This window comes from Argopecten irradians, chromosome 10, assembly GCF_041381155.1.
Source record: "Argopecten irradians isolate NY chromosome 10, Ai_NY, whole genome shotgun sequence".
NCBI lineage: Eukaryota > Metazoa > Mollusca > Bivalvia > Pectinida > Pectinidae > Argopecten > Argopecten irradians.
The window spans coordinates 32,255,890-32,493,730 of NC_091143.1; the positions used below are offsets into that span (position 1 = coordinate 32,255,890).

The following is a 237,841-nucleotide window of genomic DNA, read 5'->3' on the forward strand; positions in this document are numbered from 1 at the left end:
ACCGTGTATTTTGTTTTATGTTTACTAAATAAGATTATCTGTATGATGATGGCGCGGAGTCGGGCATTAGAACATCATTTGTTGTTCCGCCTATAATATCGATAAATCCATACATTGCGATATATAACTGCACGCGTCTCTAAATAAAGCTATCCAATCCAATATTAGCTGTATTAACGAGATAAATGTGCTTGAAATATACATTAATGGTACATTTAACACATCACAAGGCCACCGTTAATGTATATGTAAAATATGTAGAATATCATAGTTCAAGGTTATGCTTTTATTATTATGATACCAACAGAATTACAGACAGACAGTTCTCTAATTTCCTTGATATTGGCTTACATAAATGCACATAACAATAACTCGCTCATATTAAATAAAACATTGTAAGTGGCGTAAAAGTTTAATATTTTTGTATTAAATAGTTATTCTATGTACATAGGACATAATGTATATTAGTCAATTTAGTTGACGTGTCAGATAAAGTGTCACTTTGCAGGAAGAAAGTTTACTACAGAGAGCATATGCTATACAATCGTACAACTGATGATGCAGTTTTTTTCACTCATTATAATCTATTACAATGACAACTCTTCTGCCTAGAACTAGAAGGAACATTTTGTTTGTTATCTTCGAATAAATCCTATTTAACATAGACACTAACCTTTAACGTACCCACACAGAGTTAGAAAGTATTATGGATTTTATGAATCTCATGGATTTGTATAAGGATGTGTAATGTATAAGAAAATATTTAGTTGAGTTATCCGTTTCTTTTAGAAACAATTTACATATGACACTGCTGTTTCTGAATTATATGATAGTTTCACTACTTCTGCAATATTTCATGTCTGTTTTGGATAATTCCAGCTAAATTCTCATAAAGTATATGGACCAATATGTGCGGATGGATACATGTAAAATGTATATACTATTATCTTAAACCTATCCCAGTGGCCTTCTAGGTAGACACCCACTCCATTGATCTCCCGTGATATCCGTAAAGAATAGAGATAGGTAGTTTGACTTTTCAGTACGAAGAAACTAACTTTCGAACATGTGTTTGTGTATACATTGTAGCTAGCGGATCTGTTGATACCGAGAGTCTCCGGATGGTCCAGCAGAATGTCTGCCGAGTTACGTATAAGCAAGGGATACAGGGAGCCAAATGTAACACTAGGGCATGAGACACGCTAAAATCAAAATCTGCATGGCTGATTTAGACGTTTAAATGTAGTTATAGATTTATAAATCCATTATTTCCGAATCAAATTTCATGTTCAAATCATATGATGCCTTTTAAACATGCTTAAAATGACAACGCGAACTAACGATCAATTTTATTGTGCATTAATGAATATTGTAAAGTTTAAACCTTTTATTTCTAATGCTATAGACACCCATAATAAATATTTAAACTGCAGAAAATTATATGTTTGATTTTTTTTTTCTTTTTTTTTTCTTTTCAGTAATTTTATATGAGATGTGTAATTAGAATACTATGTTTTTACAATGTTTTGTTATATTGGATCATTGTTTAATTATATTGGGTCATTGTTTAATTATATTGGATCATTGTTTAATTATATTGGGTCATTGTTTAATTATATTGGATCATTGTTTAATTATATTGGATCATTGTTTAATTATATTGGATCATTGTTTAATTATATTGGATCATTGTTTAATTATATTGGGTCATTGTTTAATTATATTGGGTCATTGTTTGGTTATATTGGTCATTGTTTAATTATATTGGATCATTGTTTAATTATATTGGATCATTGTTTAATTTATTGGTCATGTTTAATTATATTGGATCATTGTTTAATTATATTGGGTCATTGTTTGGTTATATTGGATCACTGATTCATTTCCGGTTGTTTTAGTACTGAATATCAACTGGATGTCCAAGGTTCATGTTCTATTACTTTGACCTTGTTAGTCCCATCCTCGATATTCCAGGGGTTCCGATCACTTACGATCTCTACACCCCTGGACTATCTCGAGGATGTGTTTGTCCATCAAAATTATATAACCGATCAATGTTTCATTGTAATAAAATGTAAATGAAAATATACATCCTATGTGCAATAGAATATACTGTACAATAAGTGTACTGGACAGAAATTGACACATACATGTACATTTGTATATCAGAAACCTTTCGGTGATGGTCTGTTTTGTAATGGCGGCTGTTTCAAGATGGCAGGTATGTTAAAAAGGCGATATTTGACCGATCGATATCATAGGTTTATCTGCACGGAATGATATCTTTCATCTTTATTCTAGGTCATAGGTACAATGTTCGATCATTATATATTCTCCGTTAATTTTCTAAACTCATTTGTTATTTAAGGGTGTATTTCCTAATCTGTAACTTTTAAATAAAACAGTTTATGTACATGTTCAATACATTATATTTCGTTTCCTTTGGCCTAAAAGATATTTCCTGATCAGTGCATATCCATTGTTTGGACTTACCATCGATTTGCTCGCAGTCGCAAAACATTTTCTCGACTTTGACCAACAAAGTTCTGTACATACTATGCATTTAGTAAAATTCAATTTTCGTTTACCTATAGTCACTAACGAAGAATCTATGCCTTTTTTAATTTCGTGCAAATCTGGAATTTAAATTTTAAAATGATAGGTAACAATATAACACTTAAAATATGTATAATTCTTGGGATCAAAGAGATATAGGATGCGAGCGTATCTTGATTTCATTTCATTTCATTATTTCTTTTATTATTAACAATTTATCTATATCAAATCAGTAACAAGTATAAACTTAAGTAAAACAAAGCATTTTTAGTTACTTACTCTTGTTTTAACATGTTGTAGGCTCGTCGGTACTTGGGAACTCCTGAACTTATGTAATAATTAAATTTAATGATGATACAAAAATGTAAAGGTCGTTCTATAATGGTACAGAAGGTATGCTGCTGTTACTATCCTCTCGTGTACTCTTATCTTAGTTGGTAGACGTCTGACATGGAGATCGTAATTTTATCAATAAAAGAAAACCGCCATAACAGTTGTAAAATGTGACAGTCTGTCATCAGAGGAATACCATTAGGATATTTTCTGGATTGAACGCGTTCTGATTTAGTCTTCAGGATGGTATGTTACATACGTAACACAGTTTTATGTTGTAATAATATCGAGAAAAAAAACCTAGAAATTATGCAACACTCTTCTATAGAAGTAACATTTATTCTTTCCTTTTACATCTTTGATGGAATGCATGAATCATCCCTTGAGATTTTGCTGAAGTAAGTATTTTTAGCCCTGGCCGATCGGTTAAGATACACCGACAAGTCTTCCACCTGGCTTGTGAGTTCGAATCCCTTTTGTGACAGCTGTTAGGTGCTGACTGCTAGTCGGTAATTTTTTCTCCTGGTACGCCGGCTTTCCTCCATCAACAAACCTGAAACGTCCTGAAGTGGCCCTGGCTGTTAATAGGGCCTATTTAGCATATTTAAATTCAAACACCCACTGTGTCTAATATTTCAATTTTACCCTTCATCTGTCGAACATACTGACCTATAACTACTGTCGGACAAACCTGTGGTGCATCCGTCAATACGAAATACTTTATCCGTCGATACAAAATACTTTATCCGTCGATACAAAATGCTTTATCCGTCAATACGAATTACTTTATCCGTCAATACGAAAACTTTACACGTCGATACGAAATGCTTTATACGTCGATAAAAAAACTTTCCGTCAATACGAAATACTTTATCCGTCAATACGAAATACTTATCCGTCAATACGATAATACTTAATCCTTCAATACCAAACATTTTATCCGTCAATACGAAAACTTTTCCCGTCGATACGAAATGCTTTATCCGTAAATACGAAATGCTTTATCCGTCAATACGAAATACTTTATCCGTCAATACGAAATGCTTTATTCGTCAATACGAAATACTTTATCCGTCAAAACGGAATGCTTTATCCGTCAATACGAAATGCTTAATCTGTCAATTCGTCTTTGTTCAACATCTGGTAGAACTTTATCCTTCTGGCGACTAAAAGTCGTTCAGTCCCGTCAAAACGTGATGTCACATTCAACGGAATGACGTCATTTACACCCGTATATTGCGGTTTCGTATATGTCATGGCTTGAATGTGTACATTGTAAATCAGGCATAATTGGAGAGATATAATTTTTGAGTTTTTCTAATACCAGTGACATTTTACTCTGAATTAGAAAGATACTGGAACTGTTTACAAAATTGGTGATACGGCTGTGAAAAATAGTACATTCGCAATCAGGTTTAGTGAATGAATGCGCAACAAAGAAGCGGTTTGATTCAAGAGAAACCAAGTAAACAACTGGCAGGTTGCTTTGGTTGCAAATTTTCTTCTCGACTTTCCCACGACTCGCACAAAAATAAAATCTTAATATTGCAAGATGCTAATCGCATATTCTTTATTTATTAACATTCGTTTTCTATGCTACAGTTTACATTTTATATTTTATGTAAACATTGAATAGTTTTATATTGATTACCATGACAGATGCAAACTGTTGATGACAAACAATGAACATAACAGGAGGATGATAATAACACATAAGATTTATCAATTTTAAATTTGTGTGGTCTGTAACTTGTTGTATTTTTGGCATAGAAAAGTATTTAAAGTGTTTAACATATTTTCCCCTCCTCTCCAAGTTTTAAACTTTCAATATTTACCGACTTTCGTAAAGTTCGTATTCGCAAAGCTATCAAATAATTAAATTCAAATATTGATTCTTAAAGTGAACACGTTAAAATACAGTAGCTCGAAAGAATCCGAAATGTTCCGATATATTCTGATCTTACCGGGTATTGTCGATATTGACCACGTGATACAGCTCGGGAGGTTCCGATCTATACGGGTATCATCGATGTCGGTCACGTGATGGAACTCAGGTTTCCGATATTGTCTGAAAGTTTGAAACATGGCGTTGACTGTAGCGGTTCTTTCAAAACGTGTGATATTTCATGTGACATTCATGATTCTGAACCATCATATGTAAGCATCGATATTCACACAGTATTTTTGAGAGTTTGTTGTTGTGAAAACTACAATAAAACGACTTTAAAATGTTTAGTATTTATCCTTTATCCAATTTAAATGGATATGCTAAATATTCAGACCTACCTACGGGAGTCTTGTGTCATCTGAAGTCTTTTATAAAATGCAAAAAATAATGTGTATGACAAAAAGAATTAATTCGCAATTTCGATAAAATATCAGAAAATCTAACACCTATGATACGTGACCTAGTTTATCCTATGCACACCTCTTTTAATTAAAGTCGACATAATTATTGTTTCCTCTTCCTCGTCACAGATAAGTTGTAATTTCGTTTTTTTTATGTCAAACGATTTTATTATGCGAATTATGCGTACTATCTTTTCTGTACAAGCTGTCCTGTGTTGGAAACATTTGGCAGTCATTATTTTCCTGATCTGCCCGGGAGATACTTGTACGCGAACGAAATAGAAAAAGGGGTTTACAGTGTATAAATTAAAACTTTACATTACTGCTGTTTAAAAACATCGATTTTGATTCGACAGATATTTCTTGACAGAAAAAAGAGATACAAATCAGCAAGCACGACCTTAACAATCTGTTGTCACACCGTCAGTCTGTACTATCTAAGAATTATGTTCACAACGGAACTATCCACTCAAATAATTTGACTTATCTTTGATAAATAAGAAAAATGCACATTTTGACGATGTTGTCTTTTTTGAGTGAGTCCAGTATGTATTCCCTGTGTGGAATCAGCAATATATAGTACAGCACTCATCCGATATACCGCCTAACCGATATTGTTTATGAACAAGTTGTCATGTGAAGTAAAATATAGGAAAAATAGCAGTTATATCATGCTAGACAATGATAAACAAGAATGGTAAAAAACAATTCTAAATTTGTGATTTTAGGATGATAGAATATTGCAAAAGACCTGAAACAATTGACTAAAATATATTACCTATTCAAAATAAAGCTGTCAAGGGTATTGTTAAAAGAAGTTGTAAAGTTGTTTCGAATGTAAATCAAAAGGCTTAAAGTAACAACTGCAATTCTAACAAAAGGCGAGAAAAGTGCAAAAAAAACCCTGAGTAATCTATAAATGAGATGTTAGAGTAAACAAGGACGTTTGATAACACTCGAATTATGTGCACAGTTATCTGTTGGTCAGATGAATGAATATAATATACTAATGTCTGAACTGTATCACAATGACTATAGTACATGTCGGTATTCTTTTGACAGTGGGATAGGGATATATATCCCACCGTTAATATAAAACATACATAATTTATATCTATATACAGGAGTGTAAATACTTCCTTATCATTTAGCATATGCGTATGCTTTAATGTAATGTGTGCTTCCTTAGAGAACGGTTACATGCAACCAAGAGGGTGCAAATGAATATATCGTGTTGAAAGCCATAAACAATCATACTGGGTGTGGACTCAAGTCGGCTGTGTCTGCTAGCTCAGCCACAAGAGGATTCGTTTCCAAATATTTTGAAATAGTCATAAATTGGATCGCATTTGTAGAGAAAATTTCCGTCGGTTATAAATGACTTGAGAATTTGTCTTGGACAAGCAGCAAGTTGTCGCAAAGAAAGCAATCTTCTAAAATGGAAATATGCCGTATGTAATTCCCGCACTGCGTCTTCAACTTCAAAATCGCATATAGCACGAACTTCTAGCACCAGCTAGTGGCGAAGTTTAAGAGACAGGGTCAAAGTAAACTTCCTCCAGTATGATAATGTCGGGTGGTAATTTATTAAATCTACAGAACATTTCATTATGACATAAGACAGTTGTGATGTTTATTAAATCCTATGAACTTTATATTATGACGTCAGGTAGTTGTGATGTGTACTTCAAAATCCTCAGAATTTTTCATTATGACATCAGACATTTATGATGTTTATTGCATCCTCTGAACTTTATATTATGACATCGGACAGCTGTGATGTGAATTAAATCCTCTGAACTTTATCTAATGGCACCAGCTTTTTTAGTAAAAACATGTATACTGACTTCAAGGGCCTGATGGGCCAATATATAATGTTTATATGTCTTTGTTTCATTCTGTATCTGAACTCAGGTGACCGTTCAGGCCCATGGGCCTCTTGTTGCATATGTTTATGACAAAAAATGATATTCTGTAGTCTAGCTACTTTCTTTAAGTCACATCTACAAAAGTTATGTAATTCAAATCCTACCACTACCTCTGATAACGTGATGTGAGGACTTAAATAAGCAATGATGTCATTATGTCCCTATCTTATTTTAAATATATAATCATGGTGATTTTATATTCATACAATCATATCAACCAAACATCTAGATCGGTTGATCACTGAATTTTATTCTCAGGTATTAGTATTTTCTATAAAAGTTTTGGTATTTAAATAAGTCCATTTCGAGCTGTTATGAACTTTAAACATCTTTATACAGTTATGTTTGAATAAAGTTTTAATTTAATGCTTACCTTTTGTTTGATTTTTGAGAGTTAAATTTCTAAATTAAAGAATTCTTTCACAGGATGATGTCCATTCTCGATATTCCAGGAGTCACTGTCACTATCATCATATCTACCCTTGAACAATATCATAGCAAAACTGAAAGCAGCCTAGGAGAAAAAAACTAACCAGTCACCAGGGATAGCAACGATCACCTCCTAAGTCACATAGCCAACCACAGCATACCATTATATGATTCGGTTATTTGGTGCTGCAGTTCAGTTCCGCTATGAAATATCTCAGCGGTGAATATAACTACAGTGATAGTAACTCATGGAATATCAAGGAGTGCTGATGCATTTAAAAATAATTTAGATGCAGCCATACGGTGTGAAGCAATTGGTGAAAGTTAGATGTAATATACTCACCCCAATGTGGGTATAAACTCGGTAGCCAGACTGTAGTAGGTATACAATTCAGTTAGAAAATAAATCTTGCGATGGATATCTTGTACCCTTCAGAAATTAAAAACATTATCTTAATTTCATCGCGTGCTATTTAGGTAATAGGTCTGAAAATTACAATAAATTCAAACCAAACCACAATTTTATCAAAACTAATAATTCAACGGAGATTTCATTAAAGAAAAAGAGAGAAAAATACAATCAGGTCTTATATAAGCAAAGAGTTCGATATGTGTCAATGCGCATGCAGCAATAAGATAGGGATAGTTATTGTTACTTGAAATCGAAATACCGAATATCACATGCTATCTACCAAAACTATGCTCAGAACTTCTCGACAGTACTGTTTGTCGATGGCTATAGATTTCGGCATAATTAGACTTTGATGAAAAGCTTAAAAATTTCACCGAATAACAAAACCGTGTTCCCTTAATGTTACCCCTAGCTTGTGTTTAGTACTAAAACTCAAGGGAGCTAATTAACAGTCGATGGTTTTAAATTTCCTGCTAATTTTCCACATTCTTCCTAATGTTGTTTTTAAAAAGTTTGATCAATTTGTATATAAAATTCCCTCATGTGACGATAGTGAATAATTCATAGGACATTTCACTTCTTCATGGTGTGTCATATTCGCCAAGTAAGTGTTTTCTTTCACCATCAAATTTTCATGCTTAGACCAATTGGCCAAGTTTATGTCCAAAACATGTAGATCAATTCAACACGTTTTTATATGTAAATTAAGTTCCTAATGCGAGTGAGTCTGAGCATCACTTTCAAGAAATATTCCAATTCAGCATTTATTTCCAATATATATACGTAAATATGCTTCTACTACTCAGTAGCATCCGTGTGGAGAAGCATTTGGCACGAATAAAATGGAAGGCCGTGTCGTCTTGCAAGTTATAACAGTGGCTATGTAAATCAATTTATAAGTTACTCATCTATATATGCATCATTTTACCATGGTATCATGACTTCAGATGGTTTCAAGGGAAAACTACTCCATAGACGTACTGCCATGTAATAAATTTTCATTAAACGTAAAACAAAAACTAAATGTCCATTTATCTTGGCTTGGGTACCTCAATAAATATATGTATTTTATTATATATAAAGAAGATATAAAGAGCTTGTCCAAAACTCTTCCGTGTTCATGGTGGACAACAATACCAATGTGTCATAACCATGCCCTTTTGCGGAATCGATACTCTCAGACCTTTTGACAATAGAAGTCCAGAATGATCTTAGAGGAATGTCGACAGAGCTATTTTTCTAAATTGATTCTGCAAGTTGGCGAACGAATTGGTCCTTTTATGTCCTCCCACTAACAAAGACAACTCAGAGCCAACATCAATTGATTTGGTGCGAGTTTTCATTTACGTCTACAAATATCATCTCGAATTTTTACATTTAATAGAATAATATTCAATACGGATATCCTCGTAGGTTAACAGCTGAAAGCACGACCTCGATTGGTCGTTTGACTCCATTGGTTGCCATGACGCTCTAGTGGCGTCCCAGGTTCTGGCAATTATTACAAAATCCAAAGTTCTGCTTCCGCACGAAACTACTGTCTGTCCTGTACAAATTACTCGATTACTACATTGATGCCATAGAGCGGGTCAACAGTTGATACATTCGTCCATGTGTGACTGCCAAGTTCAGTTGACAAGTATAACCATTGCTGACCCATTCCTTAGAGTTTGTTCCTGGTGATACTTATCATTATTATCATAGATAAATACTGTTTGAAATTTGATAAATGCCAAAATGTCTTTGGAGAAACCGTGCGTCCCAAGAAAGGGTCATTGTTGGTGTACCACTATAATTCGGCTGTATCTGAAACAAAAAGCACAGTACTTTCCCAAACAAACAGGCAAAAATGGTTAGTTTCCTAAAGCATACTTCTAAACGAGTTGTATTTTGCTATCAAAATATTTTCTTTGTGGAATTCAAAACATGAAGTATTCAGAGTTGAAGAAATTGTATAGATGATATATTCAATATGGTATGTAAAAATATAACATGATGGTGACGAGGCAGCTCAGTACGATAAAGAAATGCACGACGAAGTGATGTCTGTGATTGTGTATGATAACGGAGATAGTCATGTTACACTTTGTGGTTACATTGCGTAAGACTATCGTTAGCTTTTGCTTTAAAAACAAGACTTATAACATAAATTACATGGCAACAAGATAATAACTGAAATTTGCATAATATTTGAAATATAATTTTATGGGTATTTTTTTGTTTTGTTTTTTGTTTCCTACCCTCACACTACATCTTCAGTTGTTTGGTTTCCCAATTGCTGTAGATAGTATCGTAAAACTACACACGACGTTTAAAAATAAAGTTATTCTAATTTCAATTGATTTTATGTATGGTTTGTTTATGGCATCATGTGATCATGAATATAAATGTATATTTTACTGCTATTTTATCTAGTATTATTACAATATATGTAATTAGTTGTAGTACAAGTATATTCGGTAACTGCTAATACAGATTGTCGTCGAATTGCCAAAAAAAACCAAAAAGCAAACAACATTGAAGCAAATAAGAGTGCCATGTGAAAATTTGTTTACTTACGTTTGCATATTGTCTTTTTTGTCATGATTTCCAAAAATAAATGCCACATTTTATTTCACCTTTATAAGGTAAAGGTGAAATAAAATGTGGCATTTATTTTTGGAACTCATGACAAAAAAGACAAATCCCTAAGCAAAAGGCAGTCGATGACCTTTAATTTTGCAACCACTATCAGTGATATCAATGTCTTTCTACATTTAATCGTTATGAGACTATTTAATACTATTTGAAGATATTATTTACATGTGGTGTCTTTAGCCATATCTTAAAGAATACATACATAAATGTACATTATTTAAAACAAAGTAAACAGTCATGTAAATAACAACGATTTCTTTTCACAGAAGGACTTTTACACCGATTTCCATATTTTAATTGATTATTCTAATTTTAAACACAAACTTTCACCACTTTTACATTTTTTTACAAATCCATTCATCATTTACTCGTGATTGGATCTCAATCATCCATATCTATTCAAAACAAATTGATATACAGTTAATTTAATTAGTGTGTATAAATGTACATTTGATTTTACAGGAAACAGTGCTTGTAAATTAAATTTACAGTAACTTGGTTGTTTAAATTACTACTTTTCAAATTTTAGCTCCGGCACCTTTTCCCTGATTCATCGATCCACGAGAAAGTGGACATCTTGTAAGTCGCGGACACCCGCTCAGTTCCCAGTAAACGCTGTTCACGTTTATATATTAAGCGTTATCAGTACATTTCCATATTATCGTACTAATTGACTTCAACCTGATTTTATTTTATTTTGTTCGGTCCAATTCACGTGAATTATAATGAAAATAAGAACCAATAGGATGAAGCGTAAAATCCAATTATGGATGTCGTCTAGAAGATATTCTCTGTATATGGACAGGCTCTATGTTCCTCAGGGCATCCAGTTTCTAATGGCATTTCAGAAAACCAATGTGAAAGCAGATACAAGTTGTTGTATGGACGAGTGAATACACGTAATTGAAAGAAATTACTTTACTACGTCGTTTAATTAGTGCAACTCGCACCTTACCCTAACGATACCTTGTTTGAAATCAATACGGAAACTATAAGGCTGGAATACGTCTTCTTAATTTAATGTACAATTTAGAAATGTGATGAATATTTATTGATAACGGGTAGAACTCATAGACAATGATAATAGCGGAATAATATTTCATTTACTAGTTACAAATATTTATACATTTGTATATGGGCTTCTAAATAATAAAGTTCGTGAAAAACACGTTAACATGTAAAACACAAAATACTAACTTAAAGGCTGAAGAAAAAAAAAAAAAAAAAAAAAACAGGACAAAGAAAAAAAAGGAATGGAAACATTACTGTGTCATTTAATTTCTTTTACATATTAAAAAACTAATTGTTTTTTATCCATCGCAACTAGCATATTTCAGTTTCATTTTTTTTCATTTGTAAGCATGAACAATAACTTAACGACTACCTGGCCGTCCAATAAGACAAAGAAAAAAAAAATCTTATACATAATGATGGAAAGAAGTGCACACCCTTGATATTCTTTCAATGACGAAAAAAAAATTAAAATATAAATATTTAATGATATACTTAATGAAATTGAAATTTCTGTTAAATCAATTTTAGAATTATTTGTTTCATGTGTTAATGTATTCCGGTGTCGTATTACACAGTAAACTGATAAAAAGGAGAAGGCTTTATTGTAGATGACTGTTGACGTACCGTTAGTGTCTCTTATCGCCATCATAATTCCTTCCATGAAATATTGACATGCGAGTCCAGAGATAGGAGAGTCGGTATGGGAGTTATTTCTATGTCAGTAAAACTCTCTCGGTTTCATTGCGGTCATTTTCTCCTTATCTACACACGTAATTCTGTGTATCGGCACTAATCCATAGTTAGATCCCATATTCTTGGAATTCACTACTCAATGTAGGGGTAATCTGTATTAGCTGATGGGTCGGTTATCGGAGATGTAGGAGGCATGCTGAACGTTTTACCCTGGTCATATACAAGGCTTATCAAGTAGCTAACAGATTCTACAAACAGTGAAACGTAATTAGGGTGGTTGAGAAGTACCGTCGGGACGTCATGTATTCTTTAAAATAGCAGTATTAATGATTTTAATACATTCATGTTGTTGTGTATTTGAGAATGTCTCCAAAACTTGTGAGTTCAATCTGTTGCCAATGATATCATGTAAACTGTAAATTCTTACTGAAGCTACCATTGTGTATACCCCGGAGTTCTGTGTAGTGTGTAGGACAATCCTATCTGTATCAGTTAGTAAATGAACGAATGTTTCTTGGTTATCTTCATTAAAACAGTAAAAAGTCCAATGAAACGTATAACGTTAATCATAAAGAGTTCAACAGGTAATTGTTACACATTTTTCGTACCATTTGCGTAAATCTAAATATCTTATCAAATTATTTATTAATTCATTTAGTCATTATTTTCAAATATTGAACATTATGTCAAAGTGTCTAGTGAAAATTCAATGTAGCAATTTGTAACACTGTGCATCGATATATATGGGTAACGTTGATTTGTATGTAGAAAGGGTTCAATACTGTTTATGACGAATATGTCTTATTTCGTTATCAATATGTATTTTTTATCTGTCTAAGATGTATATGTGAAACATATTTATGAGTTATTATATTCCTTTCTTTTATATATATATATATAGATTTCGGTATCTGATTACGTATATGTGTAACGTGTATGTCAGTCATTGTATTCCTTTATTTAATATACATATTTATATATATTTATATATATATAATTTCGGAAACTGATAATGTATATGTGTGACGTGTACTTGAGTCATTGTATTCTTTTCTTTATCAATATGTAAATATCAATTTCAGTAATTGATTATGTATACGTGTAACGTGTATGTGAGTCACTATAGTACTGTTTAATTTTACAACTATATATGTATGAACGTGTACACCTGAGTCACTACATTCCTTTTTTGTTATTTTTTTATTCCTTTAACTGTCTATGTATGTATCACTCTAAGTTAGTAATGGAAGTTTCCACACCACTTTGCGTCTTCTATTGACACCATTTTTGTCTGAAACGTCTCAGTAATTTATAATGGAAATAACAAAGGTGGCACAGTCTAACGGATGACGGGGTCAAACCGTATGTTTATAGGAAAACATTTCAGCTTTGATATATTAATTCGTAATCAAGATTAATTCATAAACATAATGCACCAAAACCCGTAACTAATGCACATTATGCATCGTGTGTATTCCACTTGAAATACCATGTATTTGAATGATAAAAGTGGTAGGTATAATCTGACACGCCCAGTAAACAGCGGTTCGTCTTATTATCCCTAGGTTAATCTTATATACATTTATGATTTGAATCAGAATTGTAAATCTAACGGGATAAGACAGAAAAAATCCTATTTACCTGCCTGATCATCCTGACAAAAATGACTCACTTAAGAACTTACATATTGTATCGTTTACAAAATACAAAGGAAAATTATCTACAAGCCCTTGCTTGCTGAGTATCACTAGTTATTTATAGTTTAAGTAGAATCGTTCTTGACGTTTAATTTTTCACGTATTCCTTTTCAAAAGTAAACTTAGCATCCGATCCTACATATGTTACTGAGCAAGGTGAGCAATTGACAGCTTGGAACAAAAAAGAAAAAAAAAGAAAATCCGTGGCGAACATAAAAGTTTTTATACCAATTACAAATCCCAGTGCTAATGTTATTCAGCTTTCAATTCAACGATTTGTGAAAGCGAAGGTCGCTGTATTAACACTTGCGCAGTATTAACACTAAACAATGGATGGAGAGACGAAGGTGTTAACTAGATTACAGATTAATGATTTCTACATGTAGTAATTATAGAAGTTGTTCAAAAATAAGACCTCATCATTCAAAGTAATTTATTTTGAAAATTGAAGCTAACGTATTCAAGGTTACAATTCAGAGGCATGTTATGTGTTCTATGCTCGGTTGGATGTATTAAACTTCTTTGATAATGATATTATCTTTAACCATATATACCTATACGTGTTTTCTGTTGAAATTTGTTTCCACTGTTTGGATCCTGTCCATTACTATGATCACAATATACACAAACACGAATTTCTATAGTTGATGAATGGCATGGAACTATCGATGTGCAGTCAGTTTCTGTCAAATGACACAATTTCTAGTTTTATCTCGCGATCCTGAATCAGATGTGGCCTTCCGAAGCATCCATCTGGTCCTATTGCTCTTTACTTTTGATTTATCACCGTAAGAACGCTTATTTACAACTTGACCTTGTGATTCGAGGTAGAATTGTAACTTTGCTATGAAGTGCTGATGTGCTATTTGTGTGAGTCGTGGGTTACAAATGTAGGGTTAGTTAAAGGGATATGTATAGGACTCACTGTCACCAATATTCGTTGTCTTTGGCAAAATTCCTATCTTAACCCTTGTAGTGCTGAATTGTCTTCTATTGGGTAGCGCTGAGTGCTGAATTGGTAAAAAAAACCATTTTGTTTTTCTTCATTCTAAAATACCAAGAAGCATCCAAATAATATGCTGTATACATTCAATAATCATTTTTGAAATCAATTTTTTAGGTAACATGTAATTTTTCTATTTTTGTCTGGAAAAAAAAGACAAAATTCAAGTAAGAAAACAACAAATTTTTGAAAAAAAACCCACTCACAACTGATTATTGAAAAAATAATAACGAAAAAAAAAATTTGTTATTCAAGGAAGAAAATCCGTGGACAGCCTTATAATTGTCTCATATCAAATTTACATTAGACTGGTGATTATCTTTTTTGAAATTAAATGCTTGACAAAATGTAGAAATGTGTGATTGAGAAAACAAATAGTGGCAGATCGCCTTTAAAATTTGACAATTGTTTTGTCCACACGGTTGGAATAACTTCTTTGTCCCATATTTACCATTTGAAGTAATTCGTATCCTACAGACTTACGTTTGATGGGATCCCATGTCATCTGGAAAATCCTGTTGATATTACTTATTTGACCCTTTGAAAACAAATAGATATTCCATTTTGGAATATATAAGGCGAAACAATTAATTATGATTCAACCTGTTCTATAAAACCAGAAGGGAAAGAGAAGGGTTGGGGTGGTGGTGGGTTGGTTGTAATATGTTGTAGGTGGTTTAATAGTACATCAAGTTTAGAGAGTTCTGCTGTTCTCCAGTTTAAAGTCTTTGGCTCCAGATGACAAATCAAACTGGAGCTTTCACATCAGTTGCACTACTAGTTATTTTTCTTTCAGCATAAACAAGAAGCCCAGAGGGCCTGTATCACTCAACTGTTTTTGTTTTTTTGATTTTGTTTTTCTGTTGTTTTTTTATTTTTGTTTATTCTGTAATTTAGTAATTAGTGATTAAAAATCACAAAGACAATTACACCCAACGATTTGTTTAATTTTGAATCCCAACCATATAATGATGCTATAGATACCATACGAATATGCTATATAATACATAGTTTCAGAGAGGAAGTAATTTATATAAAAATAGTAGCCTAATTAACCTTTTTGGCTCTGCGCCTAAGGCCCCAGAGGGTCAGCCCCATCATTTTTACAATTTTGAATCCCCATCCTAAAAGGATGCTACCATTGCATTATGAGTGCTATCCCATGCTTAGTTGCAGAAAAGTTATTTATATGGCAACAGCTAAATTGACCCCTTTTGATCCCATCCCTCTGCCCATGGGGGCTAAACCCCATCATTTTTACAAGTTTGAATCACTATCCTCAAAGGATGCTACCATTGCATATTGAGTGCTATCCCATGCTTAGCTGCAGAGAAGTTGTTTATATGGCAACAGCCAAATTGACCCCTTTTGACCCCGCCCCTCAGGCCCCCGGGGGTCTGCTCCATCATTTATACAATTTTGAATCCCACTCCTATAAGGATGCTACCATTGCATTATGAATGCTATCCCATACTTAGTTTCAGAGAAGAAGTCGTTTATATGGAAATTGCCAAATTGACCTCTTTTGACCCCGCCCCTCAGGCCCCCCGGGGGTCAGTCCTATCATTTGTACAATTTTAAATCCCCACCCTATAAGTATGCTATCATTGCATTATGGGTGCTATCCCATGCTTAGTTTCAGAGAAGAAGGCGTTTATATGGAAATAGCCAAAGTGATCCCTTTTGGCCCCGCTCCTCAGGCCCCCCGGAAGTCAGCCCTATCATTTGTACAACTTTCATTCAGTAACCATTAAGGATGCTACCAGTCAAATTTTGTTGAATTCCGACTAGGGTTATGGAGAAGAAATCGATTGTTGATCGACGGACGGACGACGTACATGAATGACGTACGGCGGACGCCGGACGCCATGGTATGGCATAATTATAATTAGCTCACCTCGGTCCTTCGGAACAGGTGAGCTAACAAAAATGATTAGTAGTCCTATGATATGATCGACCTTTGACAGCCTTAGTGCAATAATACAAGTACAGCAGCCTGAAATGACAACAAAGCCTAGTGTAGTACACAGATAATTTCCTTACCACAGTGATATATAGTGTTGTACTTCAAAGGAAGGCATTTGATAATTAAAGAAAACCCTTAACCTCAGACATTTCCCCTAAACTTCTGTAATGTTCTCCTAAGGAGAATTTCATTTCATATATCGAATTTCATCACAAGTAAGGACGCTGGTGATGTTGAGGCCATATCGTTATATATAGTACCATGCCAAAGGAGCAATGGGTATAAAGAAGATAGCACTGTATACGTGAATTGTCCAACAACAGTTTCGCCTTGATATCTATTATTCACGATAATTGCCAAGGTCAAGGTTTTATTCGAGCCTCATATTACCAAAGAGGATTCTCAAGGCCAAAGGATTGGAAATCTCCAGGATGATGTCACCGTAGGTCAGTTGAGAGTATACGTCATCGAAAATGTCGCAGCCTACGGCCATGTTGTCGTGGTATATATAGAAACGATGGTGCAACCTCCTTTCGGAAAACGAATCTAATTTTAGTGACAACATAATTCTGTCTTTTAAATCCATTAGAGAAGCATTCATATGGTAAATAATTTAGATACTTGCTCGTTGTATAAAACTAGCTTTTTGAAATATTTTATAAGCCAGTCTAAAATATAACAGTGATATTTACTGATTTACTGACCGACGATTGGTAGTCCTGAAAGTTCTGTGAAATATGGTGAGATTTGTTAAAGTGTAATATCACTGAATTATACTTCTTATGGTAACCGAGAAGCGATTCAGCTTTATTTATGCAAGGAGTCTGCCACACGATATGTGTTCTCTGTATATCTGCAGAGATATTCCTATGTATAAACATTTTAAATGTGTTCAATGAAAATAAATGCGAGGTAGCTCTTTTGCTCCTGGAAGATAAAAGATCGTCTGGGAGAAAAGCCTTCTTAGAAGAGCGCAAATCGAGTTGGCCTCGGGAGACTCGGGAGAACCGGTACCAGATGAACCTTAAAAGATGACCAGACAAAATATCCGCGGAAAATTCATCCTGGACGTTCTTTCACTTTACATTTGTAACATTTATTGCAGCACTCCTACACATACTCCGCATTTATTTCGTGCCTATTTCGGTATTATGTTTACTCACTGATAGTCTACGGTTATTGATAAAGAATTCCAAAATTTTCTCGAAAGAATGTATGTCTCTTTTAACTCATAAACGTAGCGTCTACGATGTGTAACAAAGAATCACAAAACTTTCCTGAAAGAATGTATGTCTCTAAACTCATATACGTATCGTCTACGATCATTATTTTTTTTCACTGTCAAAAACAGGAACAGACGGTTAAGCATTTTTCTTTAGTTACAAAAGTTACTTACTTTACACCTTTACCACCATTGAAAAGTTTAAGCTTCTAATTTTACTTCAAGTTAAAAATATAAAAAATAATTAATTGCATCCCGAAAACATTCCGTGGCACTATATTCTATATGGAATGAAATAATGATTGCGCATGCACCAAAAGCAAAATAAATTATTGTATATTATTTTTTGCGTTAATTAGACATATATATATACACGATTAAACACCAATTATTGTTCAAATAATGAATATAATCTATGCTCTCTCGGCAATGGAGCATTTTTAATAAAGAATTCCAAAAACTTTCCTGAAAGAGTGTATGTGTCTTTTAACTCATATACGTAGCGTACATTCCTGAAAGAATGTATGTCTCTAAACTCATATACGTAGCGTATATAGCTAGCAATTCTAACAGTAACGTGCAAGTCGGGATTCATTTTAATAGATGACATATATGTTAAATTATATAAGAATAATACAATATATTCAATGTGTTCTTTACCATGGTAACCCCATTGACCATATGCACGTAACTATTGTTTATAGATAACAAATATCAACCGTTACTGAAATATATATTCTATTTCATAGATTTCTTTCCAACAAAGTATACTCGGCTGTGTTTAAAATTGCAACGTGTGAAAATTAAATAAGCTAATAATACAGTTTCCGCAAAAGTTGATACGAAACATTTCAGCCACAAAATCCATATATGAGTTTCACTTGCGATGAGAACAATTCTTTTCAAACTGATACTGTACGTTTATCGGCGATAGAAAAAATCCATCATTATTCATTGAAGTTGGCTTTTAAAAACGTCATAATTTCAAGGACTCCGACACTGCAAAATATATTGTTTCTGTATCTAAATTTTCTAACACATTAATGCGTCGCTAAGTCTAAAGAGTATTAGTTATGGTTTGTGGAACAGCTACAAAGGAACGTTGTTGGTTAGAGATGACAGTTCGTGTCAATAACTGTGTTAATGAGAGCATTTCCTGCATGGAAAGGGTGATGACTTACTTGTACATAGTCTCATTTAAGATAAATAAAAAGAACCCAATTACGGTCACAAGGTTCGTCAAATCATACATATTTACAGTATGCACTGACATGGACTCAATAACCATGCTTCCTAGTATTATCATTATCAGTGTATAATGATAGCACAGCACGAGCGACGATATACTATTGTTACGGGAATAGTCGATGGCGTAGCAACGTGGGATCATGACCCCACTTTTGGTGGGAACATATGAATGACTTGATTCCAATCAGCTGTTCAATCGAATTCGTTGAAGATGACGGAAGAGAAAAAATATTGGTATTTGAATAAAAAAAAGTATGCAACTGCCGCGAGAATAAATAATATTCATTTACGTTAAAAACTGTAAATATAAGGAATAGATGTTTATTTTGTTGAGGTTATGAGGAATAGATGTTTATTTTGTTGAGGTTATGAGGGTATAATAATAATGGAGCCCGTGTAAATTTTATGTAACCCGGCTTCGCCGGAGTTACATAAGTTACACGTGCTCCATTATCATTATTAAATCTATTCCTTAAGTAATTTTACAAACATTAAACATCAAATGAACCGCCTGAGATAATGTAATTTCGACCGTGTACATTTTTGTATGATATCGATTTTAAAAAAAAAGACGTTTTAATCACCTTATAAAGTCCCTCCACGTACAATCATATCAATTAAATAATTATATTTAATGGAATAAAATAAACAATAAACGCCGACAAGAAGATGGGATCGAGGTTGACCTATGTTTACTTTTACCGGTGTAATACAGAAAACACACCCGGTGTACTGGGAAATATATACCTGGAATAACTTTAAGTAATTACAGTCCTTATGGCAATTTTCTCTAATTTTTTTAGTAAGTCGACGATTGAATGCGTTGTGTTCCAATACCAAGACGTATATTAAAAGAAATGAAGAGGTGTTCTTTAATATCTGTCACATAAGAGACATTACCTGCTGGGTTCGTAATGTTATATATATATACAATGTATATGCCCTATCATCTATAACAAATATATTGTATTTAAAATAATAATCGTGAATGGAATATTACATATGATAGAAACATTACGTTGTTATCATGGCTAACCATCATATATAGTTAACTATTTTAAGGGGTAAAGGTACTAAGCAGGAGAGTCATACTCACAATAAAATTAACACTGCAAAAACAACGAACCTTGACGGAAGACATATAGTACCAATAAAAAATGGCATTTCTACAGTAATCCTGTCAAATGGTATCGTAAAGTAATGTGAAATTGAAAATCTCTTCCTGTCAAACCTAATGTTTAGAACGAGCTGTGTTTGATTTCTATAAAGAGACATGTGTAGAACACACACACCTCTGTTACTCCTTGTTTGGATATTGACAGCAGCACTTTAACAATTAACCATGATAACAGTTAAACAGGGCTTAATCCTGCTAGTGCAATCAGTGGCAACAAGCGTTAATCTTCATTAATCCCCCGGGACCCGTATTAACAATAGTTAGCTTCAGAGCAAGCGTGTATGGCTTCGATAAAGGACCGGGGTGACCAAACGCCGAGTCGTTTCTGATTATTGTCTGAGTCGAATCTAGAACTATGACTGTTTAAGTGAGTCTGGTGTTAGTTAATTGACCAGCATTAACCCCGATGGCCAATGAAGATCAATGAAATGACCCTTTGGGGCGTCCTTTGTTTGAATTGTTATGTTAAACAAACTTGTTTCAATATGTATACTACTTTGGTATTACCAGTACCAGCACATAACGTATAGCCGGCGGAACTTTATTCCACGAAATTCATTGGTTAGTAATATCAATAAATGTAGTCTGGAAATTTGTAAAAATCAAATTCTCTCGGGTCACCGTCAACACAATGTTGACCCTAAAAATACCCGGTGTAGAAATAGCCGGGCAGAAAAACCTGAGGTCATCGTTCTACTGACACCGGACGGATGTTAAATGGCACGGGAAATAGGCCCGGTAAAATTCACGATATGATACCTCTCAGTTTTTATTAGGAAATACCAGATTTTACAGCATGACGGAAACAATGAAAACCAGGAAGTATGTTCCTGGCTTTTAGCACATTGTGTGAGTTCAGAATAATTTATTACTTTCACGAAGCAACGTGTAATTTTCAAAACACTTGTGCTTGTCTTCCTTTGCACAATAAGTTACTTCAAAACCAGAATGTTTCACACGAAGAAAAGGTATCGACGAAAACCGAATCCTTAAAGACATACAAACATTGTTTTACGTAACTACATGTTAATCCTATAGATTATGAGTTTCTTATAGACGTTATGTCAGGTCAACATGACGGTGATCCTGTTTTATCAGGGAACATCTTAGTAAATAAAAAACAGCAATATCGATAAACAACAGCTAGCATTTAAAATCCCATTGGCGAATAGCAGATATCAACACATATGTATTCTGTGGTATATGTAAATGAAGAGGATTGTACTGTTTTTAACAATACCCATTGTTCATTGGGTAGCGATGAGAAAACAAAAAGATACAGCTCACTCGACATTGGATAACGGAATCAAAGATTCTAAAATTTTCAAGTCGAGTATTTCCTTATTTGACTTTGTGAAGCTTAATTCGTTACATTTAATCTAGTGAAGGTAATTTCTTAATGTTTCACAAAGACTTGCATTACGATAGGTAAAATGAACGCAACAATTAAAAGGCGTTGATGACAATAGGAGTTTTCTCGATAGGTACCTAAACATTAACGAACTACGTCTAATTTTGTCTTGAAGTATACGCCACATAGTCATTGTTTAAATCGATTTTGTTTAATTAGCCCAGTTGTCCCCTTACATTAGGTAAAAGTTCCAAACATGTCCTTGTGTGTCGGAGTGGGTTTCATTTTCTATGAGTATCCGACGTGTCAAACGTTTTAAGGATATGGCTAGGCGTGAATTGGTATCTATGGAGCTAAGGCACTGCCAGCTAGATGCCAGACAATTAACACAGCCATAGAACCAGAGGTATGTGTATCAATTAGCCTTTGAAATGTCACAGCACTGCCACGTAACTTAAGATTTAAATGAGCTGCTAATTGCAATTTGACGCGCAATACCTTTGACATCATTTAAATTAAGACTGTTAGCTTCGAATGTGAAGACATGGCTTATTTAAGGAGATTTCCTAATTTGACTTTGTGAAGCACCAGGGAGTGCATATATCTGTCAAGACAGGCTATAAAGGTAGTGTATGCCATTGCTTTGAACAAGTGGAAAGGATACTTGATATACCAAAACGGAAAGAAATGTCATGACCCGATATTAGTTTAAAGCTTGAAGGAGAAAACTTTAGTAAAATCATTTGAATCGTGAAATCGCGAAAGTAAATCGCACTCGAAAGAATGTCCAGTACCTGAAATTGACTCCACTTCTCGCGGAAAGAATTTATGAAATAATTTATGCTTTAGATTTTCTGATCAGTGTTAAAATGTTACATGGTTTGGGATTACTTAATCTTATATCCTATAACCAGCCATAATTAGGAATAGGTCAGGTGTTCAAGGGGGAGAAACGCCTGAATACCGGAGAAAAATCACCATCTTCTGGTCCCTCGTAAGCGACTTTTCTACATATTTCTGTACTGTATGTTTCAAACTCACATCCCTGAGTTTAAGACCAATAGTTCTATCTTCATTTAAAATTAATAAAACTATCGTTTTCTTCGTGATTGTATCGAAGTATTCTCAAGTTTGTTGAACAAATGGTATCACCGAAGCAGTCACATTAAAATAATTTATTGTTCTATACGGTGTACGTTGGAATTATAATTTATCTAATACGATTTATAATTTTAGAACATTGGCTATAGATACGTGCATTTAAAACCATATTAAACGTATTTCCAATGGCGATTAACAATACGTTGCAGCTACTGTATTTGGTTATATTGTTATGTTTATCTTAGCGATGTTTGTTTGATAGTTTGACCCAATAAACTACAGTTTTATTACTTCGTTCTACGTCATATAGTCATGGTAACGAAGTTAATTCTAGCATCCTACACATTTAAACCTGTAACTCAAAAGAGTACATGCATAAACGTTTGTTACATCACCAGCAACAACCTGTTGTATTACGAGGCCAGAACATTGCGATATAAAATCGTAATTCTATTACACTGTATACACATAACCATTAGAAACTTCTAAGCATTATTTTAGACCTACATTTCGGCCGAGACCTTTATTGACATGGAATGTTCGAGTAGATTTCTCATCGGCAAAATGTTTATCGCGATTATTTGTTGCGATCTAACTGTCATAATTGAACTCCAGGTATCGTAGAAGTCGTTAGGTTTCTTAGAATGTAACTTCTTATTGATAAAATCACGATTGACAGTTTATATTGCTTTAGTATTACAGAAAGTGCCGATATTGAGCTTGCTTCAGACCACCTTCTGATTACCGGTGTATTTGAATTCACTATCCCAACTGACAAACGTCGACGGAAAAACAACGTGGAACATAGTTTATTGAATAAAGCAACCGTTGATCATTTATTTTCATATCAGCTAGCATGTGGAAACGAACTACGTACCAGATATGAATTTGACACCCCAAAACAATTCTGTATCGACGCGTTGTATGAACATAGTATATATCTTACCTTAGCTTGTGATGAAACACTACCCAAGCGGCGTTTCAATGAATACCTAAAACCTTACTAGACACTGGAGCTAGAAATATAAGTTTAGCCTCTACATGTAATACGGTTTTTAAATATGAGGCAAAGCAAGATTACAGTAACGCAAAACATGCCTTCAGAAACCTACATAGATTAGGATATGATAAGTATTTGGTTGACATGAAAAATGGTTCGGCGGTAATGCATTGTTGAAACTTTTCGGACTTTTACAAAAACCTATAAAAAGGTGATTTGATAATGGGTGACATCCATCTCCAACAGCAAATACAAGGATAACTCGATAGTATGCTTACTTTTGGGTCAATTGAGACGGCAATCAGACAAATGAAGCTTAAAAAAACTTTAGGAGCCGATATGGTAACCAACGAACACATCCGATTTGGAGGGAAAGCCGTCATTGAATTTATTTTAAAAAATAATAAACTCTTTCAAAACTACTTGACTTATCCCCGAAAGACGAGAAATCATAATTCCGATTCGTACAGGTGGGTTTAGGACGAACAATTACCAGAAAATTAACAAGCATATCTTCTTGATACAATTTGATTTTTAAACGAATATCACTTTGAATGGACACGATACAGAACAATTTCCTGTTATTTAGAAACAAAAACTCAAGAATCGTCATTTAATCTTCGTGAATATTTGTAAAAAATATTGAACAAAACAATAACGTTTATGTTGTTTCTAAGAAAGTATTATAAGGCCTTTGACATTGTTCGAGATAATGGTATTAAACAAACTGTATAACAATAGAGTGACGGGACACTCCATGGCATCTATAGTGCAGTAACCATAATATTGCTCAATTACGTTGGCTTAAAGATCAAAGGTCAGTTAGACGAGGAGGGATAATTCCACCTTTCCTATACTTACTACATAATGACTGGAAGCGACCTATCTTGGTGCTAAAGTTCAATCTATCGCGTGTGGGAACCGTGTTTAGCCTATGATGTCGCGCTTATTACTGCAAGTCCGAAGGCACTACAAACCTTGCTAGACGTTGTGCAGGGATATGCAGATAGTTGGAAGTTTGGGTATAATGCATTGAAATATAACATGCCTACCTTTTGTTGTGCATGTGAAAATTATGAGTGGCTATTCGATAACAATGAAATCCGTATTGCGGACAAAGAAACACACCTAGGAATTATTCTCTCTTCCAACTTGAAAATGACGCAACATATTACAGTCCACCACTGTAGCATCCTGTTTTATTTGTTATTATCAACAAAAAAGTAATGTTGAAGAACGAAGAATTCAGAGTGAAATAAAAAAAAAAAAAAACCCAGGACATTGTTCTTTTTACGTAATACTATCCATAATAATAGTTATTCAAAATGAAGACGAGGCGATGTTTTCAAATGGACTCAAATAAACATCAAAATGTGATATCGATTGTCTCATTCTAAAACACTGTAATTTTGTAGCTGTTGTGCCTATTCCTTAAACAATAAATTGTATGTATGTCACACGAACTATAACCCCAGTCTCCATTGTATGATCATAAATGGCGATTTTATTTTGGATCTTATCTTTCCCTTTCTTCGCAACCGAATTTCTTCTCTAACGCCTTACGTGACGCTGTCTCACTTCTGACCTTATGTTGAGCGCTCATCCCCGTGAATAAGTCTCTAGATTCTCTCCTCTGGTCGGGACACGTGATAAACTGAAATAGGCAGATTTTGCTCTGGCTAAAGTTCAGCATAAAATGAAGTGGAACGACTGGTTTACCTGTTGTCAGCATATTGGGCTGTGCTGTTTTGTGTCTTTGACGACATCAATGAGATAGTTTTATGAAAAGGACAAGAGTTCCACAATTACACAAGGACCTAAGACCAATGCACTACAGCCTCCCAAACGTTTCAGAAATTCACAAACACAACACATTGTAGAGCTTCTCCTTAATGCCCTTCGCTGTTAATAGGCCAATACCTACATAACTGGTATTCTTCATTTTCTGGTTTTTGTTTAACATCTATCCACGTGAAGGAGAATACTAATTGTTACATTTCATCGATTGACTTGTACCATCACATTCCGTATTCACTCCTCCTGCTTGGCACTCAGTATATCAGGAACGGGTCGACCTGTTTGCTTGTTTTCGATAAAAGATACCTATCATCGTTCAGACACCGGGGATGTTTTAAGGATGCCATGAGAACAAGAAATTAGATTGTGTATTGAGTATCATTCAATCCCCCTTTGTGGAGGGCAAATGTTTGGAAACGCAATGCTATAAATAAGAATTTGTTATGATCATCACATTTATCAAATCAATTATCATAAGCAAACGGATTTATGTAATATATGTATTTTCAGTTTGAAATTCTAATTGATTTTGAAATGAATACTTAAAAGTTTCGAATATGTTTTATGTTTTGTCACATGCAGAAACCATACAAATGACTTTAACATAATTTGTGAACATATACAGCGATGGGAATCTTCTAGGAGTACTTTGCTTTTATAGAAAGCAATTAAACATGACGGCGTTTGTTAATCTAAATATCAGCATATATATGTACATAAAACACCAAAGAGAATATAAGCATTATCCAACCGTGCTGTAGTGATCTCCCAATCAGTTTAGATAATATCGGAAAGAGATTATTGGGAACAACAGGTTTGCTGATGATGATAATGATGAAGATAGCGGTACGATTTCAACACTGACGATGATTTGTGGCGATGATGATAACTCTTTCTAGAACTATGCCAATATGTGTGTTAATGGTATATGTACAGCGATTTAAAACATAAAGCATTTTACGTCTCATATTTCATTTTCTGTAGCTTGGAAAAATGTCAAAAATATAAATCTGAAGGTGTAGGAAGATGTTACCGTTCAGTGGTTTGGAGAACAATTTGTAACTATCTTTGAATCGTAATTTAGTCAAATATGACCCTATATCGTGATGTCTGTACCAATGTAGAATGGATGTCAGACACAGATACTGTACTTCTAAAAGTGAAGATGTCCCATTATTTCGCTATTACATGCTGTTTGTTGTGTTGCTTCTTCAAGGACAGACATATCCTAAATAGCTTTAAAAATTCAATAAACAACATTAGCTTTAGAGGGACCAGTTGGACTGGAAAACAAAATAATTGGATTGAAACACAAGTAAGAATGGGTGAGAGAGTTTGAAGAAATAGACGTCATCGCCAATATCATCACTTATTCGAATATTAGTTACCACTTATTCGAATATTAGTTATCCCTTATTCGAATATTAGTAATCACTTATTCGAATATAATTTATCACTTATTCGGATATAAGTTATCATTTACATGAATTCGAATAATATTTATCACTTATTTGAATATTAGTTATCACTTTTTCCCAAAGTTAGAAAAATGCAGATACCGCTATTTGTCTAATTAAAGTAAAGATATCATAAGATGAAAGACAATTCAGAATTAGTTGCAAATGTATTGAAAACTCGGAAAAATAACCAAATCTGGGTATTATGCAATACATTCATACATAGCTATCTGCGAATGACAGTCATATAGGGATTGGATTTCGTTTTTATATTAACCATGCCTGTATGGAGCTATTCCTCTAAGAATATATTCTATGGGGCGCTAACGCGCCCCATAGAATATATTCTTAGAGGAATTGCTCCATACAAGCATGGTTAACATAAAAACGAAATCCAATCCCTATATTTACACTCACACGACTTTTTATTTATATTTTATGCAATAAAATCGTCATTTGAAAGTGGCGTAATTATTCAATAAAAGTCGGTCAAAAGTGGGAGGAGCTTACTCAATTGAACAGCGAATGATGACGCTTCACGTAAGGTAGAATTATTCATCCGCGACGACAAAAAAGTTCAATATTTTAGTGTAAAATAAACATCACAAACAAAGTAAATTTCAGAGATAATTTTATTTAATCAGATCAGAGCTTTAAATATATATTCAATTTTGCTAAAAGTTAATCTATGGGGCGCGTTAATAACATAAAGAATTTGTACACGGCCACATGTGTGAACTCGGTGACCGTTTTGTGCAGCGAGGCGAAGCTGACGCACGCTTACACACTTTAGTTTGCCGAAGTTGTCAAAACACCGATTTTCAAGTAGCTCAATGTGTTTGAGATGTCGTCTGACTTGACGATATTACATCCTTGGGAGCCATGTGATTATATAATCTACGCTTAGATCAATATCGCCATCGATAGATGAAACAAATTCACTTGTGTTCGATGGATACAATGTATTTGTGGTGACGCGGAACTGTCAACACGTGGATTATTAGCGTTGCATGTTTTATAATACAAATGATTCTCAAAGAACAAAGACAAGAGGATATGTTTATAACTGACCTCTATCAGAGGGTCTCACACCCGTCCACCCCAAAGGCTCGATCGTAGGACGAACATAGGCACAGAGGTAATGTTTACATTTGACACCCATCATTTTTAACAAAAATGAAAGCACGTCGCCCCGGTCGGGATATTTTTCCGTTTCTTTATACAATTGTTAATTTAAAAATTGTTTGAATCATATATAAATATAAAACATGTATATATTGTTTACATTTTTCCAAAATTCTATGAAAAACAACAATATACACGTAATGTTGCGTCAAAATGTAAACAAAGCCATGTGTTTCTTTTTTTTTAAAGTAGTCCTTTTACGTTGCACAGAACATTTCCTTACGCAAGTTCAAAGTTCAATGTTACCATGCAGTTATGGTAAACAAAATCGGCTACTATTAGCGTATAGTGACCAAGCCTAGCAAGTGTAAATATATGATATTATACTCGAGTCACCATGAGAGGTATTGCGTCAGAAGCGTCGTCATGTCTGTCCTTAATGTACCTGTTGAAGGGCATAATTCGAAATAGCAACTTATGTCCTCATAACTTAAATTATTGGAACTTTTATTAATCTATGACAAATATTGCCAATATTGTATAGTCATTTCCCGATATCAAAGAAAATGTATGGAATCAACGTTTTATTTATACAACTACCATACTAAAATTGTATGTGTTCCTACTTTCCATACTGGCACCCTTTTGGTATTCTGACTCCCTCTGTAAGTATCGATAATGTTCTAATAAACTGGGTTCTCAAAATTCTCATGAATATATTTTCTGAAAAGGATAACTATTCGATTTTAAAAACGAAAAAAATGGCGTACTTTATCAATCTCAAAAACATATGGAGTAGGACACGATATAACAACAATTGATCTATGTTTCTATCATATCCCATTTGTGTCACGAGACCGAATCCCAGGTGGTGCAGTTGCCAGTTACTTACCACAGGTCGGTGGTTCATCGCCAGATACTACGGCTATTTTTCACACCTTACACCTGCCTGCCTGAAAATAGGATGTTAAACCATAAAAACCAAACAAATTACCTATTTCACAACAGCGATCGTTTTACTGATGAAATAGATGTTCCCGTTTCCCGTCCGCCGAATTTTAGGACATAATCCGTAGCAGATTGGCGATATGATATATTATTTATAAAATAAGTCTATTTCGAGAGTATCGTGAATATATCTTTTTTATATTTTACCACAAACTAGTCCCTGCGATCCTTTTTATTTGAATGTCTAATTGGGCCTCGTGTGGTTATTTATAGCAAGAATGAATTAAAATAAAGGTAACGATAAATTTAATGTGGTATTCATTTCACTTCTTCAATCCTCGGTATTATCCTTGGGCTAGCCTACCTGGCAGCTATCGAAAGGACCCAAGAGAAAAGCGGTTATCTCTAAAGAATTGACAACCACATTGTTACGGCCTTTCATGATTAGAGAAATCAATTTATTGCCTTTTATATCACTGCATAAATTGTTTTTCAACAATTTAGTCAATAATTATCTTGCACTTCATTCAAGTCTGATGTGATTTCTGCATCTGACAGACTTTTATATAACGGCCTACCTGACAGGTTAGCAATACCGCAATCAATTTCCGTCATGTTTAACCATTCACAAATAGAATAGAAAATGTATTTAATCAGGGAGTTAAAAACTGAAAATAACAGATTGAGTTCTTACAATGTGGAGTATGGAGATAGCGTATACCTCTGGCATGTTGGTGGTTTTTTTTTCAGAACACAAGCGGTGTGATTTAGGTGACTTACCGGCATATAAGCGACACGGATGTTTTGATCTTGTGCTAAGTGATAAGGCTATTGTTGTATATGAACAGTAAAGATAAAAATGTAATTAATATGGTAAATCAATAAATCAAGGTGTCCTAATCAATTCATACCCGTACACACAAGGTCGGATCTCCAAGCTACAGCTCCGTGCGTTTGTCTCATAATTCGCACGTTTGGCATCCTTTGCCACGTGTAGCGTACGGGTTCTATTTCAACGATTGGAACTGACCTTGCCATTAAATATGTATAGGATGACATTTAACAGAATACGGAAGTGTATAAAGGTACAAATATGTTAACCAGCATTGTACCGTCTGTGATCTTGTCGGAAGTGTCCACGCCTTGACACATGCCCATGGTACGGAGGTTCATATATCGGGCCCTGGCACGCATTGTGATCTTGTGCTCGTCCTATGTGGTGTAACAGAAGTCTGGTCTGATAATGGATTGTAAACCGTTGATTCAAACAACATGTTGATGTGACGATAATAGCATGAACTATTTTACAGTATGAATCATATTTTCAATCATTTTCCTTTCTAGGCTTTACTTTAAGGAGTGGTATTTCTCATTAATTAATAAGAGTGACTTATTAACAGCGCGCATACGTTACGATACATACACGTAGGGTCAAAACTGACCAAATATCTTAGCTTAAAATACCTCATTTCTCTAAAGTTACAACACACTGTGACTATTAAACGTCGGATGGATAATCAGTACCGAAATAGATAACAATGATTATAGTCTTAAACCCGCCAATCATATATGACTAGTGCCTGGATAATTCTGACACGGGATGAGACTATCGCTCGGATAGCTGCATCCATATTTTCTTAAATTACATGAATTATACTGCTGATAACCCTACACTATCATGTCCTGTCTGTCAATATACATACATGTAAAAATAATTAAATCGATAAAAGTGGCTAGTTCCAAAAACAATTACTGTGCCAGTGCCACATTTTCTGGTAGATAATCATTTTTCCTATTTAAAAAAATCAACTTAAGAAATATTATCTTTGCTCATCGGCCTTAAACCATTGATCCTTCTATTTATTTTGTCGGTTAAAACTTTACTTTTGCAATATATTTTACTTTTGAACTTATTATGAATTAACGAAGTTTTAAATAATACTGTCAACCTGCAATTAAGTCAGAACTGCAGGTTGATTTAACAAGCATTTAAGGCGGTAGACGGGAATCACTGCCGAAGTATGAAAATGACATTACAGAATAAAAAATAGGTATGTTGAGAATGCCTTGTAAATGTCAATTTTATTCTGTTATCACTATAGCAAAATACATAAACAAAATATGTTAGTAGAATTCTTTGATAAAATATTTCGCTGTATAGTTAAGAGGAAAATATTATGTTTGCAATTGTAGTATTGTTTATATACCTTTGGTAGAGAACTCGACTCAACAACACAAATAAAATCTATGATTACAACACATGCCGATTCGATATCGTTGACTTTGATCTGTTTCAGACGACATAAGTAATATACAACAAGTGCAATTTCATTTTAATAGAAATCCCAACAGCTTTTAGAAATATTAAGTACAGCCGTAGATGGTTAGGCAGATGTAAACATGATTGATTCTATATTGCTGGTACTAAATACAAAGTCAATCAGGTAAACATATAGTACATAAATAAATTGCACGTAGTATATTGATTACAACGTCTGTTTATTAGAAAAGGTGCCACCAGTTTGTATGATATTATATAATGTGTGGCCTGTGTTCCTATTTGTTAGCGACAGCCGACTGTGTAATACATTTACCATTGTTTTCATGGCTACCCACGCAATACAGCTTCGTGACGTCACGATCGTAAACAAGTTAACTAAATTACTAGTTTCCAGGTAAAAGGACTATGTATAAGTTCGACCCTTTTTGGCCCTTAAATCCATCAAATTTTTCAAGACTGTTATTTAGTGGTTAAATTGTTGTATTTTTCAAAATATCAAGTACATTCTTGATTCAACTATAATGATTATTTTCTTAATTTAAAGCTGTAGTTTCCATGGTAACCATCCGCAACATGGATAAATTATGAAAATGTGTAATTTCTTTACAACTTTGACCATGTTTTGCTATATTGTTGTCTATTCAACTATAGAGCGCATCATCGAACAAACTTAATATTTACTGATAAAACATATGTTCAAGGATGCGCTCTATGGTTTCTAAAACAAAAGCTTCACATAAAATCCCATATTTTCATAATTTAAGCATATTTAGAGTGGTTACCAAGGCAACTGAAGCTGCAAAATTTGGAGAAAAAAAACCAGGTGAAAATTAGGGTTGAATTAGGGATGTACTAAATATGTCAAATACAGTTTTGAAATTCTGATGGAATTGGGGGGAATTATTTTTTTATTAAAATGTATATTCCCACGGCTTTTACATACATTGTTGGATGCCTATTAAATGTGACATAGATGACCTTTAGTAATGTCGAGTTTTAGGCCTATCACGTCCATCTCTGTTGAAAACGAGAGTTGAACAACAGGAAAGTTACAACAGAGTTAACACTATCTAAATATCTGGTTACAGGAAAGGAGAATCATAAGGAAATATAAAATTGTATGACGTACAATATACAGATATCCTACAGCGTACTTAATATTTCTGAAAATCCCTCACTTAAATGGTAATCTGTGTTTTATTTGGTCATGATTTTGTTTTAAGATAAACGTTGATAATACGATAATATGATATAATGTCATTAGAGCTGTATATTAGGCGTGTTAATTAGGAAACTCTGAGTAGCGATGTTAATCTTACCTCCACAGTGGTAAATCACAGTCCTACTGAAAGACAGCATTCATTATTGTTCTCGTACAAAGTAAAAGGCGACAACATCTAAGCTACAGTACGCGTTCACACTAACTCTCTCTGCTTGGTTAATTGATATTACTTGCCGGACGAGGAAGGGCGTAACTGAGACGATTTATACAGTATGGAGCTTTGTTTACGTCAAGGTATTATCACTTTGACACCATCTAAATGTAATCCATTTACTTTGGACAGTCCGGCTGAAAGTTTTAATCAAATTGACTTGATAAAAAGAGATCGACAAGGAGATGCATTATGCATGCATTTGCAAGCCACAGGTCTCGACTTTATCATATATATTATCTAGAAATATGCAATGAGCTTTTAAACTGAACGATACAAATCTGAAACATATCAACATGGATTTTATGGTTTTATGAACATTTCTAAACTATTTACTTTGTTGATCTAATGTCTATGTTTTGAATTCATAGCAAGGACTGGATAGACATCCCGTTATCGTGAGTTGATAGTGCTATTTATGACATTTTACTTTTGCTAAAAAGGGCTCATAGTTACTTAGTAGATAAGTAGTTAGTAGAAAATAATATACTAGTAAATATTTAGCGATATTCGATACAAAAAAATAAAGACATCCTTGCATAAAAATAGCTTTAGTAATATCAAGATACACACACGCAATATTGCCTATAGCGGGTGTTATTAAATGGCCTTTTGTTTTTCAGCTATATGCATTTCAACTATACAAAGATGAAGCAAAAACAAACATTGCCAAATGACAAGCACATACATATACTACAAATAACGAACAAACTAATAAAAATAACGGAAATCGCTTCCCGCTTCTATCTCATAATTCCCGACCGTAGCTCGAATTATTCACGCTTTGGTCATTTAATTATCACTACATGGGATGTAAATCACCTATACTAACATTAAACCCCAAGAGTTTAAATCGATTTGGCCCTATCCATCATATCAATTCTTTAAGTAAAAATGTAAACATTTTAAACCGCTACTGTACTTTGCCTTCAAGCATCACACCGCAGTATCATAATAGACTCAAACCAGTATCATATTCATATGTCAACACTCACAGGTAACTATAGACGCTAGCGGCCATAGCGAGGCTGTATGTCTCTGTGTTTTTCTCACATATGACACCATTGAGGTATTGCTCCAGGTTCATATCGAACGCACTCAAAAATGGAGGATAGTAATGAAACTTCTAAAGAAGGAAATGTCCCCGCCGAGCGCAAACATGGACAGAATTAGAAATGTCTATAGGAACAATGCAGTTGGTAAGGTAAATAGGGCACTGTGTAAACGAAGAAGAAGAAAACAAACTGACATAGGAATAATTGTATCTCAAATAAATTATTAAATTATGGTCACGTTGTTTTTGTAAAAAAAAATATATATAATAATTGATACAGATTGTCCTGCTACAGATACTGGTTATTAATCGCTGCAAATATTCAAAGATGTTTCACCGCCGACGAATGTTTTTTTTCTCTATAAAAAACAAGAGCAAACGAATTAGTATTTTTCTTCAGTTATAAAGTTACTTACTATACCCCATTAAAAAAAGCAAAATAATTTTTTGTATGCATTGTTGCAGTAGTTAGACATATATAAACAAGAATATACAGAAGTTGTTGTTCAAATGATGGGTTTCGTTTATGCTCTATCCACAGTGGAATTATGTACAAATGTCATGATTGAATAACATTTACCTGTGTTTTTTTAGCACCATAGTAAGCAATAGAGGTGATTTAGTTTGTGACCTATACCGGATTTGAGACTTTGAAAACATTGTCGTAAATATACACCGTATAACATTATTTAGCAATGTGTTGTTGTTAACAACATTTCATAAATGGTTTCATCAATAACATGTTTTTTCCGCGTAAATATACAAAAGCAACACGGCTAGCTCTACCAAAAACAATAATAGAACATCTCAAAAATGGACAAAACAGATTATTTTATCTAAGATAATCCGCCATTAAACGATTTTGATATGCGTTAATGCGCAATGTTACGTAAGTTCATTTATCGATGTTTAAGTTGCGATCGTTTGAAGCGTTATATCGAGCGTCTTTATGTACTATAAATGGTAATGTTTCCATTTTTGAGGTTGCTACATTTAAAAAAAAACTTTTAATGATTACGTCACGGCAATTGACGGTATATAACGTAGACTAGAGGAAATTCTTGGATGTACTCTCGAATACAAATCACTTGATGTCTCATTTTTCTTAAGGTACTCCTGCTTCCCCATCTCATAAATTTGGCACGTCCTTAATGGCTGTTAACCCTCCAAAGAAATCATACAATGTGCCAAACTTATTAGTTTGGAATATAATTTTTAACTATCATTTATGTTGTATCAATGTGTTATCATGTTAAAACGTGAGTATTCTCAAACCATGGAAAATTCTGATGACAGTATGACATTCACATCAATGTCAATACATTCTTGAAGTTAGCAGCTTCAATGTTGTTTTAATCATATCCACTGTTCAAGTTATTAATGAAGGACAGAGTGGACCACTACTGGTTTAGAAACGGAACATTTTCTTGGAGCATGCGCAACAAACTTCTTCATTGAACAGTAATATTGCAATGGAAAACGGATAGAATCAATATAACACAGAATTTAGAGATTTGGCCTCTGTTTCTTGTTACCCATTATTGAATGAAGAACAACAGGTAAAAAACCAGGTATTGCATTTCAATTAACATCAAATCTGCAATTACATAATGGCATTCTGTTGTTTTTTCCCCTTTGGTATGCAAAGTCAAAGTGTATCGCAAAAGGCTAGAAATTATCTTCAATATTTGTTTACTAGGCACTTGACAGAAGGAAGGTAAATAAATTAAGTTGTTCCAGTTGTCCACTATACAACACAATTCTATTTGAAGATTCCGCATGTCCAAATCTACGAGATTAAGCAGTATCTAATTCTGCTTCCCCTGCAGTGTCACTGATATCCTTATATTTCACAGACAGGGACTTGTATGTTGTATGTACAACACATTGACATGGCAGGTACATCTAAATGTCATGGGTGCACTCAATCCAGATGGGAATGCCTTACTATAGTCGGCCTGTACTGTGTCAGACGTCTATACGACTGCCTAGCCAGACGCTGCTGGTGGTATTGGTATCCCTTTTACTGACTTCAGTCTAAAGTCAATACAACGCCCGCTCATGCCGAACTTACATATCCCACCGCCCGTCACCAGCGATTGGCTGTCGGCCTTCCAGAAAGTCCAAACCTTACAATGCTAACGTTTCACGAGGGCGGGCTACTCAAAGCGAATATGTAAATTGTTGGTGGAAAAGTTATCATCAATACCCGGTGGTCGCCACGCTCCTAATGAATAACGCTATACCGGTACTGTAGCGCATGACAGGTTATGTATGCTTCAGTCGACCTTTTCGGTGATATTTCCCTAACGGTGTGACTATATTACGTATATGTATATACCTATTCACAAAAAGTCATCTCTCTGTTTATCATCTCTTATGTAAATTTGCCGTGTGATACTGTTTGGTTTTGAAAACTTGTTTGTTTTATCATTTCCTCTCATCTGAATATCTGGCGACGCTGTGCGCGGTCTTTGCGCGTGTGTTACATGTAACATTCGACCTTTAAGGCTATAGTTCCATGGAATGTACGAGATCTTAGATTGCGTTTACGGATTACAAGTGGGAATAACTGCTCACCTCTTCAACAAGTTTCCATATTGAACGTGATACACAAGGAGAAAGTGTATAGTTTACCACACATAGATATCATCATCCCCACTATTCATTGTCCATATTCACCAGAGCTAAATAGTTGTTTTCAATAAATTTAAACTTTAACTGGAACGAATGGAGCATACATGTTGTCTACATCAAGAGTGATAATCTTCGTCATCAAGATGCTTGAAGTCGTGATCTTCCTTTTGGGATTTTTGTGTTCAGGTAAGTGTTTTTTTGTCAGATAGACGCTTGAATTTCACTTATCAACAAGGTGCTTTTAAGGCATGGGATTCAATTCTGAAATTGTTTTTAATACTGGTATACATGTCTGTTTCTATTCAGTGAAATCGATGAACAGAAAACCCGGTAGAAAAAGCACGTGTTTGTACCTCACAACCGAGGGTACATGTAGTACATTATAGACAGCTATATAGCCGTGTATGAAACACGCACTATTCACTAACGTTCGCCTTACCTGGTAATTAAAATTACTTTGAATGCAGTTTACACTCATGGTTTTTCGTGCTCGGAAAACGTACTACTGAATTGTAAGTGTTTCATTCCCTTGACAGTTAAATATTCACGTCCAAGTAAAAAAGCATATGCTTTTATGATAGGTTACATATCTAAATGTCTTTGTAAAATCGTATAAGTATTTTTGTTTACGAAGATAAATAGGCGCACAGATCATCCTTACTCACGCTGATTTAAATACAACATCAGCTACATATGTCGGGTCGCCACAAGATCCTCATATAAAAATACTAAGTGAATTGATTTGTTTCATAATATTTCAAATCGTTTAATTCTCTATATTCCTGATTGATTAAAATTATTGATTTAAAAGTGATGTTAAGCATCTTGAAGTGAAGCAACTGTGAAGATGCTTCTAACTACACGTTATCTGTGTCGGAGTGTGAATGATAGGAAACAAACTGGCATTATGTCTTCTCAAATAATCCTCCACTCATGTTTAGTTTTAGACTACAGTAACTCAGTATAAATACAACACATTAATCCCGCCTCTCCCACCGCTGGTACAGGTCACACTAGTGTAATAAGGTACTCAACCGACAAACATCGCAGTAGATGGGGACGGAAATTACGCAGAAAAAGTGGATACGGGATCTTTGTTGTTAAATATGTCATGCAATTAAAGTCCATCACATTTATTACTATTACATCCTAAAGATGTCGCACTATAAGGGGAAACAATTACATCTATTTTATTTTAAACAGTATTTTATCCCACTTTGACACCAAGTCATTCAATTTCATACACATAAAACTACTCAAAAACAAAGATAATTAGTTTTATACAGATCATTAGCTAAGAAGCGATGATTAGATAGGTATACGTTTCTAATGTTGCATCTTTGTCGCCAAATTGGAATGACATCTTCAATGTCAAAATGTACATCAGTAATTAGGAAATATTTCCTGGCAAAATACGGAAAAATATACAACAAAATTGTCCGTTGAATAAAACTTGAGGTCAAGCATTACTTATATTGAGTTACACTATGTCTACTATAACGATGTTTGATATGTGCAAGATACATAAATGGTATGAGATAATTCCGTGTTTACATCGGAATCACACGACCTAATGAATGGCTGTGACAGCTGGCTGTAGTACCACTATACTTTGAGAATATACATCCCCCCGCCGTAGATAACCCCTATAAACCACAGGTACGCGTGCCAATAGTGTTTATGACCCAGACCGTTAGAAACTTTGGCCACTGTCCCTTTGTAAAAGTAATTGAATTCTCACAATTGATAGAACTGAAGACCCGCATGATAGTATATCTCATTAGGACTGTACTCGAGCTTGGCTAATAACAGTCTTGACATTGTTATCGTGTCAACCGTGGACTTTAACTGCCAGAAGCTGGCAGCATTCATCAGTATATATCTCAATAGCTGAATCATTTAAACTTTCATTAACAAAGATCTGGATCGATTTAAATCTTTCCGTTCGTGTAGATAGTAAAATTTAATTTCAACAAAAATCAAAGGGGACAGTAAGAAGATTTTATAAAGGTATAAATTCATCGTTTGTAAATCTGAAATGAAATCAACTTTGTATGTAAAACGTTTATCTACTCAAGATAAACCATCGTTATTTCATTAAAACAAATCGAACAATGTACTAGGAGAGTGCTGATTATGTATCAATGTTTCAGTTATAACGATTGATGGTGGTAATTCCAGTGCAATTAAATACTCAACTGAAATTATTGAGTCTTCTTTCAGTGGTGGGTATTTGTACAGGAAACTCACATTCTTATCTAGAACTATCTCATGTTAATTAAAAAGCACTTTGTAAATTAACTCAATTAAAATCAGTATTGTTTTCATCTAATTGAAATCAATTGCACGAAATGAACTTTTCTTAAAGGGAAATCTCATCTTTATAATCTGTGAATGTCGTTTCCACAAATCCTTATCAAGAAATATCATTTCTGAGAAATGAATAACCATTAAATGGGATATTCTGATGCTTTCTCTTAAAATAAAATTCACTACAGAAAATTAAAATTTAAATATTGACGGGATGATTATTTAGACATGTAAATCACCTATATACCTCTTGGTCACAATTACAAATACCCGTTTTAGCATGACCTGATAATATCTTTGTTGTACAATGGATTAATCTATTACATACGTAGTGAAGAGTAAAAGTACGCATGTGAAAAATATTCCACACTAAAGTTAGACTTTTTTTAAACACAATTAATGATGGCGTTACTTAACAGTACAGTTACAGTGTATCAATCATTTAGTCAAATGAAAACATACTCAGTACTTCGAATTCCCAGAAAACAATAAAATTTCCTATTATCATTCATCCCAGTCAATAAATGAAGTAATTATATAGTTTTATATCAATTTCTGGTATACAATTAATGTAGATGTCAATTCGGTTTCTTTTTTTCAATTCTGAATATCCACTTAACATATAACTGGTATGAAAACAATGCGTATCCTCACATCAGTGTGAGCTGATGGGACAAAGTATAAAGATAGTAAGGTCACGTTTTATCTAACCTATCTTATATAAGTTCCGAAATAAACCAGGATACTGAGTGTTTAGGTACAATGTTTATTATTTACCACAGGCGGGTAGATAAGGTTATCTTCTATAGTGTTTGAATATCTTGTTTTATGAAATTAACTGCTGTTTTTAAGAAACAATTTGATATCACATGGTGCCATCACGCCATTAGCCGGCTAGAACCGGAATAAATGTAAACCGTGTGTTGAAAAATATGATAAAAATAAGGGATAACATTTCTAGTTGATGGGTATAAAATATTATATATTAAATTCTGCCACAAAACGTCTACAATAAATTCGTCCTGTATGCATTTATGTATTTTGACCGATTAATAGCTATTCTGAAATATGATGTATTATACGTCATGTTGAAGTGGGATAAACAAATCGCCGTAATGGAAATCGCTTTGTAGGATACAAAGATATGGGAATAAAAACACTTACCAATAGTTTTCCTGTTTTAATGGTTTGTATTAGCTGTCAATTATACAAATATCGTTATTTAGAGTATTTTTGGAAATGTTCCTAAACCGATTTTATTCCACTATATCAATGAGTTCCTGCAATACATTAGACAAAATATTATTGATATAGGAATCAAAGGAAAAGGTGTGAAAATAAAAAGAAGATACATATTAAAACAAAAACTAAAAAGAAAGCAATCTGTTCCTATAAATTATAGCAGATAAATAAATATGAACGATTTGTAGAATATCGGATTATGATGCGGCTGTATTAAAAAAAAAAAAAAACTTTGAGTTATTCTGATTGTCTCGCATATGGTTCGGTTCATGATTCACGGCTTATTACATCTTTTGCACTGCAGTATACCAGTTTTCGCTGATCCCATCATATGTTTACACGCAAACAACAATAATGTATTTACGTTTCCCTTCTAGCAAAAGTCAAATTAATCGAGACCTAAATTCAAATTATTTTCCCCTCCCCTCGATTTTCTTGACTTTTAAAAGAATACATTTTGCCATGAAAACCAATCGGCAAGCAAACGAGAACAAAACTGTTTGTTTGATAAATATGAACTAAAAACTGATAGATATTTGTTTATCTTTGAAGATTTTGTTTTCAAGGTATAGGGTAAATATGGAAAATTTAAAATGTTGTCAATGGTAGAAAAATACTGTTTTATGATTTCTCATATCAAAGTTTGTTTAATTACAGTGACGATCATTCATCCGGCAGTATATTGCGTGCATGTAGAACTAAATGGAATGTATTGTTTCTGAGAGTTATAGCATGCAGCTTCTCAGCTGGATGGCTTATAATATATATAATGTTGCATGTACTACATGACACAAAAAATAAAAAGCTTATAACGTTTGTTTCATCGTATATAGCAGTTTTTTTAATTACCATTGTTTTGTAATATGTAAATCAAATAGCAATAAATAAATAAATAAATAAATAAATAAATAAAAATAGAAAATAGATAAATTAATTAATAAATAAAAATCGAGTCATAGGCTGTTGTGTGAAACTGAGAATGAATAGTAAATTGACAATTACTATATGTGTAAACTGTCAAGGTTATAATGTCAAGATTAATTTTCAAACAAAAATCTATTTTTGTTACTCTCTTACATTTTGTAGAAATTGAGGAATAGTTTTCCATAAATATCACTAGTTACGGAGCATACTATCAAATATATATTTTATTTTTTTTGAGCGTGTGAAAAGCCCCTTTGATATTCTAATAGCGGAAATAAACATTATATAGGATGAAGTGATTTGACGCCGCTCGAGAGACGGAAACAAAATGATAGCATCCATGTTGTCCTTTTTGAACAAGAGCTTTTCTCTCGGGTATACTGTTACAACGTACCTAATGGAAGAGCCCATGGTTCAATGATCACAATTAAAATATAGGATTGTGACATGTCTGTAACATTTACAATTACGAGCAGACGATATTTTGTTTTGTCATATTGAGTAAATACCCTAGAACAAAATACCTGTCAATCAATTATGTCCCGGGGGATAATCTTGATGACAATATATTTGGTCAATATTTATTTTTATTTTGAGAACACTAATAAGGTTATGGTCGATGTTTTGTTATGATGAACTCAGAATGAAAATGATACAAATATACCGTGGTATAAACTATGTGATATTGAAATGAGAAATTTGGAAATAGGATTACAATTGGTGAATGTTTGCACATGCTCAAAATATAATTTGTTTCAATCTAATAACAAGAATTTTCTGGAAGATTAAAGTGACAAAGAAAGAAGAGAATTAGAAGGGATTGTTAAATACATTACGGGGTAATCATTTTTGGTTTAAAGTCATTAAGGCAAAAATGCAATATAATCTTATTCTAAAATGGTATTCGAATGACTTTTATTTTAAATTTATCGTTTTCTTAAATTTATTACAAAAATACGATATTTCTGTTGTAATTATGAACTGGAGTCTCTATAGTTAGTTGCAACGAGAGGAATTAATTCGTTATAAAGTAGCTTCGGTGAAATCCCTCTCCAACACTTAACTACAAGTGATAACCGAGCCTGTAGCAGATGAGATGTAACTAAATCTCGAATCTTTGCTGGAAATGATTTATACCAGCGGTTTGCAGACACCGTCTTCGACTCTGAAATTGTAAAGGTTTCACGTGTAATCTAAACTCGGAGGCGGAAACAATATTGTTTTATCCGAGCTTCTGACTACGGTTAATTAATGATGTGTAGGTTTTGTCTTTTTTTTGTTTTTTGTAATTTATTTGCATATGAAAAAAAAGTAAAACTAGATATAAGATCGACCTTCACAGATACAAATAAAATATATCTGTTCACTAAAGCCAGATTTACACAGAAAATATATAACTATGAACTTTAAAAGAATTGGTTTAAAAAAAACCCAGAGTTTTAAATGTTTTGGATCACAATGAAGTCTGCATACAATAGTATAAATCCTCCTAATATTAAACAGAGTGTGTTGAATAACGCGCTTAATCAAAGGGAAAGGAATATCAGTAACACTGAGATTTAAAACAACAACAACAATTTAATAGAAACGTGACATTGACCAGTTTCCGGTGTGGAGAAAACTATTTCACGGTTGTTTTAAGAGTAGAATGAATGTGATTCATACACGGTCAGCTTTCATCTGTCTATATGAAACGGTATATTCGAAACTAAGGCCAAAGAGCTGCGTGCTGTCTCGCAACCTGCGCGTAGCGATTCTCTCTCAGTGTGATAGCCATTTCCGGTTTACTCTAGCTTCTGTTTTCATTTCCGGTAGTAGCGCCATTATCGGCTCGACATATAATTAATTACTATTTTATTTTAGAAACACGAGAACACGACGCGAACAAAATAGACTCACGTCTGTCTGGATAGATGTATTGGTGTTTTACATAGCTAATACACACGTTTGATTTAACAGTGTTTTGTTTCACCTGATTTCTTATTTCCTTAAAAAATTATTGAATCGCATTTCTCTAAGTTAAGGTCGTATAGCTTTTACTATGGTCATTATTTTACACATACATTGTAAATCAATTTTAAACGTATATATGTTAAATACTATATTCATACAATTATGTAGTACTCGCATTACTCATCATCTATTTTTTTTTCACTTGAAACACTTTTTATTAGCTTTTTTTACCAGTAAACAAAGTCAAGACTCACCTTATATTCAAAACAGGCATTGTCGGCTGTTTTATAAAAACGTTCGGCAACTATTTATCGGACATGTTGTCAATTTCCTTATCAGAAATCAGAAGGCTTTACATAAGGAACTTCTCGTATTTAAATATTCCAATGTAATGTCTAAGTTGTTTTTAAATGTAAAATGTGCATTAAAAAGGCTGGTTCATTTTCGTGTTTTGTAGGAAAAGTCGTTTGCCTTTTTCGTCAAGAAAATCTTGCTTACTCAATACTTTGGTCACGGCTTCTTAACGGCCTAACACTCGTCAGGTATTTTAGGAAGACAATACACATAAGCTGCTAAATTTAATTACCCATTCTGCCTGTACATACGACTTTGAGCTTAGGAAATAAACCAAATTGGTTTAATGGTTAAAAGGTAATTTAACACACACATGCGGCCAAACCTGTTCTTCCATAAAAACAAAGCTTTTGGGATAATGGCACACAGAACAAAGGTTGAAATTTCTAAATGGCGAATTGAAATTGCATTTTTGACCACATTAATGAGAACGTTGTTTACATCTGGTCTTTTTGACATTAAAATGAGTTTTATTTTGATAATATCAATAATATAGTGGCACAAAATGATCCAGATGTGAACGCAGGAGATGCGCCATCCTTACTACCGCGCTGTTTATCTACGGGGACTTCTGGTCATTTAGGACCTACAGTACTCAAGTGAGGTTTCTGTCTCGTTCAGGACACTGTTTAATCACATAGCTTTTTTTGCGATTTTCCAAACAATAGTTATCATTTAATTGAAATTGTCATAAAGAAATTGTGACTACTATTGTTTATACAATTATTTATATATGGGGTTTTATAAAATTATCCATTTGGTGGCAAATTTGAATATGCGTTTTTTTTTTACTTTTTGTATATAGATGAAAATGTCTCTATTTTCCTTTAAAATTCCAACTCAAATCGTATGCATATCAAGGTCATTTTTGCTGTAAATACTTCAAGGTTCACTGTAATGAAACCATCACAGAATTGTAACCTATTGATTTTTCATATTATTATTTTCGTGCAGTTAAAATAGCGTGAATTTGCAGCAAAAACGATGAAAAATAACCGATGTTGTTACGAAAAAAACACACTTCTGTTAAGAGTTCAATCTGTCAAATTTATATAAAAAATCGGGAAGTAAGAAGGAGTAACATATTCTACTATAATGAGCAAATATAATTATATGACTGTGTGTTATTATTTTTTTACACACTGTAAATGAATTTGGCTTGTTACGAACATTTCCATTGGCTTAAAAAATACTTTATCAGCATAAAGGAAAAAATGGCGTCGCCGTTTGTGACGTTGCTTCTGATTGGCTGAGATTACGGCGTAATGATTTCATAGACAAAAGAGTGCTAAAGTGAATTTTGAGTATTGAAGAGATTATCTTTAGTAATTTGAATTATAAGGATTAATTATCGCGGTTTATTTAGAGTACACTCAGAATTTTGTATTATATCTCCATAACATAAAAAATCTATTGAAGTTAAACCTTAAGTACATTATTTTATTCTATTTTCAACTTTGGTATGAACTCCTACTTCCAAAAATCCATATTGAAAAACAGTTAATGATAGGAACAGTTTGACGTCACAGCAGAGAAGATCTTTATGACGCAAATAAGTTATGAACTATTTAAGCTATATGTATATGCAGCTCAAAACGACTAGCTAGTTCACAACTCATATACACAAACTACCTATATGAACAACTGAATTAAAACGGGTAGCTTATTAATTTAGCCAGTATACAACTTTCACAAAGACTTATATGAGTAACTCATCACGCACAACTCATTAATATATCTTGTGTATCAATCACTTGTATAAACTTATATGAGCTTAAAACGTACAAATGAGAGCTATACGTCTAATAGCGAGACAATCCTAATGGTCTCAGATTATATAAGATAATGTGAACACATTGTACTAGCGCGATAGGACTGAAGCCGACATCAGGCAATGATAATGACAAACACATTGTCATCGATTAAATATTTATTTAGCCCTCTATAAATAATACAATATTCTCTAACAGTCGTATCTGGTATCGTTTAATTCCTCCTAATGTCCATTTATAATTGACCAACTCATATTAGGTCGCCGTTTCAGGTTTGTTTAAATGTTACACTGCTATTCCCATGGGTATAGTGATGATTCCTAAGCATACACACCCGGGAAGGCGCGCAGTGTTAAGGCAGTCTAGAGCTAGCTTAATTACTGAAGCAAACTCATATCATATTGATACAAATAAAGTCTCGCCAGATAACAATTAAACTTCAAATTTATCGACAACAATCATAGCTAGGCAGGATGGTTTCAATCTGAGCACTAAATGGTTCTCGTTCTGCTGTAACTGTGATAAAACAAAAATAATTAAGAGTGTTTGTGAAATGTGGTGATATTGGCTTCGTTTACACTTTAAAGTTCAATTATACATTGAACTACCACATTTTCATCCTATTACTCTTTTCCTTTTAAATTCTTCATTTCATCTGTCTAATGACTATTTATCTGTCGTCCGTCTAATGATTTTTTGGGAAGAGTCACGGCTCCTTCTTTTAAAGTTTTTTTTTTTTTTTTTTTTTTTTTCAAATATGTACATACCTTACATCGACCGTTGGGGACATGAATATACAATTGTCATGTCCTTATATAAACAACCTGTCTATGAAGGCAAACTGTCGATAGTGACCATTTTTCTGTCAATTGCTGTAGATAGGTCTCGGTGTATATCACGTGATTAGTTATTTGTAATGGTAGAAAGCGAAAGTTTTTACATAAATATGGTCTTTTGTTTGTAATGCATTGACATTTAATTGATGGACTGTGTAGCAGTTTAAGGTTACATAAAGTAGGGTTTTAGCACATGTGACAGTTCGGTTATGTTCCATTTTACGAGACCCTGAATAGTATCCAGATGTTTTGAGTGTGTTTCGAAGGTTGTGTGTGAACATTTCAAGATAGAATGACGTCGATTGCTTTATCACACTAAGGTCAATAAGTTGTATTTCTAAGGTTGTAATGTGAAAATGGAATAAAAAACATATTTATTGTCAAATAAATGGATGATAACCCGAAGAGATAAGTATACAAAGTGTAAGAACATTAATAATATAGATAACCCTTATAGAAATTATGTAATCCCGGCGAAGCCGGGTTACCTAAATTTTACACGGGCTCCATTATGATTATACCCTCATAACCACAACACAATAAAAGTCTATGCCTTAAATATATTTGGGTTATACAAATCTATCCAAGTTATATAAATCTATTTTAGTTCTTACTGATTAGAAGTCAATCCGACGCACCTCGGTTTTAAGACCATCCCTCTATTTAGACCACTTTCATTCAGACCCGCAAGTGGTCTTTCTAGAGAGGTTTTATACAAACCAAATATATTATATAAACCAAAAAAGATTTATGTAAGCAAATTAAATGTATAAAACATATTTTTCACAGTAATTATATATATCTACATACAGGTTACACATAGCGTAATATAAGACTCTTTCATATGTGGATATGAAGGAAGGATATTCTACCCGAGGGTCACAAAAATTAGTAAAACCCAAGGCTTGCCGAGGGTTTTGCAACATTTTGTGATCCCGAGGGTAGAATATCCCTATCCTTCGTATCCACTGATTTTTCTTTCATACCTCGACGTTTAATTGCAATTTTACAACTATAACATCCCACAATTTTGAAATAAATTCGAAGAAATCCACGACTGAAAGTCAATTTTTCAAAATGAAAAATTCCGTGATTTTTTTTTAAAGAAAAATCCGTTGTTTGCATCTTTTATAGTAAGACCAGTCAAATTTGTGGGAAAAAAATGTTAAAATTTTAACGAGGAAATAGAGATTTTGTTGACGCCGTGACGTCACGAGGCTTTATTGCATGGGTAGCCATGCCATACAGCCTCATGCGGCATGAATGTATTGCCCTAGACCAGCCAGTATTACACCAATATGCGTAGGTATGAAAGAATAGATGCTATCATCATCTTATATCACCATTACATAGTGTCATGTTTTAAACGTGTATAATACGTATATACATGTATGTATGTTTCAGGCATTTTCTATATTTTTGTACATACCAAAAATAGATTTGTAGTTCCCAAATAGGTTTAGATAATCAAACATATTAATATAATTCAAATAGATGCACATTGTATATTACATAAACTGATGAGTTTCGATGAGAATAAATATCCCAATATTACAATTGCAACAAGTGATTCATTATGCATTGATTTGGAAATTGGCAATACATTAACAAAAATGTCATATGTATGAAAATATATTTACATGTACATGTAAGTATCCATATCAAAATAAAAGGTATTTAGATATTACGAAATCAGATGTATGTTTTTATCGTACAAAAAGATATTGGTAAATGGGAGTAAATTTTCTTCCTTGTGAGCTATGATATTGACAGTCGTATCTACAAAGCGTTAGATTGGCAGCAGTATATACAAAGCGTTAGATTGGCAGCAGTATCTACAAAGCGTTAGATTGGTAGCTGTATCTACAAAGCGTTAGATTGGCAGCAGTATCTGCAAAGCTTTAGATTGGCAGCAGTATCTACAAAGCGTTAGATTGACAGCTGTATCTACAAAGCGTTAGATTGGCAGCAGTATCTACAAAGCGTTAGATTGGCAGCAGTATCTACAAAGCGTTAGATTGACAGTTGTATCTACAAAGCGTTAGATTGACAGCTGTATCTACTAAGCGTTAGATTGGCAGCAGTATCTACAAAGCGTTAGATTGACAGCTGTATCTACAAAGCGTTAGATTGACAGCTGTATCTACTAAGTGTTAGATTGACAGCTGTATCTACAAAGCGTTAGATTGGCAGCAGTATCTACAAAGCGTTAGATTGGCAGCTGTATCTACAAAGTGTTAGATTGACAGTCGTTTTTATTTAGCGTTAGATTGACAGATGTATCTACTATGCGTTAGATTGACAGTTGTATCTACTATGCGTTAGATTGACAGATGTATCTACTATGCGTTAGATTGACAGTTGTATCTACTATGCGTTAGATTGACAGTTGTATCTACTAAGCGCTCGATTTACAGTTGTATCTACTAAGCATTATATCGACAACTCTATCTACTAAGCGTTAGATTGACAGCGGTATCTACTAAGCGTTAGATTGACAGCAGTATCTACTAAGCGTTAGATTGACAGCTGTATCTACTAAGCGCTCGATTGACAGTTGTATCTACTAAGCGCTCGATTGACAGCAGTATCTACTAAGCGTTAGATTCACAGACGTATCTATTAAGCGTTAGATTGACAGCTGTATCTACTCTGCGTTAGATTGACAGTCGTATTTACTAAGTGTTAGATTGACAGCTGTATCTACTATGCGTTAGATTGACATTTGTATCTACTAAGCGTTATATTGACAACTCTATCTACTAAGCGTTAGATTGACAGCGGTATCTACTAAGCGTTAGATTGTCAGTCGTAAATACTAAGCGCTCGATTGACAGCAGTATCTACTAAGCGTTAGATTGACAGCTGTATCTACTAAGCGCTCGATTGACAGTTGTATCTACTAAGCGCTCGATTGACAGCAGTATCTACTAAGCGTTAGATTCACAGACGTATCTATTAAGCGTTATATTGACAGCTGTATCTACTATGCGTTAGATTGACATTTGTATCTACTAAGCGTAATATTGACAACTCTATCTACTAAGCGTTAGATTGACAGCGGTATCTACTAAGCGTTAGATTGTTAGTCGTATATACTAAACGTTAGATTAACAACCGTATCTATTAAGCGTTAGATTGACAGCTTTATATACTAAGCGTTAGATTGTAAGTCTTTAAAAAACTAAGCGTTAGATTAACAGCCCTATATATTTAGCGTTAGATTGACATTTGTATCTATTATGCGTTCGATTGACAGTTGTATCTACTAAGCGTTAGATTCACAGACGTATCTATTAAGCGTTTGATTGACAGATGTATCTACTAAGCGTTCGATTGACAGTTGTATCTACTAAGCGTTAGATCCACAGACGTATCTATTAAGCGTTAGATTGACAGATGTATCTATTATGCGTTAGATTGACAGTTGTATTTACTAAGCGTTATAAGATTCACAGACGTTTCTATTAAGATTCGGGGTCAAGTTAGAAAATGTTCCGTCTGATGTGGAACAAATTCACGTGATCGTATTGGGGGATAAATTATTTCGTATTTACGGATAAAGCACAAGTTTATTCGGCAGTAGCTATGGGTCAGTATGTGGGACAGTTGCAGGATAAAACACTATATTGTCTGGGCTTTGGGCAGATTTGCTATAATAGACCAATTAATACTCATCCTTTATTTCATTTAACTTTCCTGTGACAGTACTGTCAGCAAACTGTTGGGAATACCAAATGTGTGGTATACCTTTATAAGAGGATTGTGTTTTAAACGGTTGACTTATTCAATCTAAATTACTACTAAACTAGTCTATCCCATGAACATCAAAGCATTAAACTGTCTGCACGTCCTCCGTGATTAGATAGCACCAAAGCTTTGCTGAGCCGGATTTGAACAATTTACATATAATTGTAATTTGTCTAGATTTAACTTTTATAGGCAACTTACCGAAAGTAGTGGGAATACTGTTCCCAAGGGGAAGAAAATCACATGCATTACTATCAACTGTTATGTATATCAGTAATGCGTGCTATAGCATTCTTTGTCTTTTACTGCGATATGTTTGGTGGTTTTTGTAACATTTAGTTATTATAATAAGTATATATGATATCCTTTGTGATTCATTAATTACGTTTTTATTTATCAATTAATAAAATATATCAGCTGTTAATTAAAAGCCGTAAAATATACAGTATCGGAATTAGTCCCTTTAGGAATAAACTTTAAACAGAATTTTGACGCACGAATGGAAAAATATACTTCATGTTTCAACCTAGACCGGTATTTTATATCGACATTAAAACTTGCAAGACTGCAAACACATCTCTCCATGGTGAGATTTTTTTTCCTTATTTGCCTTGTATGTATACAAGCTAAGCTGATGGAATTTTACATTCACATACACGACACCGTGTAGGCCATAACAAAATGCTGCCCCGAAGGACAGATAATATTGTGGTTATGTATACCATCAAACATCATTATTTATTCTTAAGATGCTTTGTCTATTATTAGTCTTAAATCCCTTATGAGGCGTCTTCTCTGTTTCCTCTGTATTCCAGCAATTTACGAGTCCTCAGGGCAATAGCAGTAGGATTAATCCAGCAACATGCATCACCGGAAGTCTTACACCAGACACGTGACCATTTCAATTTCTCTAAGGATAATAAGTCATATTTATGTGACCCCTTTGACCAGGCATTCTCTTTGTGGGTTGGAGACGGGTCAAGATATGGCCATTTCCTCATCAATTTAATCCACGTTTATGATGAGCATTATTGAAATTAACGATGAATGGATGCTGCAAGTATTAAATGAATGGTCATTTTATGGTATTGTTATCGGCCAAACGCTAACCCTTACCAGCTCTGGTAATACAGGCAGGGTGTTTATGACACGTAGAGATATCAGATCGCAGTCAGATCTAGACAATACTAGAAATAGATAATTGCAATATGTCAATTTATTCTGAAGACATATTAAAGCAGAAATACAAATATCTTTGTCCTGTGCAATTTATTCTGTTGCAATATCAGCTGGAATCATTAAATGTTTCGAGTACTTTTATTGCCGTGGTTCGAGTTACTTTTACATTCAGTTTAACATGCATATCATGTCTATAAAACTTAATGAGTCTCATATCGAATTAGGAAGCAATTTTAGGTTTTATATCAAAACGTGTATCATTGTTCATTAATAAGAACATTTAAGTTTAATCAAGTCTCTATGGAAGTAACTTGCCAAAACGGATCCAAAGGGAGCATCGCTTCAAATTTGATTCGTAAATATTAAAAAAAATATAATTTATCCATGTAGCCGAAACTTTAGAAGATTCTTTCTAGTAAATACAATTTTAGCATAAAAGAACTTCTATTGTGGCTTCGAAAACAGAAGAACTCTAGCACAAAAAATATCCCATAGCAAATATGTCGCCATGCTAGAATGTCTGTTAATTCTGTAGTCATGGTAGAATGACTGATAATTCTGTGGCCATGGTAGAAGGACTGTTAATTCTGTCCATGCAGAATGGCTGTTAATTCTGTCGCCATTGTAGAATGGCTGATTCTGAATGGCATGATAATTCTGTCGCCACTGTAGAATGGTTGCTATTCTGTCGCCATTGTAAAATGGCTGATAATTCTGTCGCCATTGTGTGATGTAGAATGGTTCGCATGTAGAATGCTGAAATTCTGTGTATCTGACATGGTGCTAGAATCGGTTGTGTGCTATTCATGGCTGTAAATGTGTTCACTGGTATGCTGATTCTGTGCCATGTGTAGAATGGTTGCTGATTCTGTGCATGGTGTAGAATGGTTGCTGATTCTGTGGCCATGGTGTAGAATAGAATGGGTTAGAATGGTTGCTATTTGCCATGGTGTAGAAGGTTGCTGATTCTGTGGCCATGGTTGAATGTTGCTGATTCTGTGCCATGGTGTAGAATGGTTGCTGATTCTGTGGACCATGGTGTAGAATGGTTGCTGATTCTGTGGCCATGGTGTAGAATGGTTGCTGATTCTGTCGCCATGGTGTAGAATGGTTGCTGATTCTGTCGCCATGGTGAAGAAATGACTGATAATTCTGTCGCCATGGTGTAGAATGGTTGCTGATTCTGTGGCCATGGTGTAGAATGGTTGCTGATTCTGTGGCCATGGTGTAGAATGGTTGCTGATTCTGTGGCCATGGTGTAGAATGGTTGCTGATTCTGTGGCCATGGTGTAGAATGGTTGCTGATTCTGTGGCCATGGTGTAGAATGGTTGCTGATTCTGTGCCATGGTGTAGAATGGTTGCTGATTCTGTGCATGGTGTAGAATGGTTGCTGATTCTGTGCCATGGTGTAGAATGGTTGCTGATTCTGTGCCATGGTGTAGAATGGTTGCTGATTCTGTGACCATGGTGTAGAATGGTTGCTGATTCTGTGCCATGGTGTAGAATGGTTGCTGATTCTGTGCCATGGTGTAGAATGGTTGCTGATTCTGTGACCATGGTGTAGAATGGTTGCTGATTCTGTGCCATGGTGTAGAATGGTTGCTGATTCTGTGACCATGGTGTAGAATGGTTGCTGATTCTGTGGATGGTGTAAATGGTTGCTGATTCTTGACCATGGTGTAGAATGTTGCTGATTCTGTGACCATGGTGTAGAATGGTTGCTGATTCTGTGACCATGGTGTAGATGGATGGTTCTGTGCTAGATGTTCTGTGCCATTGTAGAATTGTGATGATCTGTGGCCATGGTGTAGAATGGTTGCTGATTCTGTGGCCATGGTGTAGAATGGTTGCTGATTCTGTTGCATGGTGTAGAATGGTTGCTGTCCATGGTGTAGAATGGTTGCTGATTCTGTGACCATGGTGTAGAATGGTTGCTGATTCTGTGGCCATGGTGTAGAATGGTTGCTGATTCTGTGGCCATGGTGTAGAATGGTTGCTGATTCTGTGGCCATGGTGTAGAATGGTTGCTGATTCTGTGCCATGGTGTAGAATGGTTGCTGATTCTGTGGCCATGGTGTAGAATGGTTGCTGATTCTGTGCCATGGTGTAGAATGGTTGCTGATTCTGTGGCCATGGTGTAGAATGGTTGCTGATTCTGTGGCCATGGTGTAGAATGGTTGCTGATTCTGTGGCCATGGTGTAGAATGGTTGCTGATTCTGATTCTGTGACCATGGTGTAGAATGGTTGCTGATTCTGTGGCCATGGTGTAGAATGGTTGCTGATTCTGTGGCCATGTGTAGAATGGTTGCTGATTCTGGCCATGTGTGTAGAATGGTTGCTGATTTAGTGTGGCCATGGTGTAGAATGGTTGCTGATTCTGTGCCATGGTGTAGAATGTTGCTGATTCTGTGACCATGGTGTAGAATGGTTGCTGATTCTGTGGCCATGGTGTAGAATGGTTGCTGATTCTGTGACCATGGTGTAGAATGGTTGCTGATTCTGTCGCCATGGTGTAGAATGGTTGCTGATTCTGTCGCCATGGTGTAGAATGGTTGCTGATTCTGTGGCCATGGTGAAGAAAGGTTGCTGATCGCTTATATTTAATTTGCTGATATTGTGCCTAGACCGGAGGACTGAAAACGTGTCAGTTGAGCCACAGACATTAAAGTTGACGGTGTTTAAAGGTCAGATGGTAGTCGGTAGTAATTTTCGACGTGAGCGAACCAAAAACTGACTAGCAATAACAAATGAACTGAAACCTTCATGTTGTATGCACTTTACATATCGCCTTAATGTTTCGTTTATTGATACTAATCTATATCAATTGCGTTATGAAGCGATTTTTATACAGCACACGTACCTTTGTAGCGGAAACATGAACTGTATTAGTTTTATGCACAACGTAAAACCTATACATGTATGTGTTCATGTCATTTTGATAATGTAGAGTAATGCATATATCTCCCCTTCTGCCCCTAGATAAACATATTTTATCTGTAAATATTGCCTTATTGTTACGGAGGTGCAATCATTTGCAATGTTTGTCTCTTGTCCGGGAACAATAAACAAACTGTATTTTGAATATATAGCATAACATTAAGCGGTCGGTCGTTCTGTTAAAAAAAAATGCTTGTACCATACCACGACATTATTATATATAAACATCTAAAAATACTTCTCGAAATTACTTGCGATCGTGTTATGTTGATTTTAGTTAGCTACATTTGTAGGTAGATTCACGTGAATTTTAACAATAATCGATCATTTTTAGCTAGTTTAGTAAATTGGTTTTTGGATTACGAGTTTAAGTTGTGCCTTGTCTAGACTCAATGTGTTAGTAATACCCACCAAGAAAACACGTGCTTCTATCGACGTCACACACAGATAGCTCCAACTGCTTCCACAAAACATACATGCCAAAAAGGATGGCTTCCAACAAAATTGGTTACCGAGCCAATTAGGCTTGATATATAATTCCGGATGTTAAATTTTATTGCAATGAATTTGTTTTGAACAAAAACATAGGGGATGTCTGTAAATGAACATCAGACGATGAAATTGATTACGCTTCTTCGGAACGCCAAAGAGTACAATGTTATTTTATTAGCTGTCACCGATATTGTTACCATTACATGTCCAATGCCACTGTAAACATGGCGTTTTCACAGAGAGAAAGAAAAAAGATATATCGTTTACAAAATATCCATGGAATACACACAATAATTGAAATAAAATTACAATTAGTTTAAGTTGGTGATATTTAATTACGTCACAGAACCAGGCCTATTGTATGCCAGATGACATCAACAATTCTATCTATCTTAACCTGCATAAACAATAGGTATTGAATATCAATTAGATCCCGTGTACCTGAAGTCACTGCCGATCATTACAGTTATTAATTGTTATTGTCTGTATGTAGACGTGATATAGGCCTCTATATCGAATCGTTTCTATTCTAAACTGATTTGCTCAGAGTACAAGATGCTTTATGTTTTAGTCAAACTGTTTTAGCTACTTTCTACACCATAAGATGTCGTGTAATTGCCAGAACAGCTATGCCCCCTGGCGGGAAATTAATGACAGGCAGACAACTCCAGCTGCCTTTTGTAGTAGACTCGATGTACGGTGTAACCAGTTATGGATTTCTTACTAAAAATACCTATATTTTACCATCCCAAGGACGTAGTCAATATTAGATTATTCCCCTTTATTAAGTATAAATGAACCACCCTACTATAAAATATATCTATACTAAAATCTTAGGTGGGTATACCTAGTGGTATTATTTGCCACCTTGTAGGTACAAGTCGGGCGTATTTCTGTTATAACTACTTCACGAAACAGTAACGCCTCGCTTAGGAGTAGCAGGAATCGAATTATGGTTACAAATGACGAAGGGAATATTTATCATATGTGACGTTAATTTGCTTGGACGTGTAAACCTCGTGAAGGCTTGGCAGGGGCAGATAATTCTCCCCGGTATATGAGCGCGGAAGGTCGAAGTGGAGGAACTGTTGTTTGGTTTCTACACGAAGCGTATTGATATCTGAGAGTGCCAAGCAGAGTCAGCTTCATTTATGCCTTTTACAATTCTACAGCATCGAAGAATCACAATTGGAACTTATTATGTAAACTCTTTATGTATGATTGTACATTGTTACGGTATGCTATGTATCCTATTAAGTTGTGGTCTTATTTTTGGAGACCCATGTTCATCTGGACCGAGCTTAAAGTCTTACACATAACGAAGCGAATTGACAATTTAGCATATGTGAATAGTGGTAATCTTTATTGATTGCGTCCGTTTAATTTCATATCAGAAGTAGGTATTAGCTATAACAGCAAACAAATTGATTAATTATTTAAGGTCAAAATAGATAAAGAATAATTTTCCTGACTTAGGTCTTAAAGAAAAAAACCCATTTAAATGTAAAAGATATATTTAATTGGATTTAATTTGTCATCAGATGAAAAAAAAAAACATTATTCTTTTTTCAAATCAATAATAGTAAATAAAATATGTACTTTATGCATATACACGATTATAAGCAGCAACAACCATATTGAATGAATAAGGGAGACATTGTATTTATCAAATCAACAGCGAATAATCCAATATAATACATGACAAAACTTATGAGAAACACATATAAAACAATATTTGTTTCAAGAATTGATAACCCATAAAAAAGCCAATGTGGGGTTTACAAATTAAAAAACGCCTATAACTTCATAAAATGGTTTTAGAAGCACATTAGAGATAGACTCTTTACAAAAATTGCTACCACGTATCTGCGACAACAACGACTCCGTGTTATAAAGTGTGCATAAATCGTTTGTATTTGATTGGAATTCATTGTTTGACAAAAAGAAGAACAGGTTTGCAGATCCCCACAGGAATTTGACATTGAACGCCGGAAGTACTAGATCCATTGCCAGATTCGCGGTTCTCAACAAGTCGGTTTGTATTATTCTCAATTACACGGTTCAAGCAAGTCGTGCGTAGGATAATTAGCGGAAATGGTGATTGATGATGGGTCAATTTGTCCAAACAGTGGTTGTGATTTTCTGTGAATTCACTAGGAATGTGACTGGAGGAACCTGTCTTTACTTGTACATGTGATATTGAATTGTTTAACATTATGCACAAATAATATTTTGTTTTATAAAGGCCCACGACCTTTCCGAAACGGCTTTTGATTTATAAAATGGGAATGTATATCAAAATGGACATTTTTGTAGAGTCGCAAAAGTGAATTGCTTAACGTTATTACTATGCATATCATCACCTTCTGAACAATTTTACTAAAATAAATGTTATGTTTTGATAACGCGGGTCGTCTTATGTTTCCCACCGTCGTCCAAACGTTAGATGAGTATCACAGCACCAGACGACATATCAGCGAAATGAAATTTCATTGTTTCCATTGATTACGGCAGGTATTTGTTTGGTTTTGTAACCTCATCTTAGGCAATCGATACAATGATTGCATATATTATCTAATGTTTTTAGTCGTTTTAAGAAACTTTCAGTTTGTTTTTGTTTCGGAAATGTAGTGGACCTTTAAACATTGACTAGTCATGACCCTACAAGCTGAAAATACGAGTTTCGAATATTTCATTCTGTATTGTTGCTTTCATTGGAACACAGGTGCGGAGGTAAGCCCGATGTTTCCCCCAGTGTATTTGACTTCAGAAATACAATACAAACTATCCCCTCCTGATCCATCAGGAATGCCTTCCATATTGATAGGTGATACGTCTCAATTAAGTGACAGTTTACCTAAAAAAACTTCAACAAATCACAGTGGAAAGTCAGAAGCTACACAACGCAATGTAATCTCGCTAAGTTGGTCAAAGTTGACCTTGACTTTTGAAACTCTTTTTTTTTCTGCGAATTGGGTAAGGAAATGTATATGATTACCTTTTGTGATGACCTGTCGAACGTGGTGGTCTCACAGAATGGTGTGTTATTGTCAGAGTCAACATCAGGTAGCAAACTGATGTTAATGACTACTGTTATAGTATGCAGGTGCTGTAATAGCATAACATATAGCAGATCAAGTAGAATACATTCTGGTGCATTGTACAATTAAAGTGAAAACATGTTATCTTGCAATGTGTTTACATTTGCTACAAATTGATTTATTTTATACACATTGTAAAAGTGACCGTTACATGGAGTTATCAATTTAAGTTCATCGGTAAAATGTTTATAAACCACTGAAAATCAAAAATAATATTTGCTATAATTTTTCTTCTACATCTACAGATAACTAAAACTTAAAAATAGAAAGTTCGAATTATCAGCATAGTTACAGCACGCCTGTCTTCAAATACAAAACGTTTAGATGTGCGTACATTGAACAAGAATGACACGGAAAGTCACTGAGCTGAAAACGCGTCTTATCAACACAGATATTGAAGTTAGAAAGGTTATAAAGTTTCTGTTTATCAGTAATTTACTACAGAGCAGTAAATGTATTTATATTATCACGCTTATGATAGGCCGTCCATTGTTGATAATGTTAATCCATGCATACCCGCTGTTTATTGAATTCGACATTATGTAGCTATCTCTCCTATCTGACAAAACAACTTCCCCTGTTATTCTAAGTAGTTAATGCCAGTGACATATAGGGAAATTTGTACGGAATCCGTCTGTTATTGAACCGAGAAGAACAAAAAATCCCATTTATATTTTTATGTCTTCGTCTTAGGAACTGACAATAGCTGTCAGCCAAGGTAGAGAAGATATGGCCAGTATGACACAGGACCATAGCTCTTACACACCAGAAACATGACAGAAAGACATGCTGACCGTGGTCAGCTCGGTGACTCATTCTGGTCTAAAGAGTCTTTCTATTAAGATCTTAGTACTATGTTGCTGACGTTTGAAGGGAGGTCAACTTGAGAGAAATAATTTGCATATGGAATTATTAATGAATCTAATAGTATATTATTTATAATAACACTGATTCATAAAGATATTTAATGTTATAATGATTTGAAAGAAAGGGAATTCCATGAGACTATACCCGAGTTTTATTTTGAACATTTATTTTTGTGGGCCTAATTGAGAACAAATTAAAGCATATCAAATAATATTCACAGATTAAAAGAAAGGTTTCCATGGATTCCAACTCTAGTATCCAGGTGTCTGTAAATCATTAAAAAAATATTTATCTTTAAAACGAAAGTATTTTTTTCGTTTGTATTACCAGCTTCAATGTTTCGAAGACGTAATTTAGATAGGATTTATTTTAAATAGTAGCACAGCGTTATCATATTTGATATTATGGTTTCTTAAAATAAGATACTCTGAATAAGCTCAAAAACAAATTCAATTTCACTCGCGTATACTGAAATTTGTTAAAATGTACTGATCGTCCTATGATGAACCTCTCAAGATTTTATTTATTTCATATTTACCATTTTAAGATTAGATTTCTAAGAGGATGGTAGGTAAAGAAATTAATCTCGAGTTTTCAAACCTCAATTTTAATGTGCATAATAAAACTGGCTTGAAGGTTAAACTTTTGAAATAAATGATACTGCAAAATAAGGTCTTATTTTTGGTTTAAACGTTGTTTGATGTGTTGGCCTTTTCTGGAATTGCAGCAGTAATATGTTTAAATGATAAAATTAGCCCAATTTCCTTGACATCCCTAGTGATTAAGCTGCAACAATCCCGAAGTTATTTGTATACCATAAAAGGATGGCGATAATACTGTATTCTAATACTTTACAGATAAACGATATTAATTTAATTTCTTCGTGCTCATAACAATGATTCATAATGTCATTTTGGCAATATTCAACATAGTAAATCATATTTGAAAGCCCATGATCGTAAATAAAACAAAGGTCAATTGTTTATCTTTCAGTTACAGATTTTGTTTAGTCACCCGCACGGCCGCTGCCGGATAATAAAAAAACAAGATGACTGAGAGTTTGTTTAAATAAAAGATGTTATCATTGTGAAGCTCTGAATAAATGTTAGTATAATTTAATGATTGGATATTCAAATCCAGAAGAAAAAAACCCAGCAAATATATTTTTGTATCTAAACTGCATTTCTAACTAAACGTCATTTATTACGAGTTATTCACCATATTACAATGTATTGCATGGAGAAATGTATTAAACCATCTGTGAATGGCATCATGTCTATCCTTATGAAGAAGCACAATTTGGAAGCTGTCAAAACTATATTTCAACATTGAGGTGAAAATATAACGGCATTATTACAATGATTACGTCGGGTCGAAAACTCCAGGAAATGACCATGTCTCTGTAGTACACACGAACCTGATTTTATAAATTACAGCAGCATAGCTAAAGCGATCACATGCTGGGATTGATTATTTTTAATTGCATATTAAATTACAGCATGATTAGCCCAGATATTTACAACACATTGTCATTAGCCAACTTCAACCGAGCATCAATACCTGTACGACAGCGATACGGACACTCGAGTCTGTTTCACCTGGCCGATAACTCCCTGATGACGTCGTAACAGTCCCGTGGTACTGACGATATTAATTTGCTTGTTTGTTCCGCAGTATAAAATGTGATTCATGGAAGTATAACATTGTATAATACATTGTATGAAGGAAGATGTCAGCAAATAGCACATACTTTATAAACGCTTTAATGCCCAAATATGAATTCATATTTTTATAATCCATTTCATAATCAAATCGGCACAGAAAAGGCTGCAAAATAGCAAAAGATGTACAATAATGTACGTAATTTACATCGACATTAATTAAGGATTAACTTCAATAGATTTTTTCCGCGGATCAAATTATCGCAACCGTTTCAATACCTTGCGATATAGCAAAAATTACATGATACATGATATATAAATGGAAATCATATCAATCTGAAGAGAGCAGACATCAATCGTTTACTGAGATAAATTATATCATGATATCGAAAGATGTTATATACCTTCTGAAATGTCTATTTTCTATTAACCAGCATCATAAACTTGTAACATTCCTTTATCCCGCACCGTCCAATCCATGACTCTATAGACAATGTGCTAATGGAAGTAGCCACCCAATCAAACCCCAATATTACACATTTATTTGTAAATCTACTTATCTCCATACATAGGTACACTATGGCACGTTCTTTATGGGTCTATACCATCCCTTCGTTTGTCATTAACAGTAAAAAAGACCCGTGTAAAACAAAACAGATAGTTGTTTTATTGAAACATCTTTTTATCTCGCATTTAGAGTTAAACAATATCGTTCAGCTGTCTTATGATTTCAGACATTTGTTCGGGATATTTATAACAAGGCGAGACGAATTTCGATTTATTATGAGAATTTTGTTGTTAATCAAATCCTCCAGTCCCTTTTAAGGTTCCCTAGACACAAGAACGGTTCACGAACCTCGGCGCTGATCATATCATGCGATGGAACAACAATACTATTACCCTGGGTCAGGCCAGTCGTCATCTTGATGGGAATCTTGTAAAAATTCAGGTTATGACTACGCAGGGGACATTTATCGGACATGTCTTACTGAACAATTATTTCCATCGCTGTGTTTACACTTTAATTTAATCTGATATCTGTATGGAATTCAAATTATATATGATGTTTTATACAGAAAAAAATATGTTCTGTTTAGAGTTTCCCCGAGGCGAGCCTCTATGCTGTGCGCGCACAGTGTAAACCGGAAGTCTCGCGGGAGTTAGTAGACAATCGGCAATAATTAGTTGATAAATAATGCACGAATTGTTACCCCCGAAATCATCGTGTGATGCAAAATGGTAGCTTGTTCTCCCAGGAAATGGTATAATCATGGACGCTCCTTGCGGGATGTCGCCGGGATGCTGCTCCAAGATGGCTTAATCTGTCCCGAGATCACAACAGATCGCACTGTTTTCGAGGCTTATCTCCAGTCCAGTTGGACCTCATATTTGAACCTGTTTGAGGAATCGATGAAATTCGTCGCTATCTTGTCTTCATGAGGCTTATGTTTGTCTCAGACATGGCATCATGTACTTCTTAAAGAAAGGGTTTATGAAATAATTTAATTTTGGTTAAACACCGCACGATTTCAACGACAACTATGCTTGTTATAGCGCCTTTTCAACAATAAACAGATGTTTACACTGCCGTAAGAGCTACACTTGTACATGGGGATCCCCGGGCCCACTGCTGCGAGAACAGATAAATGATATCATCAATGTATTGCTGGTGTTATCGAATTGTGCTGCAATAAATTTCGCTGTATTATTGTATCACCAACTAGCAATACGAAGTCGACATAAAGTTAGAAACAACAGAAAACAGTGATGGATCTCATATCAAACGGCTCGTGAGCTTATAAACGTGACATTTACATAAATTACCAGGGATAAATATGACACTAGTAATGAACAAGCCAATTATCACGTACTTGTAACATCGTTTAACTATAGCTAGCTTTAAAACTCATTAAAGTGACAAATGCTAGATAGATATACCAAATATTCCACATAAATATGATATAAATGTGTTATCTTTGTAAGCGTAAACGTGCACGATTCAATCAGCGATTTTTTTCTAATTGTTTTCCTAGACAACCAGGCATCTTAATTCATCAGATCTTCATCAGGTCACGTGAGCTGATCAATTGCAGCATCTGTATTGGCATATGACCTTTTCTTGTTTAACGTACGAGAGCGCCTGATACGTTACCAGAAAGAAAATAATATTCTTTGGCCTTTTATGCTTTCTTCTCTAAAAAAACCCACCTTCACTGTAATGCCTTTTGACAATCTCTAAGGCGACTCCCAGACGCACTGGCCTATTTTACATATCGAACCCTCAAATACATCGAAAGGCGAGCCTAACATTTCTTGTCCGTCTAAGACGTTAATTGATTTGAACTAAAATTGTTTGGCCAGAATAGTGAACCGTCTCTGGACACCAGTCGTGGTGTTTAGGGAACCCCTGAACGCCGGAGAAAGGTAATACGGTTTTACATCGATTAGAGACATGTGTCGAACACACTTCACTTTCAATTACGGTAAAGAAATATACGTTCGCAGACGTCCACTAGAAGCGGAATATGTCACTTTCAGACCCTTCTTCGTTTCTTTTTATAGGGAAATATGCCATAAATTCAATATTTCTCAACCTGTCTACGGAAACCCACCGAGGGACCTAACCTTCACAATGCAGGAAAGCCAGTACTGTATTCAGCTTAACACAAGCAAAACATCGTTTTCTTGGGCATTGTTCAAAGTATAGTATGGTAGAACCAAATGCCGTTCTACCAAAGCTCATATTGTCTTGATATCTCAATCGGTTATATAATGTCTGTGATTTCAAGGGTCAGGTGTACTTGATGAGTTTCGGATGTTTTGGTGCAATTTACTATATAATTGTCCTCTGTATAAAGGACACTAGTTTGTCCTCTGTATAAAGGACACTAGTTTGTCCTTTGTATAAAGGACACTAGTTTGTCTCTGTATCAAGGACACTAGTTTGTCTCTGTGTAAAGGACACTAGTTTGTTCTCTGTATAAAGGACACTACTTTGTCTCTGTATAAAGGACACTAGTTTGTCTGTATAAAGACACTAGTTTGCCTCTGTATAAAGGACACTAGTTTGTCCTCTGTATAAAGGACACTAGTTTGTCCTCTGTATAAAGGACACTAGTTTGTCCTCTGTATAAAGGACACTAGTTTGTCCTCTGTATAAGGACACACTAAAGATTTTGTCCTCTGTATAAAGGACACTAGTTTGTCCTCTGTATAAAGGACACTAGTTGTTTGTAAGGACACTTTGTCTCTGTATAAAGGACACTAGTTGTCTCTGTCTCTGTATAAAGGACACTAGTTTTTGTCCTCTGTATAAAGGACACTAGTTTTGTCTCTGTATAAAGGAGGACACGAGACTAGTTCTTAAACTTGTATAAAGGACACTAGTTTGTCCTCTGTATAAAGGACACTAGTTTGTCCTCTGTATAAAGGACACTAGTTTGTCCTCTGTATAAAGGACACTAGTTTGTCCTCTGTATAAAGGACACTAGTTTGTCCTCTGTATAAAGGACACTAGTTTGTCCTCTGTATAAAGGACACTAGTTTGTCCTCTGTATAAAGGACACTAGTTTGTCCTCTGTATAAAGGACACTAGTTTGTCCTCTGTATAAAGGACACTAGTTTGTCTCTGTATAAAGTACACTAGTTTGTCCTCTGTATAAAGGACACTAGTTTGTCCTCTGTATAAAGGACACTAGTTTGTCCTCTGTATAAAGGAAGGACACTAGTTTGTCTCTGTATAAAGGACACTAGTTTGTCCTCTGTATAAAGGACACTAGTTTGTCCTCTGTATAAAGGACACTAGTTTGTCCTCTGTATAAAGGACACAGTTTGTCCTCTGTATAAAGGACACTAGTTTGTCCTCTGTATAAAGGACACTAGTTTGTCCTCTGTATAAAGGACACTAGTTTGTCCTCTGTATAAAGGACACTAGTTTGTCCTCTGTATAAAGGACACTAGTTTGTCCTCTGTATAAAGGACACTAGTTTGTCCTCTGTATAAAGGACACTAGTTTGTCCTCTGTATAAAGGACACTAGTTTGCCCTCTGTATAAAGGACACTAGTTTGTCCTCTGTATGAATGACACTAGTTTGTCCTCTGTATAAAGGACACTAGTTTGTCTCTGTATAAAGGACACTAGTTTGTCCTCTGTATAAAGGACACTAGTTTGTCTCTGTATAAAGGACACTAGTTTGTCCTCTGTATAAAGGACACTAGTTTGTCCTCTGTATAAAGGACACTAGTTTGTCTGTATAAAGGACACTAGTTTGTCCTCTGTATAAAGGACACTAGTTTGTCTCTGTATAAAGACACTGTTTGTCTCTGTATAAAGGACACTAGTTTGTCCTCTGTATGATAGGACACTAGTTTGTCTCTGTATAAAGTACACTGTTTGTCCTCTGTATAAAGGACACTGGTTTGTCCTCTGTATAAAGGACACTATTTGTATAAAGGACACTAGTTTCCTCTGTATAAAGGACACTGTTTGTCCTCTGTATAAAGGCACTAGTTTGTCCTCTGTATGAAGGACACTAGTTTGTCCTCTGTATAAAGGACACTAGTTTGTCCTCTGTATAAAGTACACTAGTTTGTCCTCTGCATAAAGGACACTAGTTTGTCCTCTGTATAAAGGACACTAGTTTGTCCTCTGTATAAAGGATACCTGTTTAAACATATTCGTTTGATGCCCCTTTACACAGGTATCACTGTAGGCTGTTTGTAATAGTGGTGTGTATTCGATAGATGTTTCTATATATATATTTACTGTTTGTATGTATACTACTAGTGGGCATGCCAGATATCTCTGAGTTCGTGCTCGTATCACTTACACAGGGATACAACCTAAACATGATCTTCTCGGTTCGGAGGAAAATTAGTATAATATTCGCCAATTTTACGAACGTTCGGACAAAACATGTGCAGTTTTCTTTAATACATTATTCCCCGAAGACCAAATTCATGGTAGCCAGTCTGTCTTCGATAAAATGGTTTTGCATGGTAGTTTTGGTTTGCACGCAACATTGGTTAGGACGGGGACATGTTTGGAGCTAGAAGTAGCTCTGCGGTCATGTGTAGAAGATACAAGCCAGGTTCTTAGAGCAGGAATCTACCGAGGAAGCCATATGGATAAGAATAAAAGGCAATATACCCATGTCCGATAGTGTTTTTTCTTAAACATGTTGAGCAGACATGGTGCTTTTAATGTCAGAATGATGATACACTGTAGAATTCTCCCGAGAATGATAGCAAAGGTCTACACGTGACATGTGTCAGTTAACACGCATACTGTGGAATCGAATAGACAATGTCTACATAATCATCAAAAATACAAAAACTTTCTGTACCATACACAATGTCTACATAATTAAAACATTCTGTACCATACACAATGTCTACATTATCATCAAAAATACTAAAACACTCTGTACCATACACAATGTGTTCATAATTATCAAACATACAAAAACATTCTGTGCCATACACACTGTCTACATTATCATCAAATATCCAAAAACATTCTGTACCATACACACTGTCTACTTAATCATCAAAAATACAAAAGTTTAAAGTATGGAAAGCAATAAAAATGGATTTAAAATGGATTTAAAATGAAAACAACACTAAAATGTGATATGATTATCGAAACCATATTTGATGCCGTTACCGAAAGCAGCATTTATTGAAAATTACTAATATCGGAATCAACAGTTACAGTAAGTTACTACTATAAAAACCAAGATTTACTAAAAGTTAAGAAACATTTACTAAGTTACGAACATTTACTGAAAAATTATATTACAATTTACGTCATGTGCGAAAAGAAACGGCACACAAGTTTATTTAAAATGCCAAGTATTATTCACTGAAGTATCAGAAAGGTGATCAGAATTAAGATAATGGAATTTTTTACACACTATTTATATAGAAAGTGCGGTGTTATCTCCCTTTAATATTGACTTTGAGTTGTAAGATTCCTACATGAAGTATGATGACATTATCATGGGATAACACAACCCTGAAAATAATCAAACATTTCCAATGTGATCCTACCTACATCGCTCTCAAAACAGTACAAGCCACTGTGATTGAATGACGCTGTATTTATGTGATAACAAGCGGTAGGCTTGAGATCCAGGTTACTGTGGATATGATATTTAATTAAGATAAACACGTAAACACTTAACACAACCGAGATGTGTCTAAGAGTCGTGAAATGACTCTCTCAACACTTCCTCGTTGCTAGCTGTAGTCTATCTCGGCCTGATTTGTGTAGCATTAATCGTGTCTAGGATCGTGGAGCAATGTACTCACAGAAATGACAGGCATGTGATAAGCTTGGTGGCACATCTATTTTATCTACGTCCAATAATCCAGTATGGGGTTCAATATCTGTAATGTACAATTTCTACTATTAATGTTATGAGCTAGCAGCACAACTGTCTAATGTCGGTATGTGTGGTTGTTGAAACTCACATTTTGTCAAGGAGACAAGACAAAAGGAGTTTGTTTCTGCTTTGGTGATGTCGGTTATAATCGAAATTCGTCTTAAATCTTAAATCATATACATATACATATATACATGACCTTAGTCTTCCATCAATGGAACATAACTGCATTTTTTATTTGATGCTTCGTTTACATGGGAGTAACTTCATTCTTGATGTAGCTTAGAGTTGATAGATAATTGCTGATGTTTTGTACAGTTTAGACAGCCAGATGTATGGACGCTTTATACTTGTGCTGGTGACTAAAAGAGTGAGACAAAGAAGATCATCAAAACACCGTGTCAAACACACACAGTGAGGTTGTATTAGTACAAAGTTAATGCTGTCTTTAATCGCTGTGGCGGACGGTCGACGAGGACACGGGTTTATTGTCCGGACACGTATAAGGAAGTAGAAATGACGACCTTAGGTCTAGACATGATGTACCAAATGTACTGTACTTGGGGGAACAATACCCAAAACAACCATGATGGAATCTTCATACTACAAACTAACATTTACCAAAAACAACCATGAAGGAATATGTATATTACAAACCAACATTGTTGGGGTGATTACATTTCGCGTTGCAATGTCACATTCTTTTTTCTTAGCGCTTTATTTCGATGGTTCAGGAATTGTTTTTTCGATTCCTTCTAATCGAAATATTGTAATTTTATCGCCCAAAAGCTTGGTTTGTTAGGTTATCTAAAAATAAAATTATAAATGTCAATGAAAACCAGACAATTTCTGAGATAAGGGTCAAACTTGCGTTTTTCCACAAAGCTCCTATTACAACTTAAAAGCATGTTGGTAAGTATTCCAAAATAAGAGCATTTTACGATCATGCAATGTGGACAGCAGGTGCAATTTTAAAGGACATATAGCTTTATTATATTTGTGGTTAGTTATTACATCTGCGATTCCATCAAGTAAAAAAACCCAACAAAAAACAAATGTACATATCTAAAATCCTAAACATTTTCTTTATATTTAATCTTTCAATATTTTTTCTGCAGATAAAGCGGTGTACGTGTTAAACAAAGATAAAGACAAAACAGATAAATTTGGAATGTCATGCTATGTAGCCTTCGATAGCCACTTTGATCACGATTCTGTGTTTCTTGTTCCGGACGTCTGGTATGAGACTCGACTGAATTCATACTCTCATGAGAAGACAAACAACATGGATGCTTCTCACATGATATATGCTTGTGATCATGATTTTTTTTAATTTTGACCTCTGTAAGGGTTGTCTCGGAGATTAATGTAATTATTGAGATGCGGTCACCGTTTCTCATTCAATTTATTTGTTCTTTAAAGTGTTCTAATTGCCATACTAGTCAATGACAACGTCTTAAAATACAATCATTTTAAACTTATAATCCATTCATCGTAAAATAAAATACAAAAATGTTAATATAATTGAAACATTGAATTAGAAGCAATAACAGTATTTTTGCAGCTTCTATCTAATATACACGACTGTCGTGACTACATCACTTGACATTTACGAACATAAATGTATATACAATCTTTTGGACTGTTGCTTTGAATCTGTTTGTATATAATTTTTTGATATTGAAATCTTTTAAAATAAGTTATGAACATATAGGTGTAAAACATTATCTAATGTTTGTGTGTAATGATAGTTTCTTTTTATTTCTCGTTTCATACACCGCATGTTGGAGATATATTAATTCATAGGGACGTTGGTCTCGTTATTTCCATCACTAGTTCTCCTAAGTAAGGTGCCCGATACTGGGAATATATCGAAGCATTACCCAGTTACTCAGTATATTCCCTCCATTACCAATACCTGCAGACGCATTTGATGCAAGATTTTCGTTGCATGATGTTTGTTTTTACAAACATCAAGTACGTTTAACACATATGCAAGATCCATTTGATCATAACGTTTTACCCAGCCTGGTTGACAAGGTCAATATCATGTGACCTCCGAGGTATCCGCTTCCACTTTCTCATGTTAACGGTATTTTTATTGCAAGTTATTCTGTGGGTAATCGACGATTTAGACGAGATTATAATTTGCCCATTTGCCCTGATGTCACGACCCTAGGTATCGTATATCAGGAAAACTACATTCACTGTCGACATGATTGTAGGCTTTTCTAATTTTTCTGAATTATCTACAATTGCATGTTTCGTGCCACGTGACACGTATTCACTGCAGTATTACAGTACTGCACCCGATATTTACATATTTCTAAAATGTCGTCAACAGATGGACACTCATCCAACCTTATTTACTGGGTGTAATGAACTACGTCATCGTTATAACACAATATCAGGTACATATCAAACGTTTTCATTATAACAGTGTTAAAAAAGAAAATAAATTTCTACTTTGAGGTCTAAATAATTTTTTTATTTTGCATTAAAAAGCAGTATCATGTAAAACTAATCGTAACAATTTTAAGTTCAAGTTTTTCCCATTTTGGGAAATATGACTATTTGCAACGGCGTTGAAATGGCAGAAATAAACTGTACAGTATGCTGTGTTACTGGTGAGCAGCCACTGTGGTAAGGTCTTACTATGCTGTAATATGTACATAAATCAGGCAAACCTTGGCCGCGCCATTATATTCCTCAAGGTAAAGCCGGGATGAAGTACCCCCGCTGACACTTAACTAATCGGATGCGAAATGTCTGACGGACATCAAAAATCAATAAGAACTCTTTATTGTAAGAAATAACAATTAGCCAGGCGCGTGAAGTCTGTAATTATCGTTGTTTATTTTTCTCGGGAGCTTGATTTAAATCTGATTGCTATGAAAGCTGAGCATCGAAGAACACTTGAAGCTGGAAAAGCCTGGATTTAAGACCCTCAGATTTTTGTTATATAAATACAGGAATTAAACATGGATTGATAAAAAGTCATCGATTTCTAATTCGTGTTAAATCCCAATATCATGATAATGAATATTTGAAGAAATTACTTATTAAAATTTCATGGCTATTGGAGATCCAATACTTTACAACTACGTGTGACTAACAGTTTGAAAACATATGTGTGTGTAAAAGGACAGTTATCAAACTACAAACTATTAAGATTGTGATATTTCTATGTTACGCCATCATCTTTAATCTCATGTATTTTTGTTTTCAATGCAGATGACGAAAATGACTAGATTAATTCATATGGCTGCAATAAAATTAGCAATTTGTAAAACGTACCTGAGTGTCACATTTCGCACGACTTAGTAGCACTTTGTCAACCAAGTTCCTGTCGACGTTATTTGATGAATATATTTTGAGTTGTTCGTACTGACAAGTATATTTGCGTTGAATAAAGAGCAGATGCGAGATATTGTTTGAGTAATTATATTTTTCCTTCGTGTACATCAAATATGAACATTTCGACTCACTAGTAATAGGACAAAAATTATAGACACAAGTAGTTTCCTGTCAGCAATCGCCGGGTTGATTTATTTTCTGAGAAGATTGAGTACCGAGTATAAACATTAGCGTATATAGTTTCGAAGCGAAATGTCCATTTCCTATAAGTAAGATTTTAGTTTTCTCATTTACTCACTAATTACTGCCTCTGTCAGACTCAGAGACCCGTAATTGTGCTCCCACAAAGTAACTTATAAACAGGATTCAATCTAGAGAAGGCCTTGCCAATCAGCACGAAATCAGTTACGTGAACCATATTTGCCGCTTTTATTTTATCCCAGAAATTGGGAATTGGACTTAAGCTTTTTTGGTGCTGAACAATTCAGACATCATTTATTCCGGGGTCGATGAAGACAAGATTGCAAGGGCAGCTGAAAACTCAATAGAAGACTCCCTATCAACAGCTAATCACAGGCATTTCAAGACGGAACTGACAGAATCTTTCTGTTAGTGCACGGTTAAGATCTCGTTCAGATTCCAGGCAAAATATTTCTATTCAATGACTCTTGAGAGATCACATTTAGCTTCGATCAGACGACAATTACATTTTCACCTGCAGACGTAAACCGTTTACAAAACCACCCAATGATAATTGTCGTTACAAATGACTTCGCTTTCAAGAGGAATGCGGTAGGGATTTCCAGGAGAAGCTTGTGGGCCTAATATAGATTTGTCTCAAACGTAGTATGTGAGTGTTTAGAGCCTCTTTTATCCATAAATTGGTAATTATTTATTGCTTTCACCAGGGTGCCAAAAGGCGCGGAATAGGTCTTGTCGAGGGGTGTTTCGTGACATGGTCGTGCGGCTGTAGTGGCGAACCTTCCTTTGCCCTATTGATCTGCTGATACTTAAACTTGTTATAACTAGAGACTAACATAGGACAAATAAAATGGTCTCTGAGAGATATGAATCGGGAATGGCACACTCGAGAGATTTGAGTCATCCCGAAGTCTCTGTTCGTAGCAAAACGAGACACATGCCACCGATATGAGATGCCTGCACACACTATATGGAGTTGTGCAAAATTATCCGCGGTGTAATCCGGCTATGATTACACGGCTGGCGTGTATTGACTGCCGAATATCGTATTCAGTTAGACAGCCCAACTTTGACATAATTGTTTTAAATTGCCCCGTTGTACGTTCCTCGACATTTTATGCGAGATTAGACCGCTCTCGCACGGTACTGCCGGCGCAGAAACACACCAGCACGATCGGCCAAGGTAATTGGACGGTTGTGCTGCATGTTGCTCTCGATGAAGAACGATATCCCCGTTTGAGTGATGTTGCTGTCGCCTTCTCACAACATATTTCTTCATCATTTACGAACTATAACCTTTAAATTTATATAGCTCACTAATGCGACAATACTATCGGTATATTTATCGAGTTATTGTCGACCATCTCCCTAGCTGGTGCCGAGTTTGCGACAGTTTAAAAATAATACCGGGATATTTGGCAAGTAGAATATATCTCTAACAGAACCAGTCGACATTTACTTTCGAATATTCCAGTATGACATAAAATCCTAAACGCGTCTTTGAAAACTTGTTCCTAAAAGTGTATTCACACAGTTGTAACGCAATATAACATGTAATAACATATTGATGTAATTGAGCAAAGTTACCGCGAACTCGCAAAATTCATAGATTTAATCTAATTCGATGTGTTTTATTTGAAAGTACGCTTAATGTACTGATCAAGTTCGTTTGTGAGGTTTGTAATTCAACGATCTCTTAAATACGCCACATGTGTAATAAAGTAAGATTTTTAAAGAGTTTCTAGCGATTAGATTAGCTATATCGTGTGTGTACATGTATCATTCGCAGTGGACAGTAGCTATATTATTACTACAGCCCTGCCAAAAAAATAGCCTGTACAGAAACTTAACAAACATCCCACTTTTCCCTAGTCCGCTAAACCTGCCTATATTATTAGAGTTTTAAAAAGAAATTGCCTTTATTTGTATTTAATGGAGTAACTTTTCCTTAACCATACTAACTATCGAAATAATAAAATGAGACACCAATAAAAAGTACCAACTTATATAAATTATAGAACCCATTTAAAATGTATAAAAGTCTTTACCAAACCGTAGGCGTGACTACATTTATTCATGTTCACATCAATCAGGGTAATTAATAGACATTTTCTAAGCGAAATGAATTATATTATACGATATTTAACTTTATAAGAGTCTTGTATTTAATCATATTTTTTATTTAGGTTGGTCTATCATTCTACATTCCTACCTGCACTTTTGTCTATATTATAAATAAATAATGTAACTACGCTAATCTGGTGTACTTGTCTTATCTCGCTATAACAAGCCTGCCTCCAGTACTGGCGACGCAGCATAATTCCTCTACCGCATACAAATAAATTTAATATAAAACCGACTACAACAAAGATTATTTGTTTTACTTAGATGCCAATTTAATCTTACGGGTCTTGATTTGATCGATATCGATTCTTACTCCGCTCTGAGTAGCTCGATGAACGACAATGCATTTAATTATGCGGGTTAGTGAGTTATGATAGGATCACAGTTTTATCTATCTTTACATACATGGACGCATGTCTGCGTTTAATAAAATGTTTATCGATAAATGTTTGTTTTAAAGCCTTGTTAACACTACGGGAAGGCTTTAACCGTCAATCATTTTCCCTTGTACTACTAGAATGTAACTTTACCCGCAGTATTCAAATGGAACATCGATGTCATATGGCCATTTTAAACTGATTTAACAATTCAACAAAACGTATCCTTAGGAGAACTGTCACCGAGCCACTTTCACACACAATCATCCTATATTTAGATATCAAAGGTTATTCATATAAGATATCGAATAAGTAAAAACACGGACTTTTCGCTACCATGGCTCCAAATTTGATTATCCAGGAAATGCTATCAAAACTGCATTTCGAATGATTAAAAACACTAACTTTTTGCTATCAAGGCTCAAAATTCGATAATTCGGGAAATGCTATTAAAACTTTATTTCATTGGTGCTCATAATGGGTCCGAAATTCTAAACTTCAATATCATCAGAAATATAAAGTTCAATCAATCGACCAGAAATGTCATCGCTGTGTTTTACTGTCGTCGTGGTATCTTCTCAATATACTCTTCATTTTTGTTTGCTAATTGTAACTTTAGAATTTTCTTTTCTGTTTTCTCTCATAAGTTACGACCTGCAACGTTAATATCTCGACTCCGACTTTAGAATCATTGCAGTATATTAAAATGTTAACAGATTTGTGGTAGATCGAATTCTAAATATTATGATTAAATTGCGAGTTGTTGTTTTACGATTTATCTACCAATGAATGTATCCAGGAAAACTTAAATAAAAATAGGAATCGATGTTCATTGTGCATAAACGCGAAAATGAATACCTCCTGAATTAAAAGCGAATTTTAAAGCAAATGTACAATGTATATACAGCAATTTATATATATATATAGGTATGGTTCTATGATGCTAATCCTGTAATCGGGAACCTTCGATACTTTCCGTTATCGAGAACAAAAAATGCCAAAGATTCTTGATTGAGTCATCCTGTTCATAGACTACAAGTCAAGAAACATATACATTTAGTTTCCTGCGTAATAGTACATGTACATGATCACATAAAACGGTTCATGAATGTATACAGTGGAACTTTAACACAAACCTTTTTTAAACAGTGATGAAATGAAATCCAGTAACATGTACGTTGAAGGGTGTGTAATGAAGTTACGATTAGTTTGTACATTTGTAATCAGTTTACAACAGTTAAAGCGGACACTTTGTAGCAATATAACGGGTTCCAATTGGCTGATCGATATAGTTACCTAAACCCAAATTCAAACAATTCTAAACAGGTTTACTTGACTGTGCTCAATTTCGTAATTTATAAACCTAAATATGCTTAACATTATTACAAAAGTATAAATGAAGGATTTGATTACTATGCCAAACAAATGGATGTTGTTAAAGTCTTGCGTGCCGTGTGATGGTTTGAAGATTTGCCTGTAGGATATGACTTGTGTTAAATACACCATTACCTCAGGTGTGTGTTCTGTTCGCGTGGGTGACGAATTATTAGTCCTGTCATAATAAATAATTTCATAACAACATCACAATTTACCCATAATTCAACCTGATATGACAACAAGCTAACAACGTTACCTTCGACACAGGAGAGTGATTTCCTGTGTATGATTGTTATCAGATTTCATAGGACGAAAGGTACAATGATGTCAACGACGTTTAGATGTATACATTCGATGTATTCGGTATTTTGTTTTGATATTTTACCACGAATTATACAGTAGTTTTCTGTCAATAATACAATGTGCGTCTGTTTTGCCTGAATGCTGCCATCATCGTTTTAACATATTAATTTGTTCAAATATAACATCAATGGTTCGACATCATCCGTATTATTTACGGGAAAAAAATAGAAAGAGATAACAAAATGTTAAAAAACACAAACAAAATCTCAAAAGAGAATGCATTCTCACATTGAGAATGCATTCTCACATGGTGAAGAAGGGGGGACCAGAGGCTTACGGCATAGGAAACAGATTAGCTGCCACACAAGCCACCGATTCCACGCGCGGATGTGCACGCGATTAGACAACACCTCCAGGTAGGATCTACAGAACACGCGGGGAAGACTGGTACTGATGCTGGTCATGATGGATGGGAAGAAATGCATATGTTGACACGTGTGTTTGAGGTGACGACTGTAGCACGTCAGGCTACGCCATCAGAGAACCAAGAAAACCAGAACCTTCCTTGAATCACAAATTATGTTTCTCAGTACGTGTACCTATTCACAAAACAAATACTCAACAATCGTTATATCGATTATTACGAGAAAAGTACCTTATTCACACATTAACCAGTAGATTAGTTTTTGTGCTCATTCATTTAAAGAGTACCTGTTATAATGCATTAAGCTTGTTTTTTATTTACCTTACTGAACATGGTTAGGATTAAACACTGATGTTTGCGCGACTGTTTCTCTATGTGATAACATCTTAAATAAGCTTTTGAATAAGACAGCTATTGTTTCCATGCGGTTTGTAAACTCAGCTTAATCCGCATCTTAGGCTTTCTTAATCAAAAGGTGATGCGTGAAGTATTTAGAGGGAGGAGTATAGGTATTGACATTTAATTAGTTAGGTGCACAACCCTGTACCTTTTTGTTCCGAGTGCATTGACATTTCCTGTATATTATCTTCATTCTAGCACATGTTTTTACCGTGTTTGGTGAGCTACGTCACCCTTTTGTCGTTTAACCTTTGTCTTGCATCATATAATGTGTACATTTGTTTACATTCGAAAAATACTGTCAGACGAGTTTATTTACCCAACAAACTAGTAATAGATATTTGCCTTGTTCCAACATTGGTTTGTATTCATTTTCGATGAAGATGTATGATTAATATTTCATCGTTATATATATGTCTATGGGACAAATATGGTTGCTGGATATTTACCCTCTCTTATAATTACGATCATATATACGATTTCTGTGACTTTTGTTTTGTGAACAGGCCTATGTTATTAAATGATCAGTCAGTGTTCCCCCAGTGAACCAGGCCTATGTTATAAATGATCAGTCAGTGTTCCCCCAGTGAACCAGGCCTAGTTATTAAATGATCAGTCAGTGTTCCCCCAGTGAACCAGGCCTATTATTGATTAAATGATCAGTCAGTGTTCCCCCAGTGAACCAGCTAATTAATACAGTGCTGACACTGTTATTAAATGATCAGTCAGTCATACTAGATGTGTCCCCAGTGAACCAGGCCACGTTATTAAATGATCAGTCAGTGTCCCAGTAACATATATTCAGGTTTAGTTCAGTAACCAGGTGTTATTAAATGATCAGTCAGTGTTCCCCCAGTGAAACCAGGCCTATGTTATTGAAATGATCAGTCAGTAGTTCCCCCAGTGAACCAGGCTTTATTAAATGATCAGTCAGTGTTCCCAGTGAACCAGGCCTAGTTATTAAATGATCAGTCAGTGTTCCCCCAGTGAACCAGGCCTATGTTATTAAATGATCAGTCAGTGTTCCCCCAGTGAACCAGGCCTTTATTAAATGATCATCAGTGTCCCCAGTGAACCAGGCCATGTTATTAAATGATCAGTCAGTGTTCCCCAGTGAACCAGGCCTACGTTATTAAATGATCAGTCAGTGTTCCCCCAGTGAACCAGGCCTACGTTATTAAATGATCAGTCAGTGTTCCCCAGTGAACCAGGCCTTTGTTATTAAATGATCAGTCAGTGTTCCCCCAGTGAACCAGGCCTACAGTTAAATATCAGTCAGTGTTCCCCAGTGAACCAGGCCTATGTTAATAAATAATCAGTCAGTGTTGTTCCCCCAGTGAACCAGGCCTACGTTATTAAATGATCAGTCAGTGTTCCCCAGTGAACCAGGCCTATATTATTAAATGATCAGTCAGTGTTCCTTAGTGAACCAGGCCTACGTTATTAAATAATCAGTCACTGTTCCCCCAGTGAACCAGGTCTATGCTATTAAATGATCAGTCAATGTTCCTCCAATGCTGCATTATAACGTTTCTGATTGACATTTTACTTAGTTGTAGAGTTTCAAACAGCGTTCGTGCCGGTACAAAGTTATAAATCGTGCAGTTGATGATCCCCTCCGCGCCAACGTTGTGTCAAGTTCTGGATTATCTACAATCCGAGCCCCTGCCACAGTATAAACCCTTCCACTGACATTGCCATCTATGTTTTTGTATTGTAAACCAGAAGTGATTTCCTTGGAGTGGAAAGTACAAAACTCATTATAGATGGTCTCTGTTATTACCAGGTTTTAAACAAGTGTGTTGAACCTGTACACTTTGTTCGTATGTACATGTGTTTCCCAAGACTTTTTCGAATCATGTTTACAAGCGAACAAAGTAGTTGATTACTATCTCTGAAGGACAGTCTGAAGGTTCACCTGCAGAGTTTCGCTATGAATAAGTACGCTTGTCATTCTTTAAGAGCTGCGCTAAAAAGTACTGCGTTTATTGTACAGCTGTGTTAGACACAGTTATATTCCGGTACATCTACATAAAACGGAGCGTTCGAATAGCGATACCGGAATGTTTGCAAATTTTATCTACCTATACAGCTAACCGCGTTATAAAGCGCTTGAGTTTGCCGCCAGCTCCCGAAATGCTGCGATATTACTGTGTCGCAAAGTTGTGCTAGTATTTTTTATGGCGTCCTCTGCAAAGTTGTATTATTATTTCCTACTATGGCGCAAATCGTCTTTTGTCACTTTGTCATGTTGCGCAATGGTGTTTTGATATCAACGTTGTATTAAAAGTTTTTATAGTGTCTCTTTAGTTACAGTTAAATATGCTTGGTATTTACCAAAATTTTCCACTGGACCGCGTCGTATATTTAAATTTTCTAACAGAGCTGCATTGTAAATTGAATGAATATGTATGTGTTCTCAATATAAACTTGTCATATTATTTTTTTGTTTTAATTCTTGTCGTTTTTTTCCCGATCCGTGTTAGTTTTTTAACTTCTCCCTCCACATGAAGAGCATTATTTAACCATGGGTCAGCAGGGTAGGTGTTAAGTATGTTGCAATGTCCTGTTAAATAATGCTGTTATAGCGTGCGTGCTTCATGTGTAAATAAAAATGATCAAAAACAGATAGTTTGGTCTGAGGGAACATACCGGAATGAAACGACGAGTGGGTTACTTAATACTATATTCACACATGGATTTGATTTTGAGGAGCTCACCAGTGGAGATAAATACGAGACCATTCCTAACTAGTCATTGAGATCACGCACGTGTATTTCAATTCCACCGATATACTAAAATTATCTCAATCTATTTCTACTCCAAAACGAGGTACATCATTGGCAGAGATGACGTCCTCTTGGGTTTCCAAGTTTGTGGCTGTTTTGCAAAAATCAGTCAAATCACAATTACTAGTGAATTTGTTTTGTAAGACAGGTGTTTATAATCTGAAATGAGAGCGATTAACTTACTGATAGCACCGATATTTATTACGCCTGTAAAATCTTGAATAAAACCACACAATGGCAGCCACCAGACAGTTAATGTATAATCCACAGATTATAGATATCAAAGAAACTTCGAGATGGCAGATTCATTTAATAGTTCACAGTTGCCAAACACGAACATGAAATCAACAATTCGATAAGACGCAGGCGCCCCTTGTGCTTGTTTGAAGTATTTTGTTAAAGTGTTGTTTTACACACTATCGGAATATTTTGGAATCTATCAATGCTCTTTTAGGTGAAATAGCATATGCGACTGCTGATACCAGCAACCTTCAATTAACATTGATTTGGCTATCGTCGTCGCATGTTGTTTGACCTAGGCAGCCTAAAGACGATATCAGTAGGTTCATACAAAATTCTTACACACATGTTGTCAGGAACTAACATGTAAACGTAACATTTCAAACAACTTTGAATTTATTCTTAGCATGAAGAACATGGGAAGTTTAAAAGATAGCGAACATCACACTTTAACCATCTAAACACTCCCGAGTGAAATACTTTACATCTTAATTTGATTATAAGAAGAACAGCATTAACACCCGAACTCCCATGCGTTTGTTAACCCTAACATAGTCGCAGGCAGCGGTGCGATCACTTTATATAACGAAGTAGAAACGTTTCACGAGATATGGATGCTCCTAATTAGATTTTTTTTAGCTAAGAAACAAGTGTCTGTTAGATTGTATGGAAATGAGTCAAATGCACTTTACTGGCCCATATATTTCGGTAATTACCAAGTGTTATTTCTCTGGAATAAACATTTCATAAACCAGGATAGTTTGTGTTCAATTGTTTTCCCGACAGCTTTAAACGTGGTGAATAACACTTGGGGAAGGCTTCGAGTTGATGGCAATCAGTAAAACCCGTGTCAGGGTATCTATCGAGCGTAATGGACTTCAATTAAGAAATTGATTTGTATTAAAATCATTTAAACCTCATCTGATGCTTTCTACCCAAGGTAATGTGCATAAGTCGCTGGGTTAGACACAATGCATCACATGAATAGATGTTTCCAAGTCCATTCCACTCGGGAGAAAAACATGGATAATTAACACTTTACCGCTGCACTAACTTATAATATAAGAAAGTACGAAGAAAATAAGGACATGCTGTATGAATTAGTGTTTATAACTAGTCACAGGTGATGTTGGGAATAATGTTCCAGAACTACTCGTAGAGAATATTCTCTGAATAATGGATCTTTTTTTAGATGTAGTACAATGTAGTATTGTAATAATTTATAAACGTCAGTTTAAAACTTTTAATTGTTTGATATAATTTTAGAAAAAACAGTAAGTAGTAAATTTATTGGGCGCATTCCGGCATATATGACCTTTGCTTTTTGGGTTTTTTTTTGCCTCGTATGTTTAGTATAAGTTTCCAGTTCTTGGCAAAATTTTATACATTGTACCCATTATTTATGGACAAATGTAGTTTTTATTTGTCCTCTTTGTTACTTTACTACAGAAAACACATACATGTATGTGTTTCACGACGCTTTTGAAAAACACACCGCAATCATAATGCGAAGTATTCAATTTGTCATGAATATAAAGGTTGGACATTTTCCTCCAATAATGTTCTCAGGCGATTACGGCACTAGTGTAACCACTGGTACTAGCAGGTGTATATCGGTTTTATATAAATGTGGGTCCTTCTGGTATTAGTACAGCTGCCTCGTAAATTGGTGACGTTATATATTACCTACAAAGTAAGCCTTTACTGATTGCACGGGCGCACGTGCTTCCACTTCCTTGAAACCGGATTCCCTTGCCGCTATAAATCAAACGGACACCTATGCACTGTAGGTCCTGCTGTTTTGGACATACTAACATAGAATTAACACTATATATACATGTGATATATCTACACCTACAACGGAATCAATTTTAATTCAGAAGATACATTGTGCAAGAAAATTATGCTCCGCAGCGTTTTCCTTCTAATGTTCTGCCAATGCGATTCTTCAAGGAAGGCTTCGGTTGGTTGATGGAAGGTAACGACCCTTTAAAAAGGTTTCGGATGGTTGGTTGGAGGTAACGACCCTTTAAAAAGGTTTCGGATGGTTGGTGGAAGGTGAAGGCCTTTTAGGAAGGTTTCGGATGGTTGATGGAAGGTAACGACCCTTTGAAAAGGTTTCGGATGGTTGGTGGAAGGTGAAGGCCTTTTAGGAAGGTTTCGGATGGTTGTTAAAAGATAAAGGTCCTTTAGGAAGGTTTCGGATGGTTGGTGGGAGTTAATGACCCTTTTGGAAGGTTTCGGATATTTGGTGGAAGAAAAATACCCTTTATGAAGGTTTTGGATGGTTGCTGGAAGGTAACGCCCCTTTAGGAAAAAGCCGTGACGCTCTAACAGTTTATAAAGTGATACAAACTAATTTGACACAGCCAGCAACTCCTAGGTTGGAAATAGCGGTAGGATGATGTAATCCATATCACGATGTTAAACAAATTGTATAATGTAATTACATTATATGTATGTATTTATTGATTAAATCAGGTATTAGTGCAAGGGATAGGTTTGTTTTGTTTGTGTATACAAAGATTGAGATATATTGGGTTTGCTCGTTCGACGTGAAATATGTGGAATAGTCACGTCAGTTGGGAGTAAGTCTACGAGTACCACACTGTCGTACTGAAGGTAGTCGCACTTAGACGAACCTCCACCCTCTATTACATCAGCATTTTATTCCACAACCTTTCACCACCTAACGTCAGGCCAATAACTATACTACTGGACTGTGAGTGTTAACTTATGTATAACCATTTTTACTAAATCACCATTATGACTTCTATACCAGTTGGGCTTCAACTTGTACCTATGTTTACATTTCGATTTCTAGTGGGTTGCAAGGTAACATATCATTCTGCTATTCTTCCAACGTTAGGTTTAAGTTATTAGCTTGCTAAACTTGGTTTTATATTCAAAATGTGCTTTCCTCCTGCTGCACTTAAAACTAAATGCTGTAAATTTTACATTTTATGGAGCCTACGCCTTGTCCTACACATAGACTTGTTCACATTGTTTAGCGGGCAAGTTTATTATATTTATATAATATCGATATAATACAGACACCCCGGACGTCTAGAGTAGATACTTCTAGAGTATTATACTTGATTATACAATAGCTTTCAAACTTTCTCGACTTGTTGGTATTTACTCCTTGGTAGGAAAAGACATCTAACCATGGAATGCTGTATATCTTTGAGAAGATCTGTACAATTTACCTGATATCTCAGATGTTCTCACAGACTCCAACACTTGCCTCTTCTTTCTCTAAATTAAAATATAACCCTGGCCTATACAGGCACGTTATCCCAGTGATTAAATTGATAAATATTATTAAAACTTCTCATTTAGCAAGAATTTTCAAGTACATAGACACTTACGTGTAGGAGGCTAACTTGTTCCCTTAAGACCTCGAGGAAGACACATAAACACTGACATCTAATCCCACTGATAGCAGCCCTAATTTCACAGCTGTTCTTCAGCAAAACATGAAATCAAATGTTTGAATTGAGGATCCACATTTAGAAAATAACCATGTAATATACTCACTCTGGAGATCTAGAGTACACACAGTTTATACCTTTAGATCTGGTCAGGACTCAAACTAGATCAAGGTAAAAGTGATGATTTTTTTACTGAAACTGCTGTTTTGCATCAGCCATATCAGATTTTATTTAATACTGATTAATGATTAAACGTGTGATGCAAACTTAACTATTAAAAGTATTTAACCTCTACAATTCAACTGTTAGATTCGTGTTTAAAACACTATAATTTCATACAAAGCCTGGAAAATGCTCAGCTCAATCTATCGTTAAGGAGGGAAATGGCGTCTATCATTTTGTTAAACACATGATTTAAAACAATATTCTTAAGTTTGTAGTTGTAAGGAAAGGCTGCATTAGGTTACAGTCACGAGTACATGATGAAATACAGCATTAATGCCCTGTAAGGTCGCCTGATGGTTGGGCTGACTATCTTCCTGTGGATTTTGAGTCTCAAGCAAAGTTCATTCTCCTATGGAGTATCCGCCTACGTAAAGTACGACTTATTTATTATTGATTTGACAATTCATTCACGTCACTGGTACTAAAATTCACCGTATGTACTTCCTAATTTAAGTATCCAAAGCTTACACTTAAGAGACAAGGTTATGTCTTCGAAGAGAAGGACAAGCATTTGGATTGTATCACGGCAGAGAGATTACAGTTTTAGTGAAACATGACTATAAAAATGGCCGAAATGATAATGACCGTTTGGGACCGCAAAAATATATTGTGAAAATAACCAAGAGAAAATGTTGGATATATAAAAAAAAAATTCTGAATTAGTGATGTTTTGTCTCCTTATCCAACGTACATACTTTTTAATGATTCGATGATTTTTATCAATTTAGAATCAAGTTATCTTACCTATTAAAAATGTATTTAGCGAAAATGAAGGTGTGTAGTTTGGACTTTAAAAGTGGATATAAATCATTCATCTTTCAACTATTTCTAGATTGCTCGTGCATATTAACAAACAGTTCATAGTAAAAAAATATTTTTGAATATAATTTAAGTATGATCTTATGCTTTTCGTCAGTTTTAGATTGATATATACATGTATGATACTGCTATTTCTTATCAGTATAATGATGTAATTTTTTAATAATGCAATACAATACCCACCACAGTGCACACATGCTGTTTTAATTATGGTTTACATATATCTAATTTAAAAGTAATAAACAGCGTTAATCACACACTTAGTAGGCACAAGGCGTGCTCTACTCTAGAGGCATGGAGTACATTTTAGGGGTGACGAGAACAGGTTTTTGTAAAGTTTTAAAACATACAGCGCCGTTGAAACAAGATATATACTTGGCTTAAATCACATAGAGAAAACAAACAAAAACAGGAAATGTGTAACTGCCACAATTGAAATTGCAGCGTCCTCTCTCTTTCCAAACCCCCTCCCAAGAGCGAATAAACTAAAATAACTTTATGACCCTTTCAACGGTATAACCATGAATTAGGTTTCCAAGGAATCGTATTTCTCCAGTTACAGAATGAATGTGTATACAGTGATATATAAAATAGTTTGGGGCTGTTTACTTCTGATCCATACACGTAACGCTAACACATGGTGTTTGGGCTTGCTTCCTTGTAATGCTGGCATCAACAGAGACAGTTGGACAATGTAATCTTGTGTTTTCATTCTAGGGTTGATATTCTTATCTTACTTAAACACGAGTTCTAGCAAAGCTATCTCGTACAACCAACAGTCATAGCAGGACACATGGTTCAATGACAGCAGTAAACTTTGTAATCGATTTGAGGTGCCGGTTGTAATGAAATTGTTGTCAAAAACGATTCATGAAGCCTTGAAATGTTAAACAAAAACTTGAAAATTGGGGAACTGATTTCATATCCTTCTCTTACCATTAAACAAGAATAAAGCATTCAGTTAATTATTGACAGAATAAGATAGACAGTATGGAGTAAAATAAATGAGAATGTGGTCCCTGATACAAAATCAGTTACGTACTAACCATTAGGGGAGATAATCCAGATGCGGATCTAATTTGAAGGCTTCATTTTACATTATCAGTATTTAATAGATATTCACCGTTTAAGATGAATTGTAGGTGTGCTTTTATGTGTTTCCCTGTTTTTCACAAATTAAGAGTCATTGTTAAATGATTTTCTAAACACATAGCCTGCGCATGTCTCTATTATTTTACCAATCAATGTCGGATAGAACCATATCAGCAATTAAGTTGACATAAACAACAATGCGACACAAATACACGAACTATATACAATCGCGTGTTAATTCTGAAGATACCAGCCATTTCAGATGACACACGAATACACCACACTCCATACAGAGAGAACAGTGTCACGTCAGTCAATACAAAACACGTCACTTCCGGTTGGACAGTTAAGTGATCATCCGTGCAAACACTGGGAGATCAGGTAATTACGTCAAAAATCATTGTAATTAAAATCCCTCCGATTTTTGATCTTAAATAGAGAATAAAAGTTGTTCTCACATCGCAATCGTTACGCGGCAGGATCGATATGCAGACACACGGAGAACCCCGGGAAACACCAGCAGCGTGTTTATATAGTCATTAGTAATTTCATTACTGTCATAATTGAATAGTTAATTGATCACGATTATAATAACAGAGCAGGAGCCCGGTATAAATTTCCGGATGTACAGCTGTTGATTTTTACCCAGTTGGACCAATTTGTATATAATAAATGTTTGCTCAATAGGAAAAACTGAAAATGAGATATTTGAGAAATGCTACAAATAGTTTCAACGGTGCCTGTGGGTGTGTGATTATAATTCCAGTCGATAGCATTGTGTGCGTGTTCAGTACCTAGGGTCTAGCTTTAGTTTCAAACCGGAGGGTGACAAAAACACGCGCTGTAGGAATAAATTGATATGATTACAGCAAACAATTTTGTCATTGTGTAACTTTCACTTACATGATTTCATCTAGATGGCCGTACTCTTCGCATGTTTATTGAAATTACAGGTAAAACCTAAGCTCTTGAAATACCTTTTTCAGGCGGTGTTTAGGAGAAGGGTTTTAAATAATACTTTAATGGAGTAAAATTCTTGCTTTGTTATCGTCAATCACGTATGAAGTAGATAGAGAGATGATAAACCCCATTTCAATTTTAAAAGGACAAACGATCAGATATTATTCAAGACAAAACCTCGAATCAAGTTATCAAATTGATTTGACAAGAAATCCTTTCTTCTGTATAATCACACATTGACATGTCTCACCAAATGTAAGAACCTAGATACTCTTAACAAATAACACAAGATCTTTTCACTTTTTCCTATTTCTAAATAAAATATTTTGACGGCATATGTCAACCTAACAGCCAACACACATACGTCTAGGGCTCTGAATTTAATATGCCATGTTTAGAATACAGATTTGGTTGTTACGACTACAATAGTGGAAATGATGAACATTGTTACGGAGCATAGTACATATTCTAATTATAACGTATATAGTAAGATGGTTCATTCAGGCTACTGGATATTATAATAAATTACATGATGTTTTAAGTAGACAGTGTTAGTTTTCTTCATTTCAAACTATTTCCTATATTTTTGTCGATAACACACAACGTCTCTAACTTTTCACACAAAATCATAAAATTGTAAAACTATATTTTTGTTTGAGAATACTTATTATTCAATTATTGTTATAGCCGCCAAGTGTCTGACAAGCGCCCAAAGAAACCGACGGTGGCATCAATGTCCTTGAAATGCTTTATTCTTCCTAATCATAAACGTGACTGTAGGAATCAAAGCACATTTCTTTAGCCTTCTAAACAGACATTCCAGACCTATTGCTTAAACGTGAAAATGGTCAAGGTTGTTCTCCATTAATGTTTAATTTTAATCAATATTCCTTTCTATAATGCCATTTTATTTCTATCTATGGTTGTAAGGAGGGCTTTTATCAATTCAGATAGATACGATTCCAGAAGGCCGCACCGTCAAGGTCAAAACCCGGATAAAACATTGATTAAAACGTAAATTGAATTTTACTTTTTAATTCTTTAATCTTAGTTTGACATTCACAATTTCACGGAATTCTTAACAAGACTAGATTGAATTAGTAAAATTTAAAATCAATTTTACCTATGTACATGATCTATCTTCAGGGTAAAAAAGTGAATAGTGGGAACTGTGTTGCAAAAATATAGTCCATGGTACTAAATAGATCACTATTAACATAAAATCATGAAACCTTAGGTACCTTGAGGATACAAAGGAATACTTATTTTTTTACAAGGAAATATTCCCAGTTTTCCAATCCCTACCTAAAGGCAGGTGATTCCATTCTTCGTAATCTGTTAGGTAAAGTGATGAGGGTTTCGACTTGAATTATTCGAGTTGCTGCCAGGCACATGATGTACAAGCATCTCCATATTACTCTACAAAAAATGACACTCTTATTCCAAATGTCACCACGAATCAAAGTCAGACTGTCTGCTGAAACGATTGACGAAAAGGGCAGATCGTTCGAAGGCGCAATTAAACATAATTTTGAAAGAAAAATATATACAGTCTAGGTTCAATATTGAAATAACTGACCACCAGACCATGCCTTCTGATAAGTATGCAAATGCTATTATTTAGGTACTGCACACCTTTGTTTCGTAGAGGAAGTTCGAAAAAACTGCGTTCCTGCTTTCGCCTTTTTCAATGGAGATTTTCCATCATTATTCAAAATCTATCGGTTTTTTTGTTTATAGTTTATTTTCATTCATTTTTGACTAATCGGGATAATACATGTAGCAATTAAAACTACAGTGTTAATGACATGCAGTCTAATTATAATTCATAAAATACAATGAGGGAATTAAATATAAATTGTATTATAATAATGCACATTTTATAATAATGATACAGCTCGATCTCTTGTCGCTTTGTTTCAGTTTTCGGCATCACAATAAATATACAGTATGCTCAGCGAATTTTGACATTGTGATAGATGGCCGGACATAGAGAAAACAGACTATGAAAAGACGTTCCTAATCAAAATACCAATTAATGGAATAGCCAGTGACATTGTGATAAATAGACATCTCGTACTGTCGTCCGAACTTAAACCAATACATGTTGGTGAAGGATTAACGATTTCGTAACATGCGTCACTATCCGTCCATATGGACCGACCCGCCATCGTTGATCAGCCTGCGGTCTACTGGTGTCAACTTCCATCAAACCGAGCGCGTAGGACAACTTATCGCATTTGCTTTGCAAAACGATACGATGTTTTCAATTTCTGTCCGTCCACTATCTCGTTTCAGAGACGATATTGTCGGACTATGTCAGGTCTCCGTGGACTTGCCCACTCATACATTACGTAATGACGAGATAACGCGAGATTTAATGACATCGCACAACCTCTGTTAAGGATTACTACGCATGCCTGAGGGGTTCGATGTCATGGGATGCAAATTGACACCACATGAATTGAGCACTTGTATATCATGTACATATGATTTGTCAAATTATTATTCTGAACTTCAACACGGATCGTCTGTCAGAAAATGACAAATGAATAAAATGTAATTATGATGTAATCAATATTCTGTTTATATAAAGTGTCGTAAAAACTTAATGAGCCTAATGTGCTCATCTTCATAAAGAGGATCGTTTAGAACACACATGACTGGCGTAGGGGCGTTGTGCTACATCAGAAATGTAATACATGAGTACGTGAACTCTGGTAGTGCCTTTTGCCTGTCACATTAACAGTGATATCCATGTATCTTTTTAAGCATTGATGTCACTATTTTTAATTTTATCGGGGTATGAAAATAAATTGTTTGCAAACTTTGTGATTCCGCGTATCGGATTCTCATAAAAGTTTGCAAACATTTTTTTTTTCATACCCCGATAAAATTTACAAAAAAAGGTGACATCAATACTTATAATTAATTTTATACTCTATTTGATAAAATGAAGTATGTTTAAATGTAACATTATAGTGGTTTTTCAAGGGATTCTTTTTTCCGAATCAATACGCATTGTCAATGTCTCTATTGTGACGTCACGATAACGTCGGGGTTTTGCACCATTCACGGATTTATTTTCATAGTGGTATGCAAAAAAAAAAAAAAAAAAAAGACAAATAAGAAAGCCAGATTTGGAATGAAAACAAAGAAAATTTAATTATATATTTATGGTAAACAGTATATACAGCTGAATGACCTGGCGTTTCCGTCAAGTGAAATGGAGATTGCTTGATTCTCCTACTTGTTATTCAGTATTTAATTCTATCAATGAGATAAACAGGAAATATACAGCTATTATATTAATAATCCGAAATAAAAGGCCAAAATAAATTCAAAGTAAAATCAAAATTCATTTCTATGGGAGATATATTCAGCCACTATAGGGCCTTCGTCATTCCAAAATTACATATGACATTAGCTTTTAGTTCGAATCTCCTAAAGAATGAGTTACAGTTAACTCGCGGGGGTCCATATTTCGCGGTTTCTTAAAAGAAGCTCTTCGGAGGGGGTTAGTTTTGCGATACACTGATTCCTCTTAACGCAACATTTATAAATCAATGATGTTTTAATAGTGTCAATGCTATTAATACTGTCTTTACAATCAGTTTTGAGTTCAATCGCTTGAGAGTAAGTGTTATTTGGGATAGAGGACACAGCAAACTAAGTCATGAGGATGTTACGATGATATAGCAATTACATAGGTATTTTGTTAGTGATTTGAAAAGTGCGAATATAGTGTAAATAAACAGCATACGAAACTCACGCGCTATGTAGTATGTTTTACAACTTAAAGTTTGTTATAGACTAATTTTTGCTTAGACCTGAAGGTAAACCACATCTTTACTGCTTAAATTCATATGTTTGACTTCGGCTACATGTACGTCAGTGTAAGCTTCATATCAATTCAAACCAGTTTTATAAATCAAATGTCGGTAAGCTAGGAACGACACGGGACATATTTGCGATGGTTCCATTGTTATTTTTATGACCCGCTAACCAAGATGGCTGTAAATAACGCTGTATTTTTAAGTGGAATTAACTGTAAAGCATATATATAAACAAAATTGTTAATAATTCATTTGATAATTCAACTAGACAAAACATTACAGCTATCTTGACAAGCTCGGGTCAGAGCTCGCGGAGAGCATAATTCACGGTTACCAAGAAGCTTTCGCGACCTCCTGAAGAGTCCGATATAGTACTTCAATGCATCATTGTCTGGACAACCCGGAGATTTCCTGAAAATCAGCAAACTTTTTATTTGAAATATAACCAGCAGATAATTTATAGCCGCCTAGAGTCCTTCATAAACGTCATCAAAAGTGCTTCCTTGGTGAGATACAATTTAATTTGAGAAGCAAAAGAGAAATTTAATACAAAATCTCCGTCTAATATCAAATTTATTTTAAAACAACGTTGATAGCACTTCGTCATAAAAATGTCAAATGGCGTTCAATTTAGATTTAATGATAATCATGTTTATCGCGGTGTAATGCAATGTTTGTTTATTGTGGTCGCTTCAGAAGAGATGGTCGTAAACTTTACCGGTAGAATCACAATATTATGAACTATACCGGTAGTGTATTACTGACAGAGAGTTGCTATCCATATCCCTGTCAATTGTCCTAGTCTTCAGAAGATGAAAAACTGGTTTTTTAACTCACACCCTTATACGTTAGTTTTATGATTCTGGTACACCTAATGTGGACACACATTAGGTAATTCACGTTTTACTCAGTAAAAATTACTTTCTATCCATATCCTTTGTCCTACAAAGTCTATCTATAAAGTATCATAGTGCGATCGAGATATCTAAACAGTGCAATTACCAGCTTGTAAAAGTCACGTTTGCAGGTCGATTTTGTCCAACGAGTCTACTACAGATGTATTAACCATTACCTAACATACTACTAGGCATTCGACCTTAATAAAAAAGGATATGAACAAAATATTAGACCATTGCAAGTGCTGTGTAATTTTTATATTTGATAGGATCATATGTTACTTCCTGCTGTATAGGAAAACATACTACAAACTTATATCAATCATCTGATTAATTCAAGCTCCAAGAAGTAGTTTTTGGTCTGTGCTTTACTTCTCTTTAGCAACAAAGGTATTAAAATACTAGAATTTAGGAAAGTCGAAGTACTCATTCAAAAAGCATAAACCTACGACCATTTTTGGGAACTGCCCGAAGTAGAATTCTAATTCGGTAACCTAGAATACTAGTAGTGATATTTCGGACACCTTAACCACTCGGCCACTGCGGCCTCACGACAGAATGGCAACACATCAACTTGTCTATTTGATTTCTTTGAAGTACTTGAGGTCACAATGTTGAAACATCACAATGCACATACATATGTAATATCACAATACACACAAATATGTAATATCACTTTACACATGTGTAATATCATAAATCACACATATATGTAATATCACTATACACATGTGTAATATAATAAAACACACACATATGTAATATCACAATACACACAATATGCTGTAATATCACAATACAAACACATACACACACATATGTAATATCACTGTACATATGTAATATCAATAAAACACACACATATGTAATACCACAATACACACACATGTGTATCACTATACACAAATGTAATACCACAATACACACACATATGATGTAATATCGCAATACACACACATATGATATATCATCATAATACACACACATATGTTATATCAAAATACACCGACATATGTGATATCACAATGCACACATATATGATGTTATAAGACTCTTTCATAGGTGGATATGAAGGATAGCGATATTCTACCCGAGGTTCACAAAATGTAGTAAAACCCGAGAATTGCCGAGGGTTTTGAAATATTTTGTGATCCTGAGGGTAGAATATCCCTATCCTTCATATCCAATTATGAAAGAGTTTTTTTTTATACCTCGACGTCTTATTGCAATTTTACAACTATGATATCCCGCCATTTTGAAATAAATTCGAAGAAATCCACGTCTGGAAGTCAATTTTGCATTGGTAGCCATGCAATACAGCCTTAGGCGACATGATTGTATTGCCCTGGACCAGCCAATATTATATCCGTAGGTATGAAAGAAAATATCATAATACACACACATATGTAGTGTCATAATACACACATATGATGTTATCCCACAATACACACATACAATGTTTTAGTAGCTGTTGCCTGATGTTTGCCGATCAATGGTAATCTGTTAGCCAAGGTGCCACCTGCTGGAGACAAGAAACATATTGTATGGGCGGGAAAATACGTAGAAACAACATAACGTGTACTCTTTGTTAATGAGAATTTCACTTCAACTCGACAACAATCTATTTTCACATTGGGCAGAGTGTAACATTCAACGTCCAAAGTCTCTTTTTAGTGTTGGGCTGGAATTCGAACAAGACATCTTCAAGAGCGCGATTCAAGAATCGATTTTCATTAGAGAAAGAAATAGGAATTAGTATCTAGTAATGTTCCACTTTTCAGTCATTAAACTTGATCTAATTTATTTCGAATACCCTAATGCATATACAAGGACTTCTGTCAGAAAGTATAGAAGGTTTACATCGCTGGCACGTTTATCCACTTTGAAGCGTTTCCGAGTTCTTCCTGATCCTTTTCGCCAGATTGATATTGAGCTATTGCGATTGCCGACGACCGTTACGTTTAGCCATCGTAAAGTCAATTTGAATTCCTCATTCGATTTGCAAAAATATGTTCCATGGAAACTGATAGCATTAAAGTCTAAACGTTGAATTCAATTTCGTCTTTTGTGGTGTTGGCTGTCTGCCTTGCTGTCGGAGCTTTGTGTATCTATGAACATGTATTCTTATACTAATTCAAATTTGTCCTCTTCGCAGACATTGAATGTATTAGTTTAATCCAGAAAAAAAACCTCGAAAAAACCATGTTACTCCGTAAACCAGTTTGGATATGTAAGATCGTCTTAAAAATCCGCCAAAGTTAAAAAAAAACTTTCAGATACAATCTCGGTACATTTGCAGATATAGATGGCTGCCTTTTTACGAAAACACATTAACCATTTCTTTAGATAGAGAGAATGAGAGGACGAGAGAAATGTATGCATTCATCTCTTTAAGACATCCACTTGCTTTGATTATAAGCTCATCAGGTTTAATCAGTTTTGCGAAGAATAAATGTAGTGTGTACAAAATCATATACTTTTTAATGTTTATTCGAAATTAAGCACACATTTTGAGCAAAATGCAGCTTTTATGTGTAGCCTTCACTGCGCATTTCTAAGCTAGCAATTGCAGTTTGAAAACGTACTTTAGAATGTGAAACAATAATTAACCATGTAATGCAATTGATGATGTTTAAGATAACGAAATCATGCAGTTCTGGTGTGAATTATTTACATACAGTTGTTGTCGCACTGCGTTCGCTACACTTGAAGCATAAAATACGGATTACAGGAAATTTCTGAAGTCAAATAGACGCTCCAAGATGACATGTCATACTTCCCATCAAACACTCGGTCTAAATATACATCCTATCTCGGACAGCGGAGGCCATATTGAATTATCAGTCCCGCGTGTCTTCTGAAGAATAAGCCGACAATACATCAAAGTCACGTGAGTTTCTCTGTAATGACAAGAATTTAAAACCTAAATCCCAGTACCGGTGGCGCTGTTTATTCTACGGCTTGTTATAACAAAATTGTTATTTGGTTTGCAAATAATGAAGTCATGTCTATCATTCCAATCAGAGAGGTGCTCTTTGCCATTCTGACCAAGCGTCTATCTGTCTCCATTATAAGATCAGGCAGGGGAATGACATATCCCTATGGGCCGCACAGCCCATGTCATGCAATGGCAGCGAGGCGTCGAGAGCTAGACCGGGACAGAAGCTCTGGAGCAAAAGAAAGGACGATTTCAGTCATACGACATGCAATTATATCTGTATATAATCACAAGTCAGTGTATACTAACAGGTCGCAAAATACAAAACTAAACATTGAAATATGAATGATCTTTTTATGTGTTGCAGTTTTTATGTAAACATCCATAAAAAGATGTGTTTGCTTGGTTACATATCGAAGTTAAAATATGAAACTTACTGGTGCCAATATAATAACGTGTCTTTGGCACTATGGATATAGAACAAACATATATTGAAGTTTCCCTAGTATATAGAAACGGACATCTACATCTCGAATTAATGTTGACTGATTTATTGTCGCTTGTGATTCCAGTTTGCTTACATTTCGCAACAAACGCTCAGAAATCGCGAACAATTATAGTCGCAAAACGTTTCAAGCAAATGTATAGTGGAATCGCAAAAATAATTTTCCAAGTAAAAAGTCGTTGTTTAGTACAGCACACATATACATTGTAGTTCATTATACAAGTTAAAAAAGGGTTTTGCTATTATTCCTAATAACTCTAAATTCGTTTACCAAAAGCATTTTCTTTCATCAGGACGTCTGTGCATTATCCTGAGATATTTCGGAATTTAAATCGTCATTTATAATGATACTGACATTTCAGTAAGGCTATGTAGCGGTATGAGTTTCCCTCACATTTAAAACTTCGTTATGAAAATGTCACCATTCAGACAATGGAGTCCTCTACCGATACGGACCAAGAATAGTTAACAAATACGTAGCGCGAGATTCACTGAAATACCTAGATAGGTTCGGACGCGACCTTATACTCAAATTCTTATAAATTTGTTATACAAATGAATGCAACACTCCTTTTTATAAATCATTGAAAGAAAAGTACGTTCTTTAGAAATATGTGTACTATTTGCGAAAACACATGAGAATAGCACATAAACACGTTTTGTTTGTATTGCTTTTTGTATGCTAAATGTTATCATAGAAAATGTCTTCCATTGTGAATACCTGGAATGTGTTTGATAATTTTTCCTGAATAGTGCTCATGAGAAAAAAATAGCACATGTATACATTTGCATATGAACATGGAAATTCATTATAAAATTAGTTTTAGAAAATTAATCAAAATCGGATAAAAGATTCATATATATCACATTGTCAAAAAAATACAATTAAATATTATATCTACATGAAATATTCATTGTGTTATTGTAGAACACTGAAACAAAATATGATAATAACAAAGTATTGATATTTTGGAAACTATCAGCGTTTATATACATTATGCTACTAAGCGATGCTGACATGCCTTTTTATATTATGCAGCGCTTACATACATTTAGGTACTAAGCGATGTTGACTTACATTTTGGTATTAAGCAGCGCTGGTATACGTTGTGCTGCTAAGCGATGCTGACATGCATTTTGATATTTAACAGCGCTTGTATACATTGTGCTGCTAAGCGATGCTGACAGGCATTTTGATATTAAACAGCGCTTACATATATTATGCTACTTAGAGTTGCTGACATACATTTTGATTTTAAGCAGCCCTTACAAAAGTTGTGCTTCTAAGCGATGCTGATATACATTTTATTAATAAGCAGCGTTCACATACATTGTGCTACTAAGCGATGCTTGCATTATTTTGATATATTAACAGCGCTAACATACTTTGTGACACTAGGCGATGCTGAAATACATTTCGAAAATAAGCAGACCTATCATACATTGTGCTACTAAGCGGTGCTGACATTCACTTTGATATTAAGCGGTACTGGCATACATTTTCATATACAGCGATGCTGACATACATTTGAAATTAAGCAGCTCTAATACACATTGTGCTATTAAGCAATGCTTGCATACTTTTTGACATTTAGCAGCGCTTTCATACATTGTGCTACTAAGCTGCGAACAATTTTGTTTGATACCAAATTACGCTGATATTAACGCATTATGCTGTAAGCAAAGCTGACCATATCGCGATACAAAGCTGACAAATATTGTGATACTTAACTGGGCTGAAATGCGTTGTGATATTAAGTGGCGGATATATTAATTGTGATATTATGCGTCGCAGACATACACTATCATGTTAAGCAAAGCTGATATGCATTGTGATATTAAGCGGCTCACATATTAATTGTGACATTGAGCGGCTCACCTATTAATTGTGATATTAAGCGGCTCACCTATTAATTGTGATATTATGCGGCTCATCTATTAATTGTGATATTAAGCGGCTATTAATTGTGATATTAAGCGGCTCACCTATTAATTGTGATATTAAGCGGCTCACCTATTAATTGTGATATTAAGCGGCTCACATATTAATTGTGACATTAAGCGATGTTGAACATTGTGACACTAGGCGACATTGATATACATTGTATTAATAAGAAGCGCTGATACACTGATACTAAGCGGCGTAGAGATACAATGTGTTACTAAGCAGGTTTAGCAGGTTAGCATACATTGTTATATTTCAAGAGTAGTTTCAATATGCAAATAGTGTAGTTTTCCACGTTTTTTTTAAAAATAATGACAATGCCATCGATAAGTATTGACCCTGACTTTCGTCTTTGTGTCTTTGTGATAATCACGTTTGTTTTTTGTTTGTCACCAACAATGGAACGTCTACTAAAATAAAGTGATTTAAGGAAAGGTCCATGGAGGACCGAATATGTCTCTGTTTTGCTCCATATAAAATTGTCATTTAATCATTTAGATACTAATTTCGATACTAATTTTGGTGTTAGGTATACAGAAAGAAGGACCAAACGACACGCGATTCAATCCAACTCATCTTTTGCGCTGTTGTGTCCTTACATGTAACTTTAAACTTTCATAATGATTCCTATTTAAAATTATGCAATAATTTATTTGTAAAGATTGTTTTATCCTAAAGAACGAGAAGCCGTGTTAAAGTTCATGCGTTTTACTATGAGGGCCCCCAAACAAGCACTATACAATAAATAACCTGTACAGTAAAGCATTTTCGTCCTTGGAGGACTCGTGGTGCTGTTAAGAGAGAACTGTAGAATCCCTTACTTATAATCCATTCTCTCAGAACGCGAAGGAACATATCGGTAATATTAGCAGTGATTAGCTACATATACGTAATAGATTATTTAGGACTTCAGTTGCAGCTGCACCACAAAGACAGTCTAGCTCTAAAATCAATAGACAGATACCGACTTGCCGGAATCTTTGAGACCCATGAATGGAGCTAGCAAGACCATCAGACTACAATACGTCAAACTGCTAATTAACTTGACTCATCTTAAAGTTCTCTCAATTGGTTCCTATTTTAACTGTTTATTTTGCACAAATACATTTGGTATAAATGCGCTTAGTCTCTATAACTTTAATGTGACTTCAATACAAATGTATTAAAGGAACTATTTAATTGGATGTATTTTGAAATTAGTTTTTTTAAGTCTAAATAAATTTGATCGGAAAGGGCTTGCGAGAGGTATTTTGATATGTTTGATTTCTAACACATACACTGTATATGTAAATGTGACCTCATACAGATTAGTATGATATTCACGCAGTTTTTCATTCGTGATGTTTGTGAAAAATAAATCAAAAATAGGACCTTAACTAGAACATCCTTCGGTGGACACATTGGTTTTTTTCATCTTGTACAATTCTTATTCAGTGTTGTAACTACAGCTTGGCTGACATCTTTATACTGATATGTTTAGCGTCATAACATGAATCGCTCGAGAATCCAGAAGAATAAGTTGTTTCGTGGAAAATCATAGTTAAGGTTTTTCCAGTTTTTATATCGTGCTGGTAAACCACCTAGGCACAGTAGCTTATCAGAAAATAAGATATTACAAATTGACGCTACTTTTAGGAATATTAGACACTAATGCAGAGAAACTGTCATAATATGATGTGTGAAAATTAAATTTCCCAAAACGACGGAAGAGGCACTTTTGTGGAATTACGGGATCTAAGTGTCTTGCCGTAAAAAGGTTTGATGTAAACATGTAGGAAACGAAACTCACTTAGAATTCAAATCGATCCACAGATGTCTTAATATCCGAATAGTGGAAGGTCGTTGGTAAAATAAATGTAGACGCATCTATACTTATTTAGAATCCCTATATATAGGAATTCTAAATTTCTGACTATATATAAACGATTTGCGAAAACAATCATTAAGTGTATTAATTGTTTAAATAAGTTGTATATTGTATGCATCTACAATATGTATGAGAATTTAATAGCCATGGTAGTTACATTAAGACATGTACATATACCTCTACCTGTAAGAAGTCATGACCTGTAAGTCCACAACCTTATGAATTATAATATCTCCAGTTGTCATAGTTACAAAAATATTTCTCTGCTTTGTCACGGAGACGAAAGGCCAAGCTAGGCGTTAGAAATTAATGTCAGTCACCTGTACACCTGACAGGTTCTAAGATAAAAGCAATGAAGATCCATCTTTGGCAGATTGTTTTGTTAACCGATAATTTAATCAGCTCTTCACAGATTTTGAATTCTTGACAAAAGAAAATGACTTCCGTCAAAGTTCTTTTATTTCTGCATTTACAAATAATTCCCATAGGAAACTCCAACCCGATAACGAATTTATATCACGTCTGCTGAGACCAGCATTTTATCAGCTATGCATCAATCATAACACTTAACTAAATGGATTACGTTTTTAAAATAGACTTGAAATATTTTCAATGACGCGGTTTGCAAGAGTCTTTACTTGTAATGATGAAATGCTATTTCACTTATAAGGTTGATAATGATGTTAACATTTAGGTGAATATGTATTATATTTACGTGACCAACTGTCTTGTGTTATATGCCCTATAGACTCTTAATTATTTCTGTCTAAATATTATGAATTATTTATCAAATTAGTAATAGAACAAATTGTTTAACCTCTAATTTACTTACTGTTTATAAATTAGATAAACAATATTAATTTATTTAAGCATTGATGTCACAATTTTTTAATTTTTTCGGGTATGAAAAAAAAACCCATTTGTTTACAAACTGTAGCGGATTCTCATAAAATTTTGCAAACAATTTTTTTTTTCATAACCCCCTTATATTATTAAAAAATAATGACATTGATACTGATAATTAATTGTATACTCTATTTGATAAAATGAAGTATGTTTAAATGTAACATTATAGTGGTTTTTCAAGGGATTCTTTTTTTCCCGAATCAATACGCAACGTCAATGTCTCTATTATGACGTCACGATAACGTCGGGGTTTCGCGCCTTTCTCGGATTGTTTTTTCATAGTGGTATGCAAAAAATATTAGCCAATCAGAAAGCCAGATTTGGTATGAAAACAAAGAAAAATTAATAATACTGTAATAATTATTACAAACACTTAATAGTACAAATGCATTTCTTAATTATTCGTTGACGTTGTGATACCTAAATGTGTGTTTCCGCTTAATTATCCCTATAATAAAACAATATGTAAAATGATGAAAACTTTTACCAAATACTTTTCGCATTTTTATGTATAAGGCTAATATGGCAGAGTGGTTAAGATAACATTGTACAGTTATAGAATTTTGTTTACTTACTTACCGTTGTTTTATTACGACTCCGATAAGAAGAACAATTGGTTACTTCTCTGGAACTTTGGGTTTCTCTAACGTCTAAAACAGGACGTTAGGCGTCCTACAATTAGACATGATAATAGAACAAAGAAATTCAATTTTGCAAAAGCGTTTTCACCTTCACCGATAACTATTAAATTAATGTTTTAATTCAATGGGTGTTTGACTATTTAAGATCTATTAAGAGTTGTACAAAATGTATCTTTATTAGTCAATTGTTTTTATAACAAAACAAAATAAATCTAAAGAATATACACTTATCAGTTCGTCCGCTCATTAATCAAGAGCAATAGTTTTATAACTTTTAGCCACAACTGTGCAACACTCGTAAATTCCGGAATGTTCCGTGTGTTAATGTATATTTCTGTACAATTAGTGAAGACGACATCTGTGTAAATAACGACAAAGTTTGGAAAAAAAATCGGCCTATCTTGTCATTTTAATGACTTTGAAATGACTTTCTGAGACAGTTTAACGTTCGATATATTCCACCTTTATATTTCCCCGTAATTCCTGGCATTTTCCTCACACAGAACAGGTCATTGATTTGCCTCTGAGCTGTCTTGACTGGCTTGCTCGTCTTCTCGGGCCACTTCAAAGCCACTAAGCTGCTTAGGCTGTGGATTAGGAAGGTCCTGCTGAACCTCCACAGCGTTTGATACTGGCTCTTAATAAAGTGCAATATCTAATTCCAGAAATTAAAGTGTTGTTGTTTGCCTTTGTCCGGATTATATACACACACAGATGTGTCCCTATAAGCTTCTGAGGAAATGAACTGCCAGTCTTCACGTGCTCCAATTACCAGATGAAGGGACTTCCGTCTATTAGCATAGCAACTAAAAGAAACAAACATGTGGTAAGATTTGATAAAGAATTAATAAAATAAAGATACAATGTATATTATATATGAAGTCACACTTCGAAACTTTTCCAAATTGCAAATTGTACCAACTGCTGCCTTCGACCATTTTGATCAAATACTGCCCACATTTGTTGTGACAAACTGCTGTCTTCGTTTGTTGTGACAAACTGCTGTCTTCGACTGTTGTGACCAAATACTGACTACGTTTGTTGTGACCAACTGCTGCATACGACTATTGAGACCAACTGCTGCCTACGACTATTGTGACCAACTGCTGCATACGACTGTTTTGACCAACTGCTGCATACGACTGTTGTTACCAAATGCTACCTACGGCTATTGTGACCAACAGATACCTACGGCTATTGTGACCAACTGCTACCTACGGCTATTGTGACCAACTGCTGCCTACGACTATTGTGACTAACTGCTGCCTACGACTGTTGTGACCAACTGCTACCTACGGCTATTGTGACCAACTGCTACCTACGGCTATTGTGACCAACTGCTGCCTACGACTATTGTGACGAACCGCTCCCTACGACTGCTGTGACCAACTGCTGCCTACGACTGTTGTGGCCAAATGCTGCCTACGACTATTGTGACCAACTGCTACCTACGACTGCTGTGACCAACTGCTGCCTACGACTGTTGTGGCCAAATGCTGCCAATGCTGCTACGACTATTGTGACCAACTGCTCCTACGACTTGTGACCACTGCCCTACACTGTTTTGACCAACTGCTGCCTACGACTGTTTTGACCAACTGCTGCATACGACTGTTTTGACCAACTGCTGCATACGACTGTTGTTACCAAATGCTACCTACGGCTATTGTGACCAACAGATACCTACGGCTATTGTGACCAACTGCTACCTACGGCTATCGTGACGAACTGCTGTCTATGGCTATTGTGACTTACTGCTGCCTACGACTGTTTTGACTAACTGCTGCCTACGACTATTGTGACCAACTGCTGCCTACGAGTATTGTGACCAACTGTTGCCTTCGACTATTGTGACCAACTGTTGCCTTCGACTATTTTGACCAACTGTTGCCTTCGACTATTTTGACCAATGCTGCCTACGACTGTTGTGATCAAATGCTATGAATTTTCGAATTTCTGTTCTATGTGACACCTTAAACACCACTAATAAGTCTATAAGTGGATCGAGTCTAGCCTCTCTCAGTCAATACAACTTATTGATTTATTACATTAGTAATAGACACACTACCATGCTATCGCTTTATAAAGTTCAGGACAGCACTAATTAGGTTCCTAACACTATACATGAATGATAAACATCCAACTCGACAGAAAAAACACTTGCTATTCGTTTACATATTAAAGATGATTTGCACTGCTGCACCAAATAACATGACAAACTGTTTTTAAATTAGCGTAAATTCTGGACTTTTTGTCAATTTAGATATAGTTCTGTATACATACTTATTTTCAATTTATCCTATATATCTTTTTATAATGTCCACAAAATTATTAAAGAAAATTAAATTAACAATTTATATTATCTATTACAAAGTAAACCAGTTGCAAACTAGACGACACAAAATGTACAGACTGAACCATGGTTTGTTGTCAGTCTGTAGAAGGCACCCGTGGTAAACACTAAGTAGCTGTACTCGGCTAGTGTATGAATCTGATAGATACAGATTATCTGACCATCGTTCTTTTAATGGTGTATAGTAATGTCTAAATATATATAAAACATTTAGTTACACCTAGATAAGTGTCCTAAACAGTGCTACACGGTCTGCTGGTGTAGTAATGTCTTCATATAAAACATTTAGTTACACCCAGATACATGTCCTAAATAATGCTACACGGTGTGTTGGTGTAGTTATGTCTTTATATAAAACATTTAGTTACACCTAGATAAGTGTCCTAAACAATGCTACACGGTCTGCTGGTGTAGTAATGTCTTCATATAAAAACATTTAGTTACACCTAGATACATGTCCTAAATAATGCTACACGGTGTGTAAGTGTCCTAAACAATGCTACACGGTCTGCTGGTGTAGTAATGTCTTCATATAAACATTTAGTTACACCTAGAAACATGTCCTAAACAATGCTACACGGTCTGCTGTATTATGTCTTCATATAAAACATTTAGCTAGATAAGTGTCCTAAACAATGTACGGTGCTGTTTCTATAAACATTTAGTTACACCTAGATAAGTGTCCTAAACAATGCTACACGGTCTGCTGGTGTAGTAATGTCTTCATATAAACATTTTGTTACACCTAGATAAGTGTCCTAAACAATGCTACACGGTCTGTTGGTGTAGTAATGTCTTCATATAAAACATTAAGTTACACCTAGATACATGTCCTAAATAATGCTACACGGTGTGTAAGTGTCCTAAACAATGCTACACGTCTGCTCTGTGTGTAGTTATTGTCTTCATATAAAACATTTAGTTACACCTAGATACATGTCCTAAACAATACTACACGGTGTGCTGGTGTAGTAATGTCTTCATATAAACATTTAGTTACACCTAGATAAGTGTCCTAAACAATGCTACACGGTGTGCTGTTGTAGTTATGTCTTCATATAAAACATTTAGTTAAACCTAGATACATGTCCTAAACAATGCTACACGTCTGCTGTTGTAGTTATGTCTTCATATAAAACATTTAGTTAACAGAAACATGCTACACGGTGTGTAAGTGTCCTAAACAATGCTACACGGTCTGCTGGTGTAGTAATGTCTTCATATAAACATTTAGTTACACCTAGAAACATGTCCTAAACAATGCTACACGGTCTGCTGCTGTTGTAGTTATGTCTTCATATAAAACATTTAGTAACACGTAGATAAGTGTCCTAAACAATGCTACACGGTCTGCTGGTGTAGTAATGTCTTCATATAAACATTTAGTTACACCTAGATAAGTGTCCTAAACAATGATATGTCCAAACAATGCGGTCTGTTGGTGTAGTAATGTCTTCATATAAACATTTTAGTTACACCTAGATACTGTCCTAAATAATGCTACACGGTGTGTGTCCTAAACAATGCTACACGGTTGCTGTGTAGTATGTCTTCATAAAACATTAGTTAACCTAATAATGTCCTAAACAATGCTACACGGTCTGCTGGTGTAGTTATGTCTTCATATAAAACATTTAGTTACACCTAGATACATGTCCTAAACAATACTACACGGTGTGCTGGTGTAGTAATGTCTTCATATAAAACATTTAGTTACACCTAGATAAGTGTCCTAAACAATGCTACACGTGTGCTGTTGTAGTTATGTCTTCATATAAAACATTTAGTTAAACCTAGATACATGTCCTAAACAATGCTACACGGTGTGCTGGTGTAGTTATGTCTTTATATAAAACATTTAGTTACACCTAGATAAGTGTCCTAAACAATGCTATACGGTCTGCTGGTGTAGTAATGTCTTCATATAAAACATTTAGTTACACCTAGATACATGTCCTAAACAATGATATACGGTGTGCTGGTGTAGTTATGTCTTTATATAAAACATTTAGTTACACCTAGATACATGTCCTAAACAATGCTACACGGTGTGCTGGTGTAGTCATGTCTTCATATAAAACATTTAGTTACACCTAGATAAGTGTCCTAAACAATGCTACACGGTGTGCTGGTGTAGTTATGTCTTCATATAAAACATTTAGTTACACGTAGATAAGTGTCCTAAACAATGCTACACGGTGTGCTGGTGCGTAGTTATGTCTTCATATAAAACATTTAGTTAAACCTAGATACATGTGTCCTAAACAATGCTACACGGTGTGCTGGTGTAGTTATGTCTTCATATAAAAACATTTAGTTACACCTAGATAAGTGTCCCAAACAATGCTACACGGTGTGCTGGTGTAGTTATGTCTTCATATAAAACATTTAGTTACACCTAGATAAGTGTCCTAAACAATGCTACACGGTGTGCTGGTGTAGTTATGTCTTCATATAAAACATTTAGTTACACGTAGATAAGTGTCCTAAACAATGCTACACGGTGTGCTGGTGTAGTTATGTCTTCATATAAAACATTTAGTTAAACCTAGATAAGTGTCCCTAAACAATGCTACACGGTCTGCTGGTGTAGTATGTCTTCATATAAAACATTTAGTTACACCTAGAACGTCCTAATAATGCTACACGGTGTGTAGTGTCCTAAAAACAATGCTACACGGTGTGCTGGTGTAGTCATGTCTTCATATAAAACATTTAGTTACACCTAGATAAGTGTCCTAAACAATGCTACACGGTGTGCTGGTGTAGTTATGTCTTCATATAAAACATTTAGTTACACCTAGATATGTGTCCCAAACAATGCTACACGGTGTGCTGGTGCAGTCATGTCTACACATAAAACATTCAGTTACACCTAGACAAGTTTTGGTGCAGTGCCTTGTACAACAACAGACGTCACGGCGATAGTCGGTACAATACACAATGCATAAATAGCGAAATACACGAGCATACTCGTAATGACTATAATTTGCCTTTTTATTTCCAAATTAAATAATCATATCGCATTTGTCAAGTTAAAGGTTAAATGACGGCGATCGCTCTGACAATAGCCGACTTATTGCCTAGCATTAGTGGTCTAACGGCAGCATTCAACCATTCCCCTTATCTTACCCTCCTACAAATATAACATTTGTTTAGCTATATTACTGTTTTAGATGCTTGATTCGAGCAAATTCCTTTAATCTTAATCCCTAGTGACACCAAAAACATTGATGTCCCTAGTTCAAGTTTATCTCTGACATAACCGTCTATCGAAAGAGTCGTATCATGTCTTAATCCAACAATACGTAGGCATTGCTTTTTTTATCTGATAACTGTCCCCAAGGAAGTATAAAGGTCACATGTATAAAATAAGGTAGTATAACATTTGTAACCTAATTCAAACGATGAGAATAACTACCTCAGTGTTTTGTTTTGTGAGTCCTGACCTCACATCACTATCTTTACAATGCCATTGAAATGTTGCTATACGTGGTCAGTTTTCGGTTGGTCATGTGGACACCTCTTTGTTTCTGTAATACATGTACCTTAGTGATGATAACCCCCCCATCCCCCACCCCACCCCTCCCCCCCCCACCCCACCCCACCCCTCCGCGAATAAGTTCCAAACACAGTAAATCGTACGAATTTGTACACTCCCGAAATTTAACAATTACACATTAGATAATTAATAGTTTTAAACAGTTCGGTATGATTTTCTCATGCGAAATACGTTCAAGAATGGATTATATTTGTATTCGCTATTATTAACGCTTACAAATTCTTTAAACGACATTGTTTCATTCTGTCGTCTTAAATGGCAGCTACTAGACTGAACATCAATAATCATTTATCTATCTATTATACATTATTTCTTTAATCCTGACCTAAAAAAGACAAGTTTATTTGGCCATCATTAAGCTACATGGTACTATATGTACCGTATTCGACCGAAAAAGCGCCCAGGGCGGAAATGCTACTCTGTACAATCATAACACTTTGGTACGGTGAATGATGTACATAATTTAACAAGGAACTATTCCTAGTTCAAGCAGTGCCTCGTAAATATAGCAACAACCTGTTTGAATCAATATCATGTTCCTTATTTATATTAGGAAAAAAACCCGTTTGAAACAGATGGCAATTTAACTAAGGAATTAGAATATGACAATGTACATGTAATGATTATGGAATGCTGCAGTTATTTCATACTTTTCTCCGTACAATTAGTAAAAACGTACCGTATTCGACTTAATAAGCGCCTATGTCCGTATAAGGGCCCCTCCCATTTTTGAGGCCTCGATTACAATTGTTGGGCATAAATAAAGACCAAAACTACACAAAACTATATAGATTTGCAATAATTTCGTCTTATTAGCACTTTTTCATTTTTTTTTCTTCAATTTTTCATGCGCCCTGGGCGCTTATTGGGTGGAATACGATATATGTTGTAATGATGGCTAAAACAAACTTCTCTTTAGATCATGGTTAAAGAAATAATGTATGTGGCCTAAAACAAGAGATAAATGATGATTTATGTTCAGTCTTGTAGCCGCCATTTAAGACGTCAGAATGAAACAATACAGAACTAACATACTTGTAACTGGTAAGAGATTACACATGCAATTGTTGTGCGTGAACTCGTGCTGACATTTTTTCCAGTTTTCTTTCTCTGAGCAATACCGGCCCCATCATTAGCAGCTACTTTTTATAGCGGATTCGTCAGTGCTAGCGATTTGAGCAAGGCTATTAGGCGAAAATGCTATTTATCATCCTATTTTAATTATATATCATTGGGCAGACGTCTTGCATCACGCTCTGATCGTTCACATATCACCAACGAGTTGCGGTGTGTTGCTGTTCGGTGTAAACGAGGAAATGATTATGACTGGCGTTGTTTCTGTGGCATTGACCGACCAATATCACGTGACGTAAATCTATTCATTTTTTTGTAATTGTTTTATTTTTGAAGAAGATTATTTTTCAATACATACAAATAAATCACACCAGGTCTTACATTCACTGACACATACATCATCTATTTTTTTCTTATATATACATATGTATATACATCTTTCAAATGTTTCACACACATACCCATTAACAAACCCCCATACTTACACACTTACATATACATTATGTACAACGTAATGAAAAACAAGACAATTTACATACATTCTTATTCATAAAGTTTGAATTTCATCGTCTAAAACCAACAAAGTCAATCTTACAATACACATGCACACACATACACTCACGAGGTCATAATTAAGAGAGAGATTTAGAAAATGGATAGAGTGAAGAAGTGAAGAAGAGCTTTGAATTTTCTGTTGAAACAATTTTAATATTGGCATAATAACATTTTAAAATCACCAAACTGCTATGGGTAATATTAGCATATCATCATAGAATATATTAAAACTTTCTATGAAACTATTTTTAGAGTTGTTTCCCCTGAAACATATTTTTGCATTACCAAGATACAATGTATTGATTTCGATAGACTCATATAAGCTATTTGACCAAACAGTCTCTTACGTGGCACCATATACGGATATGATATGCACATACAAATATATTGTTCAAGGGACAGTCGACGTATATAGATATACAATCACTGCTTGATGTGTGAGATAAGGTTCGAGGCCATCTCGTGACGGTCCTGTGACCAATAGCTAAATAAACAATCTAGGTGTACTTACATATCTGACTTGATTTGCATAGAGATTTTTTTCTTGCATGTCTGTTGTCTCCCATATAAAGTAAGGCAGGGGAATAACAATTTCCTCATAACCTCTATTGTTATGTTTTGACGTAGGTGTCTCTGCTTACTTCTGAACTATTGTGCGCCTACATGTACATGTATTTCTAAACGTTAGCCAGTCAGTTTATTACCGATATCTGAGTTACATGTAGTAGCATTAAGCAAAACAAAACGGAATTTTATTTCAAAGTACGCGTTCTGCTGACGAATTTAAACAAGAATGTCTAAAATTATGACTTTTGCATATCACCGATCATAGTTACCAAGATTCAAAACATCTGGTCGATGGGTACCTTACTGCATTGTTATATAATATTATCATTATTAGTATGTATAATTTTCCTTGTAACGAGTATTTTCATTGGTCTCTCGTTTGTATCGCCAAATCTGATTGGCTGATATAACGGTGTAATGATTTCATAGAAAAATAGCCCCAAAACGAATTATGAAGAAATTTTCTATTGTAGATTGAATTATCATACATTTCATAGAGACATAACAAAAGTATCTGAGTTTATTGTCATCATGAACTGCCTAGAGTACATTCAGATGTTTGTGTCATATTTACAAAACGTGAAAATTATTAAGTTCAATCGTTGCTTTCCATGCTTCAGAAATTCTGTGTATATCACATTTCTGAAATTGAAAATTGCCACAAAACATTCATAAAGTATATAACATACATCACAGACGAGTATTAAATTTGGCATGACAACAAAAACAGAAATGTCTGATTAAAGATTTGTTTGCGTAATGAAAAACCTTCAATTCAATGAAGTAACCTTGAGGAATACTTTCCTTTGATTTTAAATAAAAAGTTCATTTCCAAGATGATTACCAAATTTTATACACTGGTATCGATCATCGTGATGGATGGGACGTGTCAAGGCATTGCAGCAGGTGACAAGGTTTTTGTTGTAATGGTTACGGATGGGACAAATAGGCTAGATTAAGAATGTCCTAGTTTAAAAAAAATAAAGCATTTCATTAGTGATCTATAATATTTATGATGTCATTCTATTTGTCACACTTATTGTAAACTGAATGAATCATTTGGCTCAGCTATCTTTCCGACTTGTTGAAAATGAAGTACCTTATTTACGAATTTCAAGGTAGACAGTTGTAAATTTTTCAAGATGAATGGTTTTGCCAAATAGCTTAAATGAAGTCTCGTGAGTCGCCAAAATATGCATCGTATTGTATTTGTATACGTGGGAGTTTTCGTGAAAACAACAAGGCTTTTCAATAGAGAGTTGGTATTGTTAAACGTTGGATGTCTGAGACAAAACTGTCTTTTAAGGACTTCCATCAACACACATACAAACATGTAGCAGGTATAGGCAAAATCGTCATTCTAAATTGTTTCCCACAAATGCTAAGTATGACTTGAAGCTAATTGCAGCTAAATTTACTGGGCAAATGATCAAACATTCTTTATCGCAATTACACTTTGACGTGGGAGATTCCAAATGACAATTGTAATTGATCCTTTACAAATGGATCGAGCAATAGTCAAGTGATTTATGCTGTGACGTGACTGGTAATGGTCTCTTGGCTCTCCAACCTAACCACCTTAAGTTTTATTGACAGAACTGAAACCGGCAGTGACAGTAAGCCACATGTTATTTAGTCCGAATTCGTGACTCGGAGTACAGCACACAAGGCCCACAGTCATCAACCAGTGTTTACGTTGATTTAAGATGATGTGTTAACTGTGATGAAAATAGCCCGATCCCGTCACGCTGGTAGCCAGGGAAGCACCAGTTGCTGCCAAATCTATGAGAATAGGTAAAATATATGGGGAATGTCAAACACCATTGCCTGCGTATATCATAGTTCGCTTGTATTATTTACAATGTCTACTGCCATACTTGAAACGTATGTCGTAAAAATGATCCAAATTATTGGTAAACTGAACGCAAGTACGACAGAAGAAATCCGCATGCATGGGTCCATTCACACATCATAAATACAGACGGAGAAAGTCTGCTAGGTTAAGGTATTGTTATCGACGGGATCCAGCAGAACTAACTGAATATTACATTACAGAAAAAGCCCCCGCATCACACTCGGACAGGTTTACGACATTGAAGACTGTTTTATGGCCCAACTCGCAACCTTACATATAGAGAGGCGAACATTCTATAACTCATTTTTCCAATACGGCCTTCGCGAAACCAGAAAAAAAATCAAATCATGTTGATTGCTTTAGCGAACTTTCAAATTCTAGGGATATATTTACTATATTTTGTTTTCTTTCATAAAAAACTGAACAGCTTGAGCACTGAACTCTTAATCGCAAGGTACATTGCAATTGTATATAGTCAATTTGAAAAATGTTCTCGAAAATTTACTTCGGCGTAAAACACTACAGTAGGGTATTTACGATATGAAATGACGTCATAGACAATAATATGGCATGATAACGCTAAAGGGACCATTTCTATTGGTTATACATAATATGTTCTTGGCTTAGGTGAAAACAATGCAAAGATAATAGTAAATAAATATAGCTATCTGGAGACGTTACATCCTTAGAAGTTTGATGGGTTTGGCAGCCTTGTATGATCTCTGTCAAAAAAATAACGTAATTTATTGATTTCTATATAGTTGAAAATGAGAAAATAAATGAATGCACCCATGTCCCAATGGATGATGACATTGTTTTACTTTCAACTGAAATATACAACCAAGAATAAAAATATTGCGCATGTATGTTCAATGAAAACCACAGTGCAATTTAAAAAAACCCATTATTTAAGTGAAGATTTTGTTCTATCATTAATATATCAAACGATAACTAGTACAACAAAAACGTATGATTATGCATCCTTAAAATAGTAATAAAATGCTATTTAATTAAACAATGTGATCTGAGGACAATGCAAAATTACCACACTGTCGCAAAGTGTTCTGCAGTGTATGGCGTTGCATGAGATATTTAGATATGTTTTAGGTTTTATAACTATACTTATCACTATAACGGGTTTTTAATTTTCGCTTGGAAACGGATACAAATGTATCTTTTTATTTCCGACATTAAAATTAAGGTCGCAGTGACTTTACCGCAGTTTGTTTCACAGTGATGTCTGTCTTTGCGACAGTTGTCACAGAATTCTGTCAGGGGTCTGTTCACCGATGTCTACCTTGGTACATCTGTTATACGTGTTTGAAGCAGAATCCTATAACACAGTTTAACAACTCCAGGCTGGGTAATAATACAACGTTTGATTTATTTGTCTAGTAAGTAATGTCTTGCCAAATTATTTTTTTATTACAACCATGTTCGATATTTGTCACTATAGACAAGCTGGTGTCATGATAGAATTCCAAACATTCAAAGGCGTGATACGTTGATAGGTCAACACATCTAGTTCTTAATGAAAATGTCGAACTAAAAGTATCTATGGCATTTTGTTTTTAAAGCTTTTGACAAGAAGTTTATACAATCAGGTATATAAGTGTATTTATTTAATCAGCGAAAGAGAGGCTGGTGGTAATTACAGGAGCATTCATTGGATAATGACTTTAATAAGCCACATAAACGCTTAATGTCGAATTTACAGTTGTTCATTTGGCATTCATACCCGCATAATTTTCAACTGAATGCAGTTGAATGCTGATAATTATATTTGATAATTATTTGACTACTAAATTTCGAATGATTTTCAACCTCTAGTAAATATAAAATCGAAGTCATTATTCTTTCAAAGTTGGTCGTAGCATCGCCCGTCAGCTGCGTCTTTGGTCGATAGTTCATCAAACCCTACCCTTTTTATGTTTTATACTAACGAATATACAAGAGGGACAAGATGTGACCTGATATTTAAAAAACAAATCACCATTTGTAAATTATATAGGTGTCCCTTATCGAAGCTGATCGGTGTAGACAGTAGATCATGTTTATATCCCTTCCTCTGAGAGTCGTGAGGCAGCCAGTTAGTGTTTTCCACCAAAGTAGTCGTACAGTAATCAACTTCCAATGTCAAACTGAAATAGAAACTTAGGCTGATGGCACCAAAATTTATTCCGATATCAAAACGTCCTTCATTCCTACAACGCTCTCCCTTTAAAGGTTCTTTAATGAGGGAGGAGATATTTATGAGTGGTTCTAAATCTCTTAAGTACATCATTTGATAACAGTGATGGGGTGCGCAGGTGCAAGTTACTCTATATGTGTAGTTAATCGAATTAGAACCGTAAAAGCATGCGATATCAAAAACTGTCTTTCTCATATATGTTTGTGGTTCTGATAGGATGAATATTATAACATTGAGATTGGCACCAGATTGATAAGATGTATCGCTATTCTTTTATCACCAATTTTATTAGTTTCTTAATTTTTTTTCTATTTTGAAGCAGAATCGTAGTGATCAACATCGTTACTTTTAAACTCGGAATTTGGTGTAGGAATCAAAATATAGGCTTATTTGTAACCAAACAAAAATATGAATGGTATAATTATTGTAATTAATAATCAGAATTTATTTAAAAACTAATATAATGGTTATGTCATTTACCTATGGATTTGTTTCTCTTTAAAAGTATCACTTAATCTGTTCTTTGTTAATATGTGCCATAACTGGGCAAACATGCTGGCATGGTTTTCTTTCTTCGGTTATATATTGAAAACTATAAAGTAGAAAGGAAGAAAAGCACAGACAAAATCATAGGATGTCTTACAAACAATAGTTACAACACAATATTTTTACACTGTGAAAGTTCCTGTTTTTATTCTTAATGTATGTTTAGGTTAAAACATATCTATATCAGGTTAAACATATCTACATCAGTCTCTTTACAATTACTAATAGCACTGTGGAAATGTAAAATGAAATTGTAGACCGATGTGCTCTTTTTACTGCACTGTGGACGCAATTATAATTGTCTTGGCTGTACTGCAAAAAATAATTTTGAGCTCTTATTTGACGTTATAAAATTAAAAGCTGTGCATTGTGAGTATTTTAACTATCAAAATGGTAGTGACTTTTGGTGAAAGCACTTCTTGATTCATAATTATACAAAATGCGACACATATAACTTTAAACTAGACACAATGGAAGGAATATGAGTTTTTAAATGGTTTGTCTTTCCATAGATTTACAAACAAGCGAAGCATACCGGGTGTTTTAATATATCAGCTAACAGAACAAGACAAACTAATCTATGGCTGCAAAACAAACGGTTTTCTCATTTTCCATTTTTAGAGTCATTTCCTAATGCATATGCTGTTCGCTGAAAACCGTGTGTGGTAAAGTTTTAAATGTAATCTTCGGAAATTATGTACATGGGCAGACAATGGCGGCGTGGCGCCAAAGCCAGGATGAGACAATCCGGGAACACAGTGTCTTTCTTATTTATTATTTATACTCCCACTTTCACACTGAAGGCGTCTTTCGCACAAACGACCCTCCCTTTCACCTCCCCTTTTCTCATTCACCTGAGGGTACAAATCGTCCTATAAGTTTCACCAGCTTTATGTCTGGGTAATTTCTGTTGTAGCACAATACGTTATGCTACACTACGTACAATATAGGGCAACTGTATCCAAAAGTACACGTGTAAGATTAGAAAGTTGCGTCTTTAATTGTTTTGCACGCGAGCCACCAGCACTAAATGTTCTTAATAGCGAAACAGGCTGAACTTCTACATGTATATAAAACACTGGTTTACCGTCAAACACAACATACGATATTTTACCGTCGTAGATTTTAGCAAATTACCCATGTAATAAATTCTAGACATAAATCAGTGGACTAAATGCCAGTTTGTTCCTACCGAATAACATACAACTACAGAAATATACAAAATACTATAAAAATACATAAAGCAGAAAAGAAATAGAATCTGTCTGTTTAGGTTTTGCATGTTGTATTTGCTTCATTCATAAACCCACCGGCGCGTTAATGATTAAATTGCAAAATTACATACGTTACTAGAATATACAGCGTCCTTCAGTATATATTAAGTAAGTCTAGTCTGTTCTACATGTAATTTCAGTCGGGTCACACGTTGTTAAAGTTTACACAAGTTAAATTTGTTTTTGCAGATAAACTGTTAACTAATGTTTATCTAATGTGATTTTATTAATTGTATTAACAAACTTATACCAAGCGTTCGAAATGTATATGCATTGTGGAAAATAGCGTTGTTGCGTGTAATTGTAAGGCTGAAGATATCGCGCAAATTGCATGTAATACAAACTGCTATCTATGCGAAGCAATTATAACAATGCATGTTTGATATGATGCGCAGCGTGATCCATATCTTAATTACAAACATTTCTTTCAGGTACAGATTCCATGCTCATATTTTGTAAACATAAAGTTGAAATCACTATCTATTTATAAAAAGCTGAAGGGATTTTTACCTTACTTAACGCTGTATAAAGAACATGGTAAGAGATCTATTCTTGATTGGCGACGAAAACTTATGCTGAACGTAGACAGGGTGCTAACTCTCCGCCACAACTTTTGAAAAACACTGTAAAACATTTTACATTAGATTAGAAAAGACGTTCATTTAAGATGACAAGATATAATATTATACCATTCAGATTATAAATCATATTAGTAGTTTCATCTTGTTAATTCAAACAGATGTATATTTCTTGCTCTTATTTTGATTGACAAAATGTTAAAATTATAAAATTATAGTTCGCGATTTATATTATTCATTTTCATATAACTATTGTAGCATAAGATGCATTTGTATGTAATTTTGAGTGTTCTTTTGTGCAAAATCAGAAATTGCTATTTTACATTTTGGAAGGAAACAATGGAGGTCTTTAGATGTCCGTGATTTTATCAAGTCTTAAAAAAATTCTCATCTATTATTCCTAATATTCGTATCTGTATATTTGACACAACAACCTTGTTGTCTTAATGGTTCTAATTTATTATAATGTACAGTATATTTCATTTTATAGATTTTACAGTTATTTTACTGGAGAAGGTAACTCTTGTGGACTTATACTGAATGGAAATCCCTTCAAAATCCAGATCTAAATTAAATCAATGACTATGTATGAACAGAGATAACAATTCATTTCAAATTAAGCAGTGTTTCAATATGACCGATTTCAAATTTCATAGGATCCACTTTATAGATATATATTCACAGTTTATGTGGTGTGATGCAGATACCTGTGACACACCGGATTGTGTTTGGAGATGTTTTGTCTGATGTCACCTCATATGTTTCCTGAAAAAAAACTGTTGAATAAAAGTGAAACCAACTTTGAATTACAATATATAAATCCAAATCAGGAATTGTATTTGGTTAATATACTGTACTAATAATGCCGGTTACCATAATACCACTATCTATTCCTGTAAACGGTTTTGTTTCTATCTACCTAAAATATCTTTTCAAGCAACCTTAGCTATTCCAACACAGACTCTGAGCTCTGCTTAACCTTTTGAACCCCTTTCTGCTTCCAGTGATCTTTCCAGATAATTTTCCTACAAAATCAATCTATTTCCTGGACTTTTGGGGAGGCAGACTATTTTAAAAAGCGTCGTTCCAAGAGAGTGTTTAATCAGTCATTTTGGCCCTGCACGCGAAGGGTCTTTTCTGTAGACCAAGTAATTCCGACCAAACATGATTAAGTTGCTCTCATAAATATTTTCCTTACTTCCAGAGCATCCATGCTTTCTGAGAGCGTGCTTACTTATATACATATACTGTATGGTCTTAAGTACACAAGTTACTTATCTAAAATAACACAATGCGATGTTCTCCATTGCAGAATGCAGCGCCGCGCAGCCCATACCCGATCAGGAAGGTATAATCACCACGAGCAGACGACCATCAGCAAGCGAGACTTCGTCACGTGCATGTCATTTATGACGCATTTTAGATTCATTTATGACGTCATCAATATGCATTAATGCGTTTTGCTCCTAAAACGTCTATTTATGATATCAAATGTCTAGGAAATATATGAAACGGAAATTTGTTCTTACTTGTAAAATACAAGTCAAAATCTTTGAGTTATTGAGTGACATGCACGTGCCGATCGATGTGACACGCATTTCGTCACACTTGCGCACGATTTGACCAGCAGCGCTGGGATCAAATCAATGCACTGCGATGCGTTTTTTTCTTTATCACCATTCTCTTTTAATTACAGCGCACCTTATCTGTATTTTCGTGTTGTTTATACTGGTTTTAGAAGACAAGGCATGTCATAGACTAGCGTTGGTATTTCGGCTCACCGACGAAAAGCACACAAACACACGCATTCTGGCAATTATTCGTGATCCACGCAATATGAAGCTGTGATTCTTGTCTCACATATAGAATGTTCTTGACACCAAATCTATGCTAACTTGGGGACATTGTATTATTAAATTGGTGATAATATCATGCGTATTGTTTCTATTGCTCTTGTAACAGTAAGCGGCATACTCATTGATGGTCCTAAACACATCTGAAACAGAATACTATGTCAAAGAGGATTAATCTACATTTACTTTAACTTTAAACACTTTAAATCTCAACATGTACAGGTTAGCTCTGAAAAGGCATCGGAGGAAGATGTGATATACGGGATGGTTTGAAAACAATAACTCTTGACTAATAGAAGAAAAAATATACGTATGAGACAACATAGCATACACAAACACAAATACAAATACCTGGCCATTGATGATAGACTGACTAAAATATATTAGGTAAAATCTTGATAAGTAACCGATGGTTATCAGAATATTAACATATGCATTAAAATTATTTGTGTTGAATATCTTTGTAAAAAGGATTAGCTATTAGCTTCTTTTTCAGTATTATACCACTTTTCTTGATATGTGTTTTAGGTCGTATATATGTATTACTTGCAAATTAAAATTAACGAAATTATTCGTTATTTCCGTCATTTTTATTAGTGGTGCATCCTATGCTATGTATTTTAAAGAGGAAAATGTATACAAAATACATCATCTAAATAAAATATCCTGTCAAAGTAAAATTGTTTTTAAAAGAGTTTTGCCATCCGCATTTTGGTAGTATTCTTATTGCAAATTGTACTGAATATCTTCTAATTATGCATCATGGAAGGATATTCAACAGAATTTGCAGCTAGAACAGGATCAAAATTCACTCAGCAATTTTACTTCGACAGGATAATATACATCGAAAAAAGGTGTGAAACAACAGAAATGTGTTATCATATGTAGCGATTATTTGGCGCAAAAGAATGCTGCGATGCGCATGCGTACATGTTAATGTAGTTTTGAAATTTGCACAGATCTATCTCCATGTTGACGTTTGGAGTTATGTTGCATGCTCTGAATTTGATGTGTCTGTTTTTTACAGCTTTGATACCAGGAATATATCATCACTAGTTTAAAGAATCATTAGCTATCTGACATGAAATTAATTTGCATGTGTTCACATCATATAGGTCATAACTTTATCATACTAAAGAAAGTGCATGTCTTCTATCTTGCACTTTTGCCATTTCATGTTTTGTTTTTCTTTTTATCGTCGTATTTATCTTCTTATCTACATGAAAAAAAATCGTGTGAAAAAAAATCCTGGTAAGAACTAAATATTAACTGTGAAATGTCTGGGCATGAAATATATGTATTAGTTTAACGGTAGTGGTATTGATGTTTAGACCTGACCAGTACGCAGCAGCAGCAGCTTTTCCTTTTCAGATTTGTAATTTTGTTTTTGATATCATGTTGCCATACGCTTATATTCCAATGCCAAATTCATCCTTGAAATACAATCCCAGCTTACACAAGTGTTTTTACGTCCATATTCTAACAGGTACACAGGTAGGTATGTTGTAAAAGTAATTCTTCACATTTGAATTACCGGTAACTTTATGTTAGAGTTGGCAAAGGAATAACATTATTCACGTGCAGTGCAGTTCTGCGATGGAGGCAATCAGATTTATTATTTTTGAGAACTCATTGCGATCACAATCCTGGCCAAGTGATTCAAACCTGGTGACTAAAGGATCGGTCACTAAAGATTGGAAAAATGCAGTAAATATCATTTTTTGGGCGACTGACCATTTGATACTGCCGTGTGTGTTTCGAAGGAAATATTAAAGACCCGTGGTGACCTAGACAACGACCACTATATCCCGTGATTGTGTAGTCAGCCTCGTTTTGGAGCCGGCTGGACGTTTTATCGTGTACTCTGATGTGGTAATGGACACGCCGACTCTGATTGGAGTAGAACCATTGTATTCCCTGACAGGCCAATACCGGGCGTCTCGACTCGGACGCTTATCTTAGCATGCTAGGCCGGTCCTGCGTCTCTGTATAATAGGTTTCCGTAGATATCCTTAGAAGAAAACGGCTAATTTCCTTGACGGGTGGTTTCAAAATTCATGATAACATTTTTTTTTTGAGAAAACGGAGCGGTTCCATGATAAGGCGGAAGAATGAAGTTGGATCGATCAAGTTGTGGGTTTGGCAACTGATAATTTTCTATACATCATGCTCAAGTCATCCAAAGCTACAACTAATCTTACATGAAAGGGGCTATTCCGGACAGAAAAAAATTTCAGACAAACCTGGAGTAATGATTATCCAAGAAGCATCATTATTGACCTCTTACTACATTAAGGTTTTGTAAAAGCCTTGGCCGAGCTTAAGCGACGAACAAAGGGCTTTGTTCTCAATCGAAAGTGGATATTATACATACTACAAATTTTAGACGAAAGTCATTGAAGTCTCCATTTCGTTCTAGAAAAAGTAGTGTTTTATCAATGTTACAATTATTCCTAATCAATCTAGTTAAGACAAGATTGAATTTAATGCATTTCGCCTTTTTACAGAAAGTTCAATTCAACACTATAGTTTAACCCAAAAGAACTGATTACATCTACTTGTGTACCTACAATGTAGGTTTCAGTCAAAAAAATATATGAACCAATATATAACACAATTAAATAATCACCTAACATGAAAATGAACATTTAGTATTTAATAGATGCATGACGATCTAAATAGAAACAACGCAAAATGTGTCATTTTGGAGTGACGTGGAACATTAAGGCGGTTAGTTCTTAACCAAACTAAAGAAACGTAAATATGATGGAACATCAACTTAAAGGGTGTAATACAATGTAACCACAATACACTAAAGAACGAAAAACGTTGGAACAACACTGAAGAATGATAGGATCATTTTTACAACGGTAATTTAACGTTAAAATTGAGCTTCAAGTTGGATGATTGGCAGAGAACGATAACAGGATTGAAGGGTGAAGGTGGTCACCCAGGACTAATAATGGATAACATTAAGGGCAATGTTGGAATATTAATTACAATAATCCAGTTCGTATGGATAACGTTTAAAGTGGTAATAATCAAACATATTGCGTTTTTAACTCTAATTTGAGTTTCTACCGTATACGTTATTGGGAAACAGCTACAGAGTTTGGAATGGAGCATGATGGAATTGGATCAAAGAAGAAAATATGGAATAATTAAGTGGATTATAATATTTTTGATATACCATGGTCATCCATGGTTAATATCGTGTGAGAACGGCTAATCTCGGGGACAATAAATAGGACTGACAGACGAAAGGCGATATCTAACGATATCTAAAAGGAGCTGGAGCGGATGTTAAATGTTGATATGCTATTCATTTCTAATGTAGTTGTTTATATACCCTTTTGAATAATTGTTTATACGACTGGAGTGATCACATCTGCGGCAGACATTAAGCCAATATAAGTTTGTTTAATGTATAATAAATCGACATTCGGATGCATACAGAGTCTCCTGCCAAACAATACATGGAACGAGAATAAATGACATGAAAAGCTTACTGTGCATTGGCGATCCGGTGTAAGATTTAAATGCCAGCTTTTAAACAAAAATCTGTAGAATTAACTAATGATAGACTGATAGCATCCTACAGTTTGAACAGTTAAAGCATGAGACTTAATTGCACATAAAACTGACAATGTTTGGATCAAGGCTTCGGGATAGTGAAGCAAAAGACAAAAATACCAACCGTAGAACACATCCGATCTGTTAATATGCCTCCTCTGATCCATTAATCTGTATCCTTGGTTTATCAAAGATGTAAATGTGGACACTCTTTAGAAATTTTAATTACTTTTGACGCTTTACCTATAACATTCGCTTGACCTTATCTTTATTACTTAACAGGACATAGTTTTCAGGACCTAAACATGAATGAAAGAAATAAAAATTTCGGATTAAGTCAACAATTATACAGATATGCTATTTTGTATAAGCTGCAGAACGACGATACCAAACAAATTACAGAAATTATCAAACTATCGAAGACGGCGGTAAAATACCAGGTCATATTTTTGTGTCTACATATTTCATTCATTTATTAAAACATTTTTAATTTACTTTTAAAATTGTGATTTCCATCATATTTTCTTAAAAATGCAACATTTTAAAAATAACTCCTTTACTTTTTTGTCAAATAGTATAAAAATATTCTCTTTCGTTTCCTTTTCGTAAATTAGACGATTATATGCGATGCATCAAACAAAACTTTGAAATAATTTTGTTTCTTATTATAACTTACTTTTTCCACTGGTTAAACTCATTAATGTAATCACCTACGTAGAATTATAAAAAAAATATATCCAATAATATATAATATAAATAATGAAATAATTTAAGTGAAGCATTAATAATAAGAGTTAGCCTAATGACATTTAGTAGAAATACGTCAAATGCATGAAATATATAGAAAAAATTATATGGCTGAATATGTTTGGTACTCTACCTCGGTAACAATACCTATGAGACAATTCTGAGCCCTACAGACTGACTCATCTTGTCTATCTATACTCCTTCCCTTAATTACCAGACATTCAGTCTGGAATCGTTTTCCCACGACTACTAAGGAACAACGTAACACTACTCTAATCTTATATAACTCAGAATATATAACCTTCACGACTTACCATCAATTGGAAAGTATCGTAATAGACTAATCATCTAACTGCAAGATATTTCTCCTCAGACACGTTGTATCTTTTAAATGGCCAATTTCGCGAAATTCGTATGCATCAAAGTAAACACACGAAGTATCCAAATGAAATACTTAGATAGCTGGAAGTTTGTTTTCCAAAACCACGTCATAACTTCGACTTGACAACATTGCCATACTGTAAGATCCAAATTGATTTGATGCTTTCAATCGTTCAATAGATATTGAATAGAGAAGTATTACTTCAAGTTATTTAAAAACGCAAGCAACATATTTTCTTGATGCACAGCTGACGTTACCTCTTGTTAATATTTTACAAGTTTGATTTCATCTCCAATAAATCTATCTAACCAGTCCAATAACCGATAGATACGCGCTTGTTTGCTATAATTGATTAACGTGATAATTACTCCGCTTATGTATCAGTCGGCACACAATGTCACTAAAGTCGTGACATTTTCTATTGCTACAAACGCGCGTCAGATAAATGTGTTTCGTAGTCGCAGACTGGAGCTTCCCATGGGAAAATGACGTCACGCACAAGGCTTTAGCGCCGATGTCCTTGATTTATGTACGACAATTCCTTTAATCTGTCATGACAACGTTGACCGGTTGGTTCCCTTGAATAAAACGTCACATTGCCATGATAATAAAAGTCAGTAACAAAAATTAACGATTTACTATTAAAAAATTAACATATTTCGATGTAGCAGTGATGCATTTAATAGTTAGCTTTAACTCGAATGACTAACTTATAATGAGTGCTGGAGACTGATGAATGAATGGAGCCAGATGTTTCTAAGTATACGTCTCTCGTACAAGTTTCAGTAAGTAAAAATGGAAGCACTGAAAAAACTTCTTCACAACTGCAGCTGTAATGCTATTATTAGAGGACTGAAGCTATTCATTTTCCGTTAAAAGCGTCATTATAAATGTTTTGGAAGTGACATGATTGTTTATTATTTGTTAAGAAAATAACAACAAAACACATGTAAAAACAGCATAAGTGAAAACAAGTGTTTTAAATAGTTATCTAAATATGCTAGCACCTTTGTAATCGGCTCATTTATATCGGTATAACCTCGAATTATCACACTGCAGATATAAGATTTACAGATAGAGTATGTGGCAGGCCTAGTGTTGAGCTGAAGTAATTGCTGTTTATCAATATTGAGGTTGGCAGTACTGTGATCTTGGGTTGCGTATTGTTCTGGTGATAATAAATAGATATGGCAAAACACATCACCAACATCTCCCAAAACGTTGATAAGATATTATGAAAGAGTTTTTTTTTTTAAATTTTATGTTGCCATGAGATGAAGCTAAGAATACAAAATAACGATTATATGTTGGACGGAGTGACCTTTTTTAGTATTTAGAAATCAAACTAACAATGCTTTATGAAACACGCCCGTTACCAGGTTGTTTGTCACTCGAAGACTCAATTGGATCGTGATTAGTCACCAAGCCTTTATATCCCGTTATTCACCTCATGGGAAACAGAACAGTTCATTTCAAATAATCATTGCAAACGTGAAATGAGGGATATGAGCACTGGGATCTAGGGTTAAAATGGAAATAGTTTCTTAAAGCTTCCTTAGATTCATATACCGGTTTTGGCCATTTGTTTTATGGGGCTATTTCCGGTAATGTAGTTGAATATTAAGTATTATATAAATGATAATAAATGTACAATATCAGCTGGTCCGTTACACCAATGTAGTTGGTACACAAATATAGATGTACAATATTAAAAAACTACGTTTATTTCGTATTCGATAAAATAAAACTTTCAACGTCAGCCAAGATACCATATCTTACATTCTATAAATGATTTAATTAGTAAAAAAAGTATTTCTGAAAAAAAAATCATAAATATCAGCGGCTTTGAGATGGTTAAACCTCAGGGAATACCATGTGACATTGACAGATATCTGTTTCGTGTATACCGGATGGAGAATAAATACAACGCTCATTGAAACATTCACGAATCGTGTTTGACTATGCATGGGACATTTATTTGCCAAACAAGTTCATTATTATTTTTCAAATATGACGGGGCATTTTATGCTGCTAAAACCCAGATTCCATGCCATGCTCCTCTGAGTGGGTATCGCTTTCAAATTCACAACGGGTTAAATTTTGTATGACATGCGATATTGTCCCAAATGTCCGTCGTTTGGCGGTTCAATTTTCCCCATATAATCAGCAAATTTCCATACAAATGGAACAGAAGAAACTAATTTACTTTCTACATTAGATTATCCATTGTTTTGCAACAAATATCAGTTTGTCAGAAATATATCTTCATTCTGCTGATTTCCATGGCTGCCCAGAGATGAAGTCGGAACAGCACAACAATTTAGTGAACATGAGAGCGGGTCACATTCCACATATAACTCAGCACATCGCCATTGAAAGGTTGAAACACCACATTCTATTTTATATTTCTGTTTTCATAAAGAGTGCGTTGAATAATTGATGGACAGTACCAGTTTCGAATTCATTAGCAGTCTGACTTAATTTCTCAGTGTTACCCATTGCTTCTTACAGTTGTTATATATCAGTATCTTCGTAGTTTCTTTTTGTATTTATGACTTACTCTAATCTTAAGGTCATTTCCCCTTTATTATTATATTGATATCTCTGTTTTGATTTCTTTTCACGAATAAGTGAGATGGAGTCCTTTAGTACAATCAACTAATTAATATGTACAATGTATCAGACTTTTCTTTAAGTAATCCTTATCCCCCGCTGATTTCTTCTATATGCCCAATATTGCCACATTTTTACAACAATTACGACATACGTTTGACAAACGATCTTCCTAGATTCTCTTTACACACATACGTGTGTTCCGATTGAATGTACTATATCAATGTGATCATAACCATACTAAATATTAATTTCCACTCAGCAATGCACCACAGTACGTTGTGCACTACATTTACAAAGGAAAAGAAACGAAAAAAGCAAACTGAGAAAAACAATTAAAATAATCATATTCTATATGTCTATTCAAAAAATTAAACATTCAGCCTTAATTAATGATATTGGTTAAACAAATTCAAGGACGTTTACGGATTAACTTACATAATTTGTCCTAAAAACAAACGAAGGATAATCAATCAAAAATAGATAAATACATTTTAATTTAAATAACCTAGATTCCTCATCAGGCAACTAGAACTTACATTCTCTTGGTATATTTCGATATTTCAGGTTGAGTAAATCCTTGTATGCAATTTAAAATACTACAACACTCGCTTTATGATGTAACTGATCATGTTAATTCTTTTAATGAAGCAGGTCTAATTAAATTGTTAGCATGTCTTTTCAATGAGCCATCGCCTCACGGGAATACCGGGATAGTGCAGTTGATCTGATACATATATGTGATATGCTGACCATCATAGAAGTTAAGGGGGCAGATATCGAATTTTGTAGAGGCCACAGAGAATACACATTAGGCTAATAACACAACGATGTGGAGAATTATGGGGCTGGAAGCAACTGTTCTCCATCAGTAGAGCAGTCTCACTACTTGTAGGGCCATGTCATGCTCAGCTTATTCGCCGCTAGGATTCCCAAAGGGGCTACAACTCAAAGCATTATACCTGCTGCGGCGTAAAAACTAATCCCTCGGTCTCCTCGGAATTTCTCGAGCTATCGCGAGAACCAAACGAGATATTGATCTACAGAATGCTTTTGCGTGAGTGAAAGGTTTTCAAAAATACTTCATCATCGGACTAATACAGAGAGTCAGGCTAAGGGGCTATATGAATTGACTGGAACCTACGTCCATAAATATGTATGAATTTATGCTACAGAGTCAGGATATATTTCATCTAGAGTAACTCAATAATACCTCGTCCATCGAAAGAGAAATGTCTACTTAAGACAACTGTGGGATCGAAATTGATCAAATGTTTATTCTTAGGAAACTACTTAGGTTGAAAGATCTTGTATTGTGCATCTATGTAGATATGTTTTGAGGTAATGCGAACCATCGATCATTCTTGCGTAGGATCACATTCAGATGTAAAGCACTTTTGTGATTGGTCGCGGTGTGTATAAGGCGTGTACAATGTATACTGGCAATATCCCGATATTGGAAATCAACTCATTTCAATGGAAGTTAAACATACGATATCAATTTTACATTTTACCAAACACGAAAATCCCCATGCCAAATATATATTTCGAATATTATTTTAACATGCATTTATCAACAATGATAATGACCATGCATGCATGCTCCCGCATGGTGTGTGTTTAAATGTATCTACAATTCACCCACTTAACTATTGATTTTTTACATTTGATCCATGCTAATTAAGACAATTTTAATGTTGACGTGGCAACGATTTCAAGTTGATGTCTTTGGTTGACGGCCATGAAAACCCGGCATGCCGTTAATTGCCATACAAGTTGAAATAGAGGAGTTACAAAATTGAAAGCAAACATTTATGAATACATTAAATGAAACCATTGGAGTTTCTCTAACTTTGATTTAGCATGCAGCCGGTATCATTGTTAGACGGAAATTCTTTACATTGTGGCCTGACCTGCTTTATCTGAGATCGAATTCATCACGAAGACTTTCTTTCGCCGTTACTGCATGTGTTGATAAAGTGCCAGAGCTTTAAATCGGCCTTACAACACCAGTCCGTCCTGACACGACAATTCTGGTTATGGATCATATTTCATTGCTACTTCATTTTATTAAGTTGACAATTCCCTATATTGCGAGTTTAGACAGTGAGAAATGACCACAAAATACAGCTCCGTTCTCATGTTTAACACGCTCCGCGTTAAAATAGGCATTGTTCACATCCACTTTATCTTCCTGTCACTGCCGCATAGTATCTAGAAAAACAAGAAGAAGACAGATGGTCTCCGAAATGTATTTTATTCCGAATGGATGATACGTCTTAATCTCGTGTGCGTTTTGTTCGCATGGGTCCCGTAGGGAGAAATTGAATTATTCCTGACGTGGTTCTTGAAATTGAATTGAACAGTCAAGTGAACAGGACTTTCGGATGGACGATGGAGGAAAAATGTCGACCAGTTTCCCTTGGGGATCTCACTCTAACATCTATTCCCTGAAATAAAGAAATACCTTCTAACTCGTCTGAAAGTGTTATTGATTGTTTGTCTTATTTAGGGTGTAATTTCACTCTGTAATCTAACCCAATATGCTGTACTACGGAGGTGAAGATTAACTTGAGATGAATCTCACTTGAGAATTGGAAGTGACATTCCCGTAGGTAATTGTTCATAATTAAACGACTGTAATGGGTTTTGCTGTTAAGAATCACTAATGCGGCAATGATCCAGTCACAAGAAAAAATCATGCAATTCAGTTAAACCTGTTTGACCAAAACGGGAAGAAACAAGCTATCCCGAAACAACAATAGAATTACAAAGAGAACGGATCGGAAATGAGGTCATCAGTAGACTAATTGTTGAATACGCCATTGTCGTCATTGCTAACCTCGGATGATAACAACGGGATATCCAATGAAAATACCGAATGATACAGTTGTATGTCTAAGTTTGTTTTGATATTGTATGTTATAAAAATGTGATATGTTATTGTAATCTCTATGTTTTAAAAATAAAATGTACGAACTATTAAATTGTTTAGATGTTTATTTGAAAATATTGATAATTATACATTATCTCGACAACTAATGTTGCATAAAGTTATGATATTTTAATCAATGACTTTTTTTGCAATATGGCGCAAGCTTGTCAGCAATCTATACAAACATATAATCTGCATGAATGTTCCAATATCACCAGCCAAAACTGAAACTTTTTTATTATATCTTTTTTTCTCTCCTCGAACATTCTAGGACATGGATCAAGCATTTCCTCCAGAATGAAAAAAAATGTTCCACGACTGCCGAGATCGTTCATTGAAATAAAACTGTGTCGCAATGGTCAGAATTCTATAATTGGGATTAATCATTTCTAATGATTGTTGATCTAATTATTGGGTTTATGTTTTCAGAACACTGTAACAGACACTGTGGTTTATATATACAGGATACATAACTCAGGAAATTGATTGTTTTTGTTATCTCGGTTAACGGATTAGGCTTAGATTTTAGTTTTCTTTGTCAAAATTCATAAAGACACTTAGTTGTGCTCATCGAAATTATTTTGACATAAACCAATGGATTTACTCCTGTTACTGCAGCGTTTTGTGAAATCAATATTTACTGTAGTTTGTTTTATATTTTGTGCAGATATTTTTGCCACGGAACCTAGTTTTGATGTGCCCGTAGTTAATATCACCGTGGTGGAAGGGAAAACAGCAATTCTACCGTGTTCTGTGGAACACTTAGGTAGTCACAAGGTAAGGTCATTACAGGCTGGAAACTTGCAACAATTATAATAACAAATATGATATCATTGCATCCAAATAAAAAAATGTTTATTCATATGTAAATATGACTTCAAATAAAGATGGCATCATAGTAAGATGACGTCATTACAGAATAGTTCACAATATTATGACAATTCTAATACACAATAGCACACAAAAAGACTCAAATGACAACGCTTCTTTATTGTTAAATATTTTTGGTTATTTGTTTTAGTTGCGGATGAACACTATATATGAAGACTAACACTGATTATTTAAGATATTTATAAATAAGATATTTTAAAGATACATGTAAGACTATCTTGAGATGAGGGAAATCAAACGTGTGTCTGTTAGGTGGACAAGGACAGATTTAGGCTGTTAACACTCGGCAAGCTTCCTGTTGACTACCCAGGTTGAGATATCCATGTGCACTTATTAGATTCATGTCATTATTTTATTATTCTTGATATTAATGATGTTGCTGGGCTGACCACGCGTCTAGGTATTTCGGAACACCCTTCCGGGCATTGATAGACAATCAAGCGACAGATAGACTAAAATGTAGACAGCCAACGCAAGACTATTTCTAGAAAAATGCAACACCATGTTATCTAAACGGTGGATTCTGGTTGTTGATTCCCTTGTGCTTTCCTTTCATTACACTTCAATTCCATACGTAATAATTCAATCATCTAATAGTCTTATTGTTTTCCTTTCGACGACAAAGACTATAAGTGTCAATTTTGTTCAATAATTGTATTCTGGAACTGGTGGGAAAATCATTTGCTTTTTGTCGTTTGCTCTTCGAGAATGGCACGACGGAAGCGCCATTACCAAATGAGCTGGCTGTTCTGTATAGTGGGAACAAGTTGGTTTTTACATTTCTGGCGACTTTCATTTCATAACGCATTTCACTGACGCATGGAAAAGGAGCGTAAATTAAGCTCAGACTTCACCTCACCAGAATCGCAGACCTCTTAAACATCATAACGCCAAGACAATCGGTATTTCTATTAAACCAAATATGATACCGGATCATGGAAATGTTTCTAAAGACAATAGTCTCATTTCCGCCTCGTGCCTAGTGTCACAGAGCCCATTGGTTAATAGTCTGCATGACACCATCAGGTAATGTAAATGAATGCAAACTTGTCAGATGTGATAACTTTATGTTAGAGCTGCCATTTTATTTTAGGTTATGATGTTCTTACAATAACATTTAATATATTGCCCAAGTCCAAGATGGTGAGCGTCCGTAAACATGACCTCTGCCCAAAGTCGTAAAAATAATAAGACAAGAATTTCCGCAAGCTCGTAATCCGATTAACCTCTCCTGACGTTACTTGACGATGCAAATGAAAGGTTGAAGGAGCTAACAAACAATTACTGTATAGAACGCACCCCAGAATAAGTTCCGAGACTGTAATCTCAGGGCGCGTTCGATTGAACATGTCTTATTTATTTCATCAAAATACTCATGGATGACTGCGCAGCTTGTTCGATCATTTCCATTACTTGACGGTGCTTTACCATCAGATAATTTAACATATTACACTGTAATCTAGAAATGAATTGTTTGTGTATTCAATTTTGGTGACTGGATAGAAATGAATAGAGAAGAACAAATATTGATAATAAAACCTCATCATCCGGATAATATTCTTACTCGTAATTTTGACTAGTGCCAACTCGTATGGAAGAGACGCGCTTTGACGTCGGAAAAATCCAGTAAATGTTTATTAAAACGGGTATTAATCAACAAAACACAAGTTAAAAGACTTTTTCAATCGTATTCAAACATAATACGAAAATGAAGGAGAGAAGCTAAGTGTAATTATGTATCGCTTCATAACACCCTTTGCATTTGAAATAAAAGCTGTCTATTAAAATCAGATACGTGTAATTTAATGTACAACACGCCAATTTATCCAATTTGATAACCACATTTTCCTAACTTACAAACCAATTACAGTGTATTAGAATATAACGAAATGTTCCGAAAAATAGAGTTACAGTTTTCTTGATGATGTTATTTCGATATGAAATTAGAATTAAGACCTAGTTAACGAAACGATAATTGATAGATAAGCTGTCGTAGGAATGTTTGATTTATGTCATCTAAAAATTGATTTAGCAAATGTTATTACATATTATTAAATATATTTCTATATGAAATCTATATATAAACCTTTTAAGATTGACAAACAAACCAATACTGAAACTATTTTTGTAAATGAATAAAAATACAGTGGCTGTACGACAAAACAAATCATTAGCTATGGCTCTAATGACTTTGACATGTTTAACTTTGCGAAGTTGTGTAAGTAAGTCTGTATATTCCATGCAGGTGGTGTGGACTGACCAGTGGTCGACGCTCCTAACTTTTGAAATCCAGAGGATAATTGATGATGACCGAATTAGTGTAGAGCGACCGTACACCAAAGACTGGAATTTACTTATACACGAAGTCCGCTATTCAGATCGAGGCCGCTACACATGCCAAATCAACACGGATCCTATCAAAACTAAAAATGTTGTTTTATATGTTCTAGGTAAGTATATCGAGAATTTTACCTATGCATATCAAAACATTTTTTAATTTAACTTTGATTTAGAGAGTACACTGAAATATCGATTCGAGGCCGTTACACACGCCAAATCAACACAGATCCTTAAAACATGTTTTTGTAGAGGTCAAGGTTTTTACATTTTATTTAAAATCTGACTTTGATTTTGAGAGTACACTAAGATATCATCTTGATATATTTTTTCTATTAAGTGATTTGCTAATCTTAATGTATTTATTTCTTGTCTCAATTTATATGCTAACAATTCAAAAACAAACGATATTTTGCGGCAACTCACTTTCATCATTTTAAGTTTTAATTTTTTCTACTGTGACTAATTAATTTCCTGACCTATACTGGTATGGTTGTATTTTACCTATACTGGTATGGTTGTATTTTACCTATACTGGTATGGTTGTATTTTACCTATACTGGTATGGTTGTATTTTACCTATACTTGTATGGTTGTAATTTACCTATGGCTGTATTTTACTCAAGGTTTTATTTTTACCTATACTTGAATGGTTGTATTTTGCCTATACTTGTATGGTTGTATTTTACCAATACTTGTATTTTACCCATACTTGTGTGGTTGTATTTTGCCTATACTTGTATGGTTGTATTTTACCCATACTTTTATGGTTGTATTTTACCTATCCCTGTATGGTTGTAACTTACCTATACTTGTATGGTTGTATTTTACCTATACTTGTATGGTTGTATTTTACCTATACTTGTATGGTTGTATCTTACCTATACCTGTATGGTTGTATTTTACCTATCCCTGTATGGTTGTATTTTACCTATACTTGTATGGTTGTATTTTACCTATACTTGTATGGTTGTATTTCACTTATACTTGTATGGTTAGACAGTCAATAGTAACCCTTAACAGTCACAAGTAACTTTAGATGGTAACAGTAAATACTAACCCTAGACAGTAAACAGTAACCCTGTAACCCTAGACAGTAAATATAAGTACCTGAATTTTCGCCACAAACGGGACGTTTAACAAACGCAGACGTAAGTTAATAGACTTTAAACCTGAGAGTAACCCTAAACAACGTAACCTAGCAGTAATAGTAACCCAGTAAGTTAATAGTACTACCACATAACAGAGTACCCATTAACCTAGACAGTACAGAACCAGACAGTCAACAGTAACACTTGATACAGTAACCCTAACAAACAGTAACAGTAACCTAACAGTACAGTAAGATAGAGTAACCCTAAACAGTAACAGTAACCTTAGACAGTAATAGTAACCCTAGACAGTTACAGTAACCCTAGACAGTAACAGTAACTCTAGACAGTAACCCTAAACAGTTACAGTAACCCTAGACAGTAACAGTAACCCTAGACAGTAACAGTAACCCTAGGCAGTCAAAAGTAACCCTAAACAGTAAACACTAACCCTAACGGTCAAAAGTAACCCTAGACATTTACAGTAACCCTAGACAGTAACAGTAACCCTAAACAGTAATAGTAACAAAAGTCAACAGTAACCCTAGACAGGAACCCTAAACAGTAACCCTAATCAGTAACTTTAAACAGTTACCCTAAACTGTAACCTTAGACAGTAACAGTAACCCTAGACAGTAAATATTAGTAACTGAATGTTGTTAACAAACGGTACGTTTAACCAAACGCAGACATTAGTTAGTTCACAATAATCCTTTTTCATACTAACCCCATATGATCGCTAACTTTGACTCTCTTCGCGTTCAACGGTGTAACCCATCCCACAATTCCATCAAGGCCATCAAGCGTGATTCATGTAAGTTCATTTTGGAAACTGTAACATATTTGTAAAATCATATCGTTTTAAGGTCTGAATGCGATATTCAACTGTTGTACTTGTACGAAAACAATGTATGTCTCAAAATTGACGTTGACTGCACTGGGTAAACTAACTCTAATGTCGTTTGTATTTTCATATTCAATTTTGAACGTCTGAGTTTTCAGCATATATTTTATTGACGATTAGCGAAAATACAAAACCGTTGACTTCATATTTCATTTGTAAATGGAGAGTTCCAGTCCTTTCTAAGTCATCCTTCGCGCTCTCTATGGGCTCCCTAGCTAATATCCAACAAACAGCATAGAATAATTGATAACGAATTTGGTATTTGGTAGCATCCTATATAGCAAACTACAACTATCAAATTGAATAAAGCAGACGACAGAGGAAGAATGAACAGTCGAGAGTTTTGATACTTTACCGTCCTATTAGGGACTGTGCTTTTAAAGGGTCGCCGCGCTACGTTGTAACACAGCCATACCAAAATGGCATATAAATTGGATGAGTATCTATGTGGTTCAGTGCATAACACCACACGCTTAAATGACCAATTATTTGTATTAGCTGTAGTTTACAATGTCACACAGATAATGTAACGACTAATGTGTTGCCTCATCATATGCACTTTGTCATCTAAACGCGTTCTGCGCCATCTGGTGTTTTGTTTTATACACATCGATGTATTTGTAGTTCTCTTCCTCCTAGAGTCGCGTCTTTTAAACGTCTTTATGAAAATACATGGCTTATTAATCATATTTATTAGACATCGTTGATGAAAGATTTACGAGCTACGCTTTACGTTGTTCGCATTTAACATGACCCCATTTTCCTTGTATTATCTTGGAATATGAATTACAAATCATCCCGGCATTTGTCCTCTATGTGAATGGTGTGTGAAGGACAATCACAAATTATACAGAAAATGAGCCTTACGCGGGATGAAAAGCAGATAGCTGCAACAAATTGTTCATTCGTGAAATTCTCCATGCGTTGCTGTACTTGTCAAATCTATGATTTATAGGCATTTTGATATTGAGATGTAACTGTTGTTTGGCAAGAGATGTTTTACAAATAAAGGACACTGTAACTAGTGCCCACAAATCTCCATCGATATTGCTTATAAAATCTGATTATTTTTTAAATTTATATTTCTTAATGTTTGTTGTCAATTTGTAATTGGAGCAATCTAATCAATATGGCAATCGGTGAAATTAAATATATAATTACAAATTATCATTCATTGTGTCATATTCCTTGTCAGGTGCACTAATATTTGATTAATGAAAACGAATTTAATGAAAATACGATAGTTGTGAGCACGCAATTATTCCTGGTGAATAGAAAATTCGAAAAAATTCAACTTAAATATGTATGAAGTGTTCTGATATACAATTAGAATTTCATAGAAGATCAAAGAGATACCCGTGAGGGTTGCCATCATAAATTGTTTAATCGTTCAATCTGTTAATTCGAAACTTAGGTTGAACAATAGATATTTAATTGATATGTTACCGTTCTTTCTTTTTAAATCTCAGCTAAGGATTTGGTAGTTCATATTTTATTTTCATCTCTATGTAGACCATGGATTAGTTAAAATTATAAGAGTAGTCTCTCTTTCACTCTGTGAAACTGTATTCGAAGTACCATCGAATGTTTTCGCCATAGTCTAAGACTTGCCTAAAGCTGATTTAAGTTTTATTTAGGTCCATCGTAACCCTCGATTCATGTGGGCATTTTGCGTAATGGTTGTGTATGTCTCTGGAACAATGGTTGACCCAGGGACACCTTTTGTGACATTTGTTCTATATAAATACAGCAAATCTGTTCCTTGTAGTGCCCCCTCGAATAGTCGATGATGCATCAACACGTGAGGTGGTGGCGAGGGAAGGCGATACTGTAACCCTTGTGTGCAACGTGACCGGTGTGCCGCCACCTACAGTCCATTGGTACCGACGACCCCTGGGTCAGAGCCTCGGAGTCAAAGAACGTGAGTACTACGTCACACAATTATGTTGAAACCAAATCGGCGCTCGGTGTTGAACGTAAGTACAAACCTACTGTAAGTATATAACGGGTGATGTGAAGTTATTTATAGTTATCTAGAGTTATATACAAGGTAATGTGACGTTATGTACAGGGTTACTTGAAGTTGAATACAAGGTTATGTGAATTCATATACAAGGATAGGTGAATTATATATAGGGCTGTATGCAATTATATACAAGGATATTTGAAGCTATATACAGGGTTATTGGAAGTTATATATATGGTTATGCGAAGTTGTATACAAGGTATGTGAAGTTATATACAGGGTTATTTGAAGTTATGTACAGGGCTACGTTAAGTTGTATACAAGGTATGTGAAGTTATATACAGGGTTATGTGAATTGATATATAGGAACATGTGAAACAGGGTACAGGGTACAGGGTTACTGGACGTTATACCGAAATATGTGATGATCTCCGAAATATTGCAGAACCATGTTTTGTTGATGTGGTTCAATAGTAACAACATTTTACCATTTCAAGCCTTTGATTGACAGTAACACGCATTCGCTTGTAAAGAAAGGCTATCCAAGGTTCTAACACGGAAAACTTGGGAGATGATGTTCACTCGCGAACCTTGGCAAACTGCATATAGATATGTACAAAATGGTTTTAATAGTTGTCATAGATACACCAATATTAAATTGCGTTGTGATGGATACATTAAGAATATGTTTATTTTCTTGAACACTGAGAGTAAAACATTACGGTACTCGGTATTGTAACTGAACGTCTTCGAAAACCGTCATATTCAAAAGGCCTATTGGACCTCATGTCTTCACTTTATATTTGAGTTCGTGTTAACGAAGTTCAAAAGTAATTTTTGCGTATTATGGTAAATGTTTCTTGGTTTGTTTAAAGTCAATTCATATATCGACTGACAAAGATGTTGTCAATAATAAATTTATTTACATTGGGAACAATTAAGTGGTAGAACTAATTACAAATCTCCAGAAAGCGCAAGGTATCTTGACATCGTCAAAACTGTCGTCACCAACATGAACAGTGTTCTTTTTTTTTTTTTACTTTTCGGGTGATACTAGGATGCTAAAAAAACAAAAATCCTCATTTATATATTGAATATGTCTTATCTTATTGTATCTATTGCCACAGTACATATCCTTTATTGATTCCTCGATGCTGTGAATACATTTCGAGTGATATCAACTGGGAATGTGTATTCAGTATCTACATACTATGAAACCCGGCTTTGTCCCTAGTGTTGTCAACAGAGAGAATATCTGACGTTCTATTATTTATTGTCATACTTAGTTTAAAACAGTATGTATTCATATGTTGATATATATATACATACACAATTTGAAATATTTGGGTACTGGAAGACTAGCTTAAAGGTTGCATACATTCCTCTCCCAAAACATATTTGGGTATTTTAGGTATGGGTAAGCTCAGTGTATATTTTCGTTCTATAGAACTACGGAATGTTTCTTCATTTTTCCTGTATAAATTAACATATAGGCGTTTATTTTACACGAAGATGATATTTTCCAGTCTCGGAAGTAATTGCTATGTTCGAGTCGATTTGCGGAAAATTAATCGAAAAATATATGTAAATGAATAAAACATCGAAAAGTTGATTTTAGTCCGAGTAGCGTAAACGTTGAAGCGCTATAGAAAAAAAAACCCAGCAATACAGTAAGTTGATATTAAATATCGTGATAGTGTGTTGGCATTATAGTTAATGATTTTTTTCAATCTGATGTACAGTGGATTTCCAACCCCAATTGATGACTTTACAGGACGGTATAGACATATGATGCATGCATTTTGAATTTGAAGCCATATAACCGTAACAATATCTTATAAGAGAATACCGGGATAGTCTGTCATATGTTGAGTATCAGTGTGACAGGGCAATCTAATTATGTCAAAGATGTGTGAATGGAACGACGTGTGAATCTCACTAAAATCTATCATTTTGTGTTATTGTTGTATAATTGTTGAATTTAGCAAAGAAATCTAACATTATAGGTATTCAATTATCCTGTGGGACTAGAGATATAGCCGACTTGCGAGTATATCATAAAATCAAATTTCATCAGATATGTGAAAATAACTGGAGTTGATATTGTGAATGATTTTATACAAAGTCATGTACGGCGAAACATCCTTATATAGGATATCATTATTAATATATAACAAGGATTCAGGACAATATGACCAGTTTTATATATCAACAAGTCTGTTTTTACATATCTAATGCTTCAAGTTTGTACTGAAGTGTGTCAGCTATGTTGCACTGAATAATGCAACATTTATATAGATGATGATTTGTCATGGAATGAAAACAATACTGGATAGCCGGCTATTTTAGCAGCTCGAATTTAATTGTAAATAGAATAATGTGTTTTAGCGAATAGATATAACGAGATGTGGTAATACCTAAATAAAGGAAGTAAGAATTGTCCGAGATGTAGCTATACTTGCGTAGAGTAAGTAAGAAATGTATTTCATGAATGCATTTTCAGTAACCACGCCAATAGTCTGCAAAATCTCGAAAATACCTTCGCCGTAGAAATTCAGGCTTTATGGTATATATGGATAAAAAAGCTTCATCTGATTTCCTTCCGAGTAACACTATTAGCAATATAATTCGGCAAGATTTTCTATCCTTCAAATAAACTGAGAAATGCAAGATCAATTAGTTTCCACATAAAAAGTATGAAACGTTTATGGTTCATTCAAAACTTGATACCAGAACATATTTAAACGAAAATACGCATGCATTAGAGTTTAATGCAGCAGTTCATCAGTCCTATTATTTGCACTTTATTTACCATATTCATTTTTTATCTATTTGAACCAAAGCTGATAGCTGTATGTGTAATTAACATAATTTCAAATATATAGCATTGTATCTCCGTCCATTCTTGTGTAAAGTGTAAAGTTCACTATAAACACTTCCGTTTGTGAAGACCTAATTATTGTAATTACCGTTCCGAAACCAATTCACGGAGAATAAATAACTTTAATAAGTACAGCTATGTTTTGTAAATCTTTGTAAGTTTTTTTTTATTTACAATAATTGCTGATAACTTGAAATTAAGTCGCATGAAAAAGAAATTTGGTTGATTTTACGTTATGGCTTCATCGCAATAATTTTGCAATAATATGTCAATGTTTTATTCGGTTAGTCTCAATATGACTGTTATTAATAAACTGAGATTTAAGAATTCTCATAATAGTTAAAAGTGTTAAAAGGCAAGCATGGAAGAATGGTTTTAAAACCTTTATGTTGTGAATTTCATATTATGTTTATGATTATATAACGACCTTGAGATATCCCTGCCAATACACTGTTTATCTCCTTGCTGACGTGCAGGAATAGTTCATATACGTACCACATATACAGCATGTTAGAGTACAGATATCAATCCATCCCTTCATAGATCATCACCCATATGTAAATTGTATCTATATATATATATATATATACGTGCCATGCATGCTAGATTCAAATGCAGTGCAAATCTATTCAGTGCCAGTATAGACCGTTGAGTTATCCCCATATATATATACATATAACCATAGCCATATCTGGAGGTAAATTTATTCCATATACTTTTACTTTTGTATAGAAAATGCAGTTGATTGCATGTGATAGTGTGAGACAGCTCAAGCAGATTTGAATGTTGTACACCTGTTTCCTCGATTACTTTACAACATCGTGTATTTTGCCTTGTCAGGACTTGAAGGACGAGGGCGATCTTCCATAGGACCATGCACTTACAATCGATCAGGTATTGAAAGCCTTATATGATATAGCCGTGTGTCATGCTTTTTAAAGTTTATGTACACGTGACTGTCTTGTCAGCCATTTGTTGACTGGCGTTGGCTGTACCAAACAGTTTATACGGCAAGGGTACTTCTCTTTCAGGACAACTTCTGGTGTCATTAACATTTATTTCTTTATTTATATCAATGAACATTTTTGCAGTTGTAGAGTGCGTGTATCTTAGTTAGATTGTTATTTTATCCCTTTTTCGCATATTGATTTAATAAACATTCATATCTAATAAGTAGTTTATGCAAATCCATTAAAATATTTGGATAACATTACATATCTTTCTATATTATTTACAACAAATGATTTCCATGATATTCTTATAGACTTCTTAAGATTTTGTTTATCAATATTTGCCATTTCCTTTATATTTGATATTTATTTTCTTAACGCCTTTTTACATAGTTTCGCTATCTTAGTATATTATTTGCTCATTTGAATATGATTTTACTCTATCCTCTTAGAGAATATCCTATTACTCTGTTATCTTGAGATGTATTTTCGGATCAGGGATTTGGATTTAAGAAATTATTTTGAAAAAAAAATTGAAATAGTCGCTTGAAACAGACAAGGTAAGTTGCTTACGTTGTCGTCCAAATGCGATAAACAGTCCTTATGATTAAGTAAAAACCTCAGTTTGACTCGAGATAACCGGGGGACCGTATAAACTGTTGGATAGCTGATTTCCGGAAGCAGAAACACGTCACGTGAGTAGATGATTGTGCATGGCTTCCGGTTGCTCATCTTCACATTGGATTTACTAACATGTGATTAACCATTTTAAATCTTCAGTGGCTACAATAAGACTCTTATAATCAAGATAATGACATTTGGGAATAAAGATGGAGTAAAAATACCGAGTTCTTTTAATTTTTTGTATCGCTCGATGGTCAAAAACAACAACACTACGGGTTAGTGTTGTTCAAGTGTAAAAGGAAGAAGACAGGATATGGGTGTTAGGAAAAAGTAATCGAATTACCCCTGATAGTTAACATTTGATTTGATTTTGTTAATACATTATTCCTGCCTTTGTTTTCCTTACCTCACAAAATAATAAAAAATATGAATTGATTGCATTTGTCTGATATGTTGATGAGGAGCAACCGCATTGTAGATATAGATTAGCTTGAATAACCATCATAGTGTTAACAGGGACAGATAGATTACTAATCTTTTGATATCAGATTTCTCGAGTAGACTTTGACTGGTGAGAAGTCTACGATGGATTTCGGGTTGTCGGGCTGTAAGTGCATGTGTGTATGGAGGACGCAATGTTCACTGTTTGTATCGAACTACTAACACACTGACTAACACCTTTTTTACTCTTTGTATATGTCAATAATTAACAAATAATTGATATTAATTAAGTCTTAATTTGACCGCAGAGCTTTCTTCTTGTGTTTCTTGGATATCGGGTTTGTATCGTTTGCCATTTCTAGATGCTGATGATGATTGAACAGTAGATTAAGCAATATATGTATACTGCAATGACACTGACATTCCATCTTTAGAAGCATCCAAAGCAAGATACTGTCATGTTTTTTTTAAGCATATACCAACTTTTTTAGTTATTAAAAATGTAAAATCTGTATCGATTAAATAATGAAAGCTCTGTGTGTCAGGGTGCTAATTGATGCTGTTTGATCACTACTTGTTTTGACTATTTAAATGTATAACAGGAAATGACACTGTTTAACCTTCTGGTCCTGATAATGTCTGACTACATGGTTTATATTACCGTTTGCATGATGTTATATATTTTGTAAGCTTGTATATATATATATATGTTTATCCACATTCATTTGGTATATTATTATGACTTCTGCTATAGATCATGATATGTGATCCATTTAACTTTCAGATTAAATATTCATATATTTGTGTTCTTTGAATAGACATTACATTTAAAAACATATACTGTTTATTTTATAATTATTAAAGATACTCCACTACCAACAGAACATAAACGATACCAAAAATTTAAATAACAACTGATATTAAATTTCAATTTCAGCAATATATTTTATTGACATTATATACTTCAGAATCAGTACTAATATATATAAGCCATAATGTCATGATTTTTTTGATACGCAATTAATTATTTTTAATATCTTTATCTTGAAGTAAAATAAAAATTTCAAAATTTTCAATGATGGTAATGGTGTAAACTGAAGAAAAATACTGATTCGTCTAGTTCTGTTTGATAAAGAAAAACATCATTCGTCAGCGATATGGCGTCTTTAATTTAATTAATCATTAATAATTTTAACTTGTTAAATAAAGCTTATCAACATAAGTGATATTGAAAAATATCTCGGATATTAATAACTGTCATACTAACACGTTAGGTATATAATATAACACTATAGTGAAATTAATATGTCTAACAAATAGTTTATAATATGTATTGTATTTAGTATCTAGGAAGCTTATGTTGTATAAAAGTCAAATTAATTACCAACAAATAAAGGAATGGATTAATTGTAAATTAGATGCAAAATCACTGTATATCATTTATACGACCAATTAATGCTTTTCAAAGCATGATGCTTACTATGTATCTTGCACCTGCTTATTAAAATTCAACATGTGCAATTAGATAAAAACGGCCTTGTTCAGAAATGTCCGAATTGGTAATAATAAATATTAGGTCACACAAAGGTACGTTAAAATAATTAATTATGAAGACAACTGGAAAACCACATCCACTTGAAATAGAAAATTCATTTCTTTCTTTACTTATAAAGAGTAACAATATATATCCCTTTTTGTTCAAACAGTATACCATACCAAATTTGTCATTTAATACTTTACTAATGCTAAACATTTATTTTAACAACACGTTAATACTAATATATATATGAATCATAATTCATTATTTTTGACAATATACTTATTTCATACATCACCAATGCTAAATATGTGTTTCAACGACACCATCTTAATGTAAATGTATATGAGTCCATGTGAAAATTGATGATGCCGGTCGTGCTGTGTGGAATGCCTGTATAACTCGTGTCACCCGTCTCCTTTACAGCCATAGTGATACCTATGCAAACTCCTTCACCTGCTGTCATTGGTCACAATTGGTCGGTAGGACGTGATGGTACTATATTTCTAATTTTCAGAGATTCCTCCGCTCCACCGGTTTGCTTCTTCTTCCCAGATAGTTAGCAGCTGGGACATTAACACTACTCTCACAATCTCGTAGCTCAGCTGCAAAACTAGAAACTAATGATCTCCGTGTGCTCCATCATACTAACTTACCAAGTTGATTAATCATAACCCTAAGAGATAACACATCCCTTTTTCCTCATCAATGACCATCACTTGACCTTCGACCTCATCATTGTTTCACACTTGCACTGTTTTCAATTCTCACGCTCCCCTATCAGGTCGCTTTCTTTGAGTCATTTCGCACTCGATTTATCTCACCTGGTTGGTATGGATTTGTCTCTTGTAGATTGAACTGCAATGATAACCAATTTAACACAACATCCTCTAAAAAGCATGATTTGATATTGTTTAATGCCCAAATTGTTGAATCAAAATCACAGTAGTTTTTTTTCATCTTTTGTAGTTTACAAACATATGTGATGTCTTTGTCTTTTGAACAGAGGGTAATATATGTTATTTCTGATAATTGCATAATAACACTGAATAAAAAATACCTAATCAATTATCTCTAAACTAATTGATATAAGCGTTGTTTCTAAAATATTGTTATTAGTTATACTTTCATGTTTAATTTTTCTTAAAAGTAAATTGCAATTTTTGCATTTTAAAAGACGATTAAAAGCCTACTATCTTTCTGAAACCAAAATTAAAAGTTAAAAGAAGTTATAACAAAAGAAAATTTATATCGATGGCCCAAGATGGCGTTACAACACCAAATATGTTAACAATCAAGATAATTTGGCTTTTTGTCGTCTAGAGTAATAATTTTAACTACATAATACGACCCGCGTTGTCAAAATTAACATACCATTAGTTTTAATTAATTTATTCAGAATGTGATTTTAGTAGTAATGTACGAAAACATCAGTCTCGTTTTATTTCAAAAATCGAAAGCAGTTTCTGAAAGGAAGTGGGCCTTTAAACGGAAAATCCGATAATGAAATGCATAATGTTTGATATAGATTTGTGATATGATCGGGTTCGGTTTATTGAAAATTATTTTACAAATATTTTCAAAATTATTTAGATCATTTTTTCACACAGAAATTTAAAAATGATATGGAATTTCTCAAATTCACTTCTACAGAAGATAAAGACAGATTCTCCAATACCCTCTCTTCAGGCACATCAAAGCTTACTTGCAAAATAACCAGAACAATTTTCCTCACACCCTCTGCTTTGTGTGTTACCCAAGAAGTTTTTTTTCATAACCAAAGTGCTTAAGTGTCATTTTAATTGTATTCAAATGGTCAAGTTTAAACAATAACATTATTTGCATTTTTATATTTGTTAAATGTTTTGTTTATATAAGTATGTATCCAATAGATTTATATTTGTTTTTAGAAATAATGTATATTTAGATTCACATTTCATCAAGTAATATAATCATGTCGTTTGAGACAATGTTATTTACGTTATAAGTCTAATTGCATTTTTACGAAATGGCTATACATATGTGAAGTTATGTGTATCATTTAAGAATGTTTCAATCTCTTTGAGAGGAAGCCTAAAACCAGCTGATAAACACAAAACGTTGATGCGTAAGTATGACGTCATCAATTAAACTGACTGGAAAATTTTACAACATACCTGTACTTTACAGGAATATGTGCAACTGAAATACATTTTCCTACTACTACTCATAATAATGGTATTGGGGATAAGAATTATCTTGCAAGGACAATTGAAATCAGAGAAAAATTATTACAAAATTAGATCGAGCGTATAGGCTGATGTTGAATTTATTTTAAAATGTGTATTGGGCGGACAGTTATCTATCGAATTATGATTGTACGTATTATGGTGTTCTAGTGCCTATGTAAATGGCAAAATTGCTAATAATGACGCCATTCCACAAGTTGTTGTCCGAGATAGATTGCTGCGTATGTACACTCATCTGCGTTGTAACTTAATAGTAGTGGATGTGAATGAATCGGACGTCAAATGTGCTAATTTGTTCGTTTGTGATGTACTGTCATGCTAGTGCAAATGTACTTATACGTGTAGTTGTGAAAATGATTGATAAATGTGGTATGCTACTAGCTCAAAGTACATCGACATTGAACTATCCCAAGTGACGGAATTTACTGGTCTCAAAGCGTCGTCATATATAAGGAGTGGATTTGTATATTATTTATTTCATTGATGCGTGCAGCAGTTTACTCATCATTATTTTCTATAACCATACATACTAACGTTTGCCTTTTGTACGGTATATTCATGTATATAATCTATATAATGTATGCTACTCACTTTATATATCACTATATACTATCAAATCTGTAATACCATATATATATATCTAACCGCTTTTTATATAACCATAACTTTTGCATTATTCAATATAACCATATATAAGTTTCATGTTTGAATGCAACTATAAATTTATTTTATATATGCATTGTAATGCTTAGTCTGAAAAAGGTCTTCGCATTGTCTTTTTAACTAATATGGCTTTGCCTGTTCCAAGTTACATCATGTATTTAGATTTTTCATTTCAGTTTCCTCTATAATAAACGTTTGCTTTATTTTTAGGCGTTGGTATGAATGGTGAGATCCTGATCATCTACAACGTGTCTCGTTACTGTGACGGGATATACGAATGTATGGCCTTCAATGACGTCTCGCCCGCTGTCAATAGGGAAATCCCGGTAGAAGTTGAATGTCAGTAACAACTTAACAAACTCAAGTTTGATTTTATTTGTATATCACAAGTCAAAATTTATAGTGTTTTGAATATTTTTGTGCTATATAATTATAAACACAACAGTCAAAGTGGTCTCTTAATGAACCAATCGATTTTGATAACACTATTATGACGTCACTTGTAGTTATAATCTTTATATGACGTCGCATGATTGTCTCAGTAGACGGAAACGTCACATCTGAGCCAGAAGTCTTCTGTTTTAAATAGAGACGCGAAATATTTTACTAATATATTTATCAATAAAAGTTATGTGATAAATATAATCTTACACTCGTAAATATGAAATTTATCAAATTCGTTAGATAATTTAATATGCCACTCACCTAAAGACTTCTGCCATATCAAATTATTGAACTCGTTTTTTTTTTTATTTTTTTTTAATTTTTTTTTTTAATTCCATATCACATAGTCAGTAATGTAGGATCCTATATATCATAAACACAGTAAACCGATTTGTATCCAGATAAATTCGCGAGTACTTCAAACTCGCCAAGATAAATCGCTACGAAAATGCTTTCAAGCACAGGGAGAACTCATTAGATCAAAATGATCCAAAATCGTGATATTAAGGCTATCGCAAATCGCGACATTAGGGTCACCGCAAATTAATTGTTAGGTTTAAAAACGCGACATTTAGTGGCTGCAAGATGGATTGTTTAATAAATGGAACCTTTTTTTCGCAATCGAGAGCGAATGCTAATTCAAATGTTTCGTGGATAATTGTATCGAGATATAGATAGCTGCATGTTAGCGATACAATTTTGGTTTCATACACTTGGTATTCCCCTTTTTCTCCTTGTTTGAAGAAGGCTGTACAGTAGTTGAAGTCTCATCTCTTTCAGTAATGTTTAACTAATAGATAGCAATAATACCAGCCTCTCGATAGGTAGGTGACCCTCTGACTAGCTTAGTCCTATAATCATGTTACTGTGCGCGTGCTACAACAGGCGGCAACGCAGCAATATTGCTTTTGGCTTGCTATATATCTTATTCGCGCCCAGCATAATGAAATTCGACACCTTTTACTACCCAAACGAGTATTCTGTCATTTCTTAAATTCCAAATAATACATTTCTTCATTTGGAAGAACTAATGATACTAGTGTTTTCCTCTGAGGGAACTCGTGAAGGTAGTTTCTGGTATAAGGTGATTAATAATCCGTAGGTCGATCGTGTTTTCACCATCGAGCATCAGACATGACAAAGTTTGCCATAGCAAGTGGAAAACAGACGGTCAAAATGGTGATTGATGTCTAAATATATCATATATATTTAATACCAGTTATAAATTGTACATGACTAACACTCTATGTGCGATAGTTTATATATACCCTGGGATGAGGAATACCAATCAGTATTCACGCTGATTCTTTTTGACTAACATATCAAAAAGGTGACAGTATAAATACTTATATATTATATTATGACTCAGATTATTCCTATACCGATGGAAAACATTCTTGATATAAATTTAAATTAAATCAAATATTAAAAGATGCTACAACGCCGTCGAATGGTATTGTTTACCTTTTCAAAACAGTTAGAGATGTATTAGTATTTTTCTTTAGTAAAAAATGTTAGTTATTTGACCAATACCATCACTGAAAATTTTTATCTTTTTAATTAACTTCAATATAAACAAATATTTAATTGTATTCCATTTACAAATCCATGACAATATGCCTTATATGATGTGAGGTACTAATTGCGTTGACAACAAACCCAAAACTAATTATTTTATATGTGTTTTGTGTTAATTGTCATAAAATGACAGCCGTTTTGTTTTTTTATGATCGTTTACACTATCTGGGGGGATCCCTAGCGAGGAGAAAGCGGAATAGAAACATGAACGCCATAACCAGCGATGAGTTCATATATCTATTTCACTCATCAATGTCAAACGTTTTATAATTACAGTATAACTAAGGATAATCTGGCCTAAATGTCATAAAACAGACTTGTCCAAAACAGACTTAATTTTAGACTGAGCAAATCAAAGATGACGTTAAAAGTTACATACATATGATAGGTTAAGTCAAAACTAAAGTCCAAGATTCTTTCATGATCCTGAAGCCTGATATTTTATAAAATATTTTACAAAATGATTTAAACTGCTTAGTGTTTTAATCATCGTAGTTGATACACCGTTTGTGTGGATAAACTAATAATTTTATGGTATTTTTTTTTCATTTTGTAGTTGCTCCTGAAATTGAACTTCCTAATAAACGAATAGGACAGGAGCCAGGACGGGAGACGATGTTAGAATGTATCATCACAGCTTTCCCACAAGCCCTTAGCGTGTGGAAGAGGCACGGGAAGGAAATCAAAGACACCCACAAACACAGACTTGAAGTGTACAACGAGGGTGACCATAGGATAACTCTTAGTCTCCGCATCATGGACATCACACCTTCTGATTATGGAAACTACTCTTGCTATGCCTCTAATAAATTAGGACCACGATATGGAAAATATGTATATGTACGGTAGGTCAGACCACGATATGGAAAATATGTATATGTACGGTAGGTCAGACCACGATATGGAAAATATGTATATGTACGGTAGGTCAGACCACGATATGGAAAATATGTATATGTACGGTAGGTCAGACCACGATATTGGAAAATATGTATATGTACGGTAGGTCAGACACGATATGAAATATGTATATGTACGGTAGGTCAGACCACGATATGGAAATATGTGTATGTACGGTAGGTCAGACCACGATATGGAAAATATGTTTGTACGGTAGGCGACACGATATGGAAATATGTTTGTAGGTAGCGACACGATATGGAAATATTATGTACGTATGTACGGTAGGTCAGACCACGATATGGAAAATATGTGTATGTACGGTAGGTCAGACCACGATATGGAAAATATGTATATGTACGGTAGGTCAGACAACGATATGGAAAATATGTATTATGTACGGTAGGTCAGACCACGATATGGAAAATATGTATGTATGTACGGTAGGTCAGACCACGATATGGAAAATATGTGTATGTACGGTAGGTCAGACCACGATATGGAAAATATGTGTATGTACGGTAGGTCAGACATCAGACACGATAGGAAAATATTTGTATGTACGGTAGGTCCGACCAGATATGGAAAATATGTATATATACGGTACATGTAGGTCAGACCATTCTAATGAATATAAGTGAGAATTAAAACCCTTTATAGTGTCATTAAAATACATCGCAAGAGTATATTTTATGCATCAACCTATTGTATACACATTTGTCAATGTCTGGAAGTAATAAACTGCACATGTTATCGTACGTGTCTTATTTACCATTTTCGCGATTTTCTCAGTGGAAATTAATTTTACACAATCATAACGAAATGCAATACCCTGGGAATAGAAGCAACTATACCAAAAGTGCACATTACAAGATATTGTACATTAAATTTCGCTAATATAGTGTGTGTGTATTGATGTTTACCCCAATGTGTGCCATCCGTCCGTACCGTATACTTAAACACTATTCTGTGAAACCTTGACATTTCAGACCACAAAAAGAGTCTCCGGACAACCACTCGTTACCCGAAAACAACTCCTCGGCTTGCAACGACCTGGCGATCATACAACAGTGGTGACAATGGCGGCACAGTCATAGAAACACAACGACCTAATCCGCCACGACCTGCCGGTAATGATAAAGACAATATTCTAGCCGACAAGTCCTGGGATAATGGAATAACTTGTACAGGCAGTCTTATAGTTATTTGTACGTGGAACAATCACCGTTGAATCACTTATCAGATTTAGATATGTATTTATATAGCATGTCCGTCTGCATTCTCCGGGTGATGGCATATATTGGTCAAATTGTAGTTTATATTTCCACACTGTGAAGGCGATAGTGGCCTGTTTAGGGTTGGCGGCATGACAAATGGTTCTTGTTAGTTTAAACACATCCAATAATACACACATATATAGTCTATACATCGAGTTTAAAACAGATGAGATTGTTTGTTAGCAAGTTGGTTTCAAATGTTTATAATTATATTTGAAGTGATAGTAATTAAATCGTAATATGGTGCATATCAGGAACTAAGTTACGATATTGGTGGGTTAATAAATTATACTGTTGTCCTAGAAAAAAAATTAAAGTGCACGCTTCAGTACAGGAATACATTATTTTAACATTGGGGATTATTTTCACTTATAGACTTAGCTTGATATTTACTTATCCAAATTGCTATGCTCCATTTGTGGTGATGGGCGAAACATCCTTATTGTTAGAAAAACGGTAAACTATTAGCATGTTTGTGCGACTGCCTGCAGTTAACAATAACAAAAGAAATTTTGTATTGAATCTTTTTATCAGGATTAAAGTTGCAGTCGTTTGACGTTTGATTTCAAAATGTAAGGTATTTTAAACCATATGCCATTGTATTTGTTGCCCGATTTTAAGTTGGTGATGGAAATAAATAGCATGTATCCTCCTCCTTTTGTGTATTGATAGAGAGTCAAGGATTCTAGTGTTCTAGTTGCTATCCGGTCGTGTAAATTAATGATATGTATTACTGAGTCTTTTAATTTTTTTCTTCAACTATTTTTTATGATTTTTTTATGTATTTCATTAATAACAAATGGCCATAATTTAAATAACACTGAAAACTTAGATAAGTTTATGTGTTTGACATATTGTAATACATACCTACGAAAAAAAGGCAGTAAGTTGTAATATACTCAAACTCTGAGTAATGTATTATCAGTGTCTACTAAATACTTGTTATCGTTTTAAATCAAGTAATACTATGGATATGTAAGCTGGTTTAAGTCCTATGTCTATATTTTAAGTATAATTGAGGTAACTATCTGTAATATTTTATGTTTCAGGTGAAGGAACAAAACAAGGTAGATCAATGGAAAATCGTGCTGCAAAGAGTTCCGAGTATTTATCCGTTACTCTACTGATAATTTGTACTTTAATATTGAACAGAATCATAAGAACATCTTAGCAGGATCAAAACAGACATCTTAAAACCTCATGAAAGACACTCACTACTGGCGATGTTTAAACGGAAAACTCTAACTGGAATGATTCTAGCAGACAGTTGGTTTCCATGATAGATACACGGACTAGGCCGGATTTTCAGCCTTCCTATATATTGATGTACATTGACCATGCTATCAGTCAAATGGACACAAAGTTGTGTGGACGAGGCACCTAAACTGGTAACTTGTTACTGGACGAAGACAAATATCGGGCGAAGAAAAACATCAGCAGAGACTTTGATTTTACAAACGTCTAACAAAACGCATATACAAAGGCATCGTAAATATGAGTTTCTATAAACGAAATCATATATATGGTGATAATGGATGATATTTGACATATAGTAACGTGTCGATAAAGGTAAACCAGTAACTATGTCTCCAGTTTTCATTGAGATTAGTGTAATGCGATAGATAGCGTTGTATTTCATACATAGTTTTATAAATTCAAATGCAAATAAATTTACGCAGGAATGACATATAACCAAAGTAAGGAAACATACTATTCGTACATATATTGAAGTCAAACTGCGCTTTTCTCATAGCCACTCAACTCATTCGCTTACATAATTAAAAAAACCTGATTTGAGTTGTACATGTAGAAGTATCAAGTATGGCTAAGGATACTCATGTTCGGTGTAAGAAGTCTTTGTTAGTTCTCCTGGACTCTGTATCACTTCCGGTCTTCGCTTCAACTATAAAAATATTAAAGGTACATATTGTAGAAGAATAGATCAATTGCCTATTAAGTATTTGCTTGTTTTAAGTATGAAAAATTATTGATTGGAAAATATGATTTAAAACTTAAGTGTGAGCATTAATTCAGGAATCAAACATTATAAGAAATGTTTCTTATGCAATATCTAATGTTATATGTCTTCTAATTTTCAAATATTATTTGATGAGTATTTCACTAAACAGTCGTGTCGTATTGGATCTCGATACAATCTTTGCTTATTGATAAGTATTTACGTTTTTTTCTGTATTATTTGTCCGTCCCACTGACACTAAACACCAGGCACTAGGGATTCTAACTTCTCTTACTGAAACTTCTTAAGACATACCAAGTTATATATCATCATTCACTAGTGATTATCAGCAGACACCACATCAAGCACGTTATTGTACAACGAGCATTAAAATATTGATTCTAAAATAAATAATCTTAAAACCAAAACCTGGAGATAAAAAATATTACATTGTAGACAAGGACATACATGTAGATGTGTCACGTATATGGATATCATAATACACATATGATGACATACAAACTAACGGAAACACTGTCTGATTATTACAAACTAGGAAAAAAAATTTGACCAGTATTTCATTTCAATAGTTTCATAGTAACATTGGAATATTGATAATTATAGATAACGGGCTATCGAAACCGCTGTGTCGAGGTCTTTGCTAGTACATTCACCTTCTTTCCTTTCGTAGCGGTGACATTGACAGCGGTCATAATGTTTTTCAATTGTATGTATTGTTTACTTGTGTGAATGTTCAGAATGGTTCAGAATAGTATTGGAAGTGTGTCATTAAGATTGAATCAATGTTTACGAAGTAATGTCCAAATGCTTCCAGTGTATCTAATCAGACATTGATCAGTAAACATCATTCATCTCATTATGTCTAATAAATACAGATATTCATTCTCGACGGTCCATATATACGTAGTGACTTTTTTGTGTTATTATTTCGTGAGCTTCCATGTCAGACAATGACAAATTGCCACACGTTTTTTTATGTTCTGCAATAGATAAAAAACGTCAAAACATGTGGGAGACACGTGTTAATTAAACAGCATTCTGCCATCAGTTCATTATAGACTTAAACAACATTGATTTCATATGTATCTGTTAATACGTATGTACATTATCCAAAAAATAAACTACCCTATGTGATTGTGTTATTTACGAGACGTTTTCTGCGTTTTATTAAATGAAAAACACTATTACTGCTAATTTTGCGTAAAATAATCATTGATTATGTATAAACTCATCTGGCAGTCATACTACAAACGTGTCCTCCTCTTTGTACAATGCATATATGTAGTGTGGATGTTTTCTTTGTAATATGTAATTAAGCACCATTTAACTACGAATAAGACGAATGCTTGAATAGGATGAAAGATGTTTATATCAGCGACCGAGATCTTTTATATTAATTCCATATCCTATTTGAAATATAATGTAGTGTTTCATGGTGCAATATCATCGACGGTATCATCAGTTATAATCAATACCTCTCTATCATAATTACGGTAGAGGAAATATTTGAATTGTGTTATTATTTGTTGCGCTATTCACTTTCATTTTTTCAGTCACTAAGATACCCTAGGACCGATAATTTTACGTACTTGTTCCAAAGAATGACTATATGGTGTACTTGCTCAAAGACATTCTTGAACTTTGAACACAGAATGCTTTCCTACCATGGTCACGTAAAAATATCAATCTAGCCTTTTCCGATACATCTGACATTTTAACAAAAAGAATATGTATTTACATTCGTGCACTCAAATATGTATAATGTCATTACCAGCTTTAATATTGCATCTCATTCGAACATATTATGCTTAGTTATGATTCAGCAATTGTCTATACATTTATACAATGCATAAGTCACATAGTGATATCACATCGTATTTAAATTTAATGTGATTATATATGTTGTTAGGACTGTAGCTACAAAACAGTTTTATGTATACATAATGTACCAATAATGCTTATGTTGATATCTATATTATAGTAAATATAAATATTCAGTTTCTCCGTAATTCCACTCTTTTTGTTATGGCGTTGCGTTGTATTATTTTCATCTTAAATAAGTCTTAAAACAAAAAATGTATCCCGTGAAATATCAAATGCTATTTATAACATTTTGTTTGCTCGATCAGAGAGCTCAATCACCAGATATTTGTTTAACAAGTTAACACAAGTACGTTACATCAATGTGGTACACTGTAGCTTCAAGTCAATAATAGCTAATATATTTGTTTTACAGCTGTAGTCTGTAGTTTTAATGCACGTACATAGTTTGTGTTACTGAACGTAATCAAATAATGAATCTAAATTATTCAATTTATCTATCGCAATATAACAGCTATCTATCGTTGACAATACAAAACATACTTGTATGTCCATAGGATGCGAATTAATTTAAATAATAAATATATCAAGTGTACAGGTCGAGGAATAATCCTTACCGTGTACACAAATACTTTTTAAGACAGACTTCCCTTTTATTGAGACATATATAAGACAAATAGGGTCACGTGATAACGAATCGACAATATAATATACACGACTACAAAGTAAGAAATAACTTTGAGCGCAATAAATCAATCCGCGAGCGGAGGCCGAAGGCGGAATCTAACGAGGGTGGTTTTCATAGTATTGGTAACAAACAATGCGATTTTGTTTTAGAAAGGAAGAAATTAGTAATAATGATAATTAATATGTCAATAGAAATAAAACTTTCATGTATATCATAACATGCAATAAAGACGAACTTCATACGATATTAAAAATGTTTAATCCCTAACAGTATAGCGTATATTGTTTTGCGAGTAATTATACTTCTTAGATGACTTAAGTTGTTTAGTTATAATACAAAATGAGGTGTTGTTCTCGTCTTGTATGAATTTAAATACTATAACATATATGTGATCAGGTGTAAGGTGACAGAGTGAGAGACTATTGTATTGATATTTCGAAATTATTGATAATTGTAAATACAAAATTCAAAGGTATTTGTTGCATTCGTAACATAAGACATTGAAATCAATACGCTGCGTCTTATGATTGAATGTTTTGAATTAAAAAGGCACCATACTTGTTGTTTCAATGTTTAAACATGTCCTTTTTGATTTGGATCATAGCGCACACCAAAGATTCACGGTAGATTATGATGTGACGTCATGTATGACGTCATTGTTGATACACTGTATTTTGTGGTCAATCATTTGCTGTGTCGAGTGAAGAATACATATATGTACATTCCTTTGCATGTAACATTGACCGAATCATCTTTACCATTTCATAATAAAAGTTAACAATTAATGATCACCGGTTTTTTGTTTTAGTATGTCTTTCCTTTCTATCACCACCAATAGAAAAGAGGGGTTACCACTTAAATAACAGGCATATGTTTCCATCGATAGATCAGCTTTTATTTTATATATGATACTTCAATAGGTTCTTCTTGAATCCTATTGTTTTCGTCAAAAGCCTGTTAAGGTACATGTGTCTGGTTATAACGCTGGTCAAAGGTAAATACACAGTGATTGAACTTCACTGTCTATACTCCGGAAGTTGCAATCGCCGAAACAAGATATTAAAATCATATTAGCGGGGACTGATATTCAATGCGTGTTTTAATCATTCTTGGTACTTTATATATCGTGATATATATCAAAATGGATTCAGCTATTTTTTTTATTTTTTTTTATTTATTTATTTATTTTTTTTTTTTTTTTTGCAATCGGTATAATATTTATATATGTTAATCGGTATAATATTTATATACATAATCAAATATTAATTAACGACACCAGCATTCGAACCGACTTAATTACTGCGATTCTAAGTACAAATTATGTATGGAGAGACAATCTAACAATGTATGTGATAAAATCTTCGTCTCTTCGGAAATTCCGACCAGATTAGAATAAAGCTGGTGTAGTTCGATGTTGAAACTTTCTTAGAAAATGAAACTATTTAATTACAGTGATATACGGCATTGATATAGAATGTACATCTTAATTATAAGGTATTTTGAATGTAAAGTTTCAGTTTTCTTTTTAATTGATTGAAACACGTTGATAAAAAATAACATTTAAAAATATAATTATTCACTCGGCGCGCATCGAACACCCGGTCATATGATAACATATCAATAGCTTTATCAACTAAACTACTCATAATGATACATGTATCAAAAGACAAATTCAAAGGAAATCGTCTTGTTGGGCATAATCTGATTAAAATACAGATCCTTATTATCACTACGTTGGATAAGAGGATCTGAGAATATCCCATTAGGGGTCACGTAAAGATGACCTTTTGAAATGGCCAATCAAATTGGCACTGCCTGAATCTTGACTGGGGACGAAAGAAATTGAAAAAGCTGTCCAAATTATTTTCGTGTATGTAGCCATCTCGCCCGAAGTACACAACAAAGCTTATTGCATATGTATACTGGGGCGAAAAGACATTTTCAATTGATGTTGTAAGGTGTAGAAACTGCATTTGCTCTGAAGTACACGTGGTATCAAGGTCATCTGGACGTGACCCCTTATGGAATATTGTCAGATCCTCTATTGAACGGAGTGGTTATAAGGATCTGTGTTTTAATCAGATTGTGTTGCGCATATCTTTTTTTTAAGTTCCCTGGTCAACATTCAGATATTGTCTGAGTTCATTGAAAATTGCATTGGTACATTGGGGTTTTGAGGGATGCCAAACTTACTCGGTGTTCATGAACACCACAGTTTTCGTTATATGAGACTTTATGCTTTCCCTGGAGGCTTATTTTCTCTGGAATTATTTGAAAATTCTTTTGTTTTTTCAACGTTCAACAAATGTAATTTTTAGAACCGATCTCATGTATGAATTGGTTAATGATGTCATCAATATCTTCGTTACTGTCTAAGGAATAACTCTATTATCAAAGTAATCCATCGGTGTGAAAAAGGATCTTAATTCAATTACAAATAAAATTGATTAATCCAACAATGCATACAGTCATATAAAACCAAAATCGCTATCAACATACAGTCTTCTCGCTACAAGCCATACAGTACCGTATACATGTATAAGGCTGGTGTTTATAATCGGTATTTATTATGTTTTCTAAAATTCCAATGCTTTATCTGAAAAAATGGAGGGCAAATTCGTAAACTGTATGTGAAAGATGATCTACGAGTTAATTAGGAGACTATTTGCCACATAGAGTACTACAATAGCACCGATTCGGTCTATTTTTAGGTAATTATAAGTGTCATTTCCGAAAAATTATAAGTTAGTATCAAAGGTTAGTGAATATATATTTTACATTTTGCGACAATCTTCGTAATCGTTAGAAAGTATCGAAAACTTGACCTTGATCACATTCATATGTGGGTTTTCTAAACAAACCTCTCGTTTCGGCGGTCGCTACTTCCGGAAGTTATACAATTTGGCCACTGTTAAATATAACATTGATGGGTACTTCGTATTCGTAAATTGATATGATCATTGCGTACGAATTATAAAAGAGACACAACACGTTCTGTTGTACATATATGTACATTCCTTTGCATGTAACATTGACCGAATCATCTTTACCATTTCATAATAAAAGTTAACAATTAATGATCACCGGTTTATTGTTTTAGTATGTCTTTCCGTTCTATCACCACCAATAGAAAAAAGGGGTTACCACTTAAATAACAGGCAGATGTTTCCATCGATAGATCAGCTTTTATTTTATATATGATACTTCAACAGGTTCTTCTTGTCTCCTATTGTTTTCGTCAAAAGCATGTGAAGGTACATGTGTCTGGTTATAACGCTGGTAAAAGGTAAATACACAGTGGTCGAACTTCACTGTCTATACTCCGGAAGTTGCAATCGCCGAAACGAGAGATTAAAATCATATTAGCGGGGACTGATATTCAAAGCGTGTTTTAATCATTCTTGGTACTTTATATATCGTGATATATATCAAAATTGATTCAGCTATTTTTTTTTATTTTTTTTTTCATTTTTTTTTTTTTTTTTTTTTTTTGCAATCAGTATAATATTTATATATATTAATAACCACTGTATATATCGTACATAATCAAATATTAATTAACAACACCAGCATTCGAACCGACTTAATTACTGAGATTCTAAGTACAAATTATGTATGGAGAGACAATCTAACAATGTATGTGATAAAAGCTTCGTCTCTTCGGAAATTCCGACAAGATCAGAATAAAGCTGGTGTACTTCGATGTTGAAACTTTCTTAGAAAATGAAACTATTTTATTACATTGATATATGGTATTGATATAGAATGTACATCTTAATTATAAGGTATTTTGACTGTAAAGTTTCAGTTTTCTTTTTTTAATTGAAACACGTTGATAAAAAATGACATTTAAGAAATATAATTATTCACTCGGCGCGCATCGAACACCCGGTCATAGGATAACATATCAATAGCTTTATCAACTAAACTACTCATAATGATACATGTATCAAAAGACAAATTCAAAGGAGATCGTCTTGTTGGGCATAATCTGATTAAAATACAGATCCTTATTATCACTACGTTGGATAAGAGGATCTGAGAATATCCCATTAGGGGTCACGTCAAGATGACCTTTTGAAATGGCCAATCAAATTGGCACTGTCTGAATCTTGACTGGGGACGAAAGAGTTTGAAAAAGCTGTCCAAATTATTTTCGTGTATGAAGCCATCTCGCCCGAAGAGAACAACAAAGTTTATTGTATATGTATTCGGGGCGAAAAGACATTTTCAATTGATGTTGTAAGGTGTAGAAACTGCATTTGCTCTGAAGTTCACGTGGTGTAAAGGTCATCTGGACGTGACCCCTTATGGGATATTGTCAGATCCTCTATTGAACGGAGTGGTTATAAGGATCTGTGTTTTAATCAGATTGTGTTGCGCATATCTTTTTTTAAGTTCCCTAGCTGTTGATTTGTCAACATTCAGATATTGTCTGAGTTCATTGAAAAATGCATTGGTACATTGGGGTTTTGAGGGATGCCAAACTTACTCGGTGTTCATGAACACCACAGTTTTCATTATACGAGACTTTATGCTTTCCCTGGAGGCTTATTTTCTCTGGAATTATTTGAAAATTCTTTTGATTTTTCAACGTTCAAGAAATGTAATTTTTAGAACCGATCTCTTGCATTAATTGGTTAATGATGTCATCAATATCTTCGTTACTCTCTAAGGGATATCTCCATTATCAAAGTAATCCATCTGTGTGAAAAAGGATCTTAATTCACTAACAGATAAAATTTAATCCAAAAATGCATTCAGTCACATAAAACCAAAATCGCTATCAACATACAGTTTTCTCGCTACAAGCCATACACTAATTATTCTGTTTTCTAAAATTCCAATTCTTTATCTGAAAAAATGGAGGACAAATTCATAAACTGTATGTGAAAGATGATCTACGAGTTAATTAGGAGACTATTTGCCACATAGAGTACTACAATAGCACCGATTCGGTCTATTTTTAGGTAATTATAAGTGTCATTTCCGAAAAATTATAAGTTAGTATCAAAGGTTAGTGAATATATATTTTACATTTTGCGACAATCTTCGTAATCGTTAGAAAGTATCGAAAACTTGACCTTGATCACATTCATATGTGGGTTTTCTAAACAAACCTCTCGTTTCGGCGGTCGCTACTTCCGGAAGTTATACAATTTGGCCACTGTTAAATATAACATTGATGGGTACTTCGTATTCGTAAATTGATATGATCATTGCGTACGAATTATAAAAGAGACACAACACGTTCTGTTGTACATATATGTACATTCCTTTGCATGTAACATTGACCGAATCATCTTTACCATTTCATAATAAAAGTTAACAATTAATGATCACCGGTTTATTGTTTTAGTATGTCTTTCCTTTCTATCACCACCAATAGAAAAGAGGGGTTACCACTTAAATAACAGGCATATGTTTCCATCGATAGATCAGCTTTTATTTTTTATATATGATACTTCAACAGGTTCTTCTTGAATCCTATTGTTTTCGTCAAAAGCCTGTGAAGGTAAATGTGTCTGGTTTAAACGCTGGTAAAAGGTAAATACACAGTGGTCGAACTTCACTGTCTATACTCCGGAAGTTGCAATCGCCGAAACGAGAGATTAAAATCATATTAGCGGGGACTGATATTCAATGTATGTTTTAATCATTCTTGGTACTTTATATATCGTGATATATATCAAAATGGATTCAGCTATTTTTTTTTTTTTTTTTTTTTTTTTTTTTTTTTTTTTTTTTTTTTTTGCAATCGGTATAATATTTATATACATAATCAAATATTAATTAACAACACCAGCATTCGAACCGACTTAATTAACTGCGATTCTAAGTACAAATTATGTATGGAGAGACAATCTAACAATGTATGTGATAAAATCTTCGTCTTTTCGGAAATTCCGACCAGATTAGAATAAAGCTGGTGTAGTTCGATGTTGAAACTTTCTTAGAAAATGAAACTATTTAATTACAGTGATATACGGCATTGATATAGAATGTACATCTTAATTATAAGGTATTTTGAATGTAAAGTTTCAGTTTTCTTTTTAATTGATTGAAACACGTTGATAAAAAATAACATTTAAAAATATAATTATTCACTCGGCGCGCATCGAACACCCGGTCATATGATAACATATCAATAGCTTTATCAACTAAACTACTCATAATGATACATGTATCAAAAGACAAATTCAAAGGAAATCGTCTTGTTGGGCATAATCTGATTAAAATACAGATCCTTATTATCACTACGTTGGATAAGAGGATCTGAGAATATCCCATTAGGGGTCACGTCAAGATGACCTTTTGAAATGGCCAATCAAATTGGCACTGCCTGAATCTTGACTGGGGACGAAAGAGTTTGAAAAAGCTGTCCAAATTATTTTCGTGTATGTAGCCATCTCGCCCGAAGTACACAACAAAGCTTATTGCATATGTATACTGGGGCGAAAAGACATTTTCAATTGATGTTGTAAGGTGGTAGAAACTGCATTTGCTCTGAAGTACACGTGGTATCAAGGTCATCTGGACGTGACCCCTTATGGAATATTGTCAGATCCTCTATTGAACGGAGTGGTTATAAGGATCTGTGTTTTAATCAGATTGTGTTGCGCATATCTTTTTTTTAAGTTCCCTGTCAACGTCAACATTCAGATATTGTCTGAGTTCATTGAAAATTGCATTGGTACATTGGGGTTTTGAGGGATGCCAAACTTACTCGGTGTTCATGAACACCACAGTTTTCGTTATACGAGACTTTATGCTTTCCCTGGAGGCTTATTTTCTCTGGAATTATTTGAAAATTCTTTTGTTTTTTCAACGTTCAACAAATGTAATTTTTAGAACCGATCTCATGTATGAATTGGTTAATGATGTCATCAATATCTTCGTTACTGTCTAAGGAATAACTCTATTATCAAAGTAATCCATCGGTGTGAAAAAGGATCTTAATTCAATTACAAATAAAATTGATTAATCCAACAATGCATACAGTCATATAAAACCAAAATCGCTATCAACATACAGTCTTCTCGCTACAAGCCATACAGTACAAAGACTCTTTCATATGTGGATATGAAGGATAGGGATATTCTACCCGAGGGTCACAAAATGTAGTAAAACCCGAGGCTTGCCGAGGATTTGCAACATTTTGTGATCCCGAGGGTAGAATATCCCTATCCTTCATATCCACTTATGAAAGAGTATTTTTCTTTCATACCACGACGTTTTACTGCAATTTTACAACTATAATATCCCGCCATTTTGAAATAAATTCGAAGAAATCCACGACTGGAAGTCAATTTCCATACATGAAAAAATAACGTGATATTTTCAACACAAATTCCGTTGCTTGCATCTTTTATAGTAAAACCAGTCAATTTTGTGAAAAAAAATGTTAAAATTTTACCGAGGAAATAGAGATTTTGTTGACGCGCCGTGACGTCACGAGGCTTTATTGCATGGGTAGCCATGCAATACAGCCTCAGGCGACATGAGTGTATTGCCCTAGACCAGCCAGTATTACACGTGTAGGTATGAAAGAAAGTACCGTATACATGTATAAGGCTGGTGTTTATAATCGGTATTTATTATGTTTTCTAAAATTCCAATGCTTTATCTGAAAAAAATGGAGGACAAATTCGTAAACTGTATGTGAAAGATGATCTACGAATTAATTAGGAGACTATTGGCCACATAGAGTACTACTATAGCACCGATTCGATCTATTTTTAGATAAAAAAAGGGGGCATGAAATAAATTTTATTTGCAAACTTTTGTGAGAATCTGCTACGCGGATTCACAATTTGCAAACAAAATTTCTTTCATATCCCGATGAAATTAAAAAAATAGTTACTCCAATGCTTAAATAAGTATATTACAAAGAAAAATGATGGTGCCATTCACAGCTGTATATAAAAAACCATCAATTATAATAACCTTATAATAGAGATCAACGTGATTAGCGGAGGTCAATGTGAATCCTGTAGGATCGTCATGGGAATGGTAACAAAATGCATTCAAACAAAGCTTCGCTACATTAGGTAAGGGGAGTAAACTCCTATAACGTTATAAAGTAAAAGCTTGTGAATGGAATTATAAATGACAACTCAACATGTTTTTAACATAACTATATAAGACTTTACTGAAGAATTGAGAGATAAAAGATATTTATCATAGATATGTAATAATGTATGCGTTCAAGCGTAGAATGAAAAATGAGCAGTGGAGAGCAGATACCCGAAATAATAATTATGCGTAGAAATCTTAATGACATACGAATTAAATCCTCTCTTACCATTAAATCTCTGCATCATCTGCCAAAGTTAATTTGACATATTATGTCAGCACTTAAGTGGTAGAAAAAACTTAATTAGTCAGTTTATGTAAAACTCATGAAACACATTGATTTTAAATGTTTAATATATACATAAAGTTATGTATTGCTATATGTCAAAAGTTAAAGTCAATGTCAAAGTCAAACTAAATGTCTGACAAACTGATTTAAAAGAAACTATAAAATTAGTACTACATTGTAAAATATAAAAATGGACAATGTTCTATGGACATAACATAAACATAATGAAATAAAAATTAACTGGTTTTTTGTTCATGCATCTTTAATCTCTACTAGTTCATTATTTTTTTTTACTTTGAAAATAATTTAGAATATTGTTTCATATTGTTTGATATGCAAATGCATGTAACGTTCTGAATTCGATTTGAAACTGATTTATATTGAAACATTTAATTGGCATGCTTAAAACTGCATATGAAAACGGTAAATCGATGTATTATAATAAATAACGACACAATTGAATTGTGCGTATTGGAATTACAACCATTGTGACTCGCTTACAACAATGCACTAACTATATATATATAGGCTCATAAAATTATAATCTACATAATCCCGCGATTTTTTTTAAGTATTTTTAAAGGGACAATTCACTCAGGCTAATTCTTTTACATAACCAAAAAAGCAAAATATGGCATAACTGTATTGTTTTACATTTCTTATGAAACATATAACATAAAATATTGACAAATTCCACGTCATTGTTTAGTATTTTAATTGATACCGTTGTAATTACAAATCTTTGATCAATACGATTAAGCAGGTACAATATGTACGCTGTACCTATACCCGAGCCAAAGTCACGCATGTTAAACAAATGAATTACATAACCAATGAGGAGGTGATAAAATGATATCTAAGGCAAGACAATTCACCTAATAAGGTAAACGCACTACTGTCAGAGCGATTTGAGCAGTTCTAGACAAAAGTTGCATTACTCTGCGAGCAACGGACAGGGTTCGGCATACAAGATGTTTGACCACAATGTGAAATAGTGGACAGCGAGCGAGTTTGAACATTTCACGCGCATTTCACCACCATGGGCTTTTCTAGCATATCACAGTAAATCGACTGACCTAATTTCTATTAGAACTGGGGTTTTCCGATATATGTACACATTTTAATGTTCTCTTAGACTGAATTGTCCCTTTTAACAATATTTCAATTTTGATATAAATGTGAAGAAGGCGTGAATATTTCAATTTCGAAAAAAATGTCAAAACATATTGTTAAAAAATGTTAATTCGATAAACCGTGAAAGTGAATTATACATTTTCAATAACATATGATATAAAACATGAAAATAAGTTTCAAAAACCAATCCTATTTTTTAAAATACAATTATTGTATGAATTAAACATTGGTGTTTATATAAAATCGTATAATGATATGGAAAACTCGACAACATAAAGTAAATGTGAATAAAATTAGAAAATACAGATCATAAGATATCAAATACGGCGATATACGATAAGCACTTACAATAAGAATGTGGCGAAATTGACATATTTCTATCATATGCTCGGTGAATCCTTCGATTATATGAACCATTCTCTCATGCATTATATGTGCAGTACAGGGTTAGGAAATGGACGATGACATCAATGTAAGACTTGGTGCTACATCTTTGTAGAAGCCGGAGAAGAAAATATTCCGTTCTCGAAACCGTCTGAAATGATGAGCATAAAAATAATTATTTGACAAACGAAAGAGTATCTACATATTGTATAATGTTAGCCTGTATATCATTATTTTCTATTCAGTCAGGCGATAAGATGAACTTAACATTTTGAAGAGAATGTTATAGAACTAAAAAGAGAATACATTATATGTAAAGAAATGTTATTGTTTATATCAAATCTTTTTGTTTGTATCTCACAGGCGTAATTAACTACAATAGATAAGGATGTCAGCCTGGAGAAATAGATAAACGAATAGAATATGATTTAATGGAGGATATATAGATTTACCGACATATTTGCCTTGTGAGGTTTTCATATTTGATTTAAACGATATGTTAGGCTTCCCACGAGCAAATACCCATCAGCATCTTAACTTAGCACAGTTTTATAAAAGTACATTTTAATGTTATTGCTGGAAGCCAAATTCCTGCATAAAGTGAAAGGGAGATAACTCAAAAATACCGTACAACCTGAGTAATGCATTCCGGAGGCTTACAAAAACATTGAAAAGAATAGACATGTATCCCGCTTTTTTAATATAAGAAATATAGAAAAGGTTCAGAGACCAAGGTTTATTTGATATATAAAGATCCCTATTTCACCGAAAGGAAATACTAAGAACTACGATTAATTATATAACTACTTTCAAATAAAATAATTATATAATAGATACATATATATATATATATATAAATACATTATGTATGTATCACCTTTGCTTATATCCCACACGTATTTGATTTACCTGATATTGCTATGTCTTAGACACAGCTAACATAAAGATAAATAAGTCTATACTTATGATTAAAGGTTAGTTCGTGTCATATCGTTGAACTATCGTTATTTGACGAGAACCCCCATACAATTCATTTTAAGCACATCAATTAGTTTTTACGCATGCTTCAATGTTATTCTGAAATAAAATTGCAAGATCCATTCGTTCATCATTTAATTATTTTTCCGCATATAATGTCATTTTAGATACATTATTTCAACAGAACAATTACAAAGGAATTTGCGTTAAATCACAACAAGATATATTTGTATTGACTTGTAGTTATCACACCAAGGGTCTTAACTACCTATAGTCTAAATATTTACTGAAGCATTCGGTAGAAATATATCTGTGGGTCAGTAATGTTCCGAGATAGAACCCCTGTACAATCTGTGTGTAAACAAATACAGCAATACAAATGTGTGGCTTAACCACAGCATGGACAGATAAAACTAACACTTGCATTAATAGTGTCTCAGGTCACTTCAAGGTCACTTCAAGGTCAATAAAAATGGGTACAAATGTCCGTGTTGGATTAGTGAGTGATTAGTACTATGTTATTAGTGTAGAAGTCTAGTTGTTAATGATCGCTGTATACAGCATTACTCACGATATCAAAGTCAAATATGCTTCGGTGAACTTGTCTTCACTGAAAATTAGACACACTGAGACTCATCTGGTTACTAGAATACAACAGTGTTTAGAAACACTGTAACTCACCTAAATAACAGTGTTAAGACACACTGTCACTCATCTAAACAACAGTTTTAAGACACACTATCACTCATCTAAACAACAGCGTTAAGACACACTGTCACTCATCTAAACAACAGTTTTAAGACACACTGTCACTCATCTAAACAACAGTGTTAAGACACACTGTCACTCATCTAAATAACAGCGTTTAGACACACTGTCACTTATCTAAACAACAGTGTTTAGACACATTGTCACTTATCTAAACAACAGTTTTAAGACACACTGTCACTTATCTAAACAACAGTTTTAAGACACACTATAACTCATCTAAACAACAGTTTTAAGACACACTGTCACTCATCTAAACAACAGTGTTAAGACACACTGTCACTCATCTAAACAACAGTGTTAAGACTACCTGTCACTTATCTAAACAACAGTGTTAAGACTACCTGTCACTCATCTAAACAACAGTTTTAAGACACACTGTCAGTCAATTAAACAACAGTGTTAAGACACACTGTCACTCATCTAAATAACAGCGTTTAGACACACTGTCACTCATCTTAACAAATTACTAGCATACAATGCTGTTTGTTAGTTTGTGTATCACCACCATCATTTTCATGTGTTTTAGAATTTTTGAAATGATATTCACTTCTTAAAAAATCTTTTTTTTTGCTTTGACCGAAATCGCTAATCAGTGGTATGATGTGTCTAAATAGATACATAGATAAAAACAAAAGAAATATATTTTCAAACCAGAAAAGAATATTCGAAATTGATAACTTACTACCTGGTTTGAGATTATAAAACGAAGGTGTCTGTCATCAAAATGTATTTGGTATGCAAAAAAAGATAATAAATAAAGAAAAATAAAATTTAAATCATAACCCGGCTGGTGCATGAGAATGTCCATATACAGTATATTATCCATTATTCTGTGACATATATAATGAACTCTTCACCATTACGTCTTGTAATCACATTTTTGAAATAATTATTATAAAAATGATTGCTAATCAAATATATTTATTAAAGAAATAACGATTTGGGGATTCATTTTCACGTCATTCAAATGAGATTAATATACACTCATCCCTATAACTTCAAACACGTTGGTTATGCATGCACTTGTTAAAAGCATGCAGGACCAAAGTTGTCGTAATGTTAGGTCATCAATAATCTGTATGATTGAGGGGACGACGGATGTATTCAACCGACAGCAAAAGCTTTGATCACACAAATGGTCGCTGTGTTGTTTTTGATGTAAGCGTCATAATGCCTTTTACACAAACAATAGGAGAGTTATCGTCACTATATGTACCACATCTGTCTAATAAATAAGATTATATTACTGGAATGGATAGACAGTAGTTTGCATTAAAGGAAAAATATGGGATTTTTTAATTCATAAAATAAAAATTCCTTTTGTTTTGTATTGTCATTTCCGAAATTACCCTACATGTACAATCCGTATATTAGAAAATGAACATAAACCTTCATAGTTTCTGAAAAAGCATTGGAAATCCGTGTATACCTTTGCTGTATCCGTTGTTGCTGTATCCATCCGGGTTCTTTTCATTTACAACACGGTCAAGGTCACATGTAGTGTCGTCTTCATTTAAACTATCCTCATCTTCCGGAGGCCAATGGTGTTCAATTGTAAAATAGTAAACTACCCAGCCTAGGAACGATCCCACCATGGGACCAACTATGGGCACCCAAAACCAGTTATAATTCCTAAAACTTCAATAAACAAAATAAATAAACAATAAAAATAAACAACAACAACAGAAATACCCCGACCCCCTCCCAAGAACAAATGCATAAACAATGATTATATTTTAGGCAAGCATTAATTGGAAACTTGATATCTTGATACTTCGTTTTTGGACAATTTATTTTAATCACGCCCTTCCACAGTGACAACATTTTGATAAGATAAGTACTTTATTGGTATCGATCCAAACGATAAAGTAAAGTAAATCTGCCTTTCATTTTCAGTCTGCAGTGTTCAACACGTTTTACATTATGATAAATGCAGATGATATACCACATAATTCTTTTTGCTATAATACGACAAACTACGTTGGTTTACATACTATAATTTTATTCCATTCTTCAGTTTGTTGCATTTACAGTGTCAAATGGTATTCATCTTCCCAGTAATGATTAATAGAAAACACACTAGATGGATAATCCCGGGTGAAGATATTTTTGCTAAAGCAAGCGAAATAAGTCAATTTTTTCCACGTCGCAAATAATGATATTTTACAATACTAATATAGTATATTATAGGTTTACTTATTACCTGAACGGCTCTGTTCCATATCCCGCAATGGCTGTAAAGATTCTAGGGCCGAGATCTCTGGCTGGATTAATAGCATAACCACAATTGAAACCAAACGATGTACCAATGGCAAACACGATAGAACCTAACGCAATTGGCAGAAGTCCTAAATTTGGGAGCATGTTGCGCTTGTCTGTTATAGCCAGAATACAGCTGATCAAAAGGAACGTTCCAAACACCTAATGGGAAGGATTGAAATGGCAAATAAATGTACACACATACAATGGAACGATCTGAACGTATATTCATTTCTAAAGTTTAATTCTAAAGTTGTAATACATCCATTGATTTATACTATTGAAATGTGATGATAGTAATGAAATAAAGAATCTTAAAAGCACAAAAAATATACAAAAAAATCGCGCACTGATAGAGAAAGCATCCGCGTTGATTGATGTAGCACTAATATAATCTATAGATATTGTTAAAAATACAATAGGAATCTATGTTTGCCTCACCTGGTCGAAAAATGTACTTGTCGTAGACACGAATTCCTGAGGATATGTAGCAAATATTCCAGCTGTTGCGTTTACTCCTGTTGTTTGGCGATATCCGGAGTCATAATGATTGATGGCGTCTGTGGGATAATACAAAATTTGATTTGATAATTAAGAATTATCGTCCATAGTCGCTTTTTAACCAACTTTGATTAGCATAAATATGAATGTCAAACATTACTATTGTTCAAGATAATAGTGAATGATTTAGTTTCAACTCAGCAAAATTAAATAGGTTTAATGACTAAATGTGGGTTGTAATAAAACATATATACATCGCCCAACTAAAATGACCAATGAATAGTACCTTATGAAAGATTACGTCAATAATCATATTGCATCATCAAGCTCAATATATAAAACTGATGATTTTACAGGTACGTCACATATACAGTATGAGTCAACTATCTTACTTTACCAAGCGATCGCTCTGGTTGATATTATCTTTGTTTATTATCGGGGCATCTCCCAGGATGATACAGTAAAAAGATGGTTGATAAACATACCATAGTATATACCAAATTGTACGGCAGCCGCCGTGAATGCTCCAGCCAATTCTGCTACAGAGTAAAATGGCCATTTATACCAAGGCACGATGCCTCTCAGACAAAGTGCTAACGTCACGGCCGGGTTAAGGGAACCTCCTGTCAATCAAGAAATCATTTAACCAATATAAGCTACTAAAATGTTAAATGATATTGCAGAATCATACACGTTCAGAGACAATTTAAGAGGATAATTGATCGATTTGGTTAGAGCGAATTGCTTTGTTGGAGTAAGATCGGAAGGTTCACATGAATGTCTTTATCTAAGATTGTGTCATCCTACCTGAGACACCTCCAGAGAAGTAGATACCCAGTGTCAGACCCATCCCCCCAGCAAAGTTAACCGTGAGGAAACTGCTGTATTCCTGTCGACTGAGAACATACTGTGCACCAGATCCGATGGCGAATGTCTGAAAGTATAGTAAACATAACAGTCTAAAATCTGAGAGAATGTTTAAATATATCAGGTTAGTACGACAATAGGCATATCTTACCAAATGCCGGCAAATATAAGGTAAAAAAACAATTATGGGTAGCAAACACTGATTGACTTAATGACTAATTATTTGCATTATAACAGCTACATGCTCTTATGGTTTTTTTTTTAAATTTGAAATTAGATTATCTGTGTCATCTCCAAATGGTCAACCAGATTGGATATCTGTTATTAGATTGTACACTGTTGTGTGTGTGTAATGCCATTCTTTATATCGATTCCTTTTATCTATTTACTTATCAACAACATGTAGACCCGGGCAAAGTGTAAACTAGTGTAATGTTAACAATTCTAGCGACGACGGTCATATTTTTCACAATCCCTAGACTTGGGGAATTAATATAACCTTTCTCAGGTTGACAATTTCTGCATTAAGAAACACAAAGCAATGGTATAATAAGTTACGTCATATGATAGTATTGGTATATCTAGGCGTCATAACGCAACTGTTATTTGCCTGATTTATGTAGAAACGATACTGAAAAATTTGCCTGTTATCATAAAACGTTATCGTAGGATTGCATTCCACACTTGTGACTATGAAATGAAGAAATGTAACTCGTGCCACTGGGTAATTTGATATGTAACTAAGGTTCGTGATGTATGACAATTTCCTGCTCATTTTCTACATATCATAATCATATCATCTTATTTGTATGCATTCATAATTTATGTGTTCTGAACCAAACTGAAGAAAGGTCAATTGATACCATCAAGGATATAAACATTCACATACACTACTGCCCATTTATTATCGGTGTTTAAATCTCCCGTGTTATGCTGGGGGCGTGGAAATAGGTGACCGCTAAAATAGATCTAGTGAAGTGTCAAACATTTCGATTTAGTTTATATGAAGGGTACACCACTATCCTAATAAGGCGTGTCGTTTTCTAGCCATGTCGGCGTACATACCACTTGACGTCGAGGACCATAATGTAATACTTAATATCTAATATTTTACTGACCTTAGACGTGACAAGAACACATCTGTATTGAAGTCCGTATTGCAACTAACATAACAGTAATGGCTTAAAATTAAATATGCCTCTCTTTTTCATTTTCCTGTATATTTAATGAATTTAAACAAACTTTATGTATATATCTGGTACCCATGCTAGATTGTTTTGTAGAAGAGTGGCGCCAGGAAAAACAACTTTAAAAAGCAAAGTTGTCTACCGACAGCCAAAACACATGTAACTTATCATATGCTTAACATATTTTGAAGTATATAAGCGACAGGACGACAGTAGCATTTCATGGATACCCACCAGCAGCATGTATTAGAAGAGCTATCACATTATATTTACAATTATTATATAAATTGACAAAACTAAAGTGAAGTCTATCTGAGTATAACTTACACCCAAAACGCGACCAATGATATGGAAATGTCTGCAGATCATCGTTGCAATGGCTGTTCTATCTTGTTGACTACGTATATCGTCATTCGTAATCAGCTTGTCTGGTCTAACTTACACAAAATTTATGTAGAGACCGCCAAAATGACACAATAATGTAAACATAAGCATTAAACTAGATTTGTATAAAATATATGATCTGAAAAGATACCAGATTTTTTTAGACACTCTACTTAAAGGGACATGAACCTTAAATAATTTGTTCTGTATGCTTAGATATGGTTTTCAGATGTTTATTGAATATTTTATTACAATGATTGGTTATCTAAAACGACAGAAAAACGTGGGGAACACCTTCCTCAAAAATGATAAAAATAGACCGTCATATTCTATTTTTGGAACACAAAACGAAAGCTGGCCGGAAGCGAGGTTATAATGAACAACAAACTTGCTGACATGACAACGAATATTAGTTTTCCACATTTTAAGATTATAATCGCTTCATCCACGTTTTTGACCCATCATTTTGTCTACATTCATTTCATTTGTGCAGTGCATTGTGGGAGGACACTAAAGTTCAACACTTCTATACTATCGGTACAAAATTCGACCGGGCCGGTTCAAAATACAGAAAGATGGAATTTCCATTATAATTATTTTATTTGACATATTTGCAAAATAACTGATACATATTACTTAGTAAGGTATCTGACACGTCTTAAATATGTATTTTACTCAAATTTACATGGTTTATTTAGGTTCATATCCCTTTAATGCACGTTAAACACCATATATTGTCAATGATTGTTAGATTCATAAAGTAAACATATGAACACAACTCAAGACCACGTTTACTACTGCGACACACAATGTCCATTAATTTTTAATTACTATTTCTGATGGTAAAAAGTGTACTATACCAGGTCATTAGAATGCCATAGTCTTGTTTCGTAACTCAGATTCATTTTTGTGTAACAACCATATTATTTCTTTGAACTTTGATAGTTTGACCTGCTATCAGATGACATAACTAAACCATGGTATTAAATATCGATCTATTGACACTGTCCTATGTTTCAACTTCAAGACGTGCTATCTATGCCAGTGAACTACATTTTAACAATGCATTACATTTCAGTTTTAGGTTGACGGTAAATATTTAATTTACAATGTGTATCTTGTTTTGCAGTCAGACATGGAAATATGTATAGTAGTCTAGTTGTGATCTGCAATCATTTTGATTTTTTCATTGTTTTAAAATTTTTCAATTCGTTCGTTGTTATCTTTGAATCATAATGCTTACACTGCTATATGCATGATTCTTTACATAATTATTAGAGACCTTGATATGACAATCAAGGAACCTTATAAAGATAGTGCTCTCTCTTAGGTGTATAATAAAGTCAAAGAGGAATTCTCAATTGGGGTTCAGCGCAGGAAATTAACTGCTAAAACAAAGCATCAGTCATCGTATGTCTTTTTAACCAAGGTTTCACTAAACTAAAGTTTCACTACTTATGTACAAACCGTGGTATACAGAGTTATGTAAATTTATGTACAAACCGTGGTATACAGAGTTATGTAAATGAACTTAGACGATGATGAAAATCCACTCATGTTGTGTATACTATATTTGTGGATGTGTTCCTAACTCTACCCCGTGGCAGTTTTATTGTGGTAAATAGACCGAGTAGATAAATGTTTTCTCCTCTGTGTTTATTTTGTGATGGGAATCTTTATGGTCATTCTTGAGAGAAATAAAATCAGAAATATGATAGCTATAAGTGTTGTTAGTTTATAGGACAGTTGTATTGTGTCGTTATTGTTTTTATACAGGCCAATGCTCCATCGTGTATATATCACTCAGACCGTCATTGGCAGACGCATACAAAGGGTCTCACTCATTAAGTTATAATACACTGAGGACAACATGGTTGATTATATCCTATCGTCCTAATGTGTTAATATTTTCCAAATGTGTTGAATTGAAATATCAAATATTAATCTATATTTGATTTATCTCCCCTTTACGTCTTAACATTGTACTTTTCATTGAAGAAGATGTCAGTTGTGCTTACCATTATGACGTCACAATGGAAACCTACGTAAGGAGTGTATCTCTATAAACGGAATATCAATTGTCACCTTATGATCAGAACAGAATAAATCTTGTATTGACTTTTATTAAGTCCGGTGACTTATAAATACTATAATTACCTCATATGTAAAACGTGAATTCGTTGCTTTATCATTTTATCAAACGCTTTGCGTATTTCATAGTAGACAACTAGTAGTCATTATGACAACATAAGATTCAATAGAAGTAAATCATTGAACATTGAAACCAGATTCGTTATTCTCGATGAGGGATTCTTATTTTTAGGATATATTACTCTGTTGAATAAATCACCAATAACATGAATAGTCTTTATTTTAATGATGAATTTAGTTTTTGACGTGTATTTGAGATGTAACACGTGTCGTATTACACATGTTACACATATTAAACAGTTAAAACTCTCACGGTTAATTACAAAATCCTCACAATTTCAACATTAAAGAGAAAGTGATTGAACTTATTTTGTATAAATCACCCTTCTTATCTATTTCTTTGACCCTTTGACCTTTTTTGAAATGTCTTTATCTTATCTCCAGTCTTTACCTGTTTCTCATCTCAGGAAGTAATATTTATGTGTGCTTTACAGACAATAAGAACATGATACTGCCAATAAAAAGATAATCTTATTTAAACCAAACGATATCAAGTCAAAGTAGGTTGAGACCTTATACTTCCGTTAAAGCGTTCCAATATTTGACTGAGAATGCGAAAATCATGTTACCCCTAATCCTGAAAGAGGGAGATACCGGGAACTGAAAGTCCTTGTCTTTAGCATGCTTCCATAAACGACTTATTGGGTTAAGGAAATATTTCCCTGTATTTGCGGAAGGTTTTGACCCGTTGTTAACATATTCCGATACAAACTAAGGCAATATCAGGAACAGGAAACATGTCGATTTCAGTGTTTGATACCTAAATGATTGTATAAGTTCAGATAGGCATTGCATCATACGAAAAGGAAAATATTTAATCCCTCAATACTCAATTATTGATATCCTTCATCCCATAATCGTTGTTTATAAATTTCAAATTGCACTACAGATAAATGTTTTGTCCAACTTAACCTTCAATATGATATTACTCAAACACAGATTGTAAACGTACCAGATCACCTGTTGATTTGAGAATATCAGAGCACAAGGCGTTATTGTATATAGAGTATAAGTGACCTCGGTGGTTCCACTGCTTGCATTACTATACCCGGCGCAGAGAGCAACAGTTCGTACTGATATAACCCGTTATAATCTATAAACTGAAATGTGCCGACTTCAGTTACACGGTAGTCAAAAACGTGTATGTTTACAAACAGTAATTTCCAACCATTCTTTAAATGTATATTAAATATTGTAGATATATATCTATCATTATCATATAATCTATAAACATACGATATTGTTAACCTGAGTATTGCTGAACAATTACATGACGGACCGAAAACAAGGGTATAAAACTAAAAGGGTTTAGGATCCTAGTAAATGTAGCATATATAGTGGATATTACCTGAGTGGCTGAGTAATATGAAAGTTTTAAAATGAGTTCAATAGTTTGATGTACCACGGACATTAAGGCGAGTATCAAAACGATTTTGATAAGTATCATAATAAACTGTACGTAGCCAAGAGTTTACCATTATATCCTCACATAACAAGTCTTTATGGAAATATAGACAAAACTTCCTCGACCAGTTGTGTGATATATTGATATATTAGCGCCTGTTATATATAAATAAAATCTGTTACAAACTATGTATTTCGGTATTTTGTTGTCGCAAAAGTGTTTTAAATTTCTGAAGTCTATAGAAGTTATGTTTATTTTAGTTTGTCGATATCATTGAATGCCAACATTTACCAAATAACAGATGTATATCTAGTGGTACGTTATGGTTAAGGAATATCCATACTGACCGTCATATCCTAATTCATTTGATTCGAATTTCAGATGAGTCGATATATTTTTATAGAGGTATTTCACTAACGCTTGCGACATCGAATAGGGCCACAAATAGCCCCAGTATCATGAAACGGTCTTAAATATAAAAGTTCAAACTAAGTCAATCACAAGTGACGTTACAAAAAGCTATGTAACTTTTTATGGCTAAGCAAAAACACAAGACTAAGTCTGGTAATAATGCTTAGTGAAAAGAACAAAAAAGAAAATAATGAAAAAAGAATCTGAAAAATAGATCTATATATTACAATAAACACAAAAAGACAATTCATAATTTCATAATCCGGTAAATGCACAAATATATGATCACTGTGTTAATGTCGGTCTATCTGTCGCTGTTATTGTCAGTAGTGTAATGTGTATGTGTAGTAGGGTTTGTTTACATGTGTGCGATACAGTATATACAGTTATGTTTATAAGGTAAGAGTAAGACACACACGTGGATGAGGGATGAAATGTAATCAGTTGTTTATTACACAGTGATTGTGTCATTGAAAACCAAGGTAATTCTTTTCAGTTCTCTGGTCTATTTTGTTTCTGAATTAAAGACTTTTGGAGAGTGTTTTACTTATATGTACACATTGCGATAGACCAACAATCAAAACGCATTAACCTATATAGTGTTATTTATACATTTACCTTCCAGAAAGGTGATTAAGAGATTATGGTTGAAAATTATCTTGCAATGTTTTTATTCCCAGTGGTTTAAAAACAATAAATTGCGGTATCGCTTGTTTCTACTTTTTTTTTTTTTTTTTTTTTTTGACATACGGACGATTGATAAAAATGCAAATTGACAGCTGAATGAAGGTAGTTTGACAAAAACATAATTGTTTTCACAATAACATTCGAACCAATGGCTTTGGATTTTAAACGTCCGAACACTTACATAGTAACCGCAATGCTTCCTTCTCACACAGAGCGAATTAAATTAATTACCTTCTATGCAATAAGAGACAAGCATGGCAGATAAAATTAGTTGACAGTTTAGTCACATCCCACAAAATTCTATTACCTATTTGAAAGTCAAAATGAAGCAGGTTATACGTATTTGTATTTTACAAGTGCCTTGGACATGTCGCCATTCATATTTGTTCTTTTTAATTTCGTGTAAAAACACAAATGTAAAACCTTCATTTACATCATATACATGTACATCCATGAATTATACGCCTACATTCATTAAACAACCTGCATCGCCAGCTATATAATTATCATTACAAAATGAGAATTCCGAATATATTATGCAGCAAATAAATAAAACTAATACTTACAACAAGAATAAATGTCCCAATATACTCCGCTACTATTTCCCTAGCTAACGGGTTTTGAAGCTTTGTGAGTTTCTTTAACGAAGACATGTTTATATTACTGGAGAGGGTCCAAGCTTGGTCGGTCACACGTCCATGTGCTCTATCGTCTCCATACTACTCCGTTTTCGTTACTATATATCATTCCCTATCAGTCTAACTGATAAAAAGGAATACCGCTCCAAACCTTATGCGCAGACGCTATGACCCCACTGTGACATTTGCCTGTCACATGCTATTCTCATCTAAAAGACTATTCAATATTTTGGATGCTATATTATATTATTATTTAAACAAAACACATTTCCAAAACACTAGATATTGTTTTCTAATTTAATCTTAATTTTAATTTTAAGTCCAATTTTTAAACATTTTTTAGTTAATTAAATATGAATTACATGTGTAATAGTATGAAGCAATTCAACCGGCTTATCAAAATAATGCTCATGTGTATTGTTAAGTAGCTTTATATACAAAATCTATAAATGTAGAAATCGAAAACAAAGCATTACGATTGTCAGGAAATGAGATGACCTCGTTACACTGAAGTGATGTGGAAAACAGTAAAATGACACCGAGTGACGGCCAGACCGGAGAAAATGCCCTATGGTCATCGCTTGGACCGTAAGATTTATTGTTTAAGTTGCAGAAAGGACAGTGTTTGTATTGGTGAGTGTCCAGTACGTATACTTAACTCTTTCCGTACCTCGTATTCTTTCCGGATCCCGTCCCGGAAATTAGTTATTAGTCTCACCCACGGAAGTTTTTCAGAAAATCCAGGACAAAATTCCCACTTGTTGGGCTCTATTTCTGTTAATTTAAACATACTAAGGTTAGTGAAATTATTTAAACCTATTAAGAAGTCATTGCCCAAAGCCTTCCTCTCAAGGGAGAGCACTCAGCCAATGGCCAAAAGTAAGTCGGTTTCATTGGAAACTAAGGAAGGATAGAGTCAGTTGGGATGAATGAAATTTAAAAGATCTTTAATTTAATTGCCTTTTACAAAACGATAGACTTTTTATTTTCATCATTTGCACTTTGACCCCCAAAGTTAATCTGGACGCAGAAAATATGTTTTACATCCATAAGTTAGTTTTCTTCTTTGTAGAAATCATTGCAACTATTTTTTCTTCAGTTAATATGTTTATCCTCTTAGGCCACGATATAGCCTATATTTCCCTTTTTCTTTTGATAGACCACATTGAGTTGATACCTTCAAATATTATCACTATTATTTTCAAATGCCATATCGGGAAAGCGATAACGGTCATTTGTATTCCTTTAAACTTTACAGGAGCCGATATAGGTATATGTATTATTGCTGGTGGTATTTTACAGCTAGTAATACTGCTCTTTTGGTTTAGACTATATGCATGCATACAAATAGAGACATCAATAAAGGAAATTTAACATGAATGCGAAAATACGAGAACAGTAACTACAGTACTTGTATAATGTCATCAAATCCTACATAACTGATAATACACGTGTTATCTTTATGTACTTAACAAAAAAAAAAAAAAAAGAGAGAGAGGTCTTATAATATTGATTTAGTGATACAATAAGACTACCATTGTCTGTGATGGAACCCTATAAGATACGGGATACTGCTACATACACGTCTTTAATTGTTGTAATTGATGTTTTATGGAATGCGTTAATGTTTTTTTCCCTCGTAAACGTTTGTCAACAAATGCTATTTTATTCATTTAATTTAAAAATACTCAAATACGTGTGTTAATTTTTAATGCTTTGTATAATGTAAAGTGAAAAAAGGCAAATAAAAATAGCCTGAAAAATAGACAAACATTTTAAAATAAACAGAAAAAGGCAAATATTCCTACATCACATTTCTTTTGTTATCTTCCTAATCAAGTAAATGCAGATATATGAATACTATATTAATGTTTGTATATCTGTCGCTGTTATTGTCAGTTGTGTAATATGTATGTGTAGTATGATTTGTTTACATGTGCTCGATACGATGTTTTGGTTATATGGAAAGAGTAAAATGGGTGCCGAATTATAATTATCTGTGTGTTACAGAGTGATTATGTTATCAAAAGTACCGAGCATTTACAGTTCCCTTGTCTATTTTTTATTGAATCACCCCGTAGAAGAATTTTTGGGAGTGTTTTAATTATATGTTCATATCGTAAAAGATCAACAACTAAAACACCAAACCGTATATGGAGTTATTAATATATTTACATTTCAGAACCTAAAGTGGGTTAAAAGGTATTGTTGAATAAAACATAGTAATGTTTTATTCAATGTGGTTAAATACCAATTACTTTCGTTATCATTTTTTTATCTCTCATTCTTTTTATATCAAATTTTAAATGATAAATACACTGTACATACCAACGGTTCGACACCAGCTGATAAAAATTATAAACTTAAAAAAAAATCCTGACACCTGAATGCAGGTGTGCTGTCAAAAAGCAAACAATTGCCATAACGGCATTAGAACCAATGCCTTTGGATTTAAAATATACTAACATTTATATAGTAAACACAAGGCATCTATGAACTATGAACTATATATTAAAGATTAATTTAATACCCCCGACCTGATCTGATCCTATGTTAGATTACGAGCATAGCAGATTAATCTTATTATTTGCACTTTTTACAGTGGCCTTGTTCATTTCGAGTTTCACATTTCTTCGTATAAAAATTTTAAAATGTGAAATTTACATTTGCATTATAATCATTTAAGACAAACCTACGTTTATACAACATACTGTTTCGCCTATTATCATGAAAAATAATTCCGAATAAATTATGTAACGAATAAATAAAACTAATACTTACAACAAGAATAAATGTCCCAATATACTCCGCTACTATTTCCCTAGCTAACGGGTTTTGAAGCTTTGTGAGTTTCTTTAACGAAGACATGTTTATATTACTGGAGAGTGTCGGTCACACGTCCATGTGCTCTATCGTCTCCATACTATTCCGTTTTCGTTACTATATATCATTCCCTATCAGTCAAGCTGATAAAAAGGAATACCGCACCAATGTGCAGACGCTATGATCCCACTGAAATTTGCCTGTCCCATGCTATTCTCATTTAAAAGACTACTCAAAATTTTACATGCTATATTTTATGCATATATTAATCAAATCACATTTATAAAAAAAATACGAAATCAGTTTTGCAACCTACTTCAATTTTTAAACTTAGCCGTGATTTTTTTAATATTCTGATGGTTAATTAAACATAAATTACATGTGTAATAGTATGAAGCAATTCAACCGTCTTATTAAAATAATGCTAATGTGTATCGTTCAGTAGGTTTACATATAAACACTATAAGTATAGAAACCGAAAACAAAGCATTACAATTGTCAGGAAATGGGATGACCTCGTTATACTGAAGTGATGTAGAAAACAGTAAAATGACACCGAGTGACGGCCGTAACAGAGAAAATGCCCTATGGTCATCGCTTGGACCGTAAGATTTATTGTTAAAGTTGCAGAAAGGACAGCGTGGTGAGTGTCCGGTACTTACTGTGAAAGGTAAGTAATTGTTGGACAGGTGAGAAGACAGGTCGGACAGTTATAGGGATAAATAGTTCATTGTCTGACGGTGGAATTAGAACATCATAATATTACTGGGTATTTATTAACATGATATGGGCCTGTCTGATTATAAAGAATTGAAATGAACGTAGAATTTCTAACGTTGGTGTTTGAAAATAAATACCGTCTAGCAAGTTACATTCGCGATGATAATTTCGGCATTATGCGATTAATAAACTTAATTTCGTTATTTTGCGTTAAATAAAGATAATTTCGTTTTTTTGTGTTAAATAAAGATAATTTTGTTATCCTGACAGCGATGATTGGATTCTCGTATAAACCCGATAAATGTTTGACATACATTGTATACACACTGAAAGCCAGTTCGCGAAAACTTATAACCGATATTTTTTTCTGTCTGCGGTTTTGTAGGTTTTTTTTATGTCGCTGAATTTTTTCATCAAATTTTATTTATCCTTTTCGCACTCTTGAAAATACATTTAACCCATTAAACCATGCAAGGTGTGGTCAACGTCTTAAGTCTGGTATTATGCATAATTTTGTAATTTGATACATCAAAACACTGAATGCGTAATCGTTCATTTTCTTTTTCAGATTGTACTTTTTTGAAAAGTGAATCAATTGCCGGAATGAAACTCACTTTTTATAATTAAAAGGCATTCTGAATTAATAAACATTCTGAAGAGCGGTCTAGACACCTCGAAATTGATTTATGTTAAAAGTGTTTATTTCCGCAATGTGTTCTAGCCAATAAACAACTTCAAACGTAGGTGTTTAGATAAAAACAAACTCTCTCCTGTGGTGAGTGAAATGACGCTATATGTGTTTAAAAAACACACAAGGCGAACTTATGAGGCGGCCAGCTATGGAACGCAAGTAGAATGCCTAAAGAAGTTCATACTATAGGCAGCCTTGTAAAAGATTATTTGTTTCCATGTGTACAACCATTCGATCGAATGTCGGTTACTGGGTCGAACTAATCCTCCGAATCAATGAAGTCTATAGTCCAAAAAATGATAGTTATACGACTTAGAGCATTTCACTGGCATATCGCCAATATGAACAAATTGTTAGAAGTACAGTGGCCTTTATTATGACCCGATGTTTCAGGTAATGTAAACATATATTCCAATTTATTAGATAATACTACATAACCTGTTATCAGTAATATTGTGAAACCGCCGTTTTTATTTTGAGGGAAAGCTTAATGAAAGGCAAAACAAGTAAGGCGTCCTTCAGCCCACGATTTTAAGCCAATATCATTAAACTTTTAACACTAATAACACATACGAATTAAAGAAGTCGTTTAAACCATCGAACTCGCCATTGTAATTACCAGATCTTTACATTTGAAGATATAACGAATGTAAAATTTTGATAAACACCTCAAACATACGACAAACAGTTTATGTATATCTATGTCTAACCGATTTTGTCAACTCTTTAATCACTTAAAAGGTGTATTAAATGTAACTTTCCCAATTGTCCATTATGAGTTTGATTTAGAAAAAGCAGTGAGGTCAAGGAAACCACTGTTAATTAGCATTCTGCAGTTAATTTTGATTTAGTACGGGTATACTTTAAATGACATGTCGTATTATACATATTGGTATTGCACTTTTTTCATTGTTAAATGATAATCAAATTAACCGATTCTCATTTCGCAAGTGTGTCTATAGTATTTCAACCATTGAATTGCATTCGTTTGGCAATTATGGACATATAAATACCAACCGGAATATGCCATATTTAACGAAACCTTCCTGTTGAATGTTTTGTTGTCCAACTGCAATTCATCCTCTCGTAATTTTAAACTGAATGCAGTGCAAAGATTACGTTTGAATTTGATAGCAATTCTATCATAAAATATCGAGTTATTTTGCATCTATAACTTAAGGTTGAGGACAAAACATCCACGCTGGCACGACATTTGTGACCTCGCAATGATGATGACGTCAAAATAAGAGATGGCAGTTCATGCACTCTGGTTCATTTGTTGAAATTCATAAATACATGTATAGATATCTACTCTGAACCACCAACTGCGTTTTATTGTGGGGTTACAGTGAAAATATAAGTAAGTAATTGACTGACACGAAGACCAACAGTTTAGCTTTCTACTTTTTGAGTGTCTTATTATTAAGTTTATTAGATATGATAAATTAAACCCCAGCAATGCGACACATGGAGGACATGCAAGCATTACGAAATATATACCGGAGAGACACTTGTCAGCCAATACGGCAAAGATAGGAAGAATATCTTACCAAAATTAATTTATTACCAACTTGTAGTACAAAATTGTTGATTCAGATCCACTATGTTTCTGTACGCCATTTGTATTGACAAACAACGGAGGGTAAATAAAAGTCATTCTAAAATACACGTTATATTCATCTATAAATAAATGCTATTTCGATTTCTTTTTGTATTTTGTCATCCATAACTGGTTATAACTAATACCTTCACATTGATATACGTGGATATTGAAAAAAAAGTATGCATTTTTGTTATAGAAATCACCTTTGACAAACAGTTTGTACCGCACTCTTTGTATGCACATTTCTATATAAATCACGTATGATTACATGTATAATATTATCCCTACATATACCACAAGGTGATGATATTTCTACTTATGAAGCGTTAATTCCGAAGTATTCCAAACTTCTAAAAAGAACAACAAGAGTGCGAATGATGTACAATTACTCTTGATTGACCAAGTGATAAACACGTAGGAATAATACAAGATAAGGCACTCTTTGCTGATTGAGAGTTGAGAGTATCATTCCTAAAATTGTCAATATTTGAATGCGTCCGTAAAGATATGCATGTTTGAAGAGGATTCACGGTAAATGAGGACATACAGAGATAAACATTGGGACACCTGATATCAATGGGAACAAAGTAATTTCGGATTAGACAGTTTCCGTAACGACATCCAGGTATAAATAACGCGGAACATTTTGTAGATTTCTCAGATTTGTCCGACTCTTTATGCTCGGTGAATGGAATTATAAGTCATCATAAAACACGTTATATTCATTTCTACGAAGATCGTCAGAAATCCGTAACACTTATGGTTGATAAATCACAGTATGTGTATCTGTATATATTAAATAGAAGCTTGTAAAATAGAAAATCTTTTAAGAATGCTTTGAGATGAAGAGTAATAGTTGCGTAAGAAAGGGTTTTATTCGAAATAGAGTGATGATTTTAAAATTTTAGTAGTTATTCGTCTAGAGAAAACAATCACATAGGCAGACGTTTTTGATGTGATTATTTGTGCTGTGTCTTTACGATGTTAAATATTTAGAAAATTCCTTTTCCTTTGTAGTACATGTATCGCATGTAAGCTTCCAACTTTAACTGTATTTATATATTATTTATAAGTAATGAACAATCAACAGTGGATACAACTTATCCCACTAAGATTTGTTTTGGTTTGTGTTAACGACCCATCATAGCTGTTTCAATTGCCATGGTAAGCTAAGTGGAGTAAAACCAGAGTACACGAAGAACAACTACTGACCTAGCCAAAACTTTATATAGAACTCGAAACCTAGAAGTGGAGTTTGTGGTAACATATCGGGAAAATTTAACCATACGACATTCGTAGCCCCTAAAAAGGGGTCGGCGGTAATCGTGACCGAGTGGATAGGTTAGACCTTGACATTACTCCTAGTCATTCACCACAGGATTGCGAATGTAAAACAATATTGGGCAGTTGCTAGGTAGTTAACGTAGGTCGACTCTTAACTCCGGTAACTCCATCTTTTCTTTCGCTACTCCAGTTTGACAAGTCCTGAAATAACCCTTGGTATTCAAAGGGCGTGAAGCAAAATAGTCCAGATCCAATCCTTAGTCGTTCTGATACAATCACGACAGAATTTCATTTTCAAGAAACACACCAGTCCTGTTTCGATTCATGACATTTTATTTTTTATACTAAAAAGTTACGATTATATATATAAGTTGAATATAAAGTGTGCAGATATTTACATCAGATGTATTCCTTGGTTACAGTATTTACACAAACATTGTCCAACGAAGTGAAAAGTTAGTATAACAATATATTTTACATGATGACTGTGCAAACATACTCAACATTAATAAGAATGTAACTAAACGCTTTATAATATTACTGTATACATCCTAGGAACGCGATGGATTAAGAATCATTTAAAAATAAAATACAATATATGTTTTTCACAGAACTGTCGTATTGTCATAGATATTTAAAATAATCTGCATTCTTTTTCTCCTTATTTTCTCATTCATTCTCGGTATATCATTACACAATGTAAGGTTTCCATAGAAATTCGATTCTGTGAGATGTATAACTTCTATTGGTTAACCATATGGTGGTTTGCCGTAGTATACGTCACTTCATCCACCTACCCGTTAATTACATATTACCACACCATAGCTAAGTACGCCACGTGGACGTAGTTTTAGGTTAGTGTGGTAGCAAATATGATAATGTGACATGATACAGAATCGTGATAAAACTTCGGTACTTCCTATGAACAGACAATGCGCTGATGGCAAACATCGTATACTGTTTTGATTTCAGTAAACATCGTAAAATGTTTCCAGTCTGTCTGTGCCCCCTTCACGAGTAGTAAGTTAAAACACTTTGCTGATTTCCCCGAAGCAACAACATCGGTGGCATGTCACGGGTCAGTGTGTCCAGCCAGCCCATGTACAGTCCTGCTGGACAGTACGTCTTCCGAGGTACAAGCAATGTCCTGGAAACACACCAAGTGACCACTCGTCAATTTACATTTAATATCATGCGGAAAATAAAGCAATATTAAGGCTAAACAGATAAAGTAACCGGTTGTCACCGGTTAACCGATTTTCCGGTTGGAAGTATGATAATCAGCTATAAAATCCGTAACCGAATATTCGAATCAGTATAAACGTATTGTCTAAAAATTCTGACCGATCTGACAACCCTATTTCACATCATACAAAAAATCCAGGTGTCTTCAATGTCCTGGCAAAACATAATATGACAAATCTTCAATTTACATTTAATATGAAAATAGAAAATAAAGTTTTTTTAGCATGGAAATTGTTACATTGCATAATTCCTTGTAAAAAACACCTGAACAACGAAAGAAAAAATAAGAAGTTCTGGTATATGAAATAATAGAATATTGCAATAACATATATTGTTAAAAATCTAAGTTCCGATATATTTCAGAATACATTTAAATTACTGCTTAATGTAACTAGGTTTTTAAATGGATCTTAAATGTTACATGTACAATACTAAGTAGCTGAACTGGTTAGATTGGTGGTGCAGAGAATTTACATTGAAATCAATAAGATTTAATGTGAGCTCGAGTTCAAAAAAAATATAAATCCATGTTCAGTATTATAGGATTTAAAAACAAACTTTATATAAAGAACTAAAAGATAACCCACTTCACTGAGAATCAATAATAACTAGAATATTGACCAATATGGAATATCTGTCAGGCAAAAGACTTTTTTTGTCATTCTAAAAAATAGTTGAAGGATTGGGAAACTGCATGTTATGTTGTGGCGATTTGACTAGTATACACTGTACATGTAACAGGTACGATGAAGCTGTAACAATCACTACGATTAACTATGCAATGCTAATGACCAAATAAGGAAAAGAGGGTATATACTTACATCACAATAAGAGATGCGTCTGTTGAATGAATGAGTAACTGCTCACGCAACCGGATGTTCCGGTATATCTAAAAGTGGGGTAAAATATAGTTATATAGCATCCAAAAAAGTATATTTGAATACATATCCAATGAATCTAATCTTCGATTTGGTTATTAGTTAATGGCATATGCAAATTATTTGAATATGATAGTCCTTCTACATGTAAATGAATAACAATACCTTTGCTTTGTTCGAAACTAGGTCACTGTCGCTGACTTTCCATGGAAACTCATCAGGAAACTCTCCACCACGCAGTCGCCATTTACGTATCGTACTTTCAAATTCCTTGTACCTGCCAAAGTAGTCATCAGAACAAAAGCATGAAAATATTGTTTAATATAATATCAATATAAACACCTGAAAGAGATATGAAAGGGAATACCAGGCACGTACATGTTCAACGATGGTTTCTTCCATAGGTCCGGAATAACTGTTAACTGGGAATAGTCGATACGGAACTTCGCCAAGAGAGAGGCCATTCTGAAAACAGAAAAAAAACATTCAATAATTTGTCATTATACACATATAGATACGGATATATTTTTCACTAACATGAAAACGGTAGTAGCGTATTTCTTTTTATAATATTCCATCAACTAACAAGAATTCGACGGAAGTGGGTGTGTCGGCTGCACAGCATCACAAAAAATAGTTATTTACAGTTGAAAATATTGTTAATAATTAGGTGAAGTTATCAAGTCCCGTAACTCTTGCAAATATTGATGGATTTGACCATTATTGAACCCATCTAGGATCTCATTGATATAAAGCAATATAAACTGTACCAAATTTGGCTAAAATTGGAAAGTGAATACTTAAGTTGTCGGGCGGAAACCAGGTTTTGACGATTTTAAAGTCCCGTAACTTTTGCAAATATTGACGCATTTAAACCAAGATCAAAATCCTCCGAGACCCCATTGATATAAAGCAATACACAAAATATGGTCGAAATAGGAGAATAAATACTTAAGTTATCGCACGGAAACCATTTCCCGGACGCCGACACCATCGACGACGCCAACACCGACGCCGACATAATGATACCCAAGTGTCGCCCTTTTGATGCAAAGACAATGTAAGTAAATACCTCATCTGGTCTTCTTGTGGATTGGACTTTTTGGAGCCAGCACAGAACACCCTCAATTTACAGTCCTTCCAGATCCTCCGGGTAGACAGGATGTAGGGTATCAGTAAGGTTAAGCCTACAGGAGTAAGTAGGATTCGTGTGTTTGTTTGCTGTAAATCCTCCCATTTATTTCTAAAATTTTTATCGGTAAATTCATCCCGCCATTTTTTTTTTTTTTTTTTCTGAATTCTAATCAGTTTTTTTTCTGAATTCTAATCAGTTCAAATGATGTTTCTTATTTAAATGAAATACAGAATTAATACGGAATTATACGAACTTTTGAATTATAGTAGTTGACATGCATATTTTTCGTTACAAATATGCAAAAGTAGTATGGTTTAATTTCTACCGATCTGGTTATGTTTTCTATGACTACACCCAAACCATAACCATAATTTTGACCAAAATATGAAATTAACGTTTACTTTTTCTAAAATGGTAAAACTCCATGAACCACTAGTGTAATCATACTTTATTCATGTGTATTTCGTTTGAGCTATACGTCCTCGCTTGCCTTCGTTTATCCTCCAGTTACTATGACAACTAACCAGTCATAGTAGGTCTCTATGACAACTGACCAATCAGAGAAGGTCACTATAACAATTGACCAATCAGAGGTCACTATGACAACTGACCAATCAGAGAAGGACATTGTAGGTAGTCAAATATGGTAAACCAGCCTTATTTTCAAAAATAACTCCACTGCTCTATATATCGTGAAATCAAATCAATATATGAAAGGACAAAACGTGTAAGTAAGTGGTTAATCATCCTTGATACTACAGGGGTTTCGATCACTTACGATATCTACAACCCTTGACTATACCATAGTGAAACTGGAGGCAACGGAACAGAACAGGTTCTTTAGTAGTTTGATGTGGTTGACTGTGTAACTTTGAAATAAGGTGTTGCTCTCTCTGTAGTCCGCAAAGGTTTTTTTGCTGACCGGTGATTCGTTCAGAGTTTTTCCTCTGAGCTTCCTTCAGTTTTACTATGAGATAGTCCAGGTGTGTAGAGATCGTAAGTGATCGGAACCCCTGGAATATCGAGGGTGGTGGTTATTAAGATGTTAAGTTAATGATTACGTTATGTAATTTTCCCTCTTACCTCCGTCATCGTAGAGCCACCATACATCGATCGTACCATACTGTTTCTCCCTAAATCGTCCAGTGTTGATGTCCGATGACAATGACGACATTAAGGGCGGATGATTCGGTCGCGTCCCTTCCTCGTCGTCGTCGTCGTCCCCTATATGTGTTTCCTGGTCCCCTTCGTACCCCTTATTTTCCTCAGCCCCTTCCTCCACTGTGTTCAGTCTTTGAAGGACCACGTGGTTTTTCGGTGGGGTTATTTTTTGCTTGTTGTTCGAAAATGCATATGAATTTTCATTTTTACTACCTTCGCTTGGAATGTCACTGTTCGTTGATGAAAGTGTGGGAGATTTTTGAGAGTCCAGATCGTATTGTGTATCTACAATGATAGCAAATGTTGTATCTAAATATATGTGCCGGAATGATAGCCCACTAAAATGGTTGCTATTAAACATGATTTTATGTAAATTTTTTTAAATTTATAAGAAAGAGCGACATTTTTTGTAACCCAGCTACTGACAATATTTAGCCGATCAAAATAAATTTAATAGATTATAATGTTACTATTTTGAGTCATTGATCGATTAGGTTTAGTGAGGTATTTAAGCTTGAAAGATGTATGTATGATTTGTTCATATTATCAAATGATCTCGTTAAATCAGATCGGTAGTTTTATCCGAGTTCACCGGCTTCCATCTACATTTTAAACCTCGCAGGATGTAAACACAGAACAATGATAGATACTAAACGTCAATCTAGATATAAATATAATGATTGGCACCTAGTACTGTTTCCTGGTCGTGGTCAGATTCGATATCATCGTCCAGTCCAACACATTCGTCCGGAACTCGGTTCAGGTCAAGTCCCTCAGGCACGCGCAGGATACCGACGCCATAGTTCAGATCAAAGGCGTCCCTAGGTAAGGAGATAAAGATATGTTTTGTACTCATACTAATCTAGCCAAATTGAACAACATGAAATGGTTTATTGAGGTGATATGAATAAAAAAAAGTGTGAATAATCATTATGAAAAATTATGTTATTGCCACCCTTTTTAATGAAAATATATGTTTATGTTTACGTAAAAGCTGATTATTTTGAATTTGACTTGATTTTGACTGAATCTTACTGTATGATATTGTAGTAGTCATCCACTTCGTAGCCCTCCGCCTTCTGCCAGTCCGATTTATAGCCCATGATGATAGTGTTAGGTCGAAGTTTACCAATACCCACAGCCTGTAAGACAACAACTATACTAATTACTATTGTAAGGACGGCACACATTTAAGCAAATGGGTTCCAATACCTGGATTTCGGATTGAACACATAGGTATGCCAGAGTTGTGTCCCTTTTAGCTGAGTTTATTAAGAACTTTTATTTTGCATGCTCGCGATAATTTGTGATAACGCCTTACGTTTTTACATTGATTACTTCTCGTTACAATTCACAGTACGCGAACTCCTCTGTATAAATACCGGACTTTGCGACCGTCGAAGCGAGATATAAAACAGATTAACGGGCACTGATATTCAATGTGTGTTTTAATAATTCTAAGGATTTTATATATCGTGTTTATACATCAAAATAGATTCAGCTATTATTTATTTAACTTTTTCAATCGGTATAATTATATATATATTGAAAACCACTTCATAATCAATCATAATCAACCATTAATCAACAACACCAGCATTCGAACCGACCTATTTTCTGCAATTCTAATAACAAATTGTACGAATTATTGAATGATTCATAAAATATGATGAACAAATTATGTATGGAGAGACAACCTAATGATGCATGTGAAAACATATTATTTAGATTGTCCACAATCATGTGTTTTATTCGGAGGCTACTGTACGGCTTGTCGCTGGTCATGACGGAATTGACTGTATGGTTCGTAGTGATTCTACTGTCGATTCCTAGCGATTTGCTGTATGTGTCTCTTTGAACTTTTCATCGTATTAGATACATATACCAATGTTGTGTATATTATGTTAAGACACATTTAATTAATGATTCTATGCAATTTAAATTCATCTTCATTTTTAATCTTAATCACACGTATGACGAATACAAAATAACAACACACGTATACATGGGAACATATCTAGAGTCTTTACGACGTTATTGGTATCTAATGATGTAAGATTTGTCTCAAGGTACTACATAAAGTGTATTTAGCCATATTTCCATCATTTCAATTCTAGTTTTTATGCAATTTGAAGTAGATAAATTGCAATGCCAGGGAAATGGGTATAGTTAGTAAGATATATTTTATTAAAATGTCACACATTTAAATCAAAATGCTACATTACATCAAATTTGTACATATAAATAAAATGTCCAGTCTAATACGACTTACACGAGATACTAATTTAAAAGGGTACATTAAATAAGACAATATGCTATTTCCAATATTACCATGAACATCAGTATAATTGTAAAATGGAAAAACGGAACCGTCAGTAGAATCTGGTTACTTATATTCCATTATTATCATAGGATCAAATTTAAGAGTTATACTGTATACAAATTCATAAAAAATGCCTTTCTGCGACTGAACATATTAATAATAACTGAAGATAAAAGTCGACAGTTACGATGTATTATGCATCGTCGGTCCTGCATGTAGGGTATTAGATCGTCGGTCCTGCATGTAGGGTATTAGAATTGCCCTTGCTGCCCCTATTGCATAATCGTAAAAGGCGACTAAATTAAGGGTATTTTCTTTTTGATTATTCCTAACTAGATTTCTTCTTCCTAATGTCTAAAATCGTGGGTTACTTGATACGATCTGCGTCGTTTTCCTGAAGAAAATCTCTTCGAAAATTCCGATCAATCAGAAGAAAGTTTTCATGGCGTTTTGGGAGAAGAAACAAAACCAAGGTGTACATGCACTTTCATGTTGAAACTTTCTTAAAAACTGAAACTATTTTGCTACAATAAAATACTGTATTAATATAGAAGGTACATCTAGATTAACTTTTCAGTTTTCATTTTAATTGAAACACATTGATATAAAACAAAAACAACAACAACAAAAATGAAAATAATCTCTTTACGCGCATCGAACAGCCGATCATGGGATCACAGATATATCGCTTAATCCACTACACTACCTCTAATGATATCAAATAAACAAGTCAATCGAGATGGTCTTGTTGGGAATTCCTTTTCCAAGCTCTCTGCTTTCTGATTGGTCAACATTCAGATAATGTCTGTTTTCAGTGAAAATTGCATTGGTACATTGGTGTTTTGAGGGATGCCGAACCAGGTATGTGTACATGAACACCACAGTTTTCGTCATACGAGACCTTATGGTTTACCTGAAGGCTTATTTCTTTTGGAATTATTTGAAAATGCTTTTGTTTTTTTCACTGCTGTTCCTAAAGATGTAATTTTTACAAATGCAATTTTAAGAACAGTACTCTTGTGTACAGTGATTAATGATGTCATCAAAATCTTCGCAAATCTCTGGGCAATAACTCCATTATCCAAGTTATCCATCTGTGTGAAAAGGGGTCTTAATTTACTAACAGATAAAATTATTAATTTAAAAAATGCAAATAGTCATATAAAACCCAAATCGCTATCAAAATACAGGCTTCTCGCTACAAGTCACATAGTACCGTGTCCAAGGGTGCTATTTATAATCGATGTTAAACTTCGAATGCTCGCTTTGAGACGTACTTTGAATTGAAGCATAATCAAATGGAGGAAAAATTCGTAAACTGTAAGTGAAAGATGATCTACGAGTTCATTATTTAAACAATTTGCGAGACTATCGGCCACAGAAAGTATTTTTCGATCTATTTTTAGGTAATTCTAGGTGTCATTTTCGAAGAAGTACACATTAGTATCAAAGGATAATGTATGTATATATTACATATTTTGCGACAACCTTCGCAATCGTGCGAAAGTATCGAAAATTTGTCCTTGATCACATACATACTGTGTTTTTAAAACAAATCTCTCGCTTCAGCGGTCGCAACATCCGGTATTCATACAGTGGAGTTCGCCTACTGTACAATTGGTGAGAGAGTTGCAATTACCTCCAAAAAATATGTTTTTACTCGCGACTCACAAACACTTTAAACATTCAGTCTTACATTGAGACCGACATCAACTTTGTGCATTTATGGTCCCGATGGAAAGGTAATATGAAGTTTTATTTACCTGAATAATGACTTTTTTGGCAGGAAATATCAAAACAAACACAATCATTTAACTAATCTATTATACCAGAAATATGTTGATAATTTCATTTCAATGGTACATAATAAATTAATCTTTGCTTTAAACAAAGTCTGGCGTTCTTATTGGTCAATTCTTCATGAAAAATGGTGCGAAATTCGGTTATTGTGACGTCAAAATAGAGACACTAAAGTTGAGCGCTGATGGAATCGCACATTCAAGTGTAATTGTAATTTTATCAATTATAATCAATGGTATCACTATGTTGTTTTATGGCGTTTTGTAATAAATTTGGTTGCAATTTTTTATGAATTCGCTACGTAGATTTACACAATTTGCAAAACCAGAATCTAATTTTATATTACCCGCCATCCGGCTTTGTGACGCTGATCATTCTATTTATAGTCCTATACATGATCTTCGTTTAGATACTTCAGAAAATGTCACGCCGGTACATATACAACTGTTTTCAGAAAAACACAACCATGATTCTAAATACGCTATCTGTTCGTCGTCTATTTATATACAATCAGAAGAGAGATGAGTACGAGCGGACACACGATGTCTTATTTTACGATCAGGTAGTGTGTTTAAACAAACTACGGAAACTGTTATAAATACGTACTAATGATACTAACCCTAGATACTATTATTACTTGAGGGCTATTTGTGTTACTTGCAATTACACATGAGCACCAATTAACATTATCTGCATTAAGACCTGAGCGCCAATTGATTTACCTGCATTAAGACCTGAGCGCCAATTGATTTACCTGCATTAAGACCTGAGCGCCAATTGATTTACCTGCATTAAGACCTGAGCGCCAATTCTCAGTGTAGGCGTGACGACACTGTTATAGAAAGCCTTAATACTTCTTTTCTCAAACCATTTGTACGCCGCATTGGAGCGTAGGTTCTTGACGTGGTCTGACATCTCGCCCTGGAAACATAGATACAACACATTAAAAACACACATATAACACATTAAAAAACACACATACAACATATTAAAAACACACATTAAAAACACACATACAACATATTAAAAACACATATTCAACATACAAACACACACACACATTAGAAACACATTACATATTATACTAAAACACACATACAACACATTTAAACAAACATACAACACATTAGAATACACATACAACACATTAAAACATACATACAACATATAAGAAACACACATACAACACATTAAAAACACACATATATAATATGATTAAAACACATGAAAACACACATATTTGTACAACACACAACACATTAAAAACACACATATAAAATATTTCAAACACACATTCAACACATTAAAACACACATACATACATATCACACAAAACATTAGAAACGCACATATAACTCATTAAAAACACACATACAACACATTAAAACTTTTTAAAACTTTCTCCGTTACCACTTACATGATGTACGTGTGAAATGTACATCCTGTGTCCGAAGTACATGTAAATAATTGTGGAAATGTTATAGGCCTTACCAAGACTATGATAATATGTAAATACCCTGAAGATGTGTCCACACATCAGAAGACTCTGTCTCTTAGTTAAACATGCTACAAAGTCGATGAGCAGTGGTCGGTTACGTGGGTACCCTGACAGCACTAACACCTGGGGCCTGGAAAATACCAAATATCCAGTTAAAAATCAGGTATCACACAGTTTACATAGGTAAAATATACACGACAGTCACATGCAATGCTCGTGCGTTTTCAGTTAAGCGAGTATATCATAACATTTCCATTGACGCGCTAAAAAGTATTCTAGATCCATCGTGTAAATCACGGTAGTATTTGTCTGTTTTGAATTCAATATACAATATGCGAAAATAGAAAATATGAATTTTTAATAATCGTCGCTCCCCTTACAATACATATCAGTATACGTTTACCATATGTTGTAAGTATCCTTGCTAATAACACTCGCGTGAGCCGAATTACTATTAACAGTCCTATCGGAACATATATTTTTACCTGAAGTTTTTGACATGCTCATCTATCTTAATGAGTTTCATACTGGACTTGAGCGCCTCCCTATACACATGGGCTTGTGTGGACGACCCCCAGTTGACATCTGTAAAGTTTGTACAATCATAAGTTCTATGTTTAATTGTTTAAGTATGGGATTGCAATGGAAAATCATCATTATCTTGCACTAGTAGGGACCGGGGCATGTATTACAAAATGATACAGTGTATATGTACGATTTTATTCTTTTTCATTGACACCATCTTTTCTTTATTGATTAGTAAGAAAAAATGAAAATAAACAACAAAAAATATAAACGGACAACAGAAACATTTTACATATACTTGACAATACATGTAAAGTTTTAGCAGACATGTTTTTGTATTTGCCATTAACTGAGAAATCAGCCTTGATATCAAAGACAGACAGATACATAATGTGTATATATCATGTACCTTTATAACCATTGTTTTCTGAGAGTCTGACAATCGATTATTCAATAAACATGATGATGTATAGTTTAATATGTATTCCTTCTTTAACATCGATATAAATGGACATATTCAGGAATACCATACACAACGAACATTATACAAGCTCTTGAGTTTCTATACTCGATTCAAATTCCGACGATCGTTAGTTTTTACTGTAGCCCTAACGCGATTGTTTCCCTTTAGTTGTACAAATGTGAACATTATGTGAAAGGTCATTACGATTAAACCAATGCGTTACAAAAATATCGACAATAAGCTTAATGCATCTTGTAACGTAATATAGAGAGTAGAAATCTCAAAAGAAGACAGCATATTGATGAGATTGTATTTTATATGGCTTAACTACCTATTAACAGTTAGGGTCATTTAAGGTCGGCCTCCCGTGTGCAATTTGGTGTGTGTGTAAGAGTCTGTATGTGTTAAGAGGCTGTGATATGTTAGCAAGTTAAATGGGTTTCGTTTATTACCCAATTTTTATACCTTTCCAATTTTCCTTTTATCATACTAATATCTTGTACCATATTATAAGTGATATTTGTATTTCACTTGGACATGAGTATAGCCGGGTCACACTTGGACTTTAAAATACCCACTACCTTTCCGAAACGGTTTCTGATTTTTAAAATGGGAATGTAAAACGAGATTAATAATTTTGTCGAGTGGCAAAAGTTATTAACTTAACGTTAATACTACACTTATTATCACCTCCTAAACAATTTGATTAAAATAATTAAAATGTTAATTTTCATAACGCGGGTCGTCTTATGATTTCCCCCGTCATCCTAAATACCGCGCGGTAGTTGGCTATCACTGCGGCAGACGGTAAAACAGCGAAATGACTCGCCATTGTTATCATACATTACACAGGAAATATTGCATATGTTTGATGTTGTAACCCCATCTAGGCCATCGGGATATATTTTCTGAGGTAATTAATGTTTTTAAGAAATCTTTATATTTTGCTCCGGAAAGGTAGTGGGCCTTTAAATCTATATTTTTTTAGATCACGCCACTTACCTGGTTTCTTGACCTTAACGTACATGTACAGAGTACACACAAAAACAAACGTGATCAGCGCTGACCACCAGTTGATGAGAAACATAACGGCTAGGCAGATCAAAGCTCCTAGGAGGCTGGTCCACTTGTTGTAGAACCGAAAAGCAGGCCGGAATCCTGTAGAGGCAAACAGCGTATCAGAAAGAAATAAGTTAATATGAGTAAGTAATTGCATTGAAAATATTATTTTCTACGTTCATATAAGTTCTATCGTTAAAATCAGTCAATAAAATATGGAAAAATCATATGACACTTTTTTTACCAAGCTGCGACTTTTAATTACATTAATGAGCCATATACACATATGTACATACATGTACATTTGTTTGTTCAATAATAAAACACGAACTAGGTTACAAAGAATTTTCATATCTAACGAATTAGAAAAATGTACATCTATTGCAGGATATAAATAAGTTTTATAACCATTTGTGCTACGATATTTATTAAGCAATTTTGTTGTCATAAATAATATTTTATCAGTTCACTAAGCTGTATTTTCTTAACATTTTTTTCAGAAATTTTCAGTAATATTGAATGCTTGATATTACATGATATTATTGCATGGGAAAAATATGGCGTGCAAAATTCAATAAGTAAAATAAAATGTGTAAAGAAAAAAAATGTTTTTTTGGTTTGTTTATTTTTACGTCCTATTAACAGCCAGGGTCATGTAAGGACGTGCCAGGTTTGTTGGTGGAGGAAAGCCGGAGTACCCGGAGAAAAACCACCGACCAGCGGTCAGTACCTGGCAACTGCCCCACATGGGATTCGAACCCGCATCCCAGAGGTGGAGGGCTTGTGGTAATATGTCGAGACATCTTAACCACTCGGCCACCGCGGCCCCAAAAAAAATTGTTTTTCTAATATATCGTTATATGTGTTCAATACGTTTAATTTGTGTGTAAAAACAATGAATGTAATACACATAAATATATTTTTACACACAAACCATTTTTTCACACACAAATATATTTTCCACACACACAAAGAAATTTTGTTCACACAAATATAAAACAAAATCATACACAAATATATATTTTTACACTCAAACCATTTTTTTTAACACACAAATATCAAAAAAAACACACACGAATATTTTTTCACACACACAAATTAAAAATAATGAACACATATAACGGTATATTACAAACACATTTTTTTTGCACAAATGTTTTTAATTATTGAATTTTGCAACGTTCGGCACGCCATAAAAAAGAAGTAATTCCATCCAACAATGTGAACACAATATTGTCGAATTTTAGAGTCGATCTGCCCCTTTTATCAAGACATAAAAAATAGATAAAATCACATATATTATGGTATATATTATTGTATTTAATTTATTCCGTTAATATATTACGGCATACAATATTGTATTTAATGTATATACCATATTGTTTATCAACAAAAAATATATATTGATATTCCGTCAATGTTTATTTTTATTTAGTCTATCTTTACGACAAATTAAATATTTCAGCGTTATAAGAGTTGGACTTACTTGGCAAGTCAGCTATGGAAGCATCAAAACAGGAATAGTTTATCAGGTAAACCGTCAGACAATACTTACCTGGCGAGCCAGCTATGGAGGCATCAAAACAGGAATAGTTTATCAGGTAAACCATCAGACAATACTTACCTGGCGAGCCAGCTATGGAGGCATCAAAACAGGAATAGTTTATCAGGTAAACCATCAGACAATACTTACCTGGCGAGCCAGCTATGGAGGCATCAAAACAGGAATAGTTTATCAGAGCGTACGCCATCAGGAAGAAGTTGGATATGATCGGTGCGATCAAATCTAAAGCGCCTTTAAAAAGAATGGATAGAATATATATAAAAATCTTAAAGATATTACATCGCTGACGAATTGTTTATTTTCGCTATCAAAAACAGAAAAAGAAAAATTGGTATTTTTTTCAGTTACTTACTTTACACCAATATCACCATTGAAACGTTTGAGCTTCTTATTTTACTTCAAATTGAAAATATTAAAAGAAATTAATTGCGTCTTGAAAAAATCAATGACACTATGTCGTATATGGAATAAAGTACTGATTACGTATGCACCAACACCAGAATTATTTATTTCATATGTATTTTTGTGTTAATTAGACATAAATATACACGATTAAACATCAGTTATTGTTCAAATTAGAGTATCGTTTATGTTCTGTTGGCGGTGGAACATCTTTAACATGTCTCTGCAGAAACCTACTACACATCTCGTGGTTCTAAAATCCCATTGACAAGAAATGAAGATGTTTGTGTTTAGTTTGTGTCAACTCACCGATGCATGTCATAGCTAGACAGATAAAGAAGGCTAAAAGGTAGCCCCGTCTTGGCTCACCACTTCGGCCGTAACCTTTAGCGAAGAACCCAATTAGTGGAAATAGCTTATCCTTCCCCAGAGCCTAAAAAAGACCAACAGGACGTAAGGTTTGAAATCGGGCTCGTAGTAGCTATAGTATCTACATTGAAATTTTAAAATAAAAACATAATTTGACCATGTGAATATCGAACTTACCTGAAATACTTTTGGAGCTCCGACTAAACTGGCCAAAGCAGAAGAAAGTGTTGCAGAAAATATACCAGCCAGAATTAGCGGTCTGAATGCGGAAGCTACACCAACAGCCTGCGGTAGGGAAAACAAAACAGAATATTACCAAATGTAGACCACGTATACTAATCAATACGTCTATTTTAACCATTATTAGAAAGATTATGTAGTGTCCAGATATCTCTGATACTCAAAACATCAATACACTAACTCACTCAATTAACACACCAACTCACCCCATTAACATACCAACTCACCCCGTTAACATACCAACTCACCCCTTTAACACACCATCTCATCCCATTAACACACCAACTCACCCCATTAACACACCAACTCACCCCATTAATACATTAACTCACCCAATTGAGATACCAAACTAACTCTTTAATACACAACACTCGCCCTATTTATACACCAACTCACCCCATTGTCATTCATCAGTCCATACTCGCATGTTGTGTTGAACAAATCACACTGTTGTACGACATCGACGGTGGGAGGGGAAGGTACAGGAGGGATTACAGTCACATTGTTTGTGATGTTAGCAACCATTTCCATGGCAACCGGTCCTACGGCGTCCCTCAGTATACAAGACCCGGCGCACCAAAGCATCCCAAGGTACACGAGCGTGGTCAGGAAGATAGCCAGAAACGTACCCTTGGGTATAGCACTTTGAGGGTTCTGTAAGGAAAGAGAGACAAAACTCGATGTGAATAACATATGATTACATCCCTTGTGGATAAGTAACAATTGTGACGTCTTTAATTTGCGAGCCAATCCCACATCGTTTATCTCTGAAAAGTATGACGTTACGCCTGCAAACAAATAACGTCATAATCAATACTTAACCACAAGGGTAAATAACTATGTAATATGCAAGTATAGAATACCAAAACCACCAATACAGCGAAAGGTGGTTTTATGTAACAACACAGAAAATATAAATCAATTTCATATACTGTATAATAATATGAACACTTCATAGAACAGGCAAACAACCAAAAACTGCATCATGATATCGGGGAAAATTCAGTGATAAAACCTCGCATAGGTGTAAATAAATAAGAATGATAATATATCTCCAATCTCAAACCAAGACTTCGAGAGTATCTCTTCCACTCCGCATCTCTCTAACATCAGTTAATTACACATTTTAGTATTCAATCAAATGGAACTGATTTCAGATAATCTGGCAATCTAGCGTGTTGCCGTACCCGTCATTATAAGAGTTAGAAATAACCTTGAAGTGAGCCCATTGCCCCTCGATATATTTGCACCCGCCAGTATCCTGGTAGAACTAAAACTAACCTTGAGGTCCCCCGATATATTTGCACCGCCAGTATCCTGGTAGAAACTAACCTTGTGTCCCCGATATATTTGCACCCGCCAATATACTGGTAGAAACTAGCCTTGAGGTCCAACGATATATTTGCACCCGCCAGTATACCGGTAGAAACTAACCTTGAGGTCCCCCGATATATTTGCACCCGCCAGTATACCGGTAGAAACTAACCTTGAGGTCCCCGATATATTTGCACCCGCCAGTATACCGGTAGAAACTAACCTTGAGGTCTCCCGATATATTTGCACCCGCAAGTATACCGGTAGCCGCTGGGAAGAATATGGAAAACACTGTGAAGAAACTGTTGCCGTCCCGAAAGGCTGGACCGAAGTTTTCCGTGAATACGTCAGCTGTATATAAAGAAGACATTGTACCATGAGAAGACTTATAAAACATTCTACCGATTCTAAATATATGCAAATAATTATAAAAGATTTGAAAAGTGCGTATTACAAAATTTAGAAATCAAATAATATGAAATTTAGAAATCAAATAATATGAAATCGAAACCCTCAATGGTATCTTACCACTATATCCCACGACGCCTTTCCATTGTTCCTCCTCTGTTGGCGGGATAAAAGTACCCACAATGAAATTTACAATGGCAATTAACAATATCACAAGGAGACCCAGCTGTGCCTGAAACAGAACAGGGAAATGACAAACTGTAGTAAATCATTGTTAGTATGGTTTTGTATAGATGACAGTATTTTACATGCTCTTTGCTTGTTTGTTTCATAAAAAAACTTAAGATGACAGGGAAATCAAATAGTATTCATATCCTAAGAAAAACCGTGCTAGGTGAGAAAATATGACATTTGAGATAATTTTTGGCGTCCTTCACTTTATGGAAAACAAGCGCAGAATTTTATTCTGGTCAAATGGCATATATGATAACCTTAAAGCACTGGGATAACATCAATTCAACATATTTTGTCAACGAATGAAGACTTTTTGAAAACAAAGGAAAAATATGCATTTCCACCCTACTCACATGTGAACTCAAAAGCACTATCAACATTAAAACATGATAAAACAAGTGTTTATTAATTACATTATACAAGTTGAACTCAAAGCACTACCCACATTAAAACATGATAAAACAAGTGTTTATTAATTACATTATACAAGTTCTAAAGCAAACGGTAGTTGAGAAAAGTAAAACCATTCGATCATACTCAATGATAGTTTGCACAGTTTTACGGTCGTTTCAAGCAGAAAATATTGACGTAGTACACATATATACCTTGGCCTCCCATTCCATACCAATGATGACGATCCCCACCAATAATAATGACGTGGCACAACCGATAATTCTGACGTCATGCATTCGGTCTCCAGTTATGGTTGTATCAAATTCCTGTTACAATTGATATTAATAGAAATATATAAATGTAAGTTGTATATTGACACTGTGTAACCACGTAGCATTTGGTTTATCTGAAACATGAGGGTTTTTATCCTATGAAAAGATACGGAGACACTATAACAGTTATATGGGGCATGAAAATAGTTCTTAGCTGAATAATCAAAACCAAGACCATATACATTGATGACATCCGTATTCAACATAATCCTTATAATTCAATTTATTAAAGATGATCTCTTCAAAATTTAAAATTCTCAATTTTCTATGAAATCATAACGCCATTGTATCAATAAATCAGAAACAACGTTACAAATTATTCATTAGTTGTTCTATTCATTGTTATTCCATTGTTGATTTGTTTGCTTAATTAACTTTCAAACTTGTCCAGGTGTGTAAATTTTCTTGCTGTGAATCTATAATGAATTTTTTACATGTTAAAAAATATATAAGTCATAAATATGTTTGTGAGCGAATATGTTCAGGGAAATATAAATGCAGCGAAATAAGCCAAAATTTCCAACCCGCGACTAATTCTACCTTTACAGTACAGTTTATACCACCAGAGACCTGATCAGACTTACCATCATAAGGGACTGCACTGTCTCGGCGAATCCCACGATATACATGGCTGCTGCGATGGCGTTGGCGAGAGAGAAAACTACCCCGATAGATCCGCCGAACTCTGGACCCAAACTGCGGGATATCATATAGTATGCTCCACCTGTCACATTGTCAAATACAACAGCATTAAAAACGGGTATTTCTTGAATATTCATTTACATAAGATATGCTCATTTATATAAGATATACCTTCAATATCCATGTATGTAGCATATTGTCTCGCGATCATTGTTTCCATATTTAGAAACACAGAGTTAATATTGCTTTGCGAACTTCATTGCCTAAACGCTGCATTCTACAGGGTGGCATTCTTTGACCAATTCTTTTCTTGTAATTGATATACACATTAGAGATTGCTTTTGCCATTTTGACATTCAGGCGATATAATACCATATGGACCTGAACAAATATCCATAATTGATATATTTCTTAAAGATGCTCCACCGCCGACAGAGCATAAATGATATTCATAATTCGAACAATAATTGGTGTTTAATCGTGTATATACATTGTATATGCCTAATTAACAACAAAAAAAACAACACATAAAATAATTTCTTTCGCCTTTTGTGCATGTGCAATCATTACTTCATTCCATATATGATATAGTGCCACGGATTTTTTCGGGATGCAATCAAATATTACGTTTTATACAGAAATATGCTTTATTTGCATATAAAGATATGGATATGATTTATAAAGGTTTGTGTGCATGTTGTTAAACGTCTCAATAACACGGTCATTTCTATACAGATGCAGTTTTATAGCTAAAATTGTATCTTTATGTCTATGTGATAGCAAATACACTATACATAGATAATGCATAGTTATATCTTACAATAAGTAACTGTCTATTGTTTGTCAACAACAGACCAACAACTACATTAATGACGAAAGTTAAAAGAAAAAAAAGTCAATCAAGTTAAATGAAACAAATGTTCCAGTATGGTGGCTAAAAGGTAAGTCTAGTGCACGTCAAAAGATCAAGTATGTCACCTCGGCTTTAACCGCAGGTGGCGAGTAATTAACCTTAGTTGTTCCCGTGGGAAATGGTCGAGGTACAAACAACAAAGGTTAAAAGTTATAAAAAAGAGAAATGCGTTCTAGGTCAATTTTGATTCGGTTCGAACTATTTAAAATTAATGTGTCAGGTATTCTGCCTTCTGATTTTTTCAACTAACAAATAGTTTGTTTTATATTTATGTATCCTTTTGTGGATGTTGTTTTGTTTTCCATTACGAATACCAAGCATGAATGTCCTGATCCTAATTTAAGTTTTAATATGTCTTCCAGCAGTGATAATCAAATTGTAAAAACATCACGGTCCCGGATATCCAAACATATGAATATATAATTAAGCAAAATGCCATGCTAAAATTATTTTTTCTAGATACGAATGTACTTGTACATGATATATTGTATATGTTTTAATGTTAATATTAACCGAGATAAAATGATTTTTTCTTTATTATCAATTGCTATGGTTTCGTATTGATATTATCTCCCTTGACGTTTTGGTATTCATATTACCTCCCTTGACTTGTTGCTATTGATATTACCTCCCTTGACGTGTTGCTATTGATATTACCTCCCTTGACGTTATGGTATTGATATTACCTCCCTTGACGTTATGGTATTGATATTACCTCCCTTGACGTTTTGCTATTGATATTACCTCCCTTGACTTTCCGCTATTGATGTTACCTCCCTTGACTTTTTGCTATTGATGTTACCTCCAATTGACGTTTAGCTATTGATATTACCTCCCTTGACCTCGCCGTTGGTACAGATTGGCCGACATAGACGTCGTGGTGATAATGGTGACGAAGGCGGACAGCAGGACCACGACGGACGCCAGACCTATCCCGGCTTGTCCTGTCAACCAAGTTAGCCGCAGGAACAACATCACTCCGAAGATATTGAGAAGACATCGTACCTTAACACAGGGTACATATATATAAGCGGAGGTTGTACACAAAAAATGAGCAGGGCAAGTGCAGGATGTACACAAAGCAGTGAACATGACAAGGGTAGGATGTACACAAAGCAATGAACATGACAAGGGCTAGGATGATACACAAAGCAATGAACATGACAAGGGTAGGATGTACACAAAGCAATGAACAGGACTATTGAATTACACAAGCAATGAGCAGTGCTAGGAGGATGTACACATTGCAATGAGCTGGCAAGGTTAACAAAGCAAGAGCAGGCAAGGCAGGATGTACACAAAGCAATGAGCAGGGCAAGGGTTAGGATGTACACAAAGCAATGAGCAGGGACAAGGCAGGATGTACACAAAACAATGAGCAGGGCAAGGGTAGGATGTACACAAAACAATGAGCAGTGCAAGGCAGGATGTACACAAAACAATGAGCAGGGCAAGGGTAGGATGTACACAAAGCAATGAGCAGGGCAAGGGCAGAATGTCACAAAGCAATGAACAGGGCAAGGGCAGGATGTACACAAAGCAATGAACAGGACACGGACATGATGTACACAAAGCAATGAACAGGGCAAGGACAGAATGTACACAAAGCAATGAACAGGACACGGACAGAATGTACACAAAACAATGAGCAGGGCATAAGGGCAGGATGTACACAAAGCAATGAGCAGGGCAAGGGTAGGATGTACACAAAGCAATGAGCAGGGCAAGGGCAGAATGTACACAAAACAATGAGCAGGGCAAGGGTAGGATGTACACAAAGCAATGAACAGGGCAAGGGCAGAATGTACACAAAGCAATGAGCAGGGCAAGGGTAGGATGTACACAAAGCAATGAGCAGGGCAAGGGCAGAATGTACACAAAGCAATGAGCAGGGCAAGGGCAGAATGTACACAAAGCAATGAACAGGGCAAGGGCAGGATGTACACAAAGCAATGAACAGAGCAAGGACAGGATGTACACAAAGCAATGAACAGGGCAAGGACAGGATGTACACAAAGCAATGAACAGGACACGGACAGGATGTACACAAAGCAATGAACAGGGCAAAGAGAGGATGTACACAACAGGAAGGCAATGAACAGAGCAAGGAGAGGATGTACACAAAGCAATGAACAGAGCAAGGACAGGATGTACACAAAGCAATGAACAGGACACGGACAGAATGTACACAAAGCAATGCACAGGACACGGACAGGATGTACACAAAGCAATGAACAGGGCAAGGACAGGATGTACACAAAGCAATGAACAGAGCAAGGACAGGATGTACACAAAGCAATGAACAGGGCAAGGACAGGATGTACACAAAGCAATGAACAGGGCAGGGCAAGGACAGGATGTACACAAAGCGATGAACAGGACATGGACAGGATGTACACAAAGCAATGAACAGGGCAAAGAGAGGATGTACACCAAACAATTAACAGGGCAAGGTGAGAATGCATTAACTTTATGGAATACTTCTAGAATCCATGCGTGATAATGACAAAACCAATTACTGTGTGACACAAACTAAACATCAAAATGCAATAAAACATTGAAACATGACTTGATGATTTCTCGACATTATTCAGTTAGCAGGCGCATGTATAAACTAGCAAGTAATGATTTAAATTACTACGCATCTTTATTGTCTAAGTGTGGATAATTCGGCACAAACGTCTGTTGAATGCTATTATCTGTATCTATCCCATCCCCCTATAACAAACTCGTGTAACAATTACAGCATTATATAATATAGTAATTCCTTGTCTATTAAATTTCATCTTGGAGTCTTTGGATATAACATTACAGTAATCCTAATGAGATGATAGAAGTTCGTGTAAAGTCTTTGTTTAATGCTTACCAATACTCCCTGTATCCAGCCAAATTTCAGGGCCTCTGACGTCACAGGCGGTTTGGGTGAGGGTTTGGGTCCGTCCTCAACATCCCTGAGTTCGTCGGCGAATAGTCCTTCTCTGACTGACGGCGTGGTAGGACTTCTCGGCAGGGACGGCTGCAGATATACAATCAAATTTATGAATAATGATGGAGTAAGTGATGACAGTATATATAAAATGCTCTAGAAATCATTCAATACCATTTACTTAGGCATTTATCTGACGTTTTTTGGGGATTTATTGTGCTATAATTCTCCCATGATTGCAGACAAATGGAATAACGCGCGTTAGCGGGTTATGATTAATTTGTCAGCAATCCCGAAAGAATTGTTGGACTATAAATCCCACAATAAGGCAGTTTAATGCTATTAATTCCGTTTTCTGTTATTTTTTAATCTAACCTGTAATGTACAAGGTTACTACCAACTGTATTACCAACTCCCCGCTGCCCCCATCAGTAGAGCCTCTTCTTGTGACGTCATACATTAAAGTACCCCTGACGTTCTTCGCGGTGAAAAAAACATAAGTCCATGGAAATAAACATTAAAGAATTATTACATTTAATCATTTTTATCAATTTGTTCCATCTGATGTTGCATCTTAAGGATATTCGACATTTTGAAATTATAACTACAAATATTGTTGCGAACAACATATAACAATATTGGGGACAGTACGCCAGTCCAGTACGCACAAAAAGAAATAGTCATTACGTCATGACGTCGTTCAAAACGACGTCACGAAACATGTTTTACGTATCACATATCACTACATCAACGGTATTGATAGGAAAATTATGATCTCATAAATTCCCTTTTTGTTTGGTGAGGTTAAATAGTGTCAGTTCCGAGCAAACGGAAATATAAACATGTAGAATATATTTTCCCAATATTGTTTATTTGATCTGAAAGTAAAACTGAGATTCTTTACATTCGAATACTTTATAAGCGTAGCAATATCAATTTAAAAAAACTCAACATTGTATATCTAAACAAAACATAACTGAATGAAAATGAATTTATTGATGGTGTCATTCATAAACACCTTTGTATACCAATGACCCGGCCTCGAGCCGCCATTGCACTGATACACATTATATTTTTTATATGTTTTGGCATCAACTTCTGTTAAACCACGAGATGATACATGACCCCGGGGGCTCCGTAGGTGTTTGTGACTATTTATAACTCTAATTCAGCATTGTTTAGTCGCCCTAGTCTACTGAATACATATTTATGTCATAAACCTGTCAGGTATGTAGCGGGATTCTTCTTCCCAAGCTCGACATTTCACACCGACAACACTTATTACAGAAACTGGATACGATGCATTAATGTGAATTATTAACTGAATAAATATAATTAAATTCATGTAATTCTGTTCTAAATGTTTTATATATATTTTATTTCGTGTTACATTTAACGCAACTCGGAGAAACATCATAATTGTATCACTTAGTTTCAGTTAGAATGTACATGTATATAAAGATATGTGCTAGGATCACAGTTAGTGTATGCTTTGAGCATAAAATAAAATAACAAAAATGAACTATAAGAGTACATATTAAATGTATTTCATTATGTTTCTGCCATGTCTTAGTTATTTATTTATACATTCCTTACGAGGAATGTTGAATAACATCCGCAATGTCACAAAATATTTTTTTCACTGTTGTCATTTTGGCTTCTGATGCAGTGTGTTTAGGTGATATAAACAGCATTAGTCATTTAGATTCCAAGTGGAGTCGATAAAAATTATACAAACGGAGCCATGGGCTCCTGTCAAAATGTAATTCATCGAAAGGAAATGAGCAAAAGTTCTCTATGTAAAGGATTTAAACATAGCGAGTGTCACAAGGTTTGTACATTATGTACATTTATATGTCTATAGCGAATGGATAAGCGACGTCAGCATTATCCAGCAAGGGTTCATTTACACACGATCCAGAAATATTTAAATAATTAACTTATTGCCGGTATTGTACTATACATATCTAGACAATCTGGATAATTCCATTGTGTCCAATGTTCATGTCCAGACGTTCAAAATGATCAATTTTAATTATGAAATATATAGCTTCAAAACATCACCGGATTTAATTTTGTACCCTTATATCACCTGAAAATATTCCAGCAGTTTTTAGGATAGGTCTTACCATATGTAAACAATAACTGACTCTCAGGTGCCTGTGGTTTTAACACTTACTATAGCGAGAGGGATATGCATAACACGCCAAATTAATGTTCAGTCTGTACAGAGGTTGCGACTTGCCTGTATAAATTATCATATTGCATTTAATTAATGATGCAAATAATGAAAAATATAATATTTTTTCGATTCTTAGTATTTGACGCAATCATAATTTTCTTACGTAACCTAGAACGCAGATTTTCTGTAAACATATTATTGTGTTTAACATGTCAAATAATCCTCACACCTTTCAAAGATATAACGTTTTACCTACATGTATCCTTAAACATCTATTTAAGTCGAAAGTTAATTGTCTGATGACAATATGGCAACTAAACTGTTACTTGCCTAATTGAAGATGCTCCACCGCCGACAGACCATAAATGATACTCCTCATTTGAACATTAATTGATGTTTAATCGTGTATATATATGTCTGATTAACACAAAAATAATATAAAGTATTTTAGTTTGCTTTTGGTGCATGCGTAGTCAGAACTTCATTCTATATAGGACACAGTGGCACGGATTTTTTTCGTGATGCAATTAAATATTTCCAATATCTTAAACTAAAATTAGAAGCTCAAACTTTCTAATGGTTGACTTTGGTGGTAATGGTGTAAAGTAAGTAGCTTTTGTAACTAGAAAGAAAAATACCAAATCGTCTGATCCTTTTTTTGATAGTGAAAAATATATCATTTGTCAGCGGTGAAGCATCTTTAAGTGGGCCGTGCTGTTAAACTTGTGTTTTCGAGATAAAGAGACGCTGACTTTGGTTTATTTATATATGTTCATATTATACCCGAACTGTTTAGCCTTCTCAAATCAGAAATCGTGATGTCAAAACAGGACAAGGAATTTATATAAGCTTTAAGCTTGTTTTCCGATCCCGAAATGTCTTTATTTACTGTATTATATGTATCATTATATGAATAAAATACTGTTTAAACTAAAAAGGACAACTTGCACTTCAGAATAAAATAAGTCAAATAAAGACAATATGCAATGATCCTTTCAAATTTCAAATTTTCAGAACATATATCTGCAAGTGTCATAGTATTAAAGAATACCTGGTGATTCCATTTTCTTCAACTCTTATAAGGGTACACATACAATGTCCAAATGAAGGTAAAGTTACATTGTAAACGAGGACGAAAACGTAATCAAACAAACAATCAAAATGCACGGCGTCATGATTCAAATTGTAAATAAAAATCAGCAGACTCATTGTGAAATGTGTGATTTTATGTGTATCAATGGCATGCAAATTAAAGCTACGCGTACCAGTAATAATGAAAGATGATGATTAATAGTAATTCGCTGAATATAGAAAACAAAAAAGTTAAAGCGGACGTCCTCTAATCTGAAACCACAGGGAAACACACTTTTTGTCAATTTAAGTGATGCATGTTAATTGATCACTGCTAACGTACGATTTATATTGTCATTTAGAATATTAAAAACCGTTTCGAAAAGGTAGTGGTATTTGTAGACTTAAGAGAGCAACAATGATGCACGGGGGAACATTTTGTACAGTACATAATATGTATACTTTCGTGTACCATTCATTTTTTATCAATCTTCGACTATTTTTTATTTTTCATAGAAATACGACAATAACTGTGGATGATGCTTAAATCGTTCTGTCACGTGTAGTCACAATGTATGCATAGTTACACCTGAGGTTTCACACAACAGTTTCTTTAAATCATATGCGAAATGTTCTGTATATCGTATAGCCTTGTATATAGCTATGACCTTCGGGCAATTTAGGTCAGAAGTCGGTAGGTCTAATTACAAGTTGTCTCCCTTGGGTACTGGTCAGTGTGGTCTCTCACCCGAGGGGAGGGTGATCAGTGTAAGTGTCACTCTGGACAATGGTCAGTCAAAGTGAATATGATGGTCATCGTAAGTCACCGTCATTAAGAAGGTCCCGCAGTAGATAGCCAAGTTTTTTACAGCAGATCATAAAGTAGCGAAGTCTTCGTCAAACCGTAGAAGATAAACCCGCCGTTGGTCAGGTCTCTAGATCAACAAGCTACCGGAATTTAAAGATGGTTCATTTTCAGCAAATTAATTTCCATTCTTATATTTTGTTATAATTAACATTTGCGTTAATATCACCAAGACATGCAGTAAAAGTTAATAAAAGATACACATGCAAATTTAAAGCTCTGAATCATTTCAAAGTCATATTTTAAAATCAAAATGGTTATACCATTGTTTCTCGTTACTTTACAAAGCTAAACTATACAGGAGAGGAAAAAAATAAAAGATGGAGTATCTGTGTGTAAAAGGGAAACTTGAGCGCAAATACGCGGGAATCGATCTTTTCTCCAAGTTAATATTCTAAGCTACTGATTTCTACTGTCGATATCATTAAATTATAAAGATAATGTGTATACCACTGATATCAATACATACAAGAAACTGCACTAAGACAGAATCTCACCCCTGAATTTGCAACAACACTATCAAAGCACATAATGTATTACATGTTTGTGAAATAATTTGTTATATATTTACAAAACAAAATGAATTGTCTGGCCTACATATATTAACAGTTATGATAATTGAAGGAATGTTTTCCTCGTGTGCAATACGATGTGTGTAAGTTGTGTGTGTGTGTGTGTGTGTGAGTGTGTTTGGGAGGCTGCGGTATATATGTGTTGTATCTCCTTGTGGTACGATCGACAAATACACACGCAAACAGAAAACTGTAGATCAAAGATGACTTTAAGAAAAAATACATAATGACCGACCTTACCTTCATACCATAACGAGCAAAAAAGAAACAGAAAACAGAAAAACTTACCTCTTCGTCCCGAAGTTCACCCAAGGTGGGTCTCTGTCGGACGTCGTCGCTCGGAAACACCGAGAATAGGTCCCGATAGTGATCGACATGTGGCAGGGCCTCGAACGTGTCCTGGTTCGAACTCATGACCGAGACCACGGACATTCGCTGGTGCTGCTGGACAAAGAACGCGTCCATGGAGGACTTCCGTCCGGCTGGTCCACCCCGGGGGTACGGGGTGAGGAAATGATGTTCCGTGGAGGATATTTTCCGCGCTGGAATGTAATGTCTGACCGGAGCACCTTCCGGACCAACCATGATGGAGACTTTCCGTACTCTCCCGGTATCTTCTGTGCCAGTTTGATCAGAACCATCCTCAGATATTCCCGTTAAACTTGGTTCTTTTGCCGAAATTTTTCGCTCTTTTACTTGTGAAACATTAAATCTATCCGGTTCTGTTTCCATCTTATCCTCTCCTTCATCTGCAGAGTCTATCTTAATTTCCGGAACACTCGTTTTCGGCGACTGTGTCTTATCCGCATCGTCTTTAGATGACATCCTAATTAAGCATTAAATTCCCTATTTTCTTGTATCGTAAAAAGCGTACACCTTTTCTTATGTTGTGGCTTGACTCCGAATCTTGATAAATATGTATGTTACATTTTACTACATGTAATTATTCCCTCTGCTGGTCTACAGGTAAGGATGTAGAGACAGGCTCTCAGTGCGGACACTATCCCTAACACATTGTATTTATGTCCATCCCCAACCCTTACTTGTCAGTACCGACACAATTCCCCGCCATCAATCATAACTGCGCGTGCTCTGTGACGTCACGAGACAATTACAACAGACAATTTAATTAATGCTTCCACGCGTAAATACAGACATTGTTTATTCCACGAATAGCGGTATGCAAGTTTTGTGTAGCGATTCTTCATTAATTCATATGTAAATTACACTATATAATGTAAACAGGTGATTGCGAATTTCAAGTATGTACCGTCTCTGACGTCACCTACAATCGGTATGAAATCCCGTGCTTGGCGAGGTTAAGTAAAAACTCCTGGTAAGAATGAAACACAGCTACATACATGTACTGTCGAGCAATATTAATACGCGTGTATTTTATACAGATAATGCAAAAAAGATAGTTTTGTTTATGCCGTACATCAATCTTCCAATGATGTTTACCTTTGAACATTCACACCTGCAGTGGGGCGATGTTACGTACGTTTCCGTAGGTGATGAACTCAGCTGGGACCAGTGTCTTATTGTTAAAATGATACACAGCACGAGCGGGTCACATAAGACTTGTGTAGAGTATATATATAAGAACGTATTTCCGCTGTTGAAGTCAGCGGAGTTAAAACATCGACGGTACAATGTATCCTGTTCATTGAGTAACAAATCCCTCTCTTCTCTAAATAATACAGGTTAAAAATACATATTAACATTATTATCGCTATCGCCAATTCTATGTTGGGACAGTTGATAATCAATTAATTAAATTGATTAATTAGACGATAGTATTAACCAAACAGACCTTGTGTATTACAATGTTTACAACTACCCATGTGTATTTCCACCAAGGATTTATAAGTGAGACGTCCTTGATTTCCACTAACTCCGAATTGATTTAACATTTCAGACACTTACGGGGTTAAACTAAAGTTTGATAAGGTGCTACAAGTATAAATCTTTGGTACCTGGAAATTTAAAATTCAATTTTCTATTCTTAATCGCGTAACGTCATTAGTTGTACCACTTATAAAATACTGAATTCATTTGGGTGAATGCTTCATTTATCCAACAAGTAATTTGCATTGAGGTTAGAGTGATAAAATAATAATCATTGGCCTTAAAAATATCCATCAAATTTCCCTGTGTTAAATCTTCTAACCACCGTCATTGATAAATCCATACACCAGAGGGGGAGAGAGGTAGGTTTTATTAATAAAAAAAATGGCCTAACTTCCGGAATCATTTTATGCAAGGCAGCATATATACATGTATGTACAGTGTACATGTGTGTATACTGGGTTCAATTTAGGATAAGTTACATACAGTGTTAAAATTAATCTTTCCACCTGGTGTCGATATCACAAGCAACCGAAACACACAAATACAGCGACCACAAGGTTCATTTATCACCATAGAAATCAAAATCCGACATGCATTATTTCCCCGAAACAAACAAGTGTGGCTTTGTATATTTTTTTTCAGGTTGAAACGGTAAAAGTGTTGTTGAACAGTTAATTGTCAAACATACACGTGTAATACATGTATAATGATAAATTAATCTGTAATATTATATATTAAAACCTACCGAGATATTGTGAATTGACAATAGTGATTTATGTCAAAGTAAAACTGAAGTCTCCGTCTTCGATAACAGATGGGCAGATAGTTTGGTCCTTTGATGTACATCACAAGAATGGAATTACGTATACAGTGGTTGACTATGTGTTTCTTTGGAGTTAGATGTCGCTCTCCTTGTAATCTTCAAACGAAATTTCTGCATTGGTCAGTTATTTTCTCCCGAACTGACTCAATTTTTACAATGAAATAGTCCAGGGGTGGATATCTCGACAATGATAGTAACCCCTGGAATATCGAGGATAGTCTAGAGGTGGATTTAACGACAGTAATATTAACGGAGTATCGAGGATGGGGGTAGATCTAACGACAATGATAGTAATCCCTGGAGTTTCGAGGATGGGGGTAGATCTAACGACATTGATAGTAATCCCTGGGGTATCGAGGATGGTGGCAGATCTAACGACGGTGATAGTAATCCCTGGAGTTTCGAGGATGGGGATAGATCTAACGACATTGATAGTAATCCCTGGGGTATCGAGGATGGTGGCAGATCTAACGACAGTGATAGTTATCCCTGGAGTATCGAGGATGGGGGTAGATCTAACGACAGTGATAGTAATCCCTGGAGTTTCGAGGATGGGGGTAGATCTAACGACATTGATAGTAATCCCTGGGGTATCGAGGATGGGGGCAGATCTAACGACGGTGATAGTAATCCCTGGAGTTTCGAGGATAGGGGTAGATCTAACGACATTGATAGTAATCCCTGGGGTATCGAGGATGGGGGTAGATCTAACGACAGTGATAGTAATCCCTGGGGTATCGAGGATGGGGGTAGATCTAACGACAGTGATAGTATCCCTGGAGTATCGAGGATGGGGGTAGATCTAACGACAGTGATAGTAATCCCTGGAGTATCGAGGATGGGGTAGATCTAACGACAGTGATAGTTATCCCTGGAGTATCGAGGATGGGGGTAGATCTAACGACAGTGATAGTTATCCCTGGAGTATCGAGGATGGGGTAGATCTAACGACAGTGATAGTAATCCCTGGAGTATCGAGGATGGGGGTAGATCTAACGACAGTGATAGTTATCCCTGGAGTATCGAGGATGGGGGTAGATCTAACGACAGTGATAGTTATCCCTGGAGTATCGAGGATGGGGGTAGATCTAACGACAGTGATAGTAATCCCTGGAGTATCGAGGATGGGGGTAGATCTAACGACAGTGATAGTTATCCCTGGAGTATCGAGGATGGGGGTAGATCTAACGACAGTGATAGTTATCCCTGAGGATGGGGGTAGATCTAACGACAGTGATAGATCCCTGGAGGGGATGGGGTAGATCTAACGACAGTGATAGTAATCCCTGGAGTATCGAGGATGGGGGTAGATCTAACGACAGTGATAGTAATCCCTGGAGTATCGAGGATGGGGGTAGATCTAACGACAGTGATAGTTATCCCTGGAGTATCGAGGATGGGGTAGATCTAACGACAGTGATAGTAATCCCTGGAGTATCGAGGATGGGGGTAGATCTAACGACAGTGATAGTAATCCCTGGAGTATCGAGGATGGGGGTAGATCTAACGACAGTGATAGTTATCCCTGGAGTATCGAGGATGGGGGTAGATCTAACGACAGTGATAGTTATCCCTGGAGTATCGAGGATGGGGGTAGATCTAACGACAGTGATAGTTATCCCTGGAGTATCGAGGATGGGGGTAGATCTAACGACAGTGATAGTTATCCCTGGAGTATCGAGGATGGGGGTAGATCTAACGACAGTGATAGTTATCCCTGGAGTATCGAGGATGGGGGGTAGATCTAACGACAGTGATAGCTATCCCTGGAGTATCGAGGATGGGGGTAGATCTAACGACAGTGATAGTTATCCCTGGAGTATCGAGGATGGGGGTAGATCTAACGACAGTGATAGTTATCCCTGGAGTATCGAGGATGGGGGTAGATCTAACGACAGTGATAGTTATCCCTGGAGTATCGAGGATGGGGGTAGATCTAACGACAGTGATAGTTATCCCTGGAGTATCGAGGATGGGGGTAGATCTAACGACAGTGATAGTTATCCCTGGAGTATCGAGGATGGGGGTAGATCTAACGACAGTGATAGTTAATCCCTGGAGTATCGAGGATGGGGGTAGATCTAACGACAGTGATAGTTATCCCTGGAGTATCGAGGATGGGGGTAGATCTAACGACAGTGATAGTAATCCCTGGAGTATCGAGGATGGGGGTAGATCTAACGACAGTGATAGTAATCCCTGGAGTATCGAGGATGGGGGTAGATCTAACGACAGTGATAGTTATCCCTGGAGTATCGAGGATGGGGGTAGATCTAACGACAGTGATAGTTATCCCTGGAGTATCGAGGATGGGGGTAGATCTAACGACAGTGATAGTTATCCCTGGAGTATCGAGGATGGGGGGGTAGATCTAACGACAGTGATAGTTATCCCTGGAGTATCGAGGATGGGGGTAGATCTAACGACAGTGATAGTAATCCCTGGAGTATCGAGGATGGGGGTAGATCTAACGACAGTGATAGTTATCCCTGGAGTATCGAGGATGGGGTAGATCTAACGACAGTGATGAAATAGTTATCCCTGGGAGTATCGAGGATATGGGGGGTAGATCTAACGACAGTGATAGTAATCCCTGGAGTATCGAGGATTGGGGTAGATCTAACGACAGTGATAGTTATCCCTGGGAGTATCGAGGATTGGGGTAGATCTAACGACAGTGATAGTAATCCCTGGAGTATCGAGGATGGGGGTAGATCTAACGACAGTGATAGTAATCCCTGGAGTATCGAGGATTGGGGGTAGATCTAACGACAGTGATAGTTATCCCTGGAGTATCGAGGATGGGGGTAGATCTAACGACAGATAGTGGATCGGGGGGGAGATCTAAGTATCCCTGGAGTATCGAGGATTGGGGTAGATCTAACGACAGTGATAGTTATCCCTGGAGTATCGAGGATTGGGGTAGATCTAACGACAGTGATAGTTATCCCTGGAGTATCGAGGATGGGGGTAGATCTAACGACATTGATAGTAATCCCTGGGGTATCGAGGATGGTGGCAGATCTAACGACGGTGATAGTAATCCCTGGAGTTTCGAGGATGGGGGTAGATCTAACGACATTGATAGTAATCCCTGGGGTATCGAGGATGGTGGCAGATCTAACGACGGTGATAGTTATCCCTGGAGTATCGAGGATGGGGGTAGATCTAACGACAGTGATAGTAATCCCTGGAGTATCGAGGATGGGGGTAGATCTAACGACAGTGATAGTTATCCCTGGGGTATCGAGGATGGGGGTAGATCTAACGACAGTGATAGTTATCCCTGGAGTATCGAGGATGGGGGCAGATCTAACGACAGTGATAGTTATCCCTGGAGTATCGAGGATGGGGTAGATCTAACGACAGTGATAGTATATCCCTGGAGTATCGAGGATGGGGGTAGATCTAACGACAGTGATAGTTATCCCTGGAGTATCGAGGATGGGGGCAGATCTAACGACAGTGATAGTTATCCCTGGAGTATCGAGGATGGGGTAGATCTAACGACAGTGATAGTTATCCCTGGAGTATCGAGGTATGAGGGGGGTAGATCTAACGACAGTGATAGTAATCCCTGGAGTATCGAGGATGGGGGCAGATCTAACGACAGTGATAGTTATCCCTGGAGTATCGAGGATGGGGGTAGATCTAACGACAGTGATAGTAATCCCTGGGTATCGAGGATGGGGGTAGATCTAACGACAGTGATAGTTATCCCTGGGTATCGAGGATGGGGGTAGATCTAACGACAGTGATAGTTATCCCTGGAGTATCGAGGATGGGGGTAGATCTAACGACAGTGATAGTTATCCCTGGAGTATCGAGGATGGGGTAGATCTAACGACAGTGATAGTTATCCCTGGGGTATCGAGGATGGGGGTAGATCTAACGACAGTGATAGTTATCCCTGGGTATCGAGGATTGGGGTAGATCTAACGACAGTGATAGCTATCCTGGGGTATCTAGGATGGGGGTAGATCTAACGACAGTGATAGTTATATCCCTGGAGTATCGAGGATGGGGGTAGATCTAACGACAGTGATAGTAATCCCTGGGGTATCGAGGTTGGGGTAGATCTAACGACAGTGATAGTAATCCCTGGGTATCGAGATGGGTAGATAACGACAGTGATAGTATCCCTGGGTAGATCTAACGACAGTGATAGTATCCCTGGAGTATCGAGGATGGGGTAGATCTAACGACAGTGATAGTAATCCCTGGAGTATCGAGGATGGGGTAGATCTAACGACAGTGATAGTTATCCCTGGGGTATCGAGGATGGGGGTAGATCTAACGACAGTGATAGCTATCCCTGGAGTATCGAGGATGGGGGTAGATCTAACGACAGTGATAGTTATCCCTGGGGTATCGAGGATGGGGGTAGATCTAACGACAGTGATAGTTATCCCTGGGGTATCGAGGATGGGGGTAGATCTAACGACAGTGATAGTTATCCCTGGAGTATCGAGGAGGATGGATCCCTGGGTACGGGATGGGGTAGATCTAACGACAGTGATAGTTATCCTGGGGTATAACGAGGATGGGGGTAGATCTAACGACAGTGAAAGTTATCCCTGGGGTATCGAGGAAGGTAGATTAACGACAGTGATAGTTATAGAGTATCTAATGCAAATAAGATCTAACGACTTTCGAGGATGGGGGTAGATCTAACGACATAAAAACATTTGTTGACAGAATGATAACATCATTTTTATTGACTAAAATGCATCCAAATGCAGCCATGTACGATAACCCTTTAGAGGTTAACGCTGTTTAAATACATAGTATGGCGTATGTCTTTCCAGAAAACATATACACAAGGTATTTAAGATCTCTGTTGTCTTAAAAATCAAACCTGCAACTGGTATTGTTTAAAGTTATATGTGTCGTAACTGGGCAAAATTTTTTCACATGCTATTTTTTCGTCATGAACCTATTGAATACGATAAGGTTTGATGAATTGAGCCATGGAAACCATTAAAATGACTTGAGATGCCATATAAACGTTAATTACAAGACAGAAATTATGTGCCGTAAAAATGTGTTTTTTATACCGTATGTACATTTAGGGAGAAATATACAAGGGGAAGTCAGATTACAATTTCTACCAACACTGTGCAAACGTGAAATGAAATTGTAGACCACATTTTGGCTTCATGGTTTGACCGTATGTAGTCATTTCAATTCGATATAATGATTTTCGCAGTAATGCCAAAAATCATTTTCAGCTCTTATTTGTACATGTAAAATTAAAACCTATGCATTAAAAGTACTGCTATTCTCAAATTGTTGTTAACTTTTGGTAATGAATAACATAATAAAATCTCAATGTGATTCGTGAGTATGAAAAATACGGCACATATAACTTTAACCGTGTCTTAATCTAACTAATATAACTTATGAATTAAGGTCCATGTATACTCTAAATCTGTGCATGCCGGTCTAGTCTGGTGCAGTTGAACAAATAAATTTGATAAATTGTTTGTATGTATCATAAATGACATCATGCAATTTTTTGAGCTACTTGGAAAGGTTCGCAAAATATACAAAAGAAGAAAAATCTTTTGTGGGAAAAAAGTGTAGCTTACTATCATTAAGTTGAGGTACCCTTCTCACACCAGTGATTTTGTCACACCATCTGTAACAAAATCATAATTCCAAATCCAGGAGTTAGAGTGAAAAGTTACAGAAAGCTTGTCCATGTACATGTAACAAAGCAAATTTAGATTACATGCACAATGTCGGTCTCATGCTTTCATCCCAAAATCATTACAAAGTATATGTAGTATCTTGTGGTTGACGCCACATGTACCAATGCGATAAGTCATGGATTACCAGAGGTAAGCCGCACTTCCATCAACTGCAAGCTAATTATCCCACCGCCTTAGTTACTAAGCAGTCCTCCGTCTACTGGGATACAAGCCCCCGTAGTATAGGATGCCTTGTCACTGAGCAGGAACAAGACTGTATTCACAACCTCCTCGACCTCTGAAAACCTTCCCATGGGATGCCTGGCTTTCCACGGATCTGCCTTTTTAGGGTCGGACCAATGGTGTTTCCCCATGGCTGTCATACAGACGGTAGGATTGACGGAGTTTACCCGTATTGCCGGACTCAGTTCCATCGCCATACACTTGGTCATCATATCGAGTCCAGCCTTGGCTATGTTGTATGGCGAAGTCTGGTTGATTGCAATAAAAGCATTGACACTGGAGATGTTGACGATAGCTCCACCTTTCCCACTAGCCAGCATGCTTCGCGAAGCCACCTGACTTACATTGATAGCCGCCATTAGATTAACATTGAAGACATCCTCGTACGTCTTTTTGTCGGTGTCGACGAATGGCGTCGGCGGCGGCGATATTGCGGCGTTGTTCACAACTAGGTCAAGTGTGCCAATGCCTTCCACGGCGGCTCGCGTCGCCTCCCAATCCGAAAGATCGACTTGTACAATGTGCACAGATGGAAACTCTGATTTTAAGTCATCCAAATTGGTTTGTGTCATACTTAGGGCATAAACGTCAGCACCGCACTTAACTAAGCCTTCGACAATCCCTCGACCTATACCTCGCCCAGCTCCTGTCACCAAGGCTTTCTTCCCATCGAGGCGAATCTCCATTTTGTTGTGAACAATTTCAGTAATGGCGACAAAATCTAAATTCAGAGTGTGAAATATACACTGTAGCTAAGAAACACCCTAAGATATCAGTAAAGTTAACACTGAACACGATGCGACAATATTTACCATGATAAAGATGCATTATCAGGTGACCTAGATAGCTAATACTCGCCATCAAGGGTACTTAAAGAAGAAGGACAAACATATCATGTAGATAGTTACCGATAGGATCAATGGCATGCATCACACTGATGTATCTATATCTTGTAAAATGTTTCTTGTTTTCTCTTAAATTTGTGAATATTACATATGTACTAATAGCTTACTATCTCCGGGTTAATTTAGAATTCAAATTCTACGTAAGACATGTCTAAGGTGTGTCTGTGGGTCGGTGATTTATCTGGATACGCGGCATCTTATGTGTGGCAATTGCTTTAATCTCATTGCAATTGGCTGACTGAAAATTTGAAGTTGTTATGTTCCTTTCGGGACACCTCATAATTTAGCTTTGACGTGTTCCACACATCAGTGACACACCAGGGGAAGATGTATACATAATGCAAACATGTATGCAAATGTGCCTTCAAGGATTTCAAAAATATTATTAAAGACATGTCGTGTCATTTGTGTTGAAACGGGGCTGCTATCGTCTTATAGTGACTGCATTTTGTATAGCTGTGTAGTATGATTTTGAAAGAAAACAATGATCGCTCTTTTCAATGATAGTAACTGTTTTTGTGAAGACTTAATAGAACTATCACAGAACTATCGAAAAAAACGAATAACGAATAATACAGACTGAAATGTGGAGCATTTAAAAAGATACGGGTATAAATTGCTTATAATGTTTCAACCCAAACTTCTTACAAAAATCATTGATTTCAACAGAATCTACAGATTCATTAACAAGTGGTATTGACATATTACCATGATGCATCATAAGCATTATTAGACATATTATCAACAACAGTATCCGTATTCAAAGACACGTTACTAGTTGATATACAATGCTATACACGGACGAAGGTTGATAGCCAAATGCTAACTCGCTCACGTGCTCGAAACAGGTAACGCGTAGTATTCAATAACTAACATGAGCTCATCCATTGTAACGGGAAATATACTCAATAATAACTCCAATCAAACAAAGAGTTATGCGGTAAATTACTGATCTCCTAGTACAAAAAATGTTACGATCTGTTCCATTGGCCGCATATAAACGTCAAAAGCAACATCGAAAATATACTATTCTAGTAAATCACATCCTTTACAGAAATGATTACGAAACTTCATTCCCCTTCTCTCTCTCGCCCCTCCCCGCCTATCTGTATATCTTACTGTGCCTGTTTGTTTTTTTTGTTTTTTTTGCCTCCATTTTCCTTCTCCATCTACATGTATCTCCCCCTCTCCAAATATACATTTGTAAATAAATTGTCATCATGTTTTGTATGTTTTGAATAAATTGTACATGTATTGGGAGAAGGCTTAAAATAAGTTGGACAATTTGTGCTGGATCCCAATATATATATTCGATACAGATAGAATAGGTTTGATTCAAATCTACTCAGAACATTTTCTAGTTTGCTGGATATAGTTTTAATGAACCGTTATATTTAGAGTATACCACCGAATACTGATTAGAACTCAAAGTGGCTATACCGTTAAGAGAGATATCGGCTTAAATATGTAAAAGGCAATTACGGGTGTGAAATGGAATATCAAGGTACTGTTTTGGAAGCTTTGTTTCGAGTGACAAGCTAGACTGGCTAGGAATATCACTCTAGGTCTTGAAACGAATTTCAATCTCTAGCAATCGATAGCATAGTTAAATTTAGGATGAGTTGTTTAGATTGGTGGTGTAAGAAATAAATTAATATAAAACACACAATTGCATAAATTTTAAGGAAAAAAAATGAATCAAGATTAGAAAATATCTTTTTGTATTCTGTACATTTAAAAATCATTTCTATGTTTGTACTTCGCAGCTCAAGATTCACAACCTGCAAGTGTTTGTACACCGATGCATACCTCCTATTTGGTTAATAACCATCACTTGCTTATACATGATTTAATACTGGTGTCTATAGCGGTGATATGTGGCCCATGAAGTGAGGTATCGATATCGTACCAACATACCTCATCTGTGTCATTGACATCGAAACGGCAGGAGTAATAATTTCGTTGGTTGTGTCAAATTACCATTTTATGTATGCCTAGAATAAATCGTAGAGTCCTTGTGATACAGACAAGCAATTGTACATTACAACTATTTGAGTTTAATTGTAATTTCTTCTCGAGTCCTGTATTGATGTGTGCAGCTTCAAATTTGGTTTTATTGAAAGCTATTTTCTGATGTTGCTGACATAAGACGCTCTTCAATAAGATAGATAATTAGATAGAATGTAATAAAATTCACTGAATTTAATTCAATTAGATTTAGTGTATGTCATAATATATCTGATGAATAATGTTGTTTTGCAATAAGTCATAGTTTATTTTTTACAATTAGCAATTTTATTTAAATTATTGTTTTAGAACGGAACGTAATCCTATTTATATGACGACATATCAGTTGTTTCAATGCCCGATCCAGGACTATTACCCATACATGTACAGTGATCTAAACATACAAATGTATATTTACTACAGTTCGAGTGTTTGTGTTTTAAGGATAAAATATTTATGTTCGCTTGAGAATATCGAATTAGAATATAGATACATTAACAATGTTCAATAAGCTAACGAACCAGTTTCCTATCAAGTTACTACTTTTTATAGACTATTTAAACCAGGTTCTTCCGTTTTTGTATAATATAAGTTTCGTATTTAATGGGAATGAACTCTTGAATGCTTATCATAAGAATTGCTGTGGTTTGTTGACTCGAATCATGACGAAAGTCTTCAAAAGCGACATTTTTTCATTTGAATTCCATGTGAAACGGAGCAAAAATGAAGTATTGATAACTATATTTCTATTTGGTCTTCACGTAAATATCATTGAAATGCCGATACGCACATGTTATATTTTCCTTTCAAAACGTCCAAAGCGACTATACAAAGTGTTGTCCTTCCTGCGGTATCAACCCTATTTCTAAAAAAAGCAACACACATATTGTCTTCATTTGGGTATTTAAAACTAGATCCCAAACCTTCTGAACAAAGCCTACATTGTCAATAAAATACATGTAGGTCCAAATAATATAGACTGTAACTAATTATCAAATTCCTCATTCTAGAAACTCTAGGGATTACAATCAATTACGTTAGATCCACTCATGGACTATATCATAGTAAAACCGGAGGTAGTTCTGGATTTGGTTTGTTTATTTTTACGTCCTATTAACAGCCAGGGTCATGTAAGGACGTGCCAGGTTTGTTGGTGGAGGAAAGCCCGAGTACCCGGAGAAAAACCACCGACCAGCGGTCAGTACCTGGCAACTGCCCCACATGGGATTCGAACCCGCATCCCAGAGGTGGAGGGCTTGTGGTAATATGTCGAGACATCTTAACCACTCGGCCACCGCGGCCCCGCAAAGCCTACATTGTCAATAAAATACATGTAGGTCCAAATAATATAGACTGTAACTAATTATCAAATTCCTCATTCTAGAAACTCTAGTTCTGGAGAAAAATACTGACCTATTTTATCACATACCTGCAGAGACTTTCTTTAAAGAGAGCGACACACACCTTTAAAGCAACATATTCAATAAAGGGGTGGATACAACGTCAGTGATAGTAACTTCTGGATTATCAGGGATGCAGATTCTTGTGCCCAGAAGCAACTGCAGTTTGAAAATCACATGCAGGAATTCACTGTAAACGGAGTAGTTGATACTTTAGTTCCCAATCATTGATATTTGTAAATAAGTATGTAGGTGTATGGTTGTTTGATGTATACGATATTTACTGTAGGATAAATGTAACATAATTACAATAAATCGTGCTACCCATTTTACATAATGTTCTTTGCCCGTTTTATATAATGTTCTGTGCCCGTTTTACACAATGTTCTGTGCCCATGTTATATAATGTTCTGTGCCCGTTTTATATAATGTTCGTGCTACCCATTTTACATAATGTTCTTTGCCCGTTTTATATAATGTTCTGTGCCCGTTTTACACAATGTTCTGTGCCCATGTTATATAATGTTCTGTGCCCGTTTTATATAATGTTCTATGCCCGTTTTACACAATGGTCTGTGCCCATGTTATATATTGTTCTGTGCCCGTTTTATACAATGTTCTGTGCCCGTATTATATAATGCCCTGTGGCCATTTTCAATTTCCCACTGATTAATGTTTCATCAAATTTGTTAAATTAATTTTTTAGCATGCAACAAGTATTTTCATTGGCTTAAAACATTATGCAATTAAATCACTGTTAGCGTAAAAAATAACGTCGCCATGTATAACGTCGCTTTGGATTGGTTGATATGGCAGCGTAATAATTATATTTAGAGAATACTCAGATTGTTTAGTTACATTTCCATAATATTAATACAATATTCAAGTTATCTTTACATTTTTCAAATGCTAGTTAACGACTAACAATTATAAAAAGAAAAAAGAAAACATTAGATTGACATTATTTTAATGCACTTGTTGACAGCTACTTTACATTGTTCCTTGTTGAAACGTGACATAACAATTAAAAATCTATAACCTCCTAAGTAATTTACATACTATTAGACAACCTATACTCCGGGGGATTTTCCCACTTTAACAAGATCGGTCACTGGTTAGCTTTTGATGTATTGATACTATCACAGATCATACAGTTTCAAAAGCAGCTATTCGTATACATCAAACAGTAGTAGGAAGGCATCTGAACCAAGCATCAGGTCACATCCGCCGTGTCCCGATTCTATAGATGTCACAGATCACACTCAAACACATTAGTTAGACATGCAATTTTAAACACTCACAGTCGGCTTTCTTGTTTTAAAATGTCAATGGGATTATCCAAGGATAAAAGAGTTCCGATGCTATCTCTCTAATGATTTTTAATGCGATTAGATAATCTTGTATTATACAATATGTTTCCCTCTGGTTAAATAAACATGACTGAGACGTTGAAAGATTTGTTTTCAAATACAATGGTAGTGGATACTGTAACACAATCAGGTCAGTACTGTGGAAATGGATTACTATATTAATGCATTAATCCATTTAAATAACTGAAATAAAGATTATCTTAGAAACTCGTCCTCCACTATATCAGCCAATCAAATTCTTTCACTACTATATCAGCCAATCAAATTATTTCGCCACTATATCAGCCAATCAAATTCTTTCACCACTACAATGTATATCAACCAAACAAATTCTTTCGCCACTATATCAGCCAATTAAATTATTTCGCCACTATATCAGCCAATCAAAGGAACGTATTAATCGACAACGTTATATGTTAACTTGTGGCATAAACTTAACAAACCAGCTACACTGTACAATCTAATAAAGCATTTAAAATCTAGTACCTAATGAAGCAATACTTTGTATAATCAGTAAACAAAAAGGGCATATTCACTGTTTCCCAAATAGCGAAATTAAATCTTAGAAATGATCACAGTATATCGCACTTACGTAGAGTAGCGTTCATGTGATTTAAAGGTTTGGACTATTTTTGTGTACGGGACCGCAGAATCAAACCAAAAATAGAATCCTGGAAATCCCCTTGTTGGCAAAAAATTTCATAGAGAGGTAAATGTTTCGAAGCCTGCTAATTGGGTATTCAGGGCGCATCAGTTTCAAATGTTTAATGTGTGGGTTGGGCAATACATGTAAATGTAATATATATATAAAAAATTAAAATTCTTTCAAGTCTGTTTCTGACAGGGGGAGATAATCAATATTGGAATTTTATGAACATGTTGGTTATTTTTTTGGTGAGAAATTCATCATAAGCTGGCACCCCCACATAAATTTTTAACAAGATGGTAGATCTTAATTTATTTTTATTCACATGTATGCGAGATGTCATTATTCTTTAAAATCAGTGACAGGTGATTAGACTTAAAAACTCCATTTAACCTTGACAGTGGCAAACGTTAACATTGTCGTGTAAGGAAAATCATTTGGTTCTGTGGTCTCTGTAAATAACAATATATTCAGTAAGTTGTTGAATTATGAGATGTCGCATGGTTCGTGTTCAGTAGAATAGGTTAGAAACAGTGGGTACTTCTTCACAATGGTAATTGTGTTTCATCATATATTCGTGGAAATCAATATTTGACAAAGCTACATGCAATAAACGATCATTAAGATTGATCAAGTAATAACTCCGGTCAGTGTACCGACGAATAGTGACCGTTAGAGTCTATTTATAATACAGTGTCTCTATGGCTCGAATTTATTTGCTGATCTGTATTCCTAAGGTGCTATATACACATCTTTGTCCCTACTTCTGTTTTCAATAACCTTTTAATCGTGTTCCAGTTATATAACTAAAAAGTGGTAACTATTATTGTTGCTGACACTTTTTTCAGAGAGGTCCTCAATGACATCATGATATACAAAATTATGATTAAAGACTTAAAAGTGAAATACACCATAACAGTTTGACCAAAAACAAACAAAAGTGGATGTACACTGGTTTATTGCCACATCAGCCATACGAGAATCGAGAGTCAATGTTTCCTAAAGATTTCGACACCTATTTAACATTGATCATACATTTACAAGGCAATACTACCAAAATTATTTAACATTTGTCATACAGTCATGAAGCAAGACTACGGGATTAATTTAACATTTCTCATACATTCAAAGAACAAGACTAATAGAATTATTTAACTTTAGTCATACATTCATCGAACAAGATTTCGTGATTTATTCAATATTTTTCACACATTCATAGAGCAAGACTACGAGAATAAGTTACCATTTGTACTACAGTCATGGAACAAGACTTTGAGAATTATTAAATATTTGTCCTACAGTCATTGAACAAGACTTCGAGAATTATTAAATATTTGTCCAACAGTCATGGAACAAGACTTCGAGAATTATTAAATATTTGTCCAACAGTCATGGAACAAGACTTCGAGAATTATTAAATATTTGTCCAACAGTCATGGAACAAGACTTCGAGAATTATTAAATATTTGTCCAACAGTCATGGAACAAGACTTTGAGAATTATTAAATATTTGTCATATTCCTAAATTTACACTTTTTGTATTTTAGTTTATTTGCCATTTCTAGACATTTGATTATCGTTGATCATTTATCGTCTGCAGGAGCACATGTTCTGTGCTCGTAAGTCATATTTAAGCGTCTTTATTATAGCATATGTTGAATTATAGGTATTAGGTGTATACGCTTTTTAGAAAGACATTATTACTGTTTTGGTCGAATTATAATTTACTCAACTCGTCCTCGTATAATTACATAGGACGGAACGTCTTATGAGGCAAACTTTATTATAGATAACAATTTATTATAAATAATGTACTTTGAGACATTCTGTCTGAAGGTGAATGCATATATAGCGTGTTCATATATACAAATATTGTCAAAAAGGAAATCCAGGTAATTACTCCTGTAATTTTGTACTCATATCTCATTATTTACATTTTATATCTCTTGTCAATTTTGTGTACTGAAATCAAAGTATTGAGGGTACTAAAATAGATTAAGTCTTTAATAAGACATATGTAGTTATAAGGACACATTGTACATATGTCTTATTGTGCCTTTATTTTCATATGTTGTTTGTCTTTGGACAACTACCTTCTTCCGGGGATTTCTGTAAATATTGAGTAACTACCTTCCTCTGGGGAGTTCTGTGAATATTGATTAACTACCTTCCTCCGGGGAGTTCTGTGAATTGAGTACCTACCTTTCTCCGGGGAGTTCAGAGAAAGGAATAACTAATTTCCTCCGGGAAGTTCAGTGTAAAAAGATGAACCTTCCTCCGGGTATATTTGCTAAATAACAAGTGAACCTACAGAAATCTGAGTCATGTCATATACACCACAATATTTGTCCTACAGTCATGGAACAAGTCTAAGAGAGTTATTTAACATTTGCCATACAGTTATGGAACAAGAATAAGAGAATCATTTAACATTTGTCATATATTCATGGAACAAGACTACGAGTATTATTTATTATTTGTCATACAGTTATGGAACAAGACTATGAGAATTATTTAATATTTGTCATACGGTCATGGAGAGCACGTCATAACATCCTGGAGCTATTGTAATCTGTTGTTGAGAAAGTTCTTAAGATGTACTGTGTCATATGTTATAGCACAGGTTTGTTAAATATTCGCTGTTTGAAGTCTTTGTTCAGTAACATGTTTAAGAGTTACATTTATAAATAAATAATAAATAAAAAAAAATATAAAATAAATAAAAATAAAAAAAAACTCACAGGAATTTAAGAAATTAATGGAAGTAAACTTGAACAATTTTATGCAAAACCGAGTGTGTTAACAGTCGGATTCGATGACCACTGTAAAGTGTCCTCATAGTTATAACCAATCTCTGATCACATCATTGCTTTTTTATCGTCCACAATTAAATGTACATTCTTCACGCAAACCCTAGGCGATACCCTAAATATCGATACTGCTTGTATATATTACCAAAGTGCGGGAAGAAATGGTACTACTATTCAGCAATAGGTAACTTACAATCGGGGAAGCATTCACTCTCATTATCTATCAGTCATTTTTGAATAATGTAGCATATAGGAATTGAGTGTCACTGATGTAACTAAATACCAAATCGGCGATAACAAAAGTCCTTCAATGTGTTTCTTTTTCAGCGTTAGATAAGTATACAAGCACGTGCTATACCATGTTTGTGAGAAGTGTACAAATCATTCCAACAGGTGAACATTATCATGAACCCCACGCTACTATATGAGTTCCAAGCGATAGTCGAAGCGAGATGTTTGTTTGGAAAACACAGCATGGCGCATGCAATAAATGTCAATTTCGAAGAAACAAATACAACAAATCCCTAGTAATCGACTATATAATCACTAGGAATCGTAAATCCATGTATGTTACGACCATCCATAAAAAAACATACAATAGCTCCCGACTAAAAGACATGATTGTATAAATCACAGAAAATAATTTTACACAAAAATCGTTAGGTTTTCTCTCCATACATGTTTTTTTCATTATCCATTATTAAGCATTCCATTATCCGTCCAATTTGTTACCAATTTGTTTCCAAACTAGAATATATGAAAATGATTGGTTCGAGTACCAGTGTTATTGATTAATGGTTGATTATGTACGATTATGAAGTGGCTATCAATATATATAAAAAAAATATACCGATTGCAAGACTTGAATAAATAATCGCTCATTTTATTTTGGCATATAACACAATATATAAAAACCCTAGAATGGTGAAAACACACATTTTATATCAGTGCCCTCAAACCTGTGTTTTAATCACTCGCTTCGGTAATCGCTATTTCCGGAACTTATACAGCGGAGTTCGACTACTGTGTGATCTTATTTGACGAAATATTTTTTTATATAAACAGTTCTAGATTTGGGACTCATGATATGCCTACATAACCACGTAACCTAAGATAAGCCAGGACACTGACCAATATGTCGTCACAGACACGTGAGGGTGTTGATAAACACGTGAGCGTTGGTGTTTACGTAACAAAACCCTGTATATATGTGGAATATCTACCATATGGCAACTAGATTGAACTCCATTCAACACCGAATCACCACCGTCATGAGTCGTCTGCTTGTCCTCGCCCTCCTTGCGCCGGCAGTGTCCGCCTTCTTCTTAGACAGTTTTGGACTGGGCATCAACACTGTCACAGAACTAGACTTACCAAATTATCTAGGACGATGGTATCAGGTAAGTGAACTATTATTACTGTATTTTGGGAATAACATATTAACTTCAAACAGTTATTATATAGCAAACTATTCAAGCTTTCCGACATGAAAAACATTTTTTTTTCATTTTCATTTTATGGAAATTTGCATTGCATAACTTTGGAAGATAAAAATTCTATATCTATATATCATATCAATCATCTAAAAAGTATATATCTATATATTATATCAATCAACTGAATATTATATATCTATATATTATATCAATCAATTGAATATTATATATCTATATATTATTTCAATCAACTGAATACGTATGAATTGCTTGGTTGTTTACCTTCCCAGATGTACACCAGCCCCTCAGTTCTAGAGACCTTCGAAAAGGATGCCTTGTGTGTGACTGCCGACTGTAAGTAAAAATGCTGCGATGATATTCGAGCAGACATTGCGTTTAATTATTTAGGAACGTAAAATATCTAATATTGCCTTATTCGTATCAATAAACATCACTAATATGTATAGAAATTTATAAACGGAGATTTGAATACTGCAAAGCTATGTATATTTTTTGTTTCATTTCCCCTCCATATTAAAGCTTTTCCTGTGTTAGAATGATTTCAACGAGCTGTATTACAACAGTTTTTAATACGTTCCTTGGTGATAGTATCAACCTTAAAACATATGCGTTTATTTATTAGCAAAAATGTTTTTAATTAATCTTTTATCTGAAGTTTGTTTGAAACTACATGTTTATCAGTACAATCTTATAACACTTTTACTAAGTGAAGTGTGAATACGTTAGTTGGTCTCGACTTAACGTTTCTTTATATACATGTACATAAGAAACCTTATCTCGAATACTCGTATATCTCGAATTGTTAACATGCATGCTCGTCACAACTTCAAGTCTTGTCTCTTTTACAGACTCCATGTCTACAGACGGGTCGGGCAGAGTTATCGTTCGTAACGGGGAGACCCTGAAGACCCCTGACGGTACACAGAAGACCATAAATGGATACGCCATCCCGTCTGATGAGCCGGGCAAGCTAACAGTCGACTTGGAGACCGCACCCTTCCCCGCTCCATGTAAGTACTAAAACAAATGAAATATGCACAGCTTAGTTTTGTGTTCAAACGACCATATACAGTTATGGTAATTTAAAATGTGTAATATTCTACCTAACGATGCATTGAGCTGATTGATCTCATTAAGTGTTTACCTTTATGAATGTTATATTGTTAATCTCGATGACAGTAATGGATAATCCCGTATTATTTAGAGTACACTTTAAACGTTTTTTAACAGGTTTATAAATATCAAATTGAGTCCGTCCTTTACTTATAAGCTTTATTTTTGTTTTGTCACTGTTTCAGACTGGGTGATCAAACTCGGACCGAAGACATTCGGAAAAGATAACCAGTATGAATATTCCGTGGTTACCGACAACCTCAAGGCAACGCTCTTCGTCTTGGCTCGGGACCCGGAAACTTTCAACCGTGAATATAACGAAGAGGTGCTGGAGTTCCTCAAAAAGAAAGGATTCACAAACTTTATCAACAAACCAGTCGCTACCTATCAAGGGTCAGACTGTATGTACGTTAACCAATGAAAGTTAACAAAGATGATAGGTCAAATGAAACAAATGTAAATAACTTAAAATGACACTAAGTGATTTATCTATTACATGGAGTTTTCTATGTGTGCAAATCGCCATATTGTTTTTCATGAATGTTATTTTTAATAAAATATGTTTCCTGGAATTATTTTGCGTGTTGTTTCTCATGAAACAAACATAATGACCTTTAATTTTGCAGATTCGATATTGCATATTTAGATATCACTAGAATTTCGGCAAACATAACAAGAATTTAATAATGATGATATACTGTTTACCTGGTGTTTTATTCCTATAATATTATCTTACATACAGTTCTTGGCAAGGTCCAGGTTTACTTTCGTTAGCGTTGGTATCAGTACATCTTCAAACAATCGCCAATAGAACAGACGCCGTTCTTCTCTATCGCTACATACTTAACATCATGTAAACTCCTCCAGATCCATTCTTGTACATTTAATACAGCGATACCACATATTATTTAGCAAAATTGTAATGGTAAATAGTTTCCATCTCTTTCATGGTTCACACTGTTTGGCGACCAAAATGATTTTGATTGGCTGACCAATCAGAAATCATTACAGGTTTCAAACACACGTATAATCGACGTATTGTATGCACTGTTCCGTGTTTTATGAGGTAAAGGGATGTGTTTCGCTATGATAATATTCTGTTTAATGTCTGATTGGGATTTTTTTTAAACAATACATTCGAATAAGTTAGGGCCCATATAATGCACAATAGGTCAAACCACATATACACAAATATATCAGATTACAGTAATGTTTTCTATCGCCATGGAATATACATAATACACGTACTTTTCAGACAATATAATTGTAATTAATAGAAGATAAACGATTAGAAATGTCAAATTGATAAGGTTTTGTCCCGCCAAAATGCAAAGAATCAGGTGTTCTCTGATTGATCAGCCAATCAAAAACGTTTATTTCATATTTAAAATGTTAATTAAGTAAAAAGCGTTAGTAAGAGAGGAGATAGAGACAAAGTATTAATTAAATCATCAGGGTTTTATATTGGTGGATGCCTTTTATGAGTAAAAAGTGAGGTGTTCTAGAAACAGTAACCTAGTGAAATGAAAATGTCTAGCATGTTAATCTGAGTTGACCTCGGAATGTTATAACTTCACTGATGTATCGATGTCATTGCTCTTCTCTCTGTACTCATTAACCGGTTAACTACAATGTGTCTGATCCCAGTTACATCGCCTTCCTAGCAGTGCAGGCAGTCGGCTGTGGTAGAAGATGTGTCACGACTGTTATGACAATTCGTGGTAATTTGATTTTATATGAACATCGAAGAAAGTCGATAATTGGTAATGTATATCGAGCAGGTGGAATCCTTACTCTTCGACAGTTCTTTGACAATAGTGCAGTTTCTTTGAGCTTGACTGATCTTTAATAATGACCTCTCCTCTAATTAGTTAGTAGACGTAAAACTCATTATATCTAACAAATTGGCATATATAGATTTAAAACTCCGTTTAGATATGTAAAAGTGGCCATTTTTTAAGAAAAAGCTTTTTTTGCACTCAATCAAATCTAAAACAGTTGCTCTAAAGATTGAAATAATTACTGTATATCTTTATTTCTCAATGCAATATGACGTCATTTGAAACTACTTTGTTTCCTAATGTAATGCATTTTGATGTATGTTTTGTTTCTGTTTGACACTTTATTGGTATATAAATGACATTCTAGGAAAACATAACGGTTAAACTTCCGTTAATCTTGTGACATCCCCTGGGAGGGGTAGGGGGCAAGGTAGCCAGATGGTTAAGATATCCGCCACACATTTTATAAGCTCACCATGTCTGGGTTTGAATATCACATGGACAGTTGCCAGCTGTTGGCCACAGGTCGATGTTTTCCTCTCCTGGTACTCTGCCTTTCTCCCACACCAAAAACATAGCTTTATTGTTCCTCGTTAAATTTCACATCCTTTATTTCCATTGACAAAGTTGGAATCGAGCGCCATCGTACAGTAAAGAGAACTGGTGTGCGTTTAACTTACAATAATTGTCTGTCATAAGCTTTTTAAATTGAAACATTTAAGATGGTGAAATATTTGTCATAAAACAGTGTGCATTGCAATACACTGCCCTCCGAAAGTTATGTCACACGTGCAGTTTTACAAACATAAAGTACAGAAATACGTTAACCTTTTTAATGCAGGCATCAGCGTATATAATGTATTTATCTTCTCTAACTCAATAAAAAAAATTTTCGAGAGTTTTCTTAGAGATAAATTGCCAGCCAATATTAACATATGTCACAGAACTTTTGGAGGCCTGTGTAAATATATTTATTTTTTCGATTCTATAGATACTCAGTGTTTTATCATGTCGATACATAATGTACATCTAAAACATTTCAATCCGATAATAGACGGTAATTGATAGTTAATGATAACAAATTATGGCCGTCCTATTACATAAATTTACCAAGCTACAACCGTAAAACGTCGTCATGGTAACCGGCACAAATACTTTAGGGATACATAAATTTTCTCTGCTATAAAAACGCGTAACAGTGCGTTTGACCCTGTATGTCACTATTGATAAAAAGTCATTTTCAGATATTTAATTGATATCATATGCATGATTGCAATTGCTTCCTCAAAAAAAAAAAATGAAAAAAACAATTATTGTGGAATCTCGCCAGTACAGTATTAACTAAATGATATAATAGCTTGCTACAATACTCTCCTAGGAGAAAACGCCTCATCAGCAAAGTCGTTTTTATTGGTAAAATCCTCTGGCAAATACAACATTATTGGTCTTCACAGTTCCCTGATGTGATTTATATTTTGTGGTGGGAAATCCAATATACTGCTTACGATAAATGTTATAGAAAAAAATCGACATCTACATTTATGTCTGGAATCTGTTTAATTTTCATTTCCATGGATCGGTTGTATCATCTGTAAAAGTTTTAAATAAATACAAACAAATGTCAGAATACCAAATAATGAACAATAATCTCCGCTACCTATTCTTCCACATCATCTTGTGTATTAATATCATTGGGCTTTATCAAGGATTAAGAAAGAAGAATGGTGACGTCAGTCGAATTAAGTGCAATATTTGGATTATACTATGTGAAATGTCGATGACCGGAATTATATTATCGTAAAATGGCCATTTTAAGAACCACGTTTTGTTGATTCTTATATGTTTGTATTCGAATATTTTTTTAGAAAAAATACCCTAATTTAATCTTATCCCTCTTCATTATTGAGTATTTTCTAATTGTGTCTATTAATAAAAGGTACAGCGTATTGGCTACAATCCCGGTTTAAGTACACTAGGGAATTGTGTAATACTCGTCAGAAATCCAATTTCGATATCCCAGGACAGCGCCCCAGTAACTATAATCTGTTCCCTACAATCTCATTTGAGCTTTACTTTGTACAAACGATGATGATAATTGTCATGTTAATATCACTACTGTACCACGTAAACCATTCTATGTTTGGTATCTTTGTGTGACCTGACGTAGTCAGCTGATGGAGTGACCAATGGAAAGCGAGTATTATTGATGAAACGTCAACGACTGCTCTGCAATAACCTGAACGGGTAATGTCTATTGTTTCTTTGTATCAGATAATGATTTAAATGATATTAGAATGTTTCTGAGTAATAACGTCTATGTAGGGATATATAAGCAGTCCTCTATGGGGAGTCCAGTTATAAATACGCCATCGTAACAGGAGGGACATTTGACAGATAAAATGTAAGTATGCATCCCGTTACCTTTAATATAGGCTATATAAAAATATATTTTAAGCATCATTCTGAAAAAAAACCCATTAATCTATATAACATGTTTTTGAATTATATTTAAATGAGAGTTTCAATATCCGATATTACATTTAAATTTATTGCTATGCTTATTGATATATATCCAGGAATAATATTTTATTCACAATTTCTAATGTGATTGTCACGTCACTGTTGTGGCGATTCCTGTATTTTATTTTAGCATTTTACAACAGAAACAAAGTCTGTCGGCTGTCATGAAATATCTAAGATCTCGCTGTTTACCTTGAATCCACGTTTGTTATCCTGTTTAGTTTCTCTGTGATTTTTTGTGTCTTGTTTCTGCATTTCTATACTTATCATTACGCTATAGACAATAAAATCAATATTTAGATCGTCGTGCTTTGAAGATTGCGGACAATCTTGTCTACTGTTTTATTATGTTTAGATAAGTTAGACCCTCGGTAAAAGAATATGCAAGCTTTATGCTGTTTTAATAGTAGCTCAAAAGTGTTCTCACTTGAAAAAAATCTTTGAAACATAAAATCTCGAAATGCATTGTCATGCATACTATAAAAATGCATTATATTTTGTATATGTCTAATATTGCCAAATGAAAAAAAAATTACGCGTAACATATTTAGGTCCCTTACCAAATGATCGTTTAACTTATGTTTGCTCTCATTTAATTCATGAATTCTCTAATGGCTACACAAAGCAAATGGTAGACTTGTAAATTTTATGCTTCGATTATCTATATGAGCCGGTTTTCAATAGTACATGTATTTCAGATATCAAAATTGATTAAATAGGTTAATTTTTATGCAGCTAGATTGTATATGTAAATTTGAAAGTTCCGGATTAAGTTTTGAATAATGCCTATATATGTGTTATATGTATATAATTTAAATACAAAACTCTATACGCGTATTTTGAAACAACTAAGCGGAATTGGTGAATACTTCTATTCATTTTCTAAAACAGTTTCCAAACCACTAAATCACGTGCTAAAATGACACGGGCTTTATCACACTCGTTCCTTATCTTTTATCGATTTCTAAGGATGGTCATATTTTTAAAGAACTTTATAATAAAAACTGTTAGTAGGAAGAATTATTATCTATATTGCAGATTTATTCATTACGCAGTCTAGTTTAGCAGCTACAGTAACAATGGCAGACCAACACAACGCAGCAGATTCCGTTGCCAGAGGAGTACCACCAATAATGATAATTTTCGGAACATTTGGAAACATCTTTTCTATTTACATTCTGACAAGGAAGAACATTCGACAGTCCACATGTACAGTGTATCTTATTGTGCTAGCGTGTTCAGACCTTGTGGTACTCTATACTGGCCTTCTGAGGACGTGGATATCAGCCACATTCCAGGATGACATCCGAACTCATACTTCCGGTATCTGTAAAATCCACACCTGGTTGGTGTATGTTTCTCTGGATTTCTCGGCTTGGATCTTGGTAGCCGTCACGGCAGAACGTGTGGCCTTAGTGTGGTTCCCCCACCAAGCTAAGACCAGGTGTACCAAGCGAACAGCGGCCTTCGTAATAACACCAATATTTGTGTGCCTTATGGTGATCAACTCTCATATATTCTACGGCATAGACAATGTTAAAGTGACTAATGGCAATTCAACAACCATCAAGTGTAGTTTCGTTTCCTCAGATTATCAACGATTCTTTGAGGAACTGTGGCCTTGGGTGGATTTGACCATTTTCTGTGGACTTCCGTTTTGTTTCCTTGTCACCGGGAATGTATTAATTATCACCAAAGTATTTGCCAGTCAGAGAGCGACAAAACGAAAAGTAGATCCACACAATCCACAAAGTCGCTCGCAGCGATCTCAAATGTCGTCAATGAGTGTGATGTTGTTCTGTCTCAATTGTGTCTTCTTGTTATGTACGACGCCTGTTAGTATTTATTTGATTGGCTATGTCCACTGGTCAAGAGACGCTACAGAGACCACTAAAGCCAATCTTAGCCTCGTCTGGACATTGGTCAACGTGCTAATGTATGCTAACAATACGTTCAACTTCCTGTTGTATTGCGTCAGCGGAAGTCGTTTTAGGGCGGAAGTTAGGATTGTTTTCAAACAATGTTTTAGCCTTCTTCACACAGCTGAAACAAAACAATTAAATATAGGTAGACAGGCTGTGCTAAATCCGACCAGAGCAACTACATGTATTATTGCAATGGACCGTCGTGATAAAAATGCCAGTGATTCAAGAGAGAAAATTAATGTTCGAGGGTAGAATATCTACATCCGTCCACCCAACTAAATGGTATTTTCCACTAAAACATTGACCGTTATTGTAACAAATAATCCGTTATCCGATCCCCCTATTTGGATTTGCCAGAAAACCGCGACTGGAACACATATTTTTAATTATGGAAAGTTCGATATTTCTTTAAATATCCTTCTGTTGGCGTGCTTTACAAACATACCAGTCTTGTTTCTAGTAAATTTGAAGACAGCTTAGCTGATAACATCTGAACCAATCACAGGCCTGCAAAGATTTCCTTTGAAGACTAGAGAGACAGCGACACCCACAATGTACCGTTATACGAATCATTTGATGTACATCAAACGGCTAAATCACCTCCTCTAATCTGTTATAGATAGTAATATAAAGTATAATATTGTACACTTTTGTTATCCAAGTATTTTAGAGAAAGCAGACTGCATGTTTGATGGGTCAAAACCCTGAAAATGATCACCCATAATAAACAAATATGCGACTTAAATCACACATTGACATATCTTGACTGTATATAAACTAATCTTCGTAAGCGAATCTGTATATGTTATGTGTGACGATAGATTGTATACGTTCACGGGTATGATTTATATTTAGGTCTAAAAAGCCGAAGAAAAGATTACAAATGTTTCAAAGGGTCGATTATATACATTAAAGATGCTCCACCGCCGACAGAGCATAAATGACATTCATCATTTGAACAATAATTGGTGTTTGATCATGTATATATATGTATCTAATTAACACTAACAATAATATAAAATAATTCCTTTTGCCTCTGGTGCAAACGCAATCAATACCTCATTAGATATAGGTGATAGTGCCACAGAACTTTTTCGGGATGCAAATTATTATTTTTTATATATTTAACTTGAAGTAAAATTAGAACTTCAAACTTTTTAAATGGTGGCATTGGTGTAAAGTAAGTAACTTTTGTAACTGAAGAAAAATACCAAATCATCTGTTCTAGTTTTTGATAGTGAAAAAATACCATTTGTCAGCGGTGGAATATCTTTAATAAATAAAACATGATATATATTGCTGAAACATGAAGCGCTGTTTGTGTCATTTTCAGGATTTCATTTATATGATACTTCAAGTTTTACTATATTCGCGGACCATTTAATGTCCTCTGATTCTCGACAATAAAGTTGAACGAATAACCAGGAGGATAACATGTGTTGCTTATCAAATTAAGTAAGCGAATAATTATTCATGCGAATTAGTATTGAAAATAATATCGGAAGCGTCTTACCCACACAACATAACTATCCCGAATTTGCATATTACAGAATTATCTGCACTTGCGGGTAGGTATTGATTGTGACGTCATGTGTTTGCGAGCGTAACGTCATACTTTTCGGAGAAAACGACGTGAATTGTGCTCACAAAACAATGACGTAACAATCGATACCTATCCGTAAGGGAGTTAACTCTGTATTATGCAAAGACGGAATACATTATACGTTACAAAATATGTACACAGCGAACGAAGTGGATATTTTGAAGAATTTGACGTTAAATCGACGTGCTGTTGTCTATTACTGATGGTTTTGTTTTTCATCTGTTACATTGAATCTAGCGAATTTATTTTATTAATCGTTCCAGTTCCAATAGAAGGTCAAGATTTGTTAAAGCTGGCTTTTGTATTCATTAATTTTTGTTAATTTTTTAGATTGTTTTGCTACAGATGAAATAGTAACATTTTATATGCATCAAGTTCCATTGAAAACTTCATCATATTTCTACTGGAAAAGATGATCGACTTTACGTCGATAGGTAATTTAATTTTTCATTAATTCCTGTGTATCCGTTTGAATGAGATTATCAGATTAAGTATCGGGCCGTGAACACTGTTATTTGGAGATAAGAATTGATCAACACTACCTACAATCTCATTGCATAATCCGGATATTGCTTCACTATATTGAAAATTCACCATTTTATTGATTTTAATACATAAAGACATGCTAAAGGGGAAAATCTATTGAAAAGTGTAAATAGGATCATACCATTAATCACAGATCAATGTAATTTATGTCCTCTTTGATGTCTGACAGAAAATAAATCCACTCATCTATGGAATTAACTTGCATGATATAAAAATCGATACACATGTATATTCTTCTTTTGTCATGAAAGAAAATCTTAAAACATGAAAATTGATGAAAAGTTTTGTATATGCACATCAGTTGAAAAAGCTTTATATAAAGGAACGAGCTAGATTACATTGTTTGTTTTATTTATAAATATTTTATACGGGCTCTGTTACATAAATATTTTATACGGCTCTGTTACATGAATATTTTATACGGCTCTGTTACATGAATATTTTATACGGCTCTGTTACATGAATATTTTATACGGCTCTGTTACATGAATATTTTATACGGACTCTGTTACATGAACATTTTATACGGATTCTGTTACATGAATATTTTATACGGGCTCTGTTACATGAACATTTTATACGGCTCTGTTACATGAACATTTTATACGGGCTCTGTTACAGGAATATTTTATACGGGCTCTGTGACATGAACATTGTATACGGATTCTGTTACATGAACATTTTATACGGGCTCTGTTACATGAACATTTTATACGGGCTCTGTTACATGAACATTTTATACGGGCTCTGTTACATGAACATTTTATACGGGCTCTGTTACATGAACACTTTATACGGGCTCTGTTACATGAACATTTTATACGGGCTCTGTTACATGAACATTTTATACGGATTCTGTTACATGAACACTTTATACGGATTCTGTTACATGAATAAAAAGTATTTCGTTATTGTATATCTGTTTTCTTAAAATATGCTCCATCGCTGACGAATGGTGTTTTTTCTCGACTCTATCCTATCAAAAACAGGAACAGACGAATTAGTATTTTTCTTCAGTTACAGAAGTTACTTTCTTTACACCATTACCATAAAAAATATTAAAAATGATTAGTTGCTTCAAGAAAAAAATCCAGGACACTATATAAGGCTATGGCCTATATAGAATAAAGGACTGAATCCGCATACACTGAAAACAAAATTAATTATTTTAGATGTATTTTTGTGTAAATTACACATTAAACATTAGTTTTTGTTTGACTGAAGGGTATAGTTTATGCTCTGTTGATGGTGGAGCATTTTGTAATTACTTGCTATATATATATATAGCAGGTAATTAGGCAAAACTTAGGCGTATTTTCCCAGAGCCAACGCTACTAGCCTACCGCAGACCAAAAAATGTAAAAAGACCTTGTAGTGAGCAGCAAACTTCCCTCTTGCTCCTGCTGCACAAACGGGTTCATTCCAGACATGCAACAATAAACGTTGCATGATGTGTCCATACACGGTATCCACAGACACATTTGAATGTGCTATCAACATTCGACAGAACCTGACGTGCAAATCCAGCAATGTCGTCTAACCTCCTCTCGTGTAGGAAATGCACAATGCAATACGTTGGGGAAACCGGTGGTCCACTCAACGTCAGAATCAACAATCACCGCTGGTCTATCAAACAGAACAAACCTGACTATCCGGTTGCCAGACATTTCAACTTACCCATCCATAGTTGGAAAGACATGCAGGTGATTGCAATTGAGCACTGTTCCTACTGGACACAAACCAAGCGTCGATCGAGAGAGAGATTCTGGATTACCTATCTACAGACCCGCTATCCCAAAGGCATTAACGAACGTTAATTATACTTATCGACATCAATTGATCACTTGCTTTTCAATTACTTATCCCTACTTCCAGCATTTTCCCGTTCTGTTCTACGCGGTTTTTTATCCTTTACATATGCTGCCCAGCAAAAGGGGACTAAATTTGGGACTTTGCTTCTTTATCAACACACTGAGAAGATAGGCGACTAAATTTGCATCCTATACAAATGAGCACTATATACATGTATATATAAATTTCGCAACACATTTGACGTCACACGTGGCACGTACGCTTTCCAGTCATCGCTCATATTTTAGCGTTCTGCCGAACAGCATGGTTACATTGTTGTAGATCCGGCCTTCGGCTGCCACTGCCGAAGGGTAAATTGCGCTCCATTGTGCTGTATAGTTTAATATTTGTCTACTTTGTCCCGCATTACTGTTCGTATCCTATTATGTAATCGTGTTCGTTTTGTTTGTCTTGATAAAGAGGCAGATCGCCTCGAAAATTTGACAATTTTGTTTTGTCCACACGGTTGGAATTACTTCCTTGTCCCATATGTGCTAAGTATATATATATATTCAAAACGATGTTACAGTAATACTGTTGAGCATTTTCCGACCCAAATGGTAAATGTATGAATACAGATATATCACCCGATATTGAATTATATCATACCCCGCTAATATAATATTATAAACGACGGGGAATGTGATGGAATGACATTATCATATTGAATCCATTCATACAAAAACGGATATTATATAGTTTTTTGATAAAAATACATTAAATGTATTCTCGGAGTAAGTCTGTATCGTGGAGCATTATTCTACTTCTCTACATACACCCAAGTCGGAGCATCAAGACATTACACAGTAGTTGGGAACGATCCGACACGTACGGAAAATGAGAACGATATCGATGTAAAATTCGTTTCAGAACTAACATATGATTAAAGAGATCAAAAAGTCCAATCAATAGTTTTGGTATATTAAGAGGAACGTTTCATTTTATTGATATAAAAAATAATCAGTTCCGCTGTACAAAAGTTTAGTTAGAACACAACTAGACTACGAAAGTTCTGTGTGGGCTCCCTACAAAATCAAGGATATCGATAGACTAGAAGTGGTTCAGTGAAGAACACCTATAAGAACGTCTTTCGGGAATGATTAGTCTAACTTATACATAATACTCTAAATTTGAAAGCTCCAAACGCTGTCGTATCGAATGATTGAGCATTACAATTGACATTACTGTTAAAGAGGTATGTGTATTATTCTATGGGGAACTGTTGTTGTTAGATACAAAAGCAGAGTAATTACAAAAAGGCATCCTTTAGGTAGACTTGCAATGTAAAAGATAAAAGTTTAGTATAAATCGAGAACGGCGCGAAAACCCGACGTTATCATGACGTCAATGTTGT

At 34.6% G+C, this 237,841-nt stretch overlaps 4 protein-coding genes and 2 pseudogenes across 5 annotated transcripts; 3 read left to right on the top strand and 3 right to left on the bottom strand.

Annotated features, from left to right (window-relative positions):
- Window positions 1–36,318: 36,318 nt before the first annotated feature.
- Window positions 36,319–150,915, top strand: LOC138333669 (limbic system-associated membrane protein-like; annotated as a pseudogene).
- Window positions 150,916–157,741: 6,826 nt separating this feature from the next.
- LOC138333670 (aquaporin-9-like) lies at window positions 157,742–172,444 on the bottom strand. 2 transcript variants are annotated; one of them, XM_069282198.1, is made up of 8 exons: window positions 172,237–172,444; window positions 165,326–165,452; window positions 165,004–165,141; window positions 164,459–164,577; window positions 163,962–164,179; window positions 163,188–163,396; window positions 161,559–161,597; window positions 157,742–160,160 (listed from the first exon to the last, which is right to left on the bottom strand). In XM_069282198.1, the coding sequence occupies exons 1-7, from the start codon at window positions 172,321–172,323 to the stop codon at window positions 161,569–161,571; spliced, it is 927 nt and encodes a 308-aa protein (XP_069138299.1). In that variant the 5' UTR covers window positions 172,324–172,444; the 3' UTR covers window positions 157,742–160,160; window positions 161,559–161,568. The 2 variants fall into 2 exon arrangements, with proteins under 2 accessions (XP_069138299.1, XP_069138298.1); XM_069282197.1 differs by lacking the exon at window positions 161,559–161,597 and having other exon boundaries at window positions 157,743–160,160; window positions 172,237–172,443.
- Window positions 172,445–179,744: 7,300 nt separating this feature from the next.
- LOC138333671 (solute carrier family 12 member 1-like) lies at window positions 179,745–207,422 on the bottom strand. Its single transcript, XM_069282199.1, is given in 24 exon segments — window positions 179,745–180,576; window positions 181,496–181,563; window positions 181,718–181,829; window positions 181,931–182,017; window positions 182,625–182,739; window positions 183,771–184,133; window positions 184,536–184,669; window positions 184,884–184,990; window positions 188,758–188,892; window positions 189,488–189,599; window positions 189,955–190,054; window positions 191,460–191,615; window positions 193,210–193,311; window positions 193,792–193,915; window positions 194,029–194,136; window positions 194,488–194,745; window positions 195,629–195,756; window positions 195,934–196,045; window positions 196,653–196,766; window positions 197,357–197,496; window positions 199,160–199,187; window positions 199,189–199,332; window positions 201,194–201,343; window positions 206,232–207,422. Coding segments are annotated over 24 exon segments (3,570 nt in total). The 5' UTR covers window positions 206,769–207,422; the 3' UTR covers window positions 179,745–180,440.
- A 5,895-nt stretch (window positions 207,423–213,317) lies between these two features.
- On the bottom strand, window positions 213,318–215,333 carry LOC138333672 (L-xylulose reductase pseudogene; annotated as a pseudogene).
- Window positions 215,334–224,902: 9,569 nt separating this feature from the next.
- Window positions 224,903–226,833, top strand: LOC138332801 (apolipoprotein D-like). The gene is made up of 4 exons (XM_069280759.1): window positions 224,903–225,091; window positions 225,418–225,481; window positions 225,997–226,158; window positions 226,447–226,833. Exons 1-4 carry the CDS (start codon window positions 224,918–224,920, stop codon window positions 226,680–226,682), a joined length of 636 nt encoding a protein of 211 aa, XP_069136860.1. The 5' UTR covers window positions 224,903–224,917; the 3' UTR covers window positions 226,683–226,833.
- A 4,808-nt stretch (window positions 226,834–231,641) lies between these two features.
- LOC138333674 (cysteinyl leukotriene receptor 2-like) lies at window positions 231,642–233,072 on the top strand. Its single transcript, XM_069282203.1, has one exon. It carries the CDS (start codon window positions 231,642–231,644, stop codon window positions 232,737–232,739), a length of 1,098 nt encoding a protein of 365 aa, XP_069138304.1. The 3' UTR covers window positions 232,740–233,072.
- Window positions 233,073–237,841: the final 4,769 nt, after the last annotated feature.

Coding starts and splice junctions, on each gene's coding strand:
- LOC138333670 (XM_069282197.1), bottom strand. CDS start 172,323: ATGTCTTCGTTAAAGAAACTCACAAAGCTTCAAAACCCGTTAGCTAGG. Junction 164,180..164,458: donor CAAGTACATTTTTCGACCAG/GTGAGGCAAACA, acceptor CCTTCCCATTAG/GTGTTTGGAACGTTCCTTTT. Junction 163,397..163,961: donor TATGGAACAGAGCCGTTCAG/GTAATAAGTAAA, acceptor TGTTTATTGAAG/TTTTAGGAATTATAACTGGT.
- LOC138332801 (XM_069280759.1), top strand. CDS start 224,918: ATGGCAACTAGATTGAACTCCATTCAACACCGAATCACCACCGTCATG. Junction 225,092..225,417: donor ATCTAGGACGATGGTATCAG/GTAAGTGAACTA, acceptor TTACCTTCCCAG/ATGTACACCAGCCCCTCAGT. Junction 225,482..225,996: donor CTTGTGTGTGACTGCCGACT/GTAAGTAAAAAT, acceptor TCTCTTTTACAG/ACTCCATGTCTACAGACGGG.
- LOC138333674 (XM_069282203.1), top strand. CDS start 231,642: ATGGCAGACCAACACAACGCAGCAGATTCCGTTGCCAGAGGAGTACCA.